Source organism: Bos indicus, chromosome 13 (assembly GCF_029378745.1).
Source record: "Bos indicus isolate NIAB-ARS_2022 breed Sahiwal x Tharparkar chromosome 13, NIAB-ARS_B.indTharparkar_mat_pri_1.0, whole genome shotgun sequence".
Taxonomy (NCBI): domain Eukaryota; kingdom Metazoa; phylum Chordata; class Mammalia; order Artiodactyla; family Bovidae; genus Bos; species Bos indicus.
The window spans coordinates 77,438,453-77,725,281 of NC_091772.1; the positions used below are offsets into that span (position 1 = coordinate 77,438,453).

The window sequence follows — 286,829 nt, forward strand, 5'->3', positions numbered from 1 at the left end:
GTAGGAAATATGATATATTGGTGGGTGGTCAGATCATACAGGGGCTATAGACCGTGGTGGGAACTTTCTCTGCATGAGATGGGCGTTGTGGGAGGGTTTGGGGCTGAGAAATGACAGACTGACTTAGGTTTTCGCAGGATCCCTTTGGCTGCTATTTGGAGAACTGATCTCAGAGAGGCAAGGTGGGAATTAGGGGGACCAGTGCAGAGGCTACTGCAATATATTGTCCACACGAGAAATGAAGATGGTTCGACCAGGGTGGAAGCCCTGCACCACTGAAGGGTGGATTTCAGGGATGGAGTCAAGCAGTGTGTTGCTGATGGTGGTTAAGAGGCCAGGCTTCTAGGACAGTGCTTCATACATGGTAACTATTCAACAAGTATCAGTTGAAGGAGTAAGATCTGAACGAAGGCAGTGCTAAGCGTGATGGCAAGAGCAGCCTATTAGGATTCCTTTCATTTCAAGGGACAGAAACTCAACCTAAACTGGCTCAAGGGAAAAGGAGATTATTATTTATATAACTGAGAGGGAAGTTTTGAAATAATATTTCAAGCCTGACTGGAGCCAAGAGGTCAAATATGATTGAAGTTGACCAATCAGAGGTCCCGTCCCCTGGATCATGGTGATTGATTGATTCACGGATGGGTCTGGGATCCAAGCAGGACCCAGCACCCTCCTCCAGAAATGATGCTGAGACTGGGAAACAGGACTCCTCCAGCGGGGATTGCTAAGCTGGGAGGATGTGGGGATGTTGGTGGGGGCAGTTCGGCAGCTCCAGGGAGAGGGGCTGCTTGAGAATGAAGCCAATATATGAAGGGGGGAAAGTGGGGAATGGAGTCTTGATAATATGTCCATGCTAGGGGAGGTGTGGGGAGCCAGGACAAGGATTGCCCCTCCAAGACCACGTAAGGTGAGAACAAGGGTTCCCCCAAATAAACCACCAAAAGGCGAGAGAAAGCATGTTGGGAAGATGAAAGTTGCAATTATCACAGGCTCCTGGGTTTGAGACGGGGCTTCCCTGGTAGCTCAGCTGGTAAAGAATCTGCCTGCAATGCAGGAGACCACAGTTCGATTTCTGGGTCAGGAAGATCCCCTGGAGAAGGGGATCAGGATCCCCTGATCTGACCACCCACTCCAGTATTCTTGGACTTCCCTGGTGGCTCAGACAGTAAAGAATCCAGCTGCAATGTGGGAGACCTGGGTTCAATATTTGAGTTGGAAAGATCCCCTGGAGAAGGGAAAGGCTGCCCACTCCAGAATTCTTGCCTGGAGAATCCCACGGACAGAGGAGCCTGGTGTGCAGCAGTCCATGGGGTCACAAAGAGTCAGATATGACTGAGAAACTTTCATTTCACTGGTAAGAGACAGATTCCTAAGGAGTTCTTGGGGGCAGCTGAGAGAAAAGTGCTCTGGGCTGGCTTTGGGCTATTCCCAGGAGAAAACTGTCCTATCCTTGATCCTTCCAGAGGCTGCAGCAGGGGGCACCTCGTGCCAGCAGGGGGCAGCAGGCCCTCACAGTCACCCCCGGGTTCTTGACAAGCTGCGTCTCCTCCAGCAGGGGACGCCATTTACTGCTGCTTGGACAAAAAGTTGGGTCTAAGTAAAATTTTGGCAAATTGGATCTTAACTCAGACCCTCTCCCCTTGTGGCTCAGCTGGTATAGAATCCGCCTGCAATGCAGGAGACCTGGGTTCGATCCCTGGGTTGGGAAGATCCCCTGGAGAAGGGAAAGGCTACCCACTCTAGTGTTATGACCTGGAGAATTCCATGGACTGTATGTATAGTCCTTGGGGTCTCAAAGAGTCAGACACAACTGAAGGACTTTTTTTCCCCCCAGATACTCCAGAATGGGAGAATTATTTAAATAATTCTCATGGTGAATCTTTTCTATAAAGTGATATATTTTGCAAAGCGCTTTGGAGTGCTTATGAGGCTTTTGGGATGAGGTGGTTTCATTGTAGGTCCTACCATTTATCATCTGTCTGACTCTGGGCAAGTTATTTTCTTGGTCCTCAGTTTCCTATTCTGCAAACTGGAGCTGACCTCTACCTGGCATGGTTCCCCTCTTCCATGGGACTAAATGATTCATTTCTCAACTTTTTATTGCACCAGATCCTGATCTAGGACTTGGACACAACAGTGAGCGGAACAAATCAAAATTCCTGCCATTGTAGAGCTGCCATTCTCGTGGGGGAGACAGACGAGAAATAAAGTATATGGTCTTCTGGATACAGTGTTTGAAGAACTGGCTCATGGAAGCCCTCACTTGTATGTTACCTGTTGATGCAGGCTGAGTTGCCCCAGAGGTTTCTGTAACAGGGAGAAATGTCCCAGCCTGAGCTTACATAGGGCAAGGTACACAGTAGGTGCTCCAGAAACGCTCACAGGTGTTTGAGGTGGTATCTTCCTGTGTGGCTGCAGGCACTGTGTGCAGTTCCAGCTGGGGCCCGTTCTGGAGAGCTGCCAGGAGGTGAAGGAGCCCCATGCCCAGTGGGTGAGGTATCTGACCCAGGGCCACATAATCTGTGTGAAGTGTTAGTGGCCTTCCCAGGACGCCAGGAGCGGGCACTGCTATGGGGATGGTGCTGAGCCTGGAGGGTAAGCAGGGGGACTTGGGCCTGGGCAAGTGTGACTCTAGAGCCCAGGGCCTCTCTGCTGCCTGAGAGGTGAAGGTGGGAGGGGGTGGGATCCTGATTTCTGGCCAGGGCAGGCGGGCCCAGGAGGGTCCTGACCCCAGTGTCTGAGGAGAAGCAGCTCCTGCCATTCCCAGCTGTGTGACCTTGCGCAATTGCATGGCCTCTCTGAACTTCAATTTCCTTGTCTGAAAGTGCAGATAATCAGAGGACCTCCCCATGGGGCAGTGATGAAAGTGAAATGAGATTGTGCAAGTTGAAGATTTAGCATAGCTCTTGGCATCTAGAAAAGGCAGCTGGTTTGATGGTTGACTCCTTAGAATTCCCCTAAACACTATGTTTCGTTCCCCTCATGTTATAGGTGGGGAAACCGAGGCTCAAAGAGGCATTGTGACTTAGTCAAGGTCACACTGGATTTGGCTGTTATTATCTCCCAAGCTCCTCCCACAAAGGCAGATGTCTTGGAAAACACTTAGTATTACAATAGTAGCTAACATTTATTGAGTGCTTATATGTGTCAAGTATTATTCTGTGTTCATCCATTCATTCATTCAACAAGTATTTGTTGAGCGCTTACTATTAAGCATGTGTCAGGCAATGTTTCAGGCACTGGGGAAATTCAGTGAGCAAAACAGCTGTGGTCCCTTCTCTCATGGAGACACATTCTGCTGTGAGGAGGCAGACACGAGGCAAGTAAGTCTGTAATTTGTCAGATGGGAGATAAGTGTCAGGGAAAGAAAGCACAATTGGGGAAATTCTGGGGATATTTATTATTATTAGTTTTTAAAGGAAGGTGACACTAAGGAGTGGCATTTGAACAGAGACCTGAAGGCAGTGAGGGAGGGAGCCATGGGGATGTTTGGGGGAAGGGTATTCTAGGCTGAAGGAATAGCAGGTGCCAAGGCCCTGAGGTGGGAACATGCCACCATTGAGGCTGGTGTGGAATGAGCAAGGGGGAGTGGGGAGAGCCCAGAGTGAACACTTGCAGGGTCCTCTTTCTCTAGAAGAGGAGACTGAGTCACAGAGACGCGCCCAAGGTCACACACCTGCCAAGAGGCAGAATCAGTCTCCTGGGCCAAGTACTAAAGACGAGTCGAGACCGTTTCCCACTAGTGTGCTTTTCTGGTGCAGGGATTATCACCCTGCAGGAATCAGAACCCCCTCTGGGGTCTGTCTGGGGAGTTCTTCTCCCGTTTCTAAGGATGTTAGTTTCCTGCCTTTTGAAACTGAGCAGCCCTCTCATTGTAAACCTAGAGCAGGGGAGGCTGATGCCAGATGGGGTGTTAGGGACACATGTTTCTGAACAAGAGGCGTTGGGACTGCCCAGATCCAGGTGCAAACCCCACTTCTGGTCCTGACCGTCCCCATCACTTGTGCTGCAGGAAAGATCCTGACATCTTTGCACAGCACCTGCTCCTCATAGATGCTTACTAGTGGAAGCTGCTATTGTCATGTTTAACCTATAAAATGGGTATAATAATATGTACTTTGTGAAAATGAAATATAATAAATGTGACAAACTTGGCACATAGTAGGTGTCAAATAAATAAACGGCAGACGATAGGGAGGTCCTCTCGACCAACCTTACTCCAATCTCTACCCACCACCACTTACTCATCCTAGACCTGAGATTCTACCATTAGAGATTCATTCTTTGGGCTAGATCTTACTTATTAGAGCCTCAATTTACCTATCCATCTTTGAATAAGCATTGCTAGCCCTAAAACTCTGATTAATCCCAAACCTCTCTTTTTGGAAGCGCATACTCCAGGAACATGGCACTTTGGTGAGGCTGAGATGAGGGTCCTAGGAACCCCTGCCTCCACCAGGCATCATGGGCTGGGATGGAAACCAGAGCCAGGGCTGTGCCAGATATGGGCATCTCTGCCTGCTCCCACCCCAGCCAGGCCAGGCCTACAGAACAGGTGGTGGAAGGTCTGACTGGGGCATGAGCTCACCAGGCAGGACTGAGCAGAGGAGGAGGAGCGAAGTGAGGATGGGGATGGACTGCCAGCCAGATTCTTTCCATGGGCAGCTGGTGAGGGTGGGCATGCAGAGGGCTGGGACCTGGGGAGGGTGAGCCTGCTGGTGGGGGAGTGTAGGAAGGTTTATTCAGCAGGAGAAGTGTCTCTGAGTCTGGGACAAGCAGAATGACACCCACCATGGTCATGCACCCACTGTGTGCTGTGTACCAACTGGGTGCTTTGTCTGTGAGCTCTTATTCAAGCCTCACAAGCCCTTTGGAGACAAGGGACATTAGTTCTAGTTTATATTCTGAGCATAGCAATAATAATGGTAACTTTAAATGCTATCCTTTGTGAAGTGTCTATGAAGTGCCAGGGACTGTGCTTAGAAGCTTAGAACAGTGCCTTGCACATAACGCAATCTCACTATGCTATTACTGTTATTCTTTTGCATTTTTAAAGATGTGAATTATACCTACAGTGTCTTCCCTGGTGGTTCAGACAGTAAAGAATCTGCCTGCAATGCTGGAGACCCAGGTTCGATCCCTGGGTTGGGAAGATCCCTTGGAGAAGAAAATGACAGCCCACTCCAGTATTCTTGCCTGGAGAATTACATGGACAGAGGAGCCCGGCAGGCTACAGTCCATGAGGTCGCAAAGAGTTGGACACGACTGAGCAACTAAAACTTTCGCTTTTCATACCTACAGAGAATTGGCTAAAATATATATGAACCCGTTTCATAAATGTTTGCAAAGAGGACACATCTGGGTGGTCACCACCCAGGCAAGTGATAGAATTTGGCTAGCCCCCCAGTCTTCCCAGAACCCCCCAACCACAGTCCCTCCCTTCCCGTAGAGAAGACCACCATCCTGATTTTATGGTAGTCCATTGTACAGTTTTCTTTATAGCTTTAGTCAACCTGGTACAGATCCCTAAACATAAAAGTTTAATTCCCCGCCCCCCAAAATCCACATGAATGAAATGTACAGGAAGTATCTTTTAGAATTCCGTTTCTTTTGCTCAGCGTGTGGTTTGCGAGGTCTATCTGAGTGACTGCCTTGTGGCCTTGGATTGTTCATTCTTGTGGCTGAAACGGTTAGTTATTATTGTCGTGATTGCTTTTTCACTTTGCACACCGCATCTCATCATACCCTTCCAACACTTCAGAGGGGCAGAGATTATGGTTGTGTGTGTGTTAGTTGCTCAGTCGTGTTTGACTCTTTGGGACCCCATGGACTGTAGCGGGCTTGGCTCCTCTGTCTATGGAATTCTCCAGTATCCACTAAGAATACTGGAGTCTCTTCCTGACCCAGGGATCAAACCCAGGTCTCCTGCATTGTGGACATCTTCACCATCTGAGCCACGAGGGAAGCACTATGGTTATGTCTGCTATTCACCAAACAGCCAGAAGCTCCTAGTAGCTGGGTCACGAACTCCCCCCACCCGCATGCCAGAACCTGTGTTCTTAATCCCTCCACTCTGCTGCCTCCCAACAGGAGGGAAAGGGGGCACAGGGAGGCTAAGGATATGAGGGGGTCACCTTGTCAGACCCTAAGAGTCCAGTCTAGATTGCCCAGGGTGGCCTCTAGGATCAGCGGTTCTTCAGCCAGTCTGGGGCCAACTTCTCCATCAGGCAAAGAATACACACAGGACCCAGGGCCCATATTCTTTTCAGTTCAGTCAGTCGCTCAGTCGTGTCCGATTCTTTGCGACCCCATGAATCACAGCACGCCAGGCCTCCCTGTCCATCACCAACTCCCGCAGTTCACCCAAACCCACATCCATCAAGTCGGTGATGCCATCCAGCCTTCTCATCCTCTGTCGTCCCCTTCTCCTCCTGCCCCGAATCCCTCCCAGAATCAGAGTCTTTTCCAATGAGTCAACTCTTCATATGAGGTGGCCAAAGTACTGGAGTTTCAGCTTTAGCATCATTCCCTCCAAAGAACACCCAGGACTGATCTCCTTTAGAATGGACTGGTTGGATCTCCTTGCAGTCCATGGGACTCTCAAGAGTCTTCTCCAACACCACAGTTCAAAAGCATCAATTCTTCAGCGCTCAGCTTTCTTCACAGTCCGACTCTCACATCCATACATGTCCACAGGAAAAGCCATAGCCTTGACTAGACGGACCTTTGTTGGCAAAGTAATGTCTCTGCTTTTGAATATGCTATCTAGGTTGGTCATAACTTTCCTTCCAAGGAGTAAGCATCTTTTAATTTCATGGCTGCTATCACCATCTGCAGTGATTTTGGAGCCCCAAAAAATAAAGTCTGACACTGTTTCCCCTGTTTCCCCATCTATTTCCCATGAAGTGATGGGACCAGATGCCATGATCTTAGTTTTCTGAATGTTGAGCTTTAAGCCAACTTTTTCACTCTCTTCTTTCACTTTCATCAAGAGGCTTTTTAGTTCCTCTTCACTTTCTCCCATAAGGGTGGTGTCATCTGCATATCTGAGGTTATTGATATTTCTCCCAGCAATCTTGATTCCAGCTTGTGTTTCTTCCAGCCCAGCGTTTCTCACGATGTACATCTCATGATGTACTCTGCATATAAGTTAAATATACCTCACAGAAACATATACTTTTAGGCACCACAAAAATGCTTTAATTTTAACCTGTTAAAATCAGAAGAAATAAGATGTAATAAGGATGCAGATCTGATACGGAATCTAGCCCGGATTCTATTTATCGTTATACAATGCAGTTGTAGACTTTGATTTGAAATATTTTTGCATGGAGAAGGGGTCCCTGAAAGCCAATATCCCCAGCGCCCAGGAGAGTCATGTCACCACTGAAACAGCCCCGTGTCTTGCAGGCACCAGCTGTTACTGTGGCAAGCGGCCGGCAACTCCAGCTGCCAAGAGACCTGGGAGAGACGCGGGCATTTCCAAGACTGTTCCTGCCCTGAGGTTCACGGCTTTGTCTTCATCTAGCAGCTGTGACCCCCATCTGTCTGAGCCCCTCTTTCCAAAGCCTCCTTGGGTGGCAGGGAAACTCCCAGGGCTTGGGAGGCCATAGGACGAAGGAGTGGGGAGAAATTAGCAAGTCTGAGACTGCAGGAACAAGCCTTGTCCTTACGCTGACACTGAAAATAGCTTTTGTTTCCAGTGGGTGCCAGCTGGGTCACAGTCTTACTGCCATCTCCCTCTGGTTCGGGGCTTCCCAAACTTCTCCTAAATACGTTCTTCTCAAGGTTGCTCCATTTTCCTTACCTGCAGCCCCCTTGTTTTTGACTCTCCACTTCATCCCTTTCTTTACTGAAATAAATTTATTTTAAAAGGAAGCTTATACTTACATGTGTGTGTTAGTTACTCAGTCGTGTCTGACACTATGGGATCCCACGGACTGTAGCCCGCTGGGCTCCTCTGTCCATAGAATTCTCCAGGCAAGAATACTGGAGTGGGTTGCCATTCCCTTCTCCAGGGGATCTTCCCGACTCAGGGAGCGAACCCAGGCCTCCTGCATTGCAGGTGGGCTCTTTACTCTGAGCCACCAGGGAGGCCCTATACTTACATACTGTGTATAAAGAGGAAATTTTTTTTTAATTGCAACTAGAAATGAAAATAGATAATAGTTGCAAACATTTATTAAGTACCTACAGTGTCCCACGCACTGTCCCGGCCTTTTACACGTACTGATTCATTGTATCCTTGAGTTAGATGATACTCATTGTATTATTGAGTTAGATGCAGTGATTACCCCCATTTTGCATGTGGGGGAACTGAGGCACAGAGAGGTTAAGTTACTTGCCCCAGGACACACAGCCAGTGAGTGGCAGAGCGGGGATTTGAAACACATGAGCTACACCAACTGCTCAGATTTTCTGCCCTAGCAGGACATCAGCTCCACGAGGGCAAGGATTTTGGTCTTCTTCCCTGCTGTCCCCCCTGTGGCTAGACTGGCGTCTGTCACACCATAACGCTTAACACATATTTACTGAACAAATGAACAGGTGAACAATCAGTTGCCATAATTAGAAGGCAATCAGAAGAACAAACACAACGGAAAGCAAACGAGTCTGGCGAGGTACTGCTCTTCAAGGAGCCGAGCGTGAAGCCTGCTGTGTCCTTGTTCAAACAGGACACGAGCACGTGTGTGAGAGGAAGTGAGGGGCCACGCGTTCTAATGGAGACTGGGGCCTTGCCTAGTCTCCACTAGAGAATTCACAAAGGACTTGAAAGGGAGCAGTTTTTCTCCCCTTGGGAGTCAGTTGTTATTAATATGTCTTTTAACACCTTTGCTGAGCTAGAGTTCACAACATTATACCATTCACTCAAAGTGTATAACTCAGATAATCGTCTAACTTGATCTAATCGTAGAAACCTTTTCATCCCCACAGAAGCCTCGTACCCATCAGCAGTTACCCTTCATTCATCAGACCCGCCAGCCCTAAGCAACCACGAGTCTGCTTTCTATTTCCATGGATTTGCCTCTTCTGGACATTTCATAAAAATGGAATTATACAAAGGGTCTTTCGTGGCCGGCTTCTTGCATGTAGCAGAGTGTTTTCAAAGTTCATCCATCTTCTAGTCAATTATTTCCTGCCCTGTCCTGGGTTCATGTAAAACCATCTCTGACGAATCCCTTGCTTCAGATGCATAAAGAACCGTGGGTGAGTCCTGGCCTTCTCCCGCTCCTCCTCTAGCGAGGGTGCTGGTTTGGTTCTCCCAGTGTTTGGACCCAGGAGCTCCCAGGATGGAGTTGGAGGAGGGGTGTATCTTTCCACTGCCCTTGGGTCTGGGCAGGGACTGGCCCACATGTTCCTGCTACTCAACCCTCTTTCCTAAATCAGGACTCTGGGCACTCCTGGGAATCACTGTCTGCCCCCACCGGCTCTGGGAGTGTCAGTGAGTCACTGGGCAAGCATTTCAGCAGCACCTGTGTGTGTCCGTCTGGGATGAGGAGCTGGGGTGATGGAGGGGAAAGAGATGCTGACCGGTCAGGCGGTTCACACTGAGGTCAGGTTCCCTAAAGCAGGCTTTCTCTGCCTCTGCCCCTACGCTTGTTTTGGCCACGGGAGGTCGTTTTATGTGGAAATTATCTTTTATGTGTTTGTTGTTCGGCCGCTCATTCGACCCCATGAACTGCAGCACACCAGGCCTCCCTGACCTTCACCATCTCCCAGAGTTTGCTCAAACTCACGTCCATCCAGTTGGTGATGCCATCCAGCCATTTCATCCTCTGTTGTCCCCTTCTCCTCCTGCCCTCAATCTTTCCCAGCATCAGGGTCCTTTCCAATTAGTTGGCTCTTTGTATCAGGTGACCAAAGTATTGAAGCTTCAGCTTTAGCATCAGTCCTTCCCATGAATATTCAGAGTTGATTTCCTTTCGGATTGACTCGTCTGATCTCCTTGCAGTCCAAGGGACTCTCAGGAGTCTTCTCCAACACCACAGTTTGAAAGCATCAATTCTTTGGCTCTCAGCCTTCTTTATAGTCCAACTCTCACATCCATACGTGACTTCTGGAAAAACCAGAGCTTTGCCTATACAGACACTTGTTGGCAAAGTAATATCTCTGCTTTTTAATATGCTGTGTAGGTTCGTCATAGCTTTTCTTCCAAGGAGCGTCTTTTAATTTCATGGCTGCAGTGTTTAGCTGCTGTCTTCCCAAGCAGACTCAGTGTCTGAGATGCCTGGGCTCTGTAGTGTAAACATTTTGGAGTCCCTCATAGTTACTGTTGAAAAACCAGCCTTTAAGGAGTGATGCCACTTTTAACTTTCTGGGATTCTGGGAGGTGGATGATCTTTCTCCCATTTACAGAAGTGGAAACTGAGGCTCAGGAAAGTCAGGTGACCTGTACAAGGCGTCATTGTTAGGAAAAGTTGGAGCTGGAGTTTGAACTGGATGCCAAAGCCCGTGCTCTTGACTGAACAGGAAGTTAGAGGCTGTGGTGGGGAACACGGGGGACGGGTACTGTGAAAGGGGACATTGCCCTTGGGTACACCTTCTGGAGTGTGTGCCCGTGTCACTGAACTAGCTTCGTTTTGCCCAACACACAGCAGGCCACGATGCTGAGACAGCTAAGTGTGCATGAAACACAAAGACGACACCAGTCTCAGATCTACCTCCCAAAAGGCCAGGAGCTTGGGAGTATTTATGGGATAACGAATAGAGCGGGAGGGGGGTCTGAGCGTGGGGAGTGTGGGGAAGGGTGATTGGAAAAAGGTGCCATCGTTGTTCTCTGCAGGTGCAGCCAAGCTCCAGGCCTCTGAATGTTGAAAGATGAAGACGCTTAGCACCACCTGAGGGTGGAGTTTTTGACCCTCCAGAATCAAAGGGTCACCAAGGGAACACTCACGCATGCCCAGTTGGAGGGTCGGTGGTCCCGTCTTGTCCTGTCTTAACAGGCTCAGCTAGAACTAGACACAGCTGACTCCAAGTTCCTGGAGTACAACTTCTTAATGTCTTAGGCTACTTGCTGCTTGGAGGGCATGCAAAGCCTTGATCAGTGAAGGCAGGTGAAATGGATTTGACTCATTACCCCCAGTTTCAGCAGGAGTTTGTACGGAGTCAGGTACTCTGCCAGAGGAGGGGGAAGTATCTCCATCCAACCAATACCAAAAAAATTAAAAATAAAAGGACTTCCCTTGTGGTCCAGTGGTTAAGACTCTGCGCTTCCAGTGCAGGGGGCATGGGTTTGATTCCTGGTTGGGGAACTAAGATCCCACATGCCGTGTGGCTATGTCAATAAAAGAAAAAAAGCTTCAAAAATCAGAAATGATTTGGAGATGAAGGTGGGAAGCATGTCGTGTGGTGTTCCTGGAGCCTTGGCCTACACCTAAGCACTTCAAGTCAAGGCCTTTTGTGTGTGTGTGTGGCGGGGGTAGGGGGTGGGGTGGGGGTGGATTGATGAGCGGCAGAACTCAGTCAACTTTGGCAAAAATGGAAATTTATCAACACATGTAATTAAAATATTGAGGACAGATCTCCCTTCAGGTGAGGCTAGATCCAGGGCTTGTGGGGTTAGAGCTGTCTGATCGCTACCCTTTGGTCCTCTGCTCCTCCGTTCGGCTCTTTCCTTAGGCAGGCACCTCGTGGTGGCAGACATGGACACCAGCATCTCTGGATCTTCTTCCTCCCAGTTTAGTATTGCTGAGTGGAAAAGAACTTCTCATTTCCAATAGCCATAGCTCCGGCTAAACTCCTGGCGTCACTTGCTCATTGACCTGGCTCGTCTTACATGCCCATCCCTGAACTGGCAGGGCAGTGGGCTCTGATTGGCTGGGACTGGCCAATCGGTGCATCCTAGGGCTAGAGAGGGATCAGTCCTAATTGAACCACATGGACCAAGGGGAAAAAGGATATTTCCCCGAGGAAAACTCAGGATGCTGTTACAAGAAGCAGCAGGAAGGGGACTGGACAGGTCCAAGTCAATAGACTTCTTCCTCATGGGAGGTGGAAGATACCATCCAGCTATCTGGCTTCGCTACCTACTAGCTATGTGAACTTGAGATGACGCATCCCACCCCCACCCTCCCCCTCTTTTTTAAAAAAATATATTTTGGCTGCGTGGCATGTGGGATCTTAGTTCCCTGACCAGGGATCGAACCCAAGCCCCCTGCAGGGGAAGCTCAGAGTCTTAATCACTGGACCACCAGGGAAGTCCCCGTTCCCCCTTTCCGAGCCCCAGTTTGCCCATCTTTTACAGTGATGATCTCCTCGAACTCACCCAGCTCTGAACTTCTGACCAAAAGATCTCATTTAGCCAGAAGCCCAGCATCCTAGCTTGACAGATCCAAGCTGCGGCTTAGGAATGCTTGGCCTTCGCGCACCCTGAGGTTGAACTTGGAACCGGACATCCAGCCTCCTGTTCCTGCTCATGCCGGCAGGGTACAGCCTGTGTTAGTGGGAGGAGGTTTCTTTGTACATCCCCAGCGTTCTCCTTCTATAATTGGCTCCGAATGAAATGATCTCATCCCTGAGCACTGAGGAAGATGGGTGGGGGTGGGGTGGGGGGAAAGAGCTCCCTGGCAGCATCTGACACTGTTTGTGACTCAATCATTTCCCAGAGAGAGAGAGAGAGAGAGAGCCCACTCTCTTGAAGACGACATAAAAGTTTGGGGGAAAAAAAACAAAAAAACAACAGTCTTGGTAATAGATGGAGGAAGGCTCCAGCTCTCTGGGCTTTGCGAGGCCTGAGGCAGTTCTTCATTCTGTCCAAACCACGTATCTTCTGACTGTGGCTCACAAGTCAACGTGATCAGTTGTGCCATCTACCCCTGGCCCGAGAGGAGGTAAGCATGGCCACGCGGTCAAGCCGGTTGTCCTGCATGGATTCTTGATGGAGTTTCGTGGCTGGCTGCAGCTCGTTTAAATGCCCATACATTAATTGTGAAAGATGAGCTCCTGACCAACTTTTAAAAAGCTTGTCACGGCACCATCTGCTTGGCGTTTGCACTATTGCATTACATAAGAGGAAAGACATTTTTAAAGAATGCGGCTGCATTTAGTAATTGGATCGCCGGAGAGGAGCCAAGCTGGGGCGGATGGCACTGTGATCTGGGGTGCGACGGCCTCCCCAAATTCCAGGCGGTCTTGGCAGAGACCTGAGTGCAGCCCAGCTTGGGAGACAGGCCCTCGGTGTCTTCTTCTCCTCTTGTCTCTCTCTTACTTTTCCTCCCCCCATCTTTGTTCTTCCTCACCCCTGCCAGTCTGATCAATTCTGTCAAGTATTAATGATAACCAAAATATTTCACCTGCCTAAGCTCCAGTTTCCTCATCTGAAAGCGAGAATAGCTACTGTGAGGTTTAAATGCATTGATACACACAGTGCCTGGCACATGGTGAGTTCTTGTAAGGTATTACGTGGAGCTGCGTCTGATACATTGGGGGCTTCTTTGGTGGCTCCGTGGTAAAGAATCCTTCTGCAATGCAGGAGATGCAGGAGACGCAGATTCAATCCCTGGGTCGGGAAGATCCCCTGGAGGAGGGCATGGCAACCCTCTCCAGTATTCTTGCCTGGAGAATCCCATGGACAGAGGAGCCTGGTGGGCTACAGTCTATAGGGTTGCAAAGGGTTGGACACAACTGAAGTGACTGAGCGCACACACACACTGATATATTGAGGGACCAGATGTCTGTCTGTTTTCCTCCCTTTCCCTCTAACTTCTTTTATTAAAAAAAATAATGCAATCACTTTATTTGTGTTTGGCTTCACTGGGTCTTCGTTGCTGCGCACTTTCTCTAATTACAGTGAGCGGGGTCTATTATTGGTTCTGGTGCCGGGGTTTCTCATTGCAGCGGCTTCTCTTGTGGAGCACGGGCTCTAGGGTACTCGGGCTTTGGTAGCTGTAGCACACGGGCTCCGAAATTGCAGCTCCAGGGCTCCTGGAGCACAGGCTCAGTAGTTGTGGCACACTGCCTGAGTTGCTCTGTGGCCAGTGTGTGGGATTTTCCCGGATCAGGGATTGAACCTGTGTCTCCTGCATTGGCAGGCAGATTCTTTACCCCAAGGCCACCAGGGAAGCCCTTCCTCTGCCTTGCATTTGATTCAGTAAGTATTGAGGAAGTGCCTACCTGAGAGGCCGGGCCAGCTTCACAGATGTGCAACTCGGGCGATTTGTTCAGAGGCCCGTGCTCTGAAGGGAGGGCCCCCCAGGGATCACTGCTCTGTCCTTGCTGGTTTTTTCCGAATCATTTCTGAACAAGAGATCCTGCCCTATCACTTTGCGCTGGTCCCCGATGGTCCCACCTGGATGTCTAAACAACACGTTTTATTGGACTGCTCGATATTGAAAAGAAAGAGCTTGGTCCGCGTTTTAAAATTTGGAGAGGTCACATAAGAACGTGCTGTATTTTGGAAGACTGGAAACTCTTGAAAGAGCTTGGTCTGCGTTTTAAAATTTGGAGACGTCACATAAGAACGTGCTGTATTTTGGAAGACTGGAAACTCTTGCCACAGAGAGTCGCTATGCCCACGTGCCTCCAAAGATGGGCTGGTCATGGGCGGTGGGGCCCTCTGCAAAGGTCACGGGCTTCAGTTCACCAATGTCCGCACCTCTTTCGGAGGCTTTGAACTGAGTCCCTTTGTTCACTTACAGAGCATCTGGGATGGTGGCTGGGGCCATGGGCTTTGCAGCCAAGTATGTTTTCAGCTTTGCCAGTCAACAGCCGTTGACCTTGGGCAAGCAGCTCTTTGCCTTAGCTTTCCATCTGTAAAATGGAGATAATGAGAACAATAAATTCTCCCTTAGGGATGTGAAGCAGAGACTAATTAACACATGGAAAGCATCTAGAACACGTTGTATTAGTATCACTGCTCTTTTGCCTGCTGCAGAGGCTCAGACTCCGAGTCTGAGGGGAGCCCCCAGGAGCTGGAAGCTGCACCCCAGCAGCTGGCTATGATGTCATTTTCCTCCTGCCAGTATGAGCAGCCTTGTCAAGGCTCACTTTCTCTGTGCCTTCAGAGTCGGAGTTTGTACTTGGAAGCTGCCCTCTGAAAGTTATAAGCATCATTTTGAGGGAAGGGCCTTCTGTTCCTTAAATAGACCAGTTCATCCCTGCCTCAGGGCCTTTGTACATGCTGCAGTTTCTTTCTGGAATACTCTTTCCCTATATATTTGCATGGCTAAATGCTTATTCTGGTTTAGCTCAAGTGAGAGAGCAGTTCCTTAACCCCCCTAAGTAATGTCTGCCCTGATCCCTCCACTCATCTGCATTCAGTTGCATTATCTCCCTCCCAGAACATGTTTGTTGTCTGTCTCCCAGACAACCTGGTCTGTCTTAGTCGTTGCTGTATCCCCAGCAGCTAGACCATTGCCTGGCACATAGCAGGAGCTCAGTAATAATTTGTGGAATGAATGAACCACTGAGCTCATTAACTCTTCGTGGCCACCTGTAAAACAGGGACAGGAGACACTATAGCTCAAGGTCACATAGCCAAGGAGGCCAGGAAGGTAGGCGGGGATCAGGTGCCTTGCTTCTGATCCTCTTGCCCCCAGGGGGGAACAGGAGAGACAAGGGAAGCTTTGGGCCCACCTAGCTACCCAGAAGGGGTCGGGTACGGAGCAAGGCCACGGAACAGCCTCTAAGCGTGGCAAGAGTGAGCCAGCCCGGCAGCCAGGAGGCGGGACTGTTGGTAAGAGCCGGAGACCATCGCCATGACAACTGGACAGCCTACAGCTTCCCGCAGCAACAGCAATGTCGCCAGGGCTGCAGATTTGAATTTGGCTGGGGTGCAATGAGGTCAGTGAGGGGTGGGGACTCCAGACACCTAGTCTGGGGGAAGGAGGTTTCTTTTCTGAGAGTTGCCTAAAAACTGAAAGGACCGGGTGACACTATATAAGAGTGTGTGTGTGTGTGTGTGTGTGTGTGTAGGAGTGGACTGGGTGGAGCCAGGATGCTGGGCTTGAATCTCAGCTTTACCACTTCTGCACGTCTTGTCCAAGTGATTTAACTGCTCAGTGCCTTGATCCCCTCCAGGTAAACTGGGGATAGACAGTGGTATCTTACGCATGGTTCCCAACCTTGGCGCTAGGGACTGGTTTCGTGGAGGTCAGTTTTTCCATGGACAGCGGTCAGGGAGGGGGATGGTTTTGGGATGATTCAAGTGTATTACATTTATTGAGCATTTAATTTCTATTACTATCACATCAGCTCCACCTCATATCATCAGGCATTAGATGCTGGACACTGGGAACCCCAGCCTAACAGGGCTGCTGTGATAATTAAAGGAGATAGTACACTCACATCACTTAGAATGTATCTTACATTGCCACTAAGTTCTAGAATTCAACTTTCATCTGACTTTTGGTTGCCTTTCTGCTGAGGTAGTGGGAAATTTGGTCTCAGTCATCCTCAGGGATCCCCACTTTCTTGGCTTTTTCCATTCATTTAACTAATATTTATTGAGCACCTACTCTGTGTGAGGCAATGCTCTAAAGCTGGGAAACACAGCAGTGAACAAAGCAGACAAAAATCCTTGCCTTTGTAGAGCTGATATTTTAGTGGTGAAAGTGTTAGTTGCTCAGTCGTGTTCAACTCTTTGTGACTCCATGGACAGTGGCCTACCAGGCTCCTCTGTCCATGGAATTCTCCAGGCAAGAGTACTGGAGTGGGTAGCCATTCCTTTCTCTAGGGGATCTTCTCAATGAAGGGATCAAAACTAGGTCTCCTGCATTGCAAGTAGATTCTTTGCTGTCTGAGCCAGCAGGGAAGCCCTGACATTTTAGCGGGGTAGACATTCAATAGGATAAAAAGGAAAATACATTATGTATGTGTATGGTCAGTTGATAAGCTGTGTCCTGCTCTTTGTGATCCCATGGACTGCAGCCCGCCAGGTTCTTCTCTCCATGGGGTTTTCTGGGCAAGAATACTGGAGTGGGTTGCAGTTTCTTCCTCCAGGGGATCTTCCTGATCCAGGGGTTGAAGCTACATCTCTTGCATTGGCAGGCAGATTCTTTACCACTGAGCCACCTGGGGAGCCACGTATCATGTCAGATGGTCTTAAATGTCAAGGGGAAAAATAAAGCCAGTTTGGGGGGGATATGGACTGTGGGTGAGGGTTTGCAATTTTAGACAATGGTAGGTTGTGGAGGTGTTAGAGCCCTTCTGACAAAGTCAGCTTCGAGGATGTAGGAGGCAAGAGAGGGAGCTACGTGGTTATACGGCAAGAACATCCCAGGTAAAGCAAACAGCAAGTGCAGAAGCCCTGGGGCGAGCAAGTCAGCTGTATGAAACCATATCGTGCAGTTCCACTGTTTGGCGTGTGTGCACGAATGGTGTTACGTGGCACCATTTAGTCCTGCGTGGGTGGCTGTGAGTCTTCTCATGGATGGAGATGTGCGTACATGTTTGTTCACACACAGGCCTGCTGTGTTCAGCCAGAGGTGCTGTTCTTGCACAGAGGAAGGATGCCATCTATGCAGATTACAATGGAATGGGACCCCCTGGGGTTGTGCCATGCAGTGGCTCTGTGCAGATTTTATGAGGAAATACACAAAGATATGTCTGTGAAAATGTCCATATGCGCATATGTCTGGATATTTGCACAGAAGTGATATGTAAATGTGTACATAAGGATACGTCTATTTAAAATGTTAATATTTTGAATATCATGGGTTTTTGTACTATCGATTTTTTAAAATATTATTTATTTTTCAGTGTCCCTGAAGTACATTTTTTTTTCTAATTACATTTTTCTAAATACAATTTTAAAAGATTTTTTTTTTGATGTGGACCATTTTTTAAGTCTTTATTGAATTTGTTACAATATTGTTTCTGTTTTATGTTTTGCCTTCTTGGTCATGAGGCATGTGGAATCTTAGCTCCCCAACCAGGGATCGAACCCCCCACCCCCTGCATTGGAAGGTGAAGCCCTAACCATGGGACCACCAGGGAAGCCCCTGTCCCCTTACATTTTACGCCACAGCAAGAGCCTCACTTTGTTTACCTGAGGCCTGGTCCTGTTCTGTCCGCAGGATGTAAAATAAATGTGGGGGAGGCCTGGCTGAGGTGAGGGAAGCCTTTTCTTCCAGTTTCTTCCAGCATCTGTGCTCATTAGCGTGTGACCAGAATCTAAACTCAATCTGAGCACCTCTTGTTTCTCTAAGACGAGATTTATGGAGCCCTGATATGTGCCAGGGAGTCACATACGTTATTTCACTTTATCCTTACAACCATCCTCTGGGGTGGAAAATTTTTTTGTTCAATTGCACATGTATTTATTTATGGCCTACTATGTGCCAGGATCACCATCTGGTATTCCTGCTGGCCCAGCATACATTCTTTATTTTTCTGGTAAGAGCACCCCAGGTTTTTGGGAGGAGGCTAGCCTCTCCCCCTCACAGTGCAAATGGCTCAGCCCTGGTTTTCTGCACCCCTCCCCGTAGCTCTAGGAGGGGATGGCCTGGGTGGCCCAATCAGCATTGTCCATCTCTCTGGCCATAGAGATTGGTGATGGGATGATCATGTGACCCAACTTGGTCCAATCAGAGTGAATACTAGGACTTTTGCTGTGCTGTTTGAAAAAAACTTTCTTTCAACCAAGATTTCTAGCTGTAAGAAATCTGATGTAATCTTGGAGCTCTTAGGGAGGGTCTCCTACATGGAGAAAAAGAAAAAACTGAGCCCTTGGCATCTTTAGAGCCCCTAGATCCAACTGTACCTGAAGCTATTGCCCAAAGACTTTTCAGTTCTAAGAGTTTACCATTGGTTTTTAAAATTAGTTTGAGAAGGCATCTGAAATCCTGTGTTGCCATCTTTATACATTATCTTCTTTAATTCAGGGATGAACTCAATGGAGAAGGGGCAAAAATTATAAAGGAACTGAGCCGCCAGGAAGTAAGCAGTTTGTTCAAGGTCATATAGCAAGTCAGTAGTTGAAGCTTGGATTCGAACCCAAATCTCTCTGCCTCCTGAGCCTTCCTTCCATTCCACACTGTCTGAGCTCTGGACTAGAGGATCTGTGGAGATGAAAGACAAAAGACTCGAGTCCCATTTTGGTCACTGTTTTCTATGTGTCCTTGATCAGGTCACAACCTGAGCCTCAGTTTTCCCATCTGTAAAATGGGGAACATAGTAGTGCCTATACCATCTTTTTGTCATGAAGGTTGAACGAAATAACCCATGTAAGTAAAGTGCTTAGAACAGGGTTGGGCAGGTGAACAGGAGCAGTGAAGATGAGCTATTATTATCATGGCTGTTTTTTGGAGTAAAGGAAGGGGGTCTGGGGGCTTCATTTTTGCCTATAGCCAGGATGCTCCCTGCCTCCCTGCTGGTCACAGGTTCCCAGGAGACCTAGGGTGGCATCTTCATCCATCTCCTGCCAGATCTGACTCACTTACCCAGGAAGTAGGCACTTAAAGAGCCGCTTCCCCAGTTTCTCTTTTAATTTTCATTACATAAATTTCTCATTTCCTGGAATAGAGATCTTGAACGGCTGGGCTCATTTGGAAATCAAAGTCAGCAAAGACCTCATTTATATTAATGGGGATGCTAGTCTGGCTTACAGGGAGGCTGAAACGAGGATGGATGGTAGCGACTCTGGCTGAGCTGCTCCAGGCTGAGCTCTTGGACGCTGCCTTGGAGGAGCAGATTCTTCTAGGTTCATCTGGGACTGTCTTCATTATGTGAGAGGCTCCTGGATGCAAGCTTCCCTGGTGGCTCAGACGGTGAAAAGTCTGCCTGCAATGCACAAGACCCAGATTCGATCCCTGGGTCAGGGAGATCCCTGGAGAAGGAAATGGCAACCCACTCCAGTATTCTTGGCTGGAAATCCCATGGACAGAGGAACCTGGTGGTCTATAGTCCATGGGATCACAAGAGTCAGACACGACTTAGCGACTAAACCACCACCATCACCTAGATGCCAGGACTGTGTTGGTCTCTGCCTTAAATGCCCCCATGGCTGCTCTGAGAGTGACCTTGCTTAACAAGGTGCTGTGTGATCAAGCCCTGTTGACCTCTCTCACCTCCTACCTATCATTCTTCTTACTCATCCTGCTCCAGCCAAGCTGGTCTCCTGAGAGTGTTCCTACCTCAGTGCCTTTGCACTTGCTGTGCCTTCTGTCTGAAAAGCTCTCCTAGTAGCTCTCCTGGTGGCTAGCTCCTTCTGTCAATTAGATCTTGTCTCACAATCACCACCTCCTCAGCTTCAAGAGGGACTGAGGAAGGAGAAATGGGGAGCTATTGTGTACCGGGTACAGAGTTGCGGTTTTGCAAGATGAAAACATGCTGGAGATGGATGGTGGTGATGGCCGCACAGCAATATGAATGTACTTGATATCACTGAGAACTGTATACGTCAAAATGGCTAGAGTTCGTCAAGTTTGTGTTACATGTGTTTTTTTTTTTTTTTTCACACACACACACACAAATTAGAGCAAAAAGAAATTCCAGCTTCTGTCTTTCTCTTGGATCACTTACTCTGGGAGAAGCCCTCAGCCATATTGTAAAGAAAGGGAAAACACCTTATGGAGAGATTCGTGCGGTGAAGGACCAAGGCCTTCTGCCAACAGCCTCAACACCAACTTGTCAGGCCCCTGCGGGAACTATCTTGGAAGTGGGTCCTCCAGTCTAGCCAGGCTTTCAGAGGACTATAGCCCTGGCCAACATCTTGACCGCAGCCTCATCAGAGCGTCGGCCCTGGAGCCACACAGCTAAGCAGTCCCCAAATCCCTGAGCCACAGAAGTTGTGAGATAATAAGCGTTTACTGTTGTTCTAAGCTGCTAAGTGTTGGGGTAATTTGTTATACAGCAGTTGGTAACTAACCCAGCTCCTCATTTGTAAAATGAGGGTGATGACAGTTTCATGGAATTGTTGTTGATGATAATTTTATAATACTCATGATGATAATTTCATAGGTTGATTTTTATAGAGTCGTTGCTAAGAATTAATTAGCAAATAAATGCATGCGAAGTGCTCAGAACCGTGCCTGGCATACAGTAAATGCTCAATAAAGCTTAACTAGCAGGATTTTATGTTCTCTGTGATTTCTGGCATTGTGAGGAGCTCAGCCTGAACAATAGATCTCCACTAAGGAACAGATATAGGCCGCAGGCTATGGGACAAATAACATTGATGGTAACAAAGAGAGCTGGCCATTATTGAGTACTTATGCATGCTAAGCCTAGGGCTAGGCATTTAACATCTTTTTGTTAAAGCTTTCCAGTAGTCTTTCAAAGTAAACACTGTTATTTTCCCATTTTATAGACTAAAAAAGCAAGGATCCACAGAGGGAAAATGACTTGCCATACATAGGTCACATAGCAAAGCAGTAGTGTAGGCAGAATTTGAACTCAGACGCTTCAGTTCAGTTCAGTCCAGTCACTCAGTCGTGTCCGACTCTTTGCAACCCCATGAATCACAGCACCCCAGGCCTCCCTGTCCATCACCAATTCCCGGAGTTTACCCAAACTTATGTCCATCGAGTCGGTGATGCCATCCAGCCAGCTCATCTTCTGTCATCCCCTTCTGCTCCTGCCCCCAATCCCTGCCAGCATCAGGGTCTTTTCCAATGAGTCAACTCTTAGCATGAGGTGGCCGAAGTACGATGCTTCAGACCCTAGCGTTTCCCTTCTGAACCACTAGATTGAGCTGCAGCTTTAAATCCCCGCTCCTCCCACCTCCGCCAGACAAAGCCCATCTTCCCCCTTTAGCTATTTCCTGTTTATTAGCACAGGGTTAATTGCCAGCACATCCCGACAAGCGAATAATTTGTTTCCTCAGCTCCCATCTGCTGAGGGTCAAACCCCCTTCCCCTTGGGAAACCAGAGTCGATTCCCTTAGAAGTTTGTTTTTCTGATTCCAGTATCCTCTCCCAGGCTCTCACCTTTTTAAAGAAAACGTATTGACTGCTCCAGGTCTTAGTTCTGGCATGTGGGAGCTAGTTTCCTGTCCAGGGATTGAACCCAGGCCCCCTGCACTGGGAGCAGGGAGTCTTAGCCACTGGAGCACCAGGGGAGTCCCCAGACTTTCACCTTTGCTATTGAGGTTGGGCAATAGGAACACAAACACATTCAGAAAAAAGCACCGAAGTATCTGCCCAGCCTTCGCTCCCTATAGGAGCTCATCAGAGGCTGTTTAATTGGCCCCAAACCTTTGGAGCCCGGCACTTCCAGACATGCTGCCAGCTGGCTCTTCACAAACAGCTTGCCTAATATTTGCCTAATATGTGCATGTGGCCATCAGGAGGGGCATGTCCCCAGACAGGCGATGAGCTCAGGACATGGGCATCGCCACACCTGCTCCTCTCCCTGAGGACGGGGGAAACAGCTGTGTAGCCACTGACAGCAGAGCGTTTTCTGAGCTTGGGTCTTGTGTGTATATTTGTGTGTAGGCAGAAGGGCAGACAAGGACCAAGCCAAGGCCAGTGGGGGCCCGGAGCGGGGGACAAGGAAGTTTGCCCCTGCGATGGGGCCACGGCCGTGCTGGATCTGCCCTCCCTCGAGCCATTGCTCCTCAGATATTTCTGACCATTAATTAATTTCATTTTTGGCTGTGCTGGTCTTCGTTGCTGTGTGTGGTCTTTCTCTAGTCGTGGTGAGAGGAGCTATTCTCTGGTTGCAGCGCTCAGGCTTCTCTAGTTTCGGAGCACCGGATCTAGGGTGGCAGGCCCAGTGCTTGCTGCACTTGCCCTTCGTTGTCCCACGGCATGTGGGATCTTTCTGGACTAGGGATTGAACCCATGTCCCCTGCATTGCAAGGCAGATGCTTAACCACTGCACCACCAGGGAAGCTCAGAAGTATTTTCGCATTGTGAACTGTCACACACACACCCCGCCCCCACCGCCACCACCAACACACACAAGTGAAATGAAAGTTTCATGAATCTGAATTCATTTTATTGTGAGCAATGCATGCCGATCTATTATATTCTGTTCTAATCTGGTCTGGTCTATATCATTATTTCATCCAAAAAAGTGCTAGTTGTGACCCATGAAATAGATTTCAAAGACCCCTTTATGCAGGGAATTGTAAGCTGGGTCCGTGAACTTTAATGGGACAATACTCGATAGTTTTATTTTCACTGACCTCCAGCTGAAATGCAGCACTTCCTTCAGTTATAGGGAAAAAAAATCTTAGTAATATAAGCAGTATTTGTGATATTGTCACTAACAAACACTACATGATTTTGCGTCTCCATTATGCTGTTGCAGATCCCTTGAAGCAGCCCAGAAATGCTTTGTGTGTGTTAGTCGCTCAGTTGTGTCTGACTCTTTGTGACCCCATGGACTGTAGCCCACCAGCCTCCTCTGTCCATGGAATTCTCCAGGCAAGAATATTGGAGTGGGTGGGTTGCCATTCCCATCTCCATCAGATCTTTCCAACCCAGGGGATTGAACCCTGGACTCCTTCATTACAGACAGATTCTTTACCATCTGAGGCACCAAGGAAATCCAAGAAATGCTTTACTCCCTTGAAATTATGGTAGTTACTAGACCTGATCTCAGGTGGCCTCGGCCTAGAATGGCTTGGAGTGGGGCTTGGGTTCCCAGCCAGAGATTGAGGCTGGGTCATGGCGGTGAGAGCTGCAGATCCTAGCCACTAGACCATGGTCAATGACAAGGGCCCTGGATCCTCGGCTTTGCAGAAAAGAATTGCCACAAAGACAGAAAGTGGTGAAGCAAGTATTCATCAGGAGGAAAAGATACAGTGTGTGGATAGACACATGAGCAGACTCAGAAGGAGAGTCCCTCACGGTAGTTTGAATTATTTATATGGGGCATTTCTTTTGGGCTTCCTTTGGCAAATCATTTTGATTTGCCGCTTCACAGTGCACATTGGGTATATCTCGGGGTCCTCCCATGTGTGTGCATGCATTCTTAGCCAAGATGGATTTTACCGGAAAGGCGTATGGGTAGAACATCCCTTGGCATCACTCACCCTCTGACCTCCAAGGAGCCTTTCTGCGCATGTGTGATCAGGGAGGTCTCTTAACTTGGAGAATGAGAAATATGTGATCAGAGCCGTGCCCAGCCGCCTTCCTCGATTGTCATGCGATTCTCGTCTTGGAATTTCAGTCTACAGGGAATAAATCTCCAGTTGCTTGGAGTGGGGAGGTGTCATCTACCTCCCGCCTCAGACCCACTTCTAGCTCTTGTTATTTAATTTGCTAAGAAGCCCATGTATTTAAAAATATCTTGATAATTCCATGTCAACAGATTTCTTTTGTAAACCTATGTATTTTATTTTATGCACTTAAAATTATTATCTGAGGAGGGGTCTGTGGGCTTCACTGGACTGCCTGGGGGTCCACAAAAAGGTTAAGAATCCTGGCATCAGTGGGGCCCAGCTCTCAGTTTATGAAACCAACACTGCCCCAGCAAGCTCCAGGAGAGCAGAGCCCTGCAGTCTCTGTAATGTGCCCCCAGAGCCAACACTGAAGTCACATTAATGGCCAGTGTCTGCAGAGCGCTTTAGCAGGCGCCCGCCTTTACACTAGGTGCTTTATGTGAATTACTTATTTTAATCTTTATACCAACCTTGTGAGGTGGGTTCTATTTTTTTTTCCGCTTTGTGTCTCTCTCTTTCCCCAACTTTGTTTTTCTTCTTAGCTTCAGATGTGTCATACATTTAAACTCCGTTGATTGGCAGCCTTCCCCTCTACGATGTGCATCACTTTAAGGCAGGAATTTGCTTTGCTCAAGGCTGAGTCCCCCAAGGGCAGGGATGGGACCAAGATGAGGTGAGTGAGGCACTCATTTCTCAAGAGATTTAAGGGTGTGCCCCAAACTTCGCAATCTAGGTAAAGCTTATTAAAAAATTAATGCAAAAAAGCTACGATGAACAAAATATCAACATTTCAGATAATGACAGAATCCAACTCTGCACTGGTACAATTCTGCCTCGGTCACCTCATCCTATTCTTGGCCCCGAGGGCTTTAATGTATAACTATTGCTTAAGGAAACGAGCCTTATTCTACAGATGTAAACTCTGAGACACAGCAGCTAGAGAACCTCCTGATGCCATATAACCACTAAGTGGAGGAGTCAGGATTTTGAACCCAGGCAGTCTAGCTGCAGCCTGCCGAGTGCGCTGCAGTCCATGGGGTCACAAAGAGTCGGGAACAACTGAGCAACTGAACTGAGTCTGGCTCCAGACCAGACCTGTCAAACACCGCACAGTTTCGTCTACTAAATTATTATGTTCGATCCTTTTACCAGGTAATTGTGGTACTGGAGAAGACTCTTGAGAGTCCCTTGGACTGCAAGGAGATCAAACCAGTCAGTCCTAAAGGAAATCAACCCTGAATATTCACTGGAAGGACTGACGCTGAAGTTCCAATACTTTGGGCACCTGATACAAAGAGCTGACTCACAGTAAAAGACTTGATGCTGGAAAAGATTGAAAGCAGGAGAAGGGGGCAACAGAGGATGAGAGTTGGATGGCATCACTAACTCAGTGGATATGAATTGGAGCAAACTCCAGGAGGAAGTAAGGACATGGAAGCCTGGGATGCTGCAGTTCACGGGGTCGCAAAGAGTCAGACATGACTTAGCGGCTGAACGACAGCCTTGTAAAGGGGCTTCCCAGGTGGCGCTAGTGGTAAAATAAAGGATCCACTTACCAATACAGGAGACTTCAGAGATGAAGATACCCTGGAGGAGGAAATGGCGACAAGCTCCAGTATTCTTGACTGGGAAATGCCATGGACAGAGGAGCCTGGCGGGCTATAGTCCATAGGGTTACAAAGTGTCAGACATGACTGAAGCGACTTAGCATGCACACAACCTGGTAAAATTGGACAGACCCGGGTTAAAATCTTGGCTGTGCCTGTTCTTAGCTAGACGACCTTGGACAAGTCACCTTACTGCGCTTTGCTTCAGCCTCCTTGGCTGCAAAATGCAGATAATGATGCTTTCCTAGTAGTGTTTCATGAGGACTGGGGGAGACGGCACGTGGAAAGGGCTCAGCAAAGCTCCTGGAACACAGGAGATCTTGGGTTACAGCACGTTTCTTGCAGGCACCCATGATCTATGTGTGTGTATGTGTGGTTTCTTCGAGGCCCCCTTGACCTTTTCCAGTCCTGTGGCCACGGCTGAGTTTTCCAAATATGCTGGCATGTTGAGTGCAGCACTTTAACAGCATCATCTTTTCGGATTTTAAATAGCTCAACTGGAATTCCGTCACCACCACTTGCTTTGTTCCTAGTAATGCTTCCTAAGGCCCACTTGACTTCACACTCCAGGATGTCCTGCTCTAGGTAAGTGACTGCACCATTGTGGATACTGGGGCCATCAAGACCTTTTTTGTACACTTCTGTGTATTCTTGCCACCTCTTCTTAGTCTCCTGCTTCTGTTAGGTCCTTACCGTTTTTGTCCTTTATTGTGCGCATCCTTTGTACTTTTCTTTTGTATAGATCTTATACGTATCTGTTGGATTTATACCTGTTTCAGTTTTTGGGTTGATACTGTAAATGGTATTGTGTTTTTTAAACTTCAGATTCTACTTGTTTATTGCTGGTTTGTAGGAAAGTGATTGACTTTTGCATAGTGAACTTGTATTCTCTGACTTTGCTATAGTCATTTGTTAGTTCAGGAATTTTTTTATGTCAGTTCTTTTGGATTTTCTACTTAGATAATCATGTCATCTATGAACAAAAACAGTTTTATGTCTTCCTTCCCAACATGTACACCTTTTACTTATTTATTCAAGTCTTATGTCTTTTTTCCCCCTTAGCCTAGCTGAAGGTTTGTCAGTTTTATCTTTAAAAAAATAGTTCTTGATTTTTATGTTGCTTTTCTGGTCTTGATTTCATTTACTTCTTTTCTGATCTTCTTCATTTTCTTCCTTTTGCTGACGCTGGGCTTACTTTGGTCTTCTTTTTTCTGGTTTCTTGAAGTGTAAAGTTAGATTGTTTTTTAAGACTTTTATTATTATTATTATTGCTGATGTACCGGTTTATAGCTATAAACTTCCCTCTTAGAACTGTTTTTGCTGCATTCTATAAGTTTTGGAATATTGCATTTCCATTATTGCTTCTTTCAAGGTACTTTTCGATTTCCTCTTTGACTCAATGGTTGTTCAGAAATGTGTTATTTCATTTTCACACAGAAATTTTCCATTTTTCTTGTTATTGATTTCTAGTTTCATAGCACTGTGTTCAGAAAAGATATTTGCTAAGGTAGAAATTTTCTTATATTTGTTAAAACTTGTTTTGTGACCTAATATAATCTATCTTTGGAGGAGGAAATGGCAACCCACTCCATTATTCTTGCCTGGAAAATTCTGCAGACAAAGGAGCCTGGCGGGCTACAATCCATGGGGTCGCAAAGGGTCGGGTAAGACTGAATGACTGAGAATGCACTTATGATCTGTCCTTAACATTGTTCTTCGTGAATTTGGGGGTTTTTGGATGGAATGTTCTATATATGTCTGTTAGGGCCATTTGGTGTAAAGTATAGTTCAAATATAGTGTTTCTGCATTGATTTTCTGTCTGGGTGATCTATCCATAGTTGAAAGTGGTGCTTTAATCCACTCAAATCCCTACTTAAATTTCCCACTACGATTGTATTGCTATCTATTTCTCCCTTCAGATCTGCTGGTATTTATTTAATACATGTTAGGTGCCTATATATTTACAACTGTCATATCTTCTTGATGAACTGACCCTTTTATCACTAGATGAAGTCTCTGTCTCCTACAGTTTTTGTCTTAAAGTCTATTTTGTCTTTTATAAGTACAGTTATCTTTGCTCTCTTTTGGTTTCCATTTGCATGGGATATCTTTCCCATCCTTCTTTTTTTATATTTTATTTTATTTATTTGTGTATTTGGCTGCATTGGGTCTTAGTTGTGGTACGTGGAATCTTTTTTTTTTTTTTTAAGTTGCGTCATATAAGATCTTTGACTTCCAGCATGTGAACTCTTAGTTTCAGCCTGTGAGATCTAGTTCCCTGATCAGGGATCGAACCCGGGCCCCCTGCATTGAGAGCACAGACTCTTAGGCACTGGAAAGTCTCATGGACAGAGGAGCCCAGCAAGCTACAGTCCATAAGGTGGCAAACAGTTGGACACGACTGAAGAGGCTTAGCACGCACAAGCACACATGTGTATACAGGTATATGTATGTATATACATTTCACTGTATATAAGTGAAGTCCTATTGAAAAAACAGGGAAGTCCTATTATACTTAAAAAAAAAACAAGCAAAACTTTTTTAGTGGTTTCCCTGGAACTTGCAGTATACATTTACAACTAATACAAATTCACTTTCGAATAACACTGTAAGACTTGGCACATAGTTTGAGTACCTTATAGTAACTAACCCATATTTCTCCTTCTTGTCTCTTGTATCATTACTGTCATTCAATTCACATATATATATTGAAATGTATGTATATATACATGTACCTGTGTACACATGTGTGCTTGTGTGTGCTAAGTCTCTTCAGTCGTGTCCGACTCTTCGCCACCTTATGGACTGTAGCCTGCGGGGCTCCTCTGTCCATGAGATTCTCCAGGCAAGAGTACTGGAGCGGGTTGTCATGCCCTTCTCCAGGAGATCTTCCCAACTCAGGGATCAAATCTGCTTCTCTTACGTCTCCTGCGTTTTTATATGTGTATACATATATAAGCATACTAATGGAATACATTATTGCTGTTGTTCAGCGGCTCAGTCATGTCCAACTCTTTGCGACCGCATGGACTGCAGCATGCCAGGCTTCTTTGCCCTTTACTATTTCCCAGAGTTTGCTCAAACTCAAGTCCATTGAGTCAGTGATGCCATCCAACCATCTCGTCTTCTGTTGTCCCCTTCTCCTCCTGCCCTCAATCTTTCTCAGCATCAGTGTCTTTTTTCAATGAGTTGGCTTTCACATCAGGTGGCCAAAATATTGGAGCTTCAGCTTCAGCATCAGCCCTTCCAATGAATATTCAAGGTTGATCTCCTTTAGGATTGACTGGTTGGATCTCCTTGTAGTCCGAGGGACTCTCAAGAGTCTTCTCCAACACCACAGTTCAAAAGCATCATTTCTTTGCTGCTCAGTCTTTTTTATTGTCCAGTTCTTACATCTGTACGTGACTACCGGAAAAACCATAGCTTTGACTATACAGACCTCTGTATACTGTCTAGGTTTGTCATAGCTTTTCTACCAAGGAGCAAGTGTCTTTTAATTTCATGGCTGCAGTCACTGTCCGCAGTGATTTTGGAGCCCAAGAAAATTAAGTCTGTCACTGTTTTCATTGTTTCCCCATCTATTTGCCATGAAGTGATGGGGCCGGATGACATGATCATAGTTTTTTGAATGTTGAGCTTTAAGCCAGCTTTTTCACTCTCCACTTTCACTTTCATCAAGAGGCTCTTTAATTCCATTTTGCTTTCTGCATTAGGGTGGTGTCATCTGTGTATCTGAAGTTATTGATATTTCTCTCAGCAATCTTGATTCCAGCTTGTACTTTATCCAGCCTGGCATTTCACGTGATGTAATGCATACAGCCTTGATGCAGTCCTTTCCCAATTTGGAACCAGTCCATTGTTCCATGTCCAGTTCTAACTGTTGCTTCTTGACCTGCATACAGGTTTCGTAGGAGGCGGATAAGGTGGTCTGGTACTCCTACACTTTAAGAATTTTCCAGTTTGTTGTGATCCACACAGTCAAAGGTTTTAGTATAGTCAGTGAAACAGAAGTAGAATTTTTTTCTGAAATTCTCTAGCTTTCTCTATGATCCAACAGATGTTGGCAATTTGATCTTTGGTTCCTCTGCCTTTTCTAAATTCAGCTTGTACATCTGAAAGTTCTTGGTTCACATACTATTGAAGCCTAGCTTGAAGGATTTTGAGTATTATCTTACTAGCATATGAAATGAGTGCAATTGTGTGGTAGTTTGAACATTCTTTGGCATTGCCCTTCTTTGGGATTGGAATGAAAACTGACCTTTTCCAGTTCTGCGGCCCCTGCTGAGTTTTCCAAACTTGCTGACATATCAAGGGAAGCACTTTAACACCATCATCTTTTAGGATTTGAAATAGCTCAGTTGGAATTCCAACACTTCCATTAGCTTTGTTTGTAGTGATGCTGCCTAAGGCCCACTTGCACTCTGAGATGTCTGGCTCTAGGTGAGTGATCACATCATTGTGGTTACTTGGATCATTAAGATCTTTTTTTGTATAGTTCTGTGTATTCTTGCCACCATTTCTGTTTTTTTTCTTTTAAATTAATTTCTTAATTTTAACGGAGGCTAATTACTTTACAATATTGTGGTGGTTTTTGCCATACATCGACATGAATCAGCCACGGGTGTACATGTGTTCCCCCATCCTGAACCCTCCTCCCCATCCCTCTGGGTCACCTCTTCTTAATATCTTTTGCTTCTGTTGCTGCTGCTGCTAAGTCACTTCAGTCATGTCTGACTCTGTGCGACCCCATAGATGGCTCCTCTGTCCCTGGGATTCTCCAGGCAAGAATACCGGAGTGGGTTGCCATTTCCTTCTCCAATGCATGAAAGTGAAAAGTGAAAGTGAAGTCAGTTAGTCGTGCCTGACTCTTAGCGACGCCATGGACTGCAGCCTACCAGGCTCCTCCGTCCATGGGATTTTCCAGGCAAGAGTACTGGAGTGGGTTGCCTTTGCCTTCTCCTTGCTTCTGTTAGGTCCATACAATTTCTATCTTTAGTGGGCCCATCTTTGTTATTTATTAGATCAATTAATAATAAGAAGTTATTATTATTTTCTGTTATATGCAGAATATATCATGCGAAATGCCAGGCTGGATGAAGTGCAAGCTGGAATCAACATTGCCGGGAGAAATATCAAGAACCTCAGGTATGCAGATGACACTACTCTTAAGACAGAAAGTGAAAAAGAGAGTGGAAGATGGTGACTGCAGCCATGAAATTAAAAGACACTTGCTCCTTGGAAGAAGAGCTATGACCAAGCTAGACAGTATATTAAAAAGCAGAGACATTACTTTGCCAACAAAGGTCTGTCTAGTCAAAGTTATGATTTTTCCAGTAGTCAGGTATGGATGTGAGGGTTGGACTATAAAGAAGGCTGAGCTCCAGAGAATTGATGCTTTTGAACTGTGGTGTTGGAAAAGACTCTTAAGAGTCCCTTGGACTGCAAGGAGATCCAACCAGTCCATCCTAAGGAAATCAGTCTTGAATATTCATTGGAAGGACTGATGCTGAAGCTGAAGCTCCAATACTTTGGCCACCTGGTGTGAAGAACTGACTCATTTGAAAAGACCCTGATTCTGGGAAAGATTGAAGGTGGGCCGAGAAGGGGACAATGGAGGATGAGATGGTTGGATGGCATCACCAACTCAATGGATGTGAGTTTGAGCAAGCTCTGGGAGTTGGTGATGGACAGGGAGGTCTCACTTGCTGCAGTCCATGGGGTCGCAAAGAGTCGGACGCAATTGAGTGACTGAACTGAACTGATAATAAGAAAATTGAAGTTTTATTTTGTCTTTGCTTATTTCTTCTTTGATGATTGTTCCTTATGTAAACAGATATCTTTCTTTTTTTCTTTTTTTGGGCACCCTCGGGCTTGCAGGATCTCAGTTTCCCCAATGGAAACAGGCATCTCTCTTTCTTTTTCTTTTCTTTTTTGTCCACCCTGAGCTTTTCAGGATCTCAGCTCCCCCACCAGGGATTGAACCTGATCCACGGCAGTGAAAGCTGGACTCTTACCCACTTGGCCACCAGGGAACTCCCACATTGCTATGAAGTTCCGAGTTTATAACTTCTATCTTTTCCCATCTCTCTAAATAACTTTTAGAAAACATTTCATGCAAGGCAGGGCTACAGGCAACAAATTCCTTCAGTTTTTGTTTGTCTGAGAAAAAAAATCACAGTTTCTCCCCTTCTGAAGAATAATTTTGCATGGTCCAGAATTCTAGGCTGGTAGTGTTTGCTTTTTTTCAATACTTTAAATTTTGCATTCCATTCTCTTCTTGCTGGTCAGATGTAATCCTTCTCTTTGTTCCTCCAGAGATGAGGTGATTTTTTCCTTAGGCTTCTTTTAGGATTTTTTTTTTGCATGTTGCTAAGTTCAGTTTAACAGGCATTCTTAAGCAGAAAAGGGGTGAAGGAATACATGGAATTTAAGGAATTTGTCTTGGAGTGGGGGGTAGTGGTGCCAGTTCCTCCAGCCGGGTTCAGAAGTTTTCCTGTTAATGACCATGGGGAGTAAAATGTCCCCAGTGCACGTGGGATACAGTGGAGGCTTGGGGCATTTGGGTTCATCGGGATGATAAGCAGAGCCTAATGCCATGCCTAGCATTTGCATCTAAACCAACATCATCCTGCAAAATCGCCGCCACCCTGGCAGGCACAGGTGAGATCTGAGACCTGAGAAAGGTACTTGCCCAAGGTCCCCTGGGAGGCGTGCCTCACCCTGCTGCGCCTCCTCCCAGCTGCACAAAGTCAACTCCCTTGGCAGAGGCTGAGATGCCCCAGGGCACGGAAACTCCTACCGCACGCACTACCTGGTGAATATAGAGCCTGGCAGGGGTTCAACCTCTGCAGACTTTACTTCCTGCCGTGGACACGGGTGTTCATCTGCACCCACCGCAGCCCAGGACATCCTTCTGCGGGTCCAGAGGTGAAAGGCCCAGTGCAAGGAGTGAACCATGGCAATCCCGCCCCTTCCGCAGTGAGAGAGCAGCTGCTAGAGTCCTGCGTGGGTGTAGGCTTTTGTTTGTTTGCATTTATCCTACTTTGTGATCACTGAGCTTCCTGGATCTGTGGTTTGGTGTCTGACATTAATTTTGCAGAAATTTTCAATGTATTTTTTTCTAATATGTCTTTTGTCCCTTTCTCTTTTTCTTCTCTTTCTGGTGCTCCCATTACACACATGTCAAACCTTTTGTAGTCACCCTACCATCCTTGAATTTTGTTGTTCCTTGTCCTGTCCAACTCTTTGTCATCCCATGGACTGCAGCACGCCAGACTTCCCTTTCCCTTCACTATCTCCCGGAGTTTGCTCAAACTCAAGTCCATTGAGTCTGTCCTCGTATATTGTCTTCTTCTTTTCAGTCTTTGCTCTCTTTGCTTTTCTGCTGTTGAGTTTCTGTTCTGCTGGAGGGAAGGAATTTACATTCAACTGGAAGGAGTAAACAATAAAATAAACAAATAAAATATAGTATGTCAGAAGATGGTAATCGACTATGGAGAATAATAAAGCAGAGAAGGGGATGGACTGGGAGATGCATGCTTGTGAGGGAGGTGGTGTGGGGTATTGCTGCTATAAATAGGAAGTGAGCCACATGACTCGCCTGGAGAAGATGTTCCTGGTGGGGGAGGGGGGCGGGGAGCCAGAGCAAAGGCCCTAGGGTGGAAGTGTGCTTGACGTCTTGGAAAGTTGGCTGGGGCCTAATGTTTGTGAGGGGGTGATGAAGGAGGTAGAAATAAGAAAGGAGATCAGAGGGTGGAAGGATCTGGGAGGGGGGCTAAAAAGGAGCTGCATCACTAGGTGAGCCCGTGGTGGGCATGTTTGCGGAACAGCCAGGAGGCCAGTGACGATGGAGCAGGACACCATCAGGGAAGAGCAGACAGAGACAAAATCAGAGCGGCAGGCAGGGACTGGGGGATGTATGGCCTTGTAGTTTATGCCAAGGACTTTGGATTCTATTCAAAACTTGATGGGGAGCCTTTGGAAGGTTTTGACAGCGAAGTGATGTGATCGAACTGACAGTTTGACAGGATCCCTCTGGCCACTGTGTTGAGAAGAGCCTGAAAGGGACCAAGCGCAGAACCAGGGAGCCTGATCTGGAGGTTGCTGCAATTGTTAGGCCACAGACAGTGATGAGGCGGCCTGGAGCTATAGCAGCGGAGGGGTGACAAGTGCAGATTCCTGATCTATTTTGAAGGCAGAGCCCACAGGAACCACTCTGCTGACAGGCCGTTCATTTCAGGACTGTTTGTTACAGCAAAAGTTTGGAAGCAACCTCAGTGCTCAGCTCTGGGAGACTCACAATTACTGTGCACATAGAACAGGACACAGGCTTGCAAAAGAATGAGGAAGCTCTTTGCGTGCTCGTACAGAGTGATTTTCAGGATACTTTAAATGAAAAAAGCAAAGTGCAAATGTTACTATTTGGGGGGGTGCTTTAAACAAACAAAACACACACACACCCGTACATACACACACTTGGACGTGTGTGTTTGTCAAGAATGTCAGTGGAAAGATACATAAGGACCTGGTAGCAGTAAGTGCCTCTGGGGACAGGGGGCCTGGGGTCCAGAGGAGTGAGGAAAATTTCACTTTTCACTGTACCTTTCGGACTTTGAACTTGGTACCTCCTCCAGGGGTGCTCAATTGAAGGGCTTTTGTCCCTCAGGAGACATCTGGCCATGTCTAGAGACATTTTTTGGCTGTCACAGCTGAGGAGAGGGTGTCCTTGGAATCCAGTGGGTGGAGGCCAGGGATGCTGCTAAGTATCCCGTGGTGTGCAGGGCAGCCCCCACCTCAAAGAATGATCCAGCCCCGGATGTCAGTAGCGTGGAGGCTGGGAAACCCTGACCTATGGAAGAAACAAACATTCTTTTTTTTAAAGATAGTCTTTTATTCTGAGGTTGTATTTTTGGAGGGAGACATGAAATCTTTCGTTTCACTAGGAAATAGCGATAGTACATGGTCGTTACTTTTCAACATCCTTACTTGACAAAATAGAGTGCTGGCAAGGCTTTTGTACTTTCCCAAACTGAACAGGCGATTCTATTGGCCTATGAAATTCTACAGTTGGAAACTACTCTTTCCAGTAAATTAAACTTAGTGGCTTTAAAATATGTTCACCAATTCTTCGATGTATCTCTGTTTATGAGGTGCAATTCCTCTTTTCTTTTTTTGCGATTCCTCTTGAGTATGAGCTAATGAATAGAACTTGGTAGAAGTGATGCTGTCTGATTTCTGCGACTAGGTCACAAAAGGCCTTGTACTCGCTCCTTGCTTTCTCTTTCTTGGATCACTCACTCTGGGGGAAGCCAGCTGTCCATGCTGTCAGAACGTTCAAGAAGTCCTGTGGAGTGGTCCCTGTGGTGAGGAAACGAGACCTCCTCCCAACAGCCAGCAGGGACCCGAGGCCTCCTGAACTATGTCGGAATCGGATCTTTCAGCCTCAGTCAAGCCTTCAGATGAATGCAGCTGATGTCTTGTTTGAACCTCATAATATACACTGCCCCCACCCCAGCAAGAACCATCCAGCTAAAGACTCTCTTGAATTCCTAACCCACAAAAATGTTTGGCAGTGAGAATAATAAACATCTGGGTGAGATGATAAATGTTTGGGTGAGATGATAAACTTGGGGGTAATTTGTTACACAGCGGTAGATAACTAATACAGAAATCAGCAAGCCCTGTCGGTCAAAGTGGAGATCACAGAAGGGCAACGTAGGAGCAGGGGCGGCCTGCCCACACTTTTCATTTGGCTACTGCAGGATCAAAGGAAAAAAATAGAATTTAGTTGTTAACACTATAAAGGTGATATCTTTCCCATAAAAATCAAGATTTCTCACTTCTCTGAAAAAGTCTGAAGATCTGGAATTGCTGAGCCTGCATCTCTATTTGGTGACAACCAGCTGCAGATGAATAGAGTACACCCTTTTATTTATTTTAAAAAATTATTTATTTATTTATTTTTGCTGCACTGGATAACATGTGGGATCTTAGTTTCCCTGACCAGGGATTGAACTTGAGTCCCCTGCATTAGAAGCACAGAAAGTTTGAACCACTGGACCTCCAGGGAAGTCCCAAGTTCACCCTTTTAGACAGGAAATGTGATCTTAAGTTTGCCACACTCACCACCACTCCCTTATGTCTCTTACCTGGGTTGCTTTCGTCATTTATGTTACCTGCTTGACTCCTATCGGCATTTGAGGTTGTAACTTGTACTAGGAGAATTTTTATGAGGTATCAAGATCAGGAATACCCAGGCATGGTTGACATGAGGGTCAAATGACCAGAACAGGAATTCCATGGACACAGCATGGGTTGGGTTACCACTGCTTGTATATTGGGATGACAAGTCAGCTAGATTCTCATGCTTCTTCTCTTTCAGATGAAGAGTAACAGTAAGCTCTGCTCCTCTAGGTCCCTAGGCTCTCCAGTTCAGCCTCCCTTACAGATCTTCACATCCTCACCTCCCTGTGCCCTCCAGAAAATAAACCACCACGCCTGTTTTCTCCATACCTTTTTATTGAATTCTGCAGACTCATTAAGGGACCATTTGCTTAGAAATTCTTAAACATTTGGACGTATTTTACAAGACAGGACAGCAGCTGGAGGTCACAATTTCATCTCATCACATGCATAAAAAGACACTGGGTTTTTTGTTGTTTGGTTTCCTTGTGTGTGTGCGTGTGTGTCTGTGTGTGACATTTGTTTTTCACCTTTACAGGAAGGACTAGAGACGGCAACTGACCAGAGATGAACAGAACCCATGAACGTGACTCCAAGAAAAGAGTGGCTAAGGACATTGGTCGTTTATGGCTAATGTGATTGGCTTGGCCCCTGTTATGGGTGGGGCGATCAGAATGGCTTTGCTGGCAGAAAAGCCTCAATGTCACCCCGCGGTTTCTGGGAGAGACAGAGGGTCATAGCTGGCAGGATCAGGGAGCATGCTACCATGGGGGGCACTGGGCTCAGAAAAAAAGGAAGACCCTTGGCTCTGAAAGCTGGAGGACAGGCTGGCCTTGCTTTCCAGCTCAACTGCCATGGCTCAGGGAACGCAGTCCAGTTTTCAGATATCAGCTCCCACATTACTGCCCCAAGCAAGTCCCAGCCCAGGGGAAACCGTGACCTCGGACCCTTGGCTTAGCCTACTGGAAAACCACCTTGTGCTATGGGCTAGGGTGAGCTAAAGTAGGGTCTGAGGGTGAAAATGCAGGGCAGGAGAGCCAAAAAGAGACTGGGGCTGCCCCCATGGGCCCCTGGAAGTGTAGCCCCGAGAAGACCCTCAGGGCAGGAAATTTGACTGTCATCTTGGCCCCCACTTGAGTCAAAGAACAGATGGCAATGCTGGGGCTTACAGGCTTCAATGGGAGGGCCTCCCATTTCTTCCTCCTTTCCAGAATGAACTCCTCTCTCCCCTCACCCATTCACTCATCCATTCATTCACTCGGAAGTCAATCATTTTCACATTTACTCACTCACTCAAAAAAACAAAACCAAAACCAAAACCTACAGGTTGGGTGCCAAAGTCATATGTTAGGGGCTAACCCTGAGTTCCTTGACCTTGGATTGAAGCCAGGACAGGCCTGGAGAGCAAAGGGGCCATACAGCCTGACCTCTGCTGATCTTCCTCATCCCCACTCCCCAGGCACTCTGAGCTCAGATGTCAAGCTCATCGGAGAGAGACTCCCAAAGTCCTAGTGAAGACGAGGGGGCCTGAGCCACACCGAGAAGTCCAAATCCTGTGGGCATCTTCTCCCATGCTTCTTTCCTTGTTTTCCAAGCCTTGATGAGCTTAGGGAGGCAGGAAGTGTGTGGCGATCCATGCAGGACTCCGGAGGACATCCCAATGGGACAGAATTGGGAGTTTTCTTCATTTTCCAGAATGGTCATGTCATGGCAGCCAGCCACTTGCGCTGTTTCTGCAGGACAGGGCCTCAAAGGTGGTCTTGGAAACCGGGCTTTTGTTTAATTTTGGCTTGGGAGGAAGGCAGTCGCTCAGACTATCCAGCCAAACCTCTCCCTCATCCTGTGATGAAGCAACCTGAGACTTCCTGGATGTGGGGTCACCCTGAGGACAAAGTCCCCACTCCTCCAGGCCCACCATCCACAATTAGGAGGAAATTCAAAACCTCTTTTGTCAAATGCTGTCCTTGGATGTGGACATTCCGCCTGCAGGCCGCCACAGCAGAAGCCTCGTTTTGTAGTAAACCTAGATTGCAGCTGTCTCTCTCTTTTGGCCCTTCTGGACTTCCTTCACTGGGTGGGGACTTTCAAGGGTCTGGAATGGGATTTCTTGTTTTATTTGTTGAAAAGAAAAGCCCTTTGGGGATGATGCTGTTTGCCGTTGCCTGGCCAGTCGGTTCCTTAGGCGGCTGGCGAGTGGGTAAAAGATAACTGTGTCTCTTGTACAGAAAGCCTGAGGCCTGTGAGGGCACAGGATCTGGGCAGAAGGCTGAAGCACCGTGAGAGGTCAGCCAGAGAAGGGGGGGTTCACTCCATGGCTGGCCTGTGCGAGGGGAGCAGGAGCCTCATCCCAGCACAGTGTGGTCCCTGTCAGGGCACTGGGGACGGACAGGTGACCAGCGGCACCACTACAATCGCCCAAGATGGGGAGCAGAGAGGATCGGGGTGCCCCGCTGCCCCTTCCCTCCCTGATACCCCCTCAGAAAGCTCCACACTCTAGAATCTGAGCTTCTGCTAACTGCGCCCTCTGCCTCTGCCCCCGTGGCTTAAGCCTGTGCTCAGATGTTCAGACCACACACACACACATGCACACACAGGCATACACTGGAAGAGGGTGGGGAGGAGGTGGTAGAGAGAGACATTCCCTGGATATTCAGTCCAGTATGCAGTTGGTATGCAGTACTAGGTGCCCTCAGCAACATCCATTTCATACATCAAGTAGCCTCTTTTTAAATACCTGTGTTGTCAGAGATCTCATGACCGGACATGGCACCAAGTTCCATGGGGAGGCAGCCCCATCTAGGTGAAGGACTTTCTTAACCTGAGCTGAAATTGACTGCCAGGTCCCTTTCATACAGGAGAAACTTGCAGAGACTGGCATGCAGCCATCCTGTGGTTAGGTGGTCCCTTCTTCAGGTGAACGGCCCCACTCCATCCCATCCCCCTCCAGCCTTTAGATATTTCCAGGACCCCGTCAAGAAGGAATGGAGAGTTAAGAGTTAGCAGTGAAGAAGAGGGGCTACTCGACGAACAGACTCCCTTCCACATCTATTTCTTCAAGTTGGCGTTTGGGGGAGTTCAGGAGAAATTCCAGGTTCAGACAATATCGGGGCAGTGGATGGAACCCCAGCGACACAACATTTCCTAGATGAACCACCCACAGACACCCACAGGCAACGGTGTTTGCTCTTCTGACCATCCAGCCTAGCAAACTGCTGGGAGACAGTTTTGTTGTTGTTCTTGTGCAAAAGTTTTGTTTTTTAAAAATCTTGTCTATTTTATTTGGCTTTGTTTCAAACCAGATTACTGGGAATTGGGGAGGTGGGAAAACTCTGATTAGAGCCTTAGCCCAGAACGTAGCTCAAATGGTAAAGAATCAGGGTTCGATCCCTGGGTTGGGAAGATCCTCTGGAGGAGGGAATGGAAGTCCACTCCGGTAGTCTTGCCTGGAGAATCTCATGGACAGAGTAGCCTGGCAGGCCACAGTTCTTTGGGTTGCAAAGAGTTGGACACATCTGAGCGACGAACATGCACACCAGAATGATACGTTCGTTGTTCTGTTGGTTTCCCCTTGGGGTTGATGACTCAGTGGGTGATGTTTCACTGCCATCTAGGGGGTCCTGACTTGGCTCAGATCTCTGACCTGGGCAGAGGCCAGAGCCCTGCCCAGCAAGGCAGGTGGGATATGACAATCTACAGATGCCCGCTGGAGATGATCTGGGCTTTCTTCCTCTTCCTGCACGAACTGACGGATGGAGAATCATCTTCTGGTGAAGATGCTGCTTCACGAGATGTTGCCGGCCCACCCAAGGCCTGGAAACCGCCTGGTGGAATGAATTATCGGTACAGTCCAGACACTTCCTGATAGGTGGAAGCTGGAAAAACACCACCATCCTTGCCACGAATCTCTGGCTCTGTGGAGCCAGGCAGCTGGAGAGGGAAGGGGAGATGAGATGGCAGATTCTGGGGACAGTCCCTTCTCAGGATTTGGCTGCGAGCTTGTCTGGCCGAGGGTGGTGGTGAGGCTGTTGGACACGGGTTGAAATGCAGAACTGATTAAAAGTGGATGAGATCTGAGGTCCAGGATTTTCTCTGGGTTTTGAGAACCTGAAAGTGCTCTGATCTTCAGATCCAGTCGGTCACAGGCAGCAGGGTGCCGGATGCGGCAACAGGCCAGCCAGGAGGGGTTTTGGTGTCCTCTGAATCTCAGAAATGCCAGAGGGAGGCTTTCTTGCATGAGATTTTAGACTCCAAGATCTCTGGGAAGAAGAAAACTCAGTCCCTTTAGAACCGCAGAAGGGTGTGGGGGATGAGCTAAACCTGCCCACACCCCATCCTGATTTTGAGGGCCATCTGTAGCCCTGCTCCCCTTGGTCTCACTCTTGTGTCTGTGCTCTGGATTCTTGAGAACAATAAACAAGAACAGACCGAATGAGGAAAGTAACAGGTCAACAGATTCTAGGCCTTGTGTTAGAAAATGCCTGCATGAGGCAGTCAGAACCCCAAAGTCTTTCCCCACCTCCAGAAAATCAGAATAAAAAAGAAGAAGAAAAAAACAGTCCAAGGAACAATGGGAGGAAATGAAAGAGACCAGAAGACATCAGCTGCGATAATGACTAACAATAGAAATCCTAAGATGTTACTGTGTATTACAAAAGAAGAAAGTAGACTCAATGGCCCAATTATAAATTTGCTAAAAATACATATATATATATATTATATATATATTTTATTTGAACAGAAAAATAGACTACTCTGAGATGCGCAGACATCCTATGACATAGTCACGCATCAGATATTTCTAGAGCCAGAAAAATGGCAACAGAAAACGCAGAGGTAACTCTTATTTCTGGATGTAGCCAGCGCTGGTTTGGGTCGCCCGGGGTTGAGTAAAAGCATTTGGATGCTGTCATGTAAGCAATGGGAGGTGAGGAAATTTCAGCTCAGGGCTGGAGGTTCTCCACTGTCCTGCTGGGGGAGTCACGGGAGGACTCTTTCATCTCCTGCCAACTTCATGGCGGTAGAAAAAGTCCTTTCTCAAAGGATCATGTGCTAGAGGCTTTTCGCCTCCCTCGCAGAGGATTCAAAGTTACTTGACTGGAGGCTGAGTCTTGGGGTCATGTTACTTGAGACTAGTCAGTTGGCAGAGAAATGAGGAAAGGAGAGAGGGAGAGAGAGACCGGGCTTTAGTAACCCTTGTCTGGTAAATTTTAAATTCCCCCCGTGCCCATGGACTACACACTCCAGCCAAGACTTGGAGCAAGACAGAAATATACAATAGTTACAAACATCAACAATACGTTACAGTTTTACAGAAGAGAATACCGTTCTGTTTTTTTTTTTTTTTTTTTCGTTAGAAACGTGGATCTTATCAGGAGAAAGGGCAAGGATGAGGCTTACAGATACTAAGACACGGCGGAGGAGAGGTTGGGTAATCAGTCTGAAAAAGTCTGTGTCACCAGCAATTCTCAGGGGTGAGCCAGGTGGGTTGGAAGGAAATGGCCTCCTCAGGATTTTGCTGTTTCACCATCATCATCTTCTTCCTTCTCGATCCCCGATGCCTTGAGAGAAAGGGGCTTCGTGGGAATGAATGTTCTTTCCTCTTTTTTCTCTCCCCATTGAGTGTGCTTAAGATAAAACTCCTAAAGAAGGCACTGAGAAATCTACTGCACGGAAGTCCTATTGTTTCCTTTACCCCAAGATAAAAAGGTGAGTAAACGGACTCCTCCAGAGCTTGCCCACCTCTCTCTGCTGGTCGGCGACGGCCGCCCGGGTGATCAGGGTGCACAGCTACCGGGTCCCTTGTTTTCATCGTCCCGTGTAGCCTGTGTCCTGACACACACACTCAGCTTGTCCAGACCTGGTCCCTAGCCCTTTTTGATAATGGTGGAAGTTTGCTGGGGTTCTTGACGAGTTTTACTGAATGTGCCAAAGGGACCAGGCATCCATCCACCTCCAGCCCCTAGATTCATGTCTTTGGGATGAAATAACATTTCTTGTTTTTGTTTTTTTTTCTCCCACTTTCATTGGTTCAGGAATGGGTGGGACCACCAGGTTAAAGCAGTATTTGCCTCCAAACCATTGTTTTTCTCTCCTCCATCAACACCGGTCTATCAAGGTTAGCTTCTCAGTGAAGACTCTTAGGTAGATTTCCCAGTGCATGTACACAGTACATGTTCAAGCAGGGTGTACACATCTTACAAAATCTGGGCATGTTTCTTTTTGGCAGATAGGGGCCTGGGGGAACTTACAACACTCTATTTTGAATCGGCACAGGATAAAAACTATATTCCTACAATAACATCCAAATGTAAAAGGAAAACCCAAAACAAAATGCAATACTTTCTAAGCATAGTATATGCTGAGTTTCAGTTATTCTGTTTCTATAAGAACTCTATAGGACTCTGGCTATTAAGCCTGAACAGGTAGGTTCTTCATGATACTTCTGAATTCATCCTTCAAAAGTGACTCAATAAAATGCTACTTTAAGTTCAGACAAAATACATGAGGAAGGAAAGGGATAGGTCCTGCATGACCACGCAAGGCAGATAGGGCCTTTGGTTACAAGGAGAGTTGCACCAATTGGTTATTAGTTTAAAAAAAAAAGAAAAAAGAAATCATTTCTAATCTGTACACTTCTCGACTGCTTCAACCAGCAAATGAAATGCCTCGATTTGAAGAAGGGGTGATAAGTTCCTTCTCACTATATATGGCTATATTTAAACATGTTCACTTTCCTGATATGTAAAATAGACTATATTATTATTATTAATTTTTACAGATAGCATCAGCTCTAAAAATATCTGAATCGGAAATCACAACTATTTACTTTTATCAAAAAGCATTTGTTTGTTTTCCCTGAATTTTCACGTTTGTGCTGATGGCAGATGTGAATGGTGACAGAAACAAAGAGACGCGAGAGATGGCCCTGGGAAGACGGTCTTGCAGCCACTCCTCCACCCGCCCCCAGCTTGTACTGTGTGCTCAGCAAAGCACCTGGGGGGCCCTGCACTTCCTCTTTCCGGTGAGCCACCAGCCCAGGATAACCTCGTACTCCCTGCCCCTTAAATCCCTTAGGATTTGACGCAAGAGTACTCTGGTACTTCCGGAGTCAAGACACTGTGTTAACGCAGCAAAAAACAGGACTGCGGCCTCTTGGAGGGATCTACAGCCCTTGGAGATGCTGAGAAGCAGTACGAACCGGGTGCATATGCAGCGGAGGATACAACGTTTTGAAGGGCAGTGGAATGACCCCGTGTCATCATACCTGTGACAGTTGGCCCAATCTCATGCCACTGTGCAGAGGGCAGGCAGAACGATTGTGTGAGGCTTGTGTACTGACAGGTGGATTGTGCCATTGTACTAACAGGCAGACCAACGACAGAGTCTATGAAGGACAGGCAAACCACGTTTTGTTCCATCAGGAAGACGAACGCCTGGCACTATATTGAGGATCGGCAGAGCTATGCTATTGTACTTGGGACACCATCCGTCGACATTGTGTTAGGAGAACGACATTGCCCCATTGTACTGAAGACAAGTAGATCAATACCGTGTCATTTTCACTAACAGATGGGCCAACAGCACGGCATCGTGCTAACCAGTGGCTCCACCCAGTGTTCCTGAACTGGGGAATGGCCAGCACCACCATGCTGTTGAACTAAAATCAGGCAGGTCAACGCCAGGTCATCAAACTAAGACAGGAAGACCAACACCGAGAGAGAGCGACCAGAACTGCTCACAATGCACACAAATACTTATTGCTTTTGTCTGTACTGGCTGCATTGATGGCTGCAGAAAGGAGAGCTGAGCTGTTAGTACAGACAATGACACTGAAAACACACCCACCCCTGGTGGACAAGAAAGAGAACAGAGTAAAACACCCAATGCCCAACCATCTACATCATTCTTCTGAGATGCTCGTGTTTCCTATACACATGACTTAAGCACAGGACCCCATGCAAGGGCCAAGTACCCTTTCTGATGCAAGAGGGTTAAGGGGAAGCTTGAGGGGGGCAGGGAAGGAGCCCACAGACTTTGACAGCAATACCAGCACAGTATCACCCACCGTGGCCAGACACACGCCTGGAGCAAAAACTCAGCTGTAGTCCCAGTGAAGTGGCCCACGGGAAATCATGCTCGTTTTAAAGTGCGAGATGTTGACACTGTCCCTGGTAAAACCTATTTTTTTTGAAAAACATAAAGTGCTTTTTATTTTAACTTTTTTCTTAAAACTTAAATACCACAGGAAACAAAAAAGAAATTCTATTATAATAAGTACTTTCCCTGCCTCAGCAGGAAGGATTCAAAAGTCTGAACTGGGCATTTCAATTGGGGATTTTTTTTTTCCTTTTGTTTTTTTTCAGGTTAAAAAAACAAACAGATTTTATTCTGTTCTTCGGTAACATACAGTCGCTTTGAATAAGCTATTCTTTTGCATATTTGACACTTGCATATCTTTTGAGTCTACCCTAGCGATGTACAGAAAGCATTTTCCTTCTCCACCCTAAAGCAGTGCTCAGAGTTCATACTGTTGCCTGAGCACCCGCCTTCTGAACCCTTTCCAGATTGCCAGGGGGCAATTAGAATTGAGTACAAGTGGTGCAACTCACCCTGATGATATCTCAAAATAAAATCTCAGGTACTATGGAATACTGAAGTCAATGAAGACATTTGAGGAAGGGTTTTGCGCTGGGATCCCGGCTTACGGTGCAGCTTTCCCCAGGTTGTGAGCATCCCCGGTAGCCTTCTAACGGTGGGATCCATCCAGCAGGTGACGGACAGAAGTTCCTAGAGGTGGCCAGGCAACACCCAAAACCAAAATGGTCAACCCACTCTTCGAACACCGGCCACCTGTTCCAGCATCCTTCTTCAGCAGAAGCCAGGAGGGATGAAGATGTTGCCTTCGGAGGCTGTGGTGGAGAGCCATGAGAAAAGAATGGGGAGTAGGTGGCCTCGGCGGTGTCTGGAACGTGGTAGTGGCGGCTGCGAGCTCTGTTCTTGTCGTCTTCCAAAGAGGGCTGCAGAGCTGTTACAAGGAGGCGCCATACCCCACGGCTTGGCCGGCTTTGCTTCTGATAGACCCGTTAACAGCTCTCGGGGTTTTACGGAGCTTCTTCTGGAGTCTCTCTTATTTCTGGGGGCTTTGCAGAGCCTTTCTGTTTCAGAGTTCATGCAGAAAACCTCCGCGGCAGGTGAGCTGAGCAGCACCCCTCTTTGGACCCTGCCAGAAGTCTCTCCTCCGCGTCGGGGTGGTTCAGATGCTCTGATCCCGTGAGCTTCCGTGGGCTCCGCCCCCTGGCAACACGCGGACGTCCGGGGAGATGTGGTTCTCAAGTTTGCACTTTTCTGGACCACTGGGAGCTTTTCCAGTCAATGCTTCTGTAGAGTAAATACAGTTCTGCCTTAAGAACTTAGGGGAGGTGGGTAAGGGGGAGCTTTCAAAGTGGTTCTTCTCGGACCTTGTCCCGACACTGAACTTGGGACTAGTGTTCCCATGGACGCTCTTGGGAGGGCTGGAGTCCACACTGTAGAGGACTTGCCCTTCGTCATCTGTGTCCGCATCAATGTACTGGTGGATACCTGCTTCGAAGTTGAATGCTATTGCTGTGTGTTTCTCGGGCGACCGGGGGGGTGTCCGAGCACTCGCTGTGGTGTAGATGGAGGACTCTGGACTCAGCACAGGCCTGTCCAAGAGGCTGGCACACTCCAGCCCTGCCACAGCTGCCGCAGCACCCCCCCGGTTCCTAAGAGGGTCATGGTACATCCCCAGAATGGGGACTAATGGACTGGGATCGCCCTCCATGAAGTTGACTTTAAGAGCTCGAAGCTTCAAGGGGTTGGTGGTCTTCATGGAACTCTTGGGGCTCTCGATGAAGAAAGTGGAGTGATGGCTGGCATCAGGGGCGGAGTTGGCCTCCACAAACCTACCACCAGTGGCACCCAGAGCTCCCCGCCAGCCAACCTCTGGGGCCATGCCACCTCCAGTTTTGCTGGGAAGCGATGCCAAAGGGCTGTGGGAGAATCTGGTGGCTTCAGGGAAGTCTGTGGCACAGCTAATGAAGCTATCGATGCTTGACATGCTTCGCATGTCAATGACCCCTTCTGTACGAGTAGGCAGAGGGGCCACGGGGCTGGGGATACTCTCCATTTCAAGTTCTTCCTTTGGTTTGCTCTGGGTGGCTGACTCCTTAGTATTAAGAATGGGTTGAGATTGGGTCTTGGCCATCTTGTTGTACATGTCTTCCAACTGCTGGACGTTCAGGTGCTGAGGACTAGAAGATGATCTGGCTTTCTCAGGGGATCCCTGCTCCTTGGTTTCAAAGGATTTGCTAGAGCTGGTTTCAGACAGTGTCCTCTTGGTCCATTTCCATTTGCTGGGAGACAAGTGATTATCTTGCACTTTGTCTTTCTGACCCACATTCTCTCCATTTTTCTCAACCACAATGTCCATCATCTCGATGCTCCGGGGGAATGCATCCTTCATATTCATGGATACAATGCTGCCGTTCCTCTTGGCTCTCTCCAGAGCTTCTCTCCGTTTGATGGCTTTCTCCTGCCTCTTTTGCTCTTTATAAAACTCAGAGAAGTTATTGACAATGATGGGGATGGGAAGAGCAATCACCAAGACTCCTGCGATGCAGCAGAGACCCCCCACAATTTTCCCCAGGAGAGTCTTGGGGTAGATGTCTCCATACCCAACGGTTGTCATGGTGATGGTGGCCCACCAGAAAGAGGCCGGGATGCTTTTGAACTTGGTGTCATCCTCATCCTTCTCGGCAAAGAAGACAAGGCTGGAGAAGATCATGATGCCCATGGCAAGGAAGAGGATGAGCAAGCCCAGCTCATTGTAGCTCCTCCGCAGGGTGAAGCCCAAGGACTGGAGGCCAGTGGAGTGACGTGCCAACTTAAGGATGCGGAGAATACGCATGATCCGAAAGATCTGGACCACACGGCGGACGTTCTGGAACTGCAGCACGCTCTTGTTGGATTCAGTGAGGAAGATGGTGACATAATACGGCAGAATGGCCAGTAAGTCAATGGCATTGAGCGGGCCCTTGAAGAACTTCCACTTTTTGGGGGAGGAGAGGAACCTCAATAGGTACTCCATGGTGAACCATGCGATGCACACGGCCTCCACATGGGCCAGCTGGGGGTTGTCTGTGGTCTGGCCGAACTCATCAAGGCTCTGCAGCTCAGGCAGGGTGTTGAGAGACAGGGCAATAGTGGAGAGGACGATGAACATGATGGAAATTATGGCAAGGATCTGTGAGGAGAAGAGAGTGGAATTTAGTTAACAACCACCAATGGGATGGTTATCCTAATACTCTGGGTCTGCAGGACATTCCTCAACTCTCAAGAGCATTTTCATATCTCATCAGTTAGCTAATGGCTGGATGTTTGAGATAAAAGATTATTTATTCAAATCCATTTATCACATAGACTTGGAAGTAAAGTGAAGTGAAGTGAATTGAAGTCACTCAGTTGTGTCCAACTCTGCGACCCCATGGACTGTAGCCCATCAGCCTCCTCCGTCCATGGGATTCTCCAGGCAAGAATACTGGAGTGAGTTGCCATTTCCTTCTCCAGGGAATCTTCCTGATCCAGGGATCAAACCCAGGTCTCCCGCATTGCAGGCAGACACTTTAACCTCTGAGCTACCAGGGAAGCCCTAGACTTGGAAACTGATATCCAGATAATTTAAATGGTTTAAAACTAATCATCAAGCCCAAAGGTCTGTCAAATTTGTCTATAAAGGGAGAAATAGTAAATATTTAAGACCTTGAAGCCCATGAATTCTTGGTTGCCACCACTTAACTCTGCAGCTGTAGCATAAAAATGAATGAACATAGCTGTTTCAATAAAACTTTATTTATAAAAACTGGCAGTGGATTGAATTTGACCTGAAGGTCATAGTTTGTTGTCTCGTGATCTAGACCAGTGGTTCATAACTATTATGGACTGGGGTACCACTTTCCTGACATGATACTAATGATAATGCTGCTGCTGCTGCTAAGTCGCTTCAGTCGTGTCCAACTCTGTGCGACCCCATAGACGGCAGCCCACCAGGCTCCCCCGTCCCTGGGATTCTCTAGGCAGGAACACTGGAGTGGGTTGCCATTTCTTTCTCCAATGCATGAAAGTGAAAAGTGAAAGTGAAGTCGCTCAGTCGTGTCCGACTCTTAGTGACCCCACGGACTGCAGCCCACCAGGCTCCTCCATCCATGGGATTTTCTGGGCAAGAGTACTGGAGTGGGGTGCCATTGCCTTCTCCGACTAATGATAATAAGTTACCCTTTATCAAGTGTTCATTGTATGCTAGGCACTGTGCTAGTCACTTTCCATGAAGCTCATTTCATTCTCTTTTAAAAAATATATTTATTTAGTTGGCTGTTCCAGGCCTTTGTTGGGGCATGTGGGACCTAGTTTCCTGACCAGGGATCAAACCTGGATCCCCTGCTATGGGACCACCAGGAAAGTCCCCTTATTTCATTCTTACAACAATCCCATTATTGTATTGTACCTCCAGAGAAGAGATGAGGAAACCTAGGCTTCCAAAGCTACTCAGCTGCAGAGCCAGGATATTTACCTGGGTTTGTCTGCCCCCAGTACATGAGCTCTTAAGGTTATGTTAGAAATGAGATAAAAACTACAGACCTTTTTGCTAAACACTCAAGATTTTGCAGATGATTTTCAGGGAGGCATAGATATCCTGGTCTCATGTTAGTAATTCCAGAGTATGACTATGAATTTTTGAGGCTAAGGATCACAGTTTAACTACTTTTGAGTTCCCTGAATCAAGAAGAGGATCTGGGGGCTTCCCTGGTGGCTCAGTGGTAGAGAGCCTGCCTGCCCGTAGTGAGGACGTGGGTTTGATCCTTGGTCCAGGAGGATCCCACATGGCATAGAGAAGCTGGGCTGGAGCGCTCTGCAGTCCAGGAACCCCAATTTATGAGCCCACTCGCTGCAACTATTGAGGCCCAAGAGCTCTGGAGCCCATGCTCAGCAATAAGAGAACTCTCTCTGCAATGAGAAGCCTGCATACCACAACGAGAGAGCAGCCTCTGCCCTCTGCAACCAGAGAGAAGTCTGCATAACAACCAAGACCCAGCACAGCCAAAAATAAAATGAATAAATACATTTTTAAAAAAGAGAAAAGGGTCTCCTCCAGATATTTGGGCTCACTGGATGTTTATAGAAATTAATAGAACCTAGGCTAGACTACAGCTTAGGCAGAAATGCAAGCAGATGTAATACATTGCTCTGGGGTCTTTTTTTTTTTTTTTTTTTTAAAATACAAATCCAATCACATCACTCTCCTGCTTAATAAATTTCCAGGCCTCTTCAGGAGAAAATCGAAACTCCTAAACTTATCTATCAGCCCTCCTCACTCCTCCCCAAAACTGTCCTCTTCTCATAGGCTTGCCCCTCTCTTTCTTCTGCCTCTGCTGAAGAGCTGGGGGTGGGGGTGAGGGCTCCATGCCTGTATTATTTGATCCTGACTACTGCTGAATGACTCAGGGGTGGACAGAAAATCCAGGGTGGGCCGAACCAGTCCACCATGGGAGATTTGAGTTCAAGGATCCAGGGGAGGGTAGGTTACGGGGATGGTGAGCCTCTGAATTAAATGGTCGAGTACCACCTAGGCCTGAACCAGCTTCATGATAAGCCCAAGCCTCAAGCAACTTTTTCCCAAGTTGTAGGGGATCAGAAAAGACATTAAAAAAAAAATCAGAGAAAGATGAACTTTGAGAGAAGCCAGGGATTAAAGGGAAGAGGCAGAGACAAAGGGGCAGAGAGGACACAGGGGATTTGAAAAAGGGTGGAGAGGGCTGCAGTTAAGAGCTTGGGCTCTGCTGTCAGGCTGTTTCGGGTTCAAGTCTCAGAGCTTCCACTTTCTTACCTTGAGCCAGGCATTTAACCTCTCTAAGCCTCAGTTTCTTCATCTGCAAAATGGGATGATAATAACAGTATCTACCTCAGAGAGCTGCTGTGAAATTAAAGGGGTTAGCACACACAGAGCACTCAGGACAGCTTCCAGCAGCACCTAGTGAATGTCTAATAAATGCCAGCTGTCATTACAGGTGAAATAGCTCAGCACACACCACCCTATCAGCCCAGACCACCCAGCATCCGAGCCGCTGGCTAGTCTTAGTTTCTCACCCTTGACCTGAAACTGCCTGCCGCATCCTGAAAGCAAACAGCAGTGCTTTTTGGGTGAGCATGAGTGGGTTCAGGCCCCTGCAATGAATCTGCGATCAGGACGCGTGGTTGGCAAGTCCCTCTGGGTTGAACTCTGACTCCTCTCTTTGGTCTCTCCTACCACAGGTACCCAGGCTCCACGCTTCCCTTATCACACGCTATTGTTGGTCATTTCTGCAGGTTTGTGCCTCTTCCTCTCTGTCCAGTGAATTCCAACCCGTCTTTTAAAATCCAGCCCACATGGCCTCTCCCTACAAGGGTCATCCCTGGAGGGGCCAACCACTCCATCCACAGGGCTCCCTCATCATTTTGCCAAGCCTTGGGGGCACTTAGCACACTCAGCCTATGACAGGTGTGTGTGTGTGTGTGTGTGTGTGCACATCACTGCCCAGAACCTGTGAACTTTGGAGGGGACAGGGATGGGTTCTGAGAGTCGTCTCTATACCCCCAGCGCCTAGGACAGCTGGTTCCCATGGTATTTCTTGGCTGGGGCTCAAGTTCTCGGAGCACCCATGGAAAGGTCAGGATCAGAGTCAGTTTTCCATTTGGCTACTGCTTGTTAACCATCTTCGACGACTGAGGCATGTTGCAAGGCACTGGGGGTACCACAGGTAGCAGGAGGGCTCTAGTGTCTTTCTAGGCCAGCTCGGAAGATGAAAGGAAGTGTCGCGCCACGCAGAACTTCCACAGCCTGTTATTCCACCACCTTCCTGTTTTTGTTTTTGTTTTTGTTTTTTTTTCTCTAGCTGCCTGGAGGAGGCCATGGCAACCCATTCCAGTATTCTTGCCTGGAGAATCTCATGGACAGAGGAACCTGGCCGGCTACAGTCCATAGTGTTGCTCAGAGCTGGACACAACTGAAGCGACTTAGCATGCATGCATAGTTGTCTGGCATGTTCCATATCGTAAAAAGAAACCTTTTGTGTTTTAATTTCTTGATTAGCACTCACTGAAAAAGTAAAATTATATATGCATAATTGAATCACTTTGCTGTACACTGGAATGACAACATTGTAAATCAGCTATATTTCAATAAAAATAAACTAAAAAAAAGTAAAATTCTATAGTACCTTCTAAAGTGACATATCTGACACATACAAAAGTAGACCTACTTTATGTACATTTACGAACTGTATTCAAACCAACACCTGCGAACCCACCACCCAAAAAACAGGGCACGGAGCAATAACACTGACACTTCCGGTGTGTCCTTCTCCATGCCTGAGATAATCAGAATTTTTATCCTCGTCCCTTTTCTGTATAGTTTTTAATACAAATGTATGTATCCCTGAACAAATGATTGTTTTTTCATTAATTTTTTATTGGAGTATAGCTGCCTTACAATGTTGGGTTAGTTTTTACTGTACTTCAAAATGAGTCAGTCACACAAAAACATATATTCCCTCCGTTTTGGACTTCCTTCCCATTCAGGTCACCGCAGAGCATTAAGTAGAGCTCCCTGTGCTATATGCTTGCTCGCTTAGTCGCTCAGTCGTGTCTGACTCATTGCAGCGCTTTGAACCAGGCTCCGGCCCATGGTATTTTTCAGGCAAGGATACTGGTGTGGGACCCAGGGATCGAACCCGTACCTCCTACATCTCCTGCACTGGCAGGCAGGTTCTTCACCACTAGGGCTACCTGGGAAGCGACCACTGCGTGTACTGCACTTTCCTTAAGAATAAAAAACAGTAAACACGACTTCCTTGGTTTTATTTTAGCCTTGTCCTAAGAAACGATCTTTGCAAAACTGCTGATTTTGCATACCTAAGGATATATGTATTAAATATTCATTAAAATAAATAGGTGATCATTGGAATAAGCATGTGGAACTCTCACATTGAGGTTAACAGTGTGGACCTGGGGGAATTCCTTGGCAGTCCCCTGATTAGGTGTCCTCAGGCCTGGGGCCTGGGTTCAATCCCTGGTCGGGGAACTAAGATTCTGCAAGCCGGGCAGTGTGGTCAAAAAAACACAAAAACTGTGTGGGCCCTGGAGTTGGAATTCAGCTTTGCCATTTTTCAGTCAAGAGGCCTTGGACACTGCAACTTTTCTTGCTTCAGTTTCCTTCTTTGTAAAATGGGGGTCTTCCAGTGGTTCTTAACTGGGTATGCCCCAGCCCCATCCTGGGAGACATTTGGCAAATTCTGCAGAAATTTTTGGTTGTCACGACTTGGAGGAGGAGTGTTACTGGCAGCTGGTGGGTGGAAACAAGGATGCTGTTAAATATCCTATAATGCACAGAACAGCCCCCGCCACGGAGAACGATCAGGTCCCAGATGTTAATAGTCCCAAGGTTGAGACACTCTGGGATATACAGCAGTCAGCTTCTCAGAAGCCGGAGAATGAGGGAAAAGACTTGTCAGCCCAGAGCTGGGCATGGAGGGTCTGACCTTCCAGGGCGGCCTGCCGGGGACCTTGGGTTGAGTCCTCCCTCCATGTGGAGGCACTGCTGTCTCTAACTCTGGACCCCAAGGCCGAGGGCGGCTGCAGGGGACGGAGCAGATCCTGGAGAGTCTGCCGCTTTAAGAACTGGGAGGTCTGGTTTCCCCCAGAGGCTGGCAAGGGAAGCCTGCTCCAGTTTCTAACCCCCAGACAACTCCAGGGGAGGCCCACATAATTGATGTCGGCTGACAGTTGCATGAATTATGCACCCACCTATTGTACAGTCCTTGGTGCTGTCATTCTAGGACGGCTCCCCCTACTTTGTACCTAAGAATGTGCTCTCCCCTCCCCTCCTCTCAGCCTGAGATGCTTAGGGCAGAGGCTCACCCCACCCTGGAGAGGGGCTGAGGCTTGGGTTGGGAGGATCAGAGCGCGCCCCACCTCCTGCCTTGGTACACGCATGCATCAAATATCTTGAGTGCTAAACAGTGGGACCCACCCTCCTCGCCCTGCCCACAAGACTGCTTTCTCTTCCAGACCCACTGAAACCCTTAGGGTCAGGGTTAGACTTCCCGACTGGGGAGCTTTTCAACGTAAGTTAAACCCTCTGCGCCTCGGTTTCTCCGTCTGTAAGAATGGGAGGATGGCCACTGCAAGGTGGCAAAGAGAATTCAATGGGTTCATTAGGCCTTTCGCTCAAGTTTTATTGCTTTCATCATTTCACAGCATCTTATTTATACGCTGGTTGGACTTGGCTTCGAGCACTACTGTTATTATTCCCCACTGGCTGTGTGGCCTTGGACAAGTCACTCCCCTTCTCTAAGACTCCATTTCTCTATCTCTAAAGTGGAGAAGAAAGTAATTAAGCACCTACCACAAGCTCTGGGAGTTGGTGATGGACAGAGAAGCCTGGAGAGTTGCAGTCTATGGGGTCGCAAAGTCAGACATGACTGAGCAACTAAACTGAACTGAACCACATCACTTAATATATATTTTATGTTATTAAATTATTATTTGGGTAATTTATTGTCCCCCCTTCCCCCAGCTTCTGGACTGGGGGCTTCTGGAAGTCCAGGACTAGGTATGTGGACCCCAGTGCCTGGCTAAGGCAGCAAGTGTCCTCTAAACAGTCTTAAACCCAGATGAACAGCGTTTTTTTTTGTTGTTGTTGTTTGTTTTTATTTTTTTAAGCTGTTTTCCCCCCCCCCTCAGTTCTCAGTCGTTCTTTTTGCTTTTAATTTTTTTTCAAGCTGTGTGATTCTGTTTTATTTTTTGGCTGTACTACATGGCATGTAGGATCTTAGTTCCCCGATCAGGGATCAAACCTGTGTCCCCCGCATTGGAAGCGTGGAGTCTAAACCAGTGGACCAGTAGGAAAATTCCCCAATGAACAGTGCTGGTCTGATCTCTGGGATGGGCCCCAGGGACTGGGGAGCGGCCCATACCCAGTCCTCCTGACCCAGCTCAAACTCCTGACCAGGCCTCTGCATCTCCAGCCTTACTTTCTTGGGATCTGAGCCCAATCAGGTTTGGGCAGGACTCCAGGAACCCAGGGAGTAGAGAGGCAGGAACCAGGACCAGAATTTGCAGACTATCCCCAAATCCCCTCCCTGAGAAGAGATTCTGAATCCTGCAGCCCACCTGTCTGCACCAAATGTGGAAGGGAGCTTTGGTCCTCTGAGAGAAGAGATTAGCAGGTTGGAGTGCCCAGGGAGGGACTCAGAGGTGTTAGACCCAGGCCTTTGGCATCCTAAAAAGAATTTCTTTTTGCCTCTGGTGGTTGATCACAGGACGACTACCAAGTGTCCATCAGCTGATGGATAAACAAACCATGGTCTATCTATACAATGGAGCATTATTCAGCCATAAAAAGGAACGGAATGCTGATCCATGATGAAATATGGATGAGTCTTGAGAACATTATGCTGAGTAGAAGAAGCCAGACACAAAAGGCCACTTAGTGTATGATTCCATGTATATGAAGTGCCCAGAAAAAGTGCCTCTATGGAGACAGAAGGCAGGTTAGCTGTTGCCGGGGTAGGGACAAGGGGTATCAGTCAATGGGCATGAAGGATCTCATTGGGATGATGAAAACATTCTGAAATCGATTGAGGATGATGGTTGTACAACTTGGCAAATTTACTGAAAAGTCATCGAATTGCTCACTGGAAATGGGTGGATTCTGTGCTATGTAAAATAAGCCTCAAATAAGTTAAATAAAAGGCTGCTTTCCATAAAGAGTGTCCCATTGCTTCTAATCCTCACAATCACATTGATGGGTTACAGGAGAGAAGCAGAAATCTGAGCTAACCACAGCCCTGCTGTAAACCCTGCAATGGCTCCCCATCAAGTTCCGATCTCTTGGCATTTATTAGGCATGTATTTACCAAGCACTTGCTAAGTGTTATGCTCTTTGCTGGAGATGTAACGTGGATAAGAAAGACAATTTCCCTGGCATTAAAGGACTGGTAGGTAAAGGCAGGCCAAAAAACCCATAAAGCAATAAAGGAGTAAAATGTATTATGTGCTGCATGTTACTGAGAAATGCACACCGAGAAGCAGAGAAGCACTACTGGAGTCCACATAAGGTTGGGTGGTCAGGGCAGGCCTTTCATGGGAGATGTCCTGGTTCTGAGACTTGAAGGTGAGGAGTGTGTCATTCAAAAATCTGAACATTCCAGGTAGGAGCACAGCATGTGCAAAGGCCCTGGGGTGGGAATGAACTTGGCATATCAGGCAACAGAAAGAAGCTCAGTGTGGGTGGGGCTGCATGAGCTATGTGGAGGGTGGGAGCAGATGAGGTCAGAGAGGCAGGAGGCGCAACAAGGAGATCTGGATTTTGTCTCAAGACCACCTTCCTTCTCTCTACAGACCATTCTCTCCATTTCCCATTGCATATCCCACAATGAATCCCGGCAAAACCTCGTACACTTCTCAAGTCTCGAGCCGCTCTGCCATGGTTGCTCACACCTCCAGATACTTGCCTCTGCTTGGAGTGCCCTTTCTCACCCACCTCTTTTTAAAAAATAATTACTTACATTTATTTATTTACTTGGCTGCTTCATGTCTTGGTTATGTCACGTGGGCTTAGTTGCTCTGAGGCATACGGGATCTTAGTTCCCCGACTAGGCATTGAGCCTGTATCCACCGCATTGGAAGATGAATTCTTAACCACTGGACCAACAGGGAAGTCCCTCTCCTCCACTTCTCCTGGCTGATTCCTACTGCCCATTGAAACTCCAGTGAACCTTCTCTGACCCCTACGTGTAGGTTGAGAATGTCCACCCTCGGGACTCTCGCAGCCCCTGAATTTCTCCTTTCACAGCATTGATCTTGCTGTGCTGGAATTTTCCCCTTTGTGTCCTGCAATAGAATGTCAGCTGCAGGAGGGCCCAGGCTTGTCTGGTACTGTTGTATTTCCAGTTCCTGAAATGGTGCCTTGGTACAGAGCAGGTACTCCCTAAATAGTTAAGGAAATGAACAAGCAAATGAATGAAAAGGAGACTCAGAGAATGCAGTGACTTTTCCAGGGCAACACAACTTGCAAAGATTAGATCTGGGACTCCCAGCTCAGGTCTGTGTTTCTCTCCAAGACATTTTCAAGGACGTAGGAGGTAGCAGTTTCCGGACCATCGAGCCTTGCTCTCCTATTATGGTGTTTCCGCTTCCCCAGCTTTAAAGGGGGATTACAGATGGGGAGTTTTAATCAGAAGGGTCACTGGTGCAGATCCGATTAAGGGGATTGGGAGCAGGCTGATGGTTTTGACTGTCTTCTCTAGAGGCAGGGGCCTCTGGTGGGGGTCTGGTGAGAAAAGGGAGTCCGGAGCCTGCAGGAGGCGCTCATGGGCACAAGAGACAGGAATGTGGGGATGGCAGAGGATGAGAGCCTGAGGCTGAGCCAGGCAACAGAGGGCTTCACCGTGAGAAGGCAACCACGTCACAAAGGCGTAAACAGGGTGCAGTGGTATTGCTGGGGGGTGTCCCAGGCATCGTAAACCGGAGGCCTTGAGGCTGAGAAATTTGTTTTTACTTATTTGCCCAAGTGTCCAAATTCGGAGGGTTCACATAAATCTCCAGATGTTCAGATTGCCCTTGGAACATCAGATGCTGAGCCTACGCATTCAGCCTGCCTTCCCTATGGCAGCCACTTGCTGGCGCTAAGGAGCAACTGCCCCTTTAGACAGGGCATGTGCTCCCCAGGGTCCACAGGCCTCTTCACCCTTTTCATTATCTTGTCAGGTCTCTGTAGGTGTTGGGTTTGCCATCCTGGACTCACTGAAGGCAGCGACACTTAACTGACCTGCTACCGTATACAAAGAACTTTCCAGACAAGACCTGCATCTAATTGCACAAACCAGGGACTTAGGGGTCATATTTGCCACATCCAACTCTATCCTTTGCCTCCATATCCAAACCATGGTCGAGTGTTCATTCGGGCTCACAAACATCTTAGATCTGTTCCATTCTCTCCACCTGCTAAGCCATGACCTTGTCCCAAGTCACCATCACCTCCCACTGGACCACTGCAAACAGACCTCTTTCTGGTGTCCCCAAAGCCACTCTGGCCCATTGTGGCAAAGACTACTAGATGTCCCCAATAGCTATCCTTCCCTTCATTCACTGTAAGAGTTTTAGCAGGACAAAAGGCTACACAGAATGAAGACTACATTTCCCAGCTTCCCCTGTGGTTAGATACGGCCATGTGACTAAGCTTGTCCTGTGCAATGTGAGCAAAAATGATGCTTGCCCTCTCTCCTCCTCCTTCTTGCTGGAGGGGAGGCAGATGCGATGGGCAGAGCTGGAGCAGCTATCTCGGATCTGAGATGGAAGCTAATTCCAGCCATAGAACAGCCCTTTACTGGAAAAGTTTGCCAACTCTTCCTAACAGCCATCTTACTGAAGCCCCTGTGCTTTTGGGTCCATAGTTACAGTCGCTCAGCTTATACCCTGCCTAAGTCTCCAGCCTCGGCTTGTTCCACGTTCCCCTTTGGTTTCTCATCTCAGACACATTACCCTTTCTTTGGTCTCTCGTAGTCTCCATGATCCTTCTTACTATAAGGACTTTGCCCTCGCTGTTCCTTCTGCCTGGAATGTTTTTCCCTCCTCTCTGCCTGGTTAACTCCACATCCTCTTTCTTAGCTCAGGCACCACGTTCTCAGGGAAGCCATCCCAGATCAGGTCAAATCCCTCATTACAGGCTCTAACAGTCCCACGTCCTTCTCCTCACGATGCTGTCCAAGTGGCAATCTTACAATAGCGTCTCCTCTGTAGAATGTAAGCAACCGGGGGACAGGGCTTGTGTCTGACTTTTCTCAAACTTGAATCCTCAGAGTACACCGTAGGTGCTCCATACATTATGGAATAAAGGATGTCATTTTCATCCCCCAAACAACCTGCAGGGTGTGCTGTGTCCCCTCTCTCCATTTCATAGTTTGGAAAACTGAGGCTTGGAAAGACAATATCCAAAGAGACAGGAAAGGGGCAGAGGCAGGTTAAACATCTACTAGACTTTGAAGCGTCCCCCCTTTTCTTTAGAAACCAAGGGCCATTCCTACCATCTTATCCTACCATCCTGGGGTCTGGGTGATGTTTTTAATATATGCCCTCACTTGAACTATCTCCCCTAGAGGACCTCTCTCTTCCCAACAAGCTCTGGGTTGGGTCTTCCTAACAGGTCAGCTCAGTTCCCACGAGCTTTGCCAAAGCAGGAATTCTAGAAGCTGGTGATGTTACAACGTCCTGCCCATCCAAGGACAATGCCTCAGATGGGGGAGGCAACTTGACTCCGATCTTGGTAGGAGGAGGAGGTGATGGGTAAAAATGTGGGGCAATGTCCTTCCTGCCTGAGTGATCGCCAAGTCCTGATATCTGCTGAGGGAGGAGGAGCTGAAGAAGGGACTGTCAGTCTTAACAGTGATGAATGGCATCAGTCCATCTCCGCTGCAGAGAGCAGCGTTTGGAATAAAAAACAAGGCATGTACGAGATGTTAAACCAGGACAGTGTCCACAGGCTCTGCTGAGCCCCAAACCTGTCCCCTTGCCTGCTGAGTCTGGCAGGATGGGGGTGGGAAGGATCGTGTCTAAGAGCTTGGCCGAGGTGGCTCGGTTGCTAGAAGAAGCTAAATGTGTCAGTCTGGAAGCTGAGATTTTGGGTACTACTCTGGCTAATGTCAGAATGATGGTCCATAGTGGTCATTCTTGACAATAGCCAGATTTGCTGGTTAATGGCCAATATATTTTTTCTTTTACTCTTTTTTATTTTTGGCTGTGCTGCATGGTTTGTGGCGTCTCAGCTTCCCGACCAGGAATTGAATCTGGACCCTGGGCAGCAAAAGCACAGAGTCTTAACCACTAGACCGCCAGGGAGTTCCTCTAATACACATTTAGAAAGAGGCATTTGGGCGGCTTGACAATAGTTCCTTTTCATGTAGCATTTTAGTCTTTCTAGAGATTCATATTGAAGTAAAATGGATGTGAGGATAGTCGAGAGGCCTGCTTGTTAATTCTGGCCGGGCATTCTTAGGGCTTCCCAGGTGGCACTATGCTAAAGAACCCGCCTGCCAAGCAGAACACTTAAGAGACGCGGGTTCAGTTCCTGGGCTGGGAAGATTCCCTGGAGAAGGAAATGGCAACCCACTCCAGTATTCTTGCCTGGAGAATCCCATGGACAGAGGAGCCTGGTGGGCTACGGCCCATGGGGTTGCAAAGAGTCGGACACGACTGAAGCGACTTAGCACAGGCATTCTCAAGCCAAGTGTCTTCACATCTCTGATCTTCCTCACACAATATCCACTGAGGATCTGTTGCTGCAGGAACGGAGGTCTCATGTTGAGAGGATGGGGCTACTGGATTCTCAAGTCACCACTCAGAAGAGAGATGTGCGGGATTGTTACTGGTTCCTTGGTGGAAATGGCACGAGTCAGGAATAAACTTTGACGTAGAGTCATGAGAGAGTGTGTGTGTGTACGCACTGCAGCATAATCTCGGGTATCCGAATCCGCCTGGTGGAGCTGGAGTCCAGATTCCTTACACTGTGTCCTGTGTGCTTAGTCATTCAATGTCCGACTCTGGCAACCCCATGGCCTGCAGCCCGCCAGGCTCCTCTGCCCATGGGGTTCTCCAGGCCCTGCCCTCCTCCAGGGGATCGTCCCCACCCAGGGACTGAATCCTCTTCTCTTACGTCTACCTGCGTTGGCAGGTGGGTTCTTTACCACCAGCACCACCTGGGAAGCCCTCTATACTCTGGTGTTAACCAAACTATTCCTTGAAGACAAAGATAAGAGTGAAAATGAAAGTCGCTCAGTCGTGTCTGCCTCTTTGCCTCCCCATGGACTGTCCATGGAATTCTCCAGGCAAGAATACTGGAGTGGGTAGCCTTTCCCTTCTCCAAGAGATCTTCCAAACTCAGAGATCGAACCCAGGTCTCCCACATTGCAGCTGAGCCACAAGGGAAGACCACAGACAAAGATAAATGGCTTACAAAGATCCTCGCAAAGAAACAACCGCTTGGAGATAGTATTAATAATGCAAGCCCAGATGAACAGCAAGACAAGAGCTAAACTGATGCTTCTCCTCCAGCTGTGATCTTTCAATAGTAATGTGAGGTTAAAAACAATGATGATCTTGCCAGATCGTCATTATCGGGGAGACTCTATAATATGGATTTTCATCCACTTTCTTTAACAGTGAGCCTGCCTTCACTTATTTGTCACATATAAGCAGAAAGTGGGATAAGTGAATTTAAAAACAATGAATGAACAAACTAGGTCCAGTGAGATGGAGGTACTAGAATGCACTGGTTACGAACTAGACCTGCATTTCAATCCCAGCTTCTTGATTTTTCCAGCTGTGAGATCTTGGACAAGTTATTTAACCTCTCCGAGCTTCTCAATTTCTTCATCTCCGCAATGGGGATAAGCAGTTCCTACTTCACTGAATATTCACTGAGATAATGGCTGGCGCACAGTAAGGATTCAGTGAAAGTTAGTGGCTCATTAAAAAAAAAGAGAAACTGAGAGGAAGACTTCAGCTCAAGACTTCTTTTTTCCTTTTTTGCCACGCCATGTATGTGTAGGATCTTAGTTCCCCAACTCAAGGACTGAACTTGGGGTCCCTGCAGTGGAAGCATAGAGTCTTAACCACTGGACCACCAGGGAAATCCCAACATAAGATTATTCTAAGGTGGGACTGTTACAATTAGCTATTGCTGTTATTCATTGGAGGGAGGCCAAAGAGTTTGTATCCCTCACATGGCTGTGAAAATTTACACAAGGAACTCCTCTCTGAGGCTCAGTTTCCCCATCTGTAAAAAGGGAATAATAATATCAACATGGTGAGGTTTTTATTAAGATTGACCTCATTCATTTGTTCAATGATGCCAGGTACCATTTTAACCTCTAGGGATACAGCAGTGGACAAACCGGGCGAAAATCCCAGCTTGTGTAGAGCTGACCACCTTGTAGAGGGAAGGGACATGCAGTGAACAGTAGCAAGCCAAGAGGATTATTTTGGGTGGTGACTGTTGCTAGGGAAAAATGGAGCAGGTTACTGGGAAAGAAGATGCCCATGAGATGAGTTATTGCCGCTGCAGGGGTCAGGGAGGGCCTCTGTGGGGAGGTGACACTGGAGCGGAGACTTGAATGATAAGGAGGAGCTGCCATGTGGCCATCAGCAGGAAAAGCATTCCAGGCAGAGGCGACAGCACGTGCAAAGGCCTGAGGTGGGAACATGTTGGCCAGAGAGGTTGAAGCAGGGTGAGCGAAAGGGAGAGGGAGAGGAGACGAGGTGAGAGAGGTCGTGAGGGCGGATGTGAAAGGATTTCCCGGCCTCACACACTAAGGGCAGGACAGATTGTATTAGTATTTAGTATTAGTAGCAGCAGTTTCACTCTGATTCGCTTCTTCCTGCCCCACCAAGGATCTACTTTGGAAAGGAGTCCCTCAGATATTCAGCCAAGGATCCTGTCAGGTTAATTTGGCTAGAATCCCTCCTTTTAAAAAAAACATCTATTTTTATTTATCTTTTAATTTACTTGGCTGTGCTGTGTCTTAGTTACAGCTCGAGGGATCTTTTTTCCTTTTAGTTGCAGCTTTGGGGACCTAGTTCCCTGACCAGGGATTGAACTCAGTCCCCCTGCACTGGGAGTGTGGGGTCCTAGCCTCCGGACCACGAGGGAAGTCCGCAGAGTCCCCCTTTTCCGCTGGTATTTCCTCTTAGTGATCTTCCGTCCACTGACCCCACCCTGCTCCTTGGCTATAACTCCCACTCACTCTGGCTGTGCTCCGAGCTGACACCCATCTCTCTCCTACTGTTAAACCCCGTCCGTTACAGTGGTCCCCACGCTGGTCTCAGGGGTCCTGAATAAAGTCGGCCTTCCCATCTTAACAAGCGTCATTGATTTTTTTTCTTTGACGCCTTCCTTCTCTGGATCCCAGCAGCCTCTCATTTTCCTGTCATAACGGGGTCAGCGGACCCCTCGGCATGTTCTCCTTTGCTGCCGCTGGGCCTGGAGTGCCCTTTCCCCACTCCATATCCCTCACACAGTTTTGCTTCCTGACTTCTTTCAGGACTCAGCAGAAATGTCACCTCCTCAAAAAAGCGTTTTCAACTTTCCCCAGACTGAATTAAATGCCCTTCTGATGTGTGGCTCAACTCTTACTGTCCCTGTCATAGCAGCCTTTTTAAGGTAGAGGCTAGGCCTTGTCCTTCCCCTTCTTACAGCTGCCCCCCACACCACCCCCCAGCGGCTTCCTATTGCATTCAAAATAAGGTCCCATCTCTTACGGGGCTTACAAGACCCTGCCTGATCTGATCCACGTTGGCCTCTCACATTTCTTCTCCTCTGCTTTCTCCCACACAGTCCCTGTCTTCTATCACACTGGCATCCAGCTGCCCCTCAACATACCAGGATCATTCCTGCCTCAGGACCTTTGCACTTGTTATTTGGTCTCCGTTGAATGCCCTCACTCCAGATTTCTCTGTGGCTGGCTCCTTCTTATTCCTCACATTTCCTCCTCAGAGAGGGTGAGCTGACAACCTGATCCAGAGTAACCTCCTCCCTACTCACTCAGTCTCACCACACACTCTTTCACTTTGTTGGGGATGAGCCACAGTCTGCAGTCATCTTGTTTATTCATTTGCCCACCCACCCAGATTAGCACTGTGAGGGCAGCAACTGTGTCTGTCTCGCAAGGCTGGATCTCTATTGCCCATCACAGAGCTCGGTAAGGAGTTGATGCTCAGAAATATTGGTGCAACAAATGAACGAATGAACGGATAGATGACTGGATGGTTGTTGGATGCATGGATGAGTGGGTGGGTTCAGAAACTGTGGCTCCAGCTAGACCACCCAAATGCAGCAAGTTTATTGAGTCATCACCCTGCGTGAGGCATTATGGGGAAACACAAGCTGGAATTAGCAGCCGAACATCTAATAACAATGATACAATAATAACAGCTAGTGTTTATTGATTACTCATGCTAGGTAGAGTGCTTTCCATCGGCAGTTCCATCTTATTAACTCCTTAAGTCAACCCGAAGATGAAGACACTCTCATTCTGATTTTGCAGTTGGGAAAAACCAAAGCACAGAGAGGGAAGCCTTCCTTACCAGGAGGACTCATCCGGACTTAAGGACTTGAGATGGATTCCAGCAGGTGGAGATGGAAGGAGGAGGTGTTTCAGATGGAGGTTACCGCAGGTACAAAGGTTTGGAGGTAGGGATTGAGAGTCAGTCCAGTCTGGCTGGGACAGGTGTGTACAGAGAGGGAAGGCTGGAAGCCGCCACCTATTGAACACCTACTGTATACTGCTCACTCACTCTAGGCTTTTACTCACAACCATCCCAGGAGGTAAGTTTTATCACTTCCACTTTTCAGAGGACCAATCTGAAGCTTGGAGCAGCTAAAAAACGTGTCCAAAGTCACACAGGAGAATTAGGATTGAACTTGAACCCAGCCTTGCCTAACTCTAGGGTGGGCATGCTGGGTCAGGGAGATAGTCAGGGGTTCAGGAGAGAGAAGACAAAGGCAAGTTGTTAACCGAGCAGGTACTAAGAGCCAGGCCCAGCATATTATCTCTTCTAATTCTCACAAGTACCTAGGAGATAGATACTTTTGTCTTTTTTTTTTTCCTGCACTGTACAGACAGCTTGTGGGATCTTAGTTCCCCACCCAGGGATTGAATCCAGGCCCTTGGCAGTGAGAGCGCTGAGTTCTGACTACTGCACCTTCGGGGAAGTCCCGTGTCATTTTTGATGTTTAAGACTTCAGCGTTTCGGGAGGAAATCAACCCTCCTCCACTCTTCTGGTTGAGTGAAGGTGAGTGTAGTCCTCAGTCCCAGGGAGGGTGAGAACGAGATCCAAGTTTACCAGCTGTTGTTGTTCAGTTGCTCAGTCGCGTCCGACTCTTTGTGACCCCGTGGACTGCAGCACGCCAGGATTCCCTGTCCTTCACCATCTCTCAGAGCTTGTGCAAACTCATGTCCAATTGAGGTGGTGATGCCGTCCAACCATCTCATCCTCTATCATCCCCTTCTTCTCCTGCCTCCAATCTTTCCCAGCATCAGGGTCTTTTCCAATAAGTCAGCTCTTCCAATGAGTGGCCAAAGTATTGGAGCTTCAGTTTCAGCATCAGTCCTTCCAATGAATATTCAGGGTTGATTTCCTTTAGGATTGACTGATTTGATCTCTTTGCTTGTCCCAGGGACTCTCAAGAGTCTTCTCCAAGACCACAGTTCGTCTATTCCCCTGGACACAATGATTGGTTTAGCAGTGCGGGCCTGACTCAAACTGGCTAATCAAGTTTCGTTCTGGGATTGCTTCTGAAATTATTGGGAAATAATTTCATCAGAGACTGCTGAGTTGACAGGATATCCACCTATAGGGGCCAGAGAGTAATTTTTGGCCCTCTGGAAAGAATCTGCCCAAGAATACAGCCAGTGTAGAGGGACTCCATGCTAAGAGACAAAGGCAGGTTTCTGATGACACTAGCTGAGCAGCTGGATACAGCCATTCCTGAAATCATTCCCTGGACTTTGAAATAATATGAACCCATCAGTGCCCTTCTTTGATTTGGGTTTCTGATTCTTTCAAATAAAAACTGACCTGGCTAACAAAATTTTTCTCTTCCTTTAACATGCAAGAAAATTAAGATTCATGGAGGCAAAGTGACTCGCCCAGGAACACACAGCCAGAAAGTGACTGAGTCACACTGAAATACAACACAGAAGCTGCCTGGCATCCAATAAGTCCTCAGTAAATGCCAGTTCCCTTCCCCCACAAACCACAGGGTGGCGGATGGAGGACTGGAAGAGATACACCATGTGGAGCTCCAAGCTGCTGTTCAGGTTCCAGATTCCATCTGGAAACCTCCAAACTGTGTTGGGGTCTGGTAGGAGTGGGAACCAAGGCTTAGGAGTTGGCAAATAAAATGAACCAGCTGCCAGGATGTCAGTGTTTAAACAAAACTCCTGAGATTTCCAGTCCCTCCAAAAAATGCCATCTGAGGGTCCTGGCTGCAACCCAAGGTTTCCAGGGAAGGGTCCAGGGTCCTAGCACTTAGAAACTTACACTTACTAGCTGTGTACACAGGTAATGGTTTCAGCATTGCCAAGATTCTGTGGCTGTTTGAACTTTTCAGAGCTGCTTTTCTTTGGAGCTGGACAGATAATAAAGGGTTTAATCTGTAGGCTCTGACACTGGGCAGAAGTTGGGCTGTAATCCTGGCTCTTGCCAGCCGGGTGACCTCTGGGACACTACTTAACCTCTCTGAGCCTTAGTTTCCTGTTGTATGAAGGGGACAGGAATGGAGGAAGAAATCAGGCAAATCAGGCAAAACCTTTTAGTTCAGAGTTTAGAATCTCTTTAGCATTGGGGCCACATGAGGCCATGTAGAGGCTGAGCCCTGGCATGGACAATCACACCTCTCTCTGAACCTCAGTTTTCTCATCTGTAACGTGGGGTTCAGGATAGTCTCCACCACACGGGTGTTTGGGAGGCAGGGATGAAATCATGGGGGAAGCATGCACACCCCAGACTGCCACTTGGTACCGGTGAAGGGTGAGTGGCCGTGCCAAGTACGAACTCAGACCACCCTCCAACTGGAGGGCTCCGCCTGCCTACGGACAGGTAATTTGAGCCCACACAGTAATTATCTGCCAACATTTATTTCCCTATGAACCCAGATTTCCCCCCTTCTCAAAAAAAAAAAAATATCACGCTCTGGCTCCTCTGGGCCTATGTTCTTCTGTGAACCCCAGGCTGGGGCTGAGCGCCAGCTCATCCAAGCCTGAGCTTTTAAAGTCTTACAGGCAGCCCACGCAAGTTGTTTATGAGGCCTGCTTGGCCTCTGCAGGGATCTCGGTCTGTGAGCCTAGGAATAAATCATTAGAAGTGTGGCCAGCGATGAGGGAAAGGATCAAACAGTGCCAAAGAAGCAGTCACAGGCCCCTTAAGGACGCTGGGTCTGCAGCTGGGCCCATGGGATACTCTGGATCAGGGGTGTGGGGCTGGAATCCTCGCCCGCTCTAGCCCACCACTGCTCTGTGCTACGGTCTGCACTTCCTGGTTGTGCTATGTCTTCCTTTGTTGTTCAATTGCTCAGGTGTGTCCGACTCTTTGCGACCCCATGGACTGCAGCACGCCAGGCTTCCCTGTCCTTCACTATCTCCCGGAGTTTGCTCAAACTCATGTCCATTGAGTCGATGATGCCATCCAACCATCTCATCCTCTGTTGCCCTCTTCTCCCCCTGCCCTTAGACCCATCTTTGCATTTTCTTCCATTTTCAGACCTCCCTGAAGCCCTCCCCACCACCATTCTCCACTCCTCATCCTGCCAATAGAACAAAGTAACGAGATTTAAAAAAATAGGGAGGGGAGGAGTGACTACTTTAGTGTGAGAGGCCAGGGAGGGCCTCTCTGAAGGGCTGACATTTGGGGGCAGATCTGAGGGATGCAAAGGAGCTGGGCATGGGAAGACGTGCGGACAAGGTGTCCCAGGGAGAGAGAACAGGAAGTGCAAAGGCCCTGAGTCAGGGAACAGACTGTAAGAGGAAGAGAAAGGCGAGCTATGCACCCAGAGCTGGGAGGAAGGCAGGGGTGTCTGAGATGAGGTCCTAGAGAGAAGTGAAGAAAGCCTTGAAGACTTGATAGGATGTTTAGATTCTGAGAACCACATAAGCCGCAGAGGGCTTCTCAGCAGGCTAGTGGCACGGTGTCACGCAGGTTTTTAAGACCCTCCAGCTGCATTCGGTAAACAGTCTGTGGGGAGACTGACATGGAAGCAAGAATCTAAGTGACAGGACCCGGCAGGCGTCCGGGAGAGAGACGGCGGTGGCTGTTGAGAATCCAGAAAACAGATTCAAGGCATATTTTGAAGGTGAAACAAACCAAATTGCCGACAGCTCAGACGTGTGAGGTGAGGGAAAGAAGAGTCAAGGAGGAATCTGGGTTCTGTCCTGAGCAACCAGCAAGCGGGTGGCAGCCACTTCTGAGAAGGCGAGAACAGGGAGGAACACGCCGGTGAGGCCAGAGGAGGACTGGGGGCTGTGAAGACTGGCTGCGGGGCCTGCAGGGGAGCCTGCAGGCAATGAGGAGCCATGGAGGGCTTTTGAGCAACAGCAGAATAGTCACTCAGTCATTCAGCCCATGCTTATGGGACAATGATTCACATTCGGGCTTCTGTGGCGGTAAAGAATCGCCTGCAATGCAGGAGACTTGGGTCCGATCCCTGGGTCAGGAAGATCCCTTGCAGGAAGGAGTGGGCAACCCACTCCAGGATTCTTGCCTGGAGAATTCCATGGGCAGAGGGGCACGTTTAACTCTCTTCTAGACAACGATGCTCCTCCCAACCAACAAAGGATTTCGGGGCACAAATCACCTTCCTGAGACCAGAGCGAGGATAAGGCGGGGGGTCTCACCTGCTGACCCACGGCTTCCCTTCCTCTCCTCCATCCCTTGCTTTAGGAGCTGAAGTGCATTTAAAAACAATCTTCATTTCCTCACTGACTGTCTGTCCTGCCTTTTAAAAGCTCCAAGAATACAGCAACCACCTTTATCGCTTCTGTGTCCCCACTGCTGAGACCTGTGCCAGGCACACAGTAGGTGTTCCATGACTATTTATTGAGCAACCACATTTTTTTTTAAAGCCATCTTTTGCTTTTTTAATTCATTTTTTGGCTGCATGGCATGTAGGATCTTAGTTCCCTGACCAGAGATTGAACCTGTGCCCCTGGAATGGAAGCTAGAATTCTTAACCACGGGATCACCAGGGAAGTTCCCCCACCCAGTCTGCCATCCTGAAGGACCAAATGAGAAACTATCAAGTGCTGGGTTCAGGCCTGGAACACAGGAGACGTTCAGCAAATGGCAATGAAGAAGCTCGGAAAATAAAGGCATGCTGTCTGCCAGCCCTGGCCCAGTGTCTGCTGGGTCTTGAAGCTTCCCCAGGCCAGGATGGGTCTAAAGGGTGGGGACACAGAGGTAGCCTGTGACCCACCCTCCTGGGCCCCTGTCTCGGTCCTGGACAGGACAGGTAGGCGTGGTGTCTGCACTAATCCCCGCTAAGCAGCCGGACATGTAAGGATGTGTAATCCGAGCGTCCTAGCCTTCCGGCTTTAGCCTGACCTTGGCTGGGCTGACCCAAGTCAAGGTGGACACCCTGGCCCCACGAGGCCCCCCAGAGCTGCGACCCTGCACACAGCCAGGGACAGAGACTAAAGCGAACACTTCTCTGAAGGCAGAGGGTGACAGGCTCATCCAGGCCCCCCCCGCCCCCCGCACCGCTCCACCCCGGCCATTGTGGGGAGTGCGGCTCCACACCACTCCCCCATGACCGCATCTCTATCCCAGAGTCCGCCCTGATGCGGGAAATACTGTACAAAGACACTGTGTCAGGGAAAAAAGAGGAATCCATTCATTCATCTGGCAAATGTTTTTTTTTTAGATTTTTTCTTTCTTTTTTTGATGTGACCCATTTTTAAAGTCTTTATCGAATTTGTTACAATATTGTTTCTGTTTTATGGTTTGATATTTTTGGCTGAGAGGCATGGGGGGAATCTTAGCTCCCCGACCAGGGACTGAACCCATACCCTCTGCATTGGAAGGTGAAGTCTCAACCACTGGACCACCAGGGAATTCCCCTCAGCAAACATTTATGGAGCCAAAGCTATGTGCCTGGCCCTGTTTGAGATTCTCAGGACACAGCAGTGACCAACACAGACTTTGTCTTCAAGTCTCTGACAGTTGGGTGTGGGGAACAGATATTAAATGGGAAAACATAAATTAACAAGGTCACTTCAGATACTACAAAGAAAATGGGTTAATGGAATAGAGAGTGACCAGGTGTGGAGAGGATATTGTTAGCTGTGGTGGTCAGGGAGGGCTTCCTGAAGGAGGTGACATCTGAACTGAGACCTGAAGGAGAAGGATACAGCTGTAGGAAGATCCAGGAGACGAGTGTCCAGTCAGAGAGAAGAGATTTTAACCCCCATAAGTTATATAAATTGGCAACATTACTTCTATTTATTCAGTACTTACTATGTGCCAGGCCCTGCTCTAAGCAATAAGTTGTTTAACACTCAAAATGATCCATTCTTGTCATCTCATTTTATGGATGAGAAAATTGAGCCACAGAGAAGTTACTTTGCCCAAGGTCACACAGCTAGCATATAGCAGAGCCAGGATGTGAACCCAGCTCTGCTCTGTCATCCAACTTAAGAGTTGTTACCTATCCCCAGAGCACAGGGAGGATAAAAATTAATTGCTGAGCACCTACCAAGCACCAGGCCCTCTGACCTCTGTCACCTGCCGGGCACTGCCTCTGAAGGCCACCCACTGGTTTCCTGCCATGTACATCTCTTTCCTCCTTCCCTGTTGCCACCTATCCACCTCCCGTTCTAGGAGTGGCCATACGACCTGGGCTGGTCCAGTCGGCATATTCCAACCCTCCTAGACACAGTGATCGGCTGCGTGATGGACATGTGATACAAAATGGGCCAGTGAAAGCAAGCCCTGGGACTTTGGATAGCTCCTGGGACTGGAGAGGAGCAGTTCTCTTTTGAAGGGGAATGTCTAGCTGGGATATGGGAGGCCAGGAAACCCAGAGAGCTTGCCTGAGAATGAAGCTCACCCACGGGAAGGCAGAGACCAAAGATGGAGAGAGACTAAGTTGCAGTGACAAGTCCTCACAATATGGTTCGAGGGCCTGTTTATCTGGGCTAGAAGCCAGAGCTACTTCTGGACTTTCCAGTTGCTTGAGCCAATAAATCATCCCTCCCCTTCTTTTCGAGCATAAGCCAGTTTGAATTGGATTTCTGTCACTTGCAACTGAACTCAGAATATTTTTTTCCTCCTAGAACGTCCTCCCTTCTCTTTTCCCCAGCTACTGATAGTTCTGTCCTTCCTATCACCAAGAAAATAACCACCACTGTCATCATCAATAAAATCACTGCCTTCATTAATACTTCTATTACCACTGCCAGTAATAACGCCATCATCACCACCACCAACATAATCACTTCTGGGGCCATTATTGCTCCTATGATAGATGCTAATGTTACTACTATTGCCTCTATTAATGTCACACTTTCCATCTGTAAACCTCTACCTAGTTTACAAAGCATTTTCCTTCTAAAAATATTTATTTATTCATTTATATGGCTGCACCGGATCTCAGTTGCAGTTCTCAGGATCTTCGACCTTCCTCGCAGCATGTGAACTCTTAGTTGCTGCATGTGGGATCTAGTTCCCCAACCAGGGATTGAACCCAGACCCCCTGCATTGGGGAGCTTGGAGTCTTAGCCACTGGCCCACCAGGGAAATCCATGGCAGGTGCAAGGGCACTGAGGTTTGCAAAGGTGATGGAGTCTGCCTCCTGCCATAGGACAGGCTACTAGGCTTCCATTCATTCATTCCCTCACCTATTCATTCATTTATGGAAGAAACGCCGTTGACTGCGTTCTGTGTGAGGGTGGGCCTCACTAGATGCCGGGATGCAGCAGTGAGCACAGACGTGGTTCCTGCCCTCACCGAGCTGCCAGTCAGGGAGACATTTCAGAAAGCTTCCTCGAAGCCCACACAAGAAGCCTGGCCAGGATCTTCCACTCCTACTCAGGGTTCTGAGACTGCAGTGGAGGAGCCCGGTTTGCAGCCTGACTTGGTGGACTGCTGGGGATTGTAGCTATTACCTGAGCTGTCTTAGCCAACAGACCCAGCCTCTGAATATTTCTCCCCAACTGGACAGTGAATTTCTTGTGTGTGGGGGAGGCGGTTCTGGAATACGGAAGTCAGGTGGGGAAGGAGCCTGACCTTATTTCTCTGTCTGTACAGTGCCTAGAATGGGGCTAGGCACACAGTGGGGCGCAATAAATGCTTATTAGTGGATTGTTTTTCAGAGGCAGACCTAAGCCTCCTTTCTTCCACCCTTTCATCTATCCACTCCATTTTCTATCCATTCATTCACCTACCACACACCTAATTCCTCCCTTTCACCCATTCTCCATTCTTACGTTCATCCAGCCAGCCAGCCACTTACCAGTTTACACTTAGGTGTCCACTCACCCATCCATCCATCCAACTGGATATGGTCCATCTTCCTCCCTCTCACTGCCCTACTGTCTACCTGTTCATTCATCCAGCCAGTTTTCCACCTGTCAGTTCCTCTACTTTCCTTTTCTCTCTTCCTTATCTTCCCTCCCTCCCTTCATTCTTTTCTCCTTCCACTCATTCTGCATTTTAAAATTCATCCATCTTCTATCCACTTATGCAGCATCCAATATCCTTTAGTCTTCTACCATCCATCCATCCATCCATCCATCCCTTCCTCTCTCTCATTTCCTATATTCATCTTTGTCTCCATCTTTCTTTTCATCAATTATTCATGCATCCCTCAAGCATGTCAGGCCCTATGGCAGCTGCCATGGGTAAGGTACTCACCACTCGATTCCCTCCTCAGAGAGATCACAGTTGAGCCGGACCAGTGGTTGCTCAGGACCAGGCTCCCTTACCCGGTCCCTACAGTCTGTCTCCTGAGCCCTCAGCCCTCCAAGGGACCCCAGCTCTCATTTAACCCCCCCTTTTTTTTGTCTTGCCTGTGTTTGGAATCTTCCCTAGAGTTCCAGCCCACAGCCCAGGCAGCGATTATAAACACAGCTCCTTTCTCCGGCTGTTCCTAGAACTATTAAGCCCTGCCTTCAGAGAATACAGCCCTAGATGAGGCAAAATTGCCACACAGCTCCGTGCACCTGTGTGGAAATACAGTACAATGCTGCTTAAGCGCCTACTGTGTACTGGGATGATGATGAATGTAATGAAGAAGATGACCTCAAATTTCAGAGCCTGAAGGCCCCTCCTTGGTTCAATGCTTCCCTTTTACTCATTCTAGGGTAAGAGTCTAGGATCAGCCCAAAGAGGGGAGTGACTGACCCAGGTCTCCAGGCCAGTCTGCGGCAGGGCAGGACTAGATTAGGGGTCTCCTGACCTGGTGCTCCATCCCCTATCTGATTGGTCCCAGCCTCTGCCCACTTTCCTTGGGCAATTTAGGAGGATTCCAGCGTCCAGGTTTTTGTTCTCGCTATGCCTCTTCTCAGCCTCCATCCCTAGAATGTTAACATTTTCCTGGCTCTTAGCAATTTGCGATGAGCTTGCAAGATTGAACAAATAAAACCTGATTCTCTCAGCCACTTTTGAGGCACTCCGAATTCCGCCAGGGCTTCTTATCTTCCCTGACAACCCAGACCCACTCCTTTGCTTCCTTTTAGAACACGTCCTTCCAGTTTCCTAAGGAGGGCTTCGTCCTTCCCCCTCCCTCACAGCCAGCCAGGGGTTGCAAACAGGGTGGCCTATGAGACCCAGGCAGGAAGTACAAACAGCTCCAGCCGGCTGGATGTAAAAATTCCCGGAGCAGGAAGGGATGCTCAGGCCCCTCTCACCAGCTCCTGGAGGGAAAAGAGGTGGTCCAAAGGCAGCCTCATTTTCCGACTTCTTAAGAGAAGCAAACAAACAAACAAGTCTAGTTTTTCCCCATGAAATCTTCCAAATTGTTAATGCTGGCAGCTAATTAAAATATGTAAATACAGTTCAATTTAAACAATACACATTAGCAGGCTAGATCTGCTTCTTCCTTCACAACTTCATCTGGTAGCTGGTTCCCTCCTCCCCCACAAACTGCCACAAGAGAGCTTTGCTCCAAGAAGAGCTTACTGCTTTGAATACAAATGACATGATCATAACAGCAGCAACTACCACAAATTGGATAGTCAAACACTCAAATCACCCCTATGAGATACTGGTGTTATTTTGCCAATGAAAGAGAAAAAAAAAAAAAAACAAAAACGAGAGGCTCAGAGAGGTTAAGGAACTTGCCCAAGGTCACACAGCTAAATGACAACCTGGATTTGAGCCCAGGTCTGTGGGACTCCAAGACGGTGACCTAGCCTGGTGGTGGTGGCACTGTCCTCTGGGAGGCAATGGGAAAACTGCGGGTGGCAGGCATTTCTGATCGTCACATGTGGGGTTGGTATTCAGTGGGTGGGAGCTCAGGATGGGAGAAGCCCTGTGATGCACAGTCTTGCATCAAAGTCTCATCCCACCCCCAATGCCAATGCCAGTTTCTCTCTTCCCCCACACTGGCAGCTATTATTGTGTGCCAGCTGTATGCCAGGGATTGAGATCCAGCCACACAATGAGGTAGGTCCTATTAGTAACGTCACTTTATAGGTGGGAAAACTGCAGCTTGGAGGCGAGTGGGTGGTAACTTGACAAAGGTTATATGAAGTGGCACCAGGGCCAAGACTAGAGTGAAAAAATTTAAGGGTGCAAAACTGAAGTCTCCCAAAACTCAGAAATCAAGATATATAATATTTTAGGGCACTATTTTAGAAAATCATACTTAATGCAAAAAAAAAATGCATGACAAACAAAAATATCTATATCTATTATAAAGACAGGATCTGCCATGTTGAGCCATCTTGGAGTCTGAAAGAAAAGAAAAAATCAATAATATCGATTCTGGACTTGCCGGCCTTACCTGAGCCCCACCCCTGAGCTGCCGAGTCAGGGTTCGAACCCAAGGCCATATTAATGGTACCCTGTCTCTCTATCACTAGCCTCAGTAAGATGGGGAGTGGAGAGGCCAGTCTTCTACCAGCAACTCTCTGGGGCTTGATTGCAACTGGTTAAATTATAAGCCCCAGAAAGCCGAGATTTGTAAGCCGAAGACAGACAGGCCTTTAATTAGAGCCAGGCGGGTGGGTGGCTGGCTAATACTAAGTTCCGTAATAAGAGCTGTATTTTTGAATTCACTGGCTTGATCACACACATTCTGGAGGCTTCATTGGAAACCTGTTCATAGAAAATAGAGTAAACAGCTATTTCTACCCTGGGAGAAGGAAAAGGACTCTGCAGCAGGGTGACTGTAACAAGGGTGGGCTCTGAGAACAGTGGATCCGGGATGAATTCCGGCTTTGCAGCGGACCTTCTGTGTGACCCTGGGCGAGTCACAGCCCTCTCTGAACTTCTGTTTCCTCATCAGCAACACGGGGATGAGAAAGGTCTATCCTGGAGGTGGTGAGGATGAGTAGAAACAACACACAGTAGGTCTGCATGCCTCATGGGTTTGGTTCCAAGGATAATTATAAAAGATGAATCATGAATCATCATCCTTTACTCTTAAAAGATCCCTAGCTTTCAATTGGGAGGACTTAAAATCTGGAAATTCTAAAGGCAAGAAGTGAAGTACTTTATTCTGGATAAGATCTCCCTCTTGGAGACCAGGAGGTGCATGTCTAATTGTGGGGTGGGGGGGGTGGGGGCGGGGGCTTGTTAGGGAAAGGTGAAAGGATGAAGGAGGAAATAAAAGAAATTTTCTTTTTCTGTCTCTTCCTTCTCAAGGAAGAGAAACCCAGGTATGCATTAGCTGCTTGGGTAAGAAAGTCTGTTGGAGTTAGGTCTTTGGCTCATAAGGACTTCCCTGGTGGTCCAGTGGCTATCACTCCCAATGCAGGGGGTCCGGGCTCGATCCCTGATGAGCTAGCTGGATCGAACTTGCCGCAACTAAAGATACTACGTACTTCAGTGAAGACTGAAGATCTCACATACCACAACTAAGACCCAGCACAGCCAAAAAAATAAATCAACAAAATTATTTTTTTTAAAAAAGGCTTTAGCTCATAGAAGCACTCATTATGGTTCTGGTTCTAAAAAACAACAGCAGGGGTTCCAGACCTCATGAGCTGCCATTTCTGGTTGTGAGCGCACAGGGGAGCTGGTTATTGTCCACAGGGCTGGTCTGGAGCAGCTGAGAATTCACAGTGGAGTCAGCCAGGGGCTGCTGACTTCTTGGGAACAAGGCTGGTTCAGATCGGTCAGGAGGAAATTTCTGCTGATGTCTCCTTTACTTACAAGGCTAATTGCCAAGGTTGTGCACAAATTGGGAAAAAAAAAAAAGCTGCTGTGGGGGCGTGCCAGGCCCCTGATAATGTAAATAAAGCGTAAACAAGCCATTAGGTTGAGAATAGAAGGACCAGTAGATAACAGAGTGGCCTTCAGTTTGGACACTGGCTATAAGCGGGAGGCTGGCTCCAGTGATTCTGCCCAGAAGGCCTGGAAAAGTGTGGGGCTGTCCTGAGGATAGTTGGGGGGGCACTTGGGCACCCAGGGGGCAGAGGCTGGTACGCTGGGCGGCCTGAACCGCACAAAACAGGGCTGCTTACGATTTCTCGAACCTAGGCTCTGACTCCATTTTACATCTAAACACATCAAAATCTCCCACCAGTGCCAAGGTTTAACATAGCCCGAATTTTCCAGAAATGCAACCATTGACTGAAACAGCTGTAGAACTGTCTTTTCATCTGTTCAGAACTTCACTGAGAGTTACTCACGACACTGGAAAAACCGCATGACTGATGGCAGCGCCACTCGTGGTATGTGGGCTGCCAGCACACCTGTGGCTGTTTTCCCTCTGTTGCACTTGCAGCGCGTCTATGTATAGGGTACGCACCTGACGCTTCATCGTGTTTTCTGGAGTCATCGTCGTGACCAGGCATTTGTGTATTGAAATGCATACAAGTTTAATATAAATTATTTTCCTTGTAATTCTTTCTGCTAAAGTTAGGGCATTACGTGTATTGATTTGGCTGGGGGATAAGTTATGTACCTAGGCAAAGTCTAGTATCTACTTCTTTTTTTTCTTTTGACTGTGCATCACGTGGAATCTTAGTTCCCCAACCAAAGATCAAACCCTTGGGAGTGCCCCCTGCAGTGGAAGTGCGAAGTCTTAACACACTGGACTGCTAGGGAAAAGGGAAAAGGGAAGTCGCTCAGTCGTGTTCGACTCTTTTTGACCCCAGGGACTGTAGCCTGCCAGGCTCCTCAGTCCACGGGATTTTCCGGGCAAGAATACTGGAATGGGTTACCATTTCCTTCTCCAGGGGATCTTCCCGACCAAGTCAAGTATATTATCTATGACTTTCATAGTGGTGAGGAGTTCACAGAATATTTGTCATATAAAAGGGGCTTGGATTGGTTAGGGAGTGGAGAACAATTACCCTGAGTGACGTGTGTGTTTATACATCTTCCCTTCTCAGGGCTGCCTTCCATGACCCTCTCCTGCCTCCCTGATGAGGGCTCGTCTCTCTGCTCGTGCTTTCAGGGCCAGGCTGAGGAGGGGGCATACACTACCACCTCGAGAGTTCACATCTTAAATTTTACGCCCTGGCACCTCACTCTCTTCCTGGCCCCGCCAACGTGAGTTTGAATGTTTGCAGGATGAGGTGCAATGCCCATCTCCACCACTCTGCTAGGAGCTCTGTGCAGTGGAGCCCAGTCTACCGTGTTCATTGTGTCCATCGCCAAACCTGCAACTCCTAGCACTGTGGTGCCTGATGCGCGGGGGTCGCCGGTGGAATGAATGAAGGGCTGGTATGCTGCATATGCTGCTGCTAAGTCGCTTCAGTCGTGTCCGACTCTGTGCGACCCCAGAGACGGCAACCCAGCAGGCTCCCCCGTCCCTGGGATTCTCCAGGCAAGAACACTGGAGTGGGTTGCCATTTCCTTCTCCAATGCATGAAAGTGAAAAGTGAAAGTGAAGTCGCTCAGTCGTGTCCGACTCTTAGCGACCCCATGGACTGCAGCCCACCAGGCTCCTCCGTCCATGGGATTTTCCAGGCAAGAGTACTGGAGTGGGCTGCCATTGCCTTCTCTGATACTGCATATACACCTAAATAAAAATGCATACATTTTAACTAAAGGTGATCAACTCTGGACGAGACACCAGGTCTGCAAGAGCAAGTAAGACCCAACCCTCCTTCCTGTTTAGTAGCAGAGGGACAGACACACAACTTATTGCAAAGCAGAGTGAGAGGGTCCAGAGGAGAGGGGGAGAGCCCACTGCCTGGGAGAAACTGAGTCCACCTGGGAGCAGGAGGAAAGACTTCCTACAGGAGGCACTGCTTGAGGCCTGGGAGAGAACATTTGCCAGGCTCCGCATCCCACCCAGTCTAACCCATTTTATGGCTGGGGAAACTGAGTCTGGTTCTGGGTCCAACTCTGCCACGTGTGACCTCAGCAAGTCTTTCCCATCTTTGGGCCTCACCCTCCCCATATGTACAATGAATGACCTTCAGAGCCAGCCTAATTTTGTGACTGGGAATAAAACTGGGAGCGTGGCCTGCCTCTCCTGCTCACTCTTTGACTTCTCTGGTTCAAACCTTGAAGCAGAGGTCTTCCCTGGTGGTCCAGTGGCTAAGATTCTGTACTTTCAATTCAGAGGGCCCAGGTTCGATCCCTGGTCAGGGAACTAGATCCCACATGCCGCAATTAAGACGCAGCGCAGCCAAATAAATATTTCACCTCTCTATGCCTTTCTGGTGGAAACTGAGCCCTAAATTTGCAGGTGAAACAGAAACAAAGCTGCCTGTCTCCTGGCTTTGAGTTAGATTGCAGAGGGACTTTCTCCTGACTTTGAGTTAGATTGCAGAGGGACTGTCTGACAGTGGCGCTTTAGGGGAGTATGCAGAAGTGGCATGGATGGTGGGGTTGAGTGGCAGGCAACATGGGGGCCAAGAAAAGGGGCTTTAGAGAGAGGGCTGAGTTCCAGTGTTTGGGTTTCACCCTGGACCCAGGACAAATTCCTTTCCCTCTCCAAATCTGTTTCTCCATCTGTGAAATGGGCGCAGGGACCCTTTGTCACTCGTTGAGTGGTGGGATCTAACGGGAGCGTGCCTGTGGAGGGCTGGTCCAGGGCTTATTCAGTGAAGGGAGCTGGGGTAGCTCCCGGGTCTGTGGAGGCAGCGAGATGACTGGAGATTTCCAGAAGGCAACAGCATGTCTTCCTCTCCAAGGGGTAAGAGGAAGGAAAGGGCCCTTTCAGCTGCCTTGTTTTCTCTTTCAGGAAATCTCCCCAACTTTTTTTTTCTTTTAGTATTTATCTGGCCTCACTGGGTCTCAGTTGTGGCATGAAGGATCCAGTTCCCCGATAAGGGATGAACGTGGGCCCCTGGCATTGGGAGCGCGGGGTCTTAGCCACTGGACCGCCAGGGAAGGCCCTCTCCACCCACTTTCATGCCACAGAGCTCTCATCTCAAACCTTAGCCGGCCACCCCCTGGGTGCTGAGTACTTCACCAGGAGAAGAGCCTAGAAGTTTGGCTCAGCCCTTCTCTGGGGCATGTTTCACATTTTTCGTTCATTTGGTCACCAGGTACTGAATAATTTCTGAGTTCTAGGCACTGTGCTGGGCTCTGAGGAGCACAGCCGTGAAGGAAGCAGGAAGTCATTTCTCAGGAGAGAGGTGTGTGTGTACTCAGTCGCTCAGTCGTGTCTGACTCTGCGAACCCACGGACCATAGCCCGCCAGGCTCCCCTGTCTGTGGGATTCTTCTGGCAAGAACACTGGAATAGGTTGCCATTTTTATCCTCCAGGGGAACTTCCTGACCCGGGGATCGAACCTGCCTCTCCTGCATTGGCAGATTCTTCACCACTGAGCCACCTGGGAAGCCCCAGGAGAGAGGAGGAGCCAATAAACAGATAAATAACAGCAGGGACGTGATTGTGGGGAGAGATGCCTATGAGGGAGAAGGCAGCTGGTCGGGAAAGGCCCCTCGGAGGTGGCTGTTGCGCTGAAGTCTGAGGATGAGCAAGATAGAGGAAGCAGAAAGTACAAAGGCCCTGAGACAGGAACAAGGTATGTTTCAGGACCAGAGAGGAGGCCAGGGTGGAAGAAGTGAGGAAAGGAAGGTCGGAGATGATGACGGAAAGGCAGATCACATGGGGTTTTGGAGGCTGGAGTGAGGAGCTTCCAGTTTCTTCCTAAAATCCCAGAGGAAAGGAAGATCTTCCCAGTAGGAGAGCTCCGGGTAGGAGAACTCCCCGGAGTTCCAGAGCTCGTGGAGACCAGCCTCAACAGTGCCTCCTCGACTCCACGTGGGCAGGCTGCCCTGCCTAGGCCACCCCTTGCTTTCCCCTTACCTGTCCAACTCTTCCTCAGCTCAGCCTTCCTTGGGAAGATCCCCACCCTCTGCCAGCTGCAGCCCATGGGGACCTCCTCCCGCCGACCACCCCTCTGACACTGGAATCCTCTGGGAACTCTTGCTGGCGAAGCATCCCTGGTCCCTCCTACAGAGGCTGATTCAGGAGGTCTGCGGTAGGGCTCAGGGATCGCCTTTGTTTTTTTTTTAAAGGATTTATTGGGCTGTATCAGGTCTTAGTTGCAGCAGGTGGGATCAAACCCAGGCCCTCTGCCTTGGGAGTGCAGTCTTGGCCACTGGCTGCTGCTGCTGCTGCTAAGTCGCTTTAGTCGTGTCCGACTCTGTGCGACCCCATAGACGGAAGCCCACCAGGCTCTCCCGTCCCTGGGATTCTCCAGGCAAGAACACTGGAGTGGGTTGCCATTTCCTTCTCCAATGCATGAAGGTGAGAAGTGAAAGGGAAGTCGCTCAGTCGTGTCTGACTCTTAGCGACCCCATGGACTACAGCCTACCAGGCTCCTGCGTCCATGGGATTTTCCCTGCAAGAGTACTGGAGTGGGGTGCCATTGCCTTCTCCACTTGGCCACTGGACCAGCAGGGAAATCCCAGGAACCTGCACTTTCAGCGAACTCTTCCAGATGATTCCATTGCCAGGCCTTGGAGAAACAGTGGCTGGCATTTTTGCAGAGCCATCTCAGGCAGTGGGATGGGTGGTGTGTATATGGAGGGGAAGGGAAGGGGGCAGTCAGTGGAACCAGAAGACCCTGACTTTAAATCTCAGCTCTGCTACTTATCCAGCTGGGTGATCTCGGGCAAGTGCCATCACCTCTTTGAGCCTCAGTTTCTTCATCTATAAAATGGACATGCTGCTACTGCTGCTAAGTCGCTTTAGTCGTGTCCGACTCTGTGGGACCCCAGAGACGGCAGCCCACCAGGCTCCCCCGTCCCTGGGATTCTCCAGGCAAGAACACTGGAGTGGGTTGCCATTTCCTTCTCCAATGCATGAAAGTGAAAAGTGAAAGTGAAGTTTCGAAGTCGTGTCCGACCCTCAGCGACCCCATGGACTACAGCCCACCAGGCTCCTCCGTTCATAGGATTTTCTAGGCAAGAGTACTGGAGTGGGGTGCCATTGCCTTCTCCACATAAAATGGACATAGTCACACCTAATTCCACGTGCTGAGATGAGATTTGTCCACATAATGTTCCTAGCCCAGGGCACAGCCCACAATTGGTACTTAATAAACCCAGTCTGGCCCCTGCGCCATAGCAGCATCCCAAGGGCCTCAGTGAGTTAACACCATCTGAGGTTTGTTGTGTACCAGGCAACGCTCTCTAGACGAGGCTTCGGCAAACTTTCTCTGTAAGGGGCCAGACATCGTGGGTCACACAGCCTGTCGCAACCGCTGCACTCTGCACTTGGTACAAGTGAAAGTGTTAGTCACTCAGTCGTGTCTGACTCTTTGTGACCCCGTGGGCTGTAGCCCACCAGGCTCCTCTGTCCATGGGATTTCCCAGGCAAGAATGCTGGAGTAGGTTGCCATTTCCTTCTCCAGAGGATCTTTCCAACCCAGGGACCAAACCCAGGTAGGTCTCCTGCATTGCAGGCAGATTCTTTACCATCTGAGCCACCAGGGAAGCAGCATCTTTTGCATGAAGGCAGCCAGAAACGAACAGAAACAAATGAGCTGTGTTCCAATAAAACTTTATGGGACAGTAAAATTTGAATTTCACATAATTTTCATATTCTCTGAATTGAGATTTCTTCTTTGATATTTTTCAGTGAGTGAAACATGTAAGAACCACTTGTAGCTTGCAGGCCATACGAAAACAGTTGGTGGGCTAGACTTGGCCAGTAGGCCCTGGCTTGCTGACCCTGCTCTGGACATTTTGTGTGTATCCATTCCTGGGATCGTTATGAAATAGGATGTTATTAACAGCTGAATTTTCAGATCGGAAATACAAGCTCAGAGAGGCTAAGATCCTTGTGCCAGGTCCACCTGACCTCAGTCGTGAGAGGTGGTGGTGAGATTTGGATTCAGGCAGAGCTGGGTTCAGAGCCCTCTCTCGACCACTGCACCCGCCCGCTTTGTGGGGGCCCCATACACCTCAGATGTATATATCGCATTTCAAGAACCAGTGACCTCTCCTTACTGAGAAAGAGAAGAAACATATTTGATATTGCATAAGCCACATCTATTTGGGTCTCTACCACAGCAGCCAAATCTGTATTATCCCTAAGTAATTCTTAGAATAGTTGGGGGGCTGCTGAGTAAGGTGGTTGATAACGGCCTTTCGAAGAGGAAATGTTTGAGCTAAGATCTGACTGTGAGAAGGAGCCTGGGGCAGATGGCCCCAAGCAGAGACCAGTAAGTTCAAAGGCCCTGGGGTCAGAAAACCTTTCAGAGTTGAGATGATGCTTGCATGCTCCGTCCTGTTTGACTCTTTGCCGCCCCATGGCCTGTAGCCCGCCAGGCTCCTCTGTCTATGGGATTTTCCAGGCAAGAATTCTGGAGTGGGTTGCCATTTCCTACTCCAGGGGATCTTTCCAACCCAGATATTGAACCCGTGTCCCCAGCATTGGCAGGCAGATTCTTTACCTCTGTGCCACCTTGGAATTACTGTAGCTTCGGATTCACATCCCACCAGCAGGCAGTGCTATGAGGGTCCACAGGGGTCTCACTCCTGTGTTAAGTGGTTTGATTTCTCATCTGAGAAATAAGAATAGTACTCTCTTCATAGGGCTTTTGTGAGGATTGATTAATGCACATAAGGTTCTTAGGATGGTGCCTGATCCATAATGGTGCTGAATAAATGGTGGATCTGTTTCCAGTCTTCTTTGAAAGGAGTTGGCCTCTGAACTGCTTGATCCTTGGGGAACATCCTTGATCAATGATCCTTAATCATTGGGGAGCATCACCAATGACTTAATGTGCAAGAGCACTTTCTCATGTGGAAATTGTCTATCTCTCACACCTTTCTTGTCTTTTTCTACTTCATCCACCTCACCCATCCTTCCTTCCTTCCATCTACCCATCTATGTACTTATCCACCATCCATCCATCCATCCATCATTTAGCCACTTGTTCATCTATAATTCATCTACCCACCCATCCACAAATCCACCCACCCATCTACTAGGTATCCATCCATCTATCTTCCTACGTATCCATCTATCTATCCAGCCAGCCAGCCAGCATGTATGGAGGGCTTGTGCCAGATTCTGGGGATGCAAAAACTAAATACACTCAATCTATGCCCTTGAGGAGCCCAAAGTCCCTTAGGCACAGAAGTACCTAAGCTGCTCTGTAAAACATGACAGAGTATAGTTTGAATTTCTGCCACCTCTGCCGCTTCCCTCACATGACCTCAAGATTGTGACTTTACCTCCTTCAACCCTAACTTGCTCATCAGTAAAACAGAAGCAGTCATCTCTGTCTCCAAAGATTAGATGAGACCAGAAAGATAAATTACTTTTTACAGAGCCTGGCACTTAATAGGCATTTAAAATATGGTACCTATTATTCTAAGTGGAAAGCCAGGAAGGTTTCTTGGCGGCTTCTGGGCTTAACATAAAAGGGTGGAGAGAATATGTGAGAGTTGAGAGGGGAAGTGGGGCAGAGGGACTTCCCTGGAGGCCCAGGAGTTAAGACTCCACCTTCCAATGCACTGGTTCCATCCCTGGCGGGGGAACCAAGGTCCCACATGCTGTGGGGTGTGGCCAAAAATTAAAAAAAAAAAAAAAAGAATAAAAGGAGGGGAAAGGGGATTTTAGGCAGAGGGTACAACAAGAGCACAGACAGGGGGATCCAGGGCTCACAGACGGGCCAGCGGAACAGCGATGTTCTGGTTTCCCTCCCTCAATGTTCTTGGGGCCGCAGGGTCCTGAGAACTGAGAACACCAGAGAGGGGAGGGTGGGTGCGGGACAGGCTCTGGGGGGCAAGGCCCTGCAGTACAGGTGACCCACATAGCCACCGGCAGACAGAACTGGGTCACGGGAATTAATCTCTGCCGCAAGGCGGGCTCCCCTCCACACGCCATCTGGGCGGGCGGGGCCGGGCTGGGTGGGAAGAGGTTGGCTTTGACACTTGGATGTCCCACTGGTGTCTCCAACTTCACGAGACCAAGCCAAGCCCCCACTTGCTCTGTACTGGCTCTTCCCTGTTGCGGCAGAGGGCACGCCCGTCTTCCCAGAGCCTCAGGCCACCAACCTGGGAGCCCGCCCTGATTGCTCTCTCCACCTTCAAAACGGACCCAGAGTCTGACCGCTTGTCCCCACGTCCCCCACCACCACCCTGCTCCAGGTTCCTGAGTCCTGCAAGGACAATGGCAGTGGTCCCCTACCTGGTGTCCCCCCTCACCCCTGCAACCCATTCTCCACTCAGAAGCATCTTTTAAAAACACGATGATTCTGTGACTGCCCTGCTCAAAAGCCCCTAGGGTGACCCGGCGCACTGGGGACAAAAGCCAATCAAAGGCCTCAAGGCGCTGCCTGATCTGGCGTTGACTGCCTCTCCTGTCTCACCCACCTCCTCCTCACCCTGGCCTCTTGGCCCTCCAGCCTCAGGGCTTGGTACTTGTAGTCCACTCTCCTGAGGTCTCCCTAGGTCTCTTTCGTCCTCCCTCTTCAGGTTTCAGCTCAGATGTTACCTCCACAGAGAAGCTTCCTGACCATCTTGATAAAGCAGCCCGCCCCCTACCCTCACTTGTTATCCCTAGACCCTCTTCCAGGGCTTTGAAAGCACTCGGTCATTTCTTTCTTGGCTTGTTGTCTCATGCACTAGAATGAGGGGCAGGGACTGGGTCTGCCTTGGTCCCCTATGTGTCCCCAGCTCCCTGTACACAGGAGGTGCTCAATAAATGTTTGTTGGATGAATAAGTACACGAGGCCTTTCCCACTGGGGAAGTTAAGGAGATTTCTCAGAATCAGAATCGCAGGCTCATAGGAGCGTTTCTGAGACATCTGAGTGGTGAGTTTCTAAAGGGCCTCTGAGCCACCATGCCCATTATATGGGTGTGGAATCTGAGGGCCAGAGAGGGGAAGGAACTGGCCCTCAGGCGCACAACCCTGCTGGGGGGGGAATTAAGCCTGGGACCCAGGTTTCCCACCTCTCAGCTGAGGGCCTGTTGTCCATTGTGACCTCATAGTGGTCCCCTCCCCTCACCCCTCCCCTCCCCTCCCACCCCCCACCCTGCAGACCCTGCCAGACTGGCCGCCCCTCCTCACAGCCCTGCACAAGCCACCGCATCTTCCTTTGCTCCACTTGGGAATTTCCCCTAGACTTGCTGGCTTTGGGAAAGTCTAGAAAGAAGCAGAAAAACTACAGCCTTCTCCCCTCTGACCTGGGGGTGGGGTACTAGAGAGGCAAGATCACTGGGTTGGAGGTTTGCACTGCCTCTGGTCACAGCCAAGGGTAACCCTAGCCCCAGAAGCCCCTGCCCAGACAGACCGAGTGCTGCCAGGCCGGAGTTCTCATTAGCAGTCAGAGGATTACCCCTCCACCTCCTGCAGACCTGGGGCTTCCCAGGTGGCGCTGGTGGTAAAGAACCCACCTGCCAATGCAGGAGACTTTAGAGACACAGGTTTGATCTCTGGAGGAGGGTATGGCAATCCACTCCAGTATTCTTGCCTGGAGAATCCCACGGACATAGGAGCCAGGTAGACTACAGTCCATGGGGTCGCAAAGAGTCAGATATGACTGAAATGACTTAGCACGCATGCATGCCTGCAGGCCTAGATGGGGGAGGGTAGGCAGTACTCAGGCCTGGTCAGGCCAGGGTTTGCAGCTCTGCTTGGTGACTGGCATGGGACAGCCTCTTCTTTCTCTGAGACTCAGTTTTCCTGTGTGTAAGATGGGGTGAAACTGCTGATACTGTAGAGAAGTCAACAGGAAGTCTTTTCTTGCTACCCACAAGAAAACATCAGCCCCCACAGTTTGAGTGTTACTGTATGAACTTTGTTGAGTATTTTAATGGTACTTTCAAGACTTTAAGAAGGGCCGCCTGAGGAAGAGAGACATTTACACAACAAACCAGAGAGCATTCCCATTCTGAAATAAAGGCTCCTCACACAACATGGATTCCCAGTGAGACATATTCTGGCATTTTTTTTGTTTGTTTGTTGTTGATGTTCTTGGGTTTTCAATGGTGGTTGTGACCCACTAAATTGACTTTATGACCCTCAGGTTGAAAAGTGCTGTGTTAACTCACTTAAACCTCTCAAAACCCTATGAAAGAAGAATTATTAATACCTCATTTTATAGCCCAGGAAGGAGCTCGCCCCGAGGAAGTGATGGGGCTTTGAGGCCAAGCCAGACCTCAATCCCTAGCCGCCACGCCCAGCTGCCCCTTTAAGAGCAGGGCCCCTTCCCCAGACGGCGATGGAAACCTTCCCACAATGCCCGGCGGCTTCCCGTCCTGGCCCCAGGCAGCTCCTCTTTTGGTTTCCCTAAGCAAGATGTCAGGCTAGTAAAACAGATCCCAGAGTTTAATTAAAATAACGAGCTCTGCCAAAGGAAGGGCGCCAGGGCCAGCCAGCGTGGGGAAGATGAATTAGAGTTCTGTTCAGGGAAGCAGCGGGAGGGAGGGAGAGATGGAGCCGGCGGGAGAGGGGAAGGTGAGTGAGTACGAGAGAGACACGATGGTAGGAGAGAAGAGACAAGGAGGAAACAGGGAAGGAAGGAGTGGGAGAGACAGCGAATAAAAAGACGGGGGAGGGGGACAGAGGAGCGGGACAGACGGACAGACAGACCCGAGTGGGCAGTCATGGTTTGAGTCGGCGCTGCCCACTCTCTTGCCTCCTCTAACCCCTCCTCCCGGAGAACCCCAAGATCACAATTGTCTGCGGGAGCTGAACGCCTCACCCCTCTGCTTTCGAGCTTCCTATGGCTCCCCGGTACCTTGGGAATGAACCCAGACCCCGGAGCTGTGGCTCTCAAGGCCCTGCAGGGTCTGGCTCCTGCCCCCCTCCCCCTCTAGTCCGCATGTCCCTCCTCACCGCCTCTCTGCCCCACAGCCCGTGGCCGCCCTCCCCTTTCCCCACTGGGCTGCCCCCAGGGTCCACACACGGCCTCTGCTCTCTCCCCATCCCTCCTGCCCCAGATAACTCTGGACTTCTCCTCCAAGGTCTCTTTAAATATCACTTGGGTTCACAGGGCTGAATCGGACTGGCAACACTCCCTTCCTGAGCTCAAGGTTCAGAACAGGAGCCCGATGACACACGAGCAATGAATGAAAGGAGATGAGATTTAAGGCCCTGGGTGGAAAAGCAATGCCCGACCTGAGCACTCTCCAAGCCAGACCCTGCTCAGAATACTTTATGTGCATTTACTGCATCTCCATCCAGCCCTGAAAGGTGGGGGCCAGTACTGCCTTCACCCCTATGAGCAGTGAAACCAGGCTGCTCACAGCTTGTCTGGGCAGAGTGGGGCTGTGAAACCACCAGGCTTCCAGGTGGCTCCGAATGGTGAGGAGATGGGGCAAGCTGGGCAGGTGGGTGGAGACCGGGAGAGGGAGGAAATGGATCAGTGGTGGCCTGGGAAGGTGAGCTGCTCAGAAAGAGATGGGTTGGCCATGCAAAGATGGACGAGAGTGTTTTAGGGGGGCCGAAGCAGTGGGATATTCTGAGCTCTGCCCACTTCAGCCACCCATGAGTTCCCATTTGAAAAATCTGTGAGACTTCCCTGGTAGTTAACTTCCCTGGTCTGGTGGTTAAGACTCTGTGCTTCCAATGCAAGGGGCACGGGTTTGATTCCTGGTGCAGAACCAGGATCCCACATGCCATGCAATACAGCCAAAAAATAAAAATAAATAACAATAAAAATAATGAACAAAAGTGCTTGCCCCGTGCCCGTGTGGGCACTGGGAGAGGCCAGAACCCAGCTGATTGAAGACCTGGAGGGTTCCTTCCTCTCTGTGGGTGACCTTGGGGAAAGCTCTAGGGGACCCACGGGCGGTGGCCACCAATCTTCCCAGAGGTCAGGGGAGGGCCATGCCTGTCTCTCGGAATATGATGTCTTCAGTTGTCACTGAATGAATGTCAGTGAATGGCTTCATTCATTCATTCATTAGCTCCTTCCTGCCTCACCTCACCATGGCTCGATTACCCGCTGAAGTCCTCTCTAACCTCTCTCCCTCACAGGTTCCACTCCACCCACAATGGCCTTCTTGCCATTTCCAAATAAATTGAGCTCATTTCTGCCCTAGGGCCTTTGGATTGCGGTCCCCTCTGCCTGGAATGTTCTCTGTCCGTTTTGTGATGCTGTACTTAATCAAGCTTCACCTTCCAGAAAGGGGTTGAAGGTATGTAAAAAAGGAGCCATTCCTCCCAGACCTCATAATCCCTAAGGGTCTTCAACAAGTTTTCATGGTATAAACATAAAGTTACTCACTGCATTGTTGTTTATTAGATTAGAAAGATCTGAAACAACCTCAGTGTCCATCAACAATGCAAGTTAAATCAACAATGAGTCAGCCATACAATGGAATACTATGCAGCTGTAAAGGAGGAGCAGGATGACCCAATATGCATAAATAGAGAATAATCCCTGAGGAATAATGTTAGCAAACAGAGCAAGATGAGAACAATATGTGTAGCCAGCCCCTATTTCAATAAAGCAAAGAAAAAGGATCTATGCACACATGAATTAGGATGAACTTGTATGTGGTTAAATTGTTTCTGGAAGGAATCAGAAGAAATTAGTAATTGTCGCTGCCTCTGGGGAGGAGGGCTGGGGACAGGGGTGGGAGAAGGACTTTTCACTGTATGCCTTTTTTAACACTAACTTTCACATCAAGAAAATATATCACCTATTTAAAATACTGACATCCCAATATTTTTAGAATTTTGACCTTAACTCTAAATGGGTTACATACCCAAACAGGGACACAAGTGATGATGATGAGATAAGACTGCTTTCGCCAGACCTCACCACTCTTGCATCCCATTACTGGCTCAGGCTACAAGAACAGCATGAATTTAAAATATAAATATATAAGCACATAAAACAAATCCTGTAGTTTTCTTGTGAACCTCACACATACACTGTGTTGTAATTTTGTGGAGGTAGGTCAAAAGCATGAATTTGTTCAATTTAATATTTTAAATGTTATGCAAATTTTGGGAGGTCTTCATTTTGGGGGTTTAAGAAAGTAAATTCATATTCCAGGAATCTCAAAAAATAGAAGTCTTCTAGTCTTCAATACTTTGGCTACCTGGGGCAAAAAGCTGACTCACTGGAAAAGATCCTGATGCTGGGAAAGATTGAAGGCAGGAGAAGGGGACGACAGAGGATGAGATGGTTGGATGGCAGACATGAGTTTGAGTAAGCTCTGGGAGTTGGTGATGGACAGGGAAGCCTGGTGTGCTGCAGTCCATGGGGTTGCAAAGAGCCAGACACGACTGAGCAACTGAACTGAATTGAGGTTTCTCTTGGCCTGAAGGACCCAGTTCTCAGGGAGAGACCAGGGAAGCTCAGAGAAGAGGAACAGTGAGCCCATGATCCACATTTAGCCATTCCCGGGGGACAGTGACAAAGTCACCAGGATGCAGCGGCGGGGCCTGGCTCCCCTCTAGGAACCTTGGGTGAGAGGGGGCAGGAGGGAATAACAGGCTGGAAGGCTGGTCTGCCTGTGAACTCAGGGGATCGTTGGGGTTTTTTTTTAGCTGACTTTCCGGAAACTGAGCTAGAAGCTCCACTCAGTTCTGTCTGACCCCACATGCAGCCCAGGCTGTTTAGCCACAGCATCGAAGTAAGAGATGTTTGTTTTCACTTATAAATCTAAGAAAATGAAATAAATGAATCAATATTGGACTAGCGGCTAGCCAGTGGGGAGAGAGGCAAGATAGAGTAGCAGATTAAGAGAGATAAATTACTAGGTATAAAATAAATAAGATACAAAGATTTAATATGCAGCACAGGGTAGCTCAGATGGTAAAGAATCTGCCTGCAATGCAGGAGACCTTGGTTCGATCCCTGGCTCAGGAAGATCCTCTGGAGAAGGGAATGGCAATCCACTCTGGTATTCTTGCCTGGAGAATCCCATGGATAGAGGAGGCTACAGTTTGTGGGGTCGCAAACAGTCGGAGACGACTGAGCGACTAACCCACACACACCACACACCACAGGGAATAGAGACAATCTTTTCTGGTAACTTTAAATGGAGTATCATCTGTGAGAATATAGAACCACGAGGTTGTACACCTGAAACTCATATTGCAAATAAACTATGCTTCAATAAGAAAAGTGAGATGTGTTCATTTAGCATAGCTGTAGCCTGACTTGAACCAAGGTCAAAGTTCCCCAGCAGCCCACAGGACAGCAGAAATGACCAAATATCACTACTGATAACGTGGTTGAGTTTAACCCCTTTGTAAATGTGGCCCTTTAGTGTCCTCAGAACTCGTGCCTAGCCTGCATCTGACTTCTCACAGCCACCCCAGGAGGAAGTAGGGTTGGTTTCAAAATTCCCACTTCACAGATAGGCAAGCTGAGATTCAGCATGGGGAAGGAGACTTGTCTAAGGTCACACAGTGGGGGGTGTCACCCATGGTAAGGCTCTTCAGTCCAGAGCTCTTTCTGAGACACCACCTGGGAGAAGCCAGGACGGCCCTTGCCCAGTGCCTGGGTCCCCAGGGCATGGGTGGACAAGGCCGCCGTCTCCCCAAGTGGGCAGGGCCCAGCTGACCTGGTCTAGACTGTGCTGCTGAGCCTGCTGATGGGAGCAGGTGGAGGCCCCAGTGACAGGGAATCTCAGAAGAGCTAATGCATCGGCCAGACCTGTCACATCTACCTTCAAGAGATTTGGGGGGAATTTCCCTGGAGGTCTAGTGGTTAAGATTCCGGGCTTCCACAGAAGGGGGCGTGGGTTCGATCCCTGGTCGGGGAACTAAGATCCCGTGTCTCACAATGTGGACCAAAAAAAAAAACAGGTATCTGGAATGTACCCACTTCTCCCCCTCCCCTCACTGATGACCCTGGGCCAGGCCACTATCCTCTTCTGCTTGGTCTGTTGCAGTCGCCTCCTCACTATCTTCCTGCTTCTGTCCTTGTGCCTATGACAAACAGATTCATTTTCCACATTTATCTGAGGGGTCCCAGAACCTAAGCTGGCTCATTTTTGTCTTCTTGGCTCAAAACCCTACCATCTCCCAATGCACTCAGAACAAAGGCTGACGTCCTTACGAGGCCCGCAAGGCCCTGAGTGGTGGGCCCTTCTTCCCTCTCTGGCCTGCCTCTCTCCGCTCCTCCCCTTGCTCACTCTGCTCCGCCACACTGGCCTTCTTGCTGCTCCTGGAACACACCAGACACTTCCAGCCTCAGGGCCTTTGCACTAGCCATTCCCTCTGCCTAGAACACTCCACCCCCCACACAACACTCATCTCTTTTCTTCACTTATTTCGCATCTCTGCTTAAATGTCACATCCCCAGAAGGGCTTACCCTGACCTCCTTCAAATGCCACCAACTTTCCATCAAAATCTGTGCTCTTCCTTATTACATCTGTAGATTTATTGTTGTTTAGTTGCTAAGTCATGGCCAACTCTTTTGTGACCCTATGGACTGTAGCCCACTGGGTTCCTCTGTTCATGGGATTTTCCAGGCAAGAACACTGGAGTGGGTTGCCATTTCCTCCTCCAGAGAATCTTCCTGACCCAGAGATCAAACCTGCGTCTCCTGCATTGACGGGTGGATTCTTTACCACTGAGCCACCAGGGAAGTGCATCTGTGGACAGATATTATATATTCCATGGTGTCCTGTTGTTTTTTGTTCCTCTCTCCTTTCTAGACTGTAAGCTTCATGAGCTCTGGGGCCTTGGCTCTTTTCCTTCATCACTGTAGGCTCGGAGCCTAGCAAGGGGCTGGTGTACAGTAGACATTACAAAGAGATTTGTTGGAGGACAAACAAGTGAATCCAGACTCCTTAGTACTCCAACTGGACTAAGGAGCTCCGAAATGCCCCGTGGATTTTTCCTTCCAAGAAATGCAGATCTGACTTCCCACTGGGGTTGGGCAGTTTTTCTGCTGGCTACCTGCCCACGTCACTGCGGTAACAATACCTGTTTTGTGTGTTTAATTGGAGGCAAAGCATGCTCTGTTTAGCCAAGGTAGTCAAGAAACACAATGAGAACTTTTTTGGGCTCAAGGTAATATTTGTATAGTGACATACTGCTCCAAATGCATGGTTACCAAGGAACTAGGAAATGTTCCCATGTAAACAGCAAATGAAATCTTTTTAGTAAAATATTATTTATTTCTTTAGTTGGCTGTGCTGGGTCTTAGTTGTGACGCTCGGGATCTTCCATCTTCATTGTGGCACGTGCACTCTAGTTCCCCAACCAGGGATTGAACCCGGGGCCCCCTGCTTTGGAAGGTGGAGTCTTAACCACTAGACCCCCAGGGAGGTCCCAGCAAATGAGATCTTACGCAAAATTGGCTTTCCTTGGAATTGGCTCCCCATTCCAAAAAACCACTATGAGGCAGAAAATGATCATTCATCATAAGGATAGTTACGATTAACTGAGCAGCTATTATGGGGCAAAGCACTGTAAGGAGTATAATAGGTACACGGTCTACTTCATTCTCGCAATATCCAGGAATGGTATTTCTGCCCACCAGAAAAGGAAATGGAGACTCAGAGAAGTGAAGTCACTTGCCTGATGCCCCACAGCCACTAAGAGCAGAAGGCAGCATCCAAAACCTGGTCTTGTCCCCTCCTATCCAAGAAGAGATCCTCTAAGCACACTGGCATTAGCAATTTGCTGCTCAGACAGCCATGCAGGTAAGGACAGGCCTGCTGCGCAGGGTCTGAAGAAAAAGGATTCTAGAAAATCCAGATGACAAGGGTGTCCAGTCATGTGGTACCCTGAGTTCATGGTGGGGGGGTTATGCTTCACTGCTGGTGTGTTCCCGGAAGAAGCTGGAGAGCTCTAGCTATTTTCCCTAAAAGCTCTGATGAAAGGTGTGTCTAGAGAGGTTTCTTTGGATTCCATTAAAGCAGGGGCTTAGGGACCTGGCGAGGCACCTGTGTGTTGCCAGACCAGCTCATTAGTGGGTCTCCCCATTCTTTTTTTTTTTTCTTTTTAAAGATTTTTTTGCTCTGGACCATTTTTAAAGTCTTTACTGAAGTTGTTACAACATCGTTTCTGTTTTATGTTTTGGTTTTTTTGCCAGGAAGCATGTGGGACTTTAGCTCCCTGACCAGGAATGGGACCCATATGCTCTGCGTTGGAAGGCTTAACCACTGGACTGCCAGGAAATTCCCTGGGTTTCCCCACTTGTGAGACAATGTTGTGGGCCAAGACTGAGCAAGAAGGCCTGGATTTCCAAAGGCAGGACACTGACCTGTGGGCATAGAACTGGAAGGGTGGGGTCCTGCTTTACGTTTGGCCCATGGGACAAAATGAAATTTGGCTGAAACCAACTTTGGCCAGGGGCTTTCCAGGTGGCTCAGTGGTAAATAATTCACCTGCTAATGCAGGAGACGCAGGTTTGATCTCTGAGTTGGAAAAATACCCTGGAGAAGGAAATGGCAACCCACTCCAGTACTCTTGCCTGGAAAATCCCATGGACAGAGGAGCCTGGCGGGCTACATTCCGAGGGGTCACAAAGAGTCGGACACAACTGAGTGACTGAGCACGTACGTCATGTTGGCCAACATGAGGCAGCCGGGGGGGTCTTGTTCTAGGTTTGATTGTCCCATCACATCTTCCTCCAAAACCTCCTGACCTACTGACGTGCCATGAACTTGCTAGCCACGTGAGTCTTAAAACTTCACTTTCAGGGCCTTCCCTGGTGATCCAATGGCAGGGGCTGCGGGTTTAATTCCTGGTCTGGGAACTAAGATCCCACACGCTGCACAGCACGGCCAAAAGAAAACACTGCCATCACGATCTTTGCCTCTCATTTGTCATGAGGTGCGGTTGATGTTCCTTCCTCCTGAATTTGGGCTCTGCAATCACTTGTTCAATAGAGTATGGCTGAAATGACGTGCTGGCAGTTTCAGGACCCGAGCCGTGAGAAACGGCCATCTATCACTTCCTGTTTCTTGGTGTGATTACGCTTGGAGCCCAGTTACCATGCTGTGAGGAGATGCTCCATGGAGAGGAACTGACAGCCAGGAACAACTCCTAGGCTGGGCTGTGTGAGGGAGCCCCAGCTGAGGTGTTGCAGTGGGCATCACAAGCCCTGTAGAAATGAACTAGCCCCACCCATCCCTGTACCCATTTCAGATTCATGAACAAATCAATGATTTTGTTTCAAGCCACTAAGTCTTGGGGGTGGCTTGTTACACAACTATAGATAACCAGAACACCTCCCCAACACACTCCCCAACTTGGAAGGCATTTCCTACATCTTGCAGGAACCCCAAATCCAGATGTAGGATGTGAATAACAATGGAGAAGCCTGGCTATTTGAGGAAAGGAGGAAGTGAAGTCGCTTAGTTGTGTCTGACTCTTTGCGACCCCAAGGACTGTAGCCCGCCAGGCTCCTCGGTCCATGGGATTCTCCAGACAAGAACACTGGAGTGCGTTGCCATGTCCTTCTCCAGGGGATCTCCCTGACCCAGGGATCGAACCCAAGTCTCCCACATTGCAGGCAGACTCTTTACTGTCTGAGCCACCAGGGAATCCCGATTTCTGGTTATTTGAAGGAAGGTCAATAAATCAGGCCAGAAAACTTTACCTGCTGATGTTTCCCCTGTCTCTCTCCAGTTCATCAACTAGAATAGCTAAGAACAGTCGTGGACTCTTCCTTTTTTGAGACAGAATCCTTTATTAACCAAACACACCCCCAGAGCCTCCATAGTCAAGGGTGAAGGTGGCAGAGGTGGAGAAGAGATGTTTTCCTTTAATTCCGTTTTGCACATATTTTTCATGGAACATGGAATTATCTGGGAGTTCTTGTCCTATTTGGAATGTCTAAGGAGATAAGGCCATCATATAGGAAAGCACCAGAAATCTCTCCTGCTCTTCTCTTTGGACGATCGTGTGGGACTGCCATGGAGATGGAGCTGGGAAGAGGTAGGGGAATTTGGCCTGTAAAATCTTCATGAATGCCTGCCTCTTTCTCCAGGGCTTGGACTGGCTCCATGGAAGTGGGTTTGCTTGCTTTTCATGGAAGTAGATGTGCCATGTGGTTTTAAAAGTCTCTAAAACTCCATCTGCCAAACTGCTCCTCTCTTATTTTCAGCTCGCCAGGACTCCCCAAAGGGCCAAGATGACAGGATAAGGCCTAAGGAGTGCCAATAGCAGGATCCCAGCTGTGACAGTCAGTGCCCGTGCCGAAAATGACAGCATCCCAAGAGCTCTCATCAGGAACCTAGGGAAGGTTATTGGATACAAAGTGTGGACTAGACAAAGAACGAAATACTACTCAGCTGTAAAAAAGGAATGAAGTGCTGATGCATGCAACGCCGCAAACCTCCAAAATACTATGCTCAATGGAAGAAGCCAGACACCAAAGGCCACGTACTGTGTGAGTCTGTTTCTATGAAATGTCCAAAAGAGGCAGATCCAGAGAGACAGAAAGCAGATGTGTGGTTTCCTGGGCCTGTGGGTGGGAATGGGGAGTGAATGCAAGTAGGCGGGAAGTTTTTTCTTGGGGAAATGTTCTGAAATCGGATCATAGCACAGCTCCGTAAATTTACTAAAAACTATTGCATTGTACTCTTTAAAATGAAGGAATGTTATGGTATATACATTATTTCTCCAAAAAAGCCATTAAAAAAAAAGAACCCAGAGAAGTCAGAGGGAGGAGCCAGGGTGTGGACTAGGGGTTGTTAAAGCTCTGAGGAGCCCAGGAGATAAGTGGGCATGTCCTGGTGAGAAAGGGTAGAAGCCAGGATTTTCTTCGTCACCTAACTGGGAAACCACAAAGCAGAAGGCCTCTGACTTCCTACTAGTTAAAGAGAGATTATATTATGAAGGGAGTTCCCTGGTGGTTGAGAGGTAAAGAATCCGTCTGCCAGTTCAGGAAATGCGGATTTGATCCCTGGGTCAGAAAGATCCGCTGAAGAAGGAAATGGCAACTCCTTGCAGTCCAGGCAAGTATTCTTGCCTGGAAAATCTCATGGACAGAAGAGCCTGCTGGGCTACAGTCCATGGGGTCACAAAAGAGTCAGACGTGACCTAGTGACTAAACAGCAACAAAAGCTGAGAGTCATATGATAGCCGCTGACGTTATTAAGTGCTTATTCTTCGCCAGGTGGCCATGTGAAGCAGTTTACGTGTGTGAACTCCTTTGCTCTCCCAACAGCCCTACAGACTGAGGCAGGAGACGATTCTCCACGGGTCACTCCATGTCTGCCTGTCTTCCGAGCAAGAGACAATGAGAGCCTTGTTCTGGACTCTCTTCTCAAGGATGTCTAGCCAGCAGCCTTGGAAGATAGAAATAGTACACCGAGAGTTGTTTCCCTATCAGTATAATAAAGATGAGGTCTCCTACCAGGGCAAAGGCTGAGCCGCTTTGCCAGCAGCTTTCTTATAAAATTGCGGGTTTCCTAAGCCCAGGGATCCTCAGCTGTGACAAGTCCAGGTGGAGCAGCAGCCATCTGGGGCACCTTGCAGGGCTCCCACGGAACCTGGGGGCAAAGAGGGCTGATGGGAACGTGAAGTTCATGCCACCTGCTGGGCTGTAATAGTCCTTTGTCTCTGACACAGCCAGCTCATGTCTCCTGCCAGTATCCACTCAACTGTGGCAGGCTCACTTGTTAGCTTGCAAGCCAAGTGAAAGCTCAGACCCTCCACAGTTCTCGACCATCGGCGTTCACATCACCCCCATTTTACAGATAAGGACTTTGAGACCCAGAGAAGGAAAGCTTGTCCAAGGTCACCCGGCTAGCAAATGAACGGAGTTGCCCAGACAGACTGGGAAGGGCAGGATATCTGGGCAGGGGATTGGTGAAGGTACCGCCCGGGAGTGACAGGAGCTGAACGCTCTGAAAATGCTCAGGAGGTCATGCCTCTCAGCCTCCCAACCGCACACACCCCCAGATGCTGCCTGTCCCCACATCCGGCTGCCGGGGCTGAGCCGCCAATTTGGGACGGCCGTGATATATTTAACGGTGAGTCACGCTCTCCCCCAGCAATCAGCAGTGGCAGGATCGGGGAGGATGCAGGGAGCATCTCTGGGAATCCATGCCCGAGGGTCGCCATGGCAACCCCACCAGGCTCACTTGCCAGCAGCTGGGATGCCAGTGCCTGAGTCAAGGCAGAAAATAGTCTCATAGGCCGAGTGCGGCCAAGGACAGGAGCGGGTCTGCCACATGCTATCACCAGTGGGTTCACCAGGGGTGGCTGCAGGAGTCCTGAGACTTGGTGATCAGAAGTCTCATGGGCACGCTGGGGAGCTCAGAGTCCCCTACTGGAGGCCTGGTGTCCCTGGCCTGCTGGGATGAGGGTACTAGTCAGGCACTCTGGTGAGCCCCGTCTCTTTCTGCCTGGTTCCTCTCCATTTGTCTGTCTTTCTCATACATACCCACCCTCATGAAGACCCCTCTCCATCTGAGGCTTCTAATCAAGCACCATTAAAACAGCTCCAGACCGATGGCAACCTGGCGCTGTTAACCACAGACCAACGTCTTCCAGCATAATTCTGAAGACTTCAGACCCTAAGACAAAGCAGCCACACCCACACTCCCACAGCAAATACGAATATTCCGGTGAGCAGTTTGGAACCCATTCATTCATTCATTCACTCATCAATTCGTTGTCTTCATTGTTGATTCTGAATTAAATTCAGGCTCCCACGGGCCCTGTATAGATGTGGACCTGGTTATCACTCCTCATCCCCTTCCCCTCTCCTGTCTTACTCCACTCCAGCCCACAGCCTTGCTGCTATGCCTCAGACACACCAGGCTCTTTCCTGTCTCAGGGCCTCTGCGTTTGCAGTTCTGACTTCCTGGAAAGTTCTTCGTCCAGATTAACCACAACCTGATTCCCTCACTCCCTTTAGGTCTTTGCACAAATCTCATCTCCTCAGAGAGATACTGTCAAGACCACCCTAGGAGACAGCACCCAACCCAGCCTCAAGGATAAGGCCAAATATGTCTGTATCACTTGTAACAGGGGTCCCCAACCTCTGGAATTGAATGCCTGATGATTGGAGATGGAGCTTATGTAATAATAACAGAAATAAAGTCCATAATAAATGTAACGCACTTGAATCATCCCCAAACCATCTCCCCATTCCCCTGGTCTGTGGAAAAACTGTGTCTCACAAAAGCGGCCCCTGGTGCCTAAAAGGTTGGAGACTGTTGACATATGACACTGTGACTTAGCTTCTTTTGTTTGTAACAAGGAAAGGGAAATTGACAATTCGTGGCCTGTAAATTGAATCTGGCCCATAGATACATTTTGTTTGGTCTAAACAGTGTTTCCAAAACATTAAATTAGTTGCTAACATTCATAAAATTGAGATTTCATTTTATATCCCCAATTTTCACCTTCTCTTGCAAAACTGGAGGATCAAGCTACATGTTCCTGCATCTCAGCAACTGGGGAGGTCTGAGAAGCATCCACTCCGTTAGACTGAGCTTGAGAATTTCTGTCTGCTGGGCACCCCACTTGGTCACCTTCATTCATTTACCTGGCCACATGCAGTCTCTGGGGAATTTTATACTCTCAAGCCAGGTCTCTAGGCTGAGGTCACTAAGCTTGGTTTGGGAGGGAGGGAGTGGGGCATAGACATTTCTTTGCTTTGATTAGACAGAATTGAGTTGATGGACTAATCTAGGGGTTCCAGGTGGGTAAGCAAAGGCATGAAAGTGTAGGGCAAGTTCTAGGACTGCCAAGAAGTAGCCTGGAGTGGGAAGAGGCCAGCTAAGTCACTTAGGACCAGAACCTGGAGGGCCCTGAATGCCTTGTTAAGTCCTTCAGCTTCTCCTGAGGGTAGTGGGGAGCCACAGAAGATTGTAGAGCAAGGCAAGGGACACGGTCAGAGCCAGCAGGGGTGTAGGGAAGCAGGAGTGAGAATCACCCTTGGTATCAAGTCTGGCTCAGGGTTCTCTTGGGGCCAAACCCCAGTCTGGAGAGCATACAGGGGCGATAAGGATGGTGTCTTCCATCAGCCCCTCCTGGCTCCTTCCTCTCACTGTCTTATAATAATAGTGTTTTCAGTACAGACGTTCTGGGTCCCCTGTCGTGGCTCACTCAGCCACCCTTCCAGAGAGAAAACAAAAAGCAGTGTTTTTTCACATCTATTTTAGACTGCTGCCTACATCCTTGTTCTTCGTGAGGAACACATGCTCCCAGAGGGCCCCTTTCTCAGCTGTGGCCAGCAGGCAGGTCTGGACCACCAGGCTGGGTTCCAACAGGAAAGAGCCAGCAGATGTAACAGAATCATGCCTGTTCGGCTGGGAGCTGCCTGGGGATGGTGGCGTCACTGAGTCCCAGAGATGTGGAAGAGAGGGGGAAGGAAGTTTGTTCTAGTCCACATGCCTTTCCTGGATGGACCATCTTAAACTATTCTGAATGTCTAGGAAGAGCCCCCTGTCCTTGTTTCCTAAAGATGATCCCTGCGGTTTGGGAGTTTGTGTCCATACAGTATGGTTCATTTACTGATGGAGTGCACCTGGATGTATCCAGCACACCCATTTAACAGGTAGTAAAACTGAGGCCTGAAAAGGAAGCATGGTTTGCTCAAGATTATAGAGTGGCTGGCCACAATCTGAAAAGACCAGAGTGTAAAATCTCAGAGGGCATGCATTTTATTTGCCTTGGTCACAGGTCCATATCCATCACATAACATAGTATCTGGCAAATAACAGGCTCTTGATAAATATCTGTTGAATGAATAAATAACATCTCTACTGGTGTGCTGCAGTCCATGGGGTCACAAAGAGTTGGACACGGCATAGCAGCTGCACAGTAACACACAGCTGTTTTTAGCTTTTACAAATACTTCTTTCACACGTGTCCTCATTTTGACTGTCATAATTATCTTTCGGGCTAGGAATGGCGTCTTTCCTTATTTTGCAGGGAAGGAAATGCAGGTTAGAGAGGTTTAGTCACCTGCCCGGGATCACACAACCTTGAAGAAGCAGACCTGAATCCCAAATGTCTTCCTGTGGGATCTCTTTAGAATATTCAAGTAGAGGAAGAGACCTTGGCAACAGCCAACCACGAGGTAAAAACCTTGGCCCGCAAGAGCAGCTCTGGCCTGAATTCTACTCCACAGTCTCGGGGGAGAGAGACCCAGAGAGCAGTTCCTCAAACTGTTAAACAGAGGTGCCATACGAGCCAGCAGTTCCACTCCTGGGTGTAGCTCCAAGAGAACCGAAAACCTCTCTCCACACGCAAACATGTACACGCGTGTTCATAGCAGCCTTAGTCATAAAAGCCAGGAAGTAGAAAAAACCCAAATGCCTACAAACTGATGAAGGATGCACCACATGTGGCAAATCCACACGATGGGATATCATTCACCATAAAAAGGAAGGAAGCACTGATACCTGCTACAGCACTGATGAACCTTGAACACACCACGCTAAGTGAAAGAAGCCAGATGCAAAAGGCCACCTGGTGTATGATCCGTTTATGGGAAATGTCCAGAAGAGGCAAATCTAAATGGACAGAGAGCAGCTTACTGGTTGCCAGGGGCCGAGGGAACCCAGGAATGGAGTGTGACTGCTCATGGGTATGGGGTTTCTTTGGGGGATGATGTAAATGTTCTAGAATTAGACTGTGGTGATGGCTGCACAAACTCTGCAAATACACTAAAAACTACTGAGTCATACCTTTTAAAAATACATAGGTTCAGAGGGTTTCATTTTATTTATGTATTTTTTGGCCGCACTTTGAGGCATGTGGGATCTTAGTTCCCTGACCAGGGATTGAACCAATGCCCCTTGAAGTAGAAGCTCACATTTTAACCACTGGACTGCCAGGGAAACCCCTGAGTTATACCTTTTAAATGGGTGAATTTTATGCCGTGAACTACATCCCAACCAAACCATTTTAAAAAAAATACCGAGAAGCATTTCCATGACAACAGAGTTTTAGTGAGAAAGGGAAACACACAAATAAGAAAATATCCCCAGTTCAGGCAGCCCCGTGCTGTCTTCCTGGATGTCTCAAGAGGGCTTTCAAGACAGAATTCCAACCCCAAGCCCCAGCGATTCACCTGTGGGCTTGTTCCTTGATGCCTTGCTGAAGCCATCCACCTTCCTTAGTTCAAGAGAACCTTGCCACCCTGATTACCCTGGCAAAGAGATGGAGGCTCAGAGGAAAGGAAGTGACTTACCCAAGGTCACACAGGGTGTGATGCTTTCCGCTTCAGCACAATACAAGCAACCAGCCAGGTGACTTGGGGCCACTTGCTGGGGAACGCCAGTCAAGTTCCTCGTTCTCTGTGGGCCTTGGTTTCCCCATCTGAACCACAAAATCCCAGCTCACTGCCCCCTTCACTGTCCAGGCGGGTCATTCAGCCAGAACACTCCTCACTGCCTCTGATAGAATGATTCTCCACATTTCATCAGATTTCACTTGAACAAAGACAAATAGCTTTTCTCAGACCTCCACCCACCCAGGGATTCTAGGCTAAATCTGTGCTGTTTTTCTCGACTCTGTCCTTCCACTGCCTGGCAGGCTGCTCTGCACTGTGGCCTCTGCAGCCACTTCTCAATAACCCCGATGTCTAGGTTCAAGGAAGACAAGGTTGTTGTCAGGTGAAGCATTTGCATAATATGAGTTCACAGGCGTGCTTTCTTCAGAGCTGAATGAGATGCTTTTCAGGGGCCCTCCCTTTTCTTTTGAAGTTCTAGGTCCAGCTTTGGGGTTTGCAGACCTAAGAAGACTTCCCCACCAAAGTGTACAGGCACAGCTTCAAACACACACCTTTTCATATCTCTCTCCATATGCCCACCCATTTCCCCATTCATTCATTATTTCAACAAAAATATATCGAGGGTCTCCTACGTGTCAGGCACTGTGTTAGTCACTGCATATGGTGGAAAGAAAAGATAAAACAGGTTCTTTGTCCTCATGGAGCTCACAGACTAGTAGAGGAAGATGAGTCTTAACAGATACACAAAATATTAACACAACTGGGATGAATGCCACCAGAGGAAAGTTCAGAATAATAAGGGCAACCTAATTTCTACCAGGGAGCAGAGGAGATCTCTGTGAGGAAGTTGACATGTGAGATAAGGTCTGAAGCATGATTAACAGTGAGAAATGCTCTTGGTTCACGAAGTAGAAAATTCTAAGAAAGGGTCAAGCAAGCAGGAGATTTATAGCTTCACATAACAAAATGTCCCAAGACAGACTTACCCCATCACTGAGGCTCACAACAATATTATCAGAGATCCAAGTTCTCTACCATCTGCTCTACCAACCTCAGAGGATTGGCTCTTTTCCCAGGCTCACTCACCTCATGGACCCAAAGTGGCTGCCATCATCTGACCATCATGTGAAGACACGACCACAACCAAGAACATGAAAAAAGTCCTTCTCAACTGCCTATCATTTTCTGAAATAGATGACAACCCTTCCAGAAGTGTCCCAGCAGATCTGATGGGTGGCATCACATATCCACATCTAAGTCATCACTGGCAAAAGGAATGGGGCCACCATAATGGTCTCAAACCAGCAGTTTTTACCCAAAGATGATTTATTCCCCCTCCACAGGACATTTTTTGGTGCAATAATTGTGTGTGTGTGTGTGTGTGTGGGCGTATCAGGGGTGCTACTGGCATCTAGTAGGCAGAGGTATGTGGTACTATTAAACATACCATAGTGTACAGGACAGCCCCCACTCCAGAATTATCCAGATGTCAACAGTGCGGAAGTTGAAAAATCAGAGGCAAATACTGACTCATGGGGGCGGCAGGTGGAAGAAGGGTGGGGAAATTGGTTAGGGAAGGTTTCCTGGAGGCTATAAGAGCTCAGCTGAGTCTAAAAAGACAGGACATTGTCCAAACCAATGCAGGTAATGAGTCAAGCCTAGCATCTCGCCAGTGTCTGAGCAGAAATGCAGATGACCCTTCCACTTTTCCTGCCTTTACCAGCAGGAGGTGAGCTCATGTGGGCAGGGATCTTGCCTATCCTCCTCAGGGCTTCATCCCCATTCCCAGTTCAGCGACGACAGTCACAGAGGCTGTTCGACAGGTCTCTGGTAATGAAGACGTGAACGGACGGAGGCAGCAGTCTCTTGACTGTAAAATCTCTTGAAATTTCTGGGCATCACACAGAGTGGACATCATGTCACACAGAGTAAATGAGCATAGAAGGGGCAGTCAGTGAGCAGTAGTCAGACCCTCCGAAATGATCCAGTCCCATCATGGGACAGATGGATGGGCAGACCCTGGGAGGGCGGAGAGTTCAAACTGCACTCAGCAAGCTGGGGGCAGACGCAGGCCACGCGCCCCTCTATGAGCCCAGGATCAACACCAACAGGGACGGACTCTCCCGGTGGAGCAGTGGCTAGGAATCTGCCTGCCAGTGTCTCCTTACAAAGCGGTTTTCCTGGATTCGCTGACCTCGCGACCCCAAAAGCGCGCCGATCAGGGCTGCCGTTTCGGAGGACGCTTCTCCGCTCTGGTCGCGGAACGACTGCGGAACAGTTCCGACAAAATGGCTGGCCCACGCACGTGTTTTGTTTGGCCCATGCTGTTCTTAACAATTTTACCATGTGCCATCTTTGCCAACAATAAAAGTAATTGGGAGAGTGAGCCTATAAACCCAGCTTCTCATTTAGATAATCGGGAGGTTTGGCAGTACTTTGTGCCCATTTTCTGGCACGGTTGCCATTTCCCGGAGCTGGACTGTGGCCTCAGTCCGGATACCAGCGCTCCATCCCAGCCCAGGGGCCTTCTGGCACCTCACTTGCCTGCAGCTCCAGAAAGGCATTCTGAGATGAAAGTCCAGCCCCAGCAGAGGGGGCCCAAACGGGAGTGGGCGAGGCCGTCCGGGGACCCCAAGGCAGGCCACTCCCCACCCTCCCTCAGAAGGAAGCGCCTTAGTGACCATAGCAACAGGCTGCCAGTCTCAACATGTCTTCCATTCGAAACGGAGAAATGACAAAGGACACCTCTCAGCGCAGGCAACATCAGCTCCCAGTACCCCCAAAACCTAAGAGCCAGAAGGAGTGTGATCTGTCCTCTCCAATCTGAGCCCCCAAACACCCCCATTTGTCCAACCAATCCAGAGATGGGGTGTTGGGAGGGGTTGATTTAGATTCCACCTTATATAAAAAGACCAGAAAGTGTTTGATTAGAGATAGAGGAAGGCGTGGGTGTCTGAGACGGGGCTCTGTTTCTGGGCAAATGTACACATTCCCTGCTGTCTCCCTCCCTCTCCCCTTCCTCTGGGCAGACGCACTGCCTCCCCTGGCAGCTCAGCGCAGCCACCTTCCGCTCAGCCGTGACCTAAGCCCTTCGTCAGTATCCTGGAGCCCCCAGTGCATCCGGCGTGTTTCTAGACTGCTTACAGGATCAGAAGGAAATGAGGGAATGGAATGAGAGAATCTTCCAGAAATAAGAAAATGCCTCACGCAATATTTCCCTTTGAAACTAAGAAGCTGACACCCAGAACACTGGAAAACGGCAGCCGTATTGAGAAAAGAAGCAAAGAGAAGACTGCCAGTTAGCACCCAAGTCCCCTCCTGGGACTAAAAACCATAAATATTAATGGCCATAACCATCTGGTGTTAGTCACAATGCCTGATAAATTGAGGTCATTTTACCGGGAGTAAAGAGCATGTTGATGGCAGCAAAGGGTAACAGTGCTGTTGGCTGCATGACCGGTGTGGCCCGCCAAGGTGATGGCATAAATCAGAAGACCCAGGTCCAGTCTGGGAAGCGGGGTAGTGGCTTCTACAACAGGTGGTGTGGGGGTCCTGGGACAGGGCTGATCTAGATGTAGCTTCAGACAGGTGCAGGCTGGGAAGATAACGCTTCCAGAGATGGGACTTCCCTGGTGGTCTAGTGTTTAAGACCCTGCCCTTCCACTGCGGGGAACGTGGGTTTGATCCCCAGTCAGGGAATGAAGATCCCGCATCTAATGCAGTGTGATAATATAAATAAATAAATTAAAAAAAAAAGAGAGCTTCCAGAGGAGGCGAGTCCAGGTGGTCAGGGAGAGGGGAGTATCAGGGGAGGCGAGTCCCAGGGTGCAAATGCTTGGGCAGAGAGTGGAAATTCTGGCTGCGGCCAATCCTGTTTCGTTGCAGTCTTAATGTTTCTTCTTCCTCTACCTTCTCCCTGCTCCTCTCTTCTCTTTTTTCTCTGCCTTTACACCTGCCAGGGCCAACTTCACTATGAAATGCCAGAGGGACAGAGTGTGGGGCTCACGTGGATTCTAGGGACCTCTCCCCAGTGTCCTCACTTCTTTATAACTAGAAGGAAGACCACAAATTTTTAATTTTTTTGATTGTGCTGCATGGCTTGAGGGATCTTAGGTCAGCGACCAGGGATCAGACCTCGGCCCTTGGCAGTGAAAAGTGAGGAGTCCTAACTGCCGAACCACCAGGAAAATCCCCGAAAGACAACGGACTTTTAGACTGCAGAAGATGTTTTCATACGTAATCTTACTCTATCTACCTTTGTATCAATGCAGCCATCAAATGTAACGTTTAGTAGTTTTGGGGGAGCGAGGCCAAAGTTCTCAGGGCCCGTGAAAAGGGTAACATGGTCCTGCTTTCTGCCACCCTCCGCTGCTCCATCTCCCTCCCCTGCTCCCACGAGCCAGGGGATCTTAAGCAATCAGCGTTGCCTTACGGAGTCTCAGCTTCATCCTGTGCAAAACGGACTGATAATAATAATAATGATGATGCTGCTGCTGCTAAGTCGCTTCAGTCATGTCCGACTCTGTGCGACCCCAGAGACGGAAGCCCTCCAGGCTGCCCCGTCCCTGGGATTCTCCAGGCAAGAACACTGGAGTGGGTTGCCATTTCCTTCTCCAATGCATAAAAGTGAAAGTGAAGTCGCTCAGTCATGTCCGACTCCCAGCGACCCCATGGACTGCAGCCCACCAGGCTCCTCCGTCCATGGGATTTTCCAGGCAAGAGTACTGGAGTGGGGTGCCATTGCCTTCTCCAATAATGATGATAGTTTGGTGAAATACTTTGGTGAAATAACATTAGGGAAAGCTCTGGGCACAAAGTGGTGCTGACCAGTGGTATTTCCCTTCCCTTCCAGGAGGTTCTGGGGTCCTGGGAGTGAGAGGTGTGATTTACAGAAAAATCTCAGGGGACAAAGTCCCTGGTAATCAGCAACCCCGGCCTATCTTTTTTGTTGCGGTTGTTTAGTTGCTAAGTCATATCCAACTCTTTGCATTCCCCACCTCCTTCCTGTTAGAGCATGGCGCAGCCCTCTCTCTCCCTGTTTCTTGGGCTCTCTGGTTCTTCTAAAAGACAAACACTTCTCTTGACCCTCCGAGGAAACTCACAAGGCGCTTGATGAGAGAAATCAAATAATGTCTCCAGATCCCAACAGAAAGCAAGCATCTATTTGGCTAGCTCTGGCAAGGGAAGGGGGGCCTTCTAGCTCAGCTCCTTGTCAGCCAGGGCTGGATGCCTGATATACAGAACCCAGTGCCAAGTGAAAACGCAGGGCCCCTTGTTCAGAAATTATTATGATTTTCCAGACAGTGACAGCAGAGCATAAACAAAGTGTGGGGCCCTTCCGAGCGTGGAGCCCAGCGCTACTGCAGGACTTGGGAGCTCGAGACAGTGCCTGTGGTCAGTTTGGAGCTGCCGGCCTGAGGGTGGGGGTGGCAATGGGAGGAGGGGGAGGTGTCTGCAGTGATGCTAACTCTGGTTCTCCATCCCCACTCCACTTATGCCTAGCTGCAGGCCTGGCACATCATAGGTAACCTGCAAGCTTCTTTAAAAAAATTTCTTTTTATGTGGACCACATTTAAAAAAAATCTGTATTAATTTTTTACAGTATTGTTTCTGTTTTGTTTTATTTTTTTAGTCATGAGGCAAGTAAAATTTTAGCTCCCCCGGCCAGGGATCAAACTTGCAACCCCCACATTGGAAGGGGATGTCTTAACCATGGGACCACTAGGGAAGTGCCCTTGCAAGTTCTTCCTGACTCACAGCTCACTCACTTATCCTCTTAGCACTGGGCCTACAATGTCAGATGAGACCCTCCTGGGGGTCTGTGCCCTGGACCCTCCCCCTCCTCCCTCTGCCCCCAGATCCCTGGCTCCAAGTTATGCCGACCAGAAGCACCCCCACCCCTGCCCATCACACACAGTATAGGCCAGGAGTAAAAATAAAATGAAAAAGCAATTGAAACAATAAAAGCCAGATTTGTTAAGCATTTACAAGGTGTCAGTCTAAGCACTGGGTCTATCTCACCCTATTTTTTTTAAAGCTTCATTTGAATATATTAAAAAAAAATACATGTACATATTTGGCTGCTTTGGGTCTTAGTTGCAGCACTCGAAATCTTCCTCGAGTCATGTGGGGTCTTTTTGTTGCAGAGCACGGACTCTCTAGTTGCGGTGCTTGGGCTCCAGAGCTCAAGGGCTCAGTAGTTGCATCGTGGCACGTGATATCTAAGTTCCCCGACCTGGGATCGAACCCACATCCCGTGCACTGCTAGGTGGATTCTTAACCACTGGATCACCAGGGAAGTTGCGATCTCAGCCTATGTTAATTCTCACACAGACTTTCTGAGGTGAGATCTCCAGTTGGCAGAGGAGGAACCTGAGGCCCAGAGAGGTCAGGTCCCTTGGCCAAGGCCACGAAGTCAGGAAGTGGAGGCCCTGGGCTCCAGTGAAGGCTGATGCTGGGCCCCAACAGGGCTGGGAAAAGAGGGTCACGTTTTGTCCTCCCAGCCTCTGGGCAGGAGAGCTACAACCCCCACGAGATGCCTTCTCCTGGGAGTGGAGAAGAGAGCGAGTGTGACAGAAGAGGAGTGTGTGGCCCCCAAGACAGCCCTGGGCTACAGGTCCTGAGAGCCAGGCTCAAATCTGGGTTCTTGCTAGAGGTCGCCCTTCGAGGTCACTCACCCTGATCTGCACCTCCCCTCAAGCCTGCTGACCTCACCTCCTGCTTCCTCCCTTCCCTCCCACACCCGCACACTGGGCTCCCTACCAGTCCTAGAAACTACTAAATGCATTTCCACCCCAGGACATTTGCACTTGCTGCTTTCACTTCTGGAGCGCCCTCATGCTGCAATTCACATGGCTCCTTAGATTTCTGATTTAAAGTCAATGTCCATGAAGCGTGTGTGTGTGTGTGTGTGTGTGGCGGGGGTGGGGGAGCAGGATCTCTTTTCTCTGTGACAGAGAGGCTTCTCTGATTGCCTCACTTGGAAATATATATAAACTGCTTGGAACGGCACCTGACCCTTGGTAAACACCACAGAAGTGTCTAGTACTGTTGCTATTTAGCCGCTAAGTCTTGTCCAACTCTTTTGGACCCCATGGACTGTAGCCCACCAGGCTCCTCTGTCCATAGGATTTCCCAGGCAAGAATACTGGAGCGGGTTGCCGTTTTCTTCTCCAGGGGATCTTTCTGACTCAGGGATCGAACCCACATCTCCTGCATTGGCAGGCAGATTCTTTACCAATGAGCCATCTGGGAAGCCACATCTAGTACTATTATTATCATCTAAATCAGCAGCCTGTCTACTTGTCACTCAACTTCCCTTTTCTCTACTCTTCCCTTTTCTCCACTCTTCTTCACTGCACTTATCCCTTCCTGAAATCACCTTCCATGTTTGTCCACGTGTGCACTATGTAACTCTCCCACTACAGGGAGAGCTCCGTGGGCTGAGTCTTGGCCACGCTGGAACCTCCCCACTGACTGAGTTGGCATAGGGCTCAGATGGTGTCCCAGGGCCCAGAAGTCAGAGCCTCACTTTTTTCTTCAGGAGGTAGCAGCGGCTCCCACAAAGGCTGAGGAGCAAATGGAAGGAGGGGAGACCCAGACATGGTTCTGCAATACTGGGGAGGAGACTGCAGTGATGCTTCCTAGAGATTAGCCCCCAAAGCTAGCCACTCCTGCCAGTCAGAGTGGAGGAATGCCCTGGAGAGTGGCCAGCCTCAGACAGATCCTGGCTGGTGATGGGGTGTGTGTGTGTGTGTGTGTGTGTGTGTGTGTGTGTGTGTGTGTGTGTGTGTTGCAGGGGTGGGGCACCTTTTAGCATCAGACTTCAGCCCTGTCCTAATCTGGAGAGTAATTGAGTTGGCTGAGCCATGTAGATTTTCTCATTCAATTCACTCTCTCAAGTAATGTTCATGATTAGCCACCAGGGAAAGGCAAATCAAAAACACTGGGAAGGGACTTCCCTGATGGTCCCATGGCTAAGACTCCATGCTCCCAATGCAGGGGGCCTGGGTTCAGGCCCTGGTCAGGGAACTAGATCTCACATGTTGCAGTTAAGAGTTTGGATGTTGCAACTAAGACCCAGTGCAGTCAAATAAATTTTAAAAAATTAAATATAAAAAAAAAACAATGGGAAATTCTACTTCATACCCATTAGGATGGCTAGAATTAAAAAAAAAAAAAAAACAGTAAGAAGTGTAGATCAAGATGTTGTGATCACTGACCTAGAGCCAGACATCCTGGAATGTGAAGTCAAGTGGGTCTTAGAAAGCATCACTACAAACAAAGCTAGTGGAAGTGATGGAATTCCAGTTGAGCTATTTCAAATCCTGAAAGATGATGCTGTGAAAGTGCTGCACTCAATATGCCAGCAAATTTGGAAAACTCAGCAGTGGCCACAGGACTGGAAAAGGTCAGTTTTCATTCCAATCCCAAAGAAAGACAATGCCAAAGAATGCTCAAAGTACCGCACAAATGCACTCATCTCACACGCTAGTAAAGTAATGCTCAAAATTCTCCAAGCCAGGCTTCAGCAATACGTGAACCGTGAACTTCCAGCTGTTCAAGCTGGTTTTAGAAAAGGCAGAGGAACCAGAGATCAAATTGCCAACATCCCTGAATCATCAAAAAAGCAAGAGAATTCCAGAAAAACATCTATTTCTGCTTTATTGACCATGCCAAAGCCTTTGACTGTGTGGATCACAATAAACTGTGGAAAATTCTGAAAGAGATGGGAATACCAGAACACCTGACCTGCCTCTTGAGAAACCTATATGTAGATCAGGAAGCAACAGTTAGAACTGAACATGGAACAACAGACTGGTTCCAAATAGGAAAAGGAGTACGTCAAGGCTGTATATTGTCACCCTGCTTATTTAACTTAAATGCAGAGTACATCATGAGAAGCACTGGGCTGGAGGAAGCACAAGCTGGAATCAAGGTTGCTGGGAGAAACATCAATAACCTCAGATATGCAGATGACACCACCCTTATGGCACAAAGTGAAGAGGAACTAAAAAGCCTCTTGATGAAAGTGAAAGAGGAGAGTGAAAAAGTTGGCTTAAAGCTCAACATTCAGAAAACGAAGATCATGGCATCTGGTCCCATCACTTCATGGCAAATAGATGGGGAAACAGTGGACACATTGGCTGACTTTATTTTTCTGGGCTCCAAAAATCACAGCAGATGGTGATTGCAGCCATGAAATTAAAAGACACTTACTCCTTGGAAGGAAAGTTATGACCAACCTAAACAGCATATTCAAAAGCAGAGACATGACTTTGCCCACAAAGGTCCATCTAGTCAAGGCTATGGTTTTTCCAGTGGTCGTGTATGGATGTGACAGTTGGACTATAAAGAAAGCTGAGCGCCGAAGAATTGATGCTTTTGAACTGTGGTGTTGGAGAAGACTCTTGAGAGTCCCTTGGACAGCAAGGAGATCCAACCAGTCCATCCTAAAGGAGATCAGTCCTGGGTGTTCATTGGAGGGACTGATGTTGAAGCTGAAACTCCAATACTTTGGCCACCTGATGCGAAGAGCTGACTCATTTGAAAAGACCCTGATGCTAGGAAAGATTGAGGGCAGGAGAAGAAAGGGACGACAGAGGATGAGATGGTTGGATGGCATCACCAACTCAATGGACATGGGTTTGGGTAACTCTGGGAGTTGGTGATGGACAGGGAGGCCTGGTGTGCTGCGGTTCATGGGGTCGCAAAGAGTTGGACACGACTTGGCGACTGAACTGAACTGAACTGAACAAGTGTAGAGGAAGTGGAACTCTCAAATATTGCTGGTGGGAATGCAGGAAGGCACAGCCACTTTGGGAAACAGTCTGGCAGCTCCTCAGAAGGTTAAACATTGAGTTACCAAATGATCCGGCAATCTACTCCTGAGCATATAGCCAAGAGAAATGACAACCTATGTCCATGTAAGAACTTGTTTACAAATGTTCACAGCAGCATTATTTATCATAGCCAAAGGAAGAAACAACCTGAATATCCATCAGCTGTTGAAGGATAAGCAAAATACAGCATTCTCCATACAACGGAATGTTACTCAGCCATAGAAATGAGTGAACTACTGATCCATGTTACGTGGAAGAACTTTGAGAACATTATGCACCTGATAGAAGCCAGACACAGAAGCTGCAGACTGCATGACCCCACTTAGGTGAAATGTCCGGAAGAGGCAAACCACAGAGACAGAAAGCACATCAGTGTTTGCCTGGGACCGGAGAGTGGGTGGGGAAATGGAGAGTGATTGCTAGTGGGCACGGGTTTTCTTTCTGGGATGACAAAAATGCTTCAGGGACTTCTCTGGTGTTCAGCAGGTAAGACTCCATGCTCCCACTGCAGGGGGGTTGGGTTCGATCCCGGTCAGGGAACTAAGATCCCACATGCTGTGCGGTGCGGCCAAAAAAATAAAATGATAGCGCATTTGTGTGAGCGAGGTTCTCCTCTTATCAAACAAAACTATTTTTAAAATGCTTTAAAATTGATTATGGTGATGGTTGCACCACTCTGTATATACTGAAAATGATTGAATTGTACATTTTAAATGGGTAAATGATACATCTCAATATCTCAACAGAACTGTTATATATATGTGGATGTGTATGCAGATAGATAGATATATTTATGAGCTGAGTGAGTAAAACAAAATGCCTGGCCTCTCAGGAAGCTAACAAGAAGAAGACAAGGGAACAAATAAAAATGTCATTTGACTTGTGGAGATAAGAAAAATTAAGCAGGAAGGAAAGACAGGGATAGGTGGCGGGGACGAGGCACTGCGGTTCAGGAAGGCCACTCTGAGGAGGTGACATTTGAACCTGAGTGAAGAGATGGAGGGAGTCACTGATATCTGGTGGGACAGCACCTGGAGAAACAGCAAGTACAAAGGCACTGAGGCAGGAGCAATAATCCAGTGGGGCTGGGGACTTCCCTGGTGGCCCAGTGGCTAAGACTCCACACTCCCAGGGCAGGAGGTCTGGGTTCAGTTCCTGGTCAGAGAACTAGATCCCACATGCTGCAACTAAAGATCACATGCAGCTCCCCCCTCCCCCTAAAAAAAAGTTTAAAAAAAAATCCAGTGGGGCTGGAATGTAAGGAGCCAGGAGGAGGGTAGCAGGAGGTGACAGCAGAGAATTGATGGGGGCTGGATCACGGAGGGGGTGGTAGGCTGTGCTGAGAATGGTAGCCTTATTCTGAGTGAGGTGGGAGCCATGAGGCAGTTGAGAGCAGAGCAGGGATGGGTTCTGACTCAGGTGTTCGTGGACGCCCTTTGGCTGGCGATTGAGAGTGGACTTGGGGGTGGAAGTCGGCAGGAGGGAAGCTGGGAAACCAGGGAGGAGGCTACCATGATGGACCAGGTGAGAGATGATGGGGGCCTGGCCTGGAGGCTGAAAGAGGAGGTGTGGGAAGTGCCCAGGGGCTGGTGTGGAGTGCACCGTCCCATCCCTGGACTTGCCTGCACCTCCCTACAGCCCTGGCATTTGCAGGGACTTTTAGAGAGGGGGCTTCCTACCTAATGATCAGTCTGAACTCCTTGCACTGTCCAAGGTCAACACCCAATCCACAGACCCTACCCAGAACCCTGAAAACTCCTATGAAAGCGTAGACTGAGGATCCTTGCTGCATCCCTCTCCTGTGACCACGTGTCCTGGCCCCGCCTGGGCCCTGGCTCAGCCTCTACTACCAATTTCCATGAGAAACCCAACTCCATCCGGCACTGTCATTCTGGCAGACTTAACTGCAGACTCAGTTTCTTTTTTCTTTTTTTTTTGCCACACCACATGGCATGCAGGAGCCCAGTTTCCCCACCAGGGATGGAACATGCGCCCCTTGCATTCAAAACTCAGAGTCTTAATCACTGGACTGCCTGGGGAAGTGCCCAGACTTAGTTTCTTCATCTATAAAATGGTAATAATAATAGACCCCTTGAATGACTATTGTCTGGGTTAAGTGAGCAAATGTATGTAAGAGCACTTGGAACAGTGCCTGGCACATGGTTGGCACTTAAGAAAAGCTATGAAAAGCCTAGACAGTGTATTAAAAAGCAGAGACATCACTTTGCCAACAAAGGTCCATATAGTCAAAGTTGTGGTTTTTCCAGTAGTCATGTATGGATGTGAGAGTTGGACCATAAAGAAGGCTGAGCACTGAAGAACTGATGCTTTCAAATTATGATGCTGGAGAAGATTCTTGGACAGAAAGAGATCAAACCAGTCAATCCTAAAGGAAACCTATCCTGAATATACATTGGAAGGACTGATGCTGAAGCTGAAACTCCAATACTTTGGCCACCTGATGCAAAGAACCTACTCATTGGAAAAGACCCTGATGCTGGGAAAGGTTGAGGGCAGGAGGAGAAGGGGGCAACAGAGGATGAGATGGTTGGACGGCATCACCAACTTAATGGACATGAGTTTGAGCAAACTCTGGGAGATAGTGAAGGACAGGGAAGCCTGGTGTGCTGCAGTCCATGGAGTTGCAAAGAGTTGGACACAACTGAGCGACTGAACAACAATGCCCTATTCCCACCAGCAAGTCTTCTGTTTATCTCACGAAGCATAATTTCACTCCCTTCCTGGGAAGCATTGGCTGCGCCCCCAGTGCCTCCAGAAGCTCACTTATTTAAAGAGGTCTCCGCAACAGCACTGGGCTCCTGGGAGGAATTCTCTGCCAGCCGCTCAAAGAATGTGTTTTTCTGTATCTTGTTCAAGGAAACGGGAGCACAGAAAGATGAAGATACCTGCCCTAGATCGTGAAGATACCTGCCTTAGACGTGGCAGACCTGGCAATCTAATCCACATCTGATGCTAAAACAGGTGCTTAAATACAGAGTCAGTTTTACTGACAGCCTATTATATTCCAGGCATTTTGTAGACATTGCCTTTTTTCTAAATTACATTTTTACATAAATAATATTTTTTGAGAAGGTAATACATGTATATCATTTGAAAATCAAAACTGTACAAGATGATATACATATAGCTAAAGGGGGGGGAAATCTCCCTCTGTCCCCATTCCTTGTGGTTCAGCTCCCCTCCCTGGAACCAAGCACTGTCCCCAGTTTCTTATGGATCCTTCCAGTGATGAGCTATGAATGGTGGACCCCTACTCAATATCCATCCTCCAGCTTACTAACAGAATCCCAACAAGGATCAGCCCCCAGTTCTGTGCAGTGAAATGCAGGCAAAAGTCTCTGGGCAAGGCATCCCTTTCTACTTCCCCGCAAAGACAAAGCACCTAGAAAAGAAGACTTGTCTCTTTCTTTTCCTTTTGTTCTTTGTCCTTCATTTTCCTTCCTGCCTGGAATGTGGACTCGATGCCTGGAGGCAGTGCAGCCATTTTGAAACCACAAGGATCAAAGCCACACACTCTGAATGGGGAAGAAGAAGGAAGATGCTTGAATCCGTGGGAATCTGGGCTGGCACTGGTCTACCCAACTCTGGACTTTTGTTGTGTTTGTTCACTCACTGTTTGTTGAATGTTCTGTTCCTTGCAGCTGCATGCCTTCCTGACTAATGTACTATTCATACATAGCATTTATATTTTCCCTGGTGGCTCAGACGGTAAAGTGTCTGCCTACAATGCAGGAGACCTGGGTTCAACCCCTGGGTTGGCAAGATCTCCTGGACAAGGAAATGGCAACCCGCTCGAGTATTCTTGCCTGGAAAATCCCATGGATGGAGGAACCTGGTAGGCTATAGTCCATGGGGTCACAAAGAGTTGGACACGACTGAGCGACTTCACTTCACTTCACTTCATATTCTTCTTTCCCCACAAAAAGGTAGCACCCTTTATACCTGCTCTTCAGGATCTTACTTATTCACTTAATGATATGTCCTGGAGGTTGTTACAGATCAGTACACACAAAGCCTCAAAATTAACTAAATTATTGTGTCAAAGACTTTGTATTCATGTCCCATAAGTCCTCCAACCAGCCCCCTCCTAGGCCACATTTCTCAACCTTGCAAAGATTATCCAAGTACATATATTTCCCACATGTGAGGCAATGGCACCCCCCTCCAGTACTCTTGCCTGGAAAATCTCATGGACGGAGGAGCCTGGTAGACTTCAGTCTATGGGGCCGCTAAGAGTTGGACACGACTGAGCAACTTCACTTTCACTTTTCACTTTCATGCATTGGAGAAGGAAATGGCAACCCACTCCAGTGTTCTTGCCTGGAGAATCCCAGGGACGAGGGAGCCTGGTGGGGGGCCGTAGAGTTGTCCCATCGAGTTGGACACAACTGAAGTGACTTAGCAGCAGCAGCAGAGGGCATAGCTGTGCACGTGTGTGTGTTCAGTCATTCAGTTATGTCTGACTCTTTGCAACCCCATGGACTATAGCCTGCTGGGCTTCTCTGTTCACGGGATTCTCCAGGCAAGAATATTGGAGTGGGTTGCCATGCCCTCCAGGAGATCCAGGAATAGAAATGGCAGATATCATTTATCTTTTAATTTAAATATTTCTTTTTATTTACTTATTTGACTAAGCTGGGTCTTAGTGGTGGCACTCAGGGTCTTTGTTTTGGCATACAGAATCTAGTTCCCTGGCCAGGGATGGAACCTGGGCCCCATGCATTGGGAGCGTGGAGTCTTAACCACTGGACCACCAGGGAAGTCCCCAGATGCCATTTAAGTGTTCCCAAATGTCAGATCATCCTGCAAAGAAATTTGGCCAATTTGCGTTCCACCAGCAATGTGCTAGAGCCCCCAGGCATTGTCTTAACCCTTTCAATGACAACAAATGCTAATGCCCATTTTACTGAGGCTCAGAGAATTGTACGTGGCCTACTCAAGGTCATGGCAGGTAACTGGTAGAACTGGGATTTGAACCAAGGTCTGTCTGAGGTCAAAGCTGTGCTTGTGAACACTTATATGACGTTGCTTTCCAGGCAGGCTGGACTCCAGGGCCTCTCATCAAAGAGGGGAAAATGACTATAACCTGGATACCGGTCTGTGCCTGAGAAGGGCCTTTGGGTGGAGCTCCTCAGATCTGCGGAGAAGGCAATGGCACCCCACTCCAGTACTCTTGCCTGGCAAATCCCATGGATGGAGGAGCCTGGCAGGCTTCAGTCCATGGGGTCGCTACGAGTTGGACATGACTGAGCGACTTCACTTTCACTTTTCACTTTCATGCATTGGAGAAGGAAATGGCAACCCACTCCAGTGTTGCTGCCTAGAGAATTCCAGGGACGGGGTGCCTGGTGGGCTGCCGTCTCTGGGGTCGCACAGAGTGGGACATGACTGAAGCGACTTAGCAGCAGCAGCAGCAGCTCAGATCTGCCACTGCCTTGCTGTATGAGCAAGTCCTACCCCCTCTCTGGGCCTCAGTTTCCCCATCTGTAAAATTAATAGCTTGGGGTTGTTGGTCTCTAAGATCTTTCCATGCTCAGCTTCTGGAAAATCCTCGCCATCTGAGGGTCCCCTGGGAGCTGCTTTTTCAGCCCCCAAAATGGAAACGGTCTTCTGAGCAGTTTTTTCTCCATTCCTGACCCATCAGAGGTCAGTAGCATCCAGGGGCTTCTATTTCTATCTGTGGACTGTGGTCACACTCCCTGAGGGAGGCTGGGCTGCGGAGCAGGGAACGGCCTGGCTGCCCTGTTTTCACTACACAGCACATCTTCCTCCAGCTCACTCTGACACCTAGATTCTCAGGGCAAGGATTCCAATTATGGTCTCATATACTGAGAGCTTACCATAGGTAAGCTCTTGCCAAAGTGCTCTACAAACCTAATACATATAAGTTTGGAAGAAAGGGCATCTTCTTTCATTTGCTCGTTTATTTATTTATTATTTGGCTATGCCCGGTCTTAGTCGTGGCCCATGGAATCTTCAGCGTGGGCACGCAGGGTCTTTAGCTGTGGCGTGTGGGAATCTAGTTCCCTGACCAGGGATCAAACCCAGGCCCCTGCATTGGGAGCTCGGACTCTTAGCCACCAGACCATCAGGGAAGTCCCGAGAGTGCCTATTCTTATCCCCAGTTTACAGATAAGGAAACAGGCACAGAGAGGTTAAACAGCTTGCCTAAGATCGATCAGCTGATAAACTTCCTTTGGTTCCAGGAAGTCTGGGCCAGAGTCCATGCTCTTCACACAGGGTTTCTCCACCAAGGCGCCACGGGGCTGGATCTTTCTTGTCTAGAGGGTCGTGCACTGGAGGATGTTTAGCACCATCCCTGTCCTCTACCCCCTAGATGCCAATAGCACCCATCGTCCTGGGTGGGATAACCAAAAATGTTCCATACATTGCCAAGTGTCCCCTGGGTGGCAAAACACCCCTGGCTGAGAACTGTTGCCTGAACCACAGCTCTGGAGGAATGGATCCCAGGTCCATCTAGGCTCTTATTCTCCTGAACCCGCATTAGGCTCTTGGGAAGCACTGCAAAGCCTGGGAGACCCTTGCTGAAGGTCCATACCCTGTGAAGGAGATCAAAGTATTGCAGGGCAGCTTTCTCTGAGATTGGTGAAGGAAAAACTCAGTGGTGGGCCTCAGTGTGGTGGTGGAGTGGGTCTGGAAGTGTGCTGGGTGAGCTAGGGCAAGTGACAGCCCCTCTGAGATGTTGTCTTAGTCAGAATCAGAGACAACCGCTTGCAGAGTCAATGTGTGGTATCACAAAAATGGAAACCAGGACTTCCTGATGGTCCAGTGGTTAAGAATCTGCCAGCCAATGCAGGGGTCACAGGTTTGATTCCTGGCCTGGGAAGATTCCACGTGGCCCGGGGCGACTAAGCCTGTGATTCACAACTATTAAAGCTCGACAGCCCTAGAGCCCATGTTCTGCAATAAGAGAGGCTACCTCAGTGAGAAGCCTGCACACCGCAACCAGAGAGCAGCCCCTGCTTGTCTTAACTAGAGAAAGCCCTCATGCGGCAATATTCAGCTCAGTCAAAAATAAATTAATCACATTAAATTAAAAGAAAAGTGAAAAAACAGAAACTACCTCAATGGAGGGTCTACTTAAATAAATTATGGTTCGTCCATGGCCTGGAAGATTATGTAGCCGTTAAAAACAAATGAGGTAAGTGTGTTTTTGCTGATGTGGAAAGAGCTCTAAGGTTTATTAATTTATTAAGAGTTAAAAAGCAAGGTACAGAGCAGGATGTATGACATAATTCCATTGGTATTAGAAAAAAATTGAATTTTCAACATACCCTTATTGAAAACTTGCTCCTTGCCAGGCTCTGTTCTAAGCAGTGGGAATATAGCAGTGGACAAAACAGACAAAAATCCTTATTTCTGCAGTGCTTGTGAAATGTTAGAGTATGAAAATAACAAACACATGAAAAAGATTTTTAAAAGAAGTACAGAAAATGTTTTTTTTTTTTTTTTTTCCTGAGCCTGGAGATGTGGGAGTGAGATTGCTATCTTTCCATTTATACCCTTTGGTATCATTTGAATTAGTCTTCACTGGGTAGGTGCATTCATTTTAATGATCAGATTTTAAAAGATTGGATCAAAAAATTAGAGGCAAAGCACAGCGCCTGGGTGCCTTCATTATGATCACATATTCAGTAACTGTTTCTTGAGCACCTACTGTGTGCAGCTGCTATGCTGGGTGCTAAGAATACAGCGTTAAGCAGGAAAGATGAGGAACCAGCCCTCGAGGGGTAGATACTGTAGTTGGGGGCACACATCCACTACCAGCATTATTCGTGATGCAATGATGGTGTCCAGGAGATTACAGAGGCATTGGAACTTAACAGAGAGAGGGCTTACAGATCTGGGGAGTGGGCCAGGGGTCAGGAGCCTAGGCTCAAGCCCTCTCTCCCCTGATAGGACTTCCCTGCTAGGCTGTTCACAGGGTGTGGCCCCGTGTGGCTGTGGAACTAATACAATTAAAACCCAGAATTTACAACCTACCAGGCACTTCGTGGGCAGGAGGAGAAGGGGGCGACAGAGGATGAGATGGTTGGATGCCATCACAGACTCAATGGACATGAGTCTGAGCAAACTCTGGGAGATAGGGGAGGACAGGGAAGCCTGGCGTGCTGCAGTTCATGGGGTCACAAAGAGTGGGACACAACTTAGTGACTGACAACAAGGCACTCTGTTAGCATTTTACACATATTAATTTACTTAGTCCTTACTTCAACCCTATGAAGTAAATGGACTTAAAGTGTGGCTCAGACGGTAAAGAATCTGCCTGCAATGCAGGAGGCCTGGGTTCGATTCCTGGGTTGGGAAGATCCCCTGGAGAAGGGTGTGGCTACCCACTCCAGTATTCTTGCCTGGAGAATCCCATGGACAGAGGAGCCTGGCAGGCTGCAGTCCATGGGATTGCAAAGAGGTGGACACGACTGAGCCACTAACATTTTCACTTTCATGAGGTCAGTAGGATTTTCATCCCCATGTTACAGATAAGAAAGCAAAGGCACAGAGAGGATGAGTAACTGCCCAAGGTCACACAGCTGTAAGTGGCAGAGCCAGAACTAAAACCTGGGCTGTCTACTCTAGATCCCAGACTTGTAAATACTCCCTTTCATGACTTTCTCCTCTTTTTCTTCCTCTTCCCTGTTCATCAGGGGCACTCCTCTGCCTCTACACCCTCCTCCAGACCTGAGGATGGCTCTCTGGTCCCACCTCCAGCAGAACACACAAGGGCAAGGGGGCACCCCTCTGTAGCTCACCTGACCCCGAGGCGCACATGGCACCTTGGCTTTGCCCCCGGAGCCCAGGGGCAGGAGGGAGCAAGAGGGGCAGGAACCACCAGGAACTCACAGTGCCTCTGCCTGCCTGTCCTTTAGCATGAGGACCTGAGTTGACTCTTAGAGTCCAAGGATCCAGACTGAATCTAGTTCCGGTTCCTACAGGAGCCTTGCCCTGGGTCACAAACTAAGTTCTAATCCTGGTCACACTGAATTCTGATTCTGGCCACAGATTCCTTCATGACCCTGATCCCAGTCTAAGCCCTGACCCCGCTTACAACAGAGCTCTCAGTTCGGTCATGGTCTGAGCCCCAGTTCTGGTCACAGACCTACTCTTACGCTGAGAGCTATGATCCAGGTCACACACTGACCTCAGTCTCCGATTTAGCTCTGATCCTTGTCAAGAATTAGCCCTGACCCGCATCACCCTGAGCCCTGGTCCTGGTCACACTCTCAATCCTGATCTTGCTCATCGCTTGAGCCCAGAAACTGGTCACTGACAGATCCCGAATTCTGGCCACAGACTCAACCCTGACTTGGCCCTAGGGTGAGCCATGACCTTGGTCACAGGCAAAGAGCCCTGCTCCTGGGCATATGCTGAGGTTACCTTGGCCTCAGGTACAGAGCACCATCACCAGCTGCTGCTGTCTACCGTCCAGGGGTCTGGAGATCTTCCAGAATGCCCTCGTCCCACCGTTCCCTGAGCTTGGACCAATCCATCCCTTCACCTCCGTGAGCATCGTCCAGACTGCCGCTTCTGGGAGGCGGGGGGGCAGCCTGGTGGGACCTGGGGAGCCCTGAAGAAGCTAAGGAAGGCATGATTTAGATGGACCTACATTCTTGGGAGGCCCCCTTTCATCCAAAGGCTCTCAAACCCCTCCTTTTTCTCCCCGCCCATCTCCTACCATAGTTATGCACGGTAATTACCCTGAAATAAAACCCATTGGCAGGATCCTGTCTTTAAGGAAGGGAGGGCAGACAGCCGCCCCGCAGCTGGGAGAGTTCTGTCATCAGGAGGAAGCTCCGCCAGCGGGAAAGGACAGGGCCCTCCTCTTTCTCCGCTAAGCTTGACCCACTCCCCACAGCCTGGCTCCATTCTGAGGGGCCGCGGAGCTCCCTGTGGGAGGAGGAGGGCTGCTGGCAGAAGGAATCTGTCTCCCCGGGCGGCAGCTGCCTGCCCCTCAGACGGCCGGCCTGGGAATCCACCTGTGTGTGAACAACGCGAGTGTAAAGACTGAAAAGGATCCCCCTCTTCCAAAGGCGGCAGGGCCCGGCGGTACTCAGCACACTGGGAGCACGACCCTGTGATCTCCCTGAAGCATGTTTCCTCTGTACGGCCTCTGGGGGTTCTCCGAAAACAGGGCCAGGGGATGGGGTGAGGGACACACGTTCATCACGACTCCCTGCCCCCGCCCAGAGTGCAGACAGTTCGAAGTCGTGGAGATGGAGCAGATGCTGAGTTTCCCACCCAGTTCCCTTCCCTCCTTTGGAAGGCAAAGGACGTAAGCTCCTGTGGGTGGCGGGGGCTAAGGGGGCACATGGGGGTGCTACGTGAAGAGATGGCGGGAAGCGTGGCTGCTGAGGCGGGCTGGGGTGTTCCAGCCGTGCGTCCTTCAAGCCCTGTCACTACCGGGGACAGCCTGTGAGCTGTGTCCTAGTTGGGGAGTCAAGGGTCAAACGTCCGGTAAGCCAGTCAGTGGGACGTGGAGGTGAAAAAACAGCCAGTCATTCTGTCGGCCGTCTTGTCAGTTGGACACAGAGAGAGGCAGATACGAGTCAGTCATTCAGCCATTTGATCAGGCACACGGTCAGTCAGACAGAGAGACGAATGGTCACTCAGTCAGTCAGACAGACAGACAGACAGACACTTTGTCATCATCTATTAGTCAGATACAACAGATACCCAGCAGACAGGTCGACAAACAGGCTGTCAACCCTCTTGCCAGTCAGACATGGAGACAGCCAGGCAGACCGGGAGATGAAGAAATACACTTGGTCATACATCTAATTACAGCCAAACACCCTGGAAAACTGATAGCCCTACGGACTGTCAGCCAGTCAGAGAGACACGGAGGCAGGCAGACCATCAGGCGGTCACTAAGCCACTGGGTCAGACACCCAGGCAGACAGATGGCCAGTCAGTCAGACACTCACAAAGGTGTTTAAACGAGGAGACGGACCACTTGTTATGCGTTCAATTAGTGAGATACAACAGTCAGTCAGTCAGTCATCCTTTTAGTCAGAGCTCTGCCAATGTTGTCAGACAGGGAGCCATTCAGTTTTGCAACCACTCAGCCAGCCTGGAGGCAGAAAAAGAGTCTGTCACTCGCTCAGTCAGCACAGGTGAGTCAGGCAGACACCTAGCTGGACAGAAAGACACAGTCAGACAACTGTTTATCCAGTCAGTTAACCGTCCAGTCAACCAGACACCCAGGCAGGAAGACAGACAGACCAACAGTGACTTGGGCATGTGACCAGTTTGTTAGATGGACAGGTCATCAGGAAGACAGGCAACCGCCAGGCCAATCGCTCAGACATTCCTCCTCTAGTCAGTGGTTTGGTCAACAATCCAGCCAGTCTGGCCCAACCTGCCCCCTGACCCCTGCCAGTGACCACCTGGTCATCATAATGATACAGGCCGGGCAGAGTAGTAACTGGACCCTGTGAAGGATGTTGGGAAACAGGTGGTCACGGAATAACCATCTAGGGGTCTGAACACCCCTTGCAGGACCCTGACACAAACACCTGTGCAGTCAGGAAAGGCTTCCAAGAAGAGGAGTGGGGAAGACCAGGCTCAACAGGCGGGAGCACAGCATTCTGGGCGGGCTAGCTGCCCATCCCTCAGCCGGGACTGGAGGCAATTTTCCAGCTTGTGTCTCCTCTTTCCTTAGCCACCGTCCCCTAACTATACTGGGCATGGGGTCCACACACATTCCCCAGTGTCTTTATTTTCACCATGCCCTGTTCCATCCCTGGAGCCCTTTCTTCCTATGAAGTAGCCAAGGGCCTGGGACCACCCTGAAGTCTTCCTAGTTTTTACAGGCTGCCGGGCTGGAGAAGGGCTGTAGTGTGTGTGTGTGTGTGTGTGTGTGTGTGTGTGTGTGTGTGTGTGTGTTTGGGGGTGGTGCGTGGAGTCCTTGGCTGGGCCCCCTCCTTTCTCACAGCTCTGCCAAGTTCTCCCTTCCTCCCTCCTTCACCGGAGCTGGGGGTGGGGAGGCCCTCCCCACCTCCCAGGCCACTTCCCATTTTGGGAATTGGTCTGAGAACTATGCAAGGAGACAGAAATAATTCCTTTTTCGAGCCTGGCCAGGGCCACAGCAGCCCAAACATTGGCCCCAAACCAGTGTTGGGGAGGGGCCCGGGAGGGGGCAGCTGGGGGCGGGGCTCAGCCCTGGGGCCCAGGGAGACAAAGGCCGGGGAGTCCAGAAAAATTTCCTCGGCCAGCCCCAGGACTGCGTATCAGGAAGCTGAGAGACGCAGAACCTCCCAATGGGGCACTGCCAGGCCAGAAAAGGTTGGGGGCAGGGTATGAGGAGCAGGATAAAGAAAGAGGAAGAGAGAAGTCACAAAGTCCCCGCTAGCAAATACAACTTGAAAAACAGAGCATTTCTGGAAGCCAAGAAGGGATTTCTGATATCTCCTGAGAACAAACCCCCTTCCACAGGGGCTACCCTATGGCTTAGCTGGTAAAGAATCCGCCTGCAATGCAGAAGGCACAGGATACGCGGGTTCAATCCTTGGGTTGGGAAGATCCCCTGGAGGAGGAAATGGCAACCCACTCCAGTAGTCTTGTCTGGAAAATTCCATGGATAGAGAAGCCTGGCAGGCTACAGCCCACAGGGTCACAAAGAGTCAGAGGCGACTGAAATGACTTCGTACACAATAGCACACAGACAGACTGGGTTTTTGGCAAAATGAGGACAGGCCCACTGAGTCCTCAGCAAGAGATGGTGTCCAGGGAAGCATCTGGCACACAGGTGGTCCACACGAAATGCAAGTGGCCTTTTTCCTTAATTTTTTATTTGGCTGAACTGGGTCTTAGTTGCAGCATGCGGGAGCTTCGATCTTCCTTGCGGCATGGGGGAGCTTTAGTTGCAGCAAGTGGGATCTAGTTCCCTGGGCAGGAATCGAACCCAGGCCCCCTCTATTGGGAGCTCAGAGTCTTAGCCACTGGACCACCAGGGAAGTCCCATGAAACGCAAGTGTCCTTCTGATGGGAATTCATATACAAGCAGCTTGGTACCCTACTTGCACCATGTCCTAGCATGTGGGACTCTGGGCAGGTCACTTTGAGTTGTTCAATGTTACATTTCACATCTGTAAAATAGGGGCAATGACAGAACCTACAGAATGAGTACAAGGATTAAATGACATGATGAGGGTAGAAAATCTAGCATGGAGTAGGTATACAATGCATTTTAGTCCTTCTTTTCCTTCCTAAAGCATTATTATTATCTCAATGTGATCTAACAGCAACCCACCAAAGGCAGATCTCAGTTCATATTTTCTAGGTGACACCCACCTGGCACCTCTTTTCCCTGAGCCTCAGTTTCCCCTTGTGTAAACGATAGTGAAGGACAAGAAATGTCCCTGAGAACTCTTTCATCCTTGTCATCACTAGAGTCTCTGGTAATCTTCAGCCTCTTATTGCATCATTCCCAGCATGCTTTTTTCCCTTCCCAACCTCTTCCTGGTCAGCTAGAGATCCATTTGGGCCTCAGGAGGCTGACTCCACTCCTGCCCCAGGGATAAGCCAATCAGCATACTGCATCCTCTAACCACTGAGATTGCTCAGAGTGTGACATGTGACTTAAACTAGTCCAATGAGATTGACTTCTGAGACTTTTGCTGGAATGCTGGGAGATCTCTTTTCTTCTGGATGACACTGTATGCAAACGTGAAGTCTAGAATTCCCTTTAGGGCTCTTGTGAGGGGAACCAGCCCAAGAGCAAAACTGACTCACAGAGAAGGGCAAAGCAGAATGAATCATTGACACTAAAAAGACATGTGACTCCTCTTTCACCCCTGGATCAAAACTCACTGAGACTTTTCTGTTACACCATACAATAAATGCCCTTCATTGCGTTTGCCAGTTTGACTTGCTTTTCTGTTTCATGCCCCCACATGCCTCCTTGCAGACATATTCCCTTTAGAAAGACTTTCTGCCATTTTTAACCCTCACTGTAACCTTTCTAAATAGGTTCTATCTTTCTTACATTTTAGAGATGAGGAAACAGGCTCAGAGAATGAAGTGACTTGCTCAAAATCACAGAGCAAGGAAGAGTGACCTCTGGGATTTGAGTCTGGAAATGTCTTGTGCTCCTTTATTCATGCTATTTGACCTCCCCTTTTCTCATCTATCTCTGAGCAACTGAAAGGGACAAAAACAGTAACAACCACTATATTCCACCTAATAATTGTTCTAGGGAAGACAAATCTCACAACGTCAAAGCCTGGAAGATTCTTAGAGATCATTCAAGTCAACCTCCCTCAACCCTCCATTTTGTCGATGCAGAGAAGAGAAGGGGCACAGGGAGCAAGAAGCAGGTTGGGAACCAAGGCCTGGGAGAGTAAGAGGAGACTGTTCCTATGAGAATGGGGGTGTCAACTGCTGTTTCGTGTCTGCCTGGGGGGCTTCCTCCTGGTAAAAAAAAATGCCCTCACTTTAAAAAAAAAAATTAGTTTTTAATTTTTGCCTGTGTTAAGCATGTGGGATCTTAGTTCCCCAAACAGGGATCGAACCTGGGTCCTCTGCATTGCGAGGTGAAATCTTAAGCACTGGACTCCCCCCTCCCTCTTTGGAGGAACTATCCCTTGGCTTTGGAGCCAGGAAGCTCATTGAGCTGAGCTCACCAATCAGAACTGTGCATTCCCCTGGCAACAAGGATTGGCTCAGTTGGAGCACATGACCAAGCCAAGCCAATCAGAATGGACCCTGGGACTTTTGAGGAGATGGCAGTAAAGAGGTTCTCCAAGTCCCAAACTCTAGGCTCCCAGCCTGTGGCAGGCCACAGTTTAATAATCTGGCTCATTTACACAGTTTTCTTTTTTAAACTTGCTTTCCATTCAGGGTAAGCAACTCAACCCTGTTTGCTAGGACCATCCCAATTTTAAAACTGAAAATTTCCATGTCCAGAGAACTGCCTCAGTCCCAGGCAAACGGGGACAGGTCACCCTATTTCAGTTTATGGGTATCTGATCCTCATTTTCTATTCATGGTAGAGTCCTTTGAAAATAAACTTACTTAAAAATTTTAAGTGAACCATTTATGGGAAAAATACTAAGAAAACAATATTAATTAGCTTTAGTAAAAGGAAAAGGCAAAAAAAAAAAAAAAAATCTCGAAAGCTGCATGTGAGTGCCTGACAGTGGTGAGAGACACACATGACTGCAAGGCTCTGGGTCCTGGGTCCCTGGCCTGCTAGCTGTTTGACCCTGGACAAGTTGCTAAGCCTCTCTGAGGTTCCATGTCCTCCCTAACTCACAAGGTGGTAGAAAGGACAGAGGCTGGGCTGGCGTGAGCAGACAGGCTCTGTTCATACTTTTAGAAGTGTGGGTTCCTTCCAGGAACAGCCAAGAGTGGCTCACAAGTTGGTGGAGGCCCATCACCCCCCTGCTGTGCTTGGCTGATGGGACATGTCTGCAAATTAGCCACCGGTCAGCCAAGACGCCCTTTAGAGATGCTAATTGCCTGGTGCCCATGAGTCTCCACCCCTCCCTGGCACAGGCGGCGGGCTGTCGGTCTCTTGCCACTATTGCCTGAAAGAGCGCTTGATTTGTCTACGCAGAGCAGGGCCTGGCAGGCCGTCAGCATCTGACTGTGGCCCAGTGCCGCTCCTGCATAGAGCACACAGGTGCTGGTAGACGTCGTTTCCTGTGGGTGTCTCTGTGGGCACGTGTGCACCCTCGTGCCTGCCCTGCTGAGGCCCTCAGTTTGGGAATGAATGAGTGTAAGTGTGTGCTCAGTGACCCACTCCTACGTCTGCATAGAAAGAGCTGGAGACAAGGTACACACAGGTCTGTGGCCCTGAGTGCACGCACAGGCACGCTACGTGGGGCTGCTGTGAGGAGGAAATGTTAGACACCAGCTCGGCACCCAGAACAGTGCCTGACACGTGGTTAGTTCGCCCTCAGTGAACGAGATCGCATCCTGATCATTTTCCTCCGATATGCTTTTATTTATTGAAATATAATTTACGCATATAAAATGCACAAGTTTTAAGTGTTTCAGCATAATACCTTTTGATAAACGGATATACCTACGTGACTACCATCCTAATTAAGATACACATATTTCCATCACCCAGAAAGTTCCCTCGGGGCCTCCTTCCAGTCAGCATTCCCAGAGGCAACCACTGTTCTGATTTCTTTCACCAAATTTCATTTTGCCTGTTCTTGAAGCTCATATAGAGATGACGACTGTTAACATATTCAGACACATTCAATAAGCATGCACGGTTGTACATACGTGCATGTATGTACCAGGTACAAGCTCAGGGATGCAACCGGGTACACACTCAGGAAGGGGTGTTTCTGAGCTACAAATCCAACAGCTTCAGTCTGCGGCTCAAATTAGCCTCTCCAAGGTCCCAGTTGGCTAAAGGGAGATGGGGGAGTTCTGGGCACTGGGACCAGACCACGGGAAGGTTCCTTCAGCATCTCCTTTAGCTCTTTTTCACTGGTTGACCTCAGGAAAGTATGTAAAATCTCAGCTTTCTCCTCCATAAATGGAATGACTAGCACCCACCTCCCCTGGATGGACCACTTACTATGTGCCAGGCACTGTTCTGAGGCCTGTACAAGTCCTAACTCACCCCATTCTTCCAGCCAGCTTAGTACGTGGACCCCTCTCTTATGGGTAAGGAATCTGCACAGAGAGGTGCAGAAGCTTGTCCCAGGTCACACAGCGAGGCAGTGGCAGAGTTGGAAATTGAAATTGTTGTTGAAATTTAACCCAGTTGTAGTTGAAATTTAACCCAGTATGGCTGCAGAGCCTTCATTCACCATCCTTAGAGGACCCCTCCTCATGGAGAGACTATGAGGGTTACTATCTCCACAGATGTTGTTCAGTCGCTCAGTTGTGTCCCACCCTTTGCAACCCCACAGACTGCAGCACACCAGGCTTCCCTGTCCTTCACTATCTCCCTGAGTTTCCTTAAACTCATGTCCATTGAGTTGATGATGCCATCCAACCGTCTCATCCTCTGTTACCCCCTTCTCATCTTGCCCTCAATCTTTCCCAGCATCAGGGTCTTTTCCAGTGAGTTGGTTCTTTGCATCAGGCGGTCAAAGTATTATCTATATCTATGCCCTGAAAAACAGTAGGCGCTTAATAAATGTTAGATGTGGCTACTACCAAGAACATTTGCATTCCCTATCTCAGTGATGTCCCAGCACAACCCTCCTTTACAGATGAAGAGACTGAGGCTTGGAGAAGTCAGTGGCAAAAAAAAATCCAGGTCTTCTAATTCAAAATCCACATTCTTTCTATTCTCCCAAGTAGGGCTATGCTATCCCACAAGGAAGGGACTTTGTTTCATTTATTGACGGACAGAAGAGCCTGGGGGTTACAGTTGATGGGGTTCGCAAAGAGTTGGACACGACTAACGACTAGCAACTAACATTACTACCACCACTTCCAGAACCTAGAAGAGTGCCTGGCACATACTCAGCACGTCGTAAATGTTTTTCCAATGAATGGGCATATCAGGGAGCTGGGAGGAATCACCCAGCCAACGCCCTCCTTTAGAGTTGGGGGATCAGGGACCCAGGAAGGGGGTGTGACTTGTCCAAGGTCAAGCAGGGCCTCAGGACCATTGAATCTATCATTTTCTCCCTGCCTGGCTCACCCTCTCTACTTCCTGACCTGAACAGGCCAAAATCTTTCGGGAGCCCCTGAGACACCCTCAAGGGCCATGTTAATGGGACCTGGCACACAGCCTCTCCCAAATTCATTGCGCAGTCCAAGGTCGGCGTGGAGGCTGCCAAGCCAAACCTCAGAAAACACCCAGGCCACAGGGAGACAAGGCCCAGCTTGCCAGCGCTTTCTACTGGGGAGGGGAGGCGTTCCCGGCAGAGAGGGCGGGGAAGGAGGGCCAGGCCAGCCTTTAAAAGCCGTTGCACACGAAGGCTTGAGCTGCAGCCCACTCTGGCCATTGTCCCCACCGAGTCAGCAGAAGATGCTAAAGCTTTCAGCCCCGCAGGACAATGGGGAGTGGTCTGGGGTCATCCTGAAGATGGAAGGGAGATAGGAGGAGGGCAGGAATTCTGGGGACGGGGTGGACTGCCCTAGATGGAGGATCGCTTTTAGTTGTCAGTCCCTAGTAATTGTGTGTGTTAGTTGCTCAGTCATGTCCGATTCTTTGTGACCCCGTGAACTATAGCCCACCAGGCTCTGCAAGAATACTGGAGTGGGTTGCCTTCCCCTCCTCCAGGGGATCTTCCCAACCCAGGGATCGAACCCAGGTCTCCTGCATTGCAGGCAGATGCTTTACCACCATCTGAGCCACGGGGACTTCCCAGATGCCTTGGTGGTAAAGAATCCGCCTGCCAATGCAGGAGACCTGGGTTCGATCCCTAATCCTGGAAGCTCCCACATGCCGAGGAGCAGCTAAGCTCATGCGTCATAACTAATGAGCCTGAGCTCCAGAAACCGCAATGACTGACGCGCATGAGCCCTAGAGCCCGTGCTCTGCAACAAGAGAAGCCACCCCAATGAGAAGCCTGCGCACTGCAACTAGAGTAGCCCGTGCCCACCATGACTAGAGAGAAGCCTGGGCTGCAGTGAAGACCCAGCACAGCTCAAACTAAAAATAAATAAATAAATAAAATTATTTTTTAAAATGTCAACACAATCACTTCCCCTGATGACCATTAGGTGGGTGTCCCCAGAAGCAGACACTGAGAGCCTGATGCACAAGCTTCCCTGAGGAAGAACTTTAGGAGACAGTGAGTGAGGGAGGCCCAGAAAGGGATGTAGATGAGGTTCCTATAGCATCCAGCCTGTGGACTTACTGAGTTAACTCATCAAGCCCTAAACCTCCCCAATCAGGGCCGACCCTTGGAAGAAAATGAGGAAAAGACTGGAGTGAGCTGAGGTTCAGTTTCCACCATCCTCCCTGCATGGCAGGCCAAGGAATCTAGTATTTGAAAAAGTAAGAAATTAAAAAAGAAACAGCACTTTGCATATCTGGGTCCACAGAGTACAAGATAGAATTATCCTGTCTGTAGGATTCTAGAATCTGCGAGGCACTCAGGGTGGCACGTTGGAATCATTGCTTTCAGATGCTCTGAGCTAATTTGCTCACTGGGGAGGCCTCACCCAAGGAGGTCGGTATGGGGGCCAGACTGGAGGAACAGGCAGTGTGGACGAGGTTACAAGGAGAAGAAAGACAAAGCAGCCTGGCTGGGCCTCGGGGAAGGCCCTGAACAGGCCGTGGGAGGGTGGTGGGATCTGATCCTGCGAGAAGGGGGCGTGGTGCAGCAGGAGAGGTGAGGCAGAGGGTCCTGGGGAGGTGAGGGCCTGGCCTGCAGCCCCGACCCCGGCTGCTAAAGGCACCAGACCCTTTGGCCCTGAGCCAGCTCGCACCTCCCCTTCACTCATGCCAAGCTGAAACCCCCTTCCCTGGGAACAGCAATCTACAGTGAGCAAAACACCCATTAGCTCAGAATTTTGAAGTGGGTAAGTCAAACTTCTGAGTGCATGCATGCATGCTAGGTTGCTTCAGTCGTGTCCAACCCTCTGTGACCCCATGGACTGTATGTAGCCTGCCAGGAATTCTGTCCATGGAATTCTCCAGGCAAGAATACTGGAGTGTGTTGCCATGCCCTCCTCCAATGGATCTTCCTGACCCAGGGATCAAACCTGTCTCGTATGTCTCCTGCATTGGCTGATGGGTTCTTTACCACTAGCACCACCTGGGAAGCTGGAGTCAAAGTCTATGAATGGGGAAACTGAGGCTTAGAGAGGTATGGTGACTTCATTCATTAACAGTTCAGTTCAGTCACTCAGTCGTGTCTGACTCTTTGCGACCCCATGAACCACAGCATGCCAGGCCTCCCTGTACATCACTAACTAACTCCCGGAGTCCACCCAAACCCATGTCCATCGAGTCGGTGATGCCATCCAACCATCTTATCCTCTGTCGTCCCCTTCTCCTGCCCTCAATCTTTCCCAGCATCATGGTCTTTTCAAATGGGTCAGCTCTTCGCATCAGGTGGCCAAAGTATTGGAGTTTCAGCTTCAACATCAGTCCTCCTAGTGAACACCCAGGACTGATCTCCTTTAGGATGGACTGGTTGGATCTCCTTGCAGTCCGTTACACGTCTTGATTAAATACCTACTGGGTGTCTGGCCCTAGTTCAGGTGTTAGGGACACTTTAATAAACAAAACAGAAAGCCCTGCTCACATGGAGCATATATGCAAGTTGGCCGGGAGTTAGGTGGGCCAGAAGGGAACAGTTGCTATGGAAGAAAATGACAACAAAGCAGGGAAGGCAGAAAGAGTGCAGGGGCAGAAGGTGCCATTTAGAAATGGATGTGAGGCCTTTCCTGGCAGCCCAGCAGTTAGGAACGCTGTGCTTCCACTGCAGGAGGCATGAGTTTGATCCCTGATTAGGGAACTAAGATCCTGCATGCCAGTGTGTGGGGAAAAAAATTAAAAATGGATGCAGAGAGAACTCCAGCTTTGGAGTTAGGCAGATTCAGTGTTCGAATCCCAGCTATGCCATGTACTCAGGGCAGAGCCCTGGGCAAAGGACTTGGCCTCTCTGAGCCTCAGTTTCCCCACCTATAAAAAGGAAGCTACTGGGAGAAGGGCGTGGCTCATGCAGGCTGAAGAAGAGGTTTTTATGGTGAGCCCCGAGGCAGAGACGCTATGTTTTTAAAGTGTACTTAGAGGACCACCAGCATCAGAATCAACTGAGATCCTTGTTTAGAATGCAGATCCCAGGCTGCCTCTAGAGACACTGATTCTGTAGTCTGGAGGCTGGACCTGGGAATCTGTATTCTGCTGGAGTTTGACAATCCCTGACCTAGGGCTTGGGTGGGTGGTTGAGGAGCCTGTGGCTGCCTCCCTGATGAAGATCCATGGGTCCCCAGGGTAGAAATGCCCTTAAAGATCACACAGCCCAGCAACATGTTCCCAGGGTGCAGATGAGGAACCTGAAGACCAGAGGGGCTGAGTGACTTGCCTGGGGCCGCACAGCTAGCCTGCCGCAGAGCTGGGTCTGGGATTGCTGACGGATGGAGAGGTAGTAGCTGGTTCAGATAGCAAGCAGTCAGATATCAGCAGATATAAGCAGTCAGGTGAGACTTGAATTTCATTCCAGGAATCTTATGCTGCTGAACTGGGAGATAGATGAGTGTTTCCTTCCATTCTGAGGGTGTTAAATGATCCTCCCTGGACTCCTGCTCACTTAATTTCTTAAGGAAAAGGGAACCTGCCTTTGGACCACTCTGACCAGCCCAGGGCACCCTAGCTTCTCAGTGAGCCCCTGGCTGCAGCCCAGTGGGGTTGCTGAACCTCTGTGCGTGCCAGTGTGGAACACACACCGCCAGTACCAGACACACTGAAATCTGATTTCTCAATCGTGATGCACACTGAAATCACCTAGGAACTTGGCAAAATACCAGTCCCTGGGTCCCACCCCCGGAGATTCTGATTTAATTGGTCTGGGGGGGAGGGGGTTGCTGGCATTGGGATTTTTCGAAGATCCTCAGGTGATTCTCATAGGCAGCCAAGATGGGGTTAGCTGTTCAGGGAAAGACATCAAATCCTATTGATTCAAAGTGAGATGGTGCTAGCTTTTCCGATTCTCCTTTGAACCCTCAGACTCCCTCAAGGGGAAAGTCTGTGTTGGAAGCTACTAGGACTGTCACAACTCTCTAACACACAAAAGTCGCCCCTTTGAACCCAAAGAAAGCAAGGGTCAGGCTCCAGCATCTGGCTAGAATATCACAACATGATTTATGGCGAATTGTGCCAATTCTTCATGATAATTCTTTTAAAATAATTTGATTGAAGTAAAATAAATTAATGAATTTAAAGAAGAATATTAAGTAAATATTTTTAAATAAGAGTATTAAGCAAATATTAAGTAAATACGTTTCGGGTATTTCCCCTGCACTCAGTGGTGGTTTCTGACCTAAGTGAGTCCCCTCAGTGACGTCCTCCTCTGGCCACAGGGATTGGTTCAGAGATGAGCACGTGATCCAAGTGTGGCCAATCAGAGCCAACCTTGGGACTTGGCGGAAACAGCCAGGGAAGAGGAAGGGAGTCTCTCTCCTGGCACTGGTCTCTGAAGATGAGGTTCAGAGAAAACGTCAGCTCAGAGAGAGAGGAAGTGACCTGCTGGAGGCTCCAGGTACTGGTGGTGGAGTTGGGATTTGAACCAAGTCCATCTGCCCCCAAAGGTAGCGTTAACTTCCAACTGCACCATATTTCTGGTGAATCTTCTGGGATCTTTCATTTAGAAACCTCCCTCAGAACTTCTGTTTCCTGGGTTTAGAGTCTTCCTATGTGGCATTTGCTTTAGACAAGCTCAATAGCACCCTATAAAAGATAACGCAAGTAAGCACCTTTTAGAAAAGCTGATAGAAGACTCTAAATATCAATCAGTACATTCTGAGCACCAGAGAAGATAGCTGGCTCTTTGGAAAGAATTTGGTACCTGTGTTCCTTTCAGTTTGGGATGATAAGAGCCTTCTGGTTGGAGTTCCAGCCAGACATTTCAAATGATTTCACCCATTCCTCACTCTAAAGAGTTGGATATTTACTTCCTGCCGATTGTGACTAACCTCCGAATTCTTTCATCCATCAGTTCACTCAACACAATCCTACAGAGTGCTTACATGAGGTAGGCACAGTGCTAGGTGCAGGAGAGACAGGTGAACACAGCAGACAAGTCCTGCCACTGGGCGGTTCACAGTCTGCATGGGGAAAGGAAGGCAGAGTAATCAGCTAATCCCCCAAATCGATGTGAAATTACAGTGGGAACAAGGGCCATCCAAAAGAGGTACATAGAACTTTGAAAACCATTACTGGGAGGTTTGATCCATTTGGAAGACTTCCTGGAGGAGGTGACATGTGATCTGGGAGCTTCAGGATGAATAGGCAATAACTGGGTGAGGAAGAGTGGGGAAAGAATTCCAGGCAGAGGGCAAGCATGTGCAAAGGCCTGAGGCAGGAAGGAATTTAGTATGAGATTAGTGTAGCTGGACACAGGGAGCCAGGAGACTGTGGTGGAGATGAAGTCAGAGAGGTGGCAGGCCTTGTTCAACACTAGGAGGGCATTTAGCCTCCCCTTCCACCGTCTTCTCCAGCAGATCAATTGGAAATCCCCACCTTTCCCCTCCACCCCCTTTACATCACAAAGATGTCAAAACACCCACTGCTCGATGATTTCTGGAATTTGAAAAATACAGCAAAACATCCACATAATTGGGGTTCTTTTTAAAACTTGAAGGGTGTTTGAGCTCCTTAAGGAGAAAAGGGAGACGAGTCACAAGAGAAAGGCAAGAATTCCAAGAAGAAAAGGAAGAAGCACGTGAGGGAAAGCTGTGGAGAGAAGGAGAACAGAGCGGGTGCTGGCCCAGTGCCTGGGCTCTGCAGGTGACAGCCGGAGTCGGACGCTGCCCTGCCCCATCTTAGTTGCATCCTTGTGTGTATTACTCCGTCTCTCTAGGGCTCAGTTTTCACATCTGTAAAATGGGGATAACTGTTGTACCTTCGGGGCTTACCCAGTGGTCCAGTGGCTGAGACTCCATGCTCCCAATGCAGGGAGCCCAGGTTCAATCCTTGGTCAGGGGATGAGACCCCATAACTGAAAGATCCCAAGTGCTTCAGCTAAGGCCCAGTGCAGATAAAGAAATAAATATTAAAAAATGACAAAACACAGTATCTTCCGCAGAGGGGGTCGTGAGGGCTGCCTGAGTTCACATCTGTATGAGTGGTACAGGAGTGCAGCCATGTGGATGTGGCCAGAGAAACAGGCAGGGTGGTGCCTCTGAGGTCCTCAGAGTCCCCAGGGAGGCCTGGACAGCTGGAGGGTGAGATGTACTGAGTGGACACAGGGTCCACAGTGTCGGGTTAGTATGAGACAGACTCAGGAGGGCAGCTAAGAAATCCTCCTGGGAGATGAAAAATCCTCCTCCCTGGAGTGAGAATGCCTCATATCTGGGAGGAGGAACCAGGTTCTGCATTTTTCTGAGTGAAAGGGAAGGGACGCTGGGCACCTCCTTCAAAGAACTGCCAGTTCAGGGAAGATTATCTCCGAGTTGTGAACTTGGGAATCCACAAGCAGTGACCGAGGAGGGTCTAATGACAAATCCTTGAAAGAAATATCAGAGCCCATTGTATGGCTTAGAATGACATCAAATTTGGGAAGTCAGGGCCCTTCCCTGGCAGTCCAGTTGTTAGGACTCTGCACTTTCACTACAGACAGTTCCGGGTTCAATCCCTGGTTGGGGAGCTAAGATTCCTGAAAGCCATGCGGCATGGCTAAAAAATAGATAAATAAATAAAAAGTGTGTGGGAAAATTTAAAAAAAAAAGGGTGGTGGGGGTAAAGAAGAATCAAAAGTTTGGGAAGTCAAGGGAAAGCTGTTCAAGTAGAGTTTTAAAGGATGAGTTAAGGAGGCCAAGAGGCCAGGGTAGGAGCAACTGGATTGTTCTAATCAGCACAGCATGTGCAAAGGCCCTGAGATGAGACTCAGAATGGCGTCTGGAAGATTTGAGAAAAGAGATAAGGAGCCATATGACGTGTGTGTAACGTGAAGGTGGGGTGGCAGCTCTTACAAGCCCTTAACACCAGATAAGGACTTGGAAATTATCCTGAGGACAACGATGAGCCATGGCGGGGTGGATGCCTCTTCCTGTCGCTGCTCCCCCTTATCCCCATCTAAGACTGTCCAGGTGGAGTGGATGCTGCTGCAGGTGGGCTCTGCATGAGAGAGAGCTCGTGATCTGAGAGCTTAGAAAACTCTCTAAGACTGCACTAGGGACTTCCATGTGATCCAGTGGCAAAGAGTCCACGCTCCCAGTGCAGGGGCCCAGGCTCAATCCCTGGTCAGGGAACTAGATCCCACGTGCTGTGGTGAAGGCTGAAGATCCCACGTGCCAAAGCTCAGACCTGGTGCAGCCAAAAAGATAAATACTTAAAAAAAGACTATATTAGAAGGGGCCATTCATCAGAACCCATTCATTCACTTATTCAATAAACATTTATTTATGAACTACTATATGCTAGGCACAGTTTTAGCACTGGGAAGATAGAAGTAAAACCTGACCAAGTTCCTGTCTAATGGGGCTAATAATGCAGTAGAATGAGACAGGCAAGAGCCGGATAAACATATAGCATTCTAGGTGGTGGAAAGGGCTATGAGAAAACACAAAAGAAGGTAAAGGAATGCAATGTGTGAAGGTCGGGAGGGGGGTGCTGTAACCATTTACTAGTGGATGCGACCCAGCAAACTCCCTGCAAGACCCCTTTCCACTCAGTGCCCCTTGAGTGTCCATTATTTGCACCATTGTAAGCAGAGTTTTGGGGCTTTCTTGGTGGCTTAGCGGTAAAGAATCTGCCTTTCAATGCAGGAGATGTGAGTTTGATCCCTGGGTCAGGAAGATCCCCTGAAGAAAGAAACAGCACCCACTCCATTCTTGCCTGGGAAATCTCATGGACAGAAGGAGCCCGGAGGGCTACGCTCCATGGAGTTGCAAAAGAGTCAGACATCACTTAGTGACTAAAACAACAAGAAGCAGAGTTTAAAGATGATTTTTTGGCACCTCTCCACCCCACAATCAATGCAGCTCCCCTTCCTGTTGGCACCAAGAATGCATCTGTGGTGACCACAGTGACCAGCAAACTCTTCCACATCCCCCCGTGTTGCTGCCAGCCACACGTGGGGGAGCCACAAGCCCTTGGCGCTCTGTTCTCACCTTTGCCTAACACCGTTTGTCTTTCTCTGGGTAACAGAGTGGTATGATCATCCAGGTACCCCCCAAGGGGTTGGCAGGACTGTGCCTCTGGCGCTGCTCCAGGCCCACCATCAAGAAGGGGAGCTGACAACTGGCTGAAGGGTCTTTGGCAAGGGTGGGGCAGGGGAGTCACTCTTGGGCTGCCTTCCTGAGGATCACGTCACCTCTAATGGCACCACCTGAGTGGCTGGGCGTCAGAAACGAAAAGAGCTATAATAGAACCCCTCTGGCTAAATCAACGTTTGGGGACCTTCTGTGGCTTGCATTTCTTCAGGAATTCTGCCAGGAAGGTGAATGATGAGTGGTAATGACACATACAAGGGATGAGACCCACAAATAACGAATTGGAAACAAGAGTTCCGACTCTAAACACCAGCGTTCCAAATGTGCCTGCCGGAATTCCAATCATGAAGGCCACTGAGGTGCCCTGATCTTGAACTTCAGAATTCCAACTCCACCCATGAATTCCAACCAGAAACATCAGCAATTCAACCTCGCTGGTCACTCTGGCTGTGTACCTCTTTGAGTACAGTGACAAATCTGAGGATTCTGACCTTGAACCACAGAGCAGTGACCTTGAATGGCGGTGCTCCAAGAATGAACAATCAATCACAGCAGTGATCTTGAGTGACAGAATTCCAACCCTGAACACCAGAATTCCAGTCCCAGGTACCCTAGTCTCCACGAAGAATTTCTGAAATCCCAAAATTTCCCACCTGAATTTGGAGAGCCAACATGACTCCACAAGGATTTAAAGTTAAACTCTACACAATAAACTCTCCCACAGGCCCATGACCCCCAGAAACAAGTCAGCAGCTTGGATGATATGAAGAGGATGAAAACAACAATGTGAATAATCAGTTCAGTTCAGTCGCTCAGTCGTGTCCGACTCTTTGTGATCCCATGAACCACAGCACGCCAGGCCTCCCTGTCCATCACCAACTCCCAGAGTTCATCCAAACCCATGTCCATTGAGTTGGTGATGCCATCCAACCATCTTATCCTCTGTCGTCCCCTTCTCCTCCTGCCCTTAATTTTTCCCAGCATCAGGGTCTTTTCCAATAAGTCAGCTCTTCACATCAGGTGGCCAAAATATTGGAGTTTCAGCTTCAACATCAGTCCCTCCAATGAACACCCAGGACTGAGCTCCTTTAGGATGGATTGGTTGGACCTCCTTGCAGTCCAAGGGATTCTCAAGAGTCTTCTCCAACACCACAGTTCAAAAGCATCAATTCTTCGGCACTCAGCCTTCTTCACAGTTCAACTCTCACATCCATACATGACCACTGGAAAAACCATAGCCTTGACTAGATGGACCTTTGTTGGCAAAGTAATGTCTCTGCTTTTTAATATGCTGTCTAGGTTGGTCATAACTTTCCTTCTAAGGAGTAAGTGTCTTTTAATTTCATGGCTGCAATCACCATCTGCAGTGATTTTGGAGCCCAGAAAAATAAAGTCAGCCACTGTTTCCACTGTTTCCCCATCTATTTCCCATGAAGTGATGGAACCATATGCCATGATCTTCATTTTCTGAATGTTGAGCTTTAAGCCAACTTTTTCACTCTCCTCTTTCACTTTCATCAAGAGGCTCTTTAGTTCTTCACTTTCTGCCGTTAAGGGTGGTGTCATCTGTGTATCTGAGGTTATTGATATTTCTCCTGGCAATCTTGATTCCAGCTTGTTCCTCCAGCCCAGCATTTCTCATGATGTACTCTGGCTAACAATTATTTGTTGTATTTTGCTGAGCGCTTCACATGCTATATCTCATTCTATCCTCTGGACCGACCCAGGAATTTACTATTCCCATTTTTACAGATGAGGAACCTGAGGCTCAGAGTCAAGCTGGCTTGCTGACTCAATATTCAGCGCTTAACTAATCACTTCAGCAGATTTTTCATCCTGCTATCTTTGGAGACTGGGGAGGGGGACCTAGGATCGTATTAGCTAGTCAATTGAGGAAAACGCATGAATTTCCCTGACATGTGTTGGCATTCACCAGGAATGGACTGCCTCGAGTTTTGGAGCCAAGTTCCATCTGTGTGGGACAGTCATTCATTTAACAGACACTTGCCACCCTGTGTTGTCCTTGATGCCAGGAGTAAGGAGAGGGGATCTGTTGCTTCTGTCATCCAAGCTCTATCCCCCTTACCCCACTCCCTTCCAGATGGGAGGGTCTCAGAGACAAGAAGCGATCCCCCCACCATTTCTAGCCATCAAAGGTTCTATGCTGCAGGGGTTAAAAAGTGGAACCCCAAAGGCTGAATATGGCCCCCAGAGGCATTCTGTTTGGCTCACTCAAATGTTTTTAATTTTTAAAAAATTCTTCAGCAGCATTGAAAAATTGGGATATCTCAGTGAAAGCTCACATTCCTGGTTGGGCCCAGAACCCAGGCTGGATTCAGAATCCAGCCTAGACCTGAATCCAGCTGCCTCGTTAGAGGCACGTCTGCTCCAGGTCACCGCGGTACCCACCACTCCCTCCTGCTTCCCTGACACTAAGGCTGAGAGTTGAAAATGACCTCTTTGGATTGGCCTATCCTCCCAGTCATGAGGCCAGCAAGAATCTACAATTTTTACGCAGGGCATACTGGCAGATAGAAACCTGGAGGGAGGCAGAGGGACTAGGGGACTTAGCTTGGGTTGCATTTGCTTGGGGCTTTGTGTAAGATGGGGAAAGCTCCATGCGTCCACATCAGAGGATGCAGGGGTGATGGAGACTGGGTTACTCCTTGGCACAATCATTGCATGAAGGGTTTGAGCACGCAAAGGCCTGATTAAGGCAAGGTTTAGGGTAGCCTCTCTTCCCCCTCTTCCTCTTGAGAAAAGGAAGAGAAAAGGAAAATAAGCAACATGAATGGAGCATCCATTCCTGGCCAGCGCAGTGCTGGCCACTCCAGCACAGGAAAGTGCAGCTGTCTTTCCAGTAGTCCTGCTTGACAAGTTACCAGGCCTATTTTTCAGGTAAAGAAACTGGGAACCAGAGAAGAGCTGGATCTGTTTGCCCAGGGTCTCATAGTTCCTATGTGGTGATGCTGGAGTTAGGAACGCAGGCCTCCAGAGTTCCAAGTCAAAGCTCTTTCCACTCATCCCACCAGGGTGATGGCATAGGAGACAAGGAAAAACACTGGTGAAGAGAAGGGGAAGGACGCCTGCCTCAATGGGCCTAATCTCAAAATAAACCAGAGAGATTTTTATCATGGAAAGAGCGGAAATGCCACCAAATCCAAACTGGTAGTTCAAGGTCAGGGAGATTCTTTCTGAAGAGGTGACATATGAGCCAAGATCTGAGGGAGGAGAAGGGACAGCTGGCATCGCAAGATACAGAGCCAGAGGCCCAGAGAGGTTAAGTGATTTGTTCAAGGTCACACAGCCAGCTTGTGCCTTCACTCCGTCTCTCCAGTCCTTCAACAGACTCCCTTTGAAAAAGTCAGCCACTCGCCTGCATTAGGCTCTGGGATGACTTTAGAACACAGGTCAGAAAGCTTTCCCTCTAAATGCTGTTTTTACCAAAAGTGGCCCTCGTTAATAGATAAACGAACATGATGATGTTCCAATAAAACTTTATTTACAAAACTGGCCACCCATCCTGCTTTAGAACACAGCAATGAGTAAGATAAACTCCTAGACTTTGAGAATATCCTGCTTTAGCAGGAGCTATAAGACAGGATGAGAAGAAAATAGAACACGAGAGGCAGCATGCTAAATGGTGCAGGAGAGGTAGAAACAGAATTTGTAGAAGACGATCACCACTGTGGCTCAGAAAAGAGAGAAATCAAGTTCAGGGTCTCAGAAAGGGCCACCTGTGCCCCTCTTTGACCTTGGCCTGTTACTCTCTATCAAAACACCTTCTTTCCTTCCCAGCACACATGCTACACTTTGTGATTATTCTTTCATTTAACCTTCTATTTGTTTAATGCTTATCTCCCTCCAGCAGGCTATAAGTTTCCTAATGGCTATGGGTTATTTTTGCCAGCTTACATTTATTCTCTCCTTTCTTAGCAACAGTATTTCAATTCTCCTTTGAAGAACTACCTATTTCCCATTCTCAGTCTCATCTCAGAGCCAGGCATTGTCATGTGACCCAGACCTGGCTAAGTAATTGGCTTAGGGATGGGCCAGTGAGAATCAGTCCCAGGATTTTGCTGGAATCATTGGGAAGGAAACTCTCTTTTTCCCCAGAATGGAAACATACAGTTGCTGGATGCTATCTTTCCAGCCATGTTTGCACAGCCTGCTGAGAAGCCAACATGGTTATGAAGAAACTTAGATGGATTGGAGACCAGTACTTGATGACATAGTTAAGCCCCTGGATCCAGCCCTACCTGAAGCCTTTTTTTTTTTTTGCTTAAGTCCATTTGAACTTTAAGTCTATTTCAACAACCTCAGATAGGCAGATGATATCACTCTAATGGCAGAAAGTGAAGAGGAACTAAAGAGCCTCTTGATGAGGGTGAAAAAAGAGAGTGACAGTAGCTGGATCTGAGATGAGACTGAGAATGGGAAATAGGAAAAAGCTGGCTTGAAACTCAACATCAAAAAAACAAATATCATGCCTGGAGTAGGAAATGGCAGCCCACTCCAGTATTCTTCCCTGAAAAACTCCATAGACAGAGGAGCCTGGCAGGCTACCGTCCATGGGATCTCAAAGAGTGGGACATGACTGACTGGCTGAGCACACAAAAAATGGTTAAAGTGTTCAAAAGTGGATAATATGGATTTATTTAAAGAGAGTGTTTAGGAAAAAAAAAACCCAAATAATGATAATATTCTGCAAAACTATAAAATAACTATTAGAAATTCAAATTTAAAGATAAATAATAATGAAATGAAAATAAATAATTAAATCATTTAAGTGCAAAGGAAAAAAAGCCAGAAAATGGGTGTGAGAAGTGGAAAAAAAAAAACAAACTAAGATCATGGCATCTGGTCCAATCTCTTCGTGACAAACAGAATGGGGAAAAAGTGGAAGCAGTGACAGAATTTATTTTCTTACAGATGGTGACTGCAGCCATGAAATTAAAAGATGCTTGCTCCTTGGAAGGAAAGCTATGACAAACCTAAATGGTGTATTAAAAAGCAGAGACATCAGTTTGCTGACAAAAGTCCATATAGTCAGAGCTATGATTTTTCCAGTAGTCATGTATGGACTTGAGAGTTGGACCATAAAGAAGGCTGAGCACCAAAGAATTGATGCTTTTGAACTGTGGTACTGGAGAGGACTCTTGAGAGTCCCCTGGACATCAAGGAAATCAAACCAGTCAATCCTAAAGGAAATCAATCCTGAATATTCACTGGAAGGACTGATGGTGAAGCTGAAGCTCCAATATTTTGGCCACCTGAGGTGAAAAGCCGACTCATTGGTAAAGACCCTGATGCTGGGAAAGACTGAAGGTAAAAGGAGAAGGGATTGGCAGAGGATGAGACAGTTCGATAGCATCACCGACTCAATGGACATGAATTTGAGCAAACTCTGGGAGATGGTGGAGGACAGAGGAGACTGGCGTGCCGCAGTCCATGGGGTCCCGTAGAGTCAGACAGGACTTAGGCTGAACAACCACCACCACCGCCTGTCTCTCGTCTTCTCACATGCCCCGGCAGGGCAATCAGAGGTTGCTTCTTTGTTAAGTACAATTGGGTCTACAAAAACTCTAAGAATCAATGCTGACCAAGGTCGAGGGCCCTAAGGATCACACAGGCCTTGGAAAGTCTCAGGGATGCCCCTAGGTAGCAATTAGAGAAATATACTGGTCTATTTTTAGAAGCTGTTTGATTCCAGGCCCATTACCTGGCAGATGTGAATGATGTGTGGAACTGGCCAGTGTAACATTATTCTCTCAGAGACGGTGTCTGCTTGCCAGGCCATGGTGGGCAATTACGGTGGAGACCAGCCTGGCTACAGAGCAAAAATGGAGCAGTCAAGATGCGAAAGAACATCTCAAGTATCTAATTTAACCATGCCTCCCTGCTAGGAATGGAAGCTCAGAAGTCCTTTCCTGGGGGAGGGTACGCCTGGGAGACCCTTGCCTGATAAGAGAGACTCTCTGACCACCATAGGATCATGCCAATTTCCTCATTCATTCACTCCACAGACATTTATGAACCCTTAAATGCAATACAAAAATAACAACAGCAGCAGCAGTTAACTCGTATTGAACACTTGCTGAGCACCAGGGGCGGCCTTCGTATAGAATTGTCACAATGATTCCGGTTGTTGTGAGGCATCCGAATTATGGCTCAGGAAATCGAAGCCCGGAGAAACTGTCATTCCCCCAAGGGCCCACACAGTGTGAATCGCCACTGAGCTGAGATGTGAGTGTAGGCAGTCGGGCTGCAGAGCCTGCTGTCTTACGCGTCCCTTTCTCTCTGTGGGCCTGGCATCCACAGAACAACTCACAAGCTAGTCTTCAGAGCGTTTTGTGCCAGGAAGGTATGAACATCAGGGTTCCGGAGCCTAGACGGGGGTGGAGGAGCAGGCGGCGCTGCCTGAAGCGGGTGTGGGTGGCGGGGGAGGGAGAAGCCGGCCCTTGGAGGGCGAGGAGAGAGGGAGGCTGCAGGCAGACAGAAGGAAGAACAGGGTGCAGGGCGAAGTCGGCTGGATGGAAGCATGGAGCAGGACCCGGGCAGGCTGGAGTATTCGGGCAGCGTGAAAAGGTGGGTGTGATGAGGGCAGAGGGTACCACGGGGAACAGACAGGAGACCACGGTGGAGCAGTGAGTTGAGGTTGAAGGTCAGGCCGAGGAGTCTGGACTTGACTCTGGGGGCAGTGAGAGCCACGGAAGGGTGAGCATGAGCAAATTATCATCTTTGAGAAAGACGGCTTGGCTTCCCTGCAGGGGATGGCCTGGAAGGGGGCAGCTGGAGGCAGGGAGGCCAGTGTAGAAGCTCAGACTCTGAAGAAAGGCCAGAGTCCCACAGCAACACCGTGGTCCCTCTGATCTCCCCTCCCTGCCCACGTCTGCCCCACTCCTCCCACTTGACTCTCCCAGATGTGCTCCTGCCCCAAGGCCTTAGCACGCGCTGTTTTCTCCATCAGAAACACTCTTCCCCTCAAGTCCACCTGCCTCACTCTCTCCCTTCCTTCAGGTTTCTGCTTCATTGGCACTTTCTTTTCTTTAATTATTTACGTATTCATTCAGCTGTGCCGGGTCTTAGTTGCGGCACGTGGGATCTTCCGTTGTGACCCACAGACTCTCTGGTTGTGGTGGGTGGGCTCAGTTGCTCTGCGGCATGCACGACCTTAGTCCCCTACAAGGCAGATTCTTAACCACTGGACCACCAGGGAAGTATCTGTATTTGTTTTTTTGAATGGTCTCAATCTCTGTGCTGTCCTGGGCTTGCTCGCTCAGTCGTGTCCGACTCTTTGCGACCCCACTGACTGTAGCCCTCCAGGCTCTTCTGTCCATGGGGATTCTCCAGGCAAGAATACTGGAGTGGATTGCCATGCCCTCCTCCAGGGGATCTTCCCAACCCAGGAATTGAACCGGGGTCTCCTGCATTGCAGACAGATTCTTTACCATCTGAGCCACCAGGAAAGCCCAGGAACACTGGAGTGGGTAGCCTATCCCTTTTCCAGCAGATCTCCCCGACCCAGAAAAGATTCCACATGCCTTGGGGTAACTAAGTCCATGCACTCCGGAGCCCAGGTGCCCCAATGACTGAGTCCGAGGGCGCTGCAATAAAAGATCCTCCATGATGCAACAAAGATTCTACATGCCGCAACTAAGATCTGAGGCAGCCTAATTAATTAGTTAAAAGAAATCACCCAGAGACTGTTTCAGTCATGGGGCCTGGGCACAGGTGTTTGTCGAAGCTCAGGTGACCCAAATGTTCAGATGGGGGTGAACATCCCTGCTCAGTGAAGAGCACCCTATCTATTATTCCCACCCCCAGACTTGCAGAAGTGAGGTGCCTTGTGGGTTCATACAGCCAGGAAGCAGTGGGGGTGGAATTGAACCCAGGCCATTCCCGTACCGGCAGGAATATGTCTCATGTGGTTACATTATGTCTTATTTGTTATTGATGTCATCAGGGAAAATTTTAAAGGAGAATTGGTGCTCCTGATACAAACATGTGAATTTTGGCTCCTTCTCCAATTTGGGAGCTGGGGTGTTCGTCTGTCCCTGACCCCAGCTGGTTGGGCCCACCTCTACCAGAGACACCAAAATCAAGAACATCCTCCCTCAAAAAGGTAGAGTCTGATCTATTTAAATTATCTATGAAAATAAAGCTTATTGCTAAGACACTGTCTCCAATAGTCCTGGCCCATAGCCCTTTGGGGCCAAGCTCATAAAGGAGCAGAAGCCAGAAACCCTTCGAAGTCAGGTGGGAGACCCTGGAGGCCTCTCACATCCAGAGCATCTCCATTCTCCAAGGTGAAGAGGCCATGTGAAACTTGCTTCTCACTTCCTGAAGGTCAGTCGCGTGGTACGGAGGCCAGATCTCAGGTTCACAATCCTTCCATTCACTGTGTGACCCTGGGCCAGTGACTGCACCTCTCTGGGCCCCAGTTTCCACAGCTGTGAGATGAGGATAATTGCCCCTCCCTAGGAGAAGGCGATGGCACCCAGTACTCTTGCCTGGAAAATCCCATGGACGGAGGAGCCTGGTGGGCTGCAGTCCATGGGGTCTCGAAGAGTCGGACACGACTGAGCGACTTCACTTTCACGGCTTGGAGAAGGAAATGGCAACCTACTCCGGTGTTCTCACCTGGAGAATCCCAGGGACAGGGGAGCCTGGTGGGCTGTCGTCTATGGGGTCGCACAGAGTCGGACACGACTGAAGCGACCTAGCAGTAGCAGCAGCAGTGGGGTGACTGGGGATCAGACACCACTGTGCATCCAATGCTCCTTGCACTGCGCCCAGCACACAGTAAGCAGAGGGGTGGCTGCTGCTGCGGTTGCTACTGTTTTTATTTTCTGCAGGAGATGGAGGTGAGGCTGACTGAGCCCAGCCAGCCCTGGAATGTCTTCTTTGAAGCTGATCCCAGCCACTTCCCTGGTGGTCCAGTGGTTAAGAATCCACCTTCCAACGGAGGGGACGCAGTTTGATCCGTGGGAGAGGAACAAAGATCCCATACGCTGCAGAGTAACTAAGCCCATGTGCTGCAAACTACTGAGTCAGTGTGTCACGACTAGAGACTTTGTGCACGGCAATGACGACCCCACGTGCTGCACCCCACGCAACCAAATAAATACTAAAAAAAAAAAAAAAAAAATGATCCCAGATAGGAGTCTGAGGTTTCCCATAAGTCTTTGGTTGTGGCCCCAGAACCAGATCCTAAGACAAGAATCTGAGTAAAGTGGTTTAGGTGGGAGGTGATCCCAGGACACACCGCTGCCCCTACCAGAGGAGATCTGAGACAGGGAAGGGAAAGAGGCCAGAGTGTACTATCAAGCAAGGAACCACTATGGGCACCTGGAGCTGGATTCTGCTGAGGACCTCTGGGGGCCACTGTGGACCATGCACCTCGGAGTTATACCCCTATCCAGGGGGAGGGAGCTTCCTAGGTGTAAAGAATCCGCCTGCCAATGCAGGAGATGTAAGAGATGTGAGTTCGAGCCCCATCCCTGGCTGAGGAAGATCCCCTGGAGGAGAGCATTTCAACCCACTCCTGTATTCTTGCCTGGAGAATCCCATGGACAGAGGAGCCTGGTGGGCTACAGTCCATGGGGTCACAGAGTCAGACACGACTGAAGCGACTTAGTATGCATGCGAGCATGCACCAAGGGGAGGGAGCTGAAGTATTTATACACCTTCTCCATTAGTTGTTGAGGATTGCTTCCTCCAGGTAGGGCCAGAACTCCCTGTCTTTACTGGACTCCAATGGCCAGAGGAAGCTTCTAGGCAACGAACTGCAGGTGTTGTAGCTTGAACTGGGCTAGTGACCCTGCAAAAGTTAAGAGCTAAAAGGACGTGGTTGAGACGTTGACCATATCTTCTCCATCACGATCGGGTCCCCGTTCTGCTCCAACTGCCTGTGTGATGTTGAACCAAGTTATGTAAATTCACCTTCAGTTCAGTTCAGTCATTCAGTCGCATCCAACTCTTTGCGACCCCATGGACCACAGCACGCCAGGCCTCCCTGTCCATCACCAACTCCCAGAGTTTACTCAAACTCATTTCCATTGAGTCGGTGATGCCATCCAACTATCTCATCCTTATGATGTATCATTTTGTATGAATAATGAATTTTTGAAAAGGATCTGATTTATCTGGCAGGACAGTTTGGAGGGTTAAATGAAACGACAATTAAAAACAAAACATAAACATAAAAAAAACATAAAACATTAAAGAAAATAAAAAAAAATTTCAGACTAGGGAATAAGTAATAAAAATTAAGACAAACACAATTGGCATACAATAAAGTCATTAAGATGAAGGACACAGAACCCTAATTTGACATGGAAGATATTAAACACATATTATACAATAAAACATGTTATAAAACAAAAAAAAAAGGGAAGGGATATGGGAGAAGTACTGTTGCCCAAAAATCCCATGGATGGAGGAGCCTGGTAGGCTGCAGTCCATGGGGTCGCTAAGAGTCAGACATGACTGAGCGACTTCACTTTCACTTTCTACTTTCACACATTGGAGAAGGACATGGCAACCCACTCCAGTGTTCTTGCCTGGAGAATCCCAGGGATGGGGGAGCCTGGTGGGCTGCCGTCTATGGGGTCGCACAGAGTCGGACACGACTGAAGCGACACAGCAATAGCTGATTCACTTTGTTGCACAGCAGAAAGTAACACAACATTGGAAAGCAATTATACTCTAATAAAAAAATAAAATATTGATTAAAAAAAACTCACAAAGCAAAATAAAACCCCCTAAGAGTTACTGAGGGCTTTTTATGTGCCAAACCCTGTTTGAAAGGCTTTGTGTGCATTAATTCATTTAATTCTGATGGCAATGCGATGAGACAGTCCTGCTGTTGCCCCCATTTTATGTGAAAGAACCAGGGTGCAAGGAGGCAAGCAGTTTACCACACATCACATGGTGAGTAAGTAGAGGAGTCAGACCTTGGACCTGGGCAATTCAGTTCTAAAATCAGGGCTCCCATCCATGATGCTGTCAGGTATGAGAGGGACGCACAGTGCTGGGGACGGAGTTGGTGCTTCGTGTGCGGCTCGTTCTCTTTCAGTTAATTAAACTTGGGCCAAACTGCTCATTTGTCCAGGACTTTTCCTTCCAAAGCATTTTGGCAACCTCTAGCTTTTCAGAGCCTTTCAAAACCCCCGAGAGACCAGCTGTCAAGGTATGACCTGATCAGGGAATGGAAAGGAAAGGCCTGGGAACCTCAGTAAGGGTAACAGGGGAGCGGTGGCAGAAAGGCCTGAAAACAGCCCCTGATCTTGCCCAACTCATTGTGTGACCCTGGCAAGTCCTTGAAGCATCCTTCGTGTTTCCCTTTATCAAATCAGGATGCTGGATTTATCAAGCTTCAGCCCTTTTCATGCACTGGCATACTAAATCCTCCGGGCACCTCTGGGAGGTGGCTTTACTTCCATTCTCATTTACAGAGGGGGAAACAGAAGCTATGAGAGGTGAAGAGATTGGTACAAAATCCAGAGCTAGGCAATGTCGGGGCTGGGATTCAAATCCAGGTCTCTGTGAGCCCACAACAGGGATTCTGAATCTCTGGCATATTGTTTCCCAGGAATAAGTGCAAACATCCAGGATGACGGACCCAGGGCCAGCAGGTGCCTCGGCCAGATGACTCATGGCACTGGACTGGCCCCATGGATTCTGAGTTGGTTTCCCTCACTTTTCTTCTTTTTCAACTGTATGTATTTATGTATTTGACTGTTCTAGGTCTTAGCTGTGGCATGCAGGATCTTCAGTCTTCGCTGCAGCATGTGGGATCTGGTTCCCTTACCAGGGATGGAACCTGAGCCACACGTATTAGGAGCACAGAGTCTTAGCCACTGGACCACCAGAGAAGTCCCTCCCTCATTTTTCTCGATGATAAAACGTGAATGCCCCCTGGATCAGATCAAGGAAGCAGAAACATCATCACACTAAAGGCGTGAAATCCCAAGCGGGCAGGCAGTCAGCCTACAATCAACAACACTGTAATAGGGGATGTGGCCAACTGGGAGAGTAGTCAAAATAGAGGAATCCAGTGATACTACAAATAATCACTATTGTCATTTATAGAATGTTTACCATATACCAGGCACTCGGTTAAGCTCTCTCTGCAGATTATCTTGTGAAGGCCTAAGAGGTGGGCTCCATTATAATTCCCATTTTCTAGAGGAGGAAATTGAGACTCAGACAAGGAAAGGAACTTGCCCGAGGTGTCATATTCCTGGTAATCAATGTAGAAATGAACCGTATCTGTAGGACTCCAGAACTGATTCTTTTTTTAAAGTTTTTATTTACTTATTTATTTTTGGCTATGCTGGGTCTTATTTGCTGTGAGGGCTTTTATTGCGTTGTGGTGGGCAGAGGCTACTCTCTAGTTGTATGTGGGAGTCTCACTGGGGTGACTTTTCTTGTTGCAGAGCGTGGACCCTAGGGCACGGGCTCAGTGGTTGCAGTTCCCGGGCTCTAGAGCGCAGGCTCAGTAGACGGGGCTCATGGGCTCAGTTGCTCCGTGGTATGTGGGATCCTCCTGGATCAGGGGTCTAACCCATCCTGCACTGGCAGGCGGACTCCCCACCAATGAGCCACCAGGGAAGCCCCAGAGCTGATTCCTAATCAAATCTGTGGTGGGCAAACCACTGACCAGCGTCTCTAAATGAAGGATACTTCTACTTTGGAATATAATAACAATGATTCATATTCATAAAGTACTTTCATTTGCAAATTACATTTGCCGTCTGAAATCCCAAGGGGTGGGCACTTATGCCATCACCCTTTGGCAGAGGAGTTCACTGAAGCTCAGAGAGCTTGAATGATCTGCCCAAGATTCTGGGATGAAGAAGCACAGGCTCGGGAACCAGTCCAACCCAGGTTCAAACTCTCGCTCTGCCCTTTTCTTTCCTTCAACAAATACAGACTGAGCACCCTTAGTTGTGTGAGCTCCGGCAAGTTACTGCCCCTCTCAGAGCTTCCATTTCTTCTTTGTAAAATAATATTAACACCACTCATCAAATCCATTCCCCCTCTTCATCTGAAAAGCCCAGACACTTGCTTTCCCAGGCTTCCCTGAGGATAAAGGATGAGCATGTGACCTGACCAATGGGATTTAAAAAGAAGTCTGCCAGGGGGCTGCTGGAAAAGGTTAAGCTGGGAGGTGGGGGGGAAAACTGGCATAGAAGAGTGCATGCTCTTCTTCACTGGTTGGACATCATGTGTCTCTATTTGGGGGCTGGAACTGGGTAGCCATCTCATGATACCAGGCATCCAGCCTGAGGACCAAGCTATCTGCAGGAGCTGGAGGAGCAGAAGGACAGAAAGAATCTAGAATCCTGGGACTTCCTTGGTGGTCTAGTGGTGAAGAATCTGCTTTGCAGTGTGGGGGACTTGGGTTCCATCCCTGGTCCAGCAACTAAGATCCCACGTGCCGTGGAACAGCTTAGACTGCATGTTGCGTGAAGCCCCGAGCGCTCTGGAACCCGCTTGACACAATTAGGGAGTCCAGTGTGTCCCAGTGAGAGATCCCACGTGACTGAATGAATATCACTCGTGCTGCAACTAAGACTTGACACCGCCTAATTAATTAATTTAAAGAATCTAGAATCCTAATGGTATCAGGGAACCACTAGCCCAAAGCCAGCTACCTTGAAACTCCCTGTTAGGTGAGAAGATGCGTCTTCCTCCTTATAGAAGTCACTTCCGGTTTCCTATTCTGTGACTTGTAGCCCAAGTGGGAAGACTACCTTGATTGAACTGTGGAAAGGATTTCAATGATAGTGCATAGAAAGCACCACTAATTGGTGCCTGGCACAACAAACGGCAGCTCCTCTGGAAATTATCTCAGGCTTTAACCCTGAGACTCTTCCAGGCACCGAAGACCCTCCTGGCCTGGCAAATTAGCTCTCTGTCTCTCCTACTGAGAAAAGCTTGTAGTTTTCCCAGAAAGCACAAACCCAGTGGTGGCCCAGAACAACAACCCCATCACTCTGATGAGACTGACCCCAGCTTCCAAACTAGAATCAATCACATTGCCTTTTGTCTAATGGATTTTGATTTTCACTCCCCTGATGGGGAAGGCAAGGGCTTGTGCTCTGGTCTGTCTCCGTGTTGCCAGAACATCCATCAATTATTAACAGCAGCAGCTCAGCCACTCAGTGCTGCTATCAGAAGGAAAAGACTTGCCGCAGCCCAGCTCAGACAGCCATAGAGAAAGGACTCTGCTGCTCATTATTTATGAAAACAAGCCCCATGTACTGTTGGGTGGGCACTGTGCTCAGTTCTGGCAAACGCGATGACCCTTCAAGGTGGGCCTTTTATCTACTTTACAGGCTGGAGGCTACAGCTTGGAGAGGGGAAGAACTCACCAAAGGCCAGAAACTGGCGAGATGGTGAACCTGGCCTTAAAACCCAGGTCTGTCTTTGGTCCTACATATGTAAGATATGGCATTTCTGTATCTCACAATCACCCAGCCGTGGTCCTCCATTTGACTTCTAATCCTACGAACTCTGAGAAATTTCTACAGGCCTTGATGTTCTAACAACTGAAGCTTCCGAGTTGGGGAGCTGGGGGTGGGTGGGGAGGGCAAAGAACAAATCCCCTAAGGAGGCCAGAGGCACAGAGAGCTGGGCTGCAGGTGTTGACAGGAAGGAGTGACAGGTCCTTGAGACACACTGACTGACTGATCGCTGCATTCATTCCTTCCACCTGGATTTATCTGGAGATGCTCTGTGCCAGGCACCATGATGGGTACTGGGAATGGGGCAGTGAATACAACTCATGACACTCATATTCTTGTAGAGGAGGAACTGAGAAATACAAGGAAGCGGGTACAATTTCAGATAGTGCTCAAGCCCTGTGCAAGAAGGACACTGCAAGATGTCAGTGTAAGAAGACAGAGGCTGTCTTAGATAGGGGTCAGGAAAGGTCTTTTAGAGGAGGGGACATCTGCGTGGGGACCAGCTCCTAAAAGGAATGAGAGAGTGACCAGCCATGGGACAATGTGGGGAAGAGAATCCCAGGTGGCAAGAACAAGTGCAAAGGCCCTGAGTCAGGACAGAGATGGGTCTGTGTAGGGAGAAGCAAGGAGGCCAGTGGGGCTGAAACTGAGTGAACCAGAGGAGACAAGAGATGAGTCTGGAGAGGTCATGGGGCCGGATTTGTGGTGAAGGGTTTGGACTTTATTCTGTAATGGGAAAACTCTCTGGAGCATTTTGAGCGGATGAATAATGTGATCCAATTACACCTAGAAAAGCTCACTCTGGCTGCTGAATGGGGAATGGATTGCAGGAGGCAAAGGTGGAAGCAGGGAGACTGGGAAGGAGACTACGGTACTTAATCACTGTGGAAAGAACAGTAATTCAAAATCACACTTGAGTCTGAATTTCTGGCTACTCTCATTTGCCTGCTGTGTGATCTTAGGCAAGTTACTTAACCTCTCTGATCTTCCCTTTTTTTGAAAGGTGGGATATAATAATAGGTATAAGGCTAAATGTGTTTTCCATATACAGTGGATATGTGATCAATGGCAGGATTTCTATGCTGAGGGCCAATGAGCCTGCCTGCCACACTATTTCAGCCTTGGCTGCAAATATCCTAGACCAACCATCTGCCAGGACTAGCCATCAGCCCCAGCCCATGATCACAGAGAGGTCATGAAACTCGTCCCTATGATCGGATTAACCCAAGGGAGTGATGAAGCTGTTTATTCCCAACCAGCACCTTTTACAAGCCTGAGCCACCTGCCTAGCTGCCAGGCACCAACCCAAACAGAGCCCTTTGCCTACTTCTTCTGGAAAATGGACCCTCCCCTGCTCTGCCCCTCACTCTCTTGTCTTAGGGACAGAACAGAGAGGAGGGAGTCATATCTGGGTCTAAACCAGGCGTAGAAGGGAGAAACCTGGTCAGGCCTGGAAATAGCAAAATAAGTCTGCTGATCCTAAGCTGGTTAAGGGTGAGTGACTATGTCTTAAGACAGAGGCTTTTTGGACACGAAACCTGGGGCAGGATTATGGCCAGAGGCAGCCTGCAAAGAGGAGACGGGCCTAGGAATCTCTGCATCCTCTTTAGGGTGGACAGGGAAAAGAGAAAACCTCTCTCCGTGCTCCAACAAGCCACTCAGTCCTACATTCACACTCTTAAAGGCCTCTCCTTGGGCAGCCAGATCTGGATAGAGGGCCCCCTCAAAACCCCCTCTAGACCTGGCCCTCCACGTGGGCCTTTAGTGAGGGGCCAGTTGAGCCAGGGGGCACCCACAGTGAGAGGGCAGGACAGGCCTCTGGGCAGTAGGCTGTCCAGGAGGCAGCCCGAGCTCACACATCACGGCTGGTATGCAGATTCCCTTCTCTCTTTTTCTTTTTGCCATGAATACATTTACCTGTTCTTCCCCTGTCTCATTGGCCCTGCTCTCAGGGAACGAGTTATGTTCAACGTATCTTTCCCAGCGTGGTCTCCCTGGATTCTGACCTTAACGCCTCTCTTTTCTGGCTCCCTCGGCCCCGAGTGGCCTCTTTCGTGGTGCTGCACACAGTGTGTTGTCATTTCCTTGCAACTCCCAGCACCTTGGCCACGTGAAGATAGGCCCCATCTCTCTGAGGCATCCCCGAGTCCCAGCCTAACACAGACAAGTTGCTCATCAGCAAATGACCCCCTGCCCTGGTCTGGCTCACACCCCGAGTCTCCCTTCATCCCTTACAGCCCCCCCCCTTTTTTTTTTACCTGGCAGCACGTAGTTCTATCCATTGTCATGAGACCCATTCCTGCCTCTTTCTCCCGATTTCTTTTTCACATTGCCTCATTTTTTCTCCCCTATTTCAAAATTTACATCCTCTTCCGACAGCCAAAGCATCTTTAGAAGATGCATCAAGCATTCTGGGAATCAATTCACCAAATAAATGAAGAAAGAACAAACCAGGGGTGACCCTTCGCCCACAGGCATCCACACCCAGCCGCAGGCATCATGCATTCAGTCCCTTTGCCTCATTTTTCTCACTTATGTTAAAACTGCCTCACAGTATCTCAATGTCCTCCAAGCAGGTCTGTAAGCTGCTTCATTCTCTCCTTGGAGCAAAGTGGGGTTATAAATATAGGGATAAGTATTAAAATTGCAGAGTGACTCTCCTCCAGCCTGGGTCTAGGCATCCACAAGGGAGCATTATGTAGAACAGACCTAACCCAACTCTACTCCATCTCGAGGCTTTATTGTCCCTCTGTGCCCTGTTATTTGCAGTGTCCATTCTCTTGATGTGGGTTTTCCTAAGTCTCCATAAAGCCTTTTCTCCAGCAAAGCTGGGGTATAAAGTATTGAATAATAAAAGGATGAGGTGGCCAGAGCCATACAGGCACGAACAGTCTGAAGGGGCTGTTGGTTCTCACCTCTGAGGTCTCAGCCACAGCCCTTTCTCTTTCCTGGTCTGCATATTTGTGGGAACTAAGCCACAGTCCCCGAGCCATGGTCCTCGATCTGGGCACACAGGCAGAACTCCCCCACCTGCCCCGCCCCAGCCCAGCACCACCCGGATTTCACACTCACCTTGGCGGCCACAGAGGAATTGGGCTTCTCCAGTAAGTCCCAGAGTTTCTTCCTCTTCTCCGCGCAGCACGTGTTATCGAACTCCTCGCCCTCCCGCTCGCGGAGAGTTTCCGCCTCGCGCTTGAGCTCCTCGTTCATCTGCTCCTTCTTCTGGTGGTAGCGGGCCTGGCAGCAGGACTCCAGGTAGATTTCGTCGATGCCCCAGTAGTCCAGCTCTTGGCTGAAGCTGAGTGCGCACATCTCCTCCATCATGTGCAGCCTCCCGGTGCGGTAAAAGTTGAGGATGGAGGTGAAGGCGCCCGGATGGCGGTCGAAGAAGTACTCGTTGTCGTCGAGGCTATAGTCGTCGCACACCTCCAGCAGCGAGTCGTGCGTGTTGCAGTCGCGGAGCTTGCCCAGCCGCGTGCGGGGCAGGCGGTCCAGGGTGCGCCAGAGCACCTCGTGTGCCAGCCCACCGACGTTGAGGCGGACGCGCCTCGAGCACGCCTTGCTGCGCACGATCTCCATGGGCTCGGGTGGCAGCGAGCTAGTGGAGCGGGAGCCATGCTTCGTCATGCCCGCCGGCATCGCTGGTCCGGCCGCCCCCGCCCCCCCTGCCCCCCCAGGCCGCTGTCACTGGACGGCGAGGCCGGCCGCCGCGGGGGAGGGGGGCAGGGAGCGCTTTGGGCTGCTGGGGGTGCAGGGGGCCGCGCGGGCGCGCGTCACGGCCGTCTTCTCACCTCCATCCCGACGGCTGTGAGGCAGAAAGCGGACGCAGGTCAGCGGACGAGGAGCTGTGCGCGGCCCCTCCCCACCTCTCCACCCCGGCCCCTGCCGGCCTTGACCTTCCCGGCGCTTAAGCGGCTCAGGGCCGCAGCCGGGCTGGGCGCTGTCCCTCCCGCCGGTGCTGAAGTCCGCCCCACCCCGTGGCTGGAGGGAGGGGCCGCCCTCCGGAGCGGGGAGAGGGCCCCCAAGAGGCGCAGGGGGGACCCGGGAGGCCCCACCCCGGCCTTCCGCCGCCCTGGCTCTGTTCTGCCGCCTGGGGCGCTGTCCGCCCCGTCGAGTGCTGAAACTCGCTTTTCTCTGGGTCTCCCCGTCGAGGGCCGCACCTGGCCCCGCCATGCGGAGAGGAGGGCAGCTGAATGAAAAAACTTTTTATTATTTTTTTTAAAAAATACTTATCTTTTCCTTCCCCTGCTCCGAGATAATTAGGATTTGAAGGCTGGGTGGAGGCGGCGGGGCGGTGGCAGGGGGATTGCTTTTTCTAAACCTTTAAAGATTTGGGGGAATTCTGGAGCGTTTCAGGTGCCCACCTGTCGGTCACAACAGATCGGATAGTCACGACAGCCCCACTGTCCTGGAGCGACCCCTCTCCCCAAGCCACACGGGAGCACCTCTTGAGGTCTCTCCGGAGACGAGGTGAACACTGAAGACGCAAAGCCAAGCTCTGCGCGGGGTCCCGCCCCTCCCTCCGCGCCCCCTGCCCCACGGCGGGGGTTGGCGCACAAAGTCCGGGGGACCCACCTGGCCCGTCCTCTCCTAGTTCCTTCCCCGCCCCCTTCTCCTTCTCCTCCTCCTCCTCCTCCTCGCTCCTCTCCTGCGATGGCTTTTTATAACTCCGGGTTCTGCGCCTTTCCCGGGGCTTGGAAGGGAAGGGGTGGGGGAGGTGGGAGGCGGAGAAAGGAGCTGAATTTTCTGGCCTTTTCAAAACGAGCCCTCCTCCCTCCGCGCACTGGTGATCTCAGGGCTCCTTTGAGCCCCTAGGCATGTGAAGCTCACGCCCTACCCCCTCACCCAAGAATGAGGATCGCGCGTCTCCCCCGAGCTCCGCCACCCCCCCACCCCCCAGCCTGAAACCGCGGAGCCTGGGTAGACCAACAGGCCGAACCGCGACAAGCGAGCCCCTCTCCTGGCACCCCTGTGTACCCGCCGCGCGCCCCAACACTCACCCCCAGGGTGGCCACCTCCCAGGGCCAGGGACCGCGCATTGCCGCGGTCGCCCGGGCGCCCCCGCCCGCGGGCAGCGGCGGACCCGGGGCCGGGCTGGGCCCGGCCTACGCCGGCCGGGCAGGCGACGCGCCGAAGCTGCAGGCGCTGCGGGGCCGGAGCGCGCTCTCCGAGGCTGGGGGCGCGGGCGGGCGCTGGGGGCGCGGGCGGCAGGACTGAGGTCGGGCGGCGCCTCGCGATCCACCTCCTCCTCTTCTGCTCCCGCGGCAGCGGTGGCGGCTGCTTGGGCGAGATCAACAAGTCGGGGCTGAGCTTGGCTCCGCGCTCGCTGCGATTCTGTCCCGCACTTCTGAGTGCCCGGAGTCGGGCACCGAGGCGGGACGGCGCCACCTGCGGGTTTGAAGCGTGCTCGCCTCTTAACTCCTGCTTGCCCGGCCTGGCCGGTTGGTGAGGCTGGGGGCGGGTTAGGGATTTGGGCAAAGGATGTGCCCCTAACGACTGCCTGCCTCTCAATTCCACCTTCCTTCATCCGGTCATCAGTGTGGCTTGAGCGCCTACTGTATGCAAGGTCCTGAGATAAGAGTCTGAGATACAGCTGTAAACCAAACGCAAACATCCAGCCCTTGTGGAGCTGGTTGGAAGCAGATCAAAACCAAGAAAGTCAAAGAATATGTCAGACCGTGATAAGCGCAGAGGAAAGGGAATGGGGGATGGGGGTAGTGGTGAGGAGGGAGGGGAGATGGAGTGAGGGGGGAGAACTGCAATTTTAAATAGCCCTTGGTTTCATAAGCTTCCATTCTAGACTCTAAACTCTAATTCTAGAAATGAATTCTAGATTCTAGCGGGGGAAGGTGAGCAATGAGTATATCAACAAATAAATATCCAGTGTGGCAGCTGGTGATAACTGCTAAGAAGAAAAATAAAGCAAGGTGATGGGAAGAGAGAGTGAGGGGCAAGCTAGCTTATAAACCTTGATGATTCATTCATTCATGTTACTTTGGACAATTGGTTTTGAGAGCTTCTTGTGTGCCGGGTCCTATGCCAGGCTCAGCAAGGAACATGTCCTTCCCTGGAGCTCCCTGTCCAGTGGGGGAGAATGGGTGGACCGAATAATCTCCAGAAACGAATGAAAATGTTGAATAACTTACCTGGAGAAGTGAGCAAGGCCTCCCTAAGGACGCCACAGTTGGGCCCCCATGTTTACTCTTCTTTTTTCGTTTAAAGATTTTTAAAATGTGGGCCGTAAAAAGTCTTTATTGAATTTGTTGCAGTATTGCTTCTGCTTTATGTTTTTTGGCCGTGAGGGATATGGAATCTTAGCTCCCAGGCCGCGTTTGGAACCTGCACTCCCTGTACTGGAAGGCGAAGTCGTAACCAGTTGACTGCCAGGGAAATCCCCACTTGTCTACTCTTTCAAATACATATCTCCCGCCTGGTAAGTAAATGGATGCTGTGGACACAGCAGGGAGCCCCTTGTACTGGAGCAAAAACTGAACAAGTCACAGTGCCCTAAGGTACAGGTTCCCCCCCCTCTCCACCCAACCCCAATCCTTTCCTTCATTTCTAAAATTGAGATTTATTTCCACATAGTTGCTATAATATTATTATATATTTTAATCAGTTCATTTCTCGCCATCTCCATTATCATGATCCATGTCCCAGAGGCCATCCTCTTGTAGGTAGAGGCCACAGATGCGGGTAGACATCCTCCAGTGCCCAGGTCAGAGCCCCACAATAAAGAATTCTCCAGCCCTGAATGTCAATAGTGTCGAGGTCGATAAACCTTAGATCAATTTAATAGAAGGCAAAGGTATTTCCCAGTCTGAAAATTTTATTCTCTCAGCCAGTAATTAGTGAGCACCTACTATGCTATGTGTCAGGTTAACAGGCTTCCCTGGTGGCTTGGCGGTAAGGAATCTGCCTGCCACTGCAGGAGGCGTGGGTTCGATCCCTGGGTAGGGAAGATCCCCTGGAGAAAGAAATGGCAACCCACTCCAGTATTCTTGCCTGGAAAATCCCGTGGATGAAGGAGCCTGGCAGACTACTGTTCAAGGGGTCACAAAGAGTCAAACACAACTTAATGACTCAACAGCAACTACTCTGAACACTGGAGATACAGTGAGACTAAATCAGGCAGCCTCTATACCCACGGGTTTTTATTCTGGTGGGGGATACAGTTAATGAACAAGTAAATGAATAAACCAGATTATTTGAATAGTGAGAAATGCTGTGAAGAAAAATAAGTGAGAGGAAGTGAGAGACAGCATGACTGGAAGAGGCATCAGCAACTTTAGATAGGGTGATAAGGCAGGGAGGGCTTCCTGGAGGAGGTGTATATCTAAGATGAGAACCTGAGGGCAGGGAGAGGAAAACCATGTGAAGTTCTAGGGAAGGAGGTACAGGCAGGGGAAGCAGAAAGAGCAAAAGTCCTAAAGTAGAAATGAGCTTGGAAAAAGAGGTTAGAGAGGTGGATGGGATCAGGCCAGGCAGATCCCTGTTGGAATTTTATTCTCAAGGTTAAAGAATGAGTTTGGCTTTTTTCTTAATCGTAATGGGAAGCCATGATAGAGTTTTAAGCAGAGAAGACCCATGTGCTGCTATATATTTTGTGGTGATTCTTCTAGCTGCTGTGTGCTTTACAGAATTTGGGGGACAAAAGGTAGCAGCAGGAAGACCCATCATGAGGCTTCCACAATTGTCCGAGTCAAAGATAATGTGGTTTGGACTGGGATGGTGGCCGTGGAATGGCTGGGCAACTTCACAGTCACAGGGCTCTGACAAGGGAGAGTCCTCGGCAAGCCCAAGGCTAGATATTCCATGTCATCCAGGTTCATCACTCCAGGTGGCCTGATTCCTGCAAAGTTCTTACTCTGGCTCCAGATTCAGATAAAGATCTGTGTACAGTGGATCTTAGAAGCGCAGATAGTACAAACAGCTCTGTAACTTTTTTTTGCAAAAGTCATGTTGCTACTACTTGTTTACTCATTTACTCAGTGCAAAGGATTAAGTGCAAACTTACTCAAGAAGGAAGTGTGGCTAGTGTCTCAGAGAGTGAGTTCTGGAGTCAGAACGACTGGTGCCATTTCTTGCAGCAAGAAGTTTTTTTGGGCAAGTAGTTTTACCTCTCTGAGTCTTGATTTTTTTCTGCGTAAAATAGGGATGGAAATTATTATGAGGAATGCATAGAAAGCATGTACTCATTGCTAGCTCTCATCATCTGATAGATTATAGGTTACCCAAGGGCAGGAAGTGGTCTGTCTTGCACATCTCAACTATCAGAATACTTAACAGGATTTTAGAGAATAAGGATATTTAGTTATCTCACATAAAAATTCAGGAAGAGGGTGGTATGAACATTGACTAAACAGCTCATTATGCTATTAAGGACCTTGGCTTCTTCCATTTTTTGCTCTGCCTTATTCAACATATTGGCTTTTTGTCCCAAGCTTGTTGCCTCATAGTCACAAAATGGCTGCCACCACTCCAGGCACTGGCCTCCATAAAACCATATTCAAAGGCAGAAAGGAGATGGTCAATGTGGCAAAAAATATTTCTCCTTTTATGCTTTTATCCCCCAGCAGTCTCTACCAGGTTCCATTTCATGGGTCACTTCCATACGAATCACTGTCAAAGGAAATAAGATTCATACCAGAAGCCTAGGCCAATTACTGCCTTTACAAAATTGAAGTTTATTTAACAAGGAAGAAGTGGAGATTAAAGTTGGGTGGCCAGTCAACAGTGTCTGCCACACTATTCCCACAGTGCCCAGCACAATGCTAAGGACAGAGTAAATGCTCAATAAATATTTATTCAATGAACAAATAAATCCTCTTATAGGAAGGTATATAAACACCTATGAATAATATACATCTCTGACTCCAAGCATATTCAGTCCTGTTAGTGAGGATGGGGGCAAGGTATATGGGCAATAAAACTGGCAAAGAATTCTCTTACGGCCCTTTTCTCTGACTCCACGCCTTTCATGGAGTCCCCCCGAGATGATTCGCAGTCTCAAATCACCTGAACTGATATTTGTACATATCCTCTTAAAAGAAATGGCCAGTATGTAAGCAGTGTGCAAGTCCTCTGGGCAATCCCATATGCTAAACAGCAGAGGTTATGAGCTGGTTATCTGCAGTCTTTGGTTGTATAGCCATCACAGGGTTTTTGGTTTGTTTTTAAGTCAACATCAGAGGAGTTTACATGAAAATTTGGATTTCTGGATTCTCTTGAAAAATTAGAGGAACTGATTAACACTGGCCCACATTCCTGTGTAACATGGCAATTACAGCTGTCACAGAGGCGTGGCTGGCCTTGAATCACAGCTGTACCCTTCAGGCAGAAGGTGCTCTCTACTTGGCTACAGTCCCTACACCTTAATGTTCCTCACTCAAGTCACTTTTCTCATTTATGTCGCTTTCCTCATCTTGGTATAAATTTAAGCTCATGCTTGTTGTGCACAAAGGCATGGAAGTCCAAAGAAGCTGTCTTGCTGCTCTGTTTCCCCAGGCTCTGCAGAGTGCACAGTTTAGAAATTTTATTTTCTGAGTGAAAAGACTATAAATTATTTGAAAGCATTTGGTCTTCATTTCTTAGAATTTTCCATCAACATGAGAAGAGAGACTATCTAGAAGTAAAGCCAATGGAAGGGACTGTAGAGCCCAGAGACTGAGATACTGAGTCCTGTCAATGTTATAGAGCTCCTGGATCCAGCCATGCCTGAAGGCAGTGCCTCTGGATTTCCCACTTACGGGAACTAGTAAATATCTCTTCTTACCTAAGCCAGACTGAGTTGTGATTTATGTCATTTAAGTCCCAAAGAGCCCATCTGATTCGATTCTCTCCACTAATCAGAAGTTTACCATCTCCTTATAAGGCACTTATAGGAAACAGTGCAAAAAGAGTAATAAAACTTAGAATGCCCCACAGAGGAGCCTTGCATTGAGAGTTCAAGTATAACCATCTCATTTTACAGGTCAACCAGTGAGCGGGCAGCCGATTACAAGCACTAAGTCACAGACTATCTCCTGCTCAGGCCCTCTTGGCAGACTGCCCACTGAGAGGTGTTGAGAGCTTCCCTGAGGCTGTGTGAGGTCAAGTCAGCCTAATTCATCCATGTAAATACAAATGAATCCCTCTCTAAGCTGGGCTGGCAGAGACATGTCCGTCTGAAGTCAGATTTTTTTCTTGGACTCCAAACTACCAGGCATCACTTATTTATAACCCCACTAAGTGTCTTACTCAGGTTTCTGGGCACTTCTGGGTACCGAGAACTAATTAATCCCCTTCCGCCTCTGCCCATGGACCCTTGGGAAGGAATCATTGTTTTCCGAGGGTGGTTATGGGGGTACCCAAAGGCTCAAGGGAAATAATGGACATCTCTGAGTGGCTGTCACTCGGGACAACTGCTCTATGCTATGGCCTTGCCCAGATACAGTTCCAGTAGCCCCAGGGATTTTTCTAGCAGCTTGGATTCTGTTTTTTTGCCTGTTTTTCTTTTGACCCAATAATAATAATAAAATCAGATAATAATAATCATAATCATGAGTAAAATGGGGTTAATGATAGAATCTACCTCCCAGGGTTGCTGGGAGAGACTAATGAGATAAGGCACGTGATGTGCTCAGCACCATGCACAGCACTAACAAGTTCATATTAAGACAACATGAGTAACAATACTAACAAGCACAGTAACAGCAGCTAACATTAAGCAGTTAGCTGTTGGCTGATCCTTGAGTGACCAGATGTTTGATTCTAGCGCCTGTTCTATGCTAGCCTGATTACCTTTATCAAGCCCTGAGTTTCTGGCCTAGGTTTCTGGAAAGTGGGTGTGCTTGGTTTTCTGATCAACCTAAACATTTTCCCATTCTTCATCTTTTGCTCACCACCTACCTATCAACCCAACCACCCATGTGTCCACCCATATACTCAGCCACCAAACTACCCAGATATACACCCACCCATTTATTTACTTACTTACCCATCAATCTGTGCACTCACTTGCTCACTCATCCATCTTTCTTTCCATTCATCCATGTATTCTACCCAGTATCCATCTTTCCACCCACTCATTCACTCACCTACCATTTATCCATGCATCTACCCACCCATATAGCATCTTTCCATCCATCTGTCGTTCTACCCATTCATCCAATCCAGCCATTCACCCATCCATCCATATACCCAATCACTTAGCCACCTATTCATTCATTCACCTACCATCCACTCACCCATGCCTCTACCTACTCATTCATCCCTACCCAATCACTCATTCAGCCCAGATATTCACACATCTACCCACCTAGTCACCCACGAATCTATGCACTTTCTCAGACATCCCCACCATCTACCACCTACCATTCTGAAGTGTTTACTACAGGTAATGCTCTGTGCTAAGCCATGGCCTGATCTCTTGAACTCCCGCCCTAGGAGAAAATGTGGACGCCACCAGAGGGTCCTCACAGAGGGAGACTGGTAAACCTTCACGTAGTCCATGAGCCCCTTGCTGGCCTGGACTTTGCCAAACGCACTGACTTCCATCCAGGGTCTGTGGCCAAACAATGATGAAATACAGGACGGACTGAGGCATGGCCTTCCAGCAGAGCAATTACAGGTAAACTGATACCTCTTCCCCACAGAAGAGCCTGGGAACTCCAAGATGCAATAGAAAAGGCACGAGTCAGCAAAAGGAGGAAATCAAAGCCACAGAGATCAAGAGCTAATTAACTGATTCTCCGAAGATAATATTTCATTAAATCCAGCCCTCCTGGCCTTTGGGGACTGATCTCTCTTCTACTTCTTTCCCATCGCCCTTGTCCACGCTGACCTGATCTTCTCTGCCTCCTCTCTCATCTGCCTTCCCTAGTTTTATACTTCCTTGACTCCAACCTCCCTGCTGTGACAAGGGTTGACCTTTAAAGGCATAAGTGTGACCAACTCATTCCCCATAAAGTCATAATACTTTATGACTCCTCACTGTCTAGATAAAGGAAAAACTCTCCCAAGTTGAGAAAAAGGCCGTTCACTTACATATTAGCACATATTCCCCAAGCACCGACTAGGTGTTGAGCTTAGGTTGCATGCTGGGAATGCGGCAGTGGTGAAACCAACCCACTCTCCTGGATTCACATTTAAACAGGAGACATAAACAGAGGCATTTAAAAATAATCGAATATCGATACTCACTGTGAAGGAAGGAAGTAGAAGTGTGAGAGTACGAATAATTGGAACCCCTGGAGTAGGAAAGGGCAACTCACTCCAGTATTCTTGCCTGGAAAATTCCATGGAGCCTGGTGGGATACAGTCCATGGAGTCTCAGAGTCGGACATGACTGAGTGACTGAGTGTGCATGGAGCCTTATATCCTATTGTATACTATTTAATTTTTAAAAGTGGGCTGTGAAATATTTCCCTCTTGATTATCTTAGCATGTATCCAAGAATCATGCATGTCATGACAGTCTATCCTCATGTTCTGATTTTAATCACATCATGTCATGCTATCTAGTTGCTCAGTCATGTCCAACTCTTTGTGACCCCATGGTTGCATGGCTCCTGGTCCACCAGGCTCCTCTGTCCATGGGATTCTCCAGGCAAAAATACTGGAGTGGGTTGCCAGTTCTTGCCCCAGGGAATCTTCCCGACCTAGGAATCAAACCTGGGTCCCTCATACTGCAGGCAGATACTTTACCATCTAAGCCATCAGGGAAGCCCAAAAATCAATACAATCTTCTGCCAGAACATAATGGGCGATTGTCAGGATGGTGGTATCATTTCTGCTGAAAGGTTCGTTGTTGCTTTAAAACCCTCCTTCCTTTAGTAAACATCTGCTGCTGTGCTGTGTAGAAAATGGTGATGCTCCCTGTCCTCCTTCTTGGGCTGAGCCCCAGGAAGTTTGTGCTCAGAAGTAGAGTCCTGTCCACCTCCCACCATGCAGACAGTCCAAGCAATGATTATTTATTTACAACAGCTAACACAATCGGTGGTAACGACTTCATAGGCAGCCTCTAAGTGCAGGGAAGATGAAAAATTAACTAAATTGGAGAATAAAAATGCATAGGGAATCAAAAAAAATAATGGGAAGGAAAGGCAGTGACTTCAGCTCAAGAAATCCCTGAGAGAGTGATGATGCTGATGAGTCTTAAGTCAGAGTGATCATCAAGCCATAAAGGTAGAAAGGAGAGCAGGTGCAAAGGCCCTGGGGCAGGCTAGAGGGTTGAAGGAGATAGAAGATGGCAGCTGTGGCTAGGGCGGAGTATGGGAAGGCAAGAATGGCCTGAGAAGGAGTGGCAGAGAAAAACAGAGGAGGAGAGAAAGACCATGTAGGTGAGGGTTGTCTGGAGGTGTCTGGATTTTATTGCAATGGAGTTGATGGGTTTTAAACAAGGGAGTAACTGATCTGATATTTACCATCAGGGTGTAAAAAAACCTCTCATTCTCCTCATAACTTTCACTCCTTAGCCCCTGGAAACTACTAACCTACTTTCTGCCATTATTGACTTACCGATTCTGGACATTTCATATAAATGGAGTCATACGATGTGTAGCTTTTTGTGACTGGCTTCTCTTGCTAGGTATATGTCTTTGAGATTCATCTACGTTGCACCATGGAACAGCACAGCATTTCTTCTCGTTGACAATTAACGCTCCGTTGTATGAACATACCACGTTGTGTTTATCCACTCCTCGGCTGGAGGACATTGGGGTTGTTTCCACTTTGGAGTTATTTAATATCGACTCTTGAGTGACTGTTTAATTCTGATATGGAAGCTACTTTTCTGTGTTGGGGTATTCAAATGTCCATTCATAGATTGATAATGGAAGTAAATGACAGATGCATTTCTTAATGTTCTTACCTGGCAAAATAAAACTCTGGAGTCTTTCTGTTAACTTTTATGGAACAGAATCTGAAAGGTCAAAACCCTGGAGCTGCAGACTGCTGATAAAGTCAATGGCTCAGAGAAGCCAAGTGTTGTCCCTCTGGCCCTGCATGTGGCTCAGACCAGGACTGGTAAAAGAGAGAGCATAATGCAGCACTTCTCAAGCTGGGGGACAGTTCCCCTCCTCAGGCACATGTTGGTCTCCTGGAGAGAAAGACTACATTTCCCAGTCTCCTATGCAGTGAAGAGTGTCATGCAACTAAATTGTGACCAATGAGATAGAAGTAGATTTTTCTCTTCTTTGCTCCTCTCTCCTTCCTGCGAGCTGGAATGTGGACAAAATGGCAGGCGCTCAAGCAGCCATCCTGGACCCTGAGGTAGAAAGCACTGGTTACAGATGCTGGAGGGACCAAAAGGAAGAGCCTGGTGACTGTGGAGATGCCACACCACCTCTTGATCTGTATCTGTATGAGAGAGAAAGCAGTGTCTGCTGTGTTGAATATAAACATCTTAAGGTGTAAAGTACTGCTTGTAACTTCCAGACGTCTGTCACAGCCCAATCCAATCCCACCAAATGTGCCTCCGTGGCCCCTCACAGATGAGGAAACTGATGTGACATTTGCCTCAGGACAGCATTTTTTCTCAAAGATTTGAGAGAAAAAAAAAGGAATTTTCCCTTTTCAAGTTTTCCCAAAGCTAATTTAATTAATTTCTTCCCGGGAATTCCTTGGTGGTTCAGTGGTTAGGACTCTGCATTTCACTGCAAGGGGCATAGGTTCGATGCCTGGTCAGGGAACTAAGATCCCACATGCCTCGAGGTGTGGCCCCCCAAAAAACCCACAAAACTTCTCTCCCCTTCTTTTAAATATTAAAACAAATGCATGTATTTACATTAAGCATAGGGAACATGTGGCAAATTTGTAAGAGACTTTCTCTGCTTGCTTTACTTTGAGTGCTGAGCCTTTTCCCCAAGGTCCTCTATGGACACCTGGTCCCTCCTCTGCCCTCAGGGGGATTGTTGATAGATTCTGAGCCTGGTCTCAGGAGGCAGGGAGCCTGTGATTGAATCCCAGGTCTACTACTTATTAACCACGTGATCCTGGCCAGCCACTTCACTCTCTGACCCTCAATTTCCTCCTCTAAAATGGAGACGGTCATGTCACTTGGTGGGAGGCTGGGGGGTGTGACTTGATTCTGTCCATGAAAGGCCGCTTCCCAGGGCCAGGCACTCCGGTGATCCATTCCCTTCCCAGGCACTAAGCTCGCCTCTCTGGACATAGTCGAGTCTCAACGGAGGCAGTCCACAAACAAGGATGATTTGATGTATTTCAGCACATTTCCGCTCGACAATATCATATAAAAATAGAATTCTTTATTAAAACAGCAAGGCGGAACAATCACTGCTACTCACAGAACACCGTCTTTAAAAACAACAAAAAACATCCAGATTAATGTCATTGGGCCAGAAGATTCAACTCTCAGGGCCGGTTTCTCCATCTGGAGAATGGGCAGGTGGGATGTCCCCCGCTCACTGTGGGCGGGAAGCACCGGTGGGAGATGACCCAGGGTGGCCCTCGCACTGGGCGTGATGTGCCCCTGTGGGGTGGGCACGTACTCCTCTTCCCGTCCCCTTCACCCTGTAACTGTCGAGGACCAAGTCTCAGGGTGCTGCTGGCACGGCCCTAACGCCACTCTGTTCCCTCTGTAACTCAGAAGAGACAGAGCTCGGGCTCTAAGCCTTGGTGACGCCAGCACAGGGGACCCCTCCCCAGCAGATTTATCTTTCACAGTCACTTTCTATTCTTGGCAGCAAGTGATACATGTTGTCAGTTACCGGCAGTGGAAAAGAAGCTCCCTTTTTAAACAAATTTAAGTTTTAAAAAATGAGACCATTTAAAGGAAATAAACTGGTAAACAACAATACAAAATACAGCAAAAAATAAAAATCATGATGTGGTACAGAAATACTCCATTAGGTCAACTCCATTAGGGTATTTCCGACCTTGGTATTTCTAGAAGAAGAAAGGAAAAAAAGAAAAAAGATGAAAACAAAGGTGGGTTCAAAGCACTTTCTCCCAAGCTGTACTTGATCTCCAATACCAGCTGGGGCTGCCTGGTGGGAGAATTGTCTCTTCCTAATGATTGTGGCTCCAAGGAGGTGTCCCCTTTAAAGAGAACAGGATCTTTTTTGAACATGGGTGAGAATCTAGTCTCAGTGACAAAGCAGCCCTAATGTGGAAGGTTATAATCAGAGGGCTTTTCCCGAGCGCATCAGGGTAGAAGCCACGCGCCAGAGATCTTCCCGGAGCTATTTCTGCCGGCCTCCTTCCTTCCCTTCCAAGTCAGGATAAGGCAGCTGAGGGTTGCCATGGAAACCGGCTCCTCCTCCCACAGGAGGCTGCCAGCTCCGATTTCCTGCAGAGTTAAGAAGCAGGCGGCAGCAGGGGTCACCCAGGCGTGAAGATGGGTTTCCCTAGGGATATCCTGCCTCCTGCCAATCACAAAGACTGTCTGGGAATCCTGGGGCTGCCTGGAGGCTGGGGGCCAGGGAAGCCCCCAAGCCCTGGTGCCTCTCTGAGAAAAGACTAGACCCCAGAACATTCAGAGATCTCAGGTCTTCTTATCCCTCCAGCTAAAGCTACAGAAACCTAGTTGTGTGTGTGTGTGTGTGTGTGCCTGCATCTCATGAGACGCATCCGCCCATGGGTGCCTCTGGCTCTGTCTGATGCCAAACAGAACTGCCCCTCCACCACCCCTCTGAGCTCAAGGAGCAGAGAGCTGCCCATCTAGCATTCACTGCTGGGAGAGTAAATCTGTTTGTGAAATTCTATCAGCTTGTAAGCTGTGCAAGTCACTTCACCTCTCTGAAGCCCATTTCCTCATCTATAAAAAGCGTGTAACCATCCTCTCTTCGCTGAGATGCCGTCAAAATAGAAGCTGGTCCTGTCACAGGCATTTAGAGGGTCTTCAATAAGCGGGACCTTGCCTAGATAGCATATTCAAAAGCAGAGGCATTACTTTGCCAACTAAGGTCCGTCTAGTCAAGGCTATGGTTTTTCCAGTAGTCATGTATGGATGTGAGAGTTGGACTGTGAAGAAAGCTGAGCGCCGAAGAATTGATGCTTTTGAACTGTGGTGTTGGAGAAGACTCTTGAGAGTCCCTTGGACTGCAAGGAGATCCAACCAGTCCATTCTGAAGGAGATCAGCCTTGGGATTTCTTTGGAAGGAATGATGCTAAAGCTGAAACTCCAGTACTTAGGCCACCTCATGTGAAGAGTTGACTCATTGGAAGACTCTGATGCTGGGAGGGATTGGGGGCAAGAGGAGAAGGGGATGACAGAGTATGAAATGGCTGGATGGCATCACTGACTCGATGGACTTGAGTTTAAGTGAACTCCGGGAGTTGGTGATGGACAGGGAGGCCCGGTGTGCTGTGATTCATGGGGTTGCAGAGCCGGACACCACTGAGTGACTGAACTGAACTGAATATTAACAAGAATACTTATCATCTTAATAACGGCTTCCAGGTAATTTTTCTCTTCGATCTTTTTTTTCCCCGTAAATGCAAAGGCAAGTTGTCATCACTGATCTGTTTGATCAAAGGGTGGTGCACCCAGGATAGGAAGGACCGTTGGTCTGAGAAACAATCCATCGGCAGGACCCTACCACCTCCTACAATACCACCTCCAAGAGTAGGGACAGGGTTCTCAAACCGGTGCCTTCGGGGGACAGGAGGTACTGTGGACGGAAAAGCAGAGAGTAGAAACGCAGAAATAGAAAACCAGAGCACATGGGCTCCGGATAAGGGAGGCAGCTGCTACTCGGCTCTGGCTAACGGTGGCCCTCAGGCCCACGGGCCCAGTGTGGACAGATCTTTCAAGCCTTCAAGAGAAGTTGGACATTTTCAATCAACTCTTCCAAAGATGACAAGGTAACACTACCGTATTTTCTATAAATGTGGGCCAAACGAAACAGGCCTGCAATCTGGATGGGGCCCAGAGCTGGAGCTCCTGAGCTAGAATGGAGGAAACCAAGGTCTCCTCTTGTTTGGCTCCACCAGCCCCAGGAGTCCTGGCTGCTTGCTTTCACAGGGGCCACTCAGTCTGGGCTGTGTCCTGCTAATTCCCTGCCTGAGTCCCAGCGCTGGGAAAACCCATCCCACGTGTGCTGAGAAGCCTGCTCCTCAGAGCCCTGCGTCCAGAGGCCACGCCCAGCCGGTGGAAGCCCCAGCCTCGGGAAACCCTCCTGCGTTTTCTCAAGGATCGGTGTAAACGGAGAGATGGGGGAGGTGTCTAGTGAAGGGGGCACCCAGGAAAGCGGATATGCTAAGAGACTCTTTGGCTTTAGGTAGTTTAATAACAGTTCAGGGACAGAGTTTACATCAACAGATGGACTGCTAGGCCCTGAATGGCCTTTTTATGGCCAGCGTCTGCTTTGACTCGTTATGACCTGGACCACACCCAGGGCACTGGATGGCAGTCCCTTGGGGGTTGGGGACAGAGCAGTGAGGAGGTCTCTTAGTTTGCCCTGTCTGCTGCAGCTTTAGGTGGCGCAGTATAAAGAATCCACCTGCCAATGCTAGCGATCCAAGAGATGCATGTTCGATCCCTGGGTTGGGAAGATCCCCTGGAGCAGGAAATGGCAACCCACTTCAGTATTCTTGCCTGGAACATTTCCGTGGACAGAGGAGCCTGGCAAACTACAGTCCGTGGGGCCACAAAGAGTCAGACATGACTGAGCAACTGAGCACGTGCACCCGTAGCTTTAGCGGATTTCATAACGGTGGGAGGAGCTGGGAGCAGAGAGTCTCATGTTGGAACTTTGCTGCAGATAATCTGTGCAGCTTTTGGTGTCTTTTCTTCACTCTCCTCCCCCGCCCCCCTCCACCACCCCCAGGCACAGTCTTCTGAAGAACAGCAGGGAAGGGGCAATGCTGGAACCGTTGGATGTTCAAAGCCCGGCATCTGGGCTGAACGCAGGCACAGGAAGTTGGGTGATGGGGTAGGCTGGGCGTGTGGAGCTCACGGCCGGATGCGGTAACGGACAGGCACATCGTGTTCCGGCTGCATCAGCCCAAAGCCATACCTGCTGAGGTCAAACTCGGGGATGTCCACGTCCGGGGTGATCAGCTCCAGGTCAAACTGCGTCAGCACAAGGAACACGAATCTGGAGAGAGGCAGTGTCAGAGGCATGAAGGGGGAAAGGGGGGCATCCTCCTGGTCTGACCCCAGCTTTCACTCTGGGAAAACTGGGAAAGGAGGGTGAGCAAGCAGAGCACAAAGGCCACACGCTTCCGAGTCCTGGCTGACAGGCTGTGGGCAGCATGATGTGTGTCAATTCCAACCAAAGCATTTCAGAGCCAGTGCCCGCTCTCCAGCTCTCCCGGCTGCCTGGGCTTCATGTTGAGATGATAGGGCTGGAAGACGGGAAGAACCTGGCCCCTGAGTCCCTGCATGGAGGGGAAGAGCACCCCCCAAACCCACAGCTGACGTTGTATGAGTGGGAACCAAACCTGTACAAGCTTGGGGGTCGACTTGGGGGTCATCTGCCACAGCCTCAAAACTGAGCTTCTCCTGGTTAATACGGACACTGACCCTTCCTGATTCTTCCCACCATCCTCAGCCCAGGCCCCAGCAAACTCCTGGAACCCCGACTGTCTGCCCTAGTCTGGGCTTCTGCTAAACCACAGCCGCCTTCGTGAGATCAGAAGCGGGCACCCCTCCTCCAGACAGCCGTGGGGACGCTAGGAGAGCAGGACGCACGGCAGGCACGGCCATCGCCTGGAATGCTGTCCTGACACGCACACGGACCGTGTGCGTGTGCCATCGGTGGGCCCGTAGAAGGGGTGGCAGCCCAACCCCACGCAGTGGGACTGGTTCCACCAGCTGGATCTTACCACTGCCTGTGTTAGGTAAGGGCAGCCTGATCCTCTACTCCTCTGGGCCCTACCATCACCCCGCCCCCACTGCCACCAGGTGCCCAATGCTGGCCCAACACACGGCAGGGAAGACCCTTTCATCTGACTAGATGAGTGCAAAAGAGGGAAGATGAGGACAGAGCGACGTCAGTGCTCTGGGCAGGGGAGCTGGGCGCAGACTCGGGCTCTGCCTCTGAAGGGCGTGTGACTCCTGTCGGGTTTCTTCCCCACTCTGGGCCTGTTTCCCCACCTGGTCAAAGAGGGTCAAAGGGGTGGGCTGTGTTCCTTCCAGCTCTGAAGCTGCAGAGTGGTAGAGGGTGAGTTTATACCAGTGTGTTGGGGGGGTCTGTACCCATACCCGGACTTGGAGCCTGGCACCTTCATTCACCAGGTGCCTGACCGTGAGGAATGCTTTGACCTGTAGAGTCAGTTATCATGACGATGAACTGAGACAAAAGTAACAGATTAGCTAACTTACTGAACTCTATGTGCCAGACACTTTGCTAAGCATTTCGTATCCATTATCTCTTTCATCTGTCCAAAAACTTTCTGGAGTAGAAACTACAGTCAGTTCTACTGTAACACTTGTTTTGAACACGAAAATTCGTGCCAGTGGGATTTATCCATCAGGGTGCGAATGAAGCGTAACGCAATTTCACGTCTGCCTGTGGTCACTTCATCCGCAAGAAACACTAAGAGAATGAAAAACTGCACCCAGCTGAATGCAGCTGAGCAGGCATTCACAAAATGCACACTCCTAAACTCTGCCCCCAGCTACCTCAGTACACCAGGTGGGCGGTGCATCACACCTTTCCCATCAGGAGTCCAGCCTCAGATAACCCCCCTCCCAGGCTTCGGTGTGACTCACAGCTCCATCCAATGTCCACTTCCATGGCAAACGTCAGGTCATCGCCAAAGTAAAGCATCGTATTTATTCTACCACTTAGGTGTTTCTATTTATTCCATTTAACATGTGTAAACCTGTGATAGGGCCCTAAAGTAAATCCTAAAGAAAATCAACCCTGAATATTCATTGGAAGACTGATGCTGAAGCTGAAACTCTAATACTTTGGCCACCTGATGTGAAGAACTGACTCACTGGAAAAGACCCTGATGCTGGGAAAGATTGAAGGCGGGAGGAGAAGGGGACGGCAGAGGATGAGATGGTTGGATGGCATCCCTGACACGATGGACATGAGTTTGAGTGAGCTCCGGGAGTTGGTGATGGACAGGGAGGCCTGGCGTGCTGCAGTCCACGGGGTTGCAGAGTCACACGACTGAGCGACTGAACAACAATAAACCTGTGCTACCGTATTTCCCAGGGTGCGTTCTCTTTTTGCATCGTTGATGAGGTTTCTGAGTGCTGGGCCCCGGCCCTATCTCCACCACAGCCCTGTGGTTTTTATTGTGTGGTTTCCCACAGCACAGGGATTTTCAAGAATGCACTGGATGTCTTAGAGTGGAACCAACTATAAATGATCTCCATTCTACTGCTGTGAAAACTGAGGCCAAAGGTTAATGGAATGTGCCCATTCACTAGCATAATGTCTGCACATTAAAGTCGTAATAGTAGTAATTACAATCATAACTTGTATTACAAGCCTACAATGAGCCAGGCAGTGGCTGAAGTACCTAGAAAGGTCCCGTTTACTTGTCCTGACACCCTTGGGATGTAAGATGATCAGTACCCCTATTTTACAGTTGCGGAAACAGAGGCAGAGGTTACCCAGCTGAACAGAAGGACAGGCGGATGTCATAGCCCTGGTTTGTTATCTAAGGGCCAAAGCGCACGGGGCCCATGGCTCCACGTGCCCGGTACTCACTGTTTGATGCTGTTGACGGCGTAACCCTTCCCCAGGCACTGGTTATGCCCTGCTCCCCACGGCAAGCTGTAGTTCTTCAGTCGCTTCCCATCTTTGTAAAAGTCTTTCTTCTCTGATCCATCAGGGTTCAGGAATCGGTTGTATTTAAATACCTGAAACAGGAAGAAGGTCCCTTTCTGACTCCATCCCCAAAACAGGGATGTATGGAGAAAAATGTCTGAAGATGTTTATCACAGTCTTGTTTATAAGAAAGAAACAGTGGAAACAGTGTAAAGCTCAGCTGATGGGGACTGGCTGCAAATGGTGGCAGCTAATGACACGGCTGAGCCTGGTCTGTGTGTGCTGACATTGGAAAGAACTTTCAAGACTGGTTGTTGGGTGAAAAAAGAAAGTGTCACAATATTGTGTGATTCTGTGATTATGTAAACACATATTTATTCACATGAGTGTGAGCATGTTGTGTGTCTGTAAAAAGACATAAATATCTAAAGGACACGCTCCCAACCACAGTTAGGGAACCCTGAGGAGGTGGAGAGGAAGGGGAATGAAGACAGATTTTTATTTGTAAATGTACATATATTCCTGTCTTAAATATAAAACAATTTAAAACAAATGAAATTAAAATTATTTTTACAAAAGAGAATGCCAGTTTTCTCTGGTTACATTGTAGAGTGGTAACGTGAAGAGTGTGTTTGAGCACGGGGCTTTTTGTACAGAGTAGGTGGAAGGATAGGTGACTGGACCAGTGGGCAGACAGATGGGAGAGTGAGTTGATGATTGCTGCATGGAAGGATGGATGCAGGGATGGATGGTGGATGGATAACATGGAAGGATGGATGGAGGATGGATGCATGCATGTACAGTACAGAACATGGCACCCAGTAAACATCCAAACTGTTACAAATCGTGAAAGTTTGCCACATTTTGAAATCTAGGGAGAAGGAAAAGCGTTGAGAAGCTAACATTATAAGATGCTAAAAATAGGAAAAATTGCTCAGCTGGCCCTGCAAGGTGCTTAGTGTGCACCAGGCGCTGTGAAGACCTTTCCTAACATAATCACATGTAATCTTCCTGACAACCCCGTGGCAGTAGATGCTATTACGAGGTCCATTTCACAGGTGAGGAAATAGGCACACAGAGGTGACAGTAATCTGGGCCAGGATTCACGGCAAATAAAGAGCCCAACCGGCTGCCGCTGAGACTGGGCAGAACGTGAATTCACTAATTTCCTCCCACGACCCCTGGTATGCCTTTTACCTCCGGGTCTGTGTAGATCTCCGGGTCCTTCTGGGGACTCAGGAAGGGAAAGAGGAGGAGGCGGTCCCCACGTCGCAGGCTGAATTCCCGCCCATCCGCCATGGGCAAGGCCAGGTCGGCCACGACCTCGCGGGTGATGAAGGGCGCGGCGGTGAGCCTGAGGCTCTCACTCAGCACGCTGTCTGCACGGGGCAGGTTCAAGGCGGGAGCGGTCAGCGGCGTCCCCTCCACCACTGAAATGCCACCCCCTGGCCCTCATCTGACAGAGGCAGGTGCAGAGACTGAGAGAGGGTGCATGGCTCTCCCGCCATCGCAAAGCCAGGCCCAAACCAGCCGCGTGATGAGAGACATTTGCCACAGAGACCTCGGACGTGAAGTTCTGGGTCTGATCCTAAAAGAAGCTGCGTGGGAAGGTGGGAGCCAGGCACATATCAGAGACGGCTGGAGAGACAGCAAGGTTTGGCTATGTCTGCCTGCCCAACAGACGTCCTCCTTCCGGAAACAGTTCCCTGTTTTCTTCCGGGGACCACCCCGTCACCACCCTCAGGGGTTGGGCTGTGCATTCCACTCCCAACACCTGGGATTGCGCTGCGACTGGCTAATCAGAGCAGCCCAACCCTCCAGGCCTCATGATTGGCTCCGGATGGGCACATGACCTGAAGAGAGCCAATGAGAGCCATTCCTAGGACTTTGGATAGGAACGTGGCAGGGACACACACCCTCCCCGGGCAGGTAAACCGGTGTCACTGGCGGCCATCTTGCCAGCTCGAGACTGGAGCGGAAAATGGAGCTGAGGATGGAGACAGACTGAGACCTGAGGGTGTCGTTAAACCACCTGGATCTACCTGGGCCTGGAGCTAGTCCCTCTAGACTTTTTAGTAACCTGCCCCCAGTGAAATCCGTTTACTGCTTCAGCCCCTTTAAGTTAGGTTTTCTGCCACCTGCAACCAAAAGCCTCCCACTAGACCATGAAACTCAGGTAGTGAAGACCCGGGCGTGGAGACACCAGGTGTGTGAAGATAGGAGGCCCAGGGCGGGGGCCTTAGGTCAGAGGAACTGATGGGAACCCATGATGGGGAGGAAGGGCTTGGGGGATGCCCATGACGCCCAGGTCTTTAGGGCTCTCTTGGAGGGTGTCTCACCCAGCACAGGCAGGAAGGGCTTGGGGGATGCCCATGACGCCCAGGTCTTTAGGGCTCTCTTGGAGGGTGTCTCACCCAGCACAGGCAGGAAGGGCTTGGGGGATGCCCATGACGCCCAGGTCTTTAGGGCTCTCTTGGAGGGTGTCTCACCCAGCACAGGCATGCTGTCCAAAACTTTCTGTGGGAGGGTGGTCATCTGTGATATGGGCTGCTCTGCTCCCAAAAGGACAGTCTCTAGCTCTCCACGGACAGCGGCCAGGGCCTCGGGGTTCTTGAGGAGAAAGAGCAGGAGCCAGAAGGTGGCAGGACCCATGTTCCCCTGCAATGAGAAGAAGCCCCAGAGGGCAAAGCTGGGGTGAGAGTTGATTGGTCTGTGCCATGGACACAGCCCTGGCCCAGGTACAGGGGTTGGGAAGCCTGGGTTCCCACCCCACCCCCCACATTACCCCCGTATACCTTCAGCTCAGGACATGGCTCAAACATGCTCTGCGGTTTTGGCATAGCCCCGTGCCTACTTCAAGGCCGTTCTTGGCGTTCCTGACCTTGAGCAAAATGACTGTGCTGAGGTCACACAGGTAATCTCTGCAGCTAATCAGTGAACTATTCACAGTGATTTCAGTGAATCTCCGTAGCTAACCAGACCACCCTACCTGCCTCCTGAGAAATCTGTATGCAGGTCAAGAAGCAACAGTTAGAACCGGACGTGGAACAACAGACTGGTTCCAAATTGGGAAAGGAGAACATCAAGGCTGTATATTGTCACCCTGCTTATTTAACTTCTATGCAGAGTACAGCATGAGAAATTTTGCACTGGATAAAGCACAAGGGGGAATCAAGATTGCCAGGAGAACTATCAATAACCTCAGATAGGCAGATTACACTACCCTCATGGCAGAAAGGGAAGAACTAAAGCACCTCTTGATGAAAGTGAAGAGAGTGAAAAAGTCGCTTAAAACTCAACTTTCAAAAAACTAAGATCATGGCATCCAGTCCTATAACTTCATGGCAAATAAGGAAACAATGGAAACAGTGACAGACCTTATTTTGGGGGGCTCCAAAATCACTGCAGATGGTGACTGCAGCCATGAAATTAAAAGATGCTTGCTCTCTGGAAGAAAAGCTATGACCAACATAAACAGCATATTAAAAAGCAGAAACGTTACTTTGCTGACAAAGGTCCATCTAGTCCAAGCTATGGTTTTTCCAGTAGTCATGTATAGATGTGAGAGTTGGAGTATAAAGAAAGCTAAGCACCAAAGAACTGATGCTTTTGAACTATGGTGTTGGAGAAGACTCGAGTCCCTTGGACTGCAAGGAGATCCAACCAGTCCATCCTAAAGGAAATCAGTCCTGAATATTCATTGGAAGGACTCATGCTGAAGCTGAAACTCCAACACTTTGGCCACCTGATGTGAAGAACGGACTCACTGGAAAAGACCCTGATGCTGGGAAAGACTGAAGGCAGGAGAAGGGGACAACAAAAGATGAGATGGTTAGATGGCATCACTGACTCGATGGACATGAGTTTGAGCAAGGTCCGGGAGTTGGTGATGGACAGGGCAACCTGGGGTTGCAAAGAGTCGGGCATGACTGAGCGATTGAACTGAAAGGAACTGAATCAGTGAAAATGTTGGTAATAAGAACACAATGTATCAATTAAGATTTCTGTTGGGACTTCCCTGGCAGGCCAGCGGTTAATATTTCACCTTCCAATGCAGGGGGTATGGGTTTGATCCCTGGTCAGGAAGCTAAGATTGCATGTGCCTTGCCAGCAAAAAACCAAAACATAAAACAGAAGCAATATTGTAATAAATTCAAGAAAAGATTTTAAAAACAAAGATTATTGTTAAATCTGAGGATGGATGCATCCTTAGCCCCAATTCCCCATGCTTCCTTACATCCATGCCTCTTACCATGTGACTCTGTACTTCCTCCCATTAAAGGGATAGGATGTATTTCCTGGTCCCATGGATTCAGTCCCATCAGCCATGTGATGTGTTTTGGCCAATAGAATGAGGTAGAACTGACTGAACACATTAACACAGGCATTAAGAGACCCTGTGCATTTCCACTTGCCTGGCGAGCTATCTGATCCCAAGAGGAGGCCAAGAAACACAGAGCAGAGCTGAGCTATCCAGTTGAGCCCAGTCTAGACCAGCTGACTCCTAGCAGCCCCACAGACCGGTGAGTTAAATAAACACTCATCAGGGTATGCCACTGAGTTTTCGTGGTCAGTTGTCATGCAACAATAGGGAACTGGTACAATATCGGAACGTTTGCTTTCAAATATTTGAGTATCGTATGTGGATATAGCAAAGCAGTAATAACCAATGGTGATCATGAAAGCTATTTGTTTCCTGAACAAATGTAAAACTTCTCAGGAGTTAGGTAATTAGGAAAATGGATAAAAACTTCTTGCTCCAAGGCTTCATCCTTGGCTGAGCAACACTCAGGTATTCAGCATGTGGCTAAATATGTATGGGGTACCCTTAAATGAACTCCAGACATGGCTGGAATACAAATTAACCTTGATTCAGAGGAAGATTTTCATCTACCATAAATGACTCTCCTATCCAATCTTCATAATGGAATATTAAGTAGTCATCAAACGTCATGTTTACCCAGCAATTCTGTTACAGACACAACTGCACGTGGACAAAAGGACATTTGCACAAGGATATTTATCACAGTGCTGATGTAACAGCAGAAGACTGGGAGCAACTGCAAATCTAGCAACAGGAGATCAGTGAGATCAACGATGATCCATCCATAGGATGATGATACCGGCAGTGGTTAAAAAGGAACTGACTGTGCATTCAAATGTGTGACTAGAGCCAAGACGCACCGAAGCAAGCTGCAGGACGGGGGCTCAGCGTGCTACCACTTGTATTTAAAGAGGGATATGTATTAATGAAGAGCACAGGCCAGCTCTGGAAAGAGACTTTAGAACCTGGCAGCTGAGGTTGCCTCTGGGACAGAAGCTGGGAGGGGCATCAGTGACGGCGGGATGGATTTTCTTTCTCGTGAATTTCTCGTGAATTCAGAGGTGCCAGTTCCCTCGTGCAGCAGGCACGGGTATCACCCCACCTTTAACTGAAAAGGAAATCTAAGCACGTCCAAGTCCTGCCCGCTGCCCAGCGTATAGTGGGGGCTCAATGATATTTGTTGAATAAATTATTTGTGTCCCTTTGGGCTGGGGACCTCCAAGGAAGCCTGGAACAGGGGCTGGCAGAGCCCTGGACCAGGACCAAGACCAGGCAGAATTGTGCAAATCCCGGCTGCCCACTTCCTGTGACTGTACAAGCCCCTCCCCTCTCTGGGTTTCAGAACCTCCCTCTTGGTAAAATGGGAGTAAAAACACACTCACTCCTGGGGTGGCCACAAGGAGTATAAAGGATTCCCTCCTCAGGCTGAGTTCAGAAATGGTCTCTCCCTCTCACTGGCCCTTCCCTCAGGCTGAGAACCCATGGGGGCCCTGGACTCTTTCTGAGGTTTCCTCCAGCACCTCAGGTCCAGCTGAGACAAGCAAGGTCACTTGCTGTCAATCACTTGAACAGCCGGTGGAATATAGGCGATAAATAATTCAGCTCTGGGTTAACTCAGTGCCAAGGCCCTTTCATCTTGTCCAGATGGTCAGATTGGGGCCACCGCTCATTAATTACAAAGCAGGACTGGGAAAGGAGGCTGCTCGGTCAACTCTGCTTTCAGGAGGAAGCTGTGGAGAGTTAGGGAGGTGATAAAGACTGCCTTCCACCCAGCTGCACAGAGGTGTGAGTGTGCGTGTGTCTGTGTGTCTGATCACACAACCTTGAGATCTTTAGACCACTACACTGGAAGTTGAGTGTTCTCCCCTAGGGCCTTGCCTCAGCTCACCCAGGAGGACACTTCTGGTCTCATCTCATTCCCGCCCACAGCAAAGTCCACCTCCCAGCAGCATCCAGAACAGCATCCGAGCTCTGTTCTACATTTTCTGTGAACGTCACCCGGGAGCTGACCTCCAGGGGGCGCTCCCTGGGGGCCAGACCCAGTGCGCGGTAACTCACAGCGCCACCTTGTGGCCTCTCCACCGCACTGTCCGTCAACAGGAGCGGGGTTGGCCTGCAGCCTTGCCTGCGCGCATCGCTCCTCAGCCCATTTTCCTTCGGAGAACTTCCTCCACTTCACTCGCAGTCTGTGTGGACTGTCTGGGGCTGAACAAACCCCCTCCAGACCTCAGTGTGGTCATAGAAGCCGGCCTGGTCCAGTCAGTCAGTCAGTGATGGACTCAGAGGGGACGGGTGACCTGGGCTGGACCAGTGGGTACCAGACTTAGGATCTGCGCTAGAATTCAAGAGAGAAGCCCTCCGCCGCCGGGAGGAGTGGCTGCCAGGAGCTGCTGGTGGCCTTTCCTGCCGCCCCCGGGGCAAGTCCATCTGAGGCTCAAGAGAGCCCAGAACTGAGGGGTGGGGGAGATCACAGATAACATTTCATTTTCGGGGGGATTAAATTTTTTTTCTAAGGGAATGAAAGAATACGTGCAAAGCTGGTCCTGGACTGGACCCTGGAAGAGAAAAGGGACATGAGTGGAAAAACTGGGGAGATCTGAACGAAGTACGGACTTTCAATGACTAGTCAGCAGTGCTGACGGCTTAGTTTCCCCGCATGCGCTGTGGTTCTGTGAGAGGTTAACACTGGGGGCAGCTGGGTGAAGGGTATTTGGGAACTCTCTGTACTATCTTTGTGACTCTCCTATAACCTAAAATTATCTCAAAATCAAACTACCGAAGGGGGAAAACCCAGTTCTGTGCACAGCTATTATTCTTATTACCCTGACCTCCTCTTTTCAGATGGTGATATTGAAGCGACCTGTTCAAGGTCGCACAGCCAGTCAGTGAGCAGAGCTGGGGTTCCACCCGAGTCTGTCTGACCCGAAACACCGCTTTTGCTTTTCATGCTCACTGTGCAGCACCTCCACGATGGTGATTTCCCATTGGCCGAGTGTCTGTAGACCTCCTCTCTGGTCTCCCTGCTGCCACTTCCCACATACTACAGTCTGTTCTCAGCAACGTAGCCAGAATAACCCCCCTAAAGCAGAAGGCAGGCCATGTCCCTCCTCTGCTCAGAGCCTTTAAAGGGTTCCCATTTCAGAGGAAAAGCCGGAAGTCCTCCCCGTAGCCTTCAGGGCCCTCCCTGGTCTGGCATCTGCCACCTCCCTACCGTGTCACCCTCGTCCCCGCCTCACGGCCTTTCACTCACTGTCTTCCCTCCCCATCTTACACATCTACATGGCTCATGTCTCCGCTGCCTTTGAGTTTCTGTTCAGATGCCACCTTCCTGATGAGGCTTTCCTTGAGCACTCAAAAAAGCAGCCCCTCTTCACTCCCTTTCTCTGCCTTATCCATAGAACTCATTATCTGTAATACATCTTAGAAGGTTATCAATTGTCTTCTCTCACCAGAATGTCAGCTCCTTAAGGGCAGGGATCTTTGTTCTGCTCACTGCTCTATTCCCACATCTAGAATGGTGTCTGGCACATGGGTGGCACACTAAATACTTCTTGAATTTTTTAAATGACTTTTAAAAAATTGTATTTATCTATCTATCTGTGTATTTATTTCGCTGCACCAGGTATTCACTCCGGCATGCAGGATATTTAGTTCTGGCACGTGGGATCTTTGAGTTGCAGTAAGGAACTCCTAGGTGCAGCACATGGGATTGAGTTTCCTGACCAGGGATTGAACTTGGGCCCCCAGCACTGAGAATGCAGAGTTCTAGCCACTGGACCACCAGGGAAGTCCCTTGAATATGGTTATTAAGCTCCGGTTATCAGCTAAGCACAGTTACAGGACTTTACCTGGATCACTTCCTTTCACCCTCCCCACAACGCCTTAAGGAAGGTCTTGCTGTCTCTGTTTTACAGAGGAGTAAAACGAGCTTCCCTGGTGGCTCAGACAGTAAAGTGTCTGCCTGCAGTGCGGGAGACCTGGGTTCAATCCCTGGGTCAGGAAGATCCCCTGGAGAAGGAAGTGGCAACCTACTCCAGTACTCTTGCCTGGAAAATTCCATGGACGGAGGAGCCTGGTGGGCTACAGTCCACGGGGTCGCAAAGAGTCGGACAAGGCTGAGCGACTTCACTTTCACGCTAAACTGAGGCACCAAGAAGTTAAGGATCTGACTTTCCAGGAAGTGGCAGAGATTCAGGATCCAAGTTCAGGGAGGTTGGTCACAGAGCCTGTGCCCCAAACTGCTGAGCTACTCAACCTCTTGGCCCTGCTCTCAAGACTCAAGATCTCAAAGGGTCTTCTACTGGCAACAACTCAACCTGAGAGGACATCCGGACCCCAGCTCCCTCCCGGTTCTCCTGGCACTGCCAAAGGCTGTTCCCTGGACTTGCTGCCACTCAAGCCCCCAGGCCAGCATCCAGTTCCGCTGACAGAGGCCATTTCCATAAGGGATTCTGGGGACAGTTTGGAGCTCCAAGTCACTGCCCATAAATATGTTATTAGACACTGATGGGGCCCCAGATGCTGACTAAACCCACCCCATCCCTTGCCAGCCTCTGCCTGCAAGGACATTTTACCGTTCTGAGAGAAAACTAAAAATAAGTCATAAGTCGATGGGAGAGGAATTACCCAGAAACGTCAGCCTGTGCAACCGCCTGTCACTGCTGAGGTGGGGCCGAGAGAAGGAGGGGCTCTGGGCTGGGGCGAGGGCTGGGGCCAGGCCTGGAGATGCAGTGCCCTCATTCGGCTCGCTCTCACTGCCTGCAGCGTGCGGGCCGTCACCAGCTCCACTGGCGGGGCCTCCCCTTTGTTCCCAGAGTCTATCTAGTGCCTCCTTGTCTCCACGGCCACCACTGTCTGCTCACCATGTCCCCGCTTCTCAGAGCCTGTCCCTCCTCTGCTCAGAACCCTGCCAGGGCTTCCGTTTCACCCAGAAAAAAGTCTCGAGTCTTTACTGAGTAGGACCCAAGGGCCCTCCATGATCTCTGCCCTCAGTCCCACAGCCCACCCCCCAGCCCCCACTCTGCTTTGGCCGCACCCAACTCCTCATTGCTGCTCAAACACTTGGCATGAGCCAACCCCAGGGCCTTTGCACATGCTGTTTCCCCTTCCTGGAATATTCTATCCCCATACCCTCCCCAAGTCCCCAAATCTAGCTCCTTCTTATCATCCAGGGTTCAGCTCAGTCATCTCTTCCCCAGCGAGGCCATCCTGGCCAGAGAAGAGTAGACCCCCAGGACCTATCTAGTTATGACCTTGTTTTATATCCTTCATGTCAGCACCTAAAATCACCCTGCATGTTTTCTTGATGTCTCCCCCACCCCGACTCCTGGCTGAAATATGAGCAGCACAGAGTGGTGTCTTTGAGGTCCATGGTAAGTTCTCAGTGGAACTTTTATTTTTCTTGAGCAAGTAATTTATTTTCAGAATCCCCAATGCAAACATAATACATTGAATAATGAAGCAAAATTATCTAAGGTCATTGTAAATAGGATTCAACCAAGTTTGGCTTCAATCAAAATGGATTTTAGGTCTGTTTTTTTCCATTTTTTTTAATTAAAAATTTTTTATTGGAGTATAGTTGCTTTAAAATGTTGTGTTAGTTTCTGGATGATAAGCAAAGTGAATTAGCTATATGTACATACATATATATATATATATATTAGATATCCTTCCCATTTAGATCAACTCAGAGCACAGAATAGAGCTCCTGGAACTTCTAGACAAGTCTTCAAGATAACTGGTTTGCACACTTCAGTAATCTCAAGGTCATGAAAAACAATGAAAGGCACCAAAACTGTTCCATACTAAAGAAAACTAAGAAGGCATAATGACTAAATGCAGTCTGTGATCCTGGGTTTGGTGCTGGACCAAGATGAGATTATTAAAACAACTGGCAAAACTGGAATGCAGACTGTATATTAGATAATGGTCCTGTATCTGGGTTAATTGCCCTGAATCTGCTCACTGGGCGGTGGAGATGGAAGAGAATATTCTTGCTCCTAGGAGACGCACAATGAAGAAATTAGGGGCAAAGAATCACGATGCCTGCAACTAATTTGCAAATGATTCAAGAAGACAATCAGAGTAGGAGAGAGAGAAAGCAAATGTGATCAAGTGGGGAATCTAACACTGTGAATCAACTATACTCCAATAAAAATAAATAAAATTGAAGAATTAAGGTGAAGTATATATGAGTTCATGAAACTATTCATACAGCTTCTCTAAGTTTGATATTTTTCCAAATTAAAAATTACATATTGAATGAAAGGTCCTGTTCATGAGACACTTTGATAGTTGAGAGAGTGAGGGAATGGGGGCAGACAGCTGGGTGTGTGTGCACAGACCCACACCCACGCTCACAGTGGCCCACACTCACACGTGTACAGGCACACACACAGGCCCACGCCAGCACATGCACACGGACTCGCAGGCACGTTGCCTTAGTGTGCCTCAGTACACACGTGTGAGTGCACACACACACACAAGCACTCACATGCACAGCCTCACATCTGCAGCCGCTGGCACTCACCTGTGTGGCCCAGAGCTGCAGCACGAGGGCGCGAGCCTGCATCTCCTCCGACACGCCCATTTCCTCCAGGTGCAGCAGGTAACTCTCCAGCCATCTGCTCCGGTGGGCCCGGCTGGCCAGCCTGGTTGGGGACAACAGCTTCCACAGGCGACCTTTGACCTTGCCCACCCGGTCCTTATCCCCTGCAGAGATGGAGCACAGAGGATGGGGGGGATTACAGCTCCACCTCCAGCCCAGGGCCACCCTGCCCCACCCTCCCCCCTGAGGCCAAGGGTCTTGGGGTGTCACCCCAGGGAGGTGGGTGGGGAGTTCCTGCAGGAGAAAGCTCCAGGGACCCCAGTCCTGAAATGCGGGCCTGGTCGAGAGGAGGTGCTCCGCCAGCATCTGTTAAATGAATGGGTTTCTTCGCAGAGCAGGGGAGGGAACAGGAAACAGGGATCCGTGTGCTTCCTTCCCGGGGCCTGATCCCAGAGGAAGGCCAGCCCATGTGTGTGTGGAGACCCCGAGGGCACAGCGTCAGCCAGGAGAAATGACCGAGCAGACCATCAAGAGGGGACAGAAGGGTCTGGACTTCAAACTCAACACCTGCAGGAAAGGGCAGGTGGAGTGCACAAGGGCGGAGGGCCAGGCAGGGCCCGATGGGAGGGTCCCAGGGCTGTACTCAGCTCCACCCCCCAGCCCCTTGGGCCTGACAGAGAAGGCACAGCCAGGGAGCCTGTGATTCCAGGAGAAGCTGAAACCCAAATGTTCACATGGAATCCTCTCATGTTTTAAAGTTAGCATCTCAGTAAGTCATTTTTAATCACCGTGCGGGTCACAAAAACTTCTCTGAGGGTCCGCTTTGGCACCCGGATCACCAATTCACAAACACCATTAAGTAAACGACTGCGTGTTTACATTCCGGAAAACTGTGCGGTGGCCCACACAGGCAGACCGTCGAAGGCATAAAGTCAGTGCTTGCTATTCATATATTTTGCTAATGCTACAAGACGATGCTGCATTGACACGTGCAAATATGAAATTTGTTCTTTTCTTTCCCCAAAATCACCCTTTGGAAAAGAAGGAGTCACTCGGATTGCTACAAAATTCCAAAGTACTAGCAACTCTCTCACTGACTTTTCTGAGCCATAAAGCAGTGTTTCGGGAAGACCCAGCTACCCAGTGGCTCTAAATCAGGCTTCATGTTACAGAATGTAAAACGGAGGCGAAGCTTATTTAAGCGCATTAATTAGGTTTTCACATAATACGTTCCATATGCTTTTCTTCCACCTCTAGACACTTTTTCAGGTGAAATACTCCTCAATTTAAAGCAATGTGGCCAACTGTTTGTCTGAAAAACAAATTTTCCTGTTATGTATATTTGCTACATGTTATGTGTATTTTCGGGGCTTCCCTGGTGGCTTAGTGGTAAAGATGCCAAGGCAGGAGGCACGGGTTTTATCCCAGGTCCAGGAAGATCCCACAGGCCACGGAGCAACTAAGCCCGTGCAAGCTGCAACTACCGAGCCCATGCACCTAGAGCCTGTACTCTGAAGCAGGAAAAGCCGCCACAATGAGAAGCCCTTGTACCACAGCTAGACAGTACCTCCCCTTGCCGCAACTACAGAATAACCCTGTAGCAACGAAGACCTACAGCAGCTCGTAAAAAAAAAAAAAAAAGAATCATAATAAAATAAATAAATAAAACAAAAGATCCAGGAAAAAGTCTTAAAAAAAATAAGCAAAAAAAAAAAAAAAACCAACAACTATATTGGCAATTTGGTAAAATCAGCTTAACATTTTTAGAGCCCTTAGAATAGTACAGGACACACAAAATCTTACACAAGATTTCATTATAGCTACTCTATTAGGAAAAAGCAGTGTCCACACCAGTGTGTTTACCATGCATTTGTGGGCAAAAGAGAAAAGAAAGAACAACATCATGTCCACTTGTATTCGCATGAAGGAACTCTGGAAGGATCCAGGAGAAACCAGTAACACCAGCCGACTGTGGGTGGGCGGGGTGGGGGGGACAGGCTGGAAGGACGGACAGGCTGGAAGGACGGACGGGAGACGCCTCACTGTCACCATTCTATATTTTCAACGTTTAGTCACGTGAACCAAAATCTGGCAGCAAGCCCAGCCCCGTAAAGAATTTCCAGCGAAAGAGCACAGATTCATGGATGGATAGATTCAAAAAGTTCATTCTATATTTCAATAAGATGATACGGGAGTGAAGAAAGAGGTTCTGGAAAACCGAGTTTGGTGACTCCACCTGCCAGCCTGCTGACGGAGATGACACAGGTACCCGAGATAGAGTCTGAATAAGCCACTTCCTGAAAGGCGAGGTGAGAAGAGAGCGACGTCTCTCAACGGTTAGTTTATACAACATGTGAACTTAACCACGGTTGCTCGACAACATCAATAAGGAGATGTTGTTTCATTTCCAGCCCTAATTATTTCCACGTTTAGGTTGACTAAAAAGACAAACCACACCAAACAAAAAACAAAAAGCCCTTCCTGCTGGGAAAACCAGGGCTTGCTGTATTTGGAGCTGAGTATAACTGGGGTGTACTGTATTTCACTCGTGTACTTGGAGAAGGGTCAAGACTAACTCTGTCCAGAAAGAAAGCCGCAAGTCACATATGCTGACTGAGCACATAAAATGTGGCCACTCAGAATCGGGATGTCCTGTGAGTCAAAAGTACCTACCAGTTTTCAAGTCTTGGCGACAGACACAAAATGTAAAATATGACAGTAATTTTATATTAATTACATGCTAAAATGCTAATAGTTTAGATATATTGAGATAAAGAAAAATATTATTAAAGTTGATTTTACCTCTTTCTTTTTTAAATTTAATTTTGTGTATTTATTTTATTTTTATGGGATTTTTTTCCCCCCGACTGCACCCTGTGGCATGTAGAATCTTGGTTTCCCAACCAGGGATTGAACCCGTGTCCCCTGCAGTGGAAGCTTGGAGTCTTAACCACTGGAATGCTGTGGAATTCCTATTTATCTTTTTTACAGCTTCCCTTGTAGCTCAGTCGGTAAAGAATCTGCCTGCAGTGCAGGAGACCTGGGTTTGATCCCAGGTTGGGAAGATCCCCTGGAGAAGGAAATGGCAACCCACTCCAGTATCCTTGCCTGGAAAATCTCATGGACAAAGGAGCCTGGTGGGCTGCAGTCCATGGGGTCGCAAAGAGTTGGGCAAGACTGAGCAACTAACACTTACTATTCTTTTTTAAATGTGTCTACTAGAAAATGTAAAGTTACATATGTGGCCAGCACCCTGTTTCTACAGGATGGCACTGTTTTAGCCATTGTTGTTCAGTCGCTCAGTCCTGTCCAACTGTTCGTGACCCCATGAACTGCAGCAGTACAACACTCAATTGATAACAACGGTTACCTTGGAGACAGATGTAGAGGGAGTGAGGTCAAAACAGTATATGCCTTCTCTGCAATATTTTATTTTTTCACAAGAGGCAGGGGAGCCCACTTAAGAGCCCAAGCTCTGGAGCAGAGTGCCTGACCTTGAATAAGGCACCTCACCTCTGAACATCTCGGTCTCCTCACCTATAAATTAGGGTAAGAGTACTCACCACATAGGGTTGTACAGGGATTGAATGCATTCACATATAAAGCCTGAAGAGTGCTGCCTGTCCCAGGCATAATAAAAATTAGCTATATTGTTAAACAAAGCTGAATGAATGTTAGTAAATTATTAGTCCAAGAGGAATGTATTCATGTATTATTTCCATAATTAAGAAATAATAAATGGTGAAATAAAGATCACCTAGCTTGCAGCCATACGACCCAGGTTGAGATCCCAGCTCTGCCCCTTCCTAGGAGGATAATCTTGGGTAAATCATTCTCTATTTCTGAGACTCAGTTCCCCATCTGAAAAACGGGGGCAATCTGGCTCAGAGGACTGAAAAAGATCACACACGGAACATACTCCGTACTGGAAGGGGTTTGGCAAATTGCACTGGCTATATCCTGCCATTCTTATAAGGTATTATTTATCAGCCCCCATGTAATGACTCGAGGCTGTGAATCAGAACCGCCAGGCTCATATGATCAGTAACTTGGTCAGAAGCAGGAGAAACAGGTTCAATCCCAGACTTCCCATGCTGTGTGGGCTTGGCTTGAGGCCCTGTCCACCTCTGAGCCTCAGTCGCATTTTTTTTCTCAAACATTTCTTTTTTTATTTGGCTGCACCAGGTCAGCTGCAGCACTCGGGATCTTCACTCTTCACTGAGGCACGCCAGATCCTTAGTTGAGGCATGTGAGCTCCTAGCTGTGTCCTGTGGGATCTACTTCCCTGACCAGGGCCCCCTGCATTGCGAGTTCAGAGTAGCCACCGGACCACCAGGGAAGTCCCTCAGTCTCCCCATGTAAAGCAAGAAGTCTAGGTTTGGAAACACCTCTGTCCCCTGGAGACCCAAGAGTACAGTTCAGCAAGGCCCCCAGTGGAGACATATTTTTAAAGTCTTATGTTTCACCTTTAAAATGCATTTGATTTTTGCATTAGACCCTGTGATTCTTTAATATAAGAATGCTTTCCCTTCCCCAAACAATATTCAAATAAAACAGCCAATAATCCAGTGAAATGATTATTCCAAAAAGAAGCAGTTTGCTTAGCTCAGGGCTCCATTTAACTCCCTACTGCCCCCCAACTCTCTCCTGTATGAGAAGCACCAAATTCAATTGTCTAAGGGTCCCCAAAAGCTCAATCTTCTTTTAAAATGTTTATATTTCTAAAACCAGAGGAATAATGCATGAGAATAGTAAACAACAACAACAATAATAATAATAAAAGAAAAACAAAGAAACTCTAAGACAGTGGTCCCCAGACTTTTTGGCACCAGGGATCAGTTCAATTTTCCAGGGAAAACAGTTTTCCACAGATAACATGGCAATGAATATCTGTGGATCTGTAGACACATGGGAGCATCTCTGTGGGGTAACTCCAAGAAGCGGAAGTACAGGATCAAAGGTGTGTGTATTTTATGCTGATAGGTTCTACCAAACTGCTTTTCCAAAGTAGCTGCAGAGCTTCACATGCCCCACAGCAAGCTCTGGGGGCCCTTCTGCACCCCAGCCTCCAGGCCTAAGTTGAGAAACCGTCTCCCACATTGCCACCTGCTGCCCATACTGAGAAATGCAGCCTTCCCATACCCAGCCCAGAGCTGTTCCGGGGGTAAAAGGGAGGGTCCCTCTCTGCATCTACCCAGACTCCTCCCGGGCATCTGTACAGAAGAAACAGCAACAGAGAAACCACTCTTCCCCCGAGAAGCAATCAGTGCCGGCCGTGCTCCGTGCACTAGGTTTTGCAGTCAAACAGATCAAGCTTCTACCTTGCTGCTCTGCCACCTACCAGCCATGTGTCTATGAAAAAGACTTCACTTCTCTGAGCCTCAGTTTCTTTACCTGAAAAAAGAGTTTAATAACACCAATTTCATCGGAAGGACTGATGCTGAAGCGCCAATACTTGGCCACCTGATGCAAAGAGCCCACTCATTGGAAAAGACCCTGATGCTGGGAAAGATTGAGGGCGGGAGGAGAAGGGGATGACAGAGGGTGAGATGGTTGGATGGCATCACCGACTCAATGGACGTGAGTTTGAGTAAACTCCAGGAGATGGTGAAGGACAGGGAAGCTTGGCATTCTACAGTCTGTGGGGTCGCAAAGACACAACTTAGCGACTGCACAACAATACCAACTTCTCAGCACTGATGTCAGGATTCGATAAGATAAAGAGCTGTCTCAAAAAAGACATTAAGAATCATGAACAAGCAACTCACAAAGAGGAAAAGCAAATGGCTGGTAACACTAAAAGATGTTTTTTCATCACAGGATGAAATGCCCATAAAGCCAGATGCTCTTTTTTGCCCATCAGATTAATAAGGATTTAAAGATACAATGGCACCCCACTCCAGTACTCTTGCCTGGAAAATCCCATGGATGGAGGAGCCTGGTAGGCTGCAGTCCATGGGGTTGCTAAGAGTCGGACAAGACTGGGAGACTTCACTTTCACTTTTCACTTTCATGCATTGGAGGAGGAAATGGCAACCCACTCCAGTGTTCTTGCCTGGAGAATCCCAGGGACGGTGGGGCCTGGTGGGCTGCCGTCTATGGGGTCGCACAGAGTCGGGCACGACTGAAGCAACTTAGCAGCATCATAACTGCACGCTCACAAGGTTGTGGGAAAATGCAAATTAAAATGACCAATTACTTACTTCTGCCCATTAGACTGGCAAACCACTGGAAAGACTGATAAATCTGGTGAGGAATGAGCAGACGCCTTCCCTTTGGGTAGGCATATGAATTGCTCCATGGCTTTGTAAAAGATACAGCAACAGCTAATAAAAATTTTAATGTGTATGCCCTTTAACCTGGCAAATCCACTTGCAGGAAACTGTTAGAGAAAAATAAAATCACCAGATTGTAGAAGAGATAACAAGTACAATGAAGTGCTATGACAGTCACACACACACAAAGGAAACAATTATTAATATCCACTGGAGTGGGGTGGCCTCTACACAGTAACCTGAAAGAGCCAGAAGGATGTCTGGATTTTTTATGCTGATTTTCACATCCTTCTGCTTTGCTATGCACTGTGTGTATATATATATAGTATGCTTGAGTTAGTTTTATAGATTTTCTGGGCTTTTCAGGGTATAGTATCAGATCACTTGCAAATAGGGATAGTTTTATTTCTTCTTTACTCATTATTATATCGGTAATTGATTTCCCTTATCTAATTGCATTGGCTAATGCCTCTAGAAGATGTTTGAATTAACAAGGGAGATTGTGCAGCTATATTGTTAGGTTAGAAAATTAAGTTGTAGATAATACATATAATCCATTTTTGTAAATACACACAGTGACACTTTAGATATATATATTTGTCTCCATTTTTAAAATAGAGTATCCCTACAAAACACTGTAGGGATGTATCAGCATGTTAACACTGGTTTCCATAGGAAGATGGGTTTGGAAGAGTATTATTACTTTTTCCTGTCTACCTCTATCATAAGAATGTGTTTCTTTTTAAAAACATATTTATTATGTGGCCGTGTCAGGTCTTCACTGCGGCATACGGGATGTTCGATTTTTGTTGTGGCAGGAGGGCCATTTACTTGCAGCACGTGAACTCTTAGCTGAGGCACGTGGGACCTAGTTCCCTGACCAGGGATCAAACCCAGTCCCCTTGCATTGGGAGCACAGAGTCTCAGCCACTAGACTCACCAGGGAAGTTCCTAGGTTTCTTTCTTTTTTATATACATATAATTGAAAATTTTTACTGATTTTATTTTTGTTATATTGTTATTTTTGCCTTCACTGAGGCTTCGTTGCTTCGCACGGGTGCTCTCTAGCTGCGACGAGTGCTGTTTTTGTTGTGGTGCTCGGGCTTCTCACTGCAGGGGCTTCTCTTGCTGCGGGGCACAGGCTCTAGTGAGCGGGCTTCAGCAGCTGCAGCTCAGGGGCTCAGTGGGTCATGTGCTGTTGTAAGCATTGAATGGCACAATATTTAAGCTGGTATCTGGCGCAAAGAAACTGCTCAACAAAGACTGTTTTTTTCTTATTACCTCAGCCAATCCTAACAGCCACCTTCTAGGAAGAATCTACTGTTCTCTCCATTTTACAGATGGGATCACTGAGGCACGGAGAAAAGACCTAAGAGCCAATAAACACCTCAAGCCACCTGAGCCCAGAGTCTGTCTTACAACTGTCCTCAACTGCCCCTCCAGAGAGAAGACTCAGCAAAAAGAAGTTAAGTAACTTGCCCTAAATCACCAGCAAGGAAGAAGCAAAGTATTGATTCAAATCCAGGTCTTGCTGCAAGTTTCTGAGACCAGGACACAGTGTTTCTCCACCTTCCCATGGCTGAGTTGTCAGAAACTTGTCAAAAATGCATGTCCCAGTCTTCCTGAAGAGAGTGAACGTGTTAGTTGTCCAGTCCTGTCTGACTCTTTGCGGCCCCATGGACTGTAGCCCGTCAGGCTCCTCTGCCCATGGAATTCTCCAGGCAAGAATATTGGAGTGGGTTGCCATGCCCTTCTCCTAGGGATCTTCCCGACCCAGGGATCGAACCTGGGTCTCCTGCATTGCTTTGCCTACAAAGGTCCATCTAGTCAAAGCTATGGTTTTTCCAGTGGTCCTGTATGGATGTGAGAGCTGGACCACAAGGAAGGCTGAGCACCGAAGAACTGATGCTTTTGAACTGTGGTGTTGGAGAAGACTCTTGAGAGTCCCTTGGACTGCAAGGAGATCCAACCAGCCAATCCTACAGGAAATCAGTCCTGAATATTCACTGGAAGGACTGATGCTGAAACTGAAGCTCCAATACTTTGGCCACCTGATGCTGACATATTAGAAAAGATCCTGATGCTGGGCAAGATTGAAGGCAGGAGGAGAAGGGGATGACAGAGGATGAGATGGTTGGGTGGCATCACCAACTTGATTGACATGAGTTTGAGCAAGTTCCGGGAGATGGTGAAGCAAAGGGAAGCCTGGCACGCTGCAGTCCATGGGATCACAAAGAGTCAGACACGGCTGAGTGACTAAACAACTCCTACATTGCTGGCAAATTCTTTACCCTCTGAGCCACCAGGGAAGCTCATTCAAATCGAAAGGACTGGGATGGTGCTTGGAGATTTATTAACAAAGGCCCGAGAGGACTCTTCTCCCTGGGGAAGCCTGAGACACAGTGGCTGGGGGAGACTGAACCCCAGGGGTTCCTATGGGCCTGGTGCCCTGAATCCAGCAGGAAGCTTTCTACCAATATTGATCCCCCTCTGTAGCCATGAAAACGAAGGCGGTGGGTTTTTGTAAACCCATGTGGGAAGTTCTAGATGTGGAGCTCAGTGAAAACTCTGTAGCAGAACAATTGCTCCAGAGCGCTACACTGATGTTACAAAAGCACAGGGCTAAACAGGGCTAAACATGAAGGCATCTGCGCTCAGGAAGGCACGCACAAGAGCGTGCACAGCCGCCTGAGACACAGCCACACCTGGAAGCCGCCCAGGCGCCCCGCAACCGGGAACGTTCAACAAAGTGTGATCATCACTCCAATGAAATACTGCAGAGCAACGAACAAGAAACCATAGACACATACAACAATCTCCATGAATCTTACAGATGTAAAGTTGAGTGAAAAAAGTCAGACATCCAAGTGCACATATTCTATGATTCTTTTTATAGGAAGTTCAAGAACAGGTAAAACTAGCCGAGGTGGAAGAAATCCATAGAGTGGCTAACTCTAGGGGGTGGATATTGACCGGGAAAGGGCATGGAAAGTTCAGATTTATCTCTCAGCTGTGCATTTAGGACTGTGTGCTTTCTTGTATATACAGTATACCTCAATTAAAAAAAAAAAAGAATTCTGTGTGTGTGTTTAGAGAAAAGTCTCCACGCTCGTAATAAAGGTCCCCTCTGCGGAGGGGAAGGCAAGTGGCGGACCTGGATGAGGAGAAGGTGGAGAACTCTCATTAGTCCCTATCAGTTATTCTGTTGGGCTTGAATTTCTTATAACCAGCATAAAGGACTTGTAAGAATTTCTAAAGAAAAAAAGAAAAGAATTTTTAAAGCAAATTAAATCTTAAACCTGGAAAGGAAGGACACAGACACAAAAGGTCCCCAAGCCCCATGCCAGATGTGCTGCATCAGAATTTCCAACAGGAGCCCCAGCTCTGGTCCAGGCCCTGCCTCCCCACCAGCGTGCTCTTACACACCCCCCCAGGACAGGGACCTCACTACCTCAAAGGCATTAGAATGTTTTCCTTCTCGTGTCATCTATGATCCTTCGGCTTGAGGGTGGACTTCCTCTCTGGGCCCCTCTGCCAGCCCCACAGCTCACCGAAGACCCCACGGTGCTTACCCGCTGACAGGGAGCCACGTGCCAGCTTGGGGAGCAGCAGGTCAAGCTGGCGGAAGGTGTGGAAGACGTCGGCTGAGTGGACACGGTCCTGGGCCTGGCTCTCCTGGGTGTGTGGCGGTGCCTCAACGCCGTACTGGGTCAGGTAGCCGGCTCTGGGGGCGGCAAGCAGAGGGTCAGCAGGCCGTCTCTGAATGGTCCCAGCTGAGCTCTCAGGGCGGCCTACGAGCTCTTCTTCATTTGTACCCCTGGGGAGCACCAGATTTTCCTACCCTGTGTCAGGGACGGTTCTGGGCCAGAGAGTCAGCAGAGAAGCAAACACACAAAACACTCAAGACAGACAGAGGAGGGGAGGTGTCGTGGGCCAGCCGGGGCTCAGAGGGAAGGGCAAGTGGGAGAGGGAGGGGAGGAGCGCTCCTTCCGTCAAGCTGCAGGATGGGCAGAGGGAGGGGTCCAGGGCACAGGGAAGAGCCAACCTCTGCCGCAGGAAGGAGCGCAGATGTGCTGTTGGAAGCGGGTAAGCAGAGCAGGTGGAAGGGCGAGATGGGGGCCCTGGGTCAGGAAAAGAGGTTCCTGACCCTGGAGAGGAAGTCAGGGCAGGCTCCTCGGAGGAGGCAGGATCTGAGCTGGAGCCTGCAGCATAAGCAGCGGACAGGGGCTCTGGCAGAGGGCACAGCCCGGGCAGAGGGGCTCGGGCAGAGGGGCTCTGGCAGAGGGCACAGCCCGGGCAGAGGGGCTCTGGCAGAGGGCACAGCCCGGGCAGAGGGGCTCTGGCAGAGGGCACAGCCCGGGCAGAGGCCTGGGGCCAAGGGGGCGGCCACGGCTGGGTCCAAGGACTGCCAGGTGCTGGGCTGGAGTGGCCTGGGAGTCGCCAGGGCCCGTCACACAGGGCTGGCCGTCAACGCGGGAAGGCTGGCCCTGACCTCAAGGGCAACCGAGGGGCGTCTGAACAGGAGAGGGCCAGGGCCTGGTGGGGGAGTACGGAGAGAGGATGAGACACAAGAGCAAGTGTAAGCCCTCGTGTGTGTGGTGTGTGCACACACACACCATACACACAACACACACACATTCATACTGCCCTCAGGAGTGCTCCCAGAGAAAATGTCTCCACCACCCAGGTTTTCCCTTTCAAAGCTCCAGGAGCCCAGCCCCACCGGCCTCAGTCCTGGGAGGGAAACCACAGATTTTCACCTTTTCCACGTGGTGAGAGGGAACAGGACTTCTGAGAGAGACACCGAGAGGCCCTGACCAGCCTCCCGAAGCTCCTCCTAAGTCTCTGGATCGCCCAGGACAGGGATTCTCCCAAGGAGAGAATGGAAGCAGGGATGGGGCGGAGGGCTGAGAGACGCCTGTCTAGTCCCCACTTAACCCCTCATTTACACAGTGCAAATGTGCAATGTCTTCAATGAACGTTCTATCAATGGACGGGTGGATGGGTGGGTGGGTGGGTGGATGGATGGGTGGGTGGATGGATGGGAAGGAGGGAGGGAGTGGGTGGAGGATGGATGGAAGGGTGGGTGGATGGATGGGAAGGAGGGAGGGAGTGGGTGGAGGATGGATGGAAGGGTGGGTGGATGGATGGGAAAGAGGGAGGGAGACTGGGTGGGTGGGTGGATGGGTGGATGGATGGATGGGTGGGTAGATGGATGGGAAGGAGGGAGGGAGAGTGGTTGGAGGATGGATGGAAGGGTGGGTGGAGGATGGATGGGTGGATGGGAGGATGGGTGGATGGGTGGATAGCTAGAACACAATCCCCAAAACACTAATCTTAGAAGACAATACAGGGCCACCATGATTCTGAGCTCAGTTATCCAAGCTGTTCTCCTACCTTTTCCCTGCATCCCACTCCCCTCCCCTCCTCCCGTCTTGGCCTCCACGCCCCCTAGAGATGGCAAGTTCAAGACCCGCCCATCCCACTGGACTGGGAGGAAGCAACCCTTCCTTCAGAACGGCTGGAACGAGCTCCCTCCAGAGTGTACCTCCGGCCCCCACTGATGCTGCTGCATCAGCCCGGAAGGAATTCCCTCCTCCTCCTCCAAACGTGTAAGCCCTGGGTCCTCATCTCCAGACAAACGCCCTCAGTACCCCCTTACGGCAGAAGCTGTAAAGGTGCAGCCCACAGCCTGGATTCAGTCCAGAAACGTGTTTGGTTTGGTTAATCGTGTTTTCCTAAAAACAAACTGAATGCATGTTTAAACATGGGGGGAAATTCACACAAAATCTTGGATGGCATCACCGATTCAATGGACATGAGTTTGAATCAACCCCGGGAGTCGGTGATGGACAGGGAGGCCTGGCGTGCTGCAGTCCATGGGGTCGCAAAGAGTCGGACACGACTGAGCGACTGAACTGAACCGAACACAAACCCGGATTTGCCCCTCTGTCTCGTCTTGAGAGAGGGGAGAGTCCGGCTACTGGCAGCCTGCAGTCCTGCCTGGCAGCCCCGGGCAGGAGGGGAGTCACTGCCACCCCTCTCAGACGGGAACGAGCGGGCAGAGTCACACGGCCCTCCCCCGGCCCTGAGGGCTCCATGACACCCAGTTAAACACCTGTCACCATTTGTCACCCTACTTGTACTGGTGTTTTTTTTTTCCTTAAAGCAGAAAACTAGTTCCTTAGATAAAATTTCTACCAAAACTAGGCAATGAAAAAAAAAAACCCAGAAAAAAAAGAAAACCAGGAAGAACCACGAGATTTCACACTGTGCACGTGACACCCTTTCTAAGGCTCCTTCACTTTGAAATAAAACCTAACAGCTGAAGACAGGCAGGAAGTGATTACATGACCTGTAAATGCATGTTTGACCCATAGGTGGCGCTAGGGGCAAGGCAGAAAAAGCTGGAATAAGGCTGGGAATAAGAGGTCTGTGTGCTCACTCCCTCGCTCATGTCCGACTATTTGCCACCCCCTGGATTGTAGCCCCCCAGGCTCCTCAGGCCATGGGATTTTTCAGGCAGGAATTCTGGAGAGGGTTACCAATTCCTCCTCCAGGGAATCTTCCCGACCCAGGGATCAAATCCACGTCTCCTGCATTGGCAGGTGGACTCTTTATCACTGAGCCACCTGGGAAACCCCAGGGACATCACAGTAAATGAGGGGTCGGGAAAGGCCTCCCTGAGGAGGTGACCCTTGAGACAAGACTTGAATGAAGGGAGGTGGGAGCCGTGCAGACATGTAGAGAACAGCATTCTTGGGCAAGGGAACGGAAACTGCAAAGGCCTTGAGGCGGGAGCGTGCCTGGCCTGTTCAGCAAGGAGGCTGGTGAGGTGACCCCGGAGGAATCAAAGTCAGAACTCTGGATGGGACTGAGGGGGGCTGGGGCACACACAGGACGGGCGGGATCCCGAGAGCTGGGCTCCGTGAAGACGCGCCTCCCCATCAGCACACCTGTCGTCCAGCTCACCCACTGCCTCTGTATTTCAGGGGCTGCAGATGGCGACAAAAAGGCCAGAAGCTGCTGCCAAGCCGGGAGGCAGGAGCTGCAGCCAGGGCTCAGGCCTTGAAGACACAGGAATCCACTTACACCTGCCCCCAGCGCTGAGCCTGCTCTTACCATGGACCTAAACAAAAGACTCTTGAGAGTCCCTTGGACTGCAAGGAGATCCAACCAGTCCATCGTAAAGGAGATCAGTCCTGGGTGTTCATTGGAAGGACTGATGTTGAAGCTGAAACTCCAATACTTTGGCCACCTGATGCGAAGAGCTGACTCATTGGAAAAGACCCTGATGCTGGGAAAGATTGAGGGCAGGAGGAGAAGGGGACGACAGAGGATGAGATGGTTGGATGGCATCACTGACTCAATGGACTTGGGTTTGGGTAGATTCCAGCAGTTGGTGATGGACAGGGAGGCCTGGCGTGCTGTGATTCATGGGGTCACAAAGAGTCGGACACGACTGAGCGACTGAACTGAACTGAACTGAAATAGACCGAGCTGCCACCATGTGTCCCCTACCTCCCCCAGAGCCTCAGCTTCTCCTCTGACTTCTCTGCCCTCACAAGCATACAGGATGGCAGGAACTAGGAGATCTAGGGGCTCCCCACTGTGATCTTGTTTTGGGGGGCCTCTCTGGACCTCAGTCTCCCCACCATACGATGACAGGGTGGACCAGACCAGCATCACCCAGACCAGTCATAGCCCTTGAAGGTATCTGTGCCAGTCCAGGGTGAAATGAGAAAAAACGAACCCAGCAAGGGTCATGCTTGAGGGTGTAGGCTCTGCAGCCAGCCCCCCCAGGGTCCCAACTGTGAGACTCTGGGCAAATGACCTAGGTTCTCCAGGCCTTAGTTTTCTCATCCATCAAATGGGGTTTCTGAGGCACCTGCTTCATAGAGCTATTGTGCAGATTAAATGATTAGCACCCACTGATCCTACATGTACACATGTGTCATAAATATCCCAGGGTACTCATATGTGTCAGCAAATGCCTGTCCTTTATTCTGAAACTGTGTTGCTGTAATTTTTTTGAGCGGTTTAAATGTCTTGCTTTTATGAGGTGCTGGTTATTAATGGTGCCACCAAAAATCAATACACTGTCCTTACTGAATCTCTTTTCCTCACTACCTGTGGCCATGTTCCTCTATCCACCGGGCCGTCACGTCCCTCAGCAGGTCCCATCAACCTCATCCCCCAGAGTGAAGTGAAAGTGAAAGTCGCTCAGTCGTGTCCGACTCTTTGTGACCCTATACAGTCCCTGGAATTCTCCAGTCCAGGATACCGGAGTAGGTAGCCTTTCTCTTCTCCAGGGGATCTTCCCAACCCAGGGATTGAACCCAGGTCTCCCACATTGCAGGTGGATTCTTTACCAGCTGAGCCACAGGGGAAGCCTAAGAATACTGGAGTGGGTAGCCTATCCCTTCTCCAGCGGATCTTCTCAACCCAGGAATTGAACCAGGGTCTCCTGCATTGTAGGCAGGTCCTTTACCAACTGAGCTACCAGGGAAGCCCGAAGCTGTCCCAGTTCTCCCCACGGCCTGGTCCAGAGCACCATCCTCTCTACCTGGGCAGCTACAGCAGCCTTCTAACAGGTCCCCCGGCCTCTCTCGTGTTGTGACCCACCCGAGCTATGATCCAGTCTCCATCCAGCAGACAAAGAGAGCTTTTAAAGCTCTAAGTCCAGGACTTCACCAGTGGTCCAGTGGTTAAGAGCCCGCCTTCCAGTGCAGGGGACACGGGTTTGCTCCCTGGTTGGGGAACTGAGATCTGACGTGCCATGGGGCTACTGAGCCGGCACATCATGATGACGAGCCCACGTGCACAGCCAAGACCAACACAGCCAGAGAAATAGACAAATATTCAAAAAACCAGTTCTACATCCAATAGTGTCACATCCCCTGCTTACACCCCAACGTCACTCATCTTACTTAGAATAAATTCCATAGCTTTGAGGTTCTGTGAGATCTGGTTTCTGCCAACTTCATCCTCGTTGCCCTGCCCCATCTCCTCAGCTCATTAGGCTCCAGTCACACTGGCCGTCTTTGCCAAGCATCTGGGTGACCAGCAAGGCCCCTTTCCTGGCCTGTGTCTCCTTTACGGCCCATAGGCTGAGGACCAGGCGACCACTCAGAGTCCCAGGTACAGAAGGGCATCTTGCAGCCTTGGCTGTGGAGCATCCCAAACTGCTTCTGCACCCATAAAGTCCTCTTGGTGCCCTTGGCCACTCTTCACGGCGGTCCAGAGTGCGGGGCTCACCTGAGCAGGAAGCCGTAGGAGAACTCGAGGAGCCCCATTTCGTGCCAGCCACTGCCCGCTTCCACAGTGTCACCCAGCAGGACAGTGCGGAGGTTGGTATACATGGCATCCGTGAGCGCCTGCAGCTCTTTGTGGAGGAGAGTCCTGGGGCAAGGAGCAAAGGAGTGAGAGTGCAGCTTCCAAAAATATACATATATGCACACAAGCACCTCCTTCCCCAGACCTCAGAGTCCCGGGGCTCCCGCTCCTCTTTGGAAACAGAATGATATTATTATTTCTATCACTGCCAACAATGGCAACAGTTATTATTTATTGTGCCAAACACAACGATCTCACTTCATCTTTTGACCACACCAGGGATAGCAGTTCCTATTATGATACCCATTTTACAGATGGAGAGACTGAGGGACAGAGAAGACAGTAACTTGCCCAAGGTCACCCAGACAGTAAGTGATAGAGCTGAGACTGAAACCCTGATCTGCCCAACTCCAGAGTCTGAATGCTTAACCATGATAGTCGTCCTTGCTTAGATAAGGAACCCATAGACTTACAGAAGAGATATAACTAAGAAACCAACCATTTCTCCTTGAGGTTCAAAGTTAGGGAGATCTGTTTGGATAAAGTGTCCCCAACCAAGGACTGCTGATAAGTCATGACTCTGAGTGAAGGCTACATGCAGAGTAAGGGAATATGGCTCGTGATCTGGTCTTATTATTTATGTACCTAGGATTCTGCGGAGAGGACCAGTTCTGGGAGAACGTGTGGCTGAAGCTAGAAGCCTCTCTGTCCTGAGCCTCCACAACATTCAACATTGAGCCATGACTGAGCATATGATTAGAAGCTGGGAAAGATGAGGTCTTCTGTCTAAGTTTAAGGCCCCTCTACAGTTTGCAAGAACCTAAACCTCAAAGGGTACCACTGCGTCTAGTGAAGAGTCCACGGGGTGGTGCAGAGCCAACGTTCAACAGCGCCACCTGGTGGCAACAACAAGAACAGTACTAGTGTCGCAATCAGGCGCTCCAGCTCTCTGTCGCTCCCTGCTGTTTGGAAATAGGATAGATCCCTTTAGATAGCGCAAGCCCCTGGTTTTTTTGAGAATTCAAGATGGAAAGACTTCCAGGGAGGTTTTGTGAACTTCCAGATAATAAAAGCTTTTGGATGTTTCATTACTGGAAAAACAATAGACATGACCCACGTGAGACAATATGTTAAAGGGCTTAACACAGTGCTCGGTACCTGGGAGCTGCTGGCTCAGTGATCAACACTGATACCTCGACTCCAAGCGGGAGTCCTCAGTGGGGACTGTGGTCATCAACAGAGGCAGCAGCCATGCCCAGAGGACCTCATGCCAGCTTGCAAGAAAAGCCCAGAAGCTCCTGGGAACAGACGCTGGAGGAAACTGGGATCTTCCCTGGGTCAGGGGATAGCATGCCGTGAACTAACTGTGGACTCTTGTTGCTAATGGGACCATTGGAATAGCGGGATCCAGGACACTCAGGCTCAGGAATACTCCTAAAATCTGCTCCACAAAGCCAAGGTCAGACAGAGTACTGCCTCTCATCAATATTCACCTTACAATGCTGGCCTCTCCTCAGCTTTAGCAGTCCTGCAAAACCCAGACCCCTAGATGCTTTTCCTGACTCCAGGAGGTGACTCTGTCTAAAGATGACTGCCAGGCCGCATGCACTCTTTAGGCGCAGATGCAGTCTTTTCTCCTCAGTATCTTGTGGGGAGGAGAATGGGCTGTGGACACAGCAGACCTGGGTTCAAATCCCAGCTCTGCCACTTGCTAGTAGCTGACCTTGGGTATGTCCTGTCACTTCTCTGACCCTCAGTTTTCTCATCTGTAAAATATGGATAAAAAAATACCTACCTCTAAGGCTGTTGCACAGATATGAACACGTGCCTATCAAAGGGAAGCCACCAGACTTCCCTGGTGGCTCAGAGGGCAAAGTGTCTGCCTATAATGTGGGAGACCTGGGTTCGATCTCTGGGTTGGGAAGATCCCCTGGAGAAGGAAATGTCAACCCACTCCAGTACTCTTGCCTGGAAAATCCCATGGACGGAGGAACCTGGTAGGCTACAGTCCACGGGGTCACAAAGAGTCGGACACGACTGAGCGACTTCACTTTCATTTTCAAAGGGAAGTTGGTGTCATTCTGTGCTTGTGAATCTAAGACAATGACTAGCATGTGACTGAAGAGAGTAGATGTGCTCACAGGTCCTTTTGTCGTTGTGAACATCCTTTATGTTTCGGGACCTGCTGTGTGACCTCAGGCAAGTCGCTTCTCTTCTCTGAGCCCTGGTGTCCTCATCTATAAAATGGGGCCATAAGTTACCCTTCAGAATTGCTAGGAAGACTCATGAGATCATATGATGCCCAGCACAGAGTATGGACTCAAAAACATTAATCACCCTACTACTTCCATTTGACGGATGCAGAAACAGAGGCTCAGAGAGGGTGGGTGACTTGCCCAAAGTCACAAAGATAAGCAGTGGGAAAGCTGGGATTTGAATCCAGGTCTGGCTGACACCAACCCCAGTCTTCTACTAAAAATCAGCCCTGCCTCTTGAAAAGGAAAGAATTCTTCTTCAATTCCCTGCGTTTTGTTTTTTGCTTTGTTTTTGTTTTCTCAAAACAAAACATCTTTTTTTTTTTTTTTTTTGGTCACACCACAAGGCATGTGGGATCTTCCCCAACCAGGGATTGAACCCATGTCCCCTGCATTCCGGCAAAGAGTCTTAACCACTGGACCACCAGGGAAGTCCAAAATGAAAAGTCTTTACTGGACACCTGTTGTGGAGACCGGTTCAGCCCATGCAGGACTTGAACCACACAGGTAGAAGCTGACTGACCACCCGGGCCCACCCATCGGGTGCCATCTGCAGCCACTCACGGTTTCATCTTGGACTTTTCATCACCGGGGTTATAATGCGGAAGCTGCACGTCGAAAATCCTCTCCATGAGGAAGACGGCGTAGGCGTGGAAGTCCAGCCTGCTGCGGGGCTCCCACACCACCGCATCGTAGGAGTGGGGATCCAGGAGGACCGTGACGTGCCTGCCGCCCACCAGCACCTGGGGAGCGGGCGGGGATGGAGCGAGGAGCACAGCCGTGCGCAACATCGGTTCTCAGGGGCCGAGGGTTTCCCTGTGCCAGGCACTGGCCCCACCAAGTATGTTACAGACAAGGTCCCTTCATCTACCCCTCATGACCACGCTGGGAGGCAGGGACTATCATTTACCCACTTAAAGCTGACATGTGAGGCTTAGAGAGGGCACAAATTGTGCCCAAGATGACACAGCTGAGAAGTGGCAGAGCTGGGACTGGGATTCAGCACTTTTTTGCACTAAAGTTTATGCTCTTAACTACCTCACGTGTAAGCATCTGCCTTGGTTGTCTTGGTTGTTGTATTTCCAGCAGCCAGGAGACAGTCTGTCCACAGAAGGCAGCAGATGGACCTGTGTGCATCACAGGTGGATGGACTGGATGGATGGATGGAAGGATGGATGGATGGATGTTGGTAGATAAATGCTGGTGGATACATTATAGGTTCATGTGGGTGAATGTATGGATGGATGAATGGGCTAATGAATGGAAGGACAGAAGGAGTGATGGACGGATGGATGAACTGGGTAGATGAATACATGGATGGATGGAGGGATTAAAGAATGTTGGTGGATAAATGGTAGTGGGTCCATTACAGGTGTGTGTGTGTGTGTGTGTGTGTGTGTGGATGGATGGAAGGAAGGAAGGATATTGTTGGGTAAATGCTAGTGGATGTGAAAGGACTATCTACTTCTTCGGGAGGCTGAACTCTGTATATAACACACTACTCAAGATGGGAAGGAAACTGGAGAACTGTGATCCTGTAGTCAACAAAGGTAAGGGTATGTCCCCTCAGATGTCGGTGGAGCGTGTCACAACTGTAACGACCCATTGTCTTGGCCCTGTTTTCAAAACGTGGTCCATGCGTCATGTTAATCAAACTCTTATGAAAGGCAGGCCCAATACCCAAGAAAAAAGTACTTCTGGATGGATAGTTAGATGGGTGGATAAGTGGAAGGACAGATCACTGAATATACACTGGATGGAAAGATGGATGGATGGGTGGCTACAAGTTGGTTGCAAACGAAATGTATAAATGAATGTTGGGTTCATGGATGGCAGGGTGCTAAGTGGACATTGGGTCAACAGACTGAAAGGAAAATGTTGGATAGATGAAAGTTAGAAGGATACATGGAAGTGGATGGATCAGCTGACTGTCAGGATACTGAAGTGGTGGATGGAGACAGACATAAATACACGTGTACAAAGTGGACAGACACTGGATGTTGAGAGGATGGATAACCGAATGCTGGGTGGCGGTGGCGATGAATGGCCACATGGGCAGGTAAGTAGGAGAATGGAAGCTGCTCAAAACTGAATCTGTGGATGAAGGGTGGAGGGATGCTGGGTCCATGAGTGGAAGAACACCAGATAAATCTGAGTAGACAGATGGAGGATTGGGTGACAAATAAATGAACAGACAGATAATGGATAGATATTTAGAAAGGTGGATAGAGGTTTGATGGAAATGGAATATACAAATGAATACTAGATAGATACTAAGATGGAAGAAGGCTGCTTAGATACTGGGCAGAGACACAAAGGATAAGATGCTGGATGGGTGGATATGTGATAGAAGTTGAATGAATGGATAGAGGTCAGTTAGATGAATGTACATGCATTTGATAGATCTTAAATGCACAGTGGGGTGTTGGGAAGATGCTGGAGGGGTAATGAAGAGATGTGTGTTAGGTGAGTGTTGGAGTACAGTTGGATAGGCATACAGAAGGTTGGCTGGCCCACTGGACAGTTAGCCTATGGATGGATATTGAAGAAATCAGTAAACAGCAGGTACGCCTGGTCCAGTTGCTCATCCCCTTCCTTCCCAAGAGGCACTTACAGTAAAGATGTCCCCATGCTTCTCCTTCATCCTAGTGAGGAAGCCGGCAGCATCTTTTCCAAACTCCAAGGCGTGACCCAGCCAGGGGATACTGCCCAGGTCCAGGGGAGGCTCGCCAGGTCGCCTGCAGAAGTCACGGCACTTGTCACCATTGGAAAAAGCCCAGAAGAAGATAAAGAGTGCGAGGCAGAGACCTTGTGAAGCCTGGCGTGCTGCAGTCCATGGGGTCACAAAGAGTGGACATGATCTAGTGGCTGAACAAGAACAAGGCCTCCCTGAGGAGACAGTTAATCAAAGACTTGAAGGCAGAGAGGGAGGGAGCCACACGGAGGGCTAAAAGGAGACTCCCAGGCAGACAGAGCAAGTGCAAAGGCCCTGAGGTTGGACCACGCCTGGTGTGTTCGAAGAACGGTGAGGGGGCCAGTGTGGCTGGATTGGCAGCAGCAAGAAATAGCGGAAGCTGAGCCAGGGTGGTAACAGAGGCCAGACCAAATGCGGTCTTGGAGGCAACGCTTGGGTCTTTAGCTTTTTCTCTGAGGTGGGAGCAGAGGAGGGATAGGATTTGCTCAGGTTTTTACAAGGCTCCTTTTACTGCTGAGTAGGGAACTGACCACAGGGGGCTGAGAGTAGAAGCTGGGGAACCATTTGATGTTGCAACGTATCAGGGCGTCCAATCAAGGTGGTCACCTCCCTGCAGGTGTATAAGGATACAGAGCTCTCCGTGTGAGCCAGCAAGGACCAGGGTCCTGGTCATCTCACACTTCCTGTCATGTCCACCAAGAGAGGATGAGGTTGGAGAGCATGGCAATGAGCAAAATGAATAACCCGATTTAAAAATACACAGAGGAATCTGCATAGACACTTCTCCAAGGAAGATACACAAATGGTCAGTAAGCACATGAAAAAAACGCCCTACATCATGAATCACTGGGGAAATGCAAATCAAAACAACATGTAGCACCACTTCAAGTCCACTAAGAGGCTGTCGTTATAAAACAGAAAAAGGAAAATAAGGGCTGGCAAGAATGTGGAGAAATGGAATCCTCATGTATTTCTGGTGCGAATGTACAATGGTGCAGCTGCTCCAGAAACTAAACTGGCAGTTTCTTGAAAGGAAGAGTGACTATGCGACCCAGCAACAATCCAAATAATCGAACACACATGTGCACACGTCAGTCAGTGCAGTTCAGGTGCTCAGTCGTGTCCGACTCTTTGCGACCCCATGAATCGCAGCACGCCAGGCCTCCCTGTCCCTCACCAACTCCCGGAGTTCACTCAGACGCATGTCCATCGAGTCAGTGATGCCATCCAGCCATCTCATCCTCTGTCGTCCCCTTCTCCTCCTGCCCCCAATCCCTCCCAGCATCAGAGTCTTTTCCAGTGAGTCAACTCTTCGCATGAGGTGGCCAAAGTACTGGAGTTTCAGCTTTAGCATCATTCCCTCCAAAGAAATCCCAGGGCTGATCTCCTTTAGAATGGACTGGTTGCATCTCCTTGCAGTCCAAGGGACTCTCAAGAGTCTTCTCCAACACCACAGTTCAAAAGCATCAATTCTTCAGCGCTCAGCTTTCTTCACAGTCCAACTCTCACATCCATACATGACCACTGGAAAAACCACAGCCTTGACTAGATGGACCTTTGTTGGCAAAGTAATGTCTCTGCCTTTCAATATGCTATCTAGGTTTGTCATAACTTTTCTTCCAAGGAGCAAGCATCTTTTAATTTCATGGCTGCAGTCACCATCTGCAGTGATTTTGGAGCCCCAAAATATAAAGTCAGCCACTGTTTCCACTGTTTCCCTATCTATTTCCCATGAAGTGACGGGACCGGATGCCATGATCTTCGTTTTCTGAATGTTGAGCTTTAAGCCTTTTTCACTCTCCTCTTTCACTTTCATCAAGAGGCTTTTGAGTTCCTCTTCACTTTCTGCCATAAGGGTGGTGTCATCTGCATATCTGCGGTTATTGATATTTCTCCCGGCAATCTTGATTTCAGCTTGTGTTTCTTCCAGTCCAGCGTTTCTCATGATGTACTCTGCATAGAAGTTAAATAAGCAGGGTGACAATATACAGCTTTGATGTACTCCTTTTCCTATTTGGAACCAGTCTGTTGTTCCATGTCCAGTTCTAACTGTTGCTTCCTGACCTGCATATAGGTTTCTCAAGAGGCACGTCAGGTGGTCTGGTATTCCCATCTCTTGAAGAATTTTCCACAGTTTATTGTAATCCACACAGTCAAAGGCTTTGGCATAGTCAATAAAGCAGAAATAGATGTTTTTCTGGAACTTTCTTGCTTTTTCGATGATCCAGCAGATGGATGTTGGCAATTTGATCTCTGGTTCCTCTGCCTTTTCTAAAACCAGCTTGAACATCTGGAAGTTCACGATTCATGTATTGCTGAAGCCTGGCTTGGAGAATTTTGAGCATTACTTTACTAGCGTGTGAGATGAGTGCAACTGTGCGGTAGTTTGCACATTCTTTGGCATTGCCTTTCTTTGGGATTGGAATGAACACTGACCTTTTCCAGTCCTGTGGCCACTGCTGAGTTTTCCACATTTGCTGGCATATTGAGTGCAGCACTTTCACAGCATCATCTTTCAGGATTTGAAAGAGCTCAACTGGAATTCCATCACCTCCACTAGCTTTGTTCATAGTGATGCTTTCTAAGGCCCACTTGACTTCACATTCCAGGATGTCTGGCTCTAGGTGAGTGTCATACCATTGTGATTATCTTGGTCGTGAAGATCTTTTTTGTACAGTTCTTCTGTGTATTCTTGCCACCTCTTCTTAATATCTTCTGCCTCTGTTAGATCCATACCATTTCTGTCCTTTATCGAGCCCATCTTTGCATGAAATGTTCCCTTGGTATCTCTAATTTTCTTGAAGAGATCTCTAGTCTTTCCCATTCTGTTGTTTTCCTCTATTTCTTTGCATTGATCGCTAAAGAAGGCTTTCTTATTTCTTCTTGCTATTCTTTGGAACTCTGCATTCAGATGTTTATATCTTTCCTTTTCTCCTTTGCTTTTTGCTTCTCTTCTTTCACAGCTATTTGTAAGGCCTCCCCAGACAGCCATTTTGCTTTTTTGCATTTCTTTTCCATGGGGATGGTCTTGATCCCTGTCTCCTGTACAATGTCACGAACCTCATTCCATAGCTCATCAGGCACACTATCTATCAGATCTAGTCCCTTAAATCTATTTCTCACTTCCACTGTATAATCATAAGGAATTTGATTTAGGTCATACCTGAATGGTCTAGTGGTTTTCCCTACTTTCTTCAATTTAAGTCTGAATTTGGCAATAAGGAGTTCCTGATCTGAGCCACAGTCAGCTCCTGGTCTTGTTTTTGCTGACTGTATAAAGCTTTTCCATATATAGAGCTGCAAAGAATATAATCAATCTGATTTTGGTGTTGACCATCTGGTGATGTCCATGTGTAGAGTCTTCTCTTGTGTTGTTGGAAGAGGGTGTTTGCTATGACCAGTGCGTTCTCTTGGCAAAACTCTATTAGCCTTTGCCCTGCTTCATTCCGTATTCCAAGGCCAAATTTGCCTGTTACTCCAGGTGTTTCTTGACTTCCGACTTTTGCATTCCAGTCCCCAAAGGACATCTTTTTTGGGTGTTAGTTCTAAAAGGTCTTGTAGGTCTTCATAGAACCGTTCAACATCAGCTTCTTCAGTGTTACTGGTTGGGGCATAGACTTGGATTATTGTGATATTGAATGGTTTGCCTTGGAAATGAACAGAGATCATTCCTTTGTTTTTGAGATTGCATCCAAGTACTGCACTTCAGACTCTTTTGTTGACCATGATGGCTACTCCATTTCTTCTAAGGGATTCCTGCCCACAGTAGTAGATGTAATGGTCATCTGAGTTAAATTCACCCATTCCAGTCCATTTCAGTTTGCTGATTCTTAGAATGTTGACATTCACTCTTGCCGTCTCCTGTTTGACCACTTCCAATTTGCCTTGATTCATGGACCTGACATTCCAGGTTCCTATGCAATATTGCTTTTTACAGCATCAGACCTTGCTTCTATCACCAGTCACATCCACAGCTGGGTATTGTTTTTGCTTTGGCTCCATCCCTTCATTTTTTCTGGACTTATTTCTCCACTGATCTCCAGTAGCATATTGGGCACCTATTGACCTGGGGAGTTCCTCTTTCAGTATCCTATCATTTTGCCTTTTCATACTGTTCATGGGGTTCTCAAGGCAAGAATACTGAAGTGGTTTGCCATTCCCTTCTCCAGTGGACCACATTCATACATCAAGACACACACTATTGTTCATAGTAACATTAATCATAATAGCCCCAAAGTGGACCCAACCCAAATGCCCACTGACTGATGAACAGACAAACACAGCCTGGTGTATTCATCCCGTGGAACATTATGCAGTCATGAAAAGGAGTGGAGTCCGGATTCCTGCCACAATGTGGAATCACCTTGCAACCACCATGCTGAGTGAAAGAAGCCAGACACAAAAGACCACACGGTGTGTGAGTCTATTTCTATGGAATGTCCAGAAAAGGCAAACCAATGGAGAGGGTAAGTAGATTTGTGGTCTCCAGGGTCTGAGGGGAGAAGGGAATGGAGAGACAGCTCATCAGGACCAGGTTTCTTTTTGGAGAAATGAAAATACTCCGGAGTTAGATAGCAGTGATGGCCACACCACCGGTGACGATACTAAAAACCTCTACTAAAAATGATACTAAAAACACATAATTCATTACATGTTTTGAAAGACTGAATCTTATAGTAGATGAACTGTATCTCATTAAATAAAAAAGGAAGGTGATATGATACAGTGAGAGGGTGGTCAGGGAGGGTCTCTCCAAGGAGGTGCCATGTGACCAGAGACCTGAAGAAAGAGAGGGGTGAACTTTACAGGCAGAGGGGACAGCAAGTGCAAAGGCCCTGGGGTAGGAGCACACAGGGCGAGGCTCTCAAGGCAGTAGGAGCCCATGTGGCTGGAATGGAGAAGACTGTGGGGCTGAAAGACTGGAGACGACCTGTGGACCAGAAGGGCCAGTGGCCAAGGAGAGAGTCTGGCTTTTATTTCAAGTGTGATGGAGACCCTCTGGAGGGTTTGAAATAGGATTTAGGAAGTAATGTGATTATGCTTTTAAAAGGTTGCAAGAGGGAATTCCCTGAGTGTCCCGTGATTAGGACTCTGCACTTTCACTGCATGGGACACAGGTTCGATCCCTGGTCGGGGAACTCAGATATTAAGATGGTGCATGCCACGCAACACACCCCCATCCCCCCAAAAAAGGTTGCAAGAGCGAGAGGCAGGAGGAAGACGTGTCAGGAGACTAAATCAACATAGGTGGGAGTGGAGGCTGCAGTCCCTCATGAGCCAGGCCTAGCATCCGACTTCCCCGCTCCCAGGACAGGGGGCTTTGGTGCCTTGCCCAGCAGACCAGGGGGGACCACCTTCCCTTCATCCTTTTCCCCATCCCAGTCTACCTTCCTCCACCATGGCCTCTTGCCTCCTCAGTCTGACTGTTCCCCAACATAACCCAAACAGGGAGACAGGTGGTGGATGGTGAGACTGGCTAGACTGGAGGGTTGGAGTCCAGGCAGTTTGGAAGCCCCAGCAGGGGTGAGGGCGCAGGGCAGCAGGAAGCACCTCCCCAGCCACCGCCTCCTCTCCCCACCCCCACCCTGCCCCTGAGCCCCTCACTGAGCAGACTCACAAAGGTGCAGGCGGCTCTGGGACTCGAAGCGGGTGCGGCGGAGGACCCTTCTGTTCGCCCCTCATCTCTCTGGGAGCCAGCATCTCCCGAAGGCTCCGTTTCCAGGATGGCAGAGCACGGGTGGGAGGAGCCCAGTGTGCACCAGCCCCCGCCCAGCTCAGGTCGGAGCCCAAGGACACAGGAGTGGAGACTTTTGCACCAGAGCGGGGATTCGGAGGGGACAGGACAGGTCAGGGGCCCGACTTGAGCACCTCCTGACTTCCAACCAGCCCTGCTTCTTGCTGGCCATGAGACTTTGCTTCTCCTGCCCGTTTCCTCGTCTGTAAAACTGGAGTGTTGACACTACTGACCACATTGGGCTATGACAAAGATGAAGCGGTTACAGAACAGTGCCCGGTGCCTGGCAACCGGGGGCAGCTGGAGCGGGGCCGAGAAGCAGGACCAACGTGACTCTTGGGTACGTCGGCTATATGGCAGGTCCTATGCGTTCTCCAAGGGGTCTTCCCTGGTGCCTCAGGGGTACAGAACCCACCTGCCAGTGCAGGAGACGCAGGTTCCATTCCTGGGCTGGGAAGATTCCCCTGAAGAAGGAAATGGCAGCCTGCTCCAGTGTTCTTGCCTGGAAAAATCCCACGAACAGAGGATCCTGGTGGGCTCCAGCCCATGTGGTCGCAAAACAGTCGGATGCGACTGAGCGACTGAACAACCACAGCATGAATTTTCCAAAGGTTTCCTTGCTTGGTGATAACGACTGATGCCTGATGCGGCCTGAGGCTCACTGGTATTGGGAGAGCCAGTTCCTAGGCAGGTTGATAAGAAGCTCCGAAGCAGTGGTACTACAATATGTAGACGACATTCTGCTCTGTGCTGAGACAGAGGAAGCCTGTTCACAAGCCTCAGAAGATTTCTTAAACTTTCTGGCAGGCTGCAGTTACTAGGCATCGAGAGAAAAGGCTCAGCTCTGTCAACAATCTGTTAGATATCTGGGCCTAATCGTATCAGAAGGGACTAGGGCCATAGGCCCCAAGAGGATTAAACCTATACTAAATCATCCCCTACCTATGACTTTAAGACAATTGAGAGGATTTGGGGGAATCACAGGCTACTGTCGCATTTGGATTCCGGGTTATGGGGAACTTGCCCGGCCTTTATATAAACTTATAGCTGAGACTCAGCAGGCCCAAACCGACAAGCTGGTTTGGTCTCCAGATACTCAAAAGGCTTTTAAGGCTCTTCAGACTGCTCTCCTGCAAGCTCCCGCTTTGAGCTTGCCCACAGGGTCAGAATTTAATTTGTTTGTCACTGAAAGAAAAGGTTTGGCCTTGGGAATTTTGACACAACCCCGAGGGCCTCACCTGCAACCTATTGTTTATCTAAGTAGAGAAGCAGACGCAATTTCACGTGGGTGGCCCCACTGCTTAAGAGTAATTGGGGCAGCGGCTTTATTAGCACCTGAAGCTTTAAAAATAATTAATGGACGAAACCTTACTGTACTGACTTCTCATGATGTGAGTGGAATCTTAAATTCTTTTTTTTTTTTTTTTATTTTTATTTTTTGGAATCTTAAATTCTAAGGTTAATACTTGGATGAGAGACAGTAGGCTTCTTAAATATCAGTCATTGTTGTTAGAAGGACCAGTAACTAAGCTTAAAGTTTGTGTAAATTTAAATCCTGCCACTTTCCTTCCTGAGAAGGAAAATGAAACACCTGATCACGATTTTCCCAATTCCTAACTTTATGCTGCTCAGGAAGATCTAATGGATATCCTGTTAGACAATCCTGACATGGAAATATTTACAGATGCCAGTTCTTCTGTTTGGGAGGGGAAGTGTAAAGCAGGTTACACCGTGGTGATGGCTGAATAGGTTTTAGAAGCAAAATCTCTCCCCAGGGAACCAGCGCTCAGCTAGCAGAGCTTGTGGCTCTGACCTGAGCTCCAGAGTTAAGCAAAGGGCAGCAGGTAAATATACTGATTCTAAGTATGCTTATTTGACTTTACATGCTCATGCTGCAACATGGAAAGAAAGAATTTAAAACGGCAACAGGAGAACCTATTAAGCATTTCAGAGAGATCCAGAGACTTTTAACTGCTATATGTTGTCCTAAAGAAATAGCTGTTATGCATTGCAAAGGGCACAGCAGGGATGCGAGCAAAGAAGCCAAAGGTAATCAGCTGGCTGGCTGTCAAGCCAGAACGAAACCCCTCGCTGCAGATGCCTTTGATCTGGACAGGTACTGTGAACAGGAAAAACCACAGTACACTGAGGAAGAATTAGAAAGATATGAGAAAAGAGGAGCAAAGATGACTGATAAAGGATGGTTATAGTCCGAGGACTGACGATTAGTACTTCCTGAAATTGCTCAATGGAAAAGTTTTCCTAAAGCTTTAGAATTAGCTAATCGTGTAACTCAGCTCTCAGCTTTGCAACAGGCACTAACTGAACTCCGGGAGATGACTCCTGACCCAGTGTGAGTCAAGCAAGCCTCTATCTGAGCCAGGAACGGAGGTCCTGATAAAAACATTGGGATCTAGGGGCCAGTCGCTTGGGCCCCTCTGGGAAGGCCCTTACCAGGTTATTCTTTCTTCTCCCACTGCTGTCAAAGTGCCAGGAATTGATTCATGGGTGCATCACACTCGAGTTAAGAGGTGGCACCCTGACCAGAACCAAGTGGCGTCGTTTTATGCCTTTTCTTTCTATGCTCTGACTTTGTACTTTTCAGATGGGCCTGATAATCTATATGGGTCTACTTCTGCTGACTCCGTAAGTCCTGAGTCTGCCATTTGACCCTCCAGGCAATGCCTTCCTGTCCTGGGCTCATTCCTACTTTGCATTCCACGATCGGTCTAATTGCTGGGTACTTTAATAAAACTTTATTACACAAAAGCTCTGAGCGATCAAGCCTCGTCTCTGGCCCCGGATTGAATTCTTCTCCTCCAGAGGGCAAGGATATCAGCATCTTTTCGTGGTTCAGCAACGACCTTTCAGTATTCTTTGCAGAAGGAAGTATTCCTATCAAGCCCATTTTACAGCAGATGAAACTGAGGCCCAGAAGGGGCTAAGCCACTTGGGTCTAGGTCTCTAATCCAGGCAGGCCTGGTTACGGAGCCCACAGTCTTTATCCAACCCTGGCCCCAATTCACCCCAAGTGGCCACGTGGACCCCCACTTTTCCGGTGAAGTGACTGAGACACAGAGAGGTTTCAGCGACCTGCCCAGATGCAGGAGGTTTTCGCCCAGGACCTATTTTGGGGAGTGGGTGGGGCTTCCTTTCCATGCCTTTCACTCAGGCTGCCACCGGAGCTCCCCAGCGAGCCCGCTATTATTGCTGGCATCACTCGAGGAGTGATGTAAAGTCCCGAGGAGGCGCAGACAAAGGCAGGAAGCTGGGGGCCCGGGCGTCTGACCCTTGAGGTGCCAGCGGCTCCTTCAGCCCACGGGCCTGGAATCCAACTCAGGCCCCAGTCACATTCCAGGGTGACTCAGCCAGAGGCCAGCAGGGCGGAGGAGGCTCTATTTTGGGGTCTGCGGTCTCTAGCCTCGCCCACTAACACTCTCACTGATTTGAGGCACCGCCAGACCCTGGGGGACAGGGATGCCAGGCTTGACTCTCTCATCCACAGCTCCGGCCCATTCGGTGGACCACTGCCCGCCCTTTCTGGTTCAGATACGGAGGCAGCTCTTCTGATCCTCCCGGGAGCCTTGATTCTCACCACAAGAGTTCCTCATTGGTGCTCAAAACCTGCTCATTATTTGCTCACAGACCCCACCGCCAATCCCACGTCCTGTCCCGTCTCTCTCTCCCTTGAAACTTTGAGAGAATCAGGGAGGAAGTCATGCCTGGAAAACACCCACCTTTGGGCCCCTTGACGTATCCCATCCTTTCTGTGCAGAATGTGGACACTTCTTGTAGACCTAGTCCTGAGAACAGTGGGAATACTGGAGTGGGTTGCCATTTCCTTCTCTGTCTGGGATATAGTAGGCGCTTAATGCATATGTCTCAGTTGAATGAGTCAAGCACACAGTTGGCGCTCAATGAGCAGCACCTGCCTCCCGGACTTGAAAGAGGGTTCAGGGAGCTAGTGCAGGTCAGGCGCCTGACACACAGCCCATGTTCTGGATGGCCCAGAACAGAAGCTGCTCTTTTAGCTGAGCAGTGTGGGTAGGTGGATTGCCGGGCTTCTCTGCTCAGGAGTCTCAACTCCTTCAGGGCCTCGGGGAGGATTCCATGGGGGACCAGAGATGCTGTTTGCTGCCCAGTTGAGTTGGAAACTCCTGAGCTTCTGTTTAAACTGCTTAACCCGTTTCTTTCCCAGCATTCATTTGCAGGCTGCTGGCTGCTCACCAAGGGCTCCCCCAACCCTCTGCACTTTTCCTTCTCATTGCCTCCAGGATGTAGAAAAACCACATGGCTGGCTTGCTCTAGCTTGTTGTTTTCCCATTTTTGCAACGGACACAGATTCATAGAACTGTTTCTCAGCATAATAAAGAAAGAAACAGTAGAGCAAGCACAGCGATAAGTAGAAAAGTTGCGTGTTGGAGAGGCAATAGGGAGTGGTGGGGACTGTGGCAAGGTTTAGAGAGAGTTCTGCTGCTGAGTGCCAGGCAATTGCCACGAGATCTTCCAGGAGAAGCAGGAAATCTGGAACTGTGTGTGTGGACTCCCCCAGTTTTCTCCCCTTGTACTGTGTGGTGCACACCAGACTCACCTGGGTCTGAATCTAGCCATGGACTACCATTTGGGGACCTCCAGTTACTGCACATTGAAATGAGACAGTTATTTGTGCCCAGTAATTCTATATCCTGGAAGGGGCCAGAGCAGCCCTTGTGCCTCTAAGAACCCTTATCTGATGCCACCATGACCTCTGATTCCCTGCCCCCCACCCCCACCACCGAAAAGGGTCTCCCACCCAGGAGACCTCTTCCAATGCTCCCTGCAGCAGCCACAGAAGCACAAAGAGGAAGACCAATGCATTCATCCTGCTGCAGTGGGATGGGGCATGGGGGACCAGCTGCACGAGCCGTCTCAGAGCACAGATGGAGAGACTAAGGCCCGGAATGGGAGACCAGCTGCACGAGCCATCTCAGCACAGATGGAGAGACTAAGGCCCGGGAAGTAGAAAGGATGTTTCTGATACTCACAAGGGAGAGCATTAGCCCCAGAGGGCCCAGGAGTTAGACTTCCAAGTCCCAACCCAAGACCTCCTAACTCCACACTCACACCAGGGGAAACATTCATGGTAACTGAGCCAGGTTTGAAAAATCTTTACCTTGATGGCAGAAATTTGAATTTGGACTGGGAACTAGATATTAAGAATTATCTTTTGGGTTGGGGGGGGGGCGGGGGGCGGCTCCTCTCGTGGCTCAAAGGTAAAGAACCCGCCTGCCAATGCAAGAGACACAGGTTTGATCTCTGGGTCAGGAAAATCCCACATTCAACAACTACTCAGCTTGCTCTCTAGAGCCTGGGAGCTGCAACTAGCCCCCGGCTGCTAGAGCCCGTGCTCCTCAACAAGAGAAACCACCGACGTGAGAAGCCTGTGTACCACAGCGAGAGAGTGGCCCCTGCTCACCAAAACTAGAGAAAAGCCCACACAGGAGTGAAGACCCAGCACAGCCAAAAAAATAATAAACTGAAAAAAAAAAAAAAAAAGAATTCTCTTTTAGGGAACTCCCTGGCAGTCCAGTGGTTAGGACTCTGTTCTCACTGTCAAGGGCCCAGGTTTGATCCCTAGTGAGGGAACTAAAACCCCACAAGATGTGTTGTGCATCTAAAAAAAAAAAAAAAAGGCAGTAGAAATCTACTTTTTTAAAAAAGAACTTTTAACATGTATGCTGACATACTTAGTGTTGAGATATCATAATATCTGTAATTAAAAATATTATCAACTGTCAAATCAAGTGGCAGGTGCAAGGGTTTCCTATACAATTCTTTTTATTTTTTCTATATAGTTGAAATTTTTCATAATTAAAAATGATTTTTTTTTTTAAAGGCCAAAAGTAAAGACAAGAGTAACTGACTGGACTGAAGGTGAAGGTAAGGTGAAGTTGCCCAATCGTGTCCGACTCTTTGCAACCCCACGGACTATAGCCCACCAGGTTCTTCCGTCCATGGGATTTTCCAGACTGACTGAAGCAGTGTTTTTTTTTTTTCTTTGAGTGAGAAAAGCAACAGTTTTGGACCCAGCTAGATGTACAGTATAACTTTCGTGCAGACATAAGGAGGTCACTTAGCCTTCCTAAGCCCCAGCTGTCAGGTATGGTAATGGACCTCATCTGGGGTGCTGGCCAGGAGCGAGCAATGAGCCACGGGAGAAGCACGGCCTTGAGTGTTTTGACTCAAACTTTGAATCACTGTCTACACAGCATCAGTCTCATGTCTCTCTTTTCCAACACTTGATTATTTGTCCTTCCTTCCATCTATTCAAGGCTATGGTTTTTCCAGTGGTCACGTATGGATGTGAAAGTTGGACTGTGAAGAAAGCTGAATGCCGAAGAATGGATGCTTTTGAACTGTGGTGTTGGAGAAGACTCTTGAGAGTCCCTTGGACTGCAAGGAGATCCAACCAGTCCCTTCTAAAGGAGATCAGTCCTGGGTGTTCTTTGGAAGGACTGATGCTGAAGCTGAAACTCCAATACTTTGGCCACCTCATGCCAAGAGTTGACTCATTAGAAAAGACTCTGATGCTGGGAGGGATTGAGGGCAGGAGGAGAAGGGGACGACAGAGGATGAGACGGCTGGATGGCATCACCGACTCGATGGACATGAGTTTGGGTGAACTCTGGGAGTTGGTGATGGACAGGGAGGCCTGGCGTGCTCCAATTTATGGGGTCACGAAGAGTCGGACACGACTGAGCAACTGAACTGAAGAATCTTCTGATTGTAGCTGCTTCTCTTACTATCTTAACATCATGTGGTTTAAGACTTTTGGGCATTCAGATCATGAATAAAATGTGTGGGAAGAGTGAAAATTCATTTCTTCTGAAAATTAAAAATTCTTATAGCCTAGATTTTTAATCCAGGTGACCCAGTCTCAGTTTCCTCCTCTGTAAAACAGGGGTAACAAGAGTACCCCCTCGCTGAGCTGGAAGAAGAAAATGAGACTGGGGGTCTCAATTGGGGTCCCTGTGGGGTCTTCCAAGGGTCCAAGCAACTGCCCCCATGGTCTACAAAACGCTCCCCTCCAGCTGTCAGTGACCCTCATACCCACCATAGAGCTATATGTGAAAGTCACTCAGTCGTGTCCAACTCTTTGCGACCCCATGGACTGTACAGTCCATGGAATTCTCCAGGCCAGAATACTGGAGTGCATAGCCTTTCCCTTCTCCAGGGGATCTGTACAACCCAGGGATCAAACCCAGGTCTCCTGCATTGCAGGCAGATTTACCAGCTAAGCCACCAAGGAAGTCCATAGAGCTATATGGACAGATGTCAAAACGAAACTCTAGAGGAAAACAGCAGAGGTGCAGTCCAAAAACAACTCTTTACAGCATTTCCAAAAAGCCTGACAACTTAGCAAAAATAATTCATAATCCATGGGGAAACTTATCTGTGGTCTTTTTTTCTTTTTCATTTTTCCAGGCAAATGATTGAATGTATGGTTTTAAGTTTCACCTGGAAAGATGTCTAGAGGTTGAAGAAAACTAGGGTGAAATCATTGTTTGGAAATTCAACCAACACTGTTTAAACTAAAAGGTTTCCAGAAAATTTCTGCAAGCTTCAGACACACTGATTTAAACACACTTTCACTGCCCTGAGTTTTCTATGGGCAAATGTCTGCGTAGATGAGAAAAGCTGGGAGGCTGAGAAGATATGACAGCCAAAGGCACTGAGGCACCCTGGATGAGATCCTGGCACAGAAAGAAGACGTTAATGGAAAAACAGACGAAATTCAAATAAAGCTTGGAGTCTGGCTAATTTTAACAGGCCAGTGTTGGTTTTTTTAGCTTTAATGATTGTACCACGATAACGTAAGCCATTAACAATAGCTGGAATTTGGTGAAGGGTATCTGGGAACTCTTTGTACAACTTTCCTGTAATATAAAACCAATGTAAAATAAAAGGCGTACTTTTAAAAAGATCTGGAAGGTTCCTCCCAAATTAATCAACAGGAGAGGTACGGAATTGTTGGGAGGGTAGTTAAAAGGGCTTCAGTCTTATCTATAATGGGATAAATGCTTAAGTCAAATGTAATTCCTTGTTCAGTTCAAATTAATCTTTTAAACATTTTTTAAAAAGAGACTTAACTGCCATCTCCTTGATTTAAATTTTACTTTTCTCCTAAATGGCAGATTGTCAAAGGAGCAGGAGAATCATAGGAAGATGAGACATTTGGTTCTCCTTCTCTGCCAGGCTACCAGACCTCAGCAGAAGGGAGCCCCCTTTCCAGGAGTGCGTTTCTCAGGCAGAAGGAAACACCGAGACTACTCAGCCCCTTCCCCTGGGTCGGGGAATCCTGTGGAAGGTGGTTCCAGGCCCGGTAAGAGGGCATCCTTCAGAGCCTCTGCCTTCCTGGCCTCAACCCTGCCATCTGTGTAATGGGGAGAGGAACAAGGCTGCCCACACGCTGCTGAGAGCGGGGCTGGGGGCTGATGCAGAGCTGCTGCAGGACGCAGTCAGTGGCTGAAGGGCAGGAGAGGGCTTCTTCCACCCGGGAGTCACACGGAGCGTGTCCACGCACCCACTCTGCACCCCTCAGGGTTCTCACTGAAACCCCTTCTCAGGTACTGGCGCGGAGCTCTGGGCCAGGCCTGAGCTTCTTGCGGTCCAGCCCTGTTAGTGTGTGCGGTGGGTCATCAAGCCCTCTGGGACCCCTGTCCCGGCACCTTCCCGCGCGCGTATCCCCAACTTTGGGCCCGGCCCTCTCCCCAGGACGGGAGATGAGCGCAGAAGCCCCCCTGACCGGAACCTGGACCTCCACCTCCAGCCTCGCCTGGGGGATGGTGGGGACAGCGGGAAGGTGACCCCCTCCTGCCAGGGGAACTGGAGCTGGGGTAGGGGGCTCCGACAGGGGCCTGAGCGGGCTCGGCGACCCCCTGGCTGCAGCCGGGGGCGCGCGCCCGAGCGGAGACGCCCCTTTGTCTAGCCTGGGGCCGCGCGGGCCGGCCGGGTTGTGGGGGGAGCCGGGACCCGGCCGGCTTGGGGGGCACTCACCGCGTGCGGCGGCGGGTCAGCAACAGCAGCAGCAGCAGCGCGGCCAGGAGGCCGAAGACCACGGCCCAGGACATGGCAGGGCTGGCGTCCAGGCTGAGGCGGCGGAGCGCGGGAGGCTGGCTCGGGGGCTTCGGGGCCAAGGGGACCAGGTCCCGGGGCCGACTCCGCCCCCAGCCCACGCCCCGCCCACCCACCGGGGGCGGGGCCCGCGAGCGCTCCAGTGTCCCCAGGGCGGGTGGGATCGCTCCCGGGCTCAGCTCCCAGGAGCAGGCTCCCACCCGCTGGCCCTGGAGAGGGGGCTTGGTCGGACGAGCTGTGGAAAGTGCGGCTGCCGGGGAGGGGAGATGCTAGCTGGAAGGGAAGGCGGACGACGGGAGGGGTGATGTAGGAGAGAGAGGGGGACTACAGGGAGGGAGGGGTCCTGCGGGGGGGCGGTGGGTGCTGTTGAGCAGGGATGGGGGACCTGAAGAAGAGGAAGGAAAGGAGTATGGGGGGCACGGAGGGGTGGCGGGGATAGAGAGGCAAGTGCTAAGATGAGGGGTCCCATGGTGGGAGAGGAGAGACAGAAGTGGGAGGGGCAGGAAGGGGCCTTTCCTCCACTCTCCACCAAAGTATCGGCCACCACGGAAGACTCTCCCCCTGCCTTCCCCTCGCCCCCTCCCCCCACCATCCCATCCCCACCCCAGAAGGGCTGCTGCTGCTGCTGCTGCTGCTAAGTCGCTTCAGTCGTGTCCGACTCTGTGCGACCCCACAGACGGCAGCCCACCAGGCTTCCCCTCCCTGGGATTCTCCAGGCAAGAACACTGGAGTGTTGCCATTGCCTTCTCCAATGCATGAAAGTGAGAAGGGCTAGAGACCATTAATTAGTTTTCTATTCTGTTGGTCCAAGTGCAGTGGGGTTGGGCTGGATTATATCGCCCCTATATTGCCTTCAATAATACTTTGGCCACCTGATTGCAAAGAACTGACTCACTGGAAAAGACCCTGATGCCGGGAAAGATTGAAGGCGGGAGGAGAAGGGGACCACCGAGGATGAGATGGTTGGATGGCATCACTGACTCAATGGACATGAGTTTGAGTAAGCTCCAGGAGTTGGTGAAGGACAAGGAGGGCTGGCGTGCTACAGTCCATGGGGTTGCAAAGAGTCCGACTCGAATGAGTGACTGAAGTGAATTGAACTGAACTACGGTGGAGGGGACGCAAGAGCTCAGGGCATCTGGCTCTGAGTCCCCCATTCACAATTGTAATGGACAAACCAATGAGCCTGAGTCCACCACCTGTTCCGGAGCACAGTACACACTCAGAATACGGTGGCCATTGTCACCCTTACCTGGTGCTTAGAGTGCTGGCTGGGCTTCCCAGGTGGCTCTGTGGTAAAGAATCCGCCTGCCAGTGCAGGAGACATGGGTTCGATCCCTGGGTCAGGAAGATCCCCTGGAGAAGGGAATGGCAACCCACTCCAGTGTTCTTGCCTGGAAAATTCCATGAACAGAGGAGACTGGCGGGCTACAGTCCATGGGGTCACAAAGAGTTGGACACAACTGAGTTACTAGCACTAACCTTGGCCGGGGAACTTCACCTCTTTTAAGCCACTTCCTTGTCTGGGAACAGAGAGGTCAGAGTTGTACTTTACCTTGGCAGGTTGCTGTGAAGAATCCACGAGAGCTTGTCAGTGAAGGGAATTACAAACTAGGAGTGCTGAGCACATGTGAGTTTTCCGAGGCCGTGGGGCCGAGCGTGGAGGTAGGACCCAGGAGGTCTGATTCTAATCCTGTGTCTGCCACTCACTGCTTGGTGAATTAAGGCAGGTTTTGTTTCATCTTACTGATAGCCCTTGGAGGAGTTGTTACTCTCCCCTGGCCTCCTGGCTTCTGCCCTCATCTCTCTGCAATGCATACTTCTTACAGTAGTCAGAAGGACTTTTCTAGAACCTCAGTCAGATCCTCTAGTGAAGCCTGCTCAGAACCTCCATGGTTCCACGTCGCTCAGCCCACAGGGTCCTGTAAGGACTTTGACCTGCCCCCAACCACTGTTACCTCCCTGCCCTCCTCTCTCCTAGCTCTGCTCCAGCCACACCCACCTCCTGTGCCCTCACGAGTGTGCCAGACTCACTCCCACCTCAGGGCCTTTGCACTCACTCCTCCCTCTGGCTGGCCACCCCTCTCAGATCTGTGCACAGCTGGCTCTTTTCACTGCACCCCTCACCCCTCCGTCCCTGCTCAGTTGTCATCTCCTCAGAGAAACCCTCCCTGTCTGCCTGTCTGTTCTCGAGCAGCCCCACCAACCTTGTCTGTTGCCTTGAACCGGTTTGTTTTTCTTGACAGTACTTAACATTTCCTGCTATCATATTAAAGATTCATTTATTTGCCTGTTTAATGTCGGCTGTCAAGGCAGTTGGATGACCCTCGTGCGGCCTCCAGCAGATTTAGAACATCAAGAGTCAAAAGGAGTTTCTTGAACCACTTGTTTATTTATCCAGCTTACTTGCCGGTGAAGCCAATAATCCCAAAAAGGCCATGGAACGGGCCCTGGAGGGTTTTCTCCAAATTTGGGGAGCCCCACAGGGCAGCCTTCTGGCAACGGGGTTCACAGCTTATCTTGGTGAGTGCTAAACAGGGTGACCCCAGGTGGTCTGTGCCTCATCCTCTAGTCGAGATGCCTCATGGGTGAAATGGGGATGAGGTGAGGAGGAGGTGACCTGATCCAGGCGGCACACCTGTCAGGGTGCCGGACCCTCAGTGAGCAGCAGTGGGAGTCGGTTGCCATTAGCATTTATTCCAGCCCAGCCTCTCACCATACGAGATCAAGGCTTGGTCTCAGTTTTCTCGTCTGAAAAATGGGAAGGACAGTTCCTTCCTCATAAGACTATTATAAGGGCTGAATTAAATGATGAGGGAATGAAATCCCTTAGCACAGGGCCTGCTACACAGTAGGTGCTCAATAAATGTTATCTCTGCCATCCCACACCCTTGAGTGCAAACCACCATCGCCTCAGCCCAAATGCCCCCCACCCATAAGATGTCCTTCTTCCCCTCTCTTGTACCCCCCCACCCAGAAGGAGGTCAATGGTTCACATACTAAGGAGAGAAGAACATCTGGGGGCTTCTCCCTCGCGAGTGGAATCTAGTGGAATCTGATTTTGTTCAGGCATCAAACAGGTGTTTAGGGAGATGGCCCCACCCCTGTTCCCATGGAGTGAACCAGCAACGGCCTGAGCCAGCCAGGAACATCCCTCTTAGATGGGCACCATCTGGACATTTGTCGGGGGCTTCTGGGAATTTTTTCCTCCTTATTCGCCTCCTTATCTTTGGGGGGACGGGCATTGGGTAAGGCATTTGTGATGGGGGCATTTCTTGAGGGAAGGCCAGGAAAATGACAGAACCCCAAACCAGAGCTGCTGAAGAACTGTCCCTGGAACCACTCACCTCCAAACTTCTTGTTTAATGAGATAACCAAACGCCTGTGTTGCTGAGGACACCATGAGTCAGATTTTCTCTTCCTTGCAGCCAAAACCTTCCCCAACTAAGATGACTTCAGTTATGGCTGTGCTGAGGACCACATGAGGTCATCAGGCATCCAAAGCACCTTGGCCCCGGGGAGCATTCAAAAATGTCACTTCTCTTCGTTAGTTTTGCTTTTTTTTTTTTAACAGTTCAGTCTTCCTATGCTTATCAGGCTAATAGAGGATTCAGCTCTCCAGTTATGGCATATTGCAGGAATAGGCAGGCCTGAAAAGTAGTAGAAAAATCCCATATTCTCCTGACCCGTGAGGACTGACAGGGCCCTGCAGAGGGTAGGGCTGGTGTGGCCTCAGGAATAAAGAGGAGGTACGATGGCCCTAAGGGTGACCGCTCAGCCCATGAAGAATAGCTTGAGAACCAGGTTCATACCCCAACATTGCCCACCCGCTTGCTGTATGAAACCTAAGCAAGGACTTCCCTGGTTAAGAATCCACCTGCCAACGCAGGGGACACAGGTTTGATCCCTGGTCTGGGAAGTTCCCACATGCAGCGGGGTAACCACGCCCGTGGGCCACAACTGCTGAAGCCTGCGTGCCCTCGTGCTCTACAGGAGAAGCCACCGCAATGAGAAGCCCGCGCCCCGCAACCAGAGCGTAGACGCCACTTGCCACAACGTCATTGCTGTGTGTGGCAATGAAGACTCCTCACAGCCATAAATAAATAAGGACACGACTGAGCGACTGAACTGGAAAAAAGAAAAAAACCTAAGCAAGTCACTTCATCTCTCTGAGCCTCAACTACCTCATCTGTGCAATGGGCATGTTGCTGGTAGTGATGTTCACAGGCAGACATCCAGTGGAAAGTGAAGCATCTCAGCCTTCATCTGAAAAGTGAAGCCCACATGTCAGGTGGACTTCAGGAAATGATTCCTTCCCTCCAGTTCCATCAGAGGCTGCCACCCAGTGACAAGCATCCTGGACTTTCCCCGGTAGGCGTCTCGGTATGTCCAGATGTCTGCTGTCCACTAGAGCAGAGACATCTGGACAAAGCCCCAAGCCCGCCCGACCTCCACTCTCTTATCTGAATGTGGTCGGGTCATAAGGATAATGTCAAGTAACCGACTCCTTCAGAAAACGAGGGGGCGTCGCCTGGGAAAGGGCAGCCCTTCCTACCCCATGCCCCTGCTTCCTCTCTGCCAGGTTCATGTCTGCATCCTAAAGGTCACAAACCAAACAGTCAGCTACACACACAGGATGACCAGCTCAGCCTGGCTTGCCCAGACTTCCCTGGTTTTAGTTCTGAAAGTCCCACATCCCAGGAAGTCCTTCAGTCTTGGACAAGCACGAAAGTTGGTCACACTATCAGCCCACATCTGTAGTGCGTGAGTGGGTGAGGCTGGCCGGAGATTGGTTCAGCGACTGACTGCCGTCTTAGACCCTGAGGAGAGTCATTGTCAAATCACACAGCTAGTTAACTACCCCAGAACCATCCTGTGGTAGATGAGAACTCGGTCTCTAATTCTGACACTTTCCCTGTATTGGAATTAAACACACACACTCTCTGCCACATGTCTGCAGTGCCTCTCATTATGGACAGAGAATATCCCCCTCACCTAGCCATGATGGAGTGCCAGTTCTGAGAAAAGATACAAGAGGAGGGGGACTTCTTTGGTGTTCAGTGGTTAAAACTCCATGTTTGACTGCAGGGGCTGTGTGTTTGATTCCTAGTCAGGGAATTAAGATCTCACATGCCACCGATGTGACCGATTAATAAATAAAATTAAGTTACTTTATATTTAAAAAAAAAAACTTAAATGTGTGTACCTTAAAAAAACCAAAACCTACAAAAGAATCATGTATCTCCATGTGACCTTCTTGGTTTCTGCCATTGGCCACGATCCATGAAACAAGACTGAACTTAGCCTGCAGCCTAAAGCAAGACTCCACAGCTGACCTGTAGAGCTGTGAGTGAGGAAAATGAGAATTTGCTATTAAAAGTCATGGAGGTTTTGTGGATTTTGTTAGGCCGCAAAAACTGACTGTTCTAGGCTTTATCTCTTAACATCTTGGAGTCCATTTGGTTAGATGTTCTTTGTACCAGTTTGACACAGAATAATCTACTTTCCATACTTTTCATATTTGGTTTTCTCATCTGTACAAAGCGATAATGGCAGGGCCTCCCTCCCATGGTGGTTGAAAGGACTCAAGAAGGTCATGGGTCTAGTTCACATAGTAGGCCCTTAATAAAAGGATTTTATTAGAGAAGTATAATTCTTTCAGCACTCGCTTGCTGACCATATATTTACCAGCACTCTGTTAGCCTCTCTGTCAAGAATTTTAGAGGAGGAAATAGAGAAGGCCAACCTTCCCCATTTTTTCCATTTTCCAACAGGAGTAGAAAAAGATTAGAGGCAGAAGGATGGAGGAAACGACCTCTTTTCTCACATCCAGGCCTTGGGGCTGAATTGTCTGTATGGTGGGGGCATGTCTGTGGATTAGGACACTTGAGGGTCTCTAATGAACAGGGATTTCAGCTATAATAGGGCCAGCCTCCAGCGTCCTTCCCTGAGGAGAGCCAGGATTATGTGGGGAATGGAGTCGGCAGAAAGCCCAGAGGCGGGTGGTGGGGGAGGGCGCAGCTACCCAGATGGAAGCAGGACTGAGCTGGGTGGGCTTCTGTTCCACTTTCCCAGGCGAATTCCACTTGTGCCTCATCTGGGGCTGAGAGATGATGCTCGCGGGTTGTCCTGCCCGTGTTTCAGGCTATTTGCCGGGGAGGGAGTGGGGGGAGTGTGGGGGGGCGGTGAGGGGGGGTGGCAGCGATGGGTGGGAGGAGAGGGATGGGGCTGGGGGCTAGGGGAGATGGGGCTGCAGTGAGTGTGCGCTCCTTTGATGCCCCAGGAAAAGGGGCTGAGGCGGCCCCATGGCTCCCAACCAGCTGCCTTGGCACTTTGAAATGGAAAAAATGAGGCCGCCAGACTTCAGTCTCCTCAACTCCCTGCTGCCCTGCCTGAGCGCCAGCCTGACTCAGAAGATAAGGAGAAAAAAGACCTGTGTTGGTCAGATCCACAGACGGACCTCAAGTGCTGGCCATCCTGCCACCTGCAGCGCCCTGAGAGCCTTCGGACCTCTGCTTTCTCATGTTAAAAAGGGGACAACAGTCAAAACTACTCTGTTTATGTCTCAGAGGAACTGAAAGGACCCAATAAGAGGATGGGAGTAGGAAAATGGTTGCAGAAGGTAACATATTCCCCTCCTCCTTCTAGAAATTATACCAAAGTATCAAAGAGAATGAAAAGGAAAAAAACCCACAAACTCCATTTATAGGAAAACCACGTTGCCAGGTAGCTCAAACAGTAAAGAATATGCCTGCATTGTGGGAGACCCACGTTCAATCCCTGGGTTGAGTAGATCCCCTGGAGAAGGGAATGCAGCCCACTCCAGTATTCTTGCCTGGAGAATCCCATGGACAGAGGAGCCTGGAGGGCTACAGTTTATGGCTCTCAAAGGATTAGACACATCTGAGTGGCTAACACACACAAGAGAGGGTTATAATTCATAGGCTTTATACTATGTGTGAAATTTCCAAAAGTGGCTTTGAAATAGGGCAGAAGTCATACAGGAGGTGGCGAGTGGGTTCAGAGATGGCAAATCTTAGAAAGAATCAGCAAAGATGTGTTTTCTGGGGAGGAGTGTTTATCTTGAGATGAAAAACTGGATTCTTTATTTATAAAACTGAAGGTAGAGCCAGGGTGAGTAGCCAAAGCCCTGTTGGACCTGATTTGATTCTGAGAAACAGAGATGATGTAACAAAGAATTAGAGAAAGGAGACAAATTTTTAGGGAACAGTGTGTCTCTTTGACAGGGAGGAGATAATCTTTTAGTTATAAAGTCCAAGAAAGTACCCTCCTTCTTCCCATAGAGACAGTCAGTAAATACCTGACCCAGGAAGACCAAGCCCTTTCAATGACATGCTAAAAAAAAGACAAGTGTAAAAGCCTTGATACCATGGTATTATAATAAACTATGCAGAAAAGAGCATAAAAATCTATCACAAGTGAAAAATGTTATATCCAAATAATTTTGGCATGAATTAAAAATTGAATGAGCAATGACCTCTATGAAGGAAAATAATAAAACAGATATAGTTGAATGACTCAGGAAGAAGCTGTCAGGCAATAGGAAGTAATGAATGTGAGCTGGCAGAGCTCAAGAGAAAAACAGAAGGGAGGAAACCACAGAAATGAAGACAGACTCGGAAAGAGCATGAAGGAGGACGGACCTTGCAGAAAATACAGCGAGGGACATGGATGACAGAGGGGAGGAGAGGGAAAAATGAAAAAGAAGGGAAAAACGCTGAAGAAAGACTAGAAAGGAAATAACAGGTAAGGGAGAGCCAATGTATGCATAATCGGAGACTTCAGTGGAGAAACACAAAATAAGTGAACAGGACAATATGTAGATCCAATTCAAGAAAACTTGATATAAAGAAGCCTCACACGTGCTCAGTGAAAGGTGACACTATGTACCAGGGAAAACGACCCAGAACAGCCGTCACTGAACCACAGGCTAGTGAAGCTATTTTACATTAAAGGTAAAGAAAGAACCCTTTAGACAACCAGGCAAAAAAAAACCAGACGGTCTCATTTGCAATATCAGGGAGCCAGAGTGTAGAATTCAATGCTGATACATCAAGTGATTATACTACAAGGGTGTTTAACAACACAAAAGTAAGCAGTAAAAAAGATCGACTGAAATTAGAAAATGGAGGGAAAGAGAAGAGAGGATGAGAAAATGTAATTTTATAAGAGGGAACTAATAGACACTGTCTTAAAAAATAAAGGACTAAAGATATATTCGTAAAGTTAAACAATAGACAAAAACAAAAACAGACAAAAACTTTCCTAAATATTGGAAGAACTATCTACAAGAAACACAGCAAATTTTTAAAAAGCAGACATCATAGTGGAATACTTTTAATTACTTTCCCTCCCCCACCCCCCCAAAAAAAAACACAAAAAACCCAAAATGGAAGAATTCTGACTACCTGTATCATTAGAGCAATTAATGGACTTCTCTGGTAGTCCAGTGGTTAAAATTCTGTACTTTCAATGCAGGGGACAAGGGTTCAAACCCTGGTTGGGGAACTAAGATCCTACACAGACCCTAATGCTGGGACGGCAGGCGGGCAGGAGGAAAAGTGGGCAACAGATGGTTGGATGGCATCACCAACTCAATGGATGTGAGTTTGAGCAAACTCCGGGAGATAGTGAAGGACAGGGAAGCCTGGCATGCTGCAGACTTTCGGGTCGCCATGAGCCAGACATGACTTAGCCACCGAACAATAACGGCATAGCAATAAATATAAATGTGCTTAGTTGTGGAAAGAAAGAACATTTTCAGATTGAATCACAAAACAGAACCTGATTTTATGTTGTATAGAAGACAGTCACAAAAATAAGTGACTGAGAAGGATTAAACATGAAGCAGGAGAGGTATAATATATCAGACAAATGCAAACAAAATGGAGGGAGAGATTGCAATCTTCTATGAGATGATATTAGAGGAGGAAAGCAGTAAACGAGATGAAGAAGAGCTCTGTCTCGTACTAAGGGTTCAATTGTCATTAAAGACAGGAAGATGTGAGCAACTATGTACAAAATAACCCCAAAGTTGGTCATTTAAGAACTTAAGGCATTTCTCTCCACCTTTGACAGATCAAGAAGACAGAAAATGAACACATAGAAGCAAAAATAATGAACATATATCAGACTACAAAGAGCTTCAATGATTTTTTAATATTTTAAATAGTACAAATGATACTCTCAGGTCACAATGCAATAAGATTAGGAAAAAATAATACACTGATTTAGGAGGGTATATTCACCTTGAAAGCTGAGCTTTCAAGCTGAGCGCTGAAGGAAAGCTGAGCCCTGAAAGAAAACTGAGTGCCGAAAAATTGATGCTTTTGAACTGTGGTGTTGGAGAAGACTCTTGAGAGTCCCTTGGACTGCAAGGAGATCCAACCAGTCCATCCTAAAGGAAATCAGTCCTGAATATCCATTGGAAGGAGTGATCCTGAAGCTGAAGCTCCAATACTTTGGCCACCTGATGCAAAAAACTGACTCACTGGGAAAGACCCTGATGCTGGGAAAGACTGAAGGTCGGAGGAGAAGGGGACAACAGAGATGAGATGGTTGGATGGCATCACTGACTCGATGGACATGGGTTTGAGTAAACTCCTGGAGTTGGTGATGGACAGGGAGGCCTGGCGTGCTGCAGTCCATGGGGTCGCAAAGAGTCAGACACAACTGAGTAATTGAACTGATTCACCTTGAAATGTTTTAACCTATCTCTTATCTATTTAATGAAAGAGGAAATAAACCCAATATTGAAGAATTATCAAAACAATGATAATAGAAGTTCTATACATCAAAACCTGGGAGATTCATCTAAAGCAATATTCAGCCATAAATATCCTTATTAGCCTTGGCTCAGAGGGTAAAGAATCTGCCTGCAGTGCAGGAGAGCCGGGCTCAATCCCTGGGTCAGGAAGATCCCCTGGAGAAGGATATGGCAACCCATCCCAATATTCTTGCCTGGAGAATTCCATGGACAGAGGAGCCTGGCAGGCTACCATCCATGGCGTCGCAAAGAGTTGGACACGACTGAATGACTAACACTTTCATTTTATCACTAAAAAAAGAAAAAGAAGAAACTGAATTAAGCATTTGACTCAAAAAGTTTTATGAAAATGATTGAACCAAACAAATGGAAGGAAAGCAAAAGTAACGAATATGAATAAAAGCAGAAATCGTGGAGATGCAAAATAGGAAAAAAAAAAAAGGAAAACAAATAAATCCCCAAGGCTGCTCTTTTGATGATGGCAGGGAATGGAGGCAACAACAATAAAACAGATAAACAGTTCACACAATCTGGGAAAAATGGACGAAGTGTAAGTATGTGGAGTAAGACATGATAAGGAGAGAATTAGCCACAGGGGGAAAAAAAGAGAAAATTAAAAGGATCACAAGAGTCTGTTTTGTTTACCTCTATATAATTAAATTTGAAAATATGGATGAAAAGGATAATTTGTCAGGAAAATATAAGTTACTACTTGGCTTCAGAACAAACAGAAAGCAGACGGAGTTCCATAGACGTGCTTCACCAACTTTAATGGACACACAAAGCACCTGAAGTTGTTGTTTTTTTTTTTTTTTTTAATTCTCAGGGCAACTGTTTAACTTTTTGGCATGCAGGATTTTAGTTCCCTGACTAAAATCCTGATAGGGATTGAACCCACGCCCCCTGAAGTGAAAATGTGAAGTCTTAACTACGGGGCCAACAGGGAAGTTCCTCATCCAAAGTTCTTATTCAAGTTCAGACTCTGGTTCTGGGATTTTGCCCAGGATCCTGAATTCTATACGGTCCCAAGATGCTCTTGCTGTATTTGGTAAGTGTCAAGGTCGTAGAAGAAATAGAGAAGGCTGACAAAAATCTGCCCACAAACAAGCCTATCTTATGAATTGTGCAGTCAATTTCTATGAAACTTTTAAAGACTAGATCATTCTGATGCGGAGCAGGACCCTACGGCCCTTGCCCCCTTCACCACGTCCTCTGCCTATCTCTTGCCTCTGGAAAACTTGAGTCAAAGAGCAAGTTTAATCACGGAAATGAGAACATACAAAGACAAAGGAAAACAGTGAAAGGAAACCAAATAATAATAATATAGTCATTAAGCACAATCAGGAAATGGCAACCCACTCCAGTATTCTTGCCTGGAGAATCCCATGGACGGAGGAGCCTGGGGGGCTACAGTCCACGGGGTCACAAAGAGTCGGACACGACTGAGCGACTTCACTCACTCACTCACTCAAGCACAATCAAGGACCTTTAGTTCCTTCTCAAGGACTATGGATAATATTCTGAGCCATATCCTGTGAGCTGTCTTATAGATACTGAAACTCCAGGCGAAGGAACTTAACCACATGATGACCAGACTGGACCCAGGACACGAGCTGCCACAATTCCAAGCACTCGCTACAAAGAAATAGGAATGAATGGACCCTGGAACTGAAGGTTGACTGGACCTAAAACAAACAGGATGATGCTGGTCAGACCACCGATGACCAATTTGAAGATGACGGTCAGAGATCTCTGTGCTGTTTCTGCATGTAGCCCCCCATCCCTCCACCATTTCTGTCTATAAAACTTCTTGCTCCTCGGGTTGCCAGTAGGGGCGAGTTGGAATTTGGACAGATGTCCACCACTCCCCTCCACCCCCAGTTGCCGGCATCTGATATAAAGCAAACTTTCCTTTCCACCAACCTGGCTTGTTTACCGGCTTTTGAGTGTTGAGCAGTCGGACCCACCACACTCTTTCGATAACAATTCTAAGGTAGTTAAATTTTTTGAGAGCAAGGCAAGGAAAGAAAACTTTACAATTATTTTTATGAAGCAGATATCATGTTGATAGTTAAGCCTGACAAGAACTACACAGAGTAAAAAATTTCACTTGTGAGTAATAATGCAAAAATTCTATTTTTTCAAGTTTTCCAGTGAAGTATAGTTGATTTACAGTGTTGTGCCAATCTCTGCTCTACAGCAAAGGCCTCAGTTATACACATGTAGGCATTCTGTTTTTATATTCTTTTTATTAAAGTTTATCACAGGATATTGAATATAGCTCCCTGTAATGTAAAAATTCTAAATAAAATTGTAGTAAACAGAACCATAAGAAAAATACAAAAATAAAGAAAAATACATCATGACCAACTGGATTTTATTCTAGGAATGCAAAGCTAGTTCAATACTGCTGCTGCTGCTGCTAAGTTGCTTTAGTCGTGCCCGACTCTGTGTTACCCCATAGACGGCAGCCAACCAGGCTCCCCTGTCCCTGGGATTCTCCAGGCAAGAACACTGGAGTGGGTTGCCATTTCCTTCTCCAATGCATGAAAGTGAAAAGTGAAAGTGAAGTCGCTCAGTCCTGTCTGACTCTTAGCGACCCCAAGGACTGCAGCCTACCAGGCTCTTCCGTCCATGGGATTTTCCAGGCAAGAGTACTGGAGTGGGGTGCCATTGCCTTCTATTAGAAAACCTATTAATGTAATTCATGAGGAGAAAGATCATATAGTTCTTCTTAAGGCTAAAAGGGCATTTTGGAAAGTTTGACATCCATTCTTTATAAAAACTCACACACGTATTCAATAAGAATTCATGGATACTCAGTAAAATAGAAATAGATATTTATCTCTTAACATGGTAAAATATATTGAAGTATATCATACTTAACTGGAAAAACCCTTGGGGCATTTCCACTAGAGGACCAAGACAAAAATGTCATTTCACTGCTATAGTTTAACCCAGAACTGCATATTTAAGATAGTATTGGATGTACTAATCAGTACAAATGGATGACATAAAATTGTCAGTGTTACACATAACGACTCTGTGTGTAGGAAACACAAGATAATTCAGGAAGGTTCTGAGATACAAAATTAACGTGTATAAATCAGTAGCTCTCGTATATTCCAGCAATCACCAGTTGGAAGATATACTGAAAGGAAAGTTCCCATCTACAATAACAAAATTAAGATTGAATGTTGTTGTTGTTCACTTGTGTCTGACTGTTTGTGACCCCATGGACAGCAGCTGCTCAAACTCACGTCCATTGAGTCAATGATGCCATCCAACCATCTCATCCCTCTGCCGGCCCCTTCTCTCTTTTGCCTTCAATCTTTTCCAGCATCAGGGTCTTTTCCAAAGACGTGGCCAAAGTATTGGAGCTTCAGCTTCAGCACCAGACCTTCCAGTGAATATTCAGGGTTGATTTCCTTTAACTGACTGGTTTGATCTCCTTGCTGTCCAAGGGACTCTCAAGAGTCTTCTCCAACACCACAATTCGAAAGCATCAGTTCTTCGGTGCTCAGCCTTCTTTATGGTCCAACTCTCACAACTGTTCATGACTACTGGAGAAACCAAACCTAGGAATAAAATTAAACAAAAGATGAGTAAGACCTACCCAAGGAAAACCTGAATTCACTATGGAATGACCCAAAACATACTTAACAAGTTGAAAGGTACACCGTGATTTCAGATGGCACGTTTCATCATGCAAACAATGTCTGTTATCCCTAAATTGATTTATAAATCCTTGTTATTATAATAAAAGTACCATCAGCCTTTTAACCAGAGAAGCTAATTTTAAAATTAATCCTATGAAAAATTAAGCAAGCGAAAATATCCAAGAAATCTCTGGAAGAGAGGGGAACAGCATTATCAGACGTTAAACCATGTCATAAAATCTCAGTAATTCAGACACCGTGGTACTGGGCTGTCTTGATAGATTAATGGAACAAAACTGAAAGCCCAGAAATATATCGAATCCTTTCAGGAATTTAGGATGTGATGAAGTTAATGTGGCACATTGTATTATCTTGGTTTTCTTTTTGTTGCTGTTGTTTTGTTTATTACCACGCTAAGCAGCATGTGGGATCTTAGTTGTATTTTCTAAAAATACTTGGAAACAATAGTAACAGATCCACTCTAGGGAACTGAGAAGGGAGGGCAGGGGCTTGGGGAGCAGGAATCACAGGGTGTAGGATGCCAATATTTTTTTCTGCTGAGCACTGGTTCCCCTTAAGTTTCTGGTTCTCCCAAGAGAGAGTCTGATTGGCTAGCCTTGGTCATGCGTCCACCCACTGATCTGGATGGACAGTCAAACAAGGTGAGAAATGTTGAGTCCCCACAGGAGGACCAGAACGTGGGGTGGGAAGGTTGGAAGTTGGGCAGGGATGGCCACATGCCCATTTCATAGATGAGGAAAGGGAAGCCCAGAGACAGACAGGGATTGGCAAGGCCACGGAGCCCAGGGACAGTGGATTCTGGGATCCGACCGGAGGCCCCAGCTGCCTTTCCCCTCCTGGGGCTCCAGGGTGGTAGGGAAACAAGAGGGCCTTGTGACCCTGGCAGGGATGAATGGCTGGCTCCTGGGGACACACCCTGACCCAGATGAGGCCTCCGCAGCTCAGGAAACCACCTCACACTGAGCTGCATTCAGGAGCTGAGATCTCCTCTTTCGGCTCCTCTTACCGTGGATAGACCAGACCCCCCTTCACATGTGGCCCTGAGGTTTTTAGAAGGAGCCTGGGGGGAAAAGCCTATTTTTCCAATATATAAAGCACTGCATGGACCAAATAAAACATGTCTGGGGTGCAGCCTAAGGATGGCTAATTTGTAAGTCCTGGAATGCTCCTTTCTGCACACAAGCGTTAAAGCCCTATTTTCATAGATACTACGAGGCTTGTGCTAGGCTTGCAGACTTCCTCACTTTGAATTCAGACATGCCAAGAAAAATCAAGTGCAGCAATTATGAGTGAGGGATATTCTGGAGCCAGAGAATCTGGGTCTAAATCCCCAGCTCTGCCACATACTGTGTGGCCTCAGGCACGTCATTTAACCTCTCTGGGCCCCAGCTTCCCTTGGTGGGGGGTGGGGACGTATGTAAACCGTGTCTTTGTCGTTGCTGTTGTCCAGTCACTAAGTTGTATCCAACTTTTTGCAACCCCATGCAGCATGCCAGGCTTCCCTGTCCTTCCATATCTCCCGGAGTTTGCTCAAATTCATGTCCATTGAGTCAGTGATGCCATCCAACCATCTCGTCCTCTGCTGCCCCCTCTCCTTCTGCCTTCAATCTTTCCCAGCATCACGTGGAGTAAAGACCACAAAAGGCCCTGGTATTCTCCTTGGTCCTGGGTCCGATCTTGTCATAAGCTTCATGTGGTTAAAAAAAAAAAAAGCAAAACCTTAAGCCAGGCTAATCATTTAAACCGTTTAGGGGAGCCCACCTTCACTTGGGTGTTTCAGGGACAAGCGTGGCTGTTCAGTTCCCTGTCGTCCCCTGTTCCTCTCCAAGTTGGCCCCTCATCCAAGGAGAGATATCAGGTTCCCAAGTGCCGTTTAGTGAGTGTCCCCCCTGCAGGAGCAGCAGCGGGTGCGTCAGCTCAAGGAGTGCTCATAACCACCCCTGGGCGGGAGGAATTGCGACTCCTTGCACCAGTGTTGGGGAGCTTGCAGGCAATGCATGTGTATGAGACTCCAGCACGTCAGACTCCAAAGCCTGGCTTTCCTCTGCTCCTATCAACTCTGTACCCACTCCCAATGTTGGGACAAGATTCAGTAGCTTCTCAGTTTTAAGTGGCCCATGTCACTTGCTCCCTAAAGGAAAAGCTTTTTCTACCCTATCCACAAGACGTGTTCAGTATGAGAGCCATTTGTCTACGTTTTTCATTGCAAATGATAGAAACTCAACTCAAATTGGCTTGAGACAAAAAAAAAAAAAAACAAAAAACAGTTACTTATTGGCTCAAACAGGCAAAGTCCAGGATTGCAACCCTGGCTTTGGGGAGATTGGGGTGGGAGAAGGGTGGGATGAGGGGGACAGCTTCAGGTACAGCAGGAACCCCAAGGATGTCAGGATTCATTTCACTCCATCTTTCAGATCTCTTTCCTCTGTGTTGGCTTCACCCATAAACAGTCTGTTCCTGTGTCGCATTGGGATGGCTTTTAGTAGCCTCACGTGCTGTGGGCTCAGCAACCACAATGGAGAAGCGTCTCTTTGTCAATAATCTTAGCGAAAGTCTGAGGCTGATTCAGGTCGGCCTTCTTTAAGTCAGATGCAAATCCTTTTCCTAATCCCTGCAGCCATATGGGATGTTCACATGGGCCAGGCTGGACCTTCTGCCAGCTTCTGGAGGTGGAGTTGGAGGCTGGAGTAGTTTCACTACAATGATGAGTAATTAGTGGCCTGCTTGGACTCAAGTCCTTTGCACTGTGAGTTTATTCCACATGTTCTGGCCTTGAGACTTGCTCTGACTGATGGAATGCTGGGAAGTGATGCTGTACCTGTTCCCAGCATTGGCCTCGAGAATCTTTGCAGTTTCTGCTCTTTCTTGGAACCCTGGATAACCACTGTGAGAACCAGCCTGGAGGATGAGAAACCGCAGGGAAGACAGTCCAGTCCCCCGAGGAGGCTGGCCTAGACCAACAGACAGCCACCTGACCTCCCCAAATGTGAGTATGCCCAGCCAAACTCAGCAGACCTGCTTAGCCAACCTGAAGCTGACCCCAGATGCATGAGACAAGCTGAGACCAAAACTGTGCCATGCTTCCATTCACTCATGGGAAACGATAAATACTTTTTATTTATGAATTTATTTTTGGCTGCCTCAATCTTGGTTGTGGCACACCATATCTTTGCGTCATGCAGAGTCTTTCTGTTGTAGCACTTGGACTCTCTAGTTGTGGCCCATGGGCTCAGTAGTCACGGTGCGTGGGTTTAGTGGCTCTGTGGCATGTGGGATCTTAGCTACCCAACCAGGGATCGAACCCGCATCCCCTGCATTGCAAGGCAGATTCTTAACCACTGGACCACCAGGGAAGTCCCAATACTTATTATTTTAAGCCACTGAGATTCAGGACAATTTATGTACCAAAAACTGACAGATACAGGGGTCAGTCCACTGGAACAATGTGGACTGAGTGGAGGAGGGGTGCTTGCTAAGAGGAGACATGTGTTCTGTTACCAGAAGGGCAAGAAGAATCTTGGGAAATCTATTATTTCTTGCTCTACAATTATCATCCCCATTTTGCAAGTAAGGAAACTGAAGCTCAGAGAATTTCTTCAACTGGTGAGTGAGAGAGAAATCAATTTGCCCCTCAGCCTGGTCCAAGTTTCCCAAAACAAGTACAAAAATTGAGTAATGAACCTGGATTCAGTGGAACATGGACAGAAATGTGATCATGCATCTGAGATGAATCAATCGTGGCAGCTGAATACTGATTTTAGTTGAGTAGTTACGTTTCCTGGCAGCCAAAGTAAAAAGGGAAATGTATTGAGTTGCTTCAGTCTCTTTACTTAATATTTAATGAAGAAGGAAGTGGGGGAGAAGGAGGAAAGAAAAAAGGAAAAAGAACTATATCCAAGGAAAGAAAAAACAAAAACAAAACTATATCCAAGACTGTCTGAAGACAAATGTTTTTCTAGCCCTGACTCCAAGACGGCAGTAAGGTCTTCTTACAGAAGAAATCTAACTTTTAGACAAGGTTTTTATGGTAGATGCTACTCATTTCATCCCCCATGAAAGTTAAAAGCAGCCTGTGAACTCACAGGCATTTCTGAGAGGAACTCAGATAATGAGGTCCTTTCTCTTTCTTTTTCTTTCTTTCCTCTCTCCTCCCTCATATCTTCCTTTCTTTCTTTCTAACAATATAGAAATTTATTTCTGTCTCTAGTGTAACAATTTAGAGATCACTGATCCAGGGATGACTCAGCCATTCCTCCCACGCAGCTTCCCCCTCTGGGTGCAGGGTGGCTGCTCTAGCACCTGCCATCACACGTGTCCTCCAACCATCAGAAAATGGGAAGAAGCAAGAGTTTGCTTTTGAATAATTTTATTTACCTTCCTGGTGGGACTGGAACTGACAGAAGGCAAGGGAACAGAGCTAAAGTGCATTTGTAAAGTTGAAAATTGAAAGGTTGCTAAGGTTCAAACCCTAACTCAGCCACTTACTAGCTGTGTTAGTTCCCTGTGACTGCCACAAATTACCACAGACTTGGTGATCTGCAACAACAGAAACTCATTCTCTCATAGTTCTGGAGGCCAGATGGTCAACATCAGTTTCATGGGATCAGAACACCGTGGCAAGATGTTGGCAGGGCAGAACCCCCACTGGGGGGCCAAGGGGAGAATCACCCTTCCTCCAGCTCCTGGTGGCCACCGGCATTCTTTTGCCTGCCGCCACAGCACTATAACCTCTGCCTCTGTCTTCAAGTTGTCTCCTTGTCTGCATGTCCATCTACGCTTCCTCTGCCTTCCTCTTATAATGACACATGTGCTGGCACTTACAGCCCTCCTGAATAGTCCAGAATATTATTGATGAATATCATCTCAAAAGCCTTAATTTGGGCTTCCCTGGTGGCTCAGTAGTAGAGAATCCGCCTGACAGTACAGGAGATGTGGGTTCGATCCCTGGCCTGGCAAGATCCCACAAGCCGTGGAGCAACTAAGCCCCTGCACCACAACTATTGAGCCCCTGTGCCACAACTACTGAAGCCCACGCACCTAAAGCGTGTGCTCTGCAACAAAAAAACTACTGCAATATGGCACGCACCGGAACTGGAGAGGCGCCCCTGCTCGCCACAACTAGAGAAAAGCCCACGCAGCAACAAAGACCCAGCACAGCCCAAAATAAGTAAAGAAATATTTTTTAAAAGCCTTAATTTAATCACACCTGCAAAGACTTTACCATATTATGGTAACATTCACAGGAATTTATGACCTGATATCTTAGGAGTTCACCGTCTAGCCCACTGCACTAGTTGAGGGAGCCCAGGCAAGTGTCTTAACTTTCCTGTATGTCATTTTTCTTACTGCAAAAGGACATGAGCCACCTCTGTAGGCTATTATGAGGATCAAATAAATTAATTACCTCAGTTAATCACATAAAGATTACTTCAAAGGGTGACCAGCACATGGTAGGTTTTAATATGATCAAGATGTTTCTGCTATGATGCAACTCCTCAGAAGGACAGTTGTCATCTTGGTCCTGTTCACCACTGTCTTCCTAGCACCCACCACATAGTAGGGACTTGCACACAGGAGGTGCTCAGTAAGTATTTCATGCACGCATGCTGCAGGCTGACTGTGGCTTTAGGGAAGTTGTTTCCTCTCTCTGGGGCTTGGTTTCCTCCTGCCTTCATGAAGAACGGTTGTTGGGGAAAGTATGTTCTCTATCTAGAAGGGCGTGTCCCCGTCAGGGGTAGAGGTTTGGGGGTGGAGGCAGGGGACAGCTGCAGCTGCTTTCTTTCTGAGTCACTAGATTTCTCAACTTAAGGTCAAGTGTTTAAATATTATGAGCAAGACAATTGGAGATAAGGTGGGGAAACACTGATTTGGCCAAAGCAGCAGCCAAAGCGCTGGGTCTGGACTTTTCTGGAACTTTTCAGCAGCATGACTTGGAACTTAGCACCTGCCAGGAAAACGGGCTGCTGACTCACAACTAGGAGGGGCGTCCCAGATGCCTGATTTTCAAACCTGCTTTAACTGTCCCTGTTCACAGAGCTGGTATCTACTCAAAGCCTCATGGTCCGAGTGGAGAAACCGAGACCCAAAAAAGAATGAAGACCTTGTCCAGAGTTATGCTGCCCGACGCGGCTACAATCCTCAGCCCAGCACCTGTAGCAGCCAACCAGGCAAAAAGAGAGGAAACCCTGCAGGCAGGGGGTGTGGTGTGTGCAAATGCCCAGGGGTGAGAGGCGGGACACAGACTGAGAAACTCAGGCGGAGGAAAGAAAGGGGGCTTCATCACATACCCAGGACTTTGGACTCAATTCTGAGGAGAAACGGAAACCACTGATGCTTTTAGGAAGAGGATCAGCTAGACCTGAGAGTCTCTCCAAGTGTGGTCCCCAGACCATCAGCACGAGAGCAACAGTGGGGATGAGGAGAAGGCAGTCAAAGCCGATTCCTAGGGAGGGATAAACTGGGAGGTTGGGGTTGAGGCATACACACTATTATGTGTAAAATAGATAACTAATAAGGACCTACTGCATAGCACAAGGAACTCAATACTCTGTAATGATCTGTATGTGAAAAAATCTAAGAAAGAGTGCGTATATGTGTATGGATAACTCATTCACTTTACTGTACACCTGAAACTAACACAGCACTGTAAATCAACTATCAGCTCAGTTCAGTTCAGTCGCTCAGTCGTGTCCGACTCTTCACGACCCCATGAATCGCAGCACACCAGGCCTCCCTGTTCATCACCAACTCCCAGAGTTCACTCAGACTCACGTCCATCGAGTCAGTGATGCCATCCAGTCATCTCATCCTCTGTCGTCCCCTTCTCCTCTTGTCCCCAATCTCTCCCAGCGTCAGAGTCTTTTCCAATGAGTCAACTCTTCACATCAGGTGGCCAACGTACGGGAGTTTCAGCTTTAGCATCATTCCTTCCAAAAAAAATCCCAGGGCTGATCTCCTTCAGAATGGACTGGTTGGATCTCCTTGCAGTCCAAGGGACTCTCAGGAGCCTTCTCCAACACCACAGTTCAAAAGCATCAGTTCTTTGGCGCTTAGCTTTCTTCACAGTCCAACTCTCACATCCATACATGACCACTGCAAAAACCATAGACTTGACTAAATGGACCTTTGTTGGCAAAGTAATGTCTCTGCCTTTCAATATGCTATCTAGGTTGGTCATAACTTTTCTTCCAAGGAACAAGCATCTTTTAATTTCATGGCTGCAGTCACCATCTGCAGTGATATTGGAGCCCCAAAAAATAAAGTCAGCCACTGTTTCCATTGTTTCCCTATCTATTTCCCATGAAGTGATGGGACCAGATGCCATGATCTTCGTTTTCTGAATGTTGAGCTTTAAGCCAACTTTTTCACTCTCCTCTTTCACTTTCATCAAGAGGCTTTTGAGTTCCTCTTCACTTTCTGCCATAAGGGTGGTGTCATCTGCATATCTGAGGTTATTGATATTTCTTCTGGCAATCTTGATTCCAGCTTGTGCTTCTTCCAGCCCAGCATTTCTCATGGTGTACTCTGCATATAAGTTAAATAAGCAGGGTGACAATATACAGCCCTGATGTACTCCTTTTCCTATTTGGAACCAGTCTGTTGTTCCATGTCCAGTTCTAACTGTTGCTTCTTGACCTGCATATAGGTTTCTCAAGAGGCAGGTCAGGTGCTCTGGTATTCCCATCTCTTTCAGAATTTTCCACAGTTTATTGTAATCCACACAGTCAAAGGCTTTGGCATAGTCAATAAAGCAGAAATAGATGTTTTTCTGGAACTTTCTTGCTTTTTTGATGATCCAGCACATGGATGTTGGCAATTTGATCTCTGGTTCCTCTGCCTTTTCTAAAACCAGCTTGAACATCAGGAAGTTCACGGTTCACATATTGCTGAAGCCTGGCTTGGAGAATTTTGAGCATTACTTTACTAGCATGTGAGATGAGTGCAATTGTGTGGTAGTTTGAGCATTCTTTGGCATTGCCTTTCTTTGGGATTGGAATGAACACTGACCTTTTCCAGTCCTGTGGCCACTGCTGAGTTTTCCACATTTGCTGGAATATTGAGTGCAGCACTTTCACAGCATCATCTTTCAGGATTTGAAAGAGCTCAACTGGAATTCCATCTCCTTCACTAGCTTTGTTCATAGTGATGCTTTTTAAGGCCCACTTGACTTCACATTCCAGAATGTCTGGTTCTAGGTGAGTGATCACACCATCGTATTATCTTGGTCATGAAGATCTTTTTTGTACAGTTCTTCTGTGTATTCTTGCCACCTCTTCTTAATATCTTCTGCTTGTGTTAGGTCCATACCATTTCTGTCCTTTATCGAGCCCATCTTTGCACAAAATGTTCCCTTGGTATCTCTAATTTTCTTGAAGAGATTTCTAGTCTTTCCCATCCTGTTTTTTTTTCCTCTATTTCTTTGCATTGATCGCTGAGGAAGGCTTTCTTATCTCTTCTTGCTATTCTTTGGAACTCTACATTCAGATGCTTGTATCTTTTCTTTTCTCCTTTGCTTTTCGCTTCTCTTCTTTTCACAGCTATTTGTAAGGCCTCCTCAGACAGCCATTTTGCTTTTTTGCATTTCTTTTCTATGGGAATGGTCTTGATCCCTGTCTCCTGTACAATGTCATGAACCTCAGTCCATAGTTCATCAGGCACTCTATCCATCAGATCTAGGCCCTTAAATCTATTTCTCACTTCCACTGTATAATCATAAGGGATTTGATTTAGGTCATACCTGAATGGTCTAGTGGTTTTCCCTACTTTCTTCAATTTAAGTCTGAATTTGGCAATAAGAAGTTCATGATCTGAGCTACAGTCAGTTCCTGGTCTTGTTTTTGTTGACTGTATAGAGCTTCTCCATCTTTGGCTGCAAAGAATATAATCCATCTGATTTCAGTGTTGACCATCTGGTGATGTCCATGTGTAGAGTCTTCTCTTGTGTTGTTGGAAGAGAGTGCTTGCTATGACCAGTGCATTTTCTTGGCAAAACTCTATTAGTCTTTGCCCTGCTTCATTCCGTATTCCAAGAAGCTGAGGTTGAACAGTTCTATGAAGACCTACAAGACCTTTTAGAACTAACACCCAAAAAAGATGTCCTTTTCATTATAGGGGACTGGAATGCAAAAGTAGGAAGTCAAGAAACACCTGGAGTAACAGGCAAATTTGGACTTGGAAATCAACTATACTCCAATAAAAATTATTTTTTAAAAAACTGCAAAGAAATGTTAACCACTCATGGATGCTTCAGGATATAACAGGCAGTACAGTTTTAAATATACATGTTGGGGAAAGTACAGGAATTATGAATCAATGAAACTCCATTTTGTGTAAAATGGCACTTCAGTGCAACCATAATTAATAAATGCTCCTATGAGCCACCCTCCCCCCAAAAAAATGCCCCACAGACTCCTGGGGTCTAACATAGATGGCCTTTTCATTTTAACAGACCCTCCTCCGAGGTGATTCTGAGGCATACCCACTGTTCTAGTGAGTCCAGAGATGCTGGGTAACATTCTAGTTTAAAGGTCTGGGCTCAGCCAGACCTGGTTGCAAATCCCAGCTCTGCCACTCACTTGCTGTGTGACTTTAGGACACTTACTGAACCTCTCTGAGCCTCAGTTTCCCCTTCTCTAAAATGAAGACAATCTTGGTCTTTGTCTCTCAGGGTTCTTCTAAAGACCAAGTAAGATAATGTATATAAAGGGCTCAACACAGGTTGAAAACCTAGAACCTTCATAGTGCTCAAAATCACTGGTGGTTAGGGACTCACCATGGTGGTAATGTGAAAGAAGGGTTGGAAGGGAGCAGGCGTGGAGGTCCGTCTAGTCAAAGCTACAGTTTTCCAGTAGTCATATGTGAATGTGAGAGCTGGACTATAAAGAAAGCTGAGCACCGAAGAATTGATGCTTCTGAACTGTGGTGCTGGAGAAGACTCTTGAGAGTACCTTGGACAGCAAGGAGATCCAACCAGTCTATCCTAAAGGAATTCAGTCCTGAGTGTTCATTGGAAGGATTGGGGCTGAAGCTCCAATACTTTGGCCACCTGATGTGAAGAACTGACTCATTGGAAAAGACCCTGAACCTGGGAAAGACTGAAGGCAGGAGAAGGGGATGGCAGAGGATGAGATGGTTGGATGGCATCACTGGCTCAATGGACATGAGTTTGGGTAAACTCCAGAAGTTGGTAATGGACAGGGAGGCCTGGCATGTTGCTGTCCATGGGGTTGCAAAGAGTCAGACACGACTGAGCGATTGAGCTGAACAGAGCTGAAGCATGGAGGCAGGGAGACCAGTGAGGAGGCGGCCCTAGGATGCACTTGAGGTTGGAATGTGGAAATAGCATAGGCAGGGTTCTCCCTGCAGAGACATTGCAGTGCCCCGACATCCTGCTAGGAGATGGGCTGGGCCGGGAGAGAGGTGGGGGAAGTGAACAGGAAGGAACAGCAGCTGCATCTGTAGTCCTGACACCTGTGTGAGCTACTTCAGGAACTTCATCCTCACAATAACCCTACGATGTGGGGATCACTTTATCCTGAGGGTTTCTCAGTCTCGGTACTATTGACATTATGTGTGTGTTAGTCTCTCAGTCGTATCCGACTCTTTGTGTTCCCATGGACTGTAGCCCGCCAGGCTTCTCTGTCCATGGGATTTCCCAGGCGAGAATACTGGAGCGGGTTGCCATTCTCTTCTCCAGGGATCTTCTCAACCCAGGGACCAAACACAGGTCTCCTGCCCTGTGGGTAGATTCTTTACCATCTGAGCCACGAGAAGCTCATGCCAGGTAATTCTTTGTTGTGTGGGACCAGGCTGCACCGTGGGATATTCTAGCAGCATCTGTGGCTAGATGGCCGTAGTGCCCTTTGCTAGTGGTGACAACTGAAAATGTTTCCAGATTTTGCCAAATGTTCCCAGGGGACAGAATCACCCCAGTTAAGTCCCAGTGTGTTATCCTCATTGTACAGGTAAAAGAGCCCCAGAGCCAAGCCGTCTTGCCCACAGTCACGCAGCTAAGAAGCAGCAGGATTCAAATTCAGGTCTGGCTCAGAGCTCCAATGTTAACCTCTGCTGTGAAGGTCAACTCTTTGCAGTGGCAGACCCAGGCTGTCTCCATGGGAGGGGCTTGGGGGTGAAAGGTTGTTGCTGAGCCACGAAAGACACCTCGTTAAGGCTATGGGGAGAACTTTAATTCCAATTGTCCTATGTCTCTTGAGTTAATTTGCGCAGATGTCTTTTGATAATGTCATTAGCTTTTTCAACCTTTCCTGAGGATTGGGGTCTCCAGGAACAGTGTAAGTGATATTCTATTCCTAGAGCTTTTGATACCCCCTGAGTTACAGCAGCTTTAAAGGCGGAGCCATTGTCACTCTGAAGCCTCCGTGGCAGCCCAAACCTGGGGATAATTTCATGGATTAAAATCTTCATAACCTCCTTAGCCTGTTTACTACAACAGGAAAAAGCCTCAATCCATCCAGTAAAAGTATCTACCCAAAGCTGTAAGCAAGAATACCCATTAGCTTTTGGCATATGAGTAAAATCACTTTCCCAGTCCTCTCCAGGATGCTTTCCACTTGGTTGTAATCCAGATTTTGCTAGCTTCTCAGCTTTGGGTTATTTTCCTGACAAACCTCACATCTTTTGATGATGTTCTTTAAAGTTTTTGTTGCATTTTTACCTTCAAACGAATGAGAAGCAATCTGGTAAGTACTCTCTACACCTAAATGAAAACTCTGGTGTAAACCCTTAAGAATTTTCCATTGAGCATTCTCAGGAATTATTAACTGTCCATCCTCGGACCGTAACCATCCATTATCAGTAAACTTTGCTCCTCTTTTCTCATACTGTTGTAGCCACGCGTTCCGGGAAACAAAACTCACTCAGAAGGACAATGCAGATAGTGGAGTGCAGTTTATTACACCAGCGGGCCCAAGGCAGAGTCTCCTCTTACCCAAGGACCTCAACCAAACTTACCCCAAGGTAAGTTTTTGTGAAAACCTTATATACCCTAAGTGTACGTGCCCAAACCCACCTCCCCAAATTCCCTGAAACTAGTCTGAAGAAAGGAAGAGAAAGATACAATCAAAGTTAACCCATGATTCATATGCCTTAAGCCTAGGTAGTTAACAGAGGACAATTATCAATAGGCCTGTGGTCATACCCCAATAAGCATAATAGAATTTATGATTCTGTTTGGTTACACAGATAATTAGGGTATTCTTTTAGGCAATGGAGAGTCTAGGTATGAGCCCTGGGGCTCTTGCATCCGGGGGGCCTGGTTTTCCAGTTGGTATGTCATTTTCATAGATACTGGGCATATAGCTCAAAGTCCACAGTCCGGCCCAAGATGGAGTCCTGCTTTCGAGATGGAGCCTGTTCTGTCCGTTTCCTCCTACATTCCCCCCTCTTGATGCTCTTAACTCATAGTATGAGCATCACTCATAGGGATATATTGCACCCTGGCTCTCTGACTGCCAATTTGGGAGAACAACACCAACCTCTGGGTTACAGAGTTCATAATACATTGTAAAATGCAGGATCCACAAAGCAGAACTATCAAGACAACTATAACAATGGTAAATATAGTTTTCCACCAATCACCCTTCACCCAAGATAGGACCGAAGTCCAAAAAGAAAGATCATCATCAGACATAGCTTTTACCTGACCTTGCATGTCACCTAGGGTGGCTGATATATTGCCAGATAAATCAGGAGTATATACACAGCATTCAACATTAATTATAGCACAGGTCCCTCCTGGTGCTGAAACTATGGTTATTCTCAAGATGATACCAGCAAGTCCTTGTAGCAGCAGTTGATTGTAGAGCTTCACCTCTTTTTCTTCTTTAAGATGATCTTGGTTTCACGGAGATCAGTGGGGTCCTTTTGTATAGTCCCCTTGGCGTCCTCTGGGTCGGTGTGGTATGCTCTCTTCACCCTCGTGTGGAGGATCCAGGGAGTGACACCTGCAACTTTAACTGCTGTAGGAGTGGTTAGAACAACAGTATATGGACCCTTCCAATGTGGGGCCAAGGAGTCATGCTTCCAGTCCTTGACCCACACCTGATCCCCGGGCACAAATTCGTGAATATCTTCCCCAAGGGGGAACAGCACCCTTTCTTGTACAAACTTAGTTACCTGATTTACTACCTTACCCAGTTCCATCTGCTGTGAAATCCCACCTCCCCTTACCTGAGGCAAATTTGTTGACACCTGTTTTATTATGGGAGGGGCCTCCCATACACAATTTCATAAGGAGAATAGCCTTGGGACTGTGGGGTCATCCTGAGTCTGAGCAGAGCCATCGGAAGCAAGTCCACCCAGGAGCAGTCAGTCTCTGTGATCCACTTGGAGAGTCTCTAAGTGTCCGGTTGGTTCATTCCACCATCTCAGAAGAACTCTGGGCCTATATGCAGTGTGCAGTTTCTATTTGATATTTAAAGTTTTGCTCACTTGTTGTACTAAATCAGCTATGAAAGCCAGGCCATTGTCTGGTCCAGTGCTGGTAGGAAATCCAAATCTGGGAACTATTTCCCTAAGCAGGCACCGGGCTACTTCGGATGCTCTTTCAGTCCAGGTAGGAAAAGCTTCTACCCATCCCGAGAACGTACATACCGTGACCAGCAGGTAACGGTAGTGTCGGTGAGGTTTCATTTCAGTGAAGTCCACTCCAGGTGTTCAAAGGGCAGCGTGCCTTTCCGCTGAATCCCCGGAGGTTTTTGCCTGAATACCCGAGAGGCAGCGTTAACCTGTGAGCAGGCAGCATGGCCTAGGTTGGTCGCTGGTGTGTGTGGCTTACCAGAGTGTGTGCCAGCTCCTCCGGTACCAATAATCTGCCACTTGGCAATTCCCACCATCCCTTTTCAGTCTTGATGGCCCCTTCTGCTTTGGCTAACCTGACAGCCGTTGTCCTTGTTTTATGAGGCTAGTGCCATCAGTATATAGGACCCAATTAGGGTCTGGACCCTTGTGCCCTTCTTTAAAACAAACCCCAGATACCTTGCCTCCTCCTTGCAGATCTGTGCCTTCTTCTTTGACACCCGGGAACCTGCTTCCATCAGCAGCTGGAGCAGTGCTTTTGTCCCTTCCCAGCGTTTTTTCTTGGTCTCGGCAGCCAGCAGCTGGTCATCCACATATTGTAGGAGCCAACATCTATACTTTTCCGGGTGGAATGAGTCCAGGTCAGAAGCCAAGGCTTCCCCAAAGATGGTTGGGGAATTCTTAAACCCCTGTGGGGGAGTCCAGGTCAGCTGTTGTTTGGTGCCCCCGACTGGATCTTCCCATTCAAAGGCAAAGATGGGCTGTGACGCCGGGCGGAGGCGTATGCAGAAGACATCCTTGAGATCTAAGCAAGTACAAACTTTAGCCCTCAGCTGGAGGAGGCTAAGTAAAGTATAGGGGTTGGAACAGTGGGATGTAAAGTCACAGTAGCCTGGTTGACTCGCCTGAGATCCTGTATGGGCCTGTAGTCCTGTCCTCCTTCCTTTCTGACTGGCAGGATTGGCGTATTCCAAGCCTACTTGGCACTCTACCAGACTGCCCGCTTGTTTCAATCTATTGATGTGGGGTAGTATGCCGGCCCGGGCCTCTATTTAGCCAGCCTGGTTGAGGGATGGGGGCGGGGAAGGGTTGTCTTCTGCCCAGACTTCAGGGGATAATTGAGTTAGCTCTCTCTCATGCTCTTCCAGCCCACCTGGTTCTTCCTTCGGAGGCTCATGCAACCTCTACTCACCTTGTGGGGCTATTGAAAGAGAGCAAATAAGTCATAGTGTCCATCAGGAAGGTGGGCCTCTCCTCCGGGGAGAAGGTCACTCATGCTCCTAGGATGGACAGCAAGTCTCTTCCCAACAGGGGTACTGGGCATTCAAGAAGGTTTGGTCCCCACTTTTAAGAGTACCATGGGTTCTCGGGGACCTAATATCTCTGAGCCCTGGCAGCCCTATTTAATTTCCAAGTCAGCAAGCCCCACAGTTGCAGGAGCTTCCTTCTCCTTCCTTGCCTTGGGGCATTCATTCTTCCAGTGGCCAAAAGCGCAGGCACCGGGCACACTGGTTTGGCTGTAATGGGGCCCGGGGCCTCCGCTGGGACGGGTTGAAGGACTGTCCTGTCCCTGGGGCAGATGAGGTTTTCCAGAGGGCCCGAGATAGACTTTCCCAAGCAGCAGCTAGCATTGCAAATCTCTTGTCTATTCTCTTTCATTCCCTCCAGCTCTCCGGCAGAGTGCAGGCTCTGCTTAATTCCAACGTCTCCCTCCCCTTCCTGTCAGTACTCACCGGGAGAGGTGGTTCAGCTGGAGCTGGATCCTGGAAGTGCTGGCCAGAGTCTTCTGCCACCGGGATTGGAGCCTGCCGAGGTGGCAGCTCTACGAACTTGGGGAGAGCTGGTGGAGGAGCAGCGGCTGCTGCAGGACTTCACCTGGCCCTGGATCGGGCATTAAGGTGGCCTCTGGTCCTGATGGAGCACTGGGCGGCGGGCATGTCATTATCCAGTATGCGGGAGGGGTCAGGTTGTCCCCGTCCAAATCCTGTAGAATTTCCTTTTTTATCATCAGTCAATTTTTGTGCCATTAATATTTTTCCCTTTCCCTTCTGGATACAGAACCTTATCCAAGTAGGAGGGTCTTGAGCTAACCCTAGCCATGAGTCAATATACGGATATTGATCCGGGTGTCCTGGCTCTCTTGTGACTACTTTATAGACTGCTTCCACTATTTTTAAGTTCGTGGTGTTCCCTGGCGGCCATCCTACTCCCACAGGGGGCCATTCGACCTCACAGAGTATGTGGAGGCAGTTAGGCTTCATCTTCATCTCATAGTCTCCTCCTAATCCCTTCTTTAAATTTTTAATCATGCACTCCAATACAGTTGCCTTAGATTCACTTCCCTCCATCTTGTTTACCTTCTCGGACCTTCTTCTACTTTTCCTTTTTGTTCTGTCTACAAAGTTCTCGGTACCCTATGTACTTCTGATATTTCCATTCAATGAAACACTTAAATTGCCATTCTGCCTCCTTCCTAACTGGAGTGAGAAGAGCCTTACCTGCCAGATCCCAGAGGGAGAAGGGGGATCGGCGTGTCTTCACCTGCCGGTCAGCACGGCCGAACCAGAACACCACATGGTCCAAGACTGTTTCTCCCTTAACTTTCAAAGTCCGTTCTGCTTTGGTGGACTTGATCAGGTGCGGATGAAAACACAGATGGGTTAAATATCCCACATCCTAGGCCATCTCTGAAAAAGCCAATTCGTACTCACTTATGTATTTCCTTCCTTCTAGCCTGACAGTTCCGATGGGGTCAAGAATTTCACAGCAGATGGGACACCTCCTGGGGGAGGGCAGAATATGAGCACACAAGGACCAAGTTTCTTCTCCTAAAAATCCCCTGGCAATTGCTTGGTGATAATCTTCCCCAAGACGGAGTGGACACCACTTCCTAAATGACCTTCACAAATTTCCTTCCTAAGCCCTAAGGCCTCATCAACCTGTGTACCAAGCAATTGCCGCCTGTCTATTCCAGGCTCCTGTGGGTCCCTGCTCCTTCTAGTCCCTCCCAGGGGGGTGATCAGGCCCCCTCTTCCACCCTGCCGGCTGGGCTCCTCCCCACCTGAGCGCTCATTTCCCTTGCTGCCATTCACTACCTGCCAAAGCGAAGAAACCGGGTGTTGAAAGGCTGAATTTTTCAAGAGGGGCAAGTCGCCTTCCCCCCTCTAGGAGATTCAAGCCACAAGGCCTCGGGGTGGCCTCATATGAGACCTGTCTCCTCAAAGTGAGGAGTTTCCCAGCCAATGCACCAAATGTTACAGCCACGCGTTCCGGGAAACTAACTCACTCAGAACGACAATGCAGATAGTGGAGTGCAGTTTATTACACCAGCAGGCCCAAGGCACGGTCTCCTCTTAGTCAAGGACCCCGACCAGCATTTGTGAAAATCTTTTATACCCCATGTGTACGTGTCCAAACCCACCACCCCAAATTCCTTGAGACTTACATAAACAAAGGAAGGGTAAATACAATCACAATAACCCATCATTCATGTCTTATGTGTTCAGACAGTTAACAATCAATAAGCTTGCGGTTACATTCCAAGCAGCTAATAATCGATAAGCCTGTGGTTACATTCCGATAGATACAGAAAAGATTTATGACCTGTCCGGAGGCGGGGTGATTAGAGTATGTTTTCTCTTAGGCGATGAGTAACCTGGATGTGATCTTCAAGATTCCCCTGTCCAGAGGATGTTATCCTTCTGTTGTAGTTTCCATAGGCACTAAGCACAGAGTCCAGAGTCCACTGGAGAGGTGGCCGGGCACGATCAGCACGAACAGGCCTGAGATGGGGTCCAGGCCCTGTGAATTCCTTCTTCATTCCCCCCTCTTGATGCTCTTAGTTTCTGTAACGAGCATCATTCATTGAGAGGTAGATTGTACGTTAGTCCTATGGGCAACCGCATGAGAGAATGCTACCAACCTCTGGGTTACAAAATTCACAAGGCATTGTAACAAGCAGGGCCCACAAACCAGTATGATTAAGAATACTATAACAACATTTACAATGGTTTTCCACCAGTCTCCCTTTACCTAGGACAGGATTGAAGTCCAAAAGGGAATATTTTCATTAGACATGGCTTTCACTTGATTTTGCATATCCTCCAAGGCAGCAGACACATTTCTAGACAGGTCAGGGATGTATACACAACATTCAACTTTAATTATGGCACAAGTTCCCCACCTTGGGCTGCTGTGAGTATGTCTAATGCCATCCTATTTTGCATTACTGCCTTCCTCATCTGAGATTGTTCTTCGTTCAAAGCTTCAGTGGCTTTTTTACTGTCTAAGAGGGCCTGTTTAGTGAAATTATTTAAGGCCTCTACCTTAACCATGATATCCGCTGTCCCTATAGAGGGTACAAAGAAGCCAGCAAGATAGTCATACCATTGGAACGTGGATCGTGTCCATCTTGCATGCAGATAGGGCAGGTTTGCTGGAGGATGGTGTAGGCTAGGCTTAATTCTGCCAGGGGCGAAAACAAACCCTAGTGTGCAACGCCCTACCCAGCCAACTGGTAACCATGGCCATAAGTTAGGCCCACAGAGCCACTTGGTCCCGTTGGGGGCTACCCAGCAGATATTGGGATTATGTTTCCAGTTGGAAACGGGCCACTCAACAGACCGATTGGGGTGACAGGTTACTTCCAAGATTTCTTGACATTGTTCAGCAGACAAATAACCCATATGTTTTAGTTCTTTTGGGTCTGGGGGTGGTCTCCAAACCCAACTTTGTGTTCTTTTTGTTCCCAGCAAATTGTAGCAGGAGCAATCACCTGTCCTCTCTCAGGAGTCATCCAGAAATGTTCATCCCAGACCTGGTAGTATTGCTCAAGGTACTGGGAACCCTGTCCCCCTTTTGTAAGGGTGCCATTCACCTTTTTAATTTTCATATATGACGTATAAGCCCTTGTTACCCACGTTAAGACTAGTGTTCATATGAAATGTAACGCTATGTCCCAGGTGATTTGATGCCTCTTTGTTACACCAGGAGACCAAAGAAGGATCATGATTGCTGAGAGAAACGAAAGTTCCTTTCTGTTGTTCCAAGAAAGAACACAGTGGTAGAAAGTCTCCATCATGAAGTGGCAATACCCACCAGGGGAGTCCGTCCATTACTGACAGGGGCATAGCCCCACATACCCAACAATTGGAGGAGTTGTGGAAGTTCGCGTAAGAATGTGCCCATGAGATGAAGATGTTGCCCTGTACTGGGACAGTGGTCAGGTTCAGAATTGCGTTGGTGAAGCCAAGTAGCAGGAGTCGCTTACCCAGCTCCATCCTATAGAGGGCTCGTCCGGGACCTCCTTTTCTTCTTCCTCTTCAGAATGATCTTGGTTTCCCCTGGGTCGGTAGGGTCCTTCTGGGTGGTCCACTCGGCGTCTTCCAGGTCAGCGTTGTATGCCTTCTTCGCTCTGGTGTGATGGATCCAAGAGGCAATGCCTGCAACTTTGATTGTGGCACGGGTGGGTTAAGATGAGAGTATAGGGACCTGTCCCCTGGGGCTAGTGGGTCGTGTTTCCAGTCTTTCACCCATCTGGTCCCCTGGTATAAACTCACGCATTTGCTCCCCCAGGGGGAATGGTATTCTTTCTTGCACAAACTTAGTTACTTGATTAATTACCTTACCTAGTTGTTCCATCTGCTGTGATATCCCATCTCCTCTTACCTGAAGTACATCAGTTGTTACCTGTCTTATTATGGGAGGAGGCCTCCCATATACAATTTCGTAGGGAGAGTAGCCATGGGACCGTGCGGTCATCCTGAGTTTGAGCAAGGCCGTGGGAAGTACATCTACACAGGAACAGTCAGTTTCTATAATCCATTTAGAAAGTGTCTCCTTTAGTGTCCGGTTAGTTCGTTCTACCATTCCGGAATTCTGAGGCCACTAGGCAGTGTGTAACGTCCATTTATCTTCATGGCTTTACTTACTTGTTGTATCAGAGCTGATATGAAGGCTGGGCCGTTATCTGATCCTGTGCTGGTGGGGAATCCAAATCGAGGAACTATTTCCCTAAGGAGGCTCCGAGCCACTTCTGATGCTCTTTCAGTTCAGGTGGGAAGGCCACCACCCATCCCGAGAATGTACATACCAAGACCAACAGGTAACGAAAATGGCGATATGGTTTCATCTCAGTGAAGTCCACTTCCAGGTGTTCAAAAGGAAGGGTACCTTTTAATTGGATGCCTGGGGGGTTTGGCCTGCAGCCTGGACCGGTGATAATCTGAGAGCAGGTGTTGCAATTTTGGGATTCCGATCTACAGAGAGGGGAGGCCAGGAATCAGAAAATACCTTCGGATCAATACCTCCAAATTGTCATGTCTAGATAAGTTGTACGATGGGCTTGGCTCACCAGAGAGGGGGCCATCTCCTCGGGCACTAGCAGATCACCACCTGGTAGCTCCCGCCATCCTTTGTCTGTTTTGGTGGCTCCCTCTGCTTCAGCTAGTTGGGTTTGAGCCTCAGTGTATGTCGGGGAGTCTAGGGCCAGCTTAGGTAGCTCAGCTAGGACAAATGTTCTCATGGGGATTTCCCTGCATTCATTTCTGTCCTCGGCTGCCCATCTGGGGGTCGCGGCAGCCAGCCTATTTCCTCGAGCCTGTGGGGTGTCTTCCTTCTGATGCCCACGGCAGTGCATGACTGCTACCTCTGTGGGGCTCCAGACAGCATCTAGCAGAGTCAGAATCTCCTCCTTACTCTTAATGTCCTTTCCATTGGCTGTTAGAAGGCCTCCCTCCCGGTATAGCACCCCATGTCCATGGAGCATAGCAAAAGCATACCAGGAATCGGTGTAGACGTTCACTCTCTTACCCTTTGACAATTGCAGTGCCCGGACTAAGGCCCATAACTCTGCTCGCTGGGCTGACCAGTGCTGTGGTAAGGAACTGGCCTCAATAACAGTCCTCTCTGTGACTACAGTATAGCCTGGCAGTCGCTGTCCTAGCTTTACCAGGCTGGTGCCATCAGTGTACAGAGTCCAGTCAGGATTTGAAATTGGCCTGTCTCGGAGGTCTGGGCCCCTAGCATAGACCTCCTCTAAGACTTCTTGCAATCGTGGGTAGGTCCACCTTCTCCCGTTGGGAGAAGCGTTGCTAGGTTTAAACCCTGGCAAGGCTCAATATGGACATTGGGGTTTTCGCATAGCAGTCCCTGGTATTGAATAATTCGCGGGTTTGACAGCCATTTTGGGGGGTCTCCTCAAAGGAGGGTGTTGACTTCATGTGGGAACTTTACGATCAGGTCCTGGCCGAAAGTCAGCTTTGCAGCTTCACGTACCAGTAAGGCGACCGTGGCCACTGCCCACAGACAGCTAGGCCACCCGGTGGCAACGTTATCAAGTCACTTTGAAAGGTAAGCTATTGGCCTGTCCCATGTTCCCAAGGTCTGAGTCAAAACCCCCATGGCTGTTCATCTTTCCCAGTCACATACAAGGTGAACGGTTTGGGGAGGTCTGGCAATCCCAAGGCGCGGGCAGAGGTGAATGCTAGTCTTAGCTCCTCAAAGGCTTTCTGCTGTTTCTCAGTCCAGTTTATTGGATTTTCTTCAGGCCCTGTCAGGAGCTCAAATAGGGGCTGGGCTATTTGAGAATACCTTGGAATCCAAATCCTGCAGAATCCAGTGGCCCCTAGGACCTCTGTGACTTGCCGGTGAGTCTTAGGCGTGGGGGGTCTCAGAATTACTTCTTTTCTAGATTGGTCTAGCAACCTTGTGCCTCCCCTTAAGACAAACCCCAAATACCTTACCTCCTCCTTGCAGATTTGTGCCTTTTTCCTCGACACTCAGGATCCTGCCTCTGCCCCCAAGTGGAGGAGCACTGGGGTCCCTTCACAGCATTCTACCCAGGTCTCAGCAGCTGGCAACACGTCGTCCACATATTGCAGGAGCCAACATCCATACCTTTCAGGCTGGAAAGGCTCCAGGTCTGAGGCCAAGGCTTCTCCAAAGATGTTTGGTGTGTTTTTGAATCCTTGCGAGAGGTATGTCCAAGTGAGCTGCTGCTTATTGCCTCCAATTGGGTCTTCCCATTCAAAGGCAAAAATGGGTTGTGATGCAGGTGCTAGGCGTATACGGGAAAAGGCCTCTGTGAGGTCCAAGCAAGTATAGATCCTTGTCTTAGGTGGGAGGAGGCTAAGTAAGGTATAGGGCTTTGGGACAGACAGGTGCAGAGTTACAGTGGCCTGATTGACCAATCTGAGGTCCTGTACGGGCCTATAGTCTTGTCCTCCTTCCTTCTTTACCGGTAAGATTGGTGTGTTCCAGGCTGTTTGACATTCCACCAGGATGCCTGCCTGTTTTAGCTTGCTGATGTGAGGCAGAATCCCGATTCGGGCTCCTATGGGTATTGGGTATTGACGCTTTCTCACCAGGGTGGCGCCAGCTTTGAGTTCTGTTATCATAGGGGTTTGGTGTCTAGCTAGCCCAGGGTGGTTATCTTCACCCCAGACCTCAGGGAACAGCTGAGTTAGCCTTCTCTTCAACTCTGTCTCCTGGCCTGTTTATCTCCAGGGGGCTCACGTAGCCTCCATTTGTCTTGAGGGGGCACAGAGAGGGAGAGTAAGTAGGTTGGTGTGCCCACCCGAAAAGTGGGCCTCTCTTCAGGAGAGAAAGTCACTTGTGCTCCCAGTTTGGAGAGTAAGTCTCTCCCCGGCAGGGGTAGTGGGCACTCAGGGATATAGAGGAACTCATGAATCACTTGGTGACCCCCCCGATGTTTCCTGGGCTGGCAAAGCGACTTAACCATTTCTTCTCCCGAAACCCAGTTACGGCGGTGGTCCTTTTAGACAGTGGCGCCACGGCTTTAGTTACCACGGACAATTCTGCCCGGTGTCCACCATAAGGACAATGTCTTGGTCCCCAATTTTTAAAGTTACCATGGGCTCTCAGGGACCCGAAGTCTTTGAGCCCCAGCATCCCTATTCAGTCTCTATGTTAGTGAGTTCTGCAACCGGGAGGGATTTATTCTCCCTTCTTCCTGCTGGGCACTCATTCTTCCAATGACTGAACCCACAGCATCAGGCGCATTGATTTGGCTGTAATGAAGCCAGTGGCCTCCGTTGGAACCAGTTGGAGGGCTGTCCTGACCTCGAAGCTGGGGGGTTTCTTTGCTTGGGCGGTGGAAAAGTCTTCGGAAGACTTTCCAAGCACAGCAGCCAACATTGCAAACCTCTCGTCTGTTCTCCTCTGCTCGTCTTTATACCTTTTCTCGTATTTCTTTTCTATTTCCGTGTCCCTATTCTGAAACACCTTATCTGCTATTTCAATCAGCCGAGAACTAGACATGGATAGAACTCCCTTGGGCTTTTGAAGCGTTTGTTTTTTGTCAGGACATGCTTGCGAGATAAATGCTGAATTGATAACAATCTGGGAGCCCATAGCTTCTGGACCTATGGGTGTATAGAGTCTGTAGGCCTCACAAAGTCTCTCGTAAAATTCGGAAGGTGACTCGTTTCCCTTCTGAACTATTCCGGCCGGTTTAGACATGTCCATCAGCCTCTGGTCTCCACTTTTAAGTCCTTGTGTAATCATCGTAGGTTCTGTCTAATTGGATTTTTCCTTCCTCTGTATTGAAATCCCAAATAGGTCTGTCAGTGGGGAAGGCTTGCTCTATCCACCTCTGTGGGTTAGCAGTGCCCTCAGGAACCATCTCCTGTAGCCATTTCCTTGCCTCAGTGTTGATCCTATATCTCTCTTCTGTACTGAAGAGAGATGCTAGTAATTGCATTATATCGTCCCAGGTTGGTCAATGAGTGAGGAAAATAGTCTCCATTAGTCTAGTCACGCCCTGGGGTTCCACCGAGTAAGAGGGGGTGTGCTTTTGCCAGTTCAGTGTATCGGTGATGAAAAGAGCTGATAGTAACAGGTTACAGGGGCTTGTGATAGTTGCATCCTCCCCTGTCACTGGGGGTTGCTGAGCTTCTCTGAGGGGCATCTGCAAGGGCATTTTTTCCTCTGGCTCTTTGGCAGAGCGGAGCCTTTGTTTAATCCCAGTGGTTCCACCCCCTTGTCCGGGAGTACTTACCGGGAGTGGAGGGTAGAGTCTAGGGAACGTAGGGGCAGCATCTGGGCTTGTAGAGTCCGGTGGGCTCATTGTCCCTCCAGCTGAGGCTGGAGCCTGCTGGGGTGGGGGCGGGGGTGGGTTTTGGGACTGTTGAAGAATCTGGGAGGCTTACCGGTCTGGGGCTGGTTCCTCCGGATGGGCCTCTGGTGGCCGTGGTGCTACTAGCTGGCGGAACCATCATCTAGTACGAGGTGGGGGAAGCTCATCTCCTGCAGGGTCCTGTAAAATTTCCTCCTCATCCTTGCTTACCTTTTAGGCCATCAAGACTTTTCCTTCCCTGCCATGAGCATAAAAACGGGCCCATTTGGAGGGGGTCTTAGGCTATTCCCAGCCAAGAGTCTATGTACAGGAACTGGTTGGGGTGTCCGAGCTTTCCCATAACTATAGCATAAACTGCTTTTATGACATTTAAGTCCATAGTTCCCTCTGGTGGCCTGCCAACGCCCACTGAAGGCCTTTCAACTTCACAAAGGGTACAGAGCCGACCGGGTGTCATTTTCCTCCCATCGTCTCCATCGAATCCTTTCTTAAAATTATGTGTCCTATTCTCCAATACAGTGGCCTTAGATCCGCTTCCTCCCATTTTCTTACCTCTAGATTCCCACGTCCCAGGGCTTTCCCCAGAAGCCAATCTACCTTTTCACTGGCAAGGGAGATGATGGGTCACGCAGTAGATGGGTACCTCCTGGGGAGGGCAGAATATGAGCGGCAGAAATCAAGCCTCTTTCTTTAAGCCTGTGGCGACAGCTCAGCACATTCCCTAAGACGGCGTGGACACACCTCCTAACTGGCTGTCTTAAACCTAATGTTCCCTTTCTTTATCCCTGGCACAGCTGTCGACCTGAGTGCCGAGCAGCTAATGTCGCCAACCGAAACCAGTTTCCTATGCGTCTCCCTTCTGGTCCCTCCCAGGGGGGTGATCAGGCCCCCTCTTCCACCCTGCCGGCTGGGGTCCTCCCCACCTGAGCGCTCAGTTCCCTTGCTGCCATTCACTACCTGCCAAAGTGAAGAAACTGGGCGTTGAAAGGCTGAATTCTTCAAGAGGGGTAAGGCGCCTTCCCCCCTCTAGGACATTCAAGCCACAAGGCCTCAGGATGGCCTCAGATGAGACCTGTCTCCTCAAAGTGAGGAGTTTCCCGGCCAATGCACCAAATGTTGTAGCCACACGTTCCGGGAAACTAACTCACTCAGAACGACAATGCAGATAGTGGAGTGCAGTTTATTACACCAGCGGGCCCAAGGCACGGTCTCCTCTTAGTCAAGGACCCCGACCAGCATTTGTGAAAATCTTTTATACCCCATGTGTACGTGTCCAAACCCACCACCCCAAATGCCTTGAGACTTATATAAACAAAGGAAGGGTAAATACAATCACAATAACCCATCATTCATGTCTTATGTGTTCAGACAGTTAATAATCAATAAGCTCGCGGTTACATTCCAAGCAGTTAATAATCGATAAGCCTGTGGTTACATTCCGATAGATACAGAAAAGATTTATGACCTGTCCGGAGGCGGGGTGATTAGAGTATGTTTTCTCTTAGGCGATGAGTAACCTGGATGTGATCTTCAAGATTCCCCTGTCCAGAGGATGTTACCCTTCTGTTGTAGTTTCCATAGGCACTAAGCACAGAGTCCAGAGTCCACTGGAGAGGTGGCCGGGCACGATCAGCACGAACAGGCCTGAGATGGGGTCCAGGCCCTGTGAATTCCTTCTTCATTCCCCCCTCTTGATGCTCTTAGTTTCCGTAACGAGCATCATTCATTTAGAGGTAGATTGTACGTTAGTCCTATGGGCAACCGCATGAGAGAATGCTACCAACCTCTGGGTTACAAAATTCACAAGGCATTGTAACAAGCAGGGCCCACAAACCAGTATGATTAAGAATACTATAACAACATTTACAATAGTTTTCCACCAGTCTCCCTTTACCCAGGACAGGATCGAAGTCCAAAAAGGAATATTTTCACCAGACATGGCTTTCACTTGTTTTTGCATATCCTCCATGGCAGCAGATACATTTCCAGACAGGTCAGGGATGTATACACAACATTCGACTTTAATTATGGCACAAGTTCCCCCCTGGGCTGCTGTGAGTATGTCTAATGCCATCCTATTTTGCATTACTGCCTTCCTCATCTGAGATTGTTCTTCGTTCAAAGCTTCAATGGCTTTTTTACTGTCTAAGAGGGCCTGTTTAGTGAAATTATTTAAGGCCTCTACCTTAACCATGATATCTGCTGTCCCTATAGAGGGTACAAAGAAGCCAGCAAGATAGTCATACCATTGGAACGTGGATCGTGTCCATCTTGCATGCAGATAGGGCAGGTTTGCTGGAGGATGGTGTAGGCTAGGCTTAATTCTGCCAGGGGCGAAAACAAACCCTAGTGTGCAACGCCCTACCCAGCCAACTGGTAACCATGGCCATAAGTTAGGCCCACAGAGCCACTTGGTCCCGTTGGGGGCTACCCAGCGGATTCCGGGACTATATTTCCAGTCGGAACCGGGCCACTGAGCAGACCGACTGGGGTGATAGGTTACGTCCAAGATTTGTTTACATTGTTCAGCGGACAAATAACCCATATATTTTAAATCTTTTGGGTTTAGGGGGTGGTCTCCAAATCCAATTTTGTGTTCTTTTTGTTCCCAGCAAATTGTAGCGCGAGTAATCACCTGTCCTCTCTCAGAAGTCATCCAGAAATATTCATCCCAGACCTGGTAGTATACCTCATGGTACCGGAAGGTCTGTTCCTCTTTTGTAGGGGTGCTGTTCTTCTGTCCATTGCTCATATATGAGTTATAAGCACTTGTTAGTGCCTTAAGACTAGCGTTCATGCTAAATGTAACCCCATGTCCCAGGCCCATTGATGGCTCTTTCTTACACCAGGGGAGCAAAGAAAGATCATGATTGCTGAGAGAAACGAAAGTTCCTTTCTGTTGTTCCAAGAAAGAACACAGTGGTAGAAAGTCTCCATCATGAAGTGGCGATACCCACCAGGGGAGTCCGTCCATTACTGACAGGGGCATAGCCCCACATACCCAACAATTGGAGGAGTTGTGGAAGTTCGCGTAAGAATGTGCCCATGAGATGAAGATGTTGCCCTGTACCGGGACAGTGGTCAGGTTCAGAATTGCGTTGGTGAAGCCGAGTAGCAGGAGTCGCTTACCCAGCTCCATCCTATAGAGGGCTCGTCCGGGACCTCCTTTTCTTCTTCCTCTTCAGAATGATCTTGGTTTCCCGTGGGTCGGTAGGGTCCTTCTGGGTGGTCCACTCGGCGTCTTCCAGGTCAGCGTTGTATGCCTTCTTCGCTCTGGTGTGATGGATCCAAGAGGCAATGCCTGCAACTTTGATTGTGGCACGGGTGGTTAAAACGAGAGTATAAGGACCTGTCCCCTGGGGCTAGTGGGTCGTGTTTCCAGTCTTTCACCCATACCTGGTCCCCGGGTATAAACTCACGCATTTGCTCCCCCAGGGGGACGGTATTCTTTCTCGCACAAACTTAGTTACTTGATTAATTACCTTACCTAGTTGTTCCGTCTGCTGTGATATCCCATCTCCTCTTACCTGAAGTACATCAGTTGTTACCTGTCTTATTATGGGAGGAGGCCTCCCATATACAATTTCGTAGGGAGAGTAGCCATGGGACCGTGCGGTCATCCTGAGTTTGAGCAAGGCCGTGGGAAGTACATCTACACAGGAACAGTCAGTTTCTATAATCCATTTAGAAAGTGTCTCCTTTAGTGTCCGGTTAGTTCGTTCTACCATTCCGGAATTCTGAGGCCACTAGGCAGTGTGTAACGTCCATTTATCTTCATGGCTTTACTTACTTGTTGTATCAGAGCTGATATGAAGGCTGGGCTGTTATCTGATCCTGTGCTGGTGGGGAAGCCAAATCGAGGAACTATTTCCCTAAGGAGGCTCCGAGCCACTTCTGATGCTCTTTCAGTTCAGGTGGGAAGGCCACCACCCATCCTGAGAATGTACATACCAAGACCAACAGGTAACGAAAATGGCGATATGGTTTCATCTCAGTGAAGTCCACTTCCAGGTGTTCAAAAGGAAGGGTACCTTTTAATTGGATGCCTGGGGGGGTTGGCCTGCAGCCTGGAGCGGTGATAATCTGAGAGCAGGTGTTGCAATTTGGGGATTCCGTTCTACACAGAGAGGCAAGGCGAGGAACCAGAAAATACCTTCGGATCAATTCCTCCAATTTGTCATGTCCTAGGTAAGTCGAACGATGGGCTTGGCTCACCAGAGAGGGGGCCATCTCCTCGGGCACTAGTAGGTCACCACCTGGTAGCTCCCGCCATCCTTTGTCTGTTTTGGTGGCTCCCTCTGCTTCAGCTAGTTGGGTTTGAGCCTCAGTGTATGTCGGGGAGTCTAGGGCCAGCTTAGGTAGCTCAGCTAGGACAAATGTTCTCATGGGGATTTCCCTGCATTCATTTCTGTCCTCAGCTGCCCATCTGGGGGTCTTGTCAGCCAGCCTATTTTCTCGAGCCTGTGGGGTGTCTTCCTTCTGATGCCCACGGCAGTGCATGACTGCTATCTCTGTGGGGCTCCAGACAGCGTCTAGCAGAGTCAGAATCTCCTTCTTATTCTTAATGTCCTTTCCATTGGCTGTTAGAAGGCCTCCCTCCCGGTATAGCACCCCATGTCCGTGGAGCATAGCGAAAGCATACTGGGAGTCGGTGTAGACGTTCACTCTCTTACCCTTTGACAATTGCAGTGCCTGGATTAAGGCCCATAACTCTGCTCGCTGGGCTGACCAGTGCTGTGGTAAGGAGCTGGCCTCGATAACAGTCCTCTCTGCGACTACAGCATAGCCTGACAGTCACTGTCCTAGCTTTACCAGGCTGGTGCCATCAGTGTACAGAGTCCAGTCAGGATTTGAAATTGGCCTGCTCAGAGGTCTGGACGCCTAGCATAGACCTCCTCTAAGACTTCTTGCAATCGTGGGTAGGTCCATCTTTCCCATTGGCAAGGCTCGATATGGACATGGGGGTTTTCGCATAGCAGTCCCTGGTATTGAATAATTCGCGGGTTTGACAGCCATTTTTGGGGGTCTCCTCAAAGGAGGGTGTTGACTTCACGTGGGAACTTTACAATCAGGTCCTGGCCGAAAGTCAGCTTTGCAGCTTCACGTACCAGTAAGGCGACCGTGGCCACTGCCCGCAGACAGCTAGGCCAGCCGGTGGCAACGTTATCAACTCACTTTGAAAGGTAAGCTATTGGCCTGTCCCATGTTCCCAAGGTCTGAGTCAAAACCCCCATGGCTGTTCATCTTTCCCGGTCACATACAAGGTGAACAGTTTGGGGAGGTCTGGCAATCCCAAGGCGCGGGCAGAGGTGAATGCTAGTCTTAGCTCCTCAAAGGCTTTCTGCTGTTTCTCAGTCCAGTTTATTGGATTTTCTTCAGGCCCTGTCAGGAGCTCAAATAGGGGCTGGGCTATTTGAGAATACCTTGGAATCCAAATCCTGCAGAATCCAGTGGCCCCTAGGACCTCCCTGACTTGCCGGTGAGTCTTAGGTGTGGGGGGTCTCAGAATTACTTCTTTTCTAGATTGGTCTAGCAACCTTGTGCCTCCCCTTAAGACAAACCCCAAATACCTTACCTCCTCCTTGCAGATTTGTGCCTTTTTCCTCGACACTCAGGATCCTGCCTCTGCCCCCAAGTGGAGGAGCACTGGGGTCCCTTCACAGCATTCTACCCAGGTCTCAGCAGCTAGCAACACGTCGTCCACATATTGCAGGAGCCAACATCTATACCTTTCAGGCTGGAAAGGCTCCAGGTCTGAGGCCAAGGCTTCTCCAAAGATGTTTGGTGTGTTTTTGAATCCTTGCGAGAGGTGTGTCCAAGTGAGCTGCTGCTTATTGCCTCCGATTGGGTCCTCCCATTCAAAGGCAAAAATGGGTTGTGACGCAGGTGCTAGGCATATACGGGAAAAGGCCTCTGTGAGGTCCAAGCAAGTATAGATCCTTGTCTTAGGTGGGAGGAGGCTAAGTAAGGTATAGGGGTTTGGGACAGACAGGTGCAGAGTTACAGTGGCCTGATTGACCAATCTGAGTTCCTGTACGGGCCTGTAGTCTTGTCCTCCTTCCTTCTTTACCGGTAAGATTGGTGTGTTCCTGGCTGTTTGACATTCCACCAGGATGCCTGCCTGTTTTAGCCTGCTGATGTGAGGCAGAATCCCGATTCGGGCTCCTATGGGTATTGGGTATTGATGCTTTCTCACCAGGGTGGCGCCAGCTTTGAGTTCTATTATTACAGGGGCTTGGTGTCTAGCTAGCCCAGGGGGGTTATCTTCACCCCAGACCTCAGGGAACAGCTGAGTTAGCCTTCTCTTCAACTCTGTCTCCTGGCCTGTTTATCTCCAGGGGGCTCACGTAGCCTCCATTTGTCTTGAGGGGGCACAGAGAGGGAGAGTAAGTAGGTTGTTGTGCCCACCCGAAAAGTGGGCCTCTCTTCAGGAGAGAAAGTCACTTGTGCTCCCAGTTTGGAGAGTAAGTCTCTCCCCGACAGGGGCAGTGGGCACTCAGGGATATAGAGGACCTCATGAGTCACTTGGTGACCCCCATCTGACATTTCCTGGGCTGGCAAAATGACTTAACCATTTCTTCTCCCGAAACCCAATTACAGCAGCGGTCCTTTTAGACAGTGGCACCACGGCTTTAGTTACCACGGACAATTCTGCCCGGTGTCCACCATAAGGTCAATGTCTTGGTTCCCAATTTTTAAAGTTACCATGGGCTCTCAGGGACCTGAAGTCTTTGAGCCCCGGCATCCCTATTCAGTCTCTATGTTAGTGAGTTCTGCAACCGGGAGGGATTTATTCTCCCTTCTTCCTTCTGGGCATTCATTCTTCCAATGACTGAACCCACGGCATCAGGCGCATTGATTTGGCTGTAATGAAGCCAGTGGCCTCCGTTGGGACCAGTTGGAGGGCTGTCCTGACCTCGAAGCTGGGGGGGTTTCTTTGCTTGGGCGGTGGAAAAGTCTTCGGAAGACTTTCCAAGCGCAGCAGCCAACGTTGCAAACCTCTCGTCTGTTCTCCTCTGCTCGTCTTTATACCTTTTCTCGTATTTCTTTTCTATTTCCGTGTCCCTATTCTGAAACACCTTATCTGCTATTTCAATCAGCCAAGAACTAGACATGGATAGAACTCCCTCGGGCTTTTGAAGCGTTTGTTTTTTGTCAGGACATGCTTGCAAGATAAATGCTGAATTGATAACAATCTGGGAGCCCGTAGCTTCTGGACCTATGGGTGTATAGAGTCTGTAGGCCTCACAAAGTCTCTCGTAAAATTCGGAAGGTGACTCGTTTCCCTTCTGAACTATTCCGGCCGGTTTAGACATGTCCATCAGCCTCCAGTCTCCCCTTTTAAGTCCTTGTGTAATCATCGTACGGTCTGTCTAATTGGATTTTTCCTTCCTCTGTATTGAAATCCCAAATAGGTCTGTCAGTGGGGAAGGCTTGCTCTATCCACCTCTGTGGGTTAGCAGTGCCCTCAGGAACCATCTCCTGTAGCCATTTCCTTGCCTCAGTGTTGATCCTATATCTCTCTTCTGTACTGAAGAGAGATGCTAGTAATTGCATTATATCATCCCAGGTTGGTCAATGAGTGAGGAAAATAGTCTCCATTAGTCTAGTCACGCCCTGGGGTTCCACCGAGTAAGAGGGGGTGTGCTTTTGCCAGTTCAGTGTATCGGTGATGAAAAGGGCTGATAGTAACAGGTTACAGGGGCTTGTGATAGTTACGTCCTCCCCTGTCACTGGGGATTGCTGAGCTTCTCTGAGGGGCATCTGCAAGGGTATGTTTTCCTCTGGCTCTTTGGCAGAGCGGAGCCTTTGTTTAATCCCAGTGGTTCCTCCCCCTTGTCCAGGAGTACTTACCAGGAGTGGAGGGTAGAGTTTAGGGAACGTAGGGGCAGCATCTGGGCTTGTAGAGTCCGGTGGGCTCATTGTCCCTCCAACTGAGGCTGGAGACTGTTGGGTGGGTTGGGGGGCGGGGCGGCGCTGCGGCTCTACAATCTGTGGAGCTTTGGGACTGTTGAGGAGTCTGGGAGGCTTACCGGTCTGGGGCTGGTTCCTCTGGATGGGCCTCTGGTGGCCACGGTGCTACTAGCTGGCAGAACCATCATCCAATACGAGGTGGGGGAAGCTCATCTCCTTCAGGGTCCTTCAGAGTACATCATGAGAAGTGCTGGGCTGGAAGAAGCATAAGCTGCAATCAAGATGCCGGGAGAAATATCAATAACCTCAGATATGCAGATGACACCACCCTTATGGCAGAAAGTGAAGAGGAACTAAAAAGCCTCTTGATGAAGGTGAAAGAGGAGAGTGAAAATGTTGGCTTAAAACTCAACATTCAGAAAACGAAGATCATGGTATCTGGTCCCATCACTTCATGGGAAATAGATGGGGAAACAGTGGAAACAGTGTTAGACTTATTTTTTTGAGCTCCAAAATCACTGCAGATGGTGACTGCAGTCATGAAATTAAAAGATGCTTACTCCTTGGAAGAAAAGTTATGACCAACCTAGATAGCATATTCAAAAGCAGAGACATTACTTTGACAACAAAGGTCCGTCTAGTCAAGGGTATAGTTTTTCCAGTGGTCATGTATGGATGTGAGAGTTGGACTGTGAAGAAGGCTGAGCACTGAAGAATTGATGCTTTTGAACTGTGGTGTTGGAGAAGACTCTTGAGAGTCCCTTGGACTGCAAGGAGATGCAACCAGTCCATTCTGAAGGAGATCAGCCCTGGGATTTCTTTGGAAGGAATGATGCTAAAGCTGAAACTCCAGTACTTTGGCCACCTCATGCGAAGAGTTGACTCATTGGAAAAGACTCTGATGCTGGGAGGGACTGGGGGCAGGAGGAGAAGGGGACGACAGAGGGTGAGATGGCTGGATGGCATCACGTGAGTCTGGGTGAACTCCAGGAGTTGGTGGTGGACAGGGAGGCCTGGCGTGCTGCGATTCATGGGGTCGCAAAGAGTTGGACACGACTGAGTGACTCAACTGACTGAAAATTTCCTCTTCATCCTTGGTTACCTTTTGGGCCATCAAGACTTTTCCTTCCCCGCCATGAGTGTAAAAACAGGCCCATTTGGGGCAGGGGGGCAGGGGGTGGTTCTTGGGCTATTCCCAGCCAAGAGTCTATGTACAGGAACTGGTCGGGGTGTCCACGCTTTCCCGTAACTCTACCATAGACTGCCTTTATGACATTTAAGTCCATAATTCCCTCTGATGGCCTGCTAACTCCCACTGAAGGCCATTCGACTTCACAAAGCGTACGGAGCCGGCCGAGCGTCATTTTCCTCCCATCATCTCCATCGAATCCTTTCTTAAAATTCTTAATCATATTCTCCAATACAGTGGCCTTAGATCCGTTTCCTCCCATTTTTTAACCCTTGGATTCCCACGTCCCAGGGCCTTCCCCAGAAGCCAATCTACCTTTTCACTGGCAGGGGAGATGATGGGTCACGCAGCAGATGGGTACCTCCTAGGGAGGGCAGAATGTGAGTGGCGGAAATTGATGGCCTCTTTCTAAAAGCCTGTGGTGACAGCTCGGCATGTTCCCTAAGATGGCGTGGACACACCTCCTAACTGGCTTTCTTAAACCTAAAGTTCCCTTTCTTTATCCCTGGCACAGCTGTCGACCTGAGTGCCGAGCAGCTATTGTCGCCAACCGAAACCAGTTTCCTATGCGTCTCCCTTCTGGTCCCTCCCAGGGGGGTGATCAGGCCCCCTCTTCCACCCTGCCAGCTGGGCTCCTCCCCACCTGAGTGCTCAGTTCCCTTGCTGCCATTCACTACCTGCCAAAGCGAAGAAACGGGGCATTGAAAGGCCGAATTCTTACACAGGGCAAGGCGCCTTCCCCCCTCTAGGAGATTCAAGCCTCAAAGCCTCAGGGTGGCCTCAAATGAGACCTGTCCCTCAAAGCGAGGAGTTTCCCAGCCAATGCACCAAATGTTACAGCCATGCATTCCGGGAAGCAAACTGACTCAGAAGGACAATGCAGATAGTGGAATGCAGTTTAGTATACCGGCAGACCCAAGGCATTGGACCTCTTAGTCTCCTCTTAGTCTCCTCTTAGTCAAGGACCCCGACCAGCATTTGTGAAAATTTTTTATACCCCATGTATACATGTCGAAACCCACCACCGCAAATTCCTTGAGACTTACATAAACAAAGGAAGGGTAAATACAATCACAATCACAATAACCCCATCATTCATGTCTTATGTGTTCAGACAGTTAATAATCAATAAGCTCGTGGTTACATTCCAACCAGTTAATAATCAATAAGCCTGTGGTTACATTCCGATAGATACAGAAAAGATTTATGAAGGCGGTCCCAAGATGGTGTCGGAATAGGACGTGGAGACCACTTTCTCCCCCCCAAATTCATCAAAAGAACATTGAAACGCTGAGTAAATTCCACAAAACAACTTCTGAATGCCAGCAGAGGACATCAGACACCCAGAAAAGCAGCCCATTGTCTTCGAAAGGAGGTAGGCAAAAATATAAAGACAAAAAAAGAGACAAAAGAGGGAGGGACGGAGCTCCATCCCAGGAAGGGAGTCTTAAAAAGAGAGAAGTTTCCAAACACGAGGAAACACTCTCACTGCCGAATCTGTGGCGAGCCTTGGAAGCACAGAGGGCAACATAACAGGGAGGAAAAATAAATAAATAATTAAAACCCACAGATTACCAGCCCAATTGTAACTCCCCCAGCGGAGAAGCAGCGCAGACGCCTGCACCCACCACTAGCAAGTGGGGGCTTTGCAGGGAGGTGTGGGCTGCATTGCTTAGAGTAAGGACCAGGCCTGAATGCCCCGAGGGCAATCTGAGCTAACTAACTTGGGCTAGCAAACCAGACTGCGGGATAGCTACCACGCACAAAGCCCTAATCTAAGACACCGCCAGGCCAGAGCACAAAACAAAGGACTGAACTGAGCTAGCCAGCTGCAGACCATCCTCCTCCGGTGACAGGCAGCCAGAGCCGGAAGGGAGCACTTGCAGCCCCAGAGAGACATTATCTACCAAACTGCAAGCAGGTTTCTTTGCTAACTAAGACTTCTTGGGGTTCTGGACATCTGCCTGCGAAGGTGCACCGGTTGTACACCCAGAAAACCGAGTGGCAGGGATGGGGGAGGCGATAAGTCACAGCGACCGTGCTCGCCAAACACCTCATCACCTGAGCTGCTCGGACACAAAACGCCAGCCCAACCTAGTCTCTGCCTCTGAGGACTCCCCGAGTGCCTGAACCTGAGCGGCTTAGACCTGGGAGGTGCATGCAGTCCAGGGCTGGCCTTGGAGGGTTCCCAGTGGAGCAACCTAAAGCCTGAGCAGTGTGGGCAGGGAGGGGAGGGCACACGCGCTGTGAGTGGGGGCAGGCCCAATGCAGCTGAGACACTGTGAGCACACGCCAGTGTTATTTGTTTGCAGCGTCCCTCCCTCCCTACTGCGCAACTGAACAAGGGAGCCTAGAAAAGTGTCCACCACCGCCCCCTGTGTCAGGGCGGAAATCAGACACTGAAGAGACCAGCAAACAGTAGAAGCTAAAACAGAGGGAACTGCCTTGGAAGTGACAGATGCAGTAGATTAAAACCCTGTAGTTAGTACTGACTGCATAGGAAGGAGCCTATAGATCTTGAGAAATATAAGCCGGACCAAGCCATGAAATTAAAAGATGCTTACTCCTTGGAAGAAAAGTTATGACCAACCTAGATAGTATATTGAAAAGCAGAGACATTACTTTGCCAACAAAGGTCCATCTAGTCAAGGCTATGGTTTTTCCGGTGGTCATGTATGGATGTAAGAGTTGGACTGTGAAGAAATCTGAGTGCCGAGGAATTGATGCTTTTGAACTGTGGTGTTGGAGAAGACTCTTGAGAGTCCCTTGGACTGCAAGGAGATCCAACCAGTCCATTCTGAAGGAGATCAGCCCTGGGATTTCTTTGGAAGGAATGATGCTAAAGCTGAAGCTCCAGTACTTTGGCCACCTCATGCAAAGAGTTGACTCATTGGAAAAGATTCTGATGCTGGGAGGGATTGGGGGCAGGAGGAGAAGGGGACGACAGAGAATGAGATGGCTGGATGGCATCACTGACTCGATGGATGTGAGTTTGAGTGAACTCTGGGAGTTGATGATGGACAGGGAGGCCTGGCGTGCTGTGATTCATGGGGTCGCGAAGAGTCAGACATGACTGAGTGACTGGACTGAACTGAAGGAACTATCCAAAAATGAACTGACCCCACACTGCCCACAACAACACCAGAGAAAGTCCTAGGTATATTTTTACTATTTTTACGATCATTCTTTTTTTTAATTTTTAAAAAATTTTTAAGTCCTCTATTACTCCTTTAATTTTCATTTTTATAACCTACTATTACTTTGCAAAAAAAAAATCCTATTTTTTAAAGCAAACTTCATATGTATATGTATATATATTTATAATTTTTGTGACTTTTTTTTCTTCTTTTCTTTAATATTGTATTTTTGAAAATCCAACCTCTACTCTAGATTTTTAATCTTTGCTTTTTGGTATTTGTTATCAATTTTGTACTTTTAAGAACCCAATCTTCAGTACCCATTTTTACTTGGGAGCGAGATTACTGGCTTGACTGCTCTCTCCCCCTTTGGACTCTCCTTTTTCTCCACCAGGTCGCCTCTGTCTCCTCCCTGCCCCTTCTCTTCTCTATCCAACTCTGTGAATCTCTGTGTGTTCTAGACAGTGGAGAACACTTAGGGAACTGATTACTGGCTGGATCCATCTCTCTCCTTTTGATTCCCCCCTTTTATCCTCCTGGCCACCTCTGTCTCTTTCCTCCCTGTTCTCTTCTCTGTATAACTCCGTGAACATCTCTGAGTGGTCCAGACTGTGGAGCTCACATAAGGAAGTGATTATTGGCTAGCTTGCTCTCTCCTCTTTTGATTCCACCTCATCTCATTCGGGTCACCTCTAACTCCCTCCTCCCTCTTCTCTTCTCCATGTAACTCTGTGAACCTCTCTGGGTGTCCCTCACTGTGGAGAAACTTTTCATCTTTAACCTAGATGTTTTATCAATGGTGCTGTATAGATCGAGAAGTCTTGAGGCTACTGTAAAAATAAGACTGAAAACCAGAAGCAGGAGGCTTAAGTTCAAATCCTGAGAACATCAGAGAACTCCTGATTCCAGGAAACATTAATCAACAGGAGCTCATCAAATGCCTCCATACCTACACTGAAACCAAGCACCACCCAAGGGCCAACAAGTTCCAGAGCAAGACATACCACGCACATTCTCCAGCAACACAGGAACATAGCCCTGAGCTTCAATATACAGGCTGCCCAAAGTCACTCCAAACCCATTGACATCTCATAACACATTACGGGACACTTCATTGCACTCCAGAGAGAAGAAATCCAGCTCCACCCACCAGAACACCGACACAAGCTTCCGTAACTAAGAAACCTTGACAAGCCACCCGTACAACCCCACCCATAGCGAGGAAACTCCACAATAAGGAGAACTCCACAAACTGCCAGAATACAGAAAGGCCACCCCAAATTCAGCAATATAAACAAGATGAAGAGACAGAGGAATACCCAGGAGGTAAAGGGACAGGATAAATGCCCACCAAACCAAACAAAAGTGGAAGAGATAGGGAATCTACATGATAAAGAATTCCAAATAATGATAGTGAAAATGATCCAAAACCTTGAAATCAAAATGCAATCACAGATAAACAGCCTGGAGACAAGGATTGAGAAGATGCAAGAAAGGTTTAACAAGGACCTAGAAGAAATAAAAAAAGAGTCAATATATAATGAATAATGCAATAAATGAGATCAAAAACACTCTGGAGGCAACAAATAGTAGAATAATGGAGGCAGAAGATAGGATTAGTGAAGTAGAAGATAGAATGGTAGAAATAAATGCATCAGAGAGGATAAAAGAAAAACGAATTAAAAGAAATGAGGACAATCTCAGAGACCTCCAGGACAATATTAAATGCCCCAACATTCGAATCATAGGAGTCCCAGAAGAAGACAAAAAGAAAGACCATGAGAAAATACTTGAGGAGATAATTGTTGAAAACGTCCCTAAAATGGGGAAGGAAATAATCACCCAAGTCCAAGAAACCCAGAGAGTCCCAAACAGGATAAACCCAAGGCAAAACACCCCAAGACACATATTAATCAAATTAACAAAAATCAAACACAAAGAACAAATATTAAAAGCAGCAAGGGAAAAACAACAAATAACACACAAGGAGATTCCCATAAGAATAACAGCTGATCTTTCAGTAGAAACTCTTCAGACCAGGAGGGAATGGCAAGACATACTTAAAGTGATGAAAGAATATAACCTACAGCCCAGATTACTGTACCCAGCAAGGATCTCATTCAAATATGAAGGAGAAATCAAAAGCTTTACAGACAAGCAAAAGCTGAGAATTCAGCACCACCAAACCAGCTCTCCAACAGATACTAAAGGATACTCTCTAGACAAGAAACACAAAAAGGGTGTATAAACTCGAACCCAAAACAATAAAGTAAATGGCAACAGGATCATACTTATCAATAATTACCTTAAACGTAAATGGGTTGAATGCCCCAACCAAAAGACAAAGACTGGCTGAATGGATACAAAAACAAGACCCCTATATATGTTGTCTACAAGAGACCCACCTCAAAACAGGGGACACATACAGACTGAAAGTGAAGGGCTGGAAAAAGATATTCCACGCAAATAGAGACCAAAAGAAAGCAGGAGTACCAATACTCATATTAGATAAAATAGACTTTAAAACAAAGGCTGTGAAAAGAGACAAAGAAGGACACTACATAATGATCAAAGGATCAATCCAAGAAGAAGATATAACAATTATAAATATATGTGCACCCAACATAGGGGCACCGAAATATGTAAGACAAATGCTAACAAGTATGAAAGGGGAAATTAACAATAACACAATAATAGTGGGAGACTTTAATACCCCACTCACACCTATGGATAGATCAACTAAACAGAAAATTAACAAGGAAACACAAACTTTAAATTACACAATACACCAGTTAGACCTAATTGATAGCTATAGGACATTTCACCCCCAAACAATGAATTTCACCTTTTTCTCAAGTGCACATGGAAACTTCTCCAGGATAGATCACATCTTGGGCCATAAATCTAGCCTTGGTAAATTCAAAAAAATTGAAATCATTCCAAACATTTTTTCCGACCACAATGCAGTAAGATTAGATTTCAATTACAGGAGAAAGAGAGCTTCCCTGGTGACTCAGATGGTAAAGCGTCTACCTGCAATGCAGGAGACCCCGGTTCGATCCCTGGGTTGGGAAGATCTCCTGGGGAAGGAAATGGCAACCCACTCCAGTATTCTTGCCTGGAGAATCCCACAGACGGAGGAGCATGGTAAGCTACAGTCCATGGGGTCGCAAAGAGTCGGATACGACTGAGTGACTTCACTTACAGGAGAAAAACTATTAAAAATTCCAACATATGGAGGCTGAACAACACGCTACTGAATAACCAACAAATCACAGAAGAAGTTAAAAAAAATCAAAATATGCATAGAAATGAATGAAAACAACCCCAAACCTGTGGGACACTGTAAAAGCGGTGCTAAGGGGAAAGTTCATAGCAATACAGGCATACCTCAAGAAACAAGGAAAAAGTCAAATAAATAACCTAACTCTACACCTAAAGTAACTAGAAAAGGAAGAAATGAAGAACCCCAGGGTTAGTAGAAGGAAAGAAATCTTTAAAATTAGGGCAGAAATAAATGCAAAAGAAACAAAAGAGACCATAGCAAAAATCAACAAAGCCAATAGCTGGTTCTTTGAAAGGATAAATAAAATTGAAAAACCATTAGCCAGACTCATCAAGAAACAAAGGGAGAAAAATCAAATCAATAAAATTAGAAATGAAAATGGAGAGATCACAACAGACAACATAGAAATACAAAGGATCATAAAAGACTACCATCAGCAATTATATGAATAAAAATGGACAATGTTGAAGAAATGGACAAATTATTAGAAAAGTACAACTTTACAAAACTACATCAGGAAGAAATAGAAAATCTTAACAGACCCATCACAAGCACGGAAATTGAAACTGTAACCAGAAATCTTCCAGCAAACAAAAGCCCAGGTCCAGACGGCTTCACAGCTGAATTCTACCAAAAATTTAGAGAAGAGCTAACACCTATCCTACTCAAACTCTTCCAGAAGATTGCAGAGGAAGGTAAACTTCCAAACTCATTCTATGAGGCCACCATCACCCTAATACCAAAACCTGACAAAGATGCCACAAAAAAAGAAAACTATAGGCCAATATCACTGATAAACATAGATGCAAAAATCCTTAACAAAATTCTAGCAATCAGAATCCAAAAATACATTAAAAAGATCATACACCATGACCAAGTGGGCTTTATCCCAGGGATGCAAGGATTCTTCAATATCTGCAAATCAATCAATGTAATATACCACATTAACAAATTGAAAAATAAAAGCCATATGATTATCTCAAAAGATGCAGAGAAAGCCTTTGACAAAATTCAACATCCATTTATGATAAAAACTCTCCAGAAAGCAGGAATAGAAAGGAACATACCTCAATGTAATAAAAGCTATATATGACAAACCCACAGCAAACTTTATCCTCAATGGTGAAAAATTGAAAGCATTTCCTCTAAAGTCAGGAACAAGACAAGGGTGCCCACTTTCACCATTACTATTCAACATAGTTTTGGAAGTTTTGGCCACAGCAATCAGAGCAGAAAAAGAAATAGAAGGAATCCAAATTGGGAAAGAAAAAGTAAAACTCTCAGTGTTTGCAGATGACGTGATCCTCTACATAGAAAATCCTAAAAACTCCACCAGAAAATTACTAGAGCTAATCAATGAATATAGTAAAGTTGCAGGATATAAAATCAACACACAGAAACCCCTTGCATTCCTATACACTAATAATGAGAAAATAGAAAGAGAAATTAAGGAAACAATTCCATTCACCATTGCAATGAAAACAATAAAATACTTAGGAATATATCTACCTAAAGAAACTAAATAATTTCTATATATAGAAAACTATAAAACACTGGTGAAAGAAATCAAAGAGGACACTAATAGATGGAGAAATATACCATGTTAATGGATCGGAAGAATCAATATAGTGAAAATGAGTATACTACCCAAAGCAATCTATAGATTCAATGCAATCCCTATCAAGCTACCAACGGTATTTTTCACAGAGCTAGAACAAATAACTTCACAATTTGTGTGGAAATACAAAAAACCTCGAATAGCCAAAGCAATCTTGAGAAAGAAGAATGGAACTGGAGGAATCAACCTGCCTGACTTCAGGCTCTACTACAAAGCCACAATCATCAAGACAGTATGGTACTGGCACAAAGACAGAAATATAGATCAATGGAACAAAATAGAAAGCCCAGAGATAAATCCATACACCTATGGACACCTTATCTTTGACAAAGGAGGCAAGAATATACAATGGAGAAAAGACAATCTCTTTAACAAGTGGTGCTGGGAAAACTGGTCAACCTCTTGTAAAAGAATGAAACTAGAACACTTTCTAACACCATACACAAAAATAAACTAAATATGGATTAAAGATCTAAACCTAAGACCAGAAACTATAAAACTCCTAGAGGAGAACATAGGCAAAACACTCTCTGACATAAATCACAGCAGGATCCTCTATGACCCACCTCCCAGAATATTGGAAATAAAAGCAAAAATAAACAAATGGGACCTAATTAAAATTAAAAGCTTCTGCACAACAAAGGAAACTATAAGCAAGGTTAAAAGACAGCCTTCAGAATGGGAGAAAATAATAGCAAATGAAGCAACTGACAAAGAACTAATCTCAAAAATATACAAGCAACTCCTGCAGCTCAGGTCCAGAAAAATAAATGACCCAATCAAAAAATGGGCCAAAGAACTAAATAGACATTTCTCCAAAGAAGACATACAGATGGCTAACAAACACATGAAAAGATGCTCAACATCACTCATTATCAGAGAAATGCAAATCAAAACCACAATGAGGTACCATTTTATGCCAGTCAGAATGGCTGTGATCCAAAACTCTACAAGCAATAAATGCTGGAGAGGGTGTGAAGAAAAGGGAACCCTCTTACACTGTTGGTGGGAATGCAAACTAGTACAGCCACTATGGAGAACAGTGTGGAGATTCCTTAAAAAACTGGATATAGAACTGCCTTATGACCCAGCAATCCCACTGCTGGGCATACACACCGAGGAAACCAGAATTGAAAGAGACACGTGTACCCCAATGTTCATCGCAGCACTGTTTATAATAGCCAGGACATGGAAGCAACCTAGATGTCCATCAGCAGATGAATGGATAAGAAAGCTGTGGTACATATACACAATGGAGTATTACTCAGCCATTAAAAAGAATACATTTGAATCACTTCTAATGAGGTGGATGAAACTGGAGCCGATTATACAGAGTGAAGTAAGCCAGAAAGAAAACCAATGAGTCTGAGTGAACTCCAGGATTTGGTGATGGACAGGGAGGCCTGGCATGCTGCAATTCATGAGGTCGCAAAGAGTTGGACACAACTGAGCGACTGAACTAACTAACTAATGCATATATATGGAAGTTAGAAAGATGATAACGATAACCCTGTATGCGAGACAGCAAAAGAGACACAGATGTATACAACAGTCTTTTGGACTCTGTGGGAGAGGGAGAGGGTGGGATGATTTGGGAGAATGGCATTGAAACATGTATAATATCATATAAGAAATGAATGGCCAGTCCAGATTCGATGCAGAATACAGGATGCTTGGGGCTGGTGCACTAGGATGACCCAGAGGGATGGTACGGGGAGGGAGATGGGAGGGGGGTTCAGGATGGGGAACACGTGTACACCCGTGGTGGATTCATGTTGATGTATGGCAAAACCAATACAATATTGTAAAGTAATTAGCCTCCAATTAAAATAAATAAATTTAAATTTTAAAAAAAGAATATTATCTATAGCCCCTGATGAGGAACTTAAGGTCCCTGACTTTTGTTTAATGACTAAACTATTAAATATTATTATTTGGCCTCAAAAAAAAAAAAGGTAAAGAAAACATTTATGACCTGTCCAGAGGCAGGGGTGATTAGAGTATGTGTTCTCTTAGGCAATGAGTAACCTGGATGTGATCTTCAAGATTCCCCTGTCCAGAGGGGGTCTTATCCTTCTGTTGTAGTTTCCATAGGCACTAAGCACAGAGTCCAGAGTCCATTGGAGAGGTGGCAGAGCATGATCAGCATGAACAGGCCTGAGATTGGGTCCAGGCCCTGTGAATTCCTTTTTCAAGTGGACAATTATCAATAGGCCTGTGGTCATACCCCAATAAGCATAATAGAATTTATGATTCTATTTGGTTACACAGATAATTAGGGTATTCTTTTAGGCAATGGAGAGTCTAGGTATGAGCCCTGGGGTTCTTCCATCTGGGGGGCCTGGTTTTCCAGTTGGTATGTCGTTTCCATAGATACTGGGCATACAGCTCAAAGTCCAAGATGGACTCTGGCCCAAGATGGAGTCCTGCTTTCAAGATGGAGCCTGTTCTGTCCGTTTCCTCCTACAGTATCTTTCTAATTCTTCCTCGGTATATTGTGGTTTTTCCTGTTCCACAGGACCTGTCCAGTTCAAAGGCATCTGGAGTGAAGGGGTTTAGTAAAATGCCGCTTTTCTGGCTTGACAGTCAGCCAGCTGATTACCTTTGGCTTCTTTACTCGCATCCCTGCTGTGCCCTTTGCAATGCATAACAGCTACTTCTTTAGGACAATATTTAGCAGTTAAAAGTCTCTCAAGCTCTCTGAAATGATTAATAGCTTCTCCTGTTGCCATTTTGAACTCTTTCTTTCCATGTTGCAGCATGAGCATGTAAAGTCAAATAAACATACTTAGAATCAGTGTAGATATTTACCCGCTGCCCTTCGCTTAACTCTAGAGCTCGGGTCAGAGCCACAAGCTCTGCCTGCTGAGCATTGGTTCCCTGGGGGAGAGATTTTGCTTCTAAAACCTGTTCAGCCATCACCACTGCGTAACCTGCTTTACACTTCCCCTCACAAACAAAAAAACTGGCATCTGTAAATATTTCCATGTCAGGATTGTCTAACGGGGTATCCATTAGGTCTTCCTGAGCTGCATAAAGTTAGGAATTGGGAACAATCGTGATGAGGTGTTTCATTTTCCTTCTCAGGAAGGAAAGTGGCAGGATTTAAATTTACACAAACTTTAAGCTTAGTTACTAGTCCTTCTAACAACAATGACTGATATTTAAGAAGCCTACTGTCTCTCATCCAAGTATTAAACTTAGAATTTAAGATTCCACTCACATCATGAGAAGTCAATACAGAAAGATCTCATGCATGGATTATTTTTAAAGCTTCTGGAGTTAATAAAGCCGTTGCCCCAATTACTTTTGGACAGTGTAGCCACCCACGTGAAATTACAAATTACGTCTAATTCTCTGCTTAGACAAGAAATAGGTTGCAGGTGAGGCCCTCGGGGTTGTGTCAAAACTCCTAAGGCCATACCTTTTCTTTCAGTGACTAACAAATTAAATTCTGACCCTGTGGGCAAGCTCAAAGTGGGAGCTTGTAGGAGAGCAGTCTGAAGAATCTTAAAAGCCTTTTGAGTATCTGGAGACCAAACCAGTCCGTTGGTCTGGGACTGCTGAGTGTTAGCTACCAGTTTATACAAAGGCCGGGCAAGTTCCCCATAACCCGGAATCCAATGCAACAGTAGCCTGTGATTCCCCAAAATCCTCTCAATTGTCTTAAAGTCATAGGTAGGGGATGATTTAGTATAGGTTTAATCTTCTTGGGGCCTATGGCCCTCATCCCTTCTGATACAATTAGGCCCAGATATCTAACAGATTGTTGACAAAGCTGAGCCTTTTCTCTTGATGCCTGGTAACTGCAGCCTGTCAGAAAGTTTAAGAAATCTTCTGAGGCTTGTGAACAAGCTTCCTCTGTCTCAGCACAGAGCAGAATATCATCTACATATTGTAGTACCACTGCTTCAGAGCTATTAAAGTTTTGTAGATCCTGTAACAAACTTTGTCCAAATAAGTGAGAGCTGTCACGAAATCCCTGGGGCAAAACTGTCCAGGTTAACTGAGAAGCTGGCTTTGTAGGGTCTTCAAAGGCAAATAGAAATTGACTTTCCTCCGCCAAAGGCACTGAATAGAAGGCATCTTTTAAATCAATTACTGAGAAATATTTGGCTCATTCAGGAATTTCAGACAATAGAGTATAATAGGCACCACAGGGTGTAAAGGAACTACAGCCTCATTTATTATTTGTAAATCTTGAACTAGTCTCCATTTACCATTTGATTTCTTTATACCCAAAATGGGAGTGTTGCATAGACTGTTACAGGGAGTTAATAGTCCCTGCTCCTTTAAATTCTTGACGATGGGTTTTAACCCTTCCTTAACCTCAGGTTTCGGTAGATATTGCTTCTTATGTGGAAATAAGTGGGGGTCTTTGAGCTTGACAACTAGCATTTTGTGCTCGACCCACAGATTTTCCATCAGCCCGTACTTTAGGATTTACATTTTGTTCAATTAAAGGGAGAGAAAGGGAGGGGTCCATATTCATGAAATCCATGAGGCATGGACCTTGCTCAGTATATCCCTTCCCAAAAGGGGTGAGGGAGACTCTGGCATGTTCAGAAACTCAGAAAATCAGAAGATCAGAAAATAGCACAGAGTCCCAGTTATAGCTTAAAGAACAACTGAAATTTATACCCTTAAGACATAAGTCTGGCATATTTTGAAGAGAGAAAAAGGACAACAAATATGCTACTTCTACCCATTTCCCTTGTTTTCTACAGAACCAGTCTAATTGTAAAACAGTCTTATAATTAAGAGACCCTCCAACTGGCCACCGTTCGCCATCCTCCAGTGGGTACCACCGCCATGCAGTATCACATAGGAAGACCAGCCGTGTCTTCTTTAAGCTCTGGGGATCAAATCTATCCCAGTTTTTCAGGACACAGTTCAAATGAGTGAGGCTGGAATTGTTAGCTCCCATCTGTAAGAGAAAAAAAAAGTGACCAGCGCCATCATTCTACCGGAGGCGTCTCTCCCTGCTCTAGATGGGGGTGTAGACAGACTTTACACCAAAGCTTTCCTTCCCTGGTAGCACTTTGTCCCTTACCGACACAGGTGCTGTACTTGTTCCTCCCGGTTCTACCACCGAGACGGGGTGGAGATGAATCAGGGGTAGACCTGATGGCATCCCAGACTGATGCCTAGCTCCTCACCATTAAAACCTTGCTTGCCTCTGATGCCACCCGGGGTGCAATCAGAGTAACCTTCTGGAATGCCTCCCCAGCTAAGACCACTGGGGGAAACATTCGTCACCTGAGTGTGTGTTCACAACCCTGAGTATATTCCTGACCACAGTAAGACCAGTACGAACATAAAACTGAGATGTTCCTTCCAAGGATTACCATACCAGTATAAACGATAGCAAAAGAGAATGGCTGGCCAGTGAGGAAAAAGCGATTTTTGTCCTCGAGTTTTTTTAGGGCCAGTCCTTCCAGTTCATTCCCACAGATTCCACAAAAAGAATATCTAAGGAGTTTGGGACAAAATCCACTGGAAAGCCTCCTCTGGTCCACTAAGAGCTAGCATTACCAAAGGAAGAAACCCATTGCACGTCCAATCTGAGTAACCTTTAACCTCTGAGATGCTCTTAGAGCTAGAGCTCCATCTAGCTTCCGAACTTTCGATTCCTAGCGAGGCTAGGTGCTTCCTGACTACCAACCCAAGTTTGGGACCTAAGTAACAGTACACAGTAACAGCATAGATCACAAGTCCCTTGAAAGTCTGTGATCCAACAGATTAGATTAGTAGTTCTAATTCCCAAGGAGTTACGAAATGGTCAAAGAAACCAGATAGTTTGACCAAGAAAGGAGAGTTCGGTCCATTAACAGCATAGATCACACGTCCCTTGAAAGTCTGTGATCCAACAGATTAGATTAGTAGTCCTAATTCCCAAGGAGTTACGAAATGGTCAAAGAAACCAGATAGTTTGACCGAGAAAGGAGAGTTCGGTCCACATGCTTTGCCCATTTCTGGTCAGTCCCCGAAAGAGACATTGGGTGTCTCTTGGTATTGGTAGGTCAGTATAAACCCCGACGGGTTTCTGCCGTAAGCCGTATGAGGTCACCATGGAACAGCAGAGCGGGGCTCCTCACTTGCTTCGCGCAGGGCGTGTCATTCATTCACACAAGCACACTGTAGAGTTAGTAAGTGTAGGTGAAAGTGAAAGTGAAGTCTCTCAGTCGTGTCTGACTCTTTGCGACCCCATGGACTGTAGCCTACCAGGCTACTCCGTCCGTGAGATTCTCCAGGCAAGAGTACTAGAATGGGTTGCCGTTTCCTTCTCCAGGGGATCTTCCCAACCCAGGGATCGAACCCAGGTCTCCCGCATTGCAGGCAGACACTTTAACCTCTGAGCCACCAGGGAAGTTAGTAAAGTACAGCAGAAAACATGTTTGCTAGGAGAACAAAGATCCAGAGCTTCAAGCATCCTTACCTTGTCCTGAAGAATCCCGAATGAGCCCCCAGGATGAAAGGTTGCTGCTGAATCACAAAAGATACTGGGATTCCTGGCCTCCGGAGGAGAAGAATTCAATCTGGGGCCGGAGATGAGGCTTGATCGCTCAGAGCTTTTGTGTAATAGAGTTTTATTAAAGTATAAAGGAGATAGAGAAAGCTTCTGACATTGACATCAGAAGGGGGCAGAAAGAGTACCCCCTCACTAGTGTTAGCAACAGAGTTATATATTTTTTAATTACTTATTACAGTGAATCAAAAGAATGCCTGGAGGTTGTAAAGACCTCACTAGACCCACTCCCATAATTTACATTTTAAGATAACAGGATTAGCCAGACAGTTTTTTCCAGAGACTGTCCTCAAGCAGGATACATTTTGTTATATAATCCTAAGGAATGTAGAGAGAAAAAAAACGATGGTCCTTTCTTCCTCCTTGAGAATTCCAGACCTCTCTCTCCTTGGGGACCCCTGGACTTCTTATCAACCTGCCTAGGAATTGACTGTCTCGGGGGCAGTGGTCTGGGAGGTGATCTAGGGTTAGCCTGGTGGGGAGGTGAGTCACAACTTAGACTGTATGCTTATGGGACTGGTTTTGGGAGCAGTGATACAGATTATAGGGGAGCCAGATTCACCCATCATCACCAAGCATCCTCTAGGTTGCCCTGGATGATGGGGCCGAGGGAGATGAAGACAGGGGGAGGACCAAGATGAGGCTGTTGGGAGAACAGTGAGGGCATCCTAGCCTGGAACCTTGCTGCTAGGGCCCTCCCCCAAACTCTGTCCGAGACCTTCAGGCTAAATATTTACAGTGTAAACTCTCTTTTCCTTCCTGGGTGGACAGATGGAGACTTAGAGGTGGTCCAGGAGATTTGGGGAGACAGAATCCAGGGAAAGGAAAAAGAGCTGAGGCCAGAGGCCAGGAGACTGGAGACCGGGAAAAAACGTCTGTTTCTCTGTTTGACATCCAAAGCCTTCCAGGGCAGAACTGGGTGCCAGCGGTCACCTCCCTCAGGGAGCTGTGGAATTCAAATTGTTTTTGTTTTCTTAAGAGATGTGGAAGAAAATGATATGTTTCTTTAAGCCCAGTCTTGCAGGGAGTTAGAAGTGAGGGGACAATTATGCTAAAAAATGGTGCACAGAGAAGAACCACTTTTCTTGACCCCAAAATACTTTGTTTATACAGATGGTTGCCATACAAGACGTGACTCTGAGCTGTTGAAGAAGGTGGATTTATGATGGAGGGGCCTTCGGGTGAGTTGAGTAATTAGAGTCAAGGTCCTGACAATGAAAGACACAGTGGGCTGTGCCCTCCGTCAGAGATGACAGACCCAGCCACTGGGTTGTCCTTCCAGGCGATGAAAAGACTGAAAATGGCCTTCATGCTATCGGTTTTACCATGACCGTCCTTTAAGTGTCTGAAGCATCACCTCTGACTTCTCGCCTGGGGTGACTCCCAGAGCTTGACGATCTTGGTGGGAGAATGCACGAAGCGTTGCACTTACTTCGGTAGGAAATGGTGTTCATTAAAGAAATAGGCGCCTGTTAGCCATCACGTGAGTGGTGGTGACGTTGCCTGCATTGTGTGCATGCGTGCATGTCCACAGGCACACAGGTGACTGTGTCTGCATCTTCTTTTCTTTCTCTGTTCTTCCACCAAAGTGGAAAATGTTGAAAGGTGTTTGAGAGGTGTGAAAACAGAGAGACACTGCAGTTCAGTCCACTCTTCTCTCTTATAGAATAAAAGCATGATTCTGGAGGTTTCTGAACCGAAACTGGTCCTTCTCCATCTTTTAAGTGCATTGGACTGGAGGACTCAGTTTTGTTTTGTTTTTAATTTTGGCTGCTCTGGGTCTTCATTGCGTTATGGCACACACCTGCTGCATGCGGGATTCTTGTTGCCTTACCAGGGATTGAACCTGTTTCCTCCATACGGGAAGGCAGATGCTGGACCACCAGGGAAGTTCTTAGGGGTTTTGTTAAAAGCAGAGCTGACTCAGTAGATCTGCAGCAGAGCAGGAGATTCTGCCTTTCCAATAGGCTCTTAGGCAGGGCTCATGCTGCACCTGGAGGGGTGGGTGGGTGCCTTAGCACCTGGCTTGAAGCTTGAGGTCATTGCCAGGGCAAGTTTTATCACTGGTTACCAAGCATGCTTCTTGTGCCCCTGCTGCCTGGCATGCCCTCTCTTTCTCTGCTAAACCTCTCCGTGAGCTCCCTACCTTCTTATACAGGGCATCTCCTCCAGCTGGTATGCACTCCACTTAAGGCTTCAGGAAATGTCTACACTTGAAGGATCTTTGAAATAATCTCCTCAACCCTCCCTAGAGTTCCAGGTGCTTTAGTGGTAAGAGCAAAAATCTTAGCTCAACCCAGCCAAAGCAGAAAAAAATTTTTAGTGACTTATTGCCTCATAGAAATGAGAAATCCAAAAATATTTATTGAAGCAATGTTTGTAATAATCCCAAACTGGAACCAATCTTCATGTGTCCTGCTGTTAAAAAAAAAAAAAGATTGGGAAAGTTTGCATATGCGGATCCAAAAAAATCTCCAAAATATATTTTTAAGCAAGAAAAGCAATCTCAGAATGATAGATACAGTATTATGCCACTTATTTTAAAACACCCACCAAAAAAAAATCTTTGTATCTTCTACATGTCTGTATACATTTTTGTGGCTGCACAGAATAAGAATTAGGCTAAGTTTCTCAACTGGGACACAATCTGGGGCAGATAATTTTCCACTGGGGACTGTCCTGGGCTTTCAGAACGTTTAGAAACATCCGTGGCTTCTACCCACTAGATCCTGGTAGCGCCAGTCCCCCAGGTCTGGGGGATGGGGAGGACTGGGATGGAGGTTTTTCATTCGTTACGGAATCATTTATTCATCTATTTGATACATTCTGTGTCTTGGTGGGCCCTGACTGACTCAGGAAGGATAAATAATACTTAGAAAGTCTGGCACAAAACCAATGCTCAAGAAATACCAACACCGTTGTGATTGCTTATATGGCTCCCCTTCCCTCGCCTAAAAGAGCAGACCTCGTCTTGAAGTCATTCTGAGACCAGCAGACACAGCTGAAAGAGCTCATCCCTAGATCCCCTGGAGAAGGGAATGGCTACCCACTCCAGTGTTCTTGCCTGGAGAATCCCATGAACAGGGAAGCCTGGTGGGCTACAGTCTATGGGGTCTCAAACAGTCAGACACAACTGAGTGACTTTTCATTCTTTAAAAAAATTTATTTATTTTTAAAATCCCTTCCTAGTGAGATCGCTGAGGCTCAACTTGCTCCACCTGCAGAATGTCAGTAATCTCACCTCTCATGGGCTGGCTGTGATTAGACGCCCCCGTGACTGACACCTGGGCACCAGAGCTGCCTGATTAAGCTTGTGGGCTCCACGTGTGTTTGTTTATTCAGCATGTCACAGGCACAAACGCACTGCACTGAGCATCAAGGGGAGTTAAAACCCACACAGGACCCGGGGCAGCACATGGCTCAGTCTCCAAAGGGAGGTGCACTGAGAGGTGCTTGGACTTGAGGGAGCCGGGAGGGAGGGGAGTTGCCCTTGGTCTCAATGAGTCTGTGGTCAGGATCGTGATGACCCAGTAACTTTCCTCCAAGATCAGTGTTCTCAGGATTAAGTCCTAACCATCCATCCATCCATCCATCCACCCTCTCACTCTCCCTCCCACCCATCCATCCATTGCTGGAACATTGTTGAAGACCTACTATGTGTCTGCACTCTGTGAAAGAGGTGGGGACTACACAGGCCTTTCTCAGCCCCACCCCCGTCATCTCTGCTTCCATCCTCTCCTTGGGAGAATCCCTGTCCCGGGAGACCCGGGGACTAGGAGGAGCTGCGGGAGGCTGCGTCAGAGCTTCACGGTGTCTCTCTGCAGAGGTCCTGGCCCCTCTCAGCACGTGGGAAAGGTGAAAACCTGCATTTGCTTCCCAAGCCTGAGGCCAGTGGGGCTGGGCTCCTGGGACACTGAAGGTAAAAACATGGGTGGTGAAAACATTTCCTCTGGCACCTTCCTGGTGGGAGTGAACAGCAGAGGGTCCCAACCAGACCCCAGCCTCCTGTCTGCCCAAGGGGCTGCCCGGGCCCCTCCTCTGGATGGAAAATTCCCACAGGTAGAGTCAGTGGTGGGTTCCGATCCCACTGTTGTGCATGGGGTTCCCCGGGAATGTGTCCTGCAACCCCGTCTTCCTCCCACTACCCCATCCTCCAGGGAGCAGATACTCTGTAGTCTATTTAGCCTCCGGACTCTCCCCAGTGGAAGGACTTTCTGATCACAGTTCCTGATTACTGAGCCCCAGCTACATCCTAGGCGACTGTAATTCGTCATTTTGTATCACCACCAACGCCCTTGGGTGGTAGATACCCATGCTGTCTCCATTTTACAGACTTGGAAACTGAGGCACAGAAAGGCTAAGCCCCTTGTTCAAGTTCACACAGCAGGTAAGCAGTGAGTGTGGGACTCCAGAGCCACATGTCACCAGAATCTTAGTGGAAAGTCGGTGCCTGGAGAGGGATGGGTCTCAGCGAAGTGTCCATGATGGTCACAGGAAGAGGAAGGGGGACCTCAGGGCTCGAGCCTCAAGCCCTCGCTCCATGGGAAGCAGCTCCAGCATCACCTCCTCCCTCCTGGGCCTGCCACCCCCCTGCTCATCTACCTTTCTCCTGGAATTCCAGGTTTTCCTGGTTGATCGCTGTGGCTCCAGGAATTACATCAGCCCATGAAGCCAGGACCTGGTCTGTCCAGTTCAGGGCCATGGCCCCGGCCCGTGTCAGTACTTAATACATTTTGGCGAAAGATCTTTGGGATCAGTTGTCAATCATTTGTGGCTCAGATGCAACCTCAATGCCGACTCCGTGAGCCTAGTAAACCACAGTCCCCCCTTCCCTGATCTTCACTTCCCTCGTCTGTAAAACGGGCTTGTCAGGCTTCTCTCATAGGTCCTACACATACTAAATGCTCAAGGAATAGCTGTTGAGTGAACGAAATTGGAGCTGGAAGGGCCGCAGCATCCAGGGCTGTAAACTCAGACATCCCAGCATCTCAACACACAAGTCAGAAATGACGGAGTGGGTGGGGCGCTGACCATGATAGCCCAGAGTCAGCTCCAGGCACCACCTGCCAGACCTTCTCATTTCTTAAAAGAAGCCAGGAATCTGGAGTTTACGAGAAGTTTCTCAACTCTGAAGTGCTGACCATTAATCTAGAACACGTAAACACGTCTGTGGGCAGGATGTGGCTACAGGCTGTCAGCTCAAGACCCCTGATTAATCCAATCTCTTTTGCCCTTGGATGTGGAGACTGGGGCCCAGAGAGGGTGAGCCACCAGCCCCAGGTCATGGAGCACAGACAGTGGAGGGGAGGTGGCTGGTGACTCTCATCCTCTGATCGCCAGCCCAGCTGCTCAAGCCCAGGGCACAGGTGGTCCTGCTTGGCCTTGATCCCAAGGGAGGCAATGCAGCCGTCTCCTCCCAGGCCTGGCAGTTCTAGGGTGAGATGGAGGGCACGGTGTCTCTGCCCACCCCGCCTACACCAGGCTGTATCAGGCACTGAGATTCAGAGAAGGATTCCAAGCAACAGGCTGACCTAGGAAGCAAGACCTGGGATGGGATGATGGCATAGGGGGTGGGCACGTTCCTTCTTCACTTTAGTGAGTGGAAAATCATGGCAGCAGCCTGGGCAGACCTGGGAAAGAGGCTGATCTTTTCTTTTTAATTAATTAATTCATTATTTTTGGCTGTGCTGGGTCTTTGTTGCTGCTCACGGACTTCCTCTAGTTGCCATGAGCTGACGCTGCTCTTGGTTGTGGGGCACAGGCTCTAGGGCATGCAGGCTTCAGTAGTAGCAGCTCCTGGGCCAGAGCACAGGCTTAATAGTTGCGGCCAACAGGCTTAGTTACTCTGTGTCATGTGGGATCTTTTCAAACCAGGGAGGGCGGCTCCTACAGGCCAAGCCCCCTCACCAGAGCTCACTTGGCCGCCCACAATCCCCCTGACCTCCCCTACCTCCATCCCCCCAGCTCACTCTGCCACCTTCACGGTGGCTGCCCTGCTGTGCCTCGAACATACCAAGCTCACTCCCACCTCAGGGCTTTTGCACCTGCCTGTCCCTCCAGCTGGTACCATTTCCCCCATTAACCGCCTGGCTCACGTCCTTACCTCCTTCAGGCCTCCGTGAAGTGTGACCTTTTCAGGGAGGCCCCGCCTGCCTGTTCCCTCTGCTCAAAACTGCAAACCATGCTGACATCCCCTGTCCTCCACCTGGCTTTATTTTCCCCCACAGCACTTACCACCATCTCATGTATCAGATGCCTCACGTGTTTGTTGGGTATGAGTTTCCTTTTGCAGCTGTAACGCATCACAATTTGGTTGCTTAAAACAATACAAATTTATCTTATTTATTTATCTTATTCTGGAGGTCAGAAGTTCAAGTGAGATCTTCTTTGGCCACCATTAAGGGGCAGGGTTGAGCTCCTCGGGGAGATTCAGAGAGAAACGTCTGCTTCTGTGTTTTTTCCGGCTTCTCCACGCTGCCTGCGTTCCTGGGCTCGTGGCCCCACCTCCGTCCTCAGAGCTCAGAGGCGGGTCCGGTCTGTCTCCTGCTGCGTCCCTCTGGCTCTGACTCTCCTCCTTCCTTCTTGGATTACAAGGACTCTTGCAATTAAATTGGGCCCAGTAGGGATTTCCCTTGGTCCGTGGCTAGGACTCCACGCTCCCAACGCAGGGGATCAGGGTTTGATGCCTGGTCAGGGAACTAGACGCCACGTGCTGCAACTAAAGATCCCGCACGCTGCAGCAAAGATCGAAGATCTCATGTGCAGCAACTAAGACCTGGCACAGCCAAATACAGAAATATTTAAAGTAAATAAATAAAAACAGGGCCCAGTAGATAATCCAGGACCATCTCCCAGCTCAAGGTGAGCTGCACAACAACCTTAATTCTACCTGCCGCCTTAACTCCCCCTGTGACCTCACGTATTTGCTGGTTCCAGGGATTAGGACATGGATGGGGGTGAGATGACTATTGGTCTACCTACTACACACACACGCACACACACACACACACATGCAGCAGAGCTCCAGGAGGACACAGATTGCTGTCCATCTGGTTTACTACTTTATGCCCAGTGTGCGGTGCTTAATCAGAGCTCAATAACATTTGGTGAGTAGATGGCCGAATGGAGCAGACTATGGGGAAATGAAGGAAAGGGAGGCGGGGGAGGCGACTCGGACACCCAGGGGTCCTCCCTATCTTACTCAGGAGACCTTGGTCCAGAGGAAGCCCACGCACTTAGGGCTGGGCACCGTGACTTAGCCCCTGGCCTCGCGATACCCAGCAGAGCGCGTCCCGCGAAGTCATCCCGACCCTACAAAGAGGGGATAGGTGTGCGTGATCTCCCTCCCTCACCGCTTGGCTCTGCCCATTCCTGGACCGGCTGCTCGTGGCTCTGCCAGGCCCAGAGAGAAGGCCGGAGGTCTGGGCAGCTCTGAGGGCGGATTGTCCCGGCCCTGACCCCATCTCTGCTTGACCCCATAATCCTCCCAAAGCCCCCTCCCACGGCCTCCAGCGGGTGCAGACAGCTGCCCTGGCCCAGCAGGACGCCATTAGTCACGTAGCAGCTGGAGATTTCTCCTCCTCCCAGCGATGCGCGCCCTCCTGGCTTCAAAGGAGGCAGGCTCAGGGCCCAGGTTTTCTCATGACAAAAAAATGTTCTGCGCCAAAGGACATGAGCAAAGGAAGGAAGCAGAAATAAATGACTTTTCAGCATAGCAGCACGCAGAGATCTTGGAGACAGAATGTTGAATGAAAGAGGAGAGAAAACAGAAGA

The 286,829-nt window shown here is 48.4% G+C and overlaps 4 protein-coding genes, 4 long non-coding RNA genes and 1 other non-coding gene across 22 annotated transcripts; 3 read left to right on the forward strand and 6 right to left on the reverse strand.

Annotated features, from left to right (window-relative positions):
* Nucleotides 1-11,462: 11,462 nt before the first annotated feature.
* LOC109567534 (uncharacterized) lies at nt 11,463-12,549 on the reverse strand. Its single transcript, XR_002182072.2, has 2 exons — nt 12,269-12,549; nt 11,463-11,691 (listed from the first exon to the last, which is right to left on the reverse strand). It is a non-coding gene; the product is annotated as an uncharacterized lncRNA (long non-coding RNA).
* Nucleotides 12,550-12,566: 17 nt separating this feature from the next.
* LOC139186611 (uncharacterized) lies at nt 12,567-31,444 on the forward strand. Of its 4 annotated transcripts, XR_011570275.1 has the most exons (4): nt 12,567-12,833; nt 24,595-24,725; nt 25,205-26,244; nt 30,727-31,444. It is a non-coding gene; the product is annotated as an uncharacterized lncRNA (long non-coding RNA). The 4 variants fall into 4 exon arrangements; XR_011570273.1 differs by lacking the exon at nt 24,595-24,725 and having other exon boundaries at nt 12,569-12,833; XR_011570274.1 differs by lacking the exons at nt 12,567-12,833; nt 24,595-24,725 and adding an exon at nt 15,333-15,783.
* On the reverse strand, nt 18,791-22,110 carry LOC139186612 (uncharacterized). Of its 2 annotated transcripts, none has more exons than XR_011570278.1 (3): nt 21,870-22,110; nt 19,548-19,722; nt 18,791-19,001 (listed from the first exon to the last, which is right to left on the reverse strand). It is a non-coding gene; the product is annotated as an uncharacterized lncRNA (long non-coding RNA). The 2 variants fall into 2 exon arrangements; XR_011570277.1 differs by lacking the exon at nt 21,870-22,110 and adding an exon at nt 21,450-21,653.
* Nucleotides 31,445-41,166: 9,722 nt separating the features above from the next.
* Nucleotides 41,167-155,456, reverse strand: KCNB1 (potassium voltage-gated channel subfamily B member 1). Its single transcript, XM_070801859.1, has 3 exons — nt 155,329-155,456; nt 153,401-154,133; nt 41,167-47,105 (listed from the first exon to the last, which is right to left on the reverse strand). The coding sequence occupies exons 2-3, from the start codon at nt 153,965-153,967 to the stop codon at nt 45,096-45,098; spliced, it is 2,577 nt and encodes an 858-aa protein (XP_070657960.1). The 5' UTR covers nt 153,968-154,133; nt 155,329-155,456; the 3' UTR covers nt 41,167-45,095.
* On the forward strand, nt 77,142-77,214 carry TRNAE-UUC (transfer RNA glutamic acid (anticodon UUC)). Its single transcript has one exon. It is a non-coding gene; the product is annotated as a tRNA-Glu (tRNA).
* Nucleotides 85,267-97,280, forward strand: LOC109567536 (uncharacterized). 10 transcript variants are annotated; one of them, XR_011570269.1, is made up of 7 exons: nt 85,267-85,495; nt 86,034-86,344; nt 87,085-87,180; nt 91,473-91,657; nt 92,050-93,899; nt 94,069-96,538; nt 96,832-97,280. It is a non-coding gene; the product is annotated as an uncharacterized lncRNA (long non-coding RNA). The 10 variants fall into 10 exon arrangements; XR_011570272.1 differs by having other exon boundaries at nt 94,069-95,941; nt 96,369-97,280; XR_011570267.1 differs by adding an exon at nt 90,665-90,925 and having other exon boundaries at nt 94,069-97,047.
* A 10,099-nt stretch (nt 155,457-165,555) lies between the features above and the next one.
* PTGIS (prostaglandin I2 synthase) lies at nt 165,556-218,404 on the reverse strand. The gene is made up of 10 exons (XM_019972563.2): nt 218,207-218,404; nt 203,356-203,479; nt 201,306-201,484; nt 198,409-198,552; nt 192,723-192,874; nt 182,858-183,039; nt 174,494-174,662; nt 173,202-173,383; nt 171,945-172,096; nt 165,556-169,370 (listed from the first exon to the last, which is right to left on the reverse strand). Exons 1-10 carry the CDS (start codon nt 218,278-218,280, stop codon nt 169,226-169,228), a joined length of 1,503 nt encoding a protein of 500 aa, XP_019828122.2. The 5' UTR covers nt 218,281-218,404; the 3' UTR covers nt 165,556-169,225.
* A 29,645-nt stretch (nt 218,405-248,049) lies between these two features.
* LOC139186613 (endogenous retrovirus group PABLB member 1 Env polyprotein-like) lies at nt 248,050-254,233 on the reverse strand. The gene is given in 3 exon segments (XM_070801861.1): nt 248,050-249,995; nt 249,998-250,211; nt 250,213-254,233. Coding segments are annotated over 3 exon segments (1,113 nt in total). The 5' UTR covers nt 250,567-254,233; the 3' UTR covers nt 248,050-249,450.
* A 160-nt stretch (nt 254,234-254,393) lies between these two features.
* On the reverse strand, nt 254,394-263,714 carry LOC109567539 (endogenous retrovirus group PABLB member 1 Env polyprotein-like). The gene has a single exon (XM_019972564.2). The coding sequence runs from the start codon at nt 258,520-258,522 to the stop codon at nt 257,107-257,109; it is 1,416 nt and encodes a 471-aa protein (XP_019828123.2). The 5' UTR covers nt 258,523-263,714; the 3' UTR covers nt 254,394-257,106.
* Between the last annotated feature and the right edge of the window lie 23,115 nt (nt 263,715-286,829).

Excerpts from the sequence above, each read along its gene's own strand:
- KCNB1 (XM_070801859.1), bottom strand. The coding sequence starts at position 153,967 with ATGCCGGCGGGCATGACGAAGCATGGCTCCCGCTCCACTAGCTCGCTG. Across the intron at positions 47,106-153,400 it reads ATTCCTCTGTGGCCGCCAAG|ATCCTTGCCATAATTTCCAT; the intron begins GTGAGTGTGAAA and ends TTCTCCTCACAG.
- PTGIS (XM_019972563.2), bottom strand. The coding sequence starts at position 218,280 with ATGTCCTGGGCCGTGGTCTTCGGCCTCCTGGCCGCGCTGCTGCTGCTG. Across the intron at positions 203,480-218,206 it reads CTGACCCGCCGCCGCACGCG|GCGACCTGGCGAGCCTCCCC; the intron begins GTGAGTGCCCCC and ends TGACTTCTGCAG. Across the intron at positions 192,875-198,408 it reads TCCTACGGCTTCCTGCTCAG|AGCCGGCTACCTGACCCAGT; the intron begins GTGAGCCCCGCA and ends TGCCGCCCCCAG.
- LOC109567539 (XM_019972564.2), bottom strand. The coding sequence starts at position 258,522 with ATGGAGCTGGGTAAGCGACTCCTGCTACTCGGCTTCACCAACGCAATT.